This window comes from Phlebotomus papatasi, chromosome 3, assembly GCF_024763615.1.
Source record: "Phlebotomus papatasi isolate M1 chromosome 3, Ppap_2.1, whole genome shotgun sequence".
NCBI lineage: Eukaryota > Metazoa > Arthropoda > Insecta > Diptera > Psychodidae > Phlebotomus > Phlebotomus papatasi.
The window spans coordinates 69401360-69676888 of record NC_077224.1 but is presented as its reverse complement, the minus strand read 5'-3'; the positions used below and the strand labels follow the sequence as shown (position 1 = coordinate 69676888).

Sequence of the window (275529 nt, the reverse complement as noted above, 5' to 3'; positions counted from 1 at the left end):
TATATCAATATATTCCTACTTGGTGCAAAATGGAAGAATTTACAGCAATAGTAACAATGTCTATCAGCGAAAAAAACACAATGCTCTTTGAGGATACTCTTTTTTTAAAGTCTTATAAAATCGGCATAGTTTAGTTTTTGAAATTCGAGATATTAAATTAAATTTTATCAATATGTCCACTTTATTCATCAAAAGTAACATTGATTTTTATTCATTTCGTCTTTCTTTCAGAATAATAACAAGAAAAAAGAGCACAAATTTCAACAGTTGGAAGTTATTTTTGGTGAAGAACTCCAAATAATATTAAAGGCAGTATTATTAATATTACTTCTGGGGTGGAATGATAACTTCTCGATACTATCGAATCGATAGTATCGATAAATCTTTATCTGATAGATTCACTGAATAACAGATTTTTAAATATTATTAAACCACTCACTTTGACGTTTCGTAATCTTGTTAAGTTTTTTTGTTTACATTTTGGTGTTTGTCGTCACAATGAGTCGCAAGTACAATAAACAGCGTTTTATTAATTTTTTGGAGCAGGAGGCAAACTGCGATCTTTTGGATGTGAATGTTTAAGAAGAAAGGCAGGTAAGAAATTGACTTCCTACGAAATTACAATTTTTACCCTATGAATTTTTTTTTTGATGACCGGCTCAAACCAAAACACTGCACAAATTCTGAGGTTATGTCATTTCTCATTCAATTTTAGCTTTTTCTGAAAGCTCCGAAAGCTTTCGCAAAGACATGAAGTTAGCTGCTAGTACTTAACAAAATAAAATTTTTACGAGATTACAAGATTACGCACCCCAGAGTCCATTATCTCGTTATGTTCTCGTAATGTATTTTATGAATGAAAAATTGTAACAAGATTACAAATTACGGAGATTACGAGATAACAACGCCATAGTGAGTACGGCTTGTACCATTCTTAAAAGAACGTAACTGTTGATAAATATTTACGTTAGTTACAAAAAGTGCAGCCATATCATTTCAATTTTTCAGACTCCATAGTCATAGTCAATTGGTGACAATGCATATAATGGTTTTAAACTAAGAAATTTTATCCCAGAAGTCTGAGCCCAGAACAATAGGGGAAAGTGGGGAAAGTGCTCTCCCTTCGAACGTTCATGCCTTCGAATAATGTGAATTTTCTTTTAGTTTTCTCAAGAGACTTACACATTTCTATTAAATATTAGTTGGCTTATCATCAATTGTTGATAATTCCGTGATAATTTAGTGTAAATCTCTTACGAAAAACAAAAGAAATTCACATTATTCGAAGGCATGAACGTTCGAAGGAAGAGCACTTTCCCCTACTGTTTCCTTAGGTATTGTATGAGTTTTCCTTGACACTTTACTTGAAAACTTAACGAAACTCTTACAAAAGACGATTTAAAATTCAGGATCTTGCCTTAGAACGCCTCGAGATTGTCCCCAAACAGCTTCCTTAGGTGGTTTTGAGTATAGGGTAAGTGTGCCAAATTTCAGCATAGTTGCATGCAAGCGTCAAAGTCTCAAGTTTGAAATGTAATATTTTAAATACAAATTGATTTTTTTATTATTTCTTCTGCAAGAGTGTTGCTGGGAGCCATGTAAAGAGTATACCGTCTTTATTTACTCTAAAATCATTCTCAATACATTTTAAAATGAATAAAAATATAGACATAGCTTTGGTGTCCTATTTCGGCCAGCTTCATTCTCATAGTTCCTTGCCCTTCAGGAATTCTTCCAATATCCCTTTCACGTCATCTCGTTTGTCGAAGCTACATTTTTTGTTATTCTTTTGCATTGTATAATCTCTAGAGTACAGTGCCCGCTTTCTAATCCGGATCGCCGTAATCCGGACGAGTTCTCGACGGGTAAATTTAAAATACCTTTGAGGTTATGTATACATGCATGTTCAGTAGTGAAAATGAATTATCCTGAGATATTTTTGTTTAATAAATGAAGTATAGAATAGACTTCTCTAATTATGTCTTTTTAATCTTCTTTAAAAGTTTTATTCTAATTCTACAAAAAAAAATCTTGAATTATATTTTCGAGACGTTGAACAAATTCAAAAAATCCATCCGGATTACGAAGCGGACATCTGTCATATTGTCTCCCAATCATCGGAATTACAAAGCGGGCACTGTATGTAAAAACTAAAAAATCATGGAAATTCGAGGAACAAAAAAGGTGGCCGGAATTGCAAGCTGGCCGAAATTTGGCATACTTACCCTAAATAGTGATATTTTAATAAAAAGTAAATATTTGTAGTCAAGAAACACGGGATAGACCTTTTCTAAACTTCTCTATTTCCTCCCATTACGACGTTTCGGAGATTGGTTGTCTCCTTCCTCTCCTTTTGTTTATGGACAAAAATAGGATATATAGGATATTTTTTTTTTCTTTCCTCTCTTTAAATTTTCAAAATTATGTATCTAATTGTCCAAGTGATTCTCCAGAAACCTAACTTCAGCATACTTACCTTTCCTATGTTTCCCATGTTTAGCAAGCCAACTTTTGAGTTTATTAGCTGTTTTCTGTTATTGTAGAATGAATTAGAAAAAAATACTAATACAAAATAAAAGCCAATTTAATAACTAAGAGGCAACCGAAAACTCCAAATTGGCAACCTACGTAGTTTTGGAGATATCTCGTGAAATGTGTACGAAAGCAGGGAAAATTTTACACTAAAACCTGTCGCATTTTTCAGAGCTAATGTCACCGCCCTGTACTTACCCATGTAAGTATATAATTTATATAATTTAGAAAATTTGAAGAGAGGAAAGGAAAAAAATATCCTATATATTCTATTTTGTTCTATTTTTTTCTTGTATATGTTCTATTTTTTGTGTTATAAACATTGTAGACCTGAAGAAGGAGACAACCAATCTCTGAAACGTCGTAAGAGGAGGAAATAGAGAAGTTTAGAAAAGGTTTATAACCGTGTTCCTCGACTCCAAATTATCCACAAAAGACCGCGAATACAATTCAAAAATAAACATGTTTTTAGCACTTTACTGTTCTCAAGTGCTTCTGCATTATCGACTTTTCTCTATGTTGATTCCTGTCTACTGTTTTCCCCCCAGTCCACGCCGCGTGCTGGATCTATTAAACAGTCGTGATAGGCACCAATACAGAGAGAAGTCCATTATGTAGAAGTACTCAAGAACTACTCGTTTAGGAAAAAGGAAAGGAAAAATATTTCTTCTGGACATTTTTTAGTACAAAACTGTTTTCATGTGCATCTGCACAATCGACTTTTTTTGGTGGTTGCTGTCGCGACTGTTTGGTGACTTCGAAAAATCATGTGAACTGGGAAAAACACTCGTGACAGGAGCCAAAATAAAAGTCGGTTATGCAGAAGTACATGGGAACAGTTAAGTGCTAAAAATTCTGGAAAAATAAATATTATCAAATGCGTAATGTGAACTTTGAAGTGATGAAAACTGACTCTTGAAATTGCTATTTGAGTGCCTCTAGCGGTGTTTGCATGAACTTTGCATATTCAAAGTTGTAGAGCATGGAGTTTACGATAGAGTTTCTGAAATCTGAATCTCTCAAATTCGAACGACGACGTTTGGATTCAAAATGTCAATTGTAGGGTTATGTTAAAAAAAATCGTATTCTAGATGAATGAAAATCATATTTATGTGCTTCTTCCTGAATGTTTACATTACATTATGATCGTATGAACGGGAATTGGATTTAAAGTACAATTTAATCTCACAAAAATATCGTTATTTTTGAAAAAAAATCGTTCGAATTTGGGAGGTGAGAAATGTCAAAAATACCCCCCCCCCCGAGCGTTCGAATTTAGAGGACTCTACTGTATGTCAAAAGACTTTGACTATCCGACAACTACTTGTTGTTCAAGTCACTAAATAGGCATTACATGGCACCAAAAAGTGACTATTAGCCCCAAAATTCGCTTCCTGGTCATTTTATTTGCATAAATGATTTTATGTTTTTTTTTACAAAATTTGTGTGATTTGAGGTTACGTGTATAGGGTAAATGCCCTAATTCAAAACCATTTCCAGACGCTTTAACTTTGACAGAAGATTCAACATATTAAGTTCATATTTTTTCTTAAGAGAATTACATAAATTTGCTCCTTGACTCTTCTAGAATGCTACTGTTTAGTGAAAATTCTTTAGATATAATTTAAAAACTTCTTAAATACAAGAAAAATACGTGAGTGTAAAAAACTTCTATTGGAAACATATTAATCTAAATGGAGACAAACAGTGTAAGTAAAACCGTGACGAAAGGCTTCCAAAACCTTGTTGAATTGCTCTTGAGTGCAGGATTTGTTTTTATTCCTATAGGGGAATTCTGTAATTTTCGTGGCATTGTCACTCGTGAGTTCGAAACGTGACAATGTCAATCGAGCTTTTTTGTCATAGCATATGAGTTCGAAAATGCAATTCATTGAATTTTTAATGAAATCCCTTTACTTGCTGATTTTGTGAAAATACAGTACGTCTTGGTTGATTTGTTTAACAAAATTCATTGTCAATTGAATTGCCAGAAATCTCAAAGATGTTACTTCTGACAATGTCACGTGAGCTGAAATGGCAATGTCACGGCTATAGAATCGCATTTTCGAAAAAGCTTTCCTAAGATTCGAACGCAATTTGTCATATGGCATTGCCAGAGCGTTATAGAATTCCCCTCCTGATCTTTTCTCCGTTCTCATCTAAAACAATAAGAAAATCTCTCCAAAAATATCATATTTCCGGAGTTTCCTATTGAAGCATTTGCAGACACTTCAGAAAAACCCTTTTTGTTCAAGAAATAGGTAATTATTTCATTTGCAAAATTCACGTACCGTTAACAATAAAAATTACCACTTAATTTAACTAAAATTAGTCACTTTATTGTGTTTTTCATTGGAAAACATGGTTGATCGATGAAAAGTTCAATGGTGAAAACGTACACTTTTAATTTTTCTGAGAAATTAACAAATTAAAATTTGTGAATATGAATGGATTTTCGTTTTATTTGGAGCAAAATTAACTAAATAATGAAACTGTGGTATAAAAAATATATAAATATAATAATTTAGTACTGTATTTAGCATGAAAACAATGACGTTTCCATTTGGAGTAAGAAAAAATTTCCATTTGGAGCAGGTTTTGAATTAGCTTAATTTACCCTATTCATTATAACTTTGTTTTATTTGCAAAATATTGCCGGGAAATAATTTTTGGGGTCAATAGTTATTTTTATAGCCTTAGGTAGTAACCCGAACAGAAAATACACACAGAGATTCATGTGATCAAAGACGTAGAAATTGTAAGGTCATAGGTGAAAAATGGTTGTTCATGTTTTTCATTCTTTAAAAATTGCATGAAAATATAATTTGGAGGTTAGAAAATATTTTCAAACACTGAGAAAAAAAAACACGGTGCGATTAACTTTTTTTCCCATAACTTTAACACTTTTAAGGTGTAAAAGATATATCAACATTTTTTCATGTCAATTTTACACCTTTTTAAGGGTAAAATTAACATGAAAAAGGGTAACTTTAACTCTCAATACACCTAAAAATGGTAATATTTACACAGATTTAGGATCAATACTGCAGGATAAATTTAACATTTCCGGAGTGTTATTTTAACTTTTTCGGATTTCTCTTAGTGAATCTACAGAAAAACTCTTCAAACTGCTTTATTTGTCTCTCAAACAGTTTAGTTTGTGGCAATACTCGCTTTCAATGGATTCCAATGGGTTTTACCATTCAAAATGTTGTTAATTTTATTGTAGGTTATGTTGACATAGATGTAAACATAACCTCATATTTTTGTGCCAAGTTAGAGTCCGTTTTCGTATATTTCTAAAGGAATCTGGGTCATTCCATAACTTAATTTAGAATCACAATTGTTTTGTTAATCTAAATTACATTGCGTTAAATCACAGTTTCCTTTAGAAATATGCGAAAAAATCAAATATCATTGTAAGAGCCATAGCTCAAAATATCTCCACCTTCCCATGTCTCAATTTTTTCTAGGTTAGGAGCGATATAACCTGAAAATTTTTGAACTAACCTGTTTGGTAAAAAAATGAGTCTTGTATAAAATATGCAGTATTTTGCTGTTTGTCTCTTTTTTCTTGTCATCATTTTTGTTTTTCTAAGAAGTATTTAGAGCATTTTCACTTAGGTGTGAAAAGAAACACCTTGCGTCACAATTCACATTTTTTTTCTGTTGAATAATTTCTCCGTTTTTACTTTGTGCTTCTCGTTTCCCATTCTAAAAGAAAATTACTTGAAATTGTAAAAATTTCTTCATTTTCTGGAAATTGCACGTTCATTTTAGAATTCACTCTTACGACAAACAAAATAAAAATTTGTAAAATTGATTTTTTTTTGCAATTATATAATAAAACAGATCTGAAAGAGGGCAAAAATAGCACCAGATTAAAATCATTTGTGTGATTTTTTTTGTCATTCAAAACGTACAAGTATAAAAAAAACAATTTTTCTTTTACTGAAAAAATCCAATTTTCTTTAGAATCACACACAATTTTCATTTTTTTTCCCAACATTTTCTGTCTGAAATTTTATTGGTTGTATTTTGAAGATCAGTTTGATCTACGCAGAAACTCAATGTTGATAAATATGCCTGATTTAAGCACTAAAGATTTTTGCTTTTGAAGCAAACAGAGAATAAACAAATCTCTCTTTAAACTTTTAATTTTACTTAATTTAGTCATTTTATCAATGCTGCTTTCTTTTTTTGTTCCTTACAACATTTTCACCATATTTCCTAATAATTATTCTCAAAAACGCCTACCAATAGAAATCTTCCTTCCTGCTGAGCTACAATTAAACGCAGTTATTCGCTTATCAGTCAGAATGAATCGAAAAAAAAAGAAATAATTTAGAGATACTCTCCCCATTTACAGTAAATCGCGAGGATAATTACACGAGATAAAAAAAGTAAATAATGTATATTTGTAAATGAAAAAGAAAAAAAATATAGTAGCAATTACACAATTATATGTACTGTTTTCTCATAAATACTTGTCACGTTTCATTACTTTTTCCCCTTTCTTCTCTAAAAACTAGAATAATTTACAAATTTCATTAGTCATTTTCACGAGATTGTAATTGTTTCTGTTTTCTTTCTTTCTTTTTTTTTTGGATGAGGCTCAAAAAAAACCCTCCAAATTGTGCTATGCAAATTCAAACCTGTGGCCCAAATTTACTGGTAATCTTGTGTGATGCACTAACTATGGCCATTTCATGCTTAGCATCCAACTCACAGTCATAGAGTCCACTGAGGGAGTCCAGGCTCAAGAGTCGCGAACTGGCTCGACTTGAAATTGATGTATCATCAACATCTGGTGCATTGTACAGGGAATTCACGTCCGATAGAGCTCCCTCAGCATCCGTGAGACCAGCCTCATTGAGCAGAGAAACATTCTCCAGTCCTGGCTCATCCGTAATATATCCAGCACTTTCTGCTCCACCTATCAAGAATTAAAAAAAAAACTATTTGTCTACTGGGGCACTCAATGGGTCAAGTGGTAGAGCACTCGCTCTGTGATGCAAGTGTCTCGGGTTCGAATCTTCCTTTAGGTCACCAGAATTTATTTTATTTACTTATTTTGATGTAACCGGGTTTTTGTTATTTTGTACATTTTTCAGTTTACAAATTTTTATTCAGATTACATTCAGATGCTTCAGTCATTTGCACCAGGCGGGACTCGAACTCACAACCGCCAATATCCCAAGAGCCCAAGAGCTAAACGATCTTATCAATTACACCAAGGACCCCCTTTACCAGAAATTTTTCTAGCGTTAAAGGTGATCGAATTGCATCCAGTAAACTTCAATACACTTAAATCCACGGGGCATGTGACTGATATCCCCATCAAATATCAAACAAAAAGAGATGGCAAAGCGTCCCAGCTTTGCGGAATGCTCAAACTCATGAGATAGACTACTCCTCCGTAAATTATTTTTTCGCATGGTGCTTACTGATCTTCTAGAGATCAAATTAATTCATAAATTATAAAAGCATTTAAAAATCGAAAATTGGCAAAGAAATGATCATTCTCACCGTGGTGTCACATATAAGATTAATATTAATAGAAAAGCCGGAATGAGAGCTATATAGTTTTCGAAATTCAAATGGAATATCACGTGTGTTAGAAAGAGTACACTCTAGTGAATTAATACGATGAGTAAGATATTACTGTTCGTATTAATACCCGTCAAATAATATCTGCAGATATCTTTAAGATTTCTGTAGAGAAAATCTACACCTCTACAGAATGGTGTTATGCAAAACAGAGTGCAATGGATGATGATATAGTAAATTTGTGGGCTCTAGCCGTGATTGGAGTGGGAGTATACGCCTTCTGTGTAAGTTGCGGAATTCTTCAATCACCATCTTCTCCATTTCAATAGTCCACGCTACTTTTTCCATTTTTGTTTGACAGATTACTTGGAGAAAAAAACCTACACGTGCCAACTGTGATTCGGTCAGTTTTCGAGCGATTGTATTGTTGCCAACTTTGTACGCAGAGGGGAAATGCGAGAGAGAGGCAAGATAAAACAATTGCTATCTTTTTTTGCCATTCTCGCACAAAGTATACGGACAAACAAAAAATGTAAAAACGAGAAAGATAAGTCTACGGATATTTAAACGATTCATTACTGATTTCAAGACCTTTCCAAAAAAGCTAAATGTAACCAAAACGGTTGAAAAATAGATCTTTCAGAAGATTCATTAAACTTTGATTTTCAAAAATTAAAGATAACGATTTTTTAGGTCATTGATTATGTACAGTAGACTCTCACTAATTCAGTTCTTTCTAAGATCGAATTACTTTTTAATCCAGGCAGAAGTTATATTTGAAAAAAAAAGTTTATCAATATTAAAATGAATGAAAATTTACGGAAATTTTAATTCCTGAGTAATTCCTTATTAACTCAAAAGGTTGTTAGTAGGTTAAATAGTACAGCGTTCGTTATATGATTCAAATACCCCAAGGTGGAATCTTCTTTAAATCATGATACATTTACTGAAAGTAATTATCTTATTTTATCTTAGGTCAAGTAAAAAGTTCTGAGGCATTTTCACTAGATGTCTTATGTGAGCAATGTTTCACAATAAATATCACATTTGATCATACAAAACGGTGTTTTTAAGGTGACAACTTGACTTTGTGTTTGATGTGAAGCTAGTTGTGTGTTACAGCTACAAGGAGTTCCGGTTTAACTTAAAACGGATTGAAAGAATTTGATATGAATTGCCTACTTATTCCAAATGAAGGTGCAATAAGAGAAAATTCGATATATTTTTCAATATTACTATAAGGGAAGAGCACCCCGGATCGGAATGTTAAGAGACATGCTCCATATTTACTTGAAAATATAATCCCCAAAATACTATTTGGTATTTTTGTTTATGCTAAATGGTCTATTAGTTATCCATTTAAATATATCTGTGCATTTGAATTTTTTATTTTTACAATAAATTAATAAAAAATAGGTGTAATTGCAACCTTCCACTCTGTACCTCGGATCGTCACGAATTTAATCAAATGTCTTACGGAAAATTGGTTTTATAAATTAAATCTGTGCTAATGTAGTGCATTCTTGTGAGAGTTAAATGGTAAAAAATAGATAATAATTTTTTAAAAATCATTTTATTTGAAGCAACAATACGGTATTAATCTGACGATCCGAGGAGCGCTGCCGATCGCTGGTACTCTTCCCTTATGTAAAAGTAAAAAGGCGATGCAGGGGTTCTCAAAAACGAGAATGGTCAAAATTATATAGGCGCTGGAATTGTTCAAGAAGAGGGTTTCAAAAAGTCATTAACCTGTTAATTAAAAAATTGACCAAATCTGGTGGAAATTATGTTTTTGAACTTGAATAATTCAAGATGGCGATTTTTGCGGTAATAAGTGTCTAAGGACGAAATGTTCAGCTGGACTACCTCCAAATATTTCCAAAAATGAACGAAATCGTCAGGGTCAATTTTTTGCAAAGTTAGAAAAAGCTAATTTTTGGCCTATTTATGGGGGATAGGGAACGCATGAAAGGGGAGGGGGAGGGAAATAAAGAGGTTGGGTTCGAGATAATGTCATTTGAGGAGGGGTCATCGAAAACCGGAAGTTGATATCTCTTACCGTTTAAATTTTATATGGGTCAAAAGACTGAAAAAGTGCAAAAAACAGTATTTTCAAAATAAATCTATTACCGTTACATTTCCGATCCATCGCCGATTATGACCGACGCAGTCGGGTTCAGAATTAAAAGACCTTTCAAAAAAGTTCAAATTTAACTAAATCCGTTTAAAATTAGGCCCTCCAGAGTGGTTGAAATTTGATCTTGAATAATTCAAAATGGCGATTTTTCCGGTGAGAGGTGTCGAAGGACGAAATGTTCAGCTGGATTGCCTCCAAAACATATTCAAAAATGAAGGAAATCGTCAGGGCCATTTTTTTGCAAAGTCAAAAATACATGTTTTTGGAGGGGATAGAAGGGGTGGGGGGTAATTTGGGTAAGTTAGTTAGATAGAGAATGTTGACTTGTGGGGGGGTCATCGAAGACCGGAAGTCAATATATCTCTTACTGTTCGGCAGCCAGGATGGAGGGAAGTTGAAAAAAAAACACGATTGTTAAAACTGCTCTCTCTTGGAGTTCGAGCAGTTAAAAACGTATTTAAATACACCGCCTCTGTCCATAAAGCTTTAGAGAAGGTGTTTCTGGGCGATCTACGATCAACAGATTTTTCCAACAAAATTGCGAATAATTGATTTACCTACTTCAGATAATCCTGACTAATGTTAATCTCATCTTCAAAATAAAGCATAAAAGGGCTCAGAACTTTTTTACTTGACCTAATATAAAATTTTCATTGAAACCCTAAAGTTTTGACATGAAAAGCAAAGACTTTATTATTTGGACTTACCAGTAGCTTCTTCCCGACACTCCTCGTCACTCCACTCAGATTGACTCTCCATCTCGCAGTGATTGGAGTCTATTGATTGATGATTTGTTGCACCATAATTTTCATCATCGTGGTAAACCATCTCTCCATCATCATCTAAATTTTCTTCTGATCCATTGATTTTTTCCTTCTCCACACCAGACACCGCAGCTTTGCTCTGACGATGGTTATCGTGGAGAATCTCACAGGATTCGGTGTCAGAAGTTTGCCTGAAAAAAAATGCAATTTCATGAGCAAAACAATCATTTCACAACTCTCGGGAATTCACTTAAAGAGTTCTTCTTGCCGAAAAAAAATAAATGGCACTTACATTTGGCTTGATTCAGATGGATTTTTATTCCTGGTAATCTCCTTGATGGCCTCCAGTCCGACCGGATGTTTGCTGAAGAGTAAACTGTGATTGGACTTGGGTTCAATTCCCTCGAGTTCATACTTGGATTTGTCGAGTTGTTGCTGGTGAGTTTGACGGTTGTTTGAGTAATTTATGGGAGTCACGTTTCGCCCATTGTTTAAATTGTTGGCCTTTGCCGTGGATTCCTGCAGGAGACGCTGAATTTCACGTTCGAAAGGACTCTTGTTCTTACTCCACGTGTCCACATGATACTCAAATGAATTGCACGATTCACCTTTGTTGTGAGCCGTAGATGCAGCCTGACTCTCCGTAGTAGAACTCACCTATAAATTAATATTAATTAAAAAGGGTTGGCAAAGCGTCCCAGGTATTGCGAAATGCTCAAACTCGAGATTTAGATGCTATACATCAAAAGTATTTTCGCATCATTTACCGGTTTTCAAAAGATTTGAACCGATTCATCACTCAAAAGATCCCCAGAATTGTTTTAAAAGTAATAGAATTGATTTTCGGATAAAAATTAGTTATCGGCTATGAATCGGTCATTACCGATCCAAAACCGATTGGAACCGGTTCAGTTTTGTCGGAAATTCCAAGACCTTTTCAACGACCCCGAAACATGACCCCATTTGCTTAATAAATGCGCTCTCTAGTGTCATTTTAACTTTTGACCCTGAAAAATCGTTATTAAGAATGATTCAACGGTATTTTCGTCTAAAGACGAAATGTACACCTGGGTAATCTCTAAAACATATCCAAAAATGAAAAAAAATCGCACGACGCGTTTTCGAGATATCCCAAAAAAAACATGGTTTTTGAGGGGAGGGAGGGGTGGGGGAAATGAGGAGCATGTTACCGATCCTTGGGTCGACTTATAGGGGGGGGCCCCGAAGGTCCTAAGTCGCTATCTCCAACCGTTTGTCCTCTAGAGCTGGCGACAGCCGGACGGACAGATGGACAAACAGCGTGACGCCAAAAACTCGAAACTTCAGATTTCCAAAATTCTACCAAAATACGACCCCTTCGACCAAAATACGACGAAACTCAAAATCGAGGAATTATATATAGTGCTCTCTCCGTGGAGTTTGAGCAGTAAAAAATTGAAGAGGTTTTTATATCCAAAGTATTGATGGAGGAAACAAGCCTAATCTTCAGTTTATTGATACAAAATAGGAAAATATATTTTAATTTTTATAATTTTTTATTTAGAAAATCAATTTCCAGTAAAAAACAAACGAAATAACTAGTTTTTATTTCAATATAGTTCTTAAGAAATTGTTATAAAAAAATTTACTGATATAGTTTTCTAAAAAATACGGTAAAGAGACGAGTAAGGCTCAGGAGTATGTTTAATACTGCTATTTAATCCTTCTCTATAGACAGTGTAACCTCGCAATATTTATATATGTGAAATATATCAGGAAATTCGTGATTATAAATTCTACCAAGTTGATAAATAATTTCAGAGAAAATATTCCAAGTCCATTTTGAGAGAACGACATCTTGAAGAAAGTGCAGAAAATTCATAAAATTTTCTGTAGAAATTCTGCAGAATTTTCATACAACGATCGGATCCACCTTTAGAACAAAATTCTGCAAAATTTTCGGCAGTTACGTTTTCAAATCTGACGAATTTCTGCAGAATTTTCCGGGTGGCTGGCCGCTATCTTGATTTTACGTTTCTATCCCGTCATTTTGAATAACTGTTAAAAGCTTATCCGATTAAGATGAAATTATTGTACAGTGGGTGTCAATAGTTTGTTGCCTAATGCATGTTTGAGAAAATAAGTGAAAAAAAATATAGAAAAAATACTTTTTCAAATTTTTCTTTTTGCAGATAAGTTCCCTGTAATCCGTAGATTATTATTTATATTTTTAAAGAAAAATAATTAATTTTATTTCATATCAAAAATAATTGTTTTCCAAAAGTTGATCATTTTTGAAAAATCAAAAGTTTGTTGCCTCATTTAAAAAACTAATTTAAAATGGTCAAAACATGCAACCAACTTAATGTAAACCGGTTACATTTTGAGTTTATGTCATTTGAGAGGCAAATGGTGGATTTGTACATTTTTAAAATTGTCAATGGTAAATATATGTATATAAAAGTGATGATAAATAATAAGAAATAATTTGTTTTTTTGATAATTTATAATTTAGGTTAAAAATGGCAAATTACAAAAAGTTGAAAGTGGGAAATCGTCCAGAGATACTGCCGGAATGAATGTGCGTCGTTAATTGTCAAATTTTATAGAAAATTACGAAAGGTTATACATAAAATGGTCAAATATTATAGTGATGAGGTTCGATTCGAGTACATCTGAAAAACGCTACTGGTAGACCTAGGTTATCGACTCAGATGGTTGATAACCGCATTGTAAGTATCTCTGATAGTAACCCTATGATGTCTGCTCCAAAAATTCAGAGTCAGTTGGTTACCGAAGGCATACAGGCTTCAAAACCAACTGCAAATTAACGAAAGTGGTAAGAATCATTACTTGGTTTGCAGGTTTCCATTAGTAAACAAAATCAATCTGGGTAAAAGGTTATATATTTACTTGGAACATGCTAAAAAAGTAAAAATACAACCTCTTAACCAGATTGGCCTTGTTTACCAATGGAATCTTGCGAGCCAAGCAACTATTTTTACATTTTCTTTCAATTTGCGTTTGATTTTCGAAGCATTTGAATCCAGTGTTCTTTCGGTCACCAGTTAACTCTGAATTTTTGGGGCAAACATCATAGGATCTCTATCAGAGATACTTACAATGTGGTTATCAACTCTCTGAGTCGAATCATTAGATCTATCTGTAGCGTTTTCCGAATGTACTCGTACCTCTTTACCATAAATTTTGTATATTTTATGTATACACTGACACGATTTTTCATAAAATTTTACGACTGATGACGTAGATTCATTCTAATAGTATCTCTGGATAATTTCCCACCTTTCAACTTTTTGTAATTTGCCATTTTAACCTAAATTATGAATTATCAAAAACAGATTATTTCTTGTTATTTATCATCACTTTTATATACATATATTTACCATTGACATCTTTAAAAATGTACAAATCCACCATTTGCCTCTCAAATGACATAAAATCAAAATGTAACCGGTTTATATTAAGTTGGTTGTATGTTTTGACCATTTTAAATTAGTTTTTTAAATGAGGCAACAAACTTTTGATTTTTCAAAAATGAACAACTTTTGGAAAAAATTTTTTTTTGATATGAAATAAAATTAATTATTTTTTCTTGAAAAATATAAATAATATCTACAGATTACAGGGAACTTATCTACAAAAAGAGAAATTTGAAAAAGTATTTTTTTCTATCATTTTTTTCACTTGTTTTCTCAAACATGCATTAGGCAACAAACTTATTGACACCCACTGTAGTTGTAGAAGATGTCAAGATCTTTTCAGAATATATACATACTCTAACCTAGGACATGCTTAGACCTATATTGCTTCATAGCCTATAATTTTGAAAAATAACATTTTCCCGATTTCTGTTATTTAATTTAATTCTTGAAAATTCGGGGTTCTTAATGAAAAGTCTTAATCGATGACGGTAATCAAACAATTGAAAAATCTTCGCCGTTTCTTAATTTTATAATCAATCACAAAAAAATCTAATTTTTGACTTCGTAATTCAGGAAACCCCCTTAAGGGGCATGTTGTTTCATAAAATTATCATTTTGATATTTTTCATGATTAAAGTTACAAAACGCTCTAAATGCCATATTTCTCAACCAATTCAGTCGAGATTGGTTTAGTTTGAAAGGTCTTGAAATTCTCATTAATTGTAAATCTGTTGAAAGGGATTAATATGAATCGAAATTTGAAATTGTAATAAAAGAAATAAATTTAAAAAAAAATTGAAATTGTGAAATATATTGACAGTACCTCAAAGTCCTTGAGTTGGCTCAAATCGATGGGACTGAGTTTAGGACTGCTCGTGGGATCAGCTTGAATATCACAGGGATAGAGCCACTGCAGTGGATTCATCGCCTTGGCAAATTGTTGATGTGTCAGATGCGGTGAGTTCTCCTCTTCTCCCTCATTTTCCGTCGTCTTGGAGTAACTCTCATCTGACGAGGACACACTCGGTGAATGCGGTCTCGAACTGAGATCATCTGTCGATGACATCTCACGATTATCCTCTGTCTCTGGCGGTGACTTGGGCAGAGGTTTCATGTAGCCCATTGAAGCCACATGTGGTTGCGGTGGAGGTAACTGCTGCTGCTGCTGAATGTGATGATGATGATTCATGAGATTAGCCGGACTGGCATAACGTGGTGGTTCATATTTTGGTGTACTGTGCACTTGATGCTGCCGAGGAACAACCTTAGCCACAGGAGCCTGCTGCAGCAGAAGATCACTTTCTCTCGACGATGAGTAATTCATATTATTGAGATGATTTTTCACATTCAAATGATCCTTCCTCATACCATTCTGATACTGACCAATTTGATGATAGCCATGGTGATGATGATTATTGAAATTTTCTTTCCCAATCTGATTATTGTATCCACCATCGCGAATTGTAAAATTCTCCCTGGCACAATTGCTATATTCGTAATTGTTGATGTTTGGATTTTCGGTGATGTTGAAATTGTGATGATATGGCTGTTCGCGTGGTTTTTCATAATTGTGCAAATTGAAATTTTGCTTGTACTTGTAGCTATCCTCTCGCATATTCTCCGAATGTTGCAGGAGATTTGGACTCTCAACAAAATTATATGCCTCCTTCTTCACATAATTCTCATTTATCACATTCGGATGGTAGTTTTTCTCTACCACATTTAAATCCGATCGTTTTTGGTAATAATCATGGTGGTTACCTGCATTTGAGTGATTTGCCTGATTCGGCCCATTATTGACCTGCTGCTGCTGATGCATATTGGATCGGGTACCGGGCATTGTGCTCCTGTACTCACGATCTCCATTGAGCATATTAGTGTGAGATTGTTCGCACAGGAAGTACGTGATCATGTCACCCTTCCCTTTAACCTTAATCTGTCCGCGGCACTTGAACTCAAAATGTGATCCCTGTAGACTATCGACAACTTCCTGTGTTACCTATTAATTAAATGTTAGGAAATAATTTTGTAATCATAAGCTTCGTTTTTAAACAGAGCATTTTTGAGAACAAAAGTTGATAATTTTTTGCGTCAAGTAGGCGCGGCATATATTTTAATCCTTAAAATTTAGTTTTTCTTCCATTTGAGAGGAATAGACTAAAACCTTTATATTTACTATAGTACTTTCTAAGCACCACTCTATGTATGAATAATTTTTCAAAATTATTTCAGCCTGAAAAATTTAACTTTCTATATAATTGTAAGAATCAGGGTTGGGCGATTTTTTTACATTTTACATCATTTTTTACATAGTAAAAAAAGCATCTAACATGTGCTACATTTTTAACATGTAAAGTTGAAAATGTAAAAATGTAAAATTGATTGATACCCATCAAATATCAAGTTCAATTTTTTTTACTCAATCAAAGATTTCGCTGTAACCAGTAAAATATAAAGCTTGTCATCTAAAATGCATGATGTAATTTACTGGTAATACCAATTCAATTTCTACTACCCGGTTGAACCAATATAATAGCACGTAACCATCTAAACAATTAATAATTTTTGAACTTCTATATCTACACTGAGAGAAATCCGAAAAAGTTAAAATAACATTCCGGAAATGTTAATTTTACCCTGCAGTATTGATCCGAAATCAGTGTAAATATTACCCCTTTTAGGTGTATTGGGGGTTAGTTACCATTTTTCATGTTAATTTTATCCTTAAAAAGGTGTAAAATTAACATTAAAAAAAGTAGATATATTTTTACACCTAAAAAATGTTAAAGTTATGAAGAAAAAAAGTTAATCGCACCCTCATTTTTTTCTCAGTGTACGTACCCAGGGAGTTTTGCAATTGTTCCGTCGTTTCTGCTAATCATAAATATTGTAAAAATCATTGAAATTAAGATTTATTTCGTGATCTCCTCATAACGATAATTTTTTTTGGTGATTTTGTTATATACCTTGTCCAAGACATCACGTTCCAGAAAACAATGTTCATGAAAAGAATCAGTGTCTCCTTGCTAACACTGATTCAGTGGTAATGAATGTTTCTGTGATAATATTCTAAAAACCATCGTGCTTATTATTAAAATGAGACTAACGTATTAAACAAAAATTCACACAGAAATTATGATATTATATCGATTTTTAATGAAATCTGCACAGAATCCGAATAAAAACGATCTAAATTGCTTAACATTTCATTCGAAAGCTGTGAGGATTTTATATTCAATTTTAACCATTTTATGCTGAAACTGTTCGCTCTTCAGTAAAAACGATCATAATTTTGCATAAAACCTGCACAGCTTAAGTTAAAAAAAAGTTGTCACAGAACCGGCGTTGATTCGGCATAAACTGGTTAATATTATGTTCAAATCCTGCACATCTTAAGTTTAAAATGATTTTACTTGTATGTAAGGTAAAGCTATGGGTGTATTAAGGTAAAGTACCCTCATTCGACCGGGTTCCTCGACTCGACCGGTTGGTCAATTTTTGAATATTTCATAGTCAATTTTATTTTTTTTCGTTAATTTCTATGAATTTGTCACTAGTTTGTATTATTCATGGAATAATTGACCTATTAATGTAAGGTCGTACGCTAAATTATTATAGCAAATATAAATAAAAAGAATAAATAAATCTACCGGTCGAAACGAGGAACCGGTCGAACGAGGGTACTTTACCTTACATACTAGTAAAATCATTTTAAACTTAAGATGTGCAGGATTTGAACATAATATTAACCAGTTTATGCCGAATCAACACCGGTTCTGTGACAACTTTTTTTTTTTAACTTAAGCTGTGCAGTTTTTATGCAAAATTATGATCGTTTTTACTGAAGATTGATTTAAAAAAATATTTTTTGACTTTGTTCTTTGCGTAGTGTGTTTAACCCTTTGTATTAAGAATATAAAATCCTTAATTTTTCCTGCACTTCTGGAGTTTTTATTGACTTCTTAAATATACAAAAACAGCAAAATAATTCTTCATCATTTCTTCTATTTGAAACACTTTCTTTTAGCTCTAATTTCTGGTTAAATTATGATAAAAAATATAGAAAATATAGCACTGTATCATATTTGCATTGCAATTATTGCAAATAGACCAAATTGCCAGTTCTTTTACGTATCATTACAGGGGCATGATATTTCCTATGTTTCCCATATGTTTCTAGCGAGCCGAAAAAACTTTTGAGTTTATTAGCTGTTTTCTATTATTGTAGAATGAATTAGCAAAAAATATTAATACAAAATAAAAGCTAATTTAATAACGAAGAGGCAACCGAAAACCCTAAATTGGCAACCTACGTAGTTTAGGAGATATCTCGTGAAATGTGTACGAAAACAGGGAAAAAATTATACTAAAACCGGTCGCATTTTTCAAAGCAAATGTCACCCCCCTGTATCATTATATCAAAGTCTCTTAAAAATAATCTATAATTACTATGAAACATTATTAAAAAGTTTTTTTTTAGATTTTAAAAATTGATTGATTAAGTCATGTCATTTGCCTATTTACAAATAGTGGAAAAAAATCTTATTTTTATGTTTTATTGTTTTACATGATTAAACGGTTAAAAAATTCAACATGTTGAGGATTTAATATAGAAAACATTCTGAAATATCTATCTGTGAAAGATGGACGAAGTTATTTTTTAATTAGAAAAAAGTAAAGTTATTTTATCACAGACAGTATGTTTTATGTGTACAAAATCGTTCAATTACTTCACATCTATGGGTTTTCAAAACGAAATTTAGTTCATGGATTTTCCAAAAATGTTTCCTTGATATTTCTCATATAAGTAATATCAATATTGGTATTGCTCACAGGAAATGTTCAAAAGATTCAAAAATGCGTATTTTTTTACATTTAACATATTTTTACATTTTTACATATTTTTACATGTAAGAAAATGTAAAAAATATTTTTTACCATATAAAGGCACAACCCTGGTAAGAATAAAAAATTAAAAAAAAAAACATTTTTGTAAAACTGTGATCAAAGACATAGTGAGATAGGGGCAGGGAGAAGTCCTAGACCATATTCATTAATTTGAGAAAAACAACCATAAAACTAAAAAAAAAAACAATGATCAAAAAATTGAGATGAAAAATTTGGGCTCGAACTGATAAGATCGAATTTTACCTCGAATCACAGAAGCTGAGATTGTTAAGAATCTATCTAATTAGCCTGAAACATTCTGTTCTTTAATATGAAAACATCGATTAACATCGAAAATTAGATTAAACGTCGTAATTACGATTTTTCGTCGATTGGATCGATCGTTGTCGTATCTGCACTTTTCTCGTAACTGTTACTGCAAATGACCATACAAAGATTTATTTATTTATTTATTTACAATGACAGTACGTGCTATTGGGATTAAATCCCTTGAAAACACAGAGATGGTTTAAGCAAGTAAAGAGACAGTTAGCGTCCACCGTGGGCTTAGCGTTGGTGACCAACCTCCAGAGAAAAACGGTGGAAAAGCTCCTTCGCAGGTTGTATAAGCCGTCTGAGCCAACCAAGTTCAAAAAGTACAAGTTAAATAGAGAATTAAAAGCAAAAAGAAACAAATACGCAATGTATCTTACATTTAATGCTAACATAACGGTAGGAGAATCGGATTTTTAGTCCATATGATATTCATTACATATGAGTGTCAAAACGTGATCACAGAAAGTTTGAGACCGATCTGACGAGGTCGGATTTCACCTCGGATCACAAAAGCTGAACTTGTAAAGAATCTCAGCTAAAAGTAATGCAGTTACGACAACGGTCAATGCCACGAACGATATGTTAAAATAGGGGTCAGCTTTAGGATCTACTAACCTGTTTTTTTTTCTATGATAAAAAAAAACATAGCAAAATCTAAAAATCTTATAAGAAATTCTATTTGTAATTGAAAATATAATTAATATTGCACTATAAAAGAGTTGACGTTGTAAATAATCTGAGTTAAATTTATATAAATTTAATCTATTAGATATTTCTTATGAGAAAAAAATAACATAGAAAAAACATCGAAAATATTGAAAATTTACTGTAGAATAGAGATTTCTTATTTTCAATAGCTAAATAATTTAAATTTAAATTCTATTCCTTTAGTGTTTTACCCAGTTTTACCTCTTATGAAAAAAAAACATAGAAAACATTGAAAATTTTAGTTTTAGAATACAAAGAAAATTCTGTAAAATTAGTGACTAACATAATTTTAACTTACCTGTGTAAACCCTGGAATTCCGGTTGAGTCCATGCGACTCGCCACATTGACTGTATTGCCCCAAATATCGTATTGTGGCTTCCTGGCACCAATCACGCCCGCAACAACTGGCCCCACATTCACTCCCACTCGCAACATAAAATTATTGTAGGAGTTTTCATTGATATTCTGGAGTGTTACACGCATTGCCTTGACAAACTCCAGTAGAGCCGTCATGTGACGCCTGGTGGAATTGGGATCTGTCGTGACCATCTTGTAGTCAGGAATTAGTCCAACAGCTGCCATATACGTACTGCCCACTGTCTTAATTTTGTCAATGGCATGAAAACGCTCCTGGCACAGTAATTCATCAAAATCCGCAATGATCTCATTGAGCAACCGTAGACACTCTACTCCCTGATTAGATCCATCCAATTCTGTGTAGAATTCATGGAAATTGGGCACACTGCAGAAGATCACACCGACTTTGGCATAACTCTGATGATACAATTCCTGTCCCATGGTTGACATATTATTCCTGAATTGATTATCGAGAAAATGCGAAGCCACATGGGCTGGAAGTAAATTGTAGAGGATTCTCTTATTTGATTGCTGCAAAACAGCCATCTCCTTCTTCTCCTGCGATGCCTGCAGCTGCCAGATAAAGTCCAAACGTGCTGTCCATTCCACTTGACGTCCATGCGCCAGAATTGTCACCATGAAAATGATAATTCTGGCCAGAGAAATTGTATGCAGGGGAATGATCGCATGGAAGCGTTCATCGTAGCAGGTGAAAATGTGCGGATGAGATACTTCAATGAACAATGCATAGACAATTGTCATGAGAATCACCACGGTACTCTTTATCAGGATTGGCAATCGCAAAAAGACCGACACCGAGAGGAAGGCAAATGCCGCAGACAGCGATATGTACTGCGGCAGTGCACATTTCCTGTGACTATGAACAATTTTGTCCAACTCCATCGATCCACTTTCTGCCATGAATTCATGAAGAGGTGGTCGCGGAGTTGTTACATTCGACGCACAAGTCGTTTCAGCAACGCAGGTGAACTGAAAAGGAAAATGATAGATTGCCAATTTTTGCGTAATTAACAAGCATCATCATTATTATGGTTTACATTTAGACAGAGTTACTGATTCATTAAAACCGTCTCTAAATTCTGTTTTACAGCTGGGATCCTGATGAAGCAATTTTATTATAAATATTTATTATGGATGTATGAAAACCTTTTCAAATTTGAGACGCATTTTAATGACAAATTATTTTAACCAAAAAAAGGCGTAAAAACAAATAAATATTGACTGTAATACCATAGGTGAGCCGAAACACTCTAGAAAGAATAAAAAACTACTTGATTTTAATTGACCCCATCAACTTACACTTCAACAACTTAGTTCTCCCTCCGAACCGTGTTTCTGAAAAATTTGTTTCATACTAAAAATTGTTTGGAAACTACTAAAACTAAATGGGATTGATAGAATTCGAAAAAGCAGTTAGAAGTCAAAACTAATCGTACTTTGTTTAAATAATCGAATTCCGAATTTACGTAATTCTGGCTATTTAAGATGAACATGCACGTTCATACAAATAATTTTCAAATTAGGATTTTCTAATCTTTGAGGGATAATAATGGGTTTTAAATCACATCGAATTACTTTTGCATAGATAAATCGCCAGGATATTCATCATAAGTCCGCATATCCTAAAAAAGATACGAATAATTCAACACAAAAGTTGGACAGTTTTGGCTTCACCAAGACTTTAAAAGGGTTTGTTTTCGTTACCCCTATTTTTTAAGTCAATGACTTATCCTTAAAGGATTTAAGGACTACTACACTATTTTTAGATACTTTTACTACTAGGAATGTCCTGTCATTTCAATTAGAGACGAATAGTCTAACTAATATACGGATTTTAGTTTTGGTTAAATTGAGTCATTTTACGAAGTATACAAAAGAAGCCTCATTTTAACGGCAAATATTCATGAATCTAGGATGTTAAACGATCCTAAACTTTTACCATCCTATTTTCTATATCCTTAACCATATCTAATATCAATTTGCTACCATTCTAACAAGTAGTTTCTATGATATTAGAGATTGAAAATCGTCAAATTCTCATTGAAATTAGGTCATTATGCTTAGTGCTAAACATCCGTTCATTCACTTCTTGATCAGCATTTTTTCGTCAGCAAATGTGCAAAAATGTGCAATTTTGCAATGACGCATTATGGGTTCACGGAGTTCACCTTAGTAATTAAGTGGGGCAAAAATGATTTTGTATAAATAGGGTTAATTTTTGTTAAATAAATCAGATTGCGATAGAGATTCCTGAGTTTCACTTCCAGCAGCACGAGAGTGCTTGTTCCAGAGAAATCGCATCTCCCTTTTGGCCCAAGACCAGCGGCATCCTATTGCCTAACTAAGGATTACCAGCGGCCAATTGGCTCCCTATTGCCAGGAAACAGCGGTTTCTCTTCAAGAAGCCTTAAGACCTAGGGCAAGATTTGAGAATATTTCTGGAGGAATTTTTCCCTAGAGGCATTCATTTGCCGGACTGCAAATGAATGACAATTTTTAGAAATAAGACAACTATAATTCAAAACTTTGTGGAATACCAGCGAAATTTTTTTTAAGTAAAACCCTCTTAGCATTAAAAAGTACAACGACTTATAAGTAAATATTTTTTATTAAAGTGAAAATAAACATTCATTGGTTTTGTCAGAAAAATTTCTTAACTTTTTCAGCTATTTGTGTCCCTATCGTCCGTAGAGATACGAAAAATACTGAACTTAGGCTATGTTGTGTATTAAATTCGCTCAGCTTAAACATAAAACGGTTGAATTGTGCATAAAACTCAATGCTTAAGCATAAAAGATTAATTAATCATTTTGCTGAAGCATGAAACGGCTTGTTGAACAGTCTCTGCTTGAGCTGTGCGTATTTTAGCAAAATCTTTACCATTTTATGCTTAAGCTGTGCGAGTATTAATCACTATCTTAATCATTTTATACTAAGGTTGTGTAGGTTTTGCACACAATTTAGATTTTTTTTAGGCAGAAGCTATACAGTTTTAGTGCACCATTTTAACCGTTTCATATTAAAGGAGAAGAAGATTTATAAGACTTTACACGATTTGTGCTGAGGTAGTGCAGGATTTATGCACAATTTCGACTGTACCACGTTTTCTGGTTGTTTATGGAAAATTTTTCAAATCAATCTACAAATTTCTAAAATAAGGTATTCTATTAATAAAATCATCCCAGAGAGTTTCTAGAATTGATCATACGGAATTACTAAAATTAGTCCTAATGCTACTCCCACAACTTTTAAATTTAGTGAAATTCAATCGATTAAAATTTTACCTCTTACACTTTCACACTGGTATTGTCTACATATAATTGTCTTTTTTGTCAAGTGCTATTGATTTATTTCTTTTTGAAAGAGTAAGAATTAATATTTCGATTAAAAACAGAGCTCCATTTATCTTGCGGAGAGATAAAACCAAGTTGGGGAAACCTCGGATGAACCTTTGGGACATTTTCTTTGTGTTTTTTCTTTGAAATATTATTCCAAGGGACCAGTAAACTGTTTTAGAATTTTTATTGCCCGTAGAATACTTATAAGTATTTACTTCAATAAAAGGATTCGATGGAAAAGGGGAATGTTGAATATGTAATTTTGTCCCTAACATCCTCGATCTTGGGCACAGAGGGACAAGAATGAGGATATTCGGAGTGCGGTTTTTTTCTGGCATAAAATTTGGAATTTCTTGAAAAAGGGAATTTTGCAAAAGCATATCGTTGTCGCTCTTACTTTGACAGTCAAATGATCTACGCTTCACCCTTGGCTCCACCTAAGATTTCATAGAAAGTTAAGTGACCAAACATCCCCACCTGTATTTTTGTTATTTAAAATGTTAAAAAATAGAGCATAATCTTTGTAACTTTTTTTTGAAAGATTTTCCAAAAATACTTTGTAAGCTAATGAGATAAGAAAATTTTGTTCATTTATAATTAGTATAAACACACAATAAGGAAATTGCAACATCAGAAACCTTGATCAATTTTTAAAGAATTGTTTATAGAATCCAAGCAATAAAACTGAAGATATTCATAATTCTTATCCAGATAGATCTAAATGCTGCCTATGATTGCGTAGTGCATTATTTCCATTTATTTTAATAATTAAAAAAAATCTACCGTGTCTTAAACTACCCTGTTCCTAACATCTCCGGTCTCCCATATTTATTTATAAAAACTGTCGACACAAATTTCTATCTTCAGATTTTCTAAAATCAAATCCAGTTTTCTAAAAGTAATGAACTTTTCTTCTAAATTCAATCCTATTTATTATAGATAGATATTGGGTTTTAGTAGCAGGATTTTTTAAAAATAAGTGAAATATGATAGATATCTTCTTATCCGCTATAGAATTGATTTCATCATCATCATTTTCACCCATTTATCGCTATCGGGGCGCGAGTTGGACTGATTTTAAAAATAATTTATTAAATTAATAATAATAATAATTATTATTATTATTCATCTTAATATGAAAAAAAAAAAAACGTAAAAGATAAATGCTGCGCGCATAAAATATACTATAAATATTGATCCGAAATCGGTGTAAATATTATGCTTTTTAGGTGTATTAGGGGTTAAAGTTACCCTTTTTCATGTTAATTTTACCCTTAAAAATGTGTAAAATTAACATTAAAAATGTTGATATATTTTTACACCTAAAAAGTGTTAAAGTTATGAGGAAAAAATGTTAATCGCACCCCCGTTTTTTTCTCAGTGTGGAGTACAGTATATCCTGATAAGAAAAATGAATAGAAATTAAATCCTGAAATAATCTTGTAGGAACTGTTTTGAAAAAGAAAACTTCTAAAATGGTAAATTTAAACCAGTATATCGGTATCGTAAATAATTAATCTTTTTACAAATTGTAGTCTCTACGATGAAGGGGGGAAGGGAGAACCAAAAAGGAAAGGTGCTAAAATATTTAAGTGAGTCTTAAGTGTTCTTACCACATTGACTTGACCCACGGAGTAGAGTAGTATGATGGTGAAGACGGTGATTGCCAATCGAAGAACGAAACTCTGAGACAAATCCCAATAAATCCACTTGAGACGAACAGCCAGCAGGAGCATAAGAATAGCACTAATCCATATGAAAGCAGTGAGAAATAGGAGCAGAAGGATGAGCGTTCGTGGTAGAGCTGACACCTGTACCGGGGAACAAATATTAAACAGATGTATTATATTCGTCCTTTCATCACGAAATTTCGTCTCCAAAGCCAAATCTTTATGTTGTTGGATGATGAAAACATCCATTTTTCTGCTTTTGATACTTACTTGAAGTGCTGCACTGAGAATCAATAGCAAAATACTACAACCCATGGCTGTTGTGAACCCCAAATCCAGATCCTGCCGATACTGGCGTTCTTTGTCCTTGTCACGAAATTGCAAGGTGATTCGTTTCACATGAATGGACTTGTCTCGATCCACACTGCGTGCCTCAATGGCCTGTGATAAATATTTGTTTACACGATTTGTTGGCTGGTGATAAACACTTGAGTGGCGCTTTTTAAAGGGCCGTTTAAACTTCTCGGTAACTTTATTCTGTAACGGGATTCCACGGGAAAAGAAAAGAAAGAAAAAAATACACAAAAAATTAGACAAAACACAGACACACACAACTGAAAGAAAAAATGGTAGAAGAAGCCAAAAAAAAAACAAAATAAAAGAAAATGATACGACAAAAAAATAGAAAAACTGTGATATGAAAAAAGTGCACATGCCCAAAAGAAAGATAATTGTAAAAGAAAATGAAAGATAAAACAAAGGCAATTGAAGACATTTTCACTTAAACAAACATAATTCAACATTCTCAAAATAAGATTTATTTTTTTCATTTTGTTTTGTTCAATGGACTTTTTGGGGACCTCTCTCTATAGAGATATTCATAGAGGAAATATCCACTCATTCACTTTCCTACTCCTTCATCTTTAACCCCCTTCTTGTTGGCATTTACTGTGTAAGCAACTCCAGATGAGTGATAGAGAGCAAAATAAAGAAGGTAAAATGGCCCATTTATACACTCCATGTGAAGTCCTTTTCTTGTTCTTCCATTTAATTTACAGTAACTACCCAGGCTTTTATTAAGCATTCTTGTGTAATTGAAGTAAGGGTTGCAAATGTTGAAGGAAAACAGTAATTAGAATTTATTATATTATATGTTTAAAGTCTTGCAAATTTCTCATTACGCTTTAAGATAATTAGAATTGCATTTGTCTTATAATATTAAGCACCTTTCTACCTCATGAAAAATTATGTTTTTGATTCTTTGTTAGCACAGTAACAGAACACATCGTTATATCGACATAGACATTAAATATAAAAATTTTCCAATTCCGTATAAAAATTGTGATATATTTTAGAAGAAACCAGTGAAACAAATTTTGTGAATTATTAAAAACAAAACCACAAAAAATAAAAAAAAAGTGATGGCAAAGCGTGCCAGGTTTACGAAGTTCGCGAACTCAATACTTAGATGCTATACCGCAAGAGTGCTTTCGCATCATTTACCGTTTACCGGTTCTCAACCGGTTTGAACCGATTCATAAATCTCTGAACAGATCCCCCAAAATAGTTTTAAAAGTAATAGGATTGATTTTCAGATAAAATTTTTTTATCAGTTATGAACCGGTTCATTACGGATTCAAAACCGATTGGAACCGGTTCAGTGCTATAGGAAATTCCAAGACCTTTCCAACGACCCCAAACATGACCCCATTTGCTTGATAAATGCGCTCTATAGTGTCTTTTTAACATTTAACCTTGAAAAATCGTTATTAGGAATGATTCAACGGTATTTTCGTATATGGACGAAATGTTCGCCTGGATAATATCTAAAACATATCCAAAAATGAAAAAAAAATCGCACGACGCATTTTCGAGCAATCTAAAAAAAAATATATAGTTTTGGAGGGGAAGGGGAGGGGTGGGGGGAAAATGAGGAGCGTGTTAACGATTCTTAGGCCAACTTATGGGGGGTCCCCCAAAGATCCCAAGTCTCTGTCTCTAACCGTTTGGCCTCTAGAGCTGATGGCAGCCGGATGGACAGACGGACAAACAGCCTGACGACATTTCTCAAAAATCGTCTGAAACGTGAAGATTTGGGGGGGGGGAGCATGAAAAAATCGAGGGATAATACATACTGCTCTCTCCGTAGAGTTCGAGCAGTAAAAAGGGGTGTCAAAGCGTGCCAGGCTTTGCTAAGTTCTCGAACTCATGACTTATCTTAGTTAGATGTTATCCAAAGTACTTTCGAATCATTGATTTTCGGACAAAAATTACTTGTCTGCTCATAAGTGGTTCATTTCCAATTCACAACTGATTTGAACCGATTTAAACATCACTGAAAACAGTGCCGGGAACATACGTCAGGAGTAATATAATTGAAATTCCGGATAAAAATTGGTTATTAGTTATAAATCGGTTCAGAACCATTTGGAACCAGTTTAGTTTTATCGGAAATTTAAAGACCTTTCCAACGACCCCAAACATGATACCATTCGGATGAGAAATACGGTCTCTGGAGCCTTTTTTAAATTTTAACCTTGAAAAACTGTTAATAGGAATAATTCAATGAGATTTTCGGTTAAGCACGAAATTTCCACTTGGGTAATCTCTAAAACAGGCTTAAGCTAAAATAAAAGCCGAAGTGAATTTGGTAGTGCCCGTTCAGATTCTTCGAAGTGCCGCGGAAATTCATGTAGAGAAAATGAGAGGTTTTTCAATGTTAAAATTGCCTAATTCCTTAGAGTTAAGTCATTTTCACAAGAAAATCCTTTTCATAATTCAGTTGAATACAGCTATTTGGGTTAATTGTATCAAAATTTTAACAAAATACATTGGTACGCTTCACAAAACTTCTTTCCAGATTTGAAAAAAAAAAACAAAATTATTTTATATTAAAATATAAATTATTTTCGTCAATTTCACTGGTAAAAATAAAAGGGTCAAATTGATCCAACTGGTAAAACTGAAAGGATCACCGAAGATCCTTTGAAAGTGTCCCTGTTTTGACACTTATTTACCTTCGGAATAAGCGAAGAAAAACAGTGATAATGTCATCTTTGATGTTCGCTCAGATGAGAGAGATATGATATCAGTATAATATGTTCGTGATAAAACATAATCTAACATGATAAAGGAGAATGGTCAAATCCGGTCCCGGAATCGCCGCGAACGGGACCTATGTCATTGGATAGACATTAGTATAGGTAACAACTTTTGTTCTGGGATCAATGTTTTAAACCATGGAGGAACAGTTCTAGAGTATACAAACTATTTTTTAGAATGATGAAGAATAATCAAAAGTATATGGGCGCTGGTTCATCTTCATACAAATATTAGAGTAGACGCATTTTGAAGATATTGATATAAGGTTGAGAAAAATGCCGGGACCCAGGACGATAAACGCTGGGAGTCCTTGGTTCCTTCCGAAAAATCGTTGTTTTGACTACGAATTATACAAGAACTGCTAAAGTGATCTTTATAAAATTCGGTATAGGGTCAGTGTATGTTTTAAACTTTTTATTTATGTATACCACCCCCTCCCTCCACCCTCCGTTCTGGTACCCCTCATACAAAATGGGGGCACTTTACCTTATAACTCCTTTCTAAGATGATGTAGAAAGCTGATATTCAACAAGGGAACTAAACTTATGAAAGACTTTTCAACCATGCATGTTAACCCGCTCCACCACTACCCCTTTTAGTAATCCTATACAAAATGAGAGCATTTTGACCTCCTTTCTGAGAAGAAGTAGTTAGTTTGTAAAAGAATAAAAAAATGAGTAACTAATAACGTTAACAATAATTTTCTAGATTTTATATGCATTTATAGACATCTAGTCGAATTACAGCTTTTTGCCTCCTCTTAGAAAGGAGTTTTATAAGGTAAAATAGCCTTATTTTGTATGGGGGCTACCAGAAGGGGTGATGGACGAAGAGTTTGGTCAGTATGGTTAAAAAGTCTTCTTTAAGCCTTGTTCCCATGCTGTATTTCAGCTTTCTATCTTTTCTCAGAAAGGAGTTATAAGGTGAAATGCTCTCATTTTGTATGAGGGCTAGCAGAAAGGAGGACAGAGGAGGGAGATATTATACATGGTTTAAAAGTCTTCCCTAAGCTTTGTTCCCTTGTCGAATTTCAGCTTTCTACCTCCTCTTAAAAAGGAGTTATAACGTAAAGCGCCCCCATTTTGTATGGGGGCTATCAGAATGGAGGGTGGGGGGAGGGGGTGATATGCATGGATAAAAACTTTAAGTTATAGAGTGACCATATACCGAATTTCATCAAGATCACTTTAGCCGTTCTTGCGTAATTCGTTGTCAAAACAGCGATTTATCGAAAGGATAAAGGCATTTTTACAAGGACTCCCAGCGTTTATCGTCCTGGGTCCCGGCAATTTTTCAATCTTATATCAGTACCTACAAAATACGCCTACTCTCGTTCGTGGCGATTCCGGGACCAGCGCCCATATAGTTTTGACCATTCTCCTTTGCATACAAAATTTCAAGAGACACTAGTGATTCTTTCAAAGGTTCAAATATGATCCATCCTTTTGAAAAGGATGGAGTATAATCTAATTTGATCCTTTCTTTTTTATCAGTAGTGTTGTGAATCCAATAAATTATGGTCAACGCACAATAACTTTTATTTTGGGCATTATAAAAAATAACCTCCTACGAACAATAACACGAAAGTAGCATTGCAAGCGTTGCAAATATTAATGTCCAAGGTACAATAACATTTGTTTGTAAACATGTTTTCAAAATCTTACATGAGAATGAGCAAGATGACTAGATCTAGATCTCACTCACTCTCAAATGTCTCTCAATATCAAAAACATGTTTACTAAACAAAACATGCTTTTTAAACATGTTTTTGGCATTTCAATGAGAGTAAATGAAACAGAAATCTAGTTATCTCGTTTTCTCTAATAGGAAATTTTGAAAACAGGTTTACAAAGGTTATTGTGCGTTGGTCATAATGCCCAACGCACTGTGAGAGTGAGTGAGCTCTAGATCTAGTCATCTCGCTCACTCTCACAGGAAATTTTGAAAACATATTTACAAACAAAAGTTATTGTGCGCTGGGCATAATGCCCAGTGCACAATAACTTTTGTTTTGTAAACATGTTTTTGACATTTCAGTGAGAGTGAGTGAGATCTAAATCTGGTTATCTCGCTCACTCTCACAGTCAATTTTGAAAACATATTTACAAACAAAAGTTATTGTGCGCTGGGCATAATGCCCAACGCACTATAACTTTTGTTTTGTGAACATGTTTTCGAAATTGCCTATGAGAGTGAGCGAGATGACTAGATTTAGATCTCACTCCCTCTCACAGGAAGCACTGAAAGCCTGTTTGCAAACAAAAGTTATTGTGCGCTGGGCATAATGCTATACGCATAATAACTTTTGTTTTGTAAACATGTTTTTGGCATTTGAATGAGAATAAATGAAATCCAGATCTAGTCACCTCACTCACGTTCACACGAATTTTCGAAAACATGTTTACAAACAAAAGCTATTATGTGTTGCACATTGTGATCGGCGCACAATAACTTTTGTTTATAAACATGTTTTCAAAATTTCCTATGAGAGAAGAGTGAGTGAGGTGACTATAGATCTAGATTTTACTATTGAAATGTCAAAAACATGTTTGCAGAATGAAAGTTATTATGCGTCGGGCATAACAACAGGTTAATTAACCCTTTAAGGATGATTGGGTCACCGGTGACCCAAAAATGAAATTTTTCCTACCGTCATCTAAAGTTGTGTATTGCTCAAAGTGATATTTTCTGACCCTCGATTTTTGACCTTCAAGCGTCCTTAAAGAGTTAAAGAATAAACACAGCAACAACGGAAACACTTTAATTTCCTTGAGGAAACCCCTTCAAGTGTTATAAATGAATATTTTTGGTAATTAATGAATGACAGAATTTCTCAGATATTTTGAGGGAACAAAAAACCAGGAAATATTACGTTTTTTTTCTATTTAGTATATTTGTTTTGTTAGATTCCTACCATACTTTCTGGGTTAACTAAATTCTTTTTTTTTCTCATTTTTTTGCCTTGTCATAGTACAAAAATATATAAAATGTATATAAACACGAAAAGCGTTTACAAATTGAACATTTTCCCCTTATCAGAATTCCTATTACATATATATTTATCATAACATATAGTCTAAATTCCGAACGAGAAGGCAAAACAATAACATTTGAGTGAATGATACTGCAAAAGTGACAGTGAATGAGTGTGTAACAGGTGCTGTCTGATTTGTGGTGCTTTTCCGCAGGAATCTCACTATTCAATTGAGGTGAAAATCAGGTGCAAAAGTGTGTTGAAAAAAAAATGGGTGAAAAGAGCAGTTAAAAAAAACTATGAGGCAATTTTTGTGCATCCATAGTCCACACGAAAAAAAGAAACTAAATAATTTTATAGGATAAAAGCGGTCCTTTCCTTTTCTGCATAGAGTGGCATGTAAAGTGGAAACAAAAATAGAAAAAAAGGCAAAAACAAAAACAATTCTCACTTTTTTCAACAAATCATTCAGCTGGTCAGATCCTTCTGAATCCAAGGGCGCATGAAGCGCTCTCTGCAACTGTAACACCTGAGTATTTTGAGTTTATGAAAATAAAAATTATCAAAAACAGTGTTGTTTTTTTCTTCTTTCTTTTGCATAAGAAAATTTGTAAAAAAAAAAACCAGCAGTTCGAACAACTGCACTTTTATAGTAAAATAACAAAAATAAATTATAAAGAAAAAGCATTCTGAAGAATGTGATTAAGATAGAAAAATGAATAAGACACCAAAAAGCAAAATCACTTTCACCTTACCACAGAAAAGCACATTAATTTGAATTATGCAATCCTCTTTTTTTTTCTTTCACTCAATAATCCCATTTTGAAAAATTTATTTTTTTCTATCAACAAAGCCTCTTACCGTATCCTAGAAAAATCAATAATAAAAAAATACCATTACCAAACTAAAAGTTATATGAAAAAAAAAGAAAATTATCAAAAAAGTGTATTGATATTATGCTTCATTATTTGGTCAGTATTATGCCCAACGCACAATAACTTTTGTTTATTAAACACGTTTTTGATATTTCAATGAGAGTGAGTGAGATCTTGATCTAGTCATCTCGCTCATTCTCATAGGAAATTTTGAAAACATGTTTACAAACAAAAGTTATTGTGCGCTGGTCATTATGTATGAAAATAAAATGTTTCTATGATTTATTTTATAAATATTTTTTTTTTGTGAAGATATGAATAATGTATTGGTGCAGTGTATTCTTGTAAACTAAAAGATATCCCAAAGAAATAAAAATTACCTTTCGTGATCCCTTGTCATTGAAATTTCCCGTGGAATTGGCACTGGATGACAGATAGTTGCCCGTGGCCATGTGTGAGAATGGAACAGGAACTGAATACTTGATGGTATGGAGCAATTGGACGACAACATTTGATACATTGCGGAAGGACAACTTTCGTCGATTTGCCGCACCAAGAGCCGACCGGACGCCCAGTGTATTGAGCATCAGTGGCTTTCTACGGTGAGGCGGTGGCACAATGAAGTACGTATCGACGGCATTGTCACGCAAATACGAGTCTCGTGTACCTCCATGACCCGTTTCCACTTCATATTCACCACCGAGCGCATCCAGTGTCTCTCTATTTTTGCACAACGTGTTATGGACACACAGTTGTATGGAAAAGACAAATTAATTAAGTGATTATTATTTTTAGAATTACTCTTTATCTACACTCACGGTCGTTATTATAGAATCACCTGCAAAATTACCCGAAGGAATAATAAACAATCTCAATGGAATTCAATCTTGAATTACACTACTATGAATACATTCCATAGTAGAGATTGCATTCGGGCTACAATGAAATGGATTGACGGTTTTCCTAATTGACGGAGACACGAAGAGTTTCCCAAGATAAACCTATGCAACAAATACTATTTTTTTGTTACTCAGGTCCTATGATCGATAAAAATGTTTAGAATTTTGATTCCAATTTATTTTTGCGCCCACAATTCGACGGTTCCATTCCATACTATTCTACCTCAGAATGACAACTTTTCAGGAGAGCAATTTGAAGTTGGCGATTTCCTATGCCGCCCCTGTAATTTTTTTTCGAAAAAATTGAATATCTCGTTACCCGAACGTCGGATGACCACCAGATTTTCACCAGATGTAGATCTCGGTTCCAGGAACAACATATCTCTCGGAGTAATATAATTCTAAGTCGACTTAGAATAGTATGAAATGAAGCCGTCGAATTAAGCTAAAACCTTTTAACCGTTCTTGTCTATTTAGACATTCCGTTTCAACCCATATGCCAGGGTAGAAATGGTAGAAATAAATCACCTTTGAAAATTAAGAAAAAAAACAAGAATATATAAAAATCTGTTTTGGTTCTTAAAATATCTTAATAAAATACTAAAGCCAGTGATAAGCCTAGATCAGCTTGTAGAGATGCGATTCCTTCATTGCAAATTTGGATTCTGGCAAACTCGAACGATTTTTATACATAAATAATGCAAATTTCGTTTAATAATTCTTTAACTCTATGTAACATATCATCGTTATCAACAAGGAAAATTGGATGAGAAATGCATGAAAGTGTCTGAAAAACTTTAAAGTTGATTTTCTCGGAAACTATGTCGAACAGTGGCCTCAAACTTTACATCCATTTAGAGCCTATTTCAGGCTTGCGATATGCAAAATTTCACTTGAAAATGAAAAAAAAATTGTACTAGAAATGCATAAAAGTGTCTGTAAATCTTTAAAAGTCGATTATCTCGAAAACTACGAGAGATAGACGCCTCAAACATTATATCCATTTAGAGATGACACGCCCCGCGAAAATCTGCGAAACAATTCGCGCCCCGCGAAAATCCACGAAAAAAATTCGCGCCCGCGAAAATTAACGAAAAATTTCGCGTCCCGCGAAAATCCGCGAAAAAAATCGCGGCGCACGAAAATCCGCGAAAAAAATCGCGGCGCACGAATATCCGCGAAAAAATTTGCGACCCGCGAATAATACACGCCCCGTGAAAATCCGCGAAAAAAACTCGTCACGCAAAAATCCGCCAAAAAATTTGTGTCCCTCGAAAATCCTCGAAAATTTTCGGACCCCGCGAAAATCCGTGAAAAAATACACGCCTCGCGAAGATCCGCGAAAAAATATGCAAAAGTACAACATTAACATAATTATATTTCCTAAATTTTTTCATTTAAAAATTTTAAAAATTTAGTCATTGAAACCTGATTTTTGGAGATTTTTTTGAAAACAAAAAAAAAACATACTTTTCAGTGGAGAAGTTTTCTCGAAATTGGTCCATCCATTATCCAAAAATCAAATATTTCTAAATTCTACAAGACGAACCGTAGTGTAGAACACGTTAAAACTGGTATTTTTTGGGTATGAAATTTTTTTAAAAATTCAAATTTCATTTTTGAAAAATAATAGAATAATAATAATAAATAAAAAATTAAGTCCAACAGGATAAATTTTTAAATGAAAATTTCAGGAAATATAGTTTGAATGTTGTACTTTTATATGCCTAAGAGCTTTAATTAATTATATATTTTATTATGTTAAAAAGAAATTACAACAGAATATGCTGTTTCTTTTGTCAGTTTTGACCCATGTAACCTCTTAAGGCCCTTAACTCTTTCCGGACTACAACATATCCAGCGAACGAAATTCAGTAAAACTCACTTTATTGTAAGTCTTAGTGGTCAAATATGATACTTTTGTAGAGAAAGAATTTTTTCCGCCTCTGGGAAATTGGAAAACTCATGGGTACTGTACTCTCGTCCCCAAAAGAATGAAAAGGAGACAAACTTCAATTTTCCAAAAGCAAATAATATCAATTTTGTGAATTATTTTTGCGTGTCAAATGACTCCTTTACAACGTTGATTACTAAAACAAGAAGAATTATTGACCAGTATCTTCTGAGATGTCAAGGAAGTGGTCAAGAAGACACCAAATTCCTGCTTGCCAACAGATTCCTCAAAAAATTTCACACAATAACACTTTAAAACACATTTCTTTTAACACGATGTTATTGCAGACACATTAAGCTTTCTCAAGAGCCAAAAAAACACTTCCTGGACAATCAGAATTCATTAAAATCTGGAAAAAGAGGAAAAACTTCCCTGAAAGCAATCTTCCGCTCTGCCAAATATCAAAATTATCGGCCATATTGGCAAAAATGTCGCTGCAGCTTGGAATTTTCTTACAAGGTTTGTGTCAAAAAGCAAATGTCGGGCATTGGCGGGATAACCTTACATTTGACCTCTAGATTTTTGGGGACGAGAGTACCCATAAAGTTTGAACAAGTTTTTTTTGAAAATTTAAGAAAAAAAATGTTTTTCGGTTTTATGGAATCTGTAATTGTTAGTTATCATATTTATTGGCCCCGAGAGGTTTTTTCTTATTCAAGTGAAGTGGGATTCAAATCGATTAACCAAAACAGATCAATCAAAATTTTGACTAATGCCCTACCTGTAACTACTGATGCCCTACCTTAAATTCAACTCTAGCTACGACCCTGGTTTAAACTAGGAACGCTTTTAGGAGAAATCGGCGCCACTCCTGTAAGGCACATAAGGAGGTTTGTGAAGGCTATTTATGACAAAAAATGGCGGAGGTTCGCTCTATTTCATCTTGGATGATATTGATTGCTGAAATTTATAACTTCTAAGATTTTTTTTTCCGAAAGTTTCTCGCATCAAATTCTCAAATCTACAAAAAACTAATTGCTCCCTGCAAATTTAAATGAACGGTATTTTTTGACGCTCTCTGTAAAAAATGAGCAATAAAAATTGTTACACATTATTTATTAACTACCGATTTTGAAAAATTTTAATTTAATAAAATTTGACTAAACACAAACGAAATAAACACTGTTTCACAGTTTTGGTGATGCGCGCTACTACTTCAATTTATTGATAAATATGCTTGCAATAAACTTCTTGTAAACATTCTCCCAATAAACTTATTTTAAGACACTTTTTTGCAGTTGGTAATTCGGGTAATTGATGCAAATGGAAATGGAAGTATGACTAATTGTGCGTCTGTACATGAAAAATTTAAATAGGTAAATAGGATACATTACCGTGTAACATGGACCCGTCCGGGCTCCCCACCCGACTCCATATGATTGGCCAGTGTGACATCATTAGACCACACGTCAAATTGCCACTTCCGTAGGCCCAGAACACCACACAGCACCCGGCCAGAATGTATTCCGACACGCATGTTGAGGATGACATCTGTTGCCTCCACCACAGACGCAATAGCATCAATCATGTCCAATCCCATCTCCACGGCGCATCTTGCATGATCTGTCCTAGGTTCCGGAATTCCCGATACACAGTAATAGCAATCACCCAGAATCTTTATTCGCAGACAATGATTGTCATTGGCTAATTGATCAAAACGCCCAAACAATTCATTGAGCAGTCGAACTAATTCCTGTGCACTACACTGAGATGCCAAAACAGTAAATCCCACAATATCAGCAAAAAGTATACTGACATTTTCATGCTTCTGAATGTAGATTTTATGAAATTGTCCCTCAACCGGAGACAAAATATCATTCTTCATCTCCATAGCGACATGCTGTGGCAATACAGAGAGCAACAAACGCTCCAACTTCTCATTTTCATCCTCCATCTCGAGACGAGCTGCGATGCAATTGCGAGTATCGAGAAATGCTCTCCTCTGAGCTCTTTCCATCATAATATTAACCACCAGACCCGTCACATTTACACCAATGAACATTACAATATTGGCAGCTAAATGATTGTATTCCATATATTGAAATGTTCCAGTGTAGATTTTATAACCCGTTAAGCCAACATGGATTGTGGGAAGAATAATGCCAAATATCACTGCCTCCCAAATCTGTAGGGGCATCATAGCGTACGCCAAAAAGGTGACAAATACTATTTGCCATACACCTTCCGCCATTACCTGCCAATGTAGTGTCACGTACTTAATATTCATTTAAATATCCCACCATAATATCTAATGATATACGTGTACAACAGAGATGAAAATTCTTTCCCATTTCTGCCCCTGTGGACACATTCAAAGCTAGGATAATTCGAAATCTTCCCAACTAAAGTTTTCGGAAAATTTCTCTTAATGGTTCCTTTCTGAGATAAAATGCTCCTTCTGTCATTTATAATCCTTTTGGTGTGTCTCAGCTTAATTAAAAACTATAAAAAACACTTAAGTTGTATTGAAAGAAGTACGTGTAGAGTACGACTCCAATTGTGTATAAAAGTTAAGGCGTTTATTGTGCTGCAGTTTTCTGACAATTGTATAATAATTTATCTATTTTTACAAAAATTTTTACTCCCCCTCCTTGTAGTTGGGAATCTTTTAAATGCAAACGTAAATGCAATTGACGTGATCCTATCTTCTAGAGAAGCCATACACGATTCTTTTTATTACCCAAACACGATAAATTAAAAAAAAAACTTTCATAAAGGATTTTATGGGCTGAAATGTATACAAAAATGAATAAAGCTTAAATAGGGATGTTTGGGGACCATGTTCCCTGGATACAAATTAAAGACTTAGTGGCCTGTTATTTATTAATATCAAATCAATCAAGTATTTTGTTCGTGGCGCTCGCGTTTCCAATACAGGATCTTTATTTGATAAAAGAGCTCTCTCATTAATATAGACTTTGATTAAATGAGCCTTATTAGTCTATAATGCAAAACCTAAATAGCTAAAACGAAGAATTAACCATTAAAAATATAAGAAATAGTAAGCCAAGACACATATTAAATTTTTTATGTAGTCCTATTCAAACATGATTTTTCTTCTATATTTCTCATATATCTCAGTACTTTTAGTTTGATTTGTACTCAAGAAAAATCAAATAGATTTAAAAAGAAATTAAATGACTTTTAGAATCAATGAATGAATGTTAAATTTTGGGTCTTAGCTGAAATGCGAAATTTGATTTCGTTATTCTATCAAATTAAAAAAAAACCAAAATTCTTAAAGTGAAATCCCGCCCATATAGTTATTCTTCAAAGCTTAAGTGGTTTCCAGACTAGAGGTTTAGCCCAGTTCCTCAAGGTTTCAAAATCCTAAAGAGCAAACAGTAATTTGCCATTAATAATTCAATCCTAAGTTAATTTTTTCCAGAAAATCTTGACTGATAAGAAAATATAACAGTTAAGCCATATTGCTAAGCCTTAGGTCTCCAACCCGTATTACAAGTAAGTAGAAATCTTTTATAGGATTTTAAGGATTTTTTAAACTTCGTTGTACTTTAAATCAATTATTTATCGGTAATTCAATTGGATAGGTTCGGACAATCTCACCAAAACGGAGTTTACTGACTGTTCCTTAGATTTACGTACATCTTCTGAAAATTACACTTTCCACTATAATTTTCAGAATTACATAAGTTCATCCAATGTTATGTTATTATTTGTAGTATATATGCAATATATTGAATATTTTGCATATGCAATCATTTCCTCAGAATTCATTATTACGCTGTTTTAGATACTGAGAATTCAGCTTTAAATCAGATAATTCTGATATAAAGAAAATTGAAACATTCCCCTTAATTCTGAGATCAGGCGCCTCTCGACATTTCATTTTTCCATACGTTTTTGCATAAAGGCATTAAAGATTAATGGCAAGTTTCTTTTTTTCCTAAAGAGAATTGACTTATCTGTCTGATTATATTTCGAAATCGTGTACTAAAAGCTATCTAAAAATACATATTTCATAATGTTCGCCGAAGAAATACAAGAACTACCAGCAAATTGTTTAAGTCGCGGTTCAATAACTGCAAAATTTTTACAAGGAAAAGTCAAAAATAGCGTCACTTTTTATTAGGCTTGATATTCTGAAATTTGTTAAGTTTCAGCTTAAAGGCTTAAAAATGAAAAAAAAAGAAAATAAAAATGAAAAACCCATTTAAAAGAATTCGAGAATCATCTTTGAATGTAAATTTTTAAATATTCATTTTACAACCCGAAGTTTTATCAGAGAAGTAGGGTAAATTAAGCTAATTCAAAACCTGCTTCAAATGGAAATTTTTCGCTACTCCAATTGGAAACGTCACTGTTTTCATGATAAATACAGTACTAAATTACTATATTTATATATTTTCTATACCTCAGTTTCATTATTTAATTAATTTTTCCTCCAAATAATGCGAAAATCCACTCATATTTAGAAATTTTAATTTGTTAATTTCTTAGAAAAATTAAAAGTGTACCTTTTCACTATTGAATTTTTCACCGATCGACCATGTTTTCCAATGAAAAACACAATTCGTTTTGTTTAACATTTATGTCATATATCTGGCTAATTTTTGGTTAAATTTATTTATTTATTTATTTATTTACTCTCATTCCCAATACATCCCAAACCATAATACATAGTCGTTTCCATAGCATAGCAATTACACTATAAACATATTTATTCTAAATTTGAATTTTAAATGCAGGATAGTGGGTCTGCTATTAAGTGCTAATTTTTTTATTTTTAACGGTACGTGAAGTTTTCAAATGAAATAATTACCTATTTCGTGAACAAAAAGGGTTTTTCTGAAGTGTCTGCAAATGCTTCAATAGGAAACCCCGGAAATATGATTTTTTTTTTTGGAGAGATTTTCTTATTGTTTTAGAAGGCAAAGAAGAAAAGACCAGGAATAAGAACAAAATCTGCACTCAAGAGCAACTCAACAAGGTTTTGGAAGCCTTTCGTCGTGGTTTCACTTACACTCTTTGTCTCCAATTAGAAACTTTCCCTTGTCTCCATTTGGATTAATTTGTTTCCAATAGAAGCATTTCACACTCGCGTATTTTTCTTGAATTTAAGAAGTTTTTAAATTATATCTAAAGAATTTTCACTAAACAGTAACATTCCAGAAGAGCGAATGAGCAAATTTATGTAATTCTCTTCTCTTGTAATGGTTTTGAATTAGGACATTTACCCTTAGGGGAGATCCTTGATTCTAAGATTATTTTTTTAGGCGATTGCTACCATATTCTGTTCGATTTATAGGTCATAAAGTAGATTTCCAATTAAATAATCACAACGGCCATAATCCCGTAAGGTAAAACGAACTTATCTTAAACTGTTTGAGTTCTATTCTTTTCCTTCTTAAAAATTTAAGCAACAAATTTGAGTATTCTTGTTCAGTCTGCATGATTTAACAATAATTTACAGATATACAATGAAATATTACGAAAATAAAATATAGAATTCTAATTTTAGCGCAGTTTCTTAGTGGTCAGCCGGTGAATGATTCTCATCTACGGAACTCAGAGAAAATCGCTTTGCAATAAGAAATTTTAAAAATTATATATTGATTATTATGTGAATAAATTTTAGCTACTCATATTTATGATAACACATAACAAAAAACACCCTCTAGCCTATAGTGTTAATTAAAAAAGAAATAACGCAAAAACTTGTATTTTCAATAAAAAAACAAGTGGAATTTAAAACAAAAATTGATTAATTTACCAGCAAGTATGAAAAATACATGATTGGGAAAAAATTCTATTTAATTGAACGCAGTTTAAATATAATTTGCATGTACTATTTTTTTTCTCACAAATCAAATTGAAAAATTGCTAAAACCAAACAAGAAAACAATGCAAAATACAAATTACTGTTTTTTTTTGCATATTCTCTATATGTATATATTTTTAAATAAAGTATCGCTTATACAATGAGGACAATTATTACGCATATTGTTATTGAAACAAGAATCTAATTGAAATCTATTAAACAATTATTCCTTCTCTTAGCGCTGTTCTGTATTAAAACAGAAAAAGGGCGCCTTTCATCACACTCGTGAAAACATTAAATGAATCATATTATAGAAACAGTGAAATTCATTCATCCAATGAATGAAAATAACTTCACAAGTATTCTTATTATATTGTCGTTTGTTTAACGATTAAATTTTGCACAGTTTTTAACCTAAAAATTTATTTCCATTAATAAATCAATATTTACCGAGGGGTCTTGTCAATCAAATCAAAGATTTCGTATGTACTAAGTAAATATTACTTGTTTATTTGTGTTTCTCAATCACTCTACAATAGAATTATCATCTCTGTTGTACACCAATTCAATTAATTAACTAATATATTGCAGTGTTTAAAGCACAATAAGTGCTATCCCATCCCTTTTTGCGACGTACAATCAATAAAGTTTGACGGAAATTTGTGTTACTACAACTTTATCATTGCTTACCTCCTTCGTATCAACTGGAAAAATGTTTCCCACTGTTGGCATAGAGATAAAACAGAATGCCGCCGTGAAGAATAGAAGGGAATAGCAGAGATATGGAAGATGTGAGTCGCGAATAATGCGAAATTGCAGTAATGCCAGAACTATGGAGAACACCAAGCATAGTAGTGAATTGAAAACATTCTGTAAAATACAAAACATAGAAAAAACATACATTGATTTCAATGGAATTGCAATAAAATCAAATTTTTAATTTAACATTTTTATAACTATGAATTGATATGTCTTAAAAGTCTATCTATATTGGAAAGAAATAAAAGATAACATTCTGCATTCTGAATTAAATTTTTAAACTTTAAATCTTTATTTCGATCTTGGAGAGCTGATTCTTAAATCACATTTTCTTGAGTCTCTAAGCGATTTGATACGTAAAAAAATAATAAACACTCTACTGTAATGCTCCAGTTCTAATGCCACTCTACTGTTACAACTAAGCTCCGCCCACATATTTTGACCAAGCCCCCTTTAGTAAAATTTTTAAACAACAGAAGCTGTATATTTGTAATTTTATTAGATATTTAGAGGAGTAAGAACATTTATACAGGTATTCTTAAAACAAGATTATTGATAAGGAGCTACAATTTCGGAATAGTAGATTCTTTATCATAACTCTATAACTATGATCCTGCTTTTCTTATGAAATATGGGTGTTTCCTTACGTCTTCTCAAATACATTTAAGTGCATTTGAGATTGAGAGGACGATTATGGAGCCTGCGGTTTAAGATAACAATAAGTATATCGCAAAGAAAGAAAAGTGTATAAGAACAACCAAAACTGAAATATTTATATTTTCTTTACTATTTTCTTCGAGAAAATAAGATCGATTCAGCATCAAATACAGTCTAAGTTTATAATTCGATTAAATCACAGGTTAAACAAATTCAATGAAAAATAGGCCACACCCTTCTACAAAATTGATAAGACGTTAAAGGAATAATGCAACAATATACTCTCTTGCCTAATATATTTGGGGATACCAGATGAGCAATAGGGCTTTGAAATGAGACAATCCATAGACAATGTAGGCGTGTTTTCCAAAGGGGGCGTGGCATCGCTACATTTCCCCCATGCACTTATAAAAATATTTGGGAACAAAACAAAGTTTTCTTGAAATTATTTTCATGATCATTATGGGTCATTTCCATTGAGAAATTTTTCAAGAAATTTGTTAGAAAATTTTCAATTCCATATGAAAAAAAGGGTGCTTTTATGACAAAAAGTTCAATTTGGTTGAACTTTTTCGCATAAAAGCTTAAAAATTAAAATTGTGAACAGTTTTCCAGATCCTCTCGGTAGCAGCGCCATCCATTGAGCTTTCTTCTGGTATTTGCCATGCCAAATGTCAGCTGAGCGAAATTCCATTAAGAAAACTTGTTTTCATTTAACAGTGAAGGTGTTTTTACCTGAAATTCAAGTAATTGTGGGTTCTTTGCAAGCGAAAAAAATGCGCGCAGTGAGAAAATGTCCCTGTATTGGGGATACGGTATGCCAGAACTATGATTTACGGTAAAGGCGGGCAAAGTGTTAGAAGTGCATCGGAAAACAGTAACGTTGCTGTTTTAAAGTGGTAATGGTTTCAATTACCCCTCATTATCTCTTTCCCTGCTTCAATTTGCGTCACCAAACGATTAAAAATATTCTTTAGCAGTGATTTCATTACGGTTTCGGTTTTTTTTTTCATTTTTACCCAGAAGCTAAATCGGAACAAACAAATGTCAACGAGATGTTCGTATTCAAATCTGGGTTTTTTTTGTCGAGCTTTCATGTGAATTGGGAATTACAAAAATCTGAGAATTTTCTCAATGGAAATGGCCCTTAGGTTCAGAAAAGAGCATGATGAATTTTCCTTTAATAAAAAGCTCTACTGCAAGTTTAGTTTTTGATTTTCTTTTTCAAAATCGGGCTAGTCGGGTTTAACCAAATAGGATTGTTTTTTTTACTATTTCTATTTTGAGTAAATTGGTAAATTGACCAGCAGTAAATTTTTAGGAATGCAATATCACTCAAAACGTGTTTTTGCTGGTCACTAGCGCCTCTAACAAAAGAAAACTCTTGCTAGATGGCGCTGTCAGTTGTTCTTAATTTTTAATTCTCATTTTACTGCTCGAACTCAAAGAGAGAACAATTTAATCCACTTTTTCAACTTGTGATTGTGACACGGCTAGAGGCCAAACAGTGAAAGATATCGACTTCCGGTCTTCGACGACCCCCCCCCCCCTTAAGTCAACATTATCTAGGACAGTCTTTTTTCCTTACCACCCCCCCCCCCATTTCGTCTTTGGACACCTATGTTCGAAAACCATTTCGATATCGAATTTACGAACACCAAAGTTTAACCACTTTGGAGAGCCTTTATTTTTTCAACCGATATGCTTAAATTTGGATTTTTTTGAAAGACATTGAAATTTCCAACGCGTATGTATCAGACTTGATCATCAGTAGTAAATCTGTAATATACACATAAATGATTTACCTTTCTCGAATTTACTTTTTCATTTGTTCGTATGCTTGCTACTCATGATAAAATATTTTAAAACCTACTTTTCTTAAGAAGTTTCTTATTTCGGAATGTTTTTTTTTAATTTATTAATCAATTTAATCGTAAACCAGTATGTACATAAAAAGTATGTGAAAAATTAATACACGGATAGCTCTTTCTCGTGAGTTCGAGCACTCCGCAAAGCTGGAACACTTTGCCATCTCACTTTTTTTTTAGAACTTTTCGACCAAGTATTCTTAATCTGAATAGACAATGTGAAAAGATGTTTCCTAAAATAGGTTTAATATAATTTGTATTTCAATACTTTAATATTTTCTGATGTAAATAAGTATTTTCACGTGTGATTTACTAATACGTTCTAATTAGTTTAAAAATAAGAATAAATCTACGAAATAAATTAGCGAAGAAAAATTTACGAATTAGGGCAGAATCACATTGACAGTAAAATGCTCACCGTAATTCATGCATTTTCATCGCAATTCTTACGCAAATTTTCCATTACAGTATTACCTTATCTCATATTCGGCACTAGGTGATAATAATATAATAAAATTGGAGAAATAAAACGATAATGCGATAAACGGTGAGCAAAAAAACTGTACGATTAATTTCTCTTACAGATATATTCGCTCACCGTTGGTCGAATTTTCGTTTTATTTCTTCAATTTTCTTATATTAGTTTCACCTAGGGTAAATGTCCTAATTCAAAACGATTTCCAGACGCTTTAACTTTGACACAAGATTCACCATATTAGGTTAATAATTTTCTGAAGAAAATTACATAAATTTGTTCCTTAACTCTTCTAGAATGTTACAGTATAGCGACAATTCTTTAATATAATATGAAAACTTCTGAAATACATGAAAAATACGCTAGTGTAAAATGCTTCTATTGGAAACAAATTAATCCAAATGGAGACAAGGGAAAGTTTCTAATTGGAGACAAACACTGTAAGTGAAACCGCGACGAAAGGCTTCCAAAACCTTGTTGAGTTGCTCCTGAGTGCAGATTTTGTTCTTATTCCTGGTCTTTTCCCCTTTCCTATATAAAACAATAAGAAAATCTCTCCAAAAAAAATCATATTTCCAGGGTTTCCTATTGAAGCATTTGCAGACACTTCAGAAAAACCCTTTTTGTTCACGAAATAGGTAATTATTTCATTTGAAAACTTCACATACCGTCAAAAATTAGTCAAAAATATGACACAAATGTTAAACAAAACGAATAAACAACAGTCACTTTATTGTGTTTTTTATTAGAAAACATGGTCGATCAATGAAAAATTCGATGGTGAAAAGGTACACTTTTAATTTTTCTGAGAAATTAACAAATTAAAATTTGTGAATATGAATGGATTTTCGCTTTATTTGGAGCAAAATTAACTAGGGTAAGTTGGAATAAGTTGGACAATGGCAAAAGTTGGAAAATGTCGCTGGGACAAGTTGGACAGGCAATTTTTTCTTGATAAATACAGTACTGAATTTTAATTAGTATATTTTTCTATGTTATAGTTTAATTATTTGGTTCCTTGTGCTGCAAATAAAGTGAAAATCCATTCATATGAATAAGATTTAACGTATAAAATTCTCACCTCAATTGACAGTGTAACTTTTCACCGTCGAAAAAATACATCGATCGGACATTTTTTCCTAATAAAAACGCAAGAAGAGTGACTTTGGTTTTTCGGTTCTGTTGACATTTCTCAATATTTCTGGCAAATTTTAGTGGAATAAAGTGTTTAATCTCGATAGTTAACGGTACGTAATGGTTTTATTTGATATAATTACTAACTGTATGAAGAAAAAGTGCTTATTTGAAGCGTGAGCAAAAGTGACAAGTTGGACATCCGGAAATACGATTGTATTGCAGGGGTTTTCTTTTTATTTCAGATGGGTAAAAAGGCAAATAAATTGAAAAAGTACAAATCCTATACTCAAGACCAAGTGAACAAAGCACTGGAAGCTTTTCGTCAAGGAAAGTCACTAAGTCAGGTGTCAGTATTATTTGGGGTGCCAAGAACAACACTTTTTAATAAGCTGGCCGGGAAATGTCTGGAAGAATGCTCTGGGGGAAGGCCTCCTACGCTGCCAAAAGATATAGAAGATGAGCTCGTTGAATGGATTTTAGGATGCAGTGACAAGTGGCATCCTATAACAAAAGATCAAGTCCTCAACACTGTGCAAATTATTTGTAAGAAGTTCAAGATTGTCAACAAGTTCACCGATGGAAGGCCAGGATACTCTTGGTTCAAGAGCTTTTTGAACAGATACCCAGAATTGAGACTTCGTACACCAGAAGCATACACAACCCAAAGAGCTGGTATTACCACTGAGGACATCACTGAGTGGTTTGAGAAAACTCATGAATATTTAAAATCCAAAGATCTTCTGGAACTTCCTCCTGATCGCGTCTTTAATCTAGACGAAACGGGTGTAATGCTTTCGCCCAAAGGTGGACAGGTATCTATTATTATTCTATGGAGTTTTTAAATTCATTTTTGAAGTTTTTTGTGACAATTCGTATGATTAAATTTCTCACAATGTTTCCATAAGGTTCTGGCAAAAAAGGGGTCAAAAATAGTCGGAAAAGTGATACCTTCGGGCGAGAAAGATACTGTGACTGTCCTATTTACCATCTCGGCTGCTGGGAATTTGGCTCTCCAATGGTTGTCCACAAAGGTCAAAAGATTTCTGAACTTACTGCGAGCTGCAATGCCAAAGGCTGGGTAATGGGAGTTTCAGAAAGTGGCTGGATGACCAGTGAGTTGTTTTACGAATATATCGCCAATTCGTTTTACAACTGGCTTCTTGAACAGAAAGTACAATTCCCAGTCATTTTGTACCTGGATGGACATGCATCTCACGTAACTCTAGAGTTGAGTAAGTTTTGTAAAAGCAAGGGAATCGAAGTAATTCTTCTTTACCCCAACGCTACACATGTGATGCAGCCCTTGGACACATCATTTTTCTTCCCACTAAAACAGAAATACAAAGAGGCGTTAACTCGTTGGAGAATGGAAAATGATGGAGACAAATTAAAACCCAGGAATCTCGCAAAGGTGTTATCAGATGCACTGTCACTCTTAGATACAAAAAATATTGCAAAAAGTGGGTTTAAGGGATGCGGTCTCTTTCCATTTGATCGCAATGGTATTGACAATTCAAAATTCCTGAACGGGTCGAAACATGACCACAGAGATAAAAAAACCAAGGAGACCATTTCCAATCCAAAAGAAAATTCTATTTCTGACGCTGAATACGAGACAGCTCTTCGTGTTCTTCAAGCTCATGTACCACCAATAATTTTGCAGGAATTCTCAGATCATGAGGAAAAATTGTAATGGGAAGGAGCCATCGAAGATCGAAATTTATTTAATTTTTGGAGAAATGTGAAATTGCGATGTAAAGGTATTGGTGTCAGTGAAGAGAATGAGCATCATATTTCACCTTCATCATTTGAAAGTATAAATGATATACCAATGATCATTCTGAATGAGGAAGAGACTGCAGAAAGTAATGAAAATTTACAGCTTGACGTGTTGATAGAAGAGCAATACGGCGGACAATCTCAACTCACTGAGAATACCGATTTGGGGCATACAGTAACGATTGATCTTCCATCAGAAATACTGAGCACTTCAAACAGTCACTATTTCGACAACTATATGCCATCAATATTGCCGCGTGAGGATCCTAAGGATGCTATTAAAACCTCCAGAAAGTTATCCTCTGAACAAAGTGAGAGTCAAATTATTATTCCACCATTACCAGAATTTCATGAGACACCTGCAGTGGAGGAAAAGCCAGTATTGAAATACTTGAAGACTCGTGTATTTTGGCCAAAAGATAATATTAATCAGAAAAGCCAGAAGAAAAAGAACAGATCGTTTCCAATTGCTCTTACGAGTGAAGAAATGCAGACGATTAAGGAAGAGAAACAAAAAAAAATCCTGAAGGAAATGGCTGAGAAGGAGGAGAAAAAGAGAGAGCGAGATTTGAAAAGAAAACTAAAAGAAGAGGCTATGCAAGAAAAGAAAAGAATTAGACTTCAGAAACAGGAAGAAAGGCTCAAAATAAAAGAAGAAAAGGAGCAAAGCAAGAAAATTAAAATATCCAAGAAAAAGATTTAATAAATAATATATATCTAAGCCTTAATGTTTTTTACTTTTTAATTATACACTTTACCCTAGTGGTACAATTGATTCAGTGTGTATGGCATTCAATAAGAAATCTTGAAACTTGCACAACCTTCCCCTACGCATTGTCCAAATTGCCACGTCCAACTTGTCCCACCCTGTCCAAATTATATTGTTTTGCACTCACGTATTTTTCTTGTATTTAAGAACTTTTCAAACTGTTTTTCAAGAATTTCCATGAAACGGTAATATTCTAGAAGAATCAAGGAGCAAATTTATGTATGTCATCAGGGAAAAATGTATTTATAATGTCTTTAATCTTGTATCAAAGTTCGAGCCTCTGGAAATTGTTCCAACTTATGCAACTTACCCTAAATAATGAAACTGTGGTATAGAAAATATATAAATATAATAATTTAGTACTTAATTTATCGTAAAAACAATGATGTTTCCATTTGGAGTAGCGAAATATTTCCATTTGGAGCAGGTTTTGAATTAGCTTAATTTACCCTAATGCCACTGAGTATGAGATAAGGTAATACTGTAATGGAAAATTTGTGTAAGAATTGCAATGAAAATGCGTAAATTAACGAAATACGGTGAGACTACGGCGAGCATTTTATTGTTAATGTGATTCTGCCCTTAGTAATTCAGAATTACTTCAATTTGCTTAAGGATAAGAAATTTTAATTTGATATTTCCAATAATAGATATAATGTACTTACATGAACAGTCGGTGTTTGGGTATACCCTAGGCTAAGAGCTGCCATAACGCCACATAGCATAACTACAAGAGCCACCACTCCCATTACAGAGAAACGCTGCAATTTGAGGGTGTATCTCTGATAAAGACATTCCAGTTCATCATTTTCAAAGCGCAGCTTATTCCACGGTCTTCCGCGGGCTGCCTTTACAGCGTGATCCATTTTCAGATCTTCCTCAGAGAGTCAGTGTTAGCAATTCTGTTTGGGAAAAAAAACAAGAACATAAAAAAATAATTTTATTTAGGTAAATCGGCTTTAAAGATTTATTATTTTCATTTCATCCAGCACTCTAGTTTCTATCTCTCTCACTCTCTGTACCATGAAAAATTCTTATGTATACATCATTCATTTCAATCACCCTGCTGAAAATATTTCACCTCCCAAATAAAACACTCTTCGGTAAGGCGTAAAAATAATTCAAAAATTTTCTGAATCACCAACACTACCATCATCAATAGACAGAGGTAGACAAACCACAGATTTAGCTAATCGACGTCCTCGCCAAGTCACTATCCTAAAAGAAGATCGGTAAAGAACCACATTGAAGCCACATACAGAGAGTGTGAATATAAATCGTTTTTCAATCAACAACACCACAATCTCTCAACAGCTGAGTTCAAAACGCAAATCAACTTGGGGGAATCACAAAAGTAAACTGAGAAAATTGACGATCATTGAAGCATATTATGCATATATGTAGGTAGTAGTGTACATGTCCACATGAACATTTTACAAATAGAATACGTGAAGTTTCAATTAAAAGCGAACTTGAACCTCACTCATCAATCAGGAGGAAATTATTGAAATATATTCTTTTTTTAGCAAAATTATGCTGACTTCAGCCGCACTAAAAAAAATAACAACTTTCAAATGAATTTAATATATTATTACAAAAATTTTAAAAATACAAAAATTGAATATTTGTATGTATGTGCAGATAAACAAGTAAGATATTTAAGTTATTTTTAGGAGATAAGAGTGTAAACCTTGCATAATTTTGCACAATTTTCTTTTCCAAACGTGTAAAAAAGAGTTACATACTAATAAATAAAGTTTTTGGTTATATAAAATCTTCAGAACCTAGCAATAAATGAATAATTCACCGAGAAAAAAGTAAAATCAACTCTAAAATATATTAGGAAGAGCTAATAATTTCAGACAGTTTCTAAATTTGGACATTTTGAGGGTAAAATTGGACAGTAAAAATAAATTGATTAAAATTATGGATTTTTCTTCCAAGTATTTGATGAATACCGAATTCTATCTAAATAGTTGGTCTTTTTGGAAAATTTTAACCTAAATTCGTTAAATTTTGAAAATGATTTGAGTAAAAATTGCTTTGTTGAAACTTCAATGTGAGCAATTGCGTACGAGAATTATGACAGAACTTCGTGTTTAGAGGAAACTGGGGTACCACCAAACACTTTTGAAAGATGCGCTTTTGACTAAATTTCCTAAAAAATCTGTGAATTTTAGAAAAATATTGCTTACCCCATGCTATAGGCTACATATTAATGTATACAAGGATTTTGTAAAAGACTTCAATTTTCCGTAAAAAGGAAAATTGTTTCACCACGCATTTTTCGCTTTTTTTTTCAATCACCCGGGGTACGACCAAACACTTTCTAGGGGCACCAGTAAACACCTCTTTTTCTCACCCATTAAAGGTATTTTGGGCATTCACCACAGCTCTTAATTATAAAGAATATATTAAAAATCTGAATAATTCTCAAAAAACACTGCAACATTTAGAATAAATAGCTAAAAAAGCAGAAAACTAAAGCAATGCACAAAAGAACATATTTTTTCATTGACTTTCCGTTATTTTGACAACAATCGACTTCTTTTTGGTAAGCAGCGCCACTAAATCGTGGCGAACATTTTACTTAAAGTTCGAATTTTGCGCGCTCTCTAGATGTGTTTTTATAAAATCGAAAAATCATCCACCAATTCTTGACTGAAAACCCATTTAAGACAAAATTAAGTTCGTTAAACTCGGTGGCAGCCAAAATCCCGAAAAGGCAGAAATCCCGAAAGCCAAAATCCCGAATTTTCAAAATCCGGAAAGGGATGAAATTATATGGGGGAAAATGTTTAGAATAATTTTCCAAGACACAGAAGATTTCCCTTTGCCTCCAGAAAGCGCGGGTGCAATCGTGGGTTATGACACTTTTTACAAGTTATGACACTTTTAAGAATTCGGGATTTTGGCTTTCGGGATTTTGGCCCATTCGAGATTTTGGCTTTCGGGATTTTGGCGTTCGGGATTTTGGCTTTCGGGATTTTGACCGGGACCCCGTTAAACTACAGTGCCTGCTCTCTATTCCGGATCGGCGTAATTATATATGCACGAGCATTCAGCAATGAAAATGAATTATCCTGTGATGTTTTTGTTTAATAAATGAAGTATAATAGCATAGAATTCTCTGATTGTGTCTTTTTAAACTTCTTTAAAACTTTAATTCTAATTCTAGAAAAAAATCTTGTATTATATTTTCGAGACGTTAAACAAATAAAAAAAATCCATCCGGATTACGAAGCGGACATCTGTCATATTGTTTCCCAATCATCCGGATTACGAAGCGGGCACTGTATATATTTCGAAAATCGATCAAAGAGGGAGACGCAGAGTAAAAAAGAGAAGAGGAAAAATTTTGCCATTCAAGCTACGCTGGAGACATCTACAATTGTGAGAAAGTTGCCTGTTTGGTGGTGCCCCAAACTCTGTTTTGTGATTGATTTTATATTATTTGAAGAAAATGTGAACATTAATTTCTTTAGTAAATACATAAATATTATCCAGAAACATGTAGGAAAGTACTGGTGTAGTGAAATTTTATATAAATTTATTTCAGTTTTATTTTCCACGTAGATATATAAATGACTCAAATTATCAAAATCTCACAATTTTGCGAAAAAAGATTCTCATTTCTAAACTACTTGAACTATGTGGATCATTCTTTCGCTGGACAAGCATCCTTATAGTATCTATGATTTCATGTAAGTCTCATTCTCTGAAATCTTATACCTATTTAAAAAATCGCAGTGTTTGGTGGTACCCCTGTTTGGTGGTGCCCCAGTTTCCCCTACTTCAGTCTTGTTTAGCTGTAGTGAAGCACTATAACAATTTTCCTCGCTTTTTTTGAGTGATATTATTAAATATTCATTGAATATTGTGTTGATTCCCGTTAATAATTTTAAACATATTAAGACTAATTTTTGTAAAAACAAAGGCGATAAACAGCTTTCCAAGTTTCTAAACAACCCTTCTGAAAAAACGTGTAACAAAGGCTATTAATTACTTTTGAAAATATCACTCTTCAAACTTGGAACATTGATGCTTATAAGCACCCTGTCCAAAATTATAAGTGTTTCACCTAAATAAAAAAATTATACAGAAAAAGAGTTAATTTTACATCAAATCGAGTAAGTTTTACACGATTTTCTTTCTGAGTGTATCGTCCAAAAATTAAACCCCCAATAGGTTTATTATATAAAATGACATTGAAAATATATTAGCAAATGTAGTTTCATATTAAACGAACCTTAAATCTTTCACTAATGTAATTATTTTATTACCACATAAACACAAAAATAACTTTCCAATTACATATGCAATAAATTTTATTTTAATTACTAAAAACTTAAATAAATTAAAATGAATTATACTGATTCTGTTATTATTTAATTCAAGCTCAAATGAACAGGTTTAATATCATTCTTGGTGTCTTTTTTGTATATTTGTGTAAGCAGAGCAATACTTTGAAAAGAAAAACTAAAATTATTTGATAGGTTTTGGAATTTCCATGTAGTTTATGTGGCAAGTTCAAAAGCATTTCATAATATTGTAAAGTAGAAAACCGGCAATGCTATTTTTAGAAAATTTAATTATTTTATTTTTGTGCTATTTTAGGTATTTTTTGATGATTCATGTACTCTTCACATGGTTAAACTGGAAAAAAACGTACACCAGGGCAAAAAAAATTGTAAAGAATTAGAGGTTCTCTTTCTAAGTTCTTTTTGACACAATTTAAAAACTCCATCATGCACTGACTCATATAATAATTCCATGCTTTTTTCAATATGTATAAATACATATCTAAAAAAATGAATTTAAACATACTATTTGTATAGCAAGACATTCGAGTGACAACATTCAAAGTCTCCATACAAAATATACTATATTTTATTACCCATCAAGCATCTCGAAATGGGTACTTTTAAAATTCAATTCATCTTCTTTTGGGTGTTGAGTGTCACTCTTAATTCTTTTTGTCTTTCTTATTATATATATTTTTGTCTCCATCAATGTATAAATATGGGTTGTGTAAAAGTGGTATGTAATGCCTGATAATTTATTTTTGGCACTTATTATCCACAATTAGTAAAGCATAAAATATATCAGGCATGAGTTTTACTTTACTTTGCTTCTAACCTTGGCTCAAGAATAACCATCACAGCCCTGGATTATTGAAAATCACTTAGTTTAAATAGAGAGCATTTTCATGACCGATTTACATGCCACTTAATAGTCTTTTATTTAATTTTTATATGCACAGATTAGTAATGTCATTCATTATTTATTTTACTTGTTTACAAAAATTTATTGCAATAAATTAAAAAATAAATAAATATGATAATTTTGATAGAGACAAATTATTATTAAATTTATAAATTTAATCTAAAGAATTTCCATGAAAACCTCAAAGTTTATAGGACAAACTAGCCAAATAGGATATTCTATGTACTTCTACTCGTATTTGCTCAGCATACATTGTGTATTTGTATAACAACTTTGCAGATATTCCATATACCATTAAGCACTTACACATGTAAAATACAGTTAGAAACCATCAGATGATCAATGAATGTATCGGAATTTAAAATCAATTAACTTCATTGATTACAAGCTACAATGCTTGTAATTTTCTTGCGTATCATCATTGATGATAATTGAGATTTTCAATTAAATCACTGGCACTTGTTTTGGTTTATTTTCAAGCTTACGCCCTATCAGATAAAGACAATAACGAGAGGATTATTTGTATGCGGAAAAGTTTCGAAATATTAGTCATAGATAATAAAGACACAATTTCCAAAATTTTCCAAATTAAATATTGCTAAAATTTTAAAATAGACCAAAAAAAATCGACAGTTTTTTTTTTTCTAACACGTTAGTACGTGAGAATAAATACTTCTTCGTTGAAATCATTTGTCTCTGACAAAGCACCTTTCTTTTTTACTTCACTCCAATGCATTACAAAATGTCTAATTATAATTCTAAACATGTGTCTCTATACATTAAGTGTTTTATTTTCTTAAAATTCAAAAATACTGAAATAGCAAAAATATATATTAGATCTGAAATAGTGGTTCGAGTGGAATTTGGAAACAAAACAATTTGTAATATATTGCTAGGTGTTTTTGAAGTCTTAAATATACAATCTTAGGTAAAGAAAATGTAACAAAAATAAATTAACTTGCAGTGATTAAATAAATTTGTATTTTTCTGTAAAAAATTGGTAGGCGGAAGTAGGGCACCTTTAAAATGGGGTAACTTTGAAATAGGGCTTTTTCTTATATTTTTAAAAGGAACAAGACTTTACCATGATATAATTTGGGTCGACAAACCAGTGAAGCTAAACTACATTAAGACAAGCCTCAATTTCTTTTAAAAATACGAGAAAAGAGCTTAATTTCAAAGGTACCCCAATTCAAAGATACCCCATTTCCCCCTATTTGAGTATTCAAAAACAAAATGATTATAGAATATGTATTATTTTGAAATTCTCAAAAAATGTAGATAATAATACAAAATCATTTTATTCATGCCACTAAATAATGCCACTATTCTTTAATTTTTTCTAAATCTTTATTGATTTTGAAATGTTTTTTTATGATTTTATTAATCAATTTGATCTCTAGTAAGATCAGTAAGCATAAGCACTAAAAGATCATGCGAAAAATTAATTTATGGAGAGCTCTATCTCATGAGTCCGAGCATTCCGCAAAGCTGGTTTATTTTTATTTATTTATTTAAGAATTCGGGATTTTGAACGGGATCCCTTGAATTGACTTATAAAAAAATATTTATAAACAATAATAAATTGAAATAAATAAAGATAGAAAGTAAAATAAAACTTCTTTTATGTAGGGGAGACTGGGGCAAAAAGTCACAAATCGAAAAATTCAAAATTCAATATCCTCCAAGGTAAAAAAGATAGCGGCTCAAATTTTTTTCTAGGGGAAACTGGGGCATCACCAAACAGTAATTTTTATTTCTAAACTACTTGGACTATCTCGACCATTGCTTCAGTGGACAAGCATCAATATGCCTATAAATTCCTATCGGTCTTATCCTCTGATATCCAATATCCGATTAAAAAATCGCAGTGTTTGATGGTGTCCCAGTTTCCCCTATAGATAGCCTCCATAGACCTTCTTCAATATCGTAAGTTTCTTAGAATTCGAACAAGGAATTTAGAAAATAAAAAATATCGAAATTTTTAGCCCTATTTTTGAAATATTTTCTTTGCAGAAGATAACGATTATTACCTACTTTTTTTCTTAAATTGATACACTAGTGAATATTTTCTAAATAATTTGGGTTCTTTGAATACGAATCCGCTATCTATTTTAGAATTTCACAAATATTCTTTTCTTCAGAAATCCTTTTATTAAAAATGGCCACTTGGGGTAAATAGTAACAAAAGGTATAGAGCAAAAAGTCACAAAAAAAAAGCGAAGCAATTTCTGATGTCTCACGGCGAAAAGAAACGTCATTATCATGTCTCGCCGCTTGTTGTTGGTCAAACAATTTGCAGTCTTTTGTGTGTGTGTTTTTTTTCTAAAATAGTTTGAAAAGCGCTTTTCTCGTTTTCTCACTTTTCTCGCAGAGAAAACGGTGTTTTACAAAGGTGTACATGAATAAATTTTCTAGGAAAATATATCCTCTAGGTATTTTTTTCAAATTTACGGGAGCCCGTAATGAAGCGAATCAAAATATGATAATACCCCATGTCTGGTACTATTTGCCTCAGCATTTTTGAGAATGGTCACAAAATTACCTTTTAGAAAACAGCTCGATAAATACATTTCCTTACAAAATAGAGGAAAGTTACTTTCACAAAGTTGTAGAGCGGTAAATTTCCTATAAAACTGCGCTAATTAGAAATTTTTGAAGCGCTCGAGTAGCTTGTAAAAAAATAAAATATCCGTTTTGTGACTTTTTACCCCAGTCTCCCCAACTGTTTAATCGTGAACAATTATAGTGGTAATTTGAAGCTAAATTTGTGAGATTAAATATGATCAACAACACCGATTTTCCCGAGAAAAAGAGGGTGGAACAGAGATACACAACTTTCCCCTACAACTTTGTGCCACATACAAGAGATTTTCCCACTTGTCCAATGATACCTGGATTTTATTCCATCATATCATGTGGCAGTGTTCCACTGATGTGTAGTTATGCTGGATAAAAATCTCATTCAAATATCTCAACTAATATGGAAAATATTCGAGAAAAACTTAAAAAAGCGCCACAAAGTTCTATGTCTGTATGGTTATAAACGTTATAAAATAAAACAAATTTAAATAAGGAGCAGAATAGCCAAATTTAGGAGCAGGAATACGAGATTCACGGAGAAAGAAATTGTATATGAAGAAATTCTTCAAGCAAAGTGTAATGTCTAGGCATCTTATATCATTATTCAAATGATCAAATTTCATCAATTAGGAAATTTGTCATGAAAATAATATTAAGGCAGTAGAAATAAGATCCACTCATGAAATAAAGCATGAAATTATTGTCATTAGTTAGTATCTCGAGACATCTACTCATTATATAGCACAATTATTAAGTGTTAGGTTTAATTCTTCAAATTCAAATATCATGGAAGTGTTTTTGATATTAAATTATTCAATTGTTTCTTTTGTTTTCTTATTCCGTCTCTTGCCTGTGTCTCATAAAATCTTTGCTGATACCGCACTTGGTTAATAATAATGGCGCTACAATATTTTAAATAATTTTTTTTAGTAATTTTATGACACAACAAAAAACAATTTTTAACTCTTACAAGTCTTGTCTTTCATTTATCTCTTATTCACTAAATTCTAAGATAAAGAAAGCTCAAGGATTTCGGGTAAATATTTAGTGCAAAAAGTAAAAATCAAGGATTTCTTATTTTGAATTAAAGGCTAATGACGCTGCTATATTATAATGTCTACTCAAAATTTTTATACTTAAATATAGTAACAAATTTGTACTCTCGACATGGTAAAAAAATAAAGAAATTTTTTTGAAACTTAATATTTTTGGTTTTCAATTCTTAAGGCGTCTACACATTGCCACAAATTTTTGTCAAAAATTGCTTTTTTGAAGGAAATCGTCTGACGTGCTAGGCGGAAATGTCAAAATTCTGTAAAAAATGTAATTTTTGAAGAAAATTGCTCCCAATTTTTTGAATTTTAGCATAAAACACAAAAAATATATAACACACTTTAAATTAAAAATATTAATCGCAGAATAGGGGAAATTGGGGCAGTAGTTAACATGGGGTAGTTGTTAACAATGCGATTTCTTAAATTTATTTTATTACACTTCAGAGGATGCGAACTATGAGTTCATAGATACTATATGGTTCCTTATCCACTGAAGAAATTGTCGAAATAAGTCCAAGTAGCGTAGGCGTGAAAATTATTGTTTTAAACTATCCTATGTTTACTTTTGCCCTAGATTCGCTTATGCGTCAGCTCTAAATGTCTGATTAAAGATTGACTTAAAGTTTTAAATATGTATTTTTTTTATAGAGATACAATAAATTCGAAAGCGAATAAATATTTAGGTTATGGACTTCAGATCTTAGGCCCTCGACAGACCTGAGGATTAGCCGAGAGACGGCATAGCGTAATTATATTAGAAATAATCGTTAAAGTGCGTTTCCATTATTTTCCGCTAAGCCGTCTCTCGGCTTAAGTCGTAAGTGTGTCTAGGGCATAAGGCTTAGCCATATAGCTTAACATCTCTAATTTCTCATTAGTCATTTTTTTTTTGGAAAAATCGACTGGAATCGAATTGGATTATTAAGGGACAATGATTTCTTAGACTCTGAAGACTAATAAAGTTCTATCCTAATTAGGATTTTTAGATCTTTGGAAACTGGACTAAACCTTTAATATGAAGACCGCTTTATTGAAAAAGTTCCATAAATTGCCTTCAAAAACGAATTGTATCATCACACTTTCACAAGTGCGATGTATATTTAATAAAAAATTTGAAGAGAATCAAATTGTCAGAGACAAAGATATAGGGTAAGTGTGCCAAATTTCGCCATAGTTGCATGCAAGAGCCAAAGTCTGAAGTTTGAAATGTAATATTTTTAATACAAATTGATTTTTTTTATTCTTTCTTCTGAAAGAGTGTTGCTTGGAACCTTGTAAAGAATTTACCGTCTTTATTTACTCTAAAATCATTCTTAGTACATTTTAAAATGAATAAAAATATTGACATAGCTTTGGTGTCCTATTTCGGCCATCTTCATTCTCATAGTTCCTTGCCCTTCGGGAATTCTTCCAATATCTTTTTCACGTCATCTCGTTCGTCGAAGCTACATTTTTTGTTATTCTTTTGCATTGTATAATCTCTAGAGTACGTAAAATCTAAAAGTTCATGGAAATTCGAGAAACAAAAAAGGTGGCCGAAATTGCAAGCTGGCCGGAATTTGGCACACTTACCCTAAATATCTATATTTTTTTATTTACGTCGTGTGGACATAATTGACTAACAAAAATTTGTTATTGAATGTGTTGTCTCATGATATTGTAATTATCTTCCAACTAACAATCATCACATATAGTTTTTTCTTGAAATATTAATAAACTAATTCATAACAGATAATGTTTAGTATTACTTTGAAGCACAATTAAGCATGTAGTATTTTGTTGCTTTCTTGGGGGTTTTACATGAAAGAGTCATTCATTGTAGATTCTCTTTCTATATCTGGACTTTCAGTGGAGAAGAGCAACGTTTCTGATGTATTCTAGATTTTCTTTCTATATCTGGACTTTCAGTGGAGAAGAGCAACGTTTCTGATGTATTCTAGATTTATCTTTCATAAAGCTATTTAATTATTAATCAATCTTGAACCTACATCATGAGTATTTTATGTACTCAGAGTGTGATTGATTGATAGGGTGGATTCTTGTATTATTTACAAGAGTGGAATTTATAATAAATATTGCTTAATGTTTTTTTTCCATGGAATCTAGGTCAGTGTAATTGATGAAAGAAATACCTCACATGAACATCGCAAGTTTTATACCATATTAACATCTCCAAAAAAACAAAATTACTTGTAGTTTGAATCAACAAATTATCCGCTGTATAAGGACAGATATAACACTTGCTGATTCTTGCAACTATTTAATAAGTTTACACGTCTTTTGTTTCTCTTGTTGCACTAAATCGAATAACATTACTGAATGTAATGACAAAGGGAAATTTATAGAATGCCGAATTAGAGGATTCAGGCAATTCGCAAGTTTTCTTTTATTTTCCTCTTTATTAAAACAATTATCGGAGTACCTTATTGATTTTACAAGCAAACTTATTCAGACCTTTCAAATAAGTTTAATTTTGTTTTATTAATAACTATAATTGAATGAAAATGCATTTTAGAGGTCTGTGGCTTTTGACCAAGAAAAACTGTTAGAAGTAATATAAACTGATAAAATAGGGGAATCTGGGGCATTATCGGACACGGGGTAGCATCGAACATGAATTCATATTATTTCTAGTAAATATCTAGTATAAGTATATACAAAATTTCGATTTGTGGGGTTGCTAAAATCGAAGATTTTTAATCTTATATCTCTTGTTTATGGCTATAAGAGTGGTTGTAATTGGCGATTTCAATGAAGAGTAAGATATTTTACATCAGTAAGAGTAAGATACTTTGAGTTTGAGTAACAAGAAATTAAAAAAAAAAAATGTATAATACAGTAAAAGTTTAAATAAAAGTGAAATATTTCAAGGAAACAGCATAAAATCGCGTATCGAATACAAGAATGGAGGTAATGAATGCGGATTGCTCGAGACAAGTGTTGAATACATATAATCCTGCATTATATACTTGGTTAAACGTAAATCTAAACGTGACACGACTACATAAGTTAGGGATTGGTTGTTTTACCCACTGAAATTATTTCACTGTGTTACAATTTCCATTTATTTTCCCCCCTTTTCTTTCTCAGCCTCTAACAATAATTTTTAATTCACCGATTAGTTTAGTACAAGCCACTACATGACCACTCAAAATAATCATCCTATTTTTATCAACAGTTTAAAGCCTATTCGCATGAGGATTATTTTAAAGGAGAAGCTATATATGTATGTATCATACATAAATATGTGACAATCAATTTTGCGCTCTAATAATAATGATTTTGCTCACATGATAAAGCTTTGATAAAATCTCAAGCCACGAAGAAACGAGAAATAAGAATGTTATAAATTTATTCATGATAGCCTGCATGATTCTCTTTAAATCCACCCTTAGTTTTTTCGTCTTTATGTATATATATTTTAAACAAGTAATAACTACCCTCTTTCATCTTGTTCCACTTCAATGCGCAAAAAATCCAGTATTTTACCCAGAAGACAAGCTTCATAAAATAGCATTCTTATATTATGCACTTTCCTCATCATATCGCGAAAAAGAGGCCAAAATTATTGCCAAGAAAAACTTTGTCCAGAGCCAAGTATAATTATGCATCTTGACTACCTTGTTAGAATATTACTCTGAAACTTTAGAAAAAAAAACGAAGTATAAAAAATTATTAAATACTTTTTTCAAAACGAGAGTAATTTTGCTTAAATTAAAAATAATAGCCGTACTCACTATGGCGTTGTTATCTCGTAATCTCCGTAATTTGTTATCTTGTTATAATTTTTCATTTATAAAATACATTACGAGAACATAACGAGATAACGAGATAACGATATTACAAGATAACAGCGCCATAGTGAGTACGGCTAATGTTCTTGTGAATTTCAAGTACCTCGGGGTGTTATACACGAGTGATAGTAAGGTGGACGCAAAACTCTCGTCGTAGATTGGTCAAGCTTTTGCAGCAACGAGGAAGTTTGGCAGAAGCGTGGTGAGGAAGGTCGAGTTTAGTCATTCTGCTAAATTATTGGTTTTCAAAGCCATAGGGTAGGGTAAGTGTGCCAAATTCCGGCCAGCTTGCAATTTCGGCCACCTTTTTTGTTCCTCGAATTTCCATGAATTTTTAGTTTTTACGTACTCTCTATATAGATTATACAATGCAAAAGAATAACAAAAAATGTAGCTTTGACAAACGAGATGACGTAAAAAAGACATTGAAAGAATTCCCTAAAGGTGTCTACACATTGAGCACAATTTTCGTCAAAAATTGCTTTTTTGAAGGAAATTGGCTGCAGTGCTGTAGGCAGTAACGTCAAAATTCTGTCAAAAATGCAATTTTTGACAAAAATTGCTCCCAATGTGTAGAGGCCTTAAGAGCAAAGAACTATGAGAATGAAGGTGGCCGAAATAGGGCACCAAAGCTATGTCTACATTTTTATTCATTTTAAAATGTATTAAGAATGATTTTAGAGTAAATAAAGACGATAAACGGTTTACAAGGTTCCAAGCAACACTCCTTAAGAAGAAGGAATATAAAAACAATTTTTATTAAAAATATTACATTTCAAACTTGAGACTTTGGCGCTTGTATGCAACTATGCCGAAATTTGGCACACTTACCCTAAGTTTGCCAAATTTTGTCATAGTTGCATATAAGCACCGAAGTCCTAAGTTTGAAATGCAATATTTTTAATTCTTATTGATATTTTTTGTTACTTTCTTTTCGGGAGGGTTATGTGGAACCTTGAAAACTAGTTTATCATCTTTGTTTTCTTTAAATCACTTCCTAAAATATTGAAAAATTAATAAAAATATGGACATTGCTTTGGGTAGTATTCCGGCCACTTTGTGTGAAATACCGGCCACCTTTTTTCTGATCATTATTTGTAACGCAACGGATAGAAAATTTCAAAACGTCAAACGGAACGAGTTTAATATTTAGTTTAGTACGTTTATATGACCCATAAGCCCTGAGATTTTCCGCGTAATTTGTCCTGAAGAGAAGCATCTCAAATTTACGCGCAGATTCCCCTAGCTATTTGCCCTTTCTGAACTCTTCCAAGGCCTTTTCCACATCATCTTTTTCATAGAAGCGATGGTTTTTTTTTTCTCTGAATATTGTAGAACTCAGAAATTGAAGAAAAAAACATAAAAAGAATAAGAAATTCAAGAAAGCAAAAGATGTTGCCGGAATAGGCAACACTACCTCACCGGAGAGACGCTCACAAAGTATATAATTTTTTACGCGAAATATAGGATCCAGATGAGAAATTTTACCCGAAATTAAAGATTGATTCACAATTAACATAAACAGAAACAATTTTTAAAGAAATCTAATCAATTTTCATGAAAAACACCGAAGGAAAACCTTCTGCACGTCACCACAAATCACAAGACTGTTAGAAACACAATCGATCTGTCACATTTTTTGTAAGACTCTTCCACACTGAGTTATTTATTACAACGCAATTAAAATTCAAATTATACCTGAAATTTAACGGTCTTTGAGTTAATTCATCCTAAAATAAATAAATATTTAAAAGCAATATGAATTCATTGACTATTCGAAGATTAAATACATAATTTTAATTAATTAATTTCCATGGCCGAAATTACACTCAAAGTGGCCGAAATTTCGCACACTTCCCCTATGTTCATTTCTATTCTATCCTATGGTTATGAGATTTGGGTAATGACTGAAAGAATAAGATCGCGAGTATAAGCTGCCGAGATGAGGTGTCTTCGAGTTAGGAACATAGGTGTTAGTGAGAAGCTAAGAGTTGAGGAGTTGCTTTTTCAAATTGAGAGATCACAACTTGGATGGTATTATCGATCATGTTCAGCACATGTTAAGTCAGATTTCATTAAGAAATGTGGGAAAATTATCAAGTTTTCGAAGCCAGAGTATGTGCGAAGCCTTAAAGCCTTCCCGTACTTAAAATCTTAATTTAATATTTCCACATTTTTGTCAGTGCTCCATATAACTCCTTGTCTGAAGAATTTTTCTTTTATAACCGAAGATGATACTTTGAAAACTATTGATTTCACATCAATTAATTTTATTGTCATATTAACTTTCCCTTATTCTCCACTTCAGAGTTTCATATTTCATCTTGATTGAAGTAAGAAGAAGGCACTGTAAAGATCAATTGATTGAATCTAACCATTCTATACCCCAGACAACAAGTTCGATGTTGGTGATAAATCAGTCGAATAGATTTTCCTCTAATTGATTTTGTTATTTTCTCATAAAGAAATTTAATACTTGTATGTAAGGTCGTTTACATGCATTATATGAGTAATGGGGTTCTCATATTGAGCTTTATTTTATCAAGAACAGTTGTGGATATATGATATTTTTTTTGGACAAATATCTTTACATATTCCCATTCGAAAAATAGTTCTAAGTATTTGATTAGAAATTTTAAAATATCTTGTATTCTTTAATACTATTCGCATAAAAATACATATTTAATTTCACTTATAATAATGCGTACAACGAAGAGAGAATGAAAGAAATTGAAATTGATTTCTCAATTCTCATTTGGCATTCATTTTCGTTTATAATAATTATGACTTTTACACCACTTTTGTTGACCTCAAAATTATTATACTCATACAAATTGCTCAGTGTCAAAAAGAAATGTATAGAAATATTGTATTGAATAAAAACTACAATGATATTTTAAGTCAATTGTGAATACATATATGAAAAATGTATTATTATAATGGTGTTGAGGCACGAGACAGAAAATTTGTTCAAATTATTAGCATTAAGCATGAGATTTTTTTTATTTTTTTTCTTATTTGTTTCTCCAACAAACACCCACGAAAACAAAATTATAATGCTTATATGTATAATTTTACTTTTCTTTCTATCACTACAAAAATCTTCAAAGTTTTTTTCTCCCTCTCACATTTAATTATATTTTACGGCAAAAACATTTGTTCTTAAACAGAGAAAAAAGTAGGAAATGTGAGGAAAATAATAAAAAGAATGTATTCATGTCGATTACATATAGACAATGTACACTGAGAATCTAAATTAGACACAAATCTTTATTAACAAAGTGTTAAATGTTTACATACATTTTCTTCTACAACTCAGAAGAAGCTACCAAAGAGTAAAAAAAAGCGACGGAAATAGTAAGAAAAGAATAGAAAAACTGTGAGAGAAGTCACACAAATTGTGCTGTCTAATGTCTAATTCTAATGTGTCAGTAAAAATATAATTTCATTATTAACTGTGAAATTTGATGTAGTTTGTCTTTTTGTTAGATAAACTATAAAATTACATGAACTTTAATTTTTATACCGATTATAAATTTAATGCAGAAATGTTGTCACGAACTGAAAGTAATTTGATTTTACCGGATTGTTTCAAAAGTGTGATTATAATAAATGTGGGTGGAGTAATTTATATTACTGTGATATTACTAAAAAGAAAAATTGATGGACCGCTAGAAGAGGTTTATTATAGTCATCATGACCATGTAATTGATACTTCCCGGTTTATAGATCAAATGCTCAATAAAAAGTCTGATTTAGACAAATACATTTTTCAAATAAAATACTTGGTTTTTCCTAAATTATGAGTTGCACTTTATTATATCGTTTGCTTTATCAGCAATTGCAGTAACTTCAAAATTCTTTTGAAAAGTATTTCTGTAATCGTTATTTAAAAAGACTTATTTTACTGATCGAACTCAGAGAGAGCAGTTATATAATCGACTTTTTTGCAACTTGTCACCGTCCTAGAGCTTAAACGGTAAGAGATATCAACCTTCAGTTTTCGGTGACCCCCACTAAAAAAAAACGATATCTCTAGAAATTTTTTCTTTTTCTCCCCATCCCTTCCAACCCCTCCAAAACCATATCTTTTTGGTTTTTCTCGAAAACGACTCCTATAATTTCTTTTACTTTTGGATATGTGTTAGAGGTGATTTTAATTTAATTAACTTTAATATTAACTTTAATTTTTAAAGTTTATCTGGCCTTGAAATCAGTATAATGAATCGGTTGAATATCCGTCAGTAACTTATCTTTCTCGTGTTTACATTTTTTGTTTGTCGGTATGCTTGCAATGACCAGCGCACTGTAACTTTTGTTTGTAAACATGTTATGAAAATTTCCCATGAGAATGAGCGAGGTGACTAGATCTAGATCTCATTCACTCTTATTGAAATGTCAAAAACATCTTTACTAAACAAAATTTATTGCGCGTTCGGCGTAACTCATGCCAGAATAATCTAAAATGATCATTTATTTACCAATTTTTGATTATGAAATGCTTTTATGATTTATTAATCAATTTTATCTCTAGTAGATCAGTAAGCACCATAAAATCATGCGAAAAAATATTTCACGGAGAGCTCTATCTCCGTGTTTTCGGGCATTCCGCAAAGCTAGGACGATTTGCCATCTATTTTTTTGGCTAATAGTTTATATGTTTATAATATATTTTTTTCGTATTTGAAAATAGAAAAAAGGGAAGGCCTTCAGGCTTCCACACACTCTGATTTCGAACACTTTACATTTCTTTTTAAAAATTTTTTTAATGCTGACTTATCTATATGACAATTTATTTTATTAGCTCTATAGTCTTAAGTCACACATTTCCTAAAAAATAGGTCAGAGGCATTATTAAAGGAATATGCGAAAAATATAAAATCAGAGTATGTGTGAAGCTTGAAAGCCTTCCTGTAATATTCCAGATATTCTAGGTTCTCTTCTCAATAAAAAGTGATTGAAGATAAAAATAGGCTGCGCTAAGATGTAGTCAATTAGCACTGTTGCTAATACAAGTGACGATATGTTTTTAAAATTAAAATAGTATAATTATGATTAGCATTTACATGCGTATACAGGTAAAATGGAAAACTTTTTATTTTACCTTAGCCAAAACTTAACATGATTTCACTGCTTTTAAAGCTCTAAATTGAGTACTGATCAAACTAGATTTTCATTGCTCATATGCACGATGTTTTGAAATTATGTGATTGAATGTTTACTATTTATTGCTACTCATGCTGATACATCGATATTTGATATTTTGATAATTTGATACTTATTGATATCTCAAAAAATAGGATCGCCTCTCTTACATTGTATAATAAAAGCAAAGAAAAAAGTGAAAGAAAAGAAAATAAATTACATCATGATAAGGCTCAATTCCATTTAAAAATAGGAGAAAAAATCCAATTTTAAAGGTGTGTCAATTGTAAAGTGTCCCATCTCTAGTCAACAAAATCTTTAAACTCCTATTCTAAAACCACAAGAGATCTTGAGTGTGCATCAAATTTTTGTTATATTCTGAAAAAAATTATTGCAATTTTGGTATTATTGTATGGATTGAATTTTTTTCAGCATTTTAAAATGTTTTGTTAAAGATGTAAAATTATGTTGAATACAACTCAAAGATAAAACAATATTTTGGAAGCTGGAGAAAACTTAAGGTTTTAAGTAGAACCTTTTAAATCAGGAAAGTTTCATGAAATAAAAATTCACATCCCCTTTTTTTCGAACGATTCCCACTCTTCTTCTTATTTTAAGTGTCACGTCAAATTCAATTTATTTCAATTTAATTTGGATGCAAGAGATTGATAGACATATGCCAAACGTTTGAAAAAGGACAGGATATAAATTTTAAGGGGAGGTGGGGATATTTTGAGCTGTGGGGCAACATTGATATACATTTTTCAACATATTTCTAAAAGAAACTGGGCTTAATATAATTTATTAGACAAAAAAATGGTGGATCTATATTAGATTACAAGGCCCAGTTTCCTTTATAATTATGCCACAAAATCGTATATCAATGTAGCCCCACAGCTCAAAGTAGCCCATCTCTCATTATAAATTTACAAATGTCAGTTAAAGTAATTTTCAAGGTGTTTTTGTATTCCGATTTTGGATCTCATTCTCTAATTTTGTGAAATAGATTATTATAGTCAAAAATTTAATGGGGCGTCTGAATCTTGCTTTACGTCAAGAAGTTTGTACTAAAGATTTTCTTAAGTGTTTTTTTTTTCGTTAAAAGTGACGTTTTTAGTATTTATACTTAGAAATATACTTCATAAGTAACATTTTCCATACACTCCACACAACTCAAAAAATTTTAATTTGATGGTAGCTAAACACGAAAATTATTTTCTTTTAATAATAAATTTTAAAAGAAATATTCTTGAATTTATATACAGCGTGATGCTTTCAAAATTACTGAGTATAATTTAAATATTGAAGACTTCTATCTCAAAACACCCAAATCCTCAATATTCCATTTTAATGCCAAACGCACAATAACTTTTATTTTGTAAACATATTTTCGAAACTGCCAATGAGAGTGAGTGAGATGACTAGATCTAGAATCTAGATCTCATTCTCTTTCACAGGAAAGAAAATGAAATGTTTTTTAATACAAGAATTCATTTTAAAATTAAGAATTTTCCTTAATAAAAATCGTTTCATGTATTTTTGAGTAAATAAAAATATTATAATAGTTGATATGTTCTAGAATTTATTACTTTTAATGCCCGCTCCCCTTATTCGAATCAGAGTGAAAATAAATTAATCTGCTAAATTAATTAATTTTGTTAAATAAATGAATTATAAAAACAAAGACTTCTCTAATAATGGCTTATTAATTACTATTTCTTCAAAATTTTAATTCTATCTATACAAAATTTAAAAAATCTCAAATTCAAATATTTATTTTCTAGATTTGAATAAACTGAAAAATACATCCGAATAACGAAGCGGATATATTGTATTTTGCTTCCCAATTATTCTTGTAAGAAAGTGGATAATTTAATTCCTTTGAGGTTATGTTATGCAGCGAGTTTCGTTCTATAAATTTACCTAATACAGTAGACTCTCGCTAATTCGGCTCTTTTAAGATCGGGCTACTTTTTAATTCGGGCAGCAGTTACATTTGAAAAAAGTCTGTTGACATTTTTCTAGTTTGATTATGATTATCAAGTGAATCAAATATGCTAAAATTTTGCATGGTTTGAATTAGTTTCCATGTAATTTTGCATTATTAAGGGATTTTCATGCAATTTACGTTATATATAACTGTGTAAACTCAATATGTGTATGCAGATGAATAAAAAATCGTTGCATTTCATAAAGTTTGTCGCCAGAATTTTAGGAGTTGAGAATTTTAATAAATTGAATTGAATTGAATTGTCGCCAGAATTTCTCTAATTCGGTTGACATTTCGGTCCCAAATGCCCGAATTTGAGAGAGTCTACTGTAATTTGTTTTATTGTTATTGAGATTCTTTTTCTCGAATAAAATGAGTTTAAAACAATTAAATTTACTTTACCTAATAATATTTCAAATTTGAACAATTTCTCTCTGAAACTTGTGGAATATATTTGCTACACTTCTTCTTCTATTTTAAGTTTAGGCTGTCGGACTCACTCGGGTCCATACAATCAGCTTTTCGTTATCCGGCTGATTGGGGAACAAAATGCTATTAAGATTTTTTTTAATCTGGCCGACAGTTTTTATATTTTGAGCTGTGTGAATTTATTGTCTGTCGGTGAAACTTTAATCAATGATAATAAAACTTTAAAACACGCAGAGGAAAGTACATGCTTAGTAAAAACAAATTGAATACATCAACCGTCAGTTTTTAGCAGTTGTCAGGCGGATATCGATTTGCTCGCTCGATAACGTAAAAAGCTGAGTGTAAGTTCGAATATCTTTTTATAAGTTATGTTTATCATAACCCTACTTTGGAAAATAACATTCTATACACTGAGAAAAAAAGAGGGTGCGATTAACATTTTTTCCTCAGAAAATTAACACTTTTTAGGTGTAAAAATATATCAACATTTTTTAATATTAATTTTACTCCTTATTAAGGATAAAATTAACATGAAAAAGGGTACCTTTAACCCCTAATACACCTAAAAAGGGTAATATTTACACCATTTTCGGATCAATACTGCAGGGTAAAATTAACATTTCCAGAATGTTATTTTAACTTTTTCGGATTTCTCTCAGTGTAGGTAAATATGACAAAAAGCTTTAATTTAAGGTAGCTATTTAAGGTAAAATTTGTGAGAAAATATTTGAATCAGTTTAATAAATAGGGAAAGAGCTACAGTACGACTGTAAAATTCCAAGTGTACCTAATGTCAAACTTTCAAGCAAACTTTCACAAGAATATTGCAGATATGTAATAATCAAATACGTTGACTCCATTGGGGTCGTACTGTATTTGATTTGTGCAATATTTCTTCTCTTCCAAACTGTATAAATTCTAACTTCTAAACCTAAACTGCCCCGCTTACCTCTGTAACAAAAAAATTTGAGGTTAGGCCCAACATAACCACAATAATTTTCACAATAACCTCTTTGCCAAACAAGAATATTTGGCACAATTGTGCAATAATTTTGAGAATATTTATTTACACAAAAACAATTTCATTATTGGGTGGGGATTAAAAGCACGAATTTGGTTTAATTGAAGTCTACGGCACAATCTGTTCAAATTACTTTTTGCTCCAATCCCGGCTTGAGTAATGACTTAGTAATTTCAGAGATTGTATGAAGGAGCATCCAGGAAACATCAATTAAATTGCGTTTTACAATCATTTTCAAAGTGATAAGATAGCAATTGTGGGCACAGTGTATTTTGGATTTTTCCAAGGCGTGGAAAAAGACTGTAAAAATCTTCCTCTCCTCACACTTCTATCATACTAAAATTCAATCTTTTTCAACATAGAATCTTGAGTGGAAACTTACGGAAAATTTATTCCTGAAAGTAGTCCATAGTGGCCCTTCCTTGGGGGATTCTTGTGCACCCAAAACACTGAAGTTTATCGGCAAAATCGTCACCCTTTTGCCAAATTTTCCACCTCACATAGCACACAGAGGGCAAATTTACTTGGAAATGGGGGAAAATGGAGGAGAGAGATGAGGAAAATACACAAATTCAGATACTTCGATCGCGGTCTCGCCCACAAAATTGTATAATGGCAACAAGACAAAAAAAAAGCACTGTGGTTCTGCACAAAATGTAAAAACGAGTTTTCTACGGAGTTCACCAAGATCATCCAATGCTGCACTTGTCCAGCAATTTCACTTGATGCCTCTCACCATTGTGGGGCAATTAAAAGTCCCTCTTGGATGAAAACAACACACACAAAAAATCACCCTATAAGAAAAATCCGGCGCGATCCAATGGAAATTCCATTGGTAACAGAATGGAATGTTCCATGCGTCCACTTGGTGAAATCCACCCTTTATCCCCCTGGATTCCCCTGTAGAAGTACATTGTAATTTTGCATTGGCGCGTCACGCAATTTCCATGGGAATCTACCAGCCTCGGTGGTGGTGTTATCCAGTGGAAATCCATGGGCATTCCCGTTGAAATTCTAAAGCTGCCACATGGTAATTTCCACTGGTACTCTATGGGAAATCCATGAGTACTCTCGGAAAATTGGCCGGTATTTTCCCATGGGACACCAAGGGAATTCCTGTGGTAAGTTCCATACCTGGGAGGGGTAATTTCCACTGGTACTCCACTGGCACTCCATGGGTGATATCGGAAAACCGGCCGGTATTTTCCCATGGGATACCAATGGCAACCCAGTGGTAACTGCTTTACCTGGGCGGGGTAATTTCCACTGGTACTCCACTGGCACTCCATGGGTGATCTCGGAAAACCGGCCGGTGTTTTCCCATGGGATACCAATGGCAACCCAGTGGTAACTGCTTTACCTGGGCGGGGTAATTTCCACTGGTACTCCACTGGCACTCCATGGGTGATCTCGGTAAACCAGCCGGTATTTTCGCATGGGATACCAATGGAATCCACATGGTAAGAGCTGTACCATGGCATTCCACTGGCAGACCATTGCGTTAGCAATTCATGGATGTTAAGAAATGTTTCCTCTTGATGACTTGGTGCTAGAAGAGAGCGATGGCGATGCAACAGAAGATCCTCTTTTAGCACTATACTCTTCAAATGCGGCGAAAGTATTGTCATATCGATGATACTAAGAATCTCTTGGAGTTGACATGTCAATTATATGCGACCTTCTTTTTTTTATGCCTAATGAAATATCTCCATTCTATTAAAGAATATACTTTTCTGTAAGCGTTCAGGCAATTTTTGTACTTCAGATTATCATTCAAGCTTGAGACTAAAGTAATAACACTGGTCATATATAGCAGAGAACATTTTATTTCATGTATTAACTTCACTTTTTTAATAAAATTAAAAAAAAATAATACATTTAATTTAAAAAAAATCTAATTAAACTTCAAATTAATTTAATGTTCAGATACATATATAAAAAATATTGACGTGATTGAAAAATTATTTACATTATAATGAATTACAAAAGAAGCAGGAATCGTTGATCACCTAGAAAGAAAAGTTGAAAAAAAGTAACCGTTACTAGCCACTCATCCAAATTTTCATGAGCATGACTTGATTTTTAGAGATAGGTATGCCTAGCTAATTTACGTAAATAAATGTGCACGCTGAAATTCCCGATTGGCTAATAATAAATAATGCTGGCGCGACATTCCATGAAGGAACTGGGCCTTCCCGCAAGGAGATTTCTAGACATGCTATATTATTTTTTCTTGTACGGGATGAGGTTGCCAGTTCCATGCCCCGTGGAGTCAAGTGCAGTGAAGCTCACTGGATGCAATCCGAACACCTTTAACGCCAGAAAAATTCCTGGTGACCTAAAGGGGATTCGAAACCGGGACACTTGCATCATAGAGCGAGTGCTCTACCACTTGACCCATTGAGTGCCAAATATTCCATTGAATAATGGCTCTGAAAAATTACCCACAGCATATAAAAAATACAAATATTTACGGAACTATAATTTTATTGGGATTTCTCTGAAATTTTGGTTCTTTTTTAGACCAATGGCTTCTCGCCGCATTTTTTTTTAATATTCCCTTCATTAAGGAGTTGACGACAAAGCCATTTCCACGATAATGGATCGTTTTCTTCCACTTCCTCGCAAAATCCGCCGAATTTTCGGCTATCTGGCCTGCTTCCTGAGATTTGTCTTCAAAATTACCCAGTATTTCTCAATCTTCCGGACTGCAGGACAGGTTAAACATCTTTTCCAGAGCCTTAGAATTGGAATCCTTTGAAAAGATGATCGTTGTGTTTCCGGGACCTTGTTTTAATACGTTGATGATGTTTGCCGGTTCGATGGGGAGCAGCCTAAGTTTTATAGGTTATGAAACCATTCCTCTTTTTGTTTTTAAGACCAAGCTCCATAAAAAAATAATAATGCTGGGACCCACCTCTTTCCATCTGCAAAGCTTCTCAAAACACATTCATATGTTGTCTAATGATGAATATGAAAATAAATATGGCCTATACAACGAGTGATTCGGGATTATCTGCCGTCTTGCCCGATGAGGTCGGTCTTGAAGTCGGTGGCAGCCGCAGATGTTTTAAGAGCAAATAAATCTATCTATCTATCTATAAAAAAGGTATATATTAAAGAGTAAAAGAGTATTTAGTAGAGTAAAATAGGATAAAGGATACTTACTAAAAAAAAATCAAAATGTTCACTTAATTTCACTTCGAAAGTACAAATCGACAGGTCCGGAGGCGTCGATAAGCTAGTGGCGAGAATTATCGACACTAGCGACAAAAATGCAAGTTATTATCTCGATTGTCCATAAATGGACATTCGACAATAGCGATGGATCGCAATGAGACAGTTATCATTTCACCTGATTAATAAATTATCTTGAAATGACATCGACGAAAAAAAAACGAAATCCGAATCCTTCTGAATCTGACTGCATATCATACGAATCGAAAATTCATCGTGCACACGCTACTTTAATTTACTACAATAGTGCTATTGTATGTTTTTTTTATAATTTGGTAGACTACAAATTATTAAAGACACTCACCTTACACAGCTTACGATTTAGACGATAGATAGATGTATGAGTAGATTCAGACGATTTCAAATCTCGCTGAGTATATGGCCCAGGTACTGCTGAAGTGTTCTTTGGTAATGGAATTGCTGGCGTTGCCTTCTTACGCTTTCTGCATGGCCTATTGCTGTCTTTGATTTGACCGACTATTTTGGCACAGGACTTCATCGCCTTATCGTGTATAATATGGTCTATAAAATATGAAAAGCTTATTTATTTTAATTTGTTTATACAAATAATACAAATCCATTTCTATACAAGAAGCCCACATTGCTCAGGGCTTCTCTCCTATTTCTTCCAGAAAATCGTAGATATTGTATAGGATTTCCTTGATCATTTTATTGAATGTACCCAAAATACTAACGCTGATCAGATTATTCTTCATACTTTCACAAGGAAATCCCCTAAATTCTTAGGATTGTGTTGTAAATTTTCAGAAATACCCAAGATAAAAGTGTTTGTTGTAAGATTTACCAGAGAAGGGAAGCAGTATGAGCCTCCTTATCAACATGGGTGTCTATAATATATTTAACAAAATATACAAGAAAATCCCAAAAATCTCACGTTTTCTGCGGAAGCGCAGTAAAAATCTTCTGAACAATAAAATAAAATTAAAAAAAAATGAGAATATTTTACAAAATATATAAGAAAAATCTAAGAAAATCTTTGCATTTTTGGAGGAAGTAGGAAAAATCTCTTGTTCATTATAGCTTTCTTGGGTATTTCCAACAAAATATACAAGAAAAAATTTTGCATGACTTTCCGGAAAGCGAATAAACAGCAATAAAATGGATTTTATGTGCTGTTGAATTGCGAATACATAAGAAAAAATCGGCGCGATCCAATGGAAATTCGACTGGTAACAGAGTGGAATTATCCACGCGTCCACTTGGTGAATTCCACCCTTAATCCCCTTGGATTCCACTGGTGAAGTATATTGTAATTTTGTATTGACGCGTCACGCACGCAGTTTCCATGGGTATCTACCAGCCTCGGTGGCGGTATTACCCACTGGATATTCAAATATCTCAACTAATTTGGAAAATATTCAAGAAAAACTTGTGACTCAAAGTTGATTTGACGGTATTTTCTTTTCTAAATGGCGTCTTACCTTGTCAACACAAAGAATGAGACGGAGAAGATGATTTTTTTGTGTTTCGCGCACTAAATTTCTTTATTTCGTATTGAAAACCGTGTCACTTTATTTAACTAGTTCTATTGTTCATCCCGCACACTTTTGTCACTGGTTTTTCAAAGTTTTAATTGTATTTTTTCACAAATAACTGCACAAGAACCAATTCACCACGACTTCCAGAAAAATCCGTGAGCAATGCGCGTGCGCTAAAATGGCGTTATTTACTCATCGAACGCATCATCGACTCGTCGATTACATTTGAAATACAGAGACCGTTGTGATAAATTCTTTCGATTAATATAAAAATAGACATATCGCAGAGTGAAATCTTTTTTTTTTATTAAATAAAATAGAACACTGGAACTTTCCATGGTGCTCCACACAAATTCTTCTGGAATTTTCCACCTGGAAGTAGGAATTCACAACTTTGAAGTTTCTATGGGAAAACCTTCGGAGTGCCCATGGTGATTTCCGTCCATCACCAGGGAAAATTTCACTGTTGTTTCACTCATATAACCGTGGTGAGAAACCACAGGATTACCAGTGGATATTACCATGTGTATGAGTGTATATAACCGTGGGAGAACCAAGGGTCTTCCACTGGATGTTTACACTGGAATATTCCACTGGTACTCCACATGAATTCCTTTGGGATTTTCCATCTGAAAGATGGAATTTTCCACCTGGAACTTTCTACGGGAAAACCCTTGGACTACCCATGGTGATATCCACTCATCACCCTGGAAATTTCCACTGTCATTCCACTCATATAACCATGGTGGAAAACCAGAGGATTACCAGTGGAAATTTCCGGGGGTATCACTGAAAAATCCCTTGGGAAACCCCATGGACTACCACTGTATATTGCTGCTGGAAATTTCCACTGGTATTCCGCACGGATTCCATGGGAGTCTGCCCGTGGTATATCTCAAAGGGAAAACCACTGGATTAACCCTGGTGTTTTCCACCCATATAAAGGGAAATTTCCGTCCTTATTCCATGCGGAACACCAGGGGTAAGAATCCAGGTAGAAAGCTAAGGGATCTCCAGTGGTTATTTCCATGGGCACTCATGGAAATATCCGGTCTGTCATCCGTGGCTGGATCCATTTCTTATAGGGCACTTCTTGTTGTCGTTTTTTTCGGAAATGGACCGAAAAGGGCGAGAGTGAGAGGAAAATAGAATCTCTCCAAAATCCGTGAACTTTACATTTTCACACACAATTTTCAAACCCTTATCTACTGACACTGAACACCAGAATTCCACCAAAAGTTTATGAATAATTTGTACAATGTCCGGGTGAGGAGTTTTTGCATGAGAGGCCACTTTTTCACTGAAGAAAAAACAGAAACAGGAGCGAAAAGACGCCCTTTCTTCCTCGGGGGTTCGACTGGAACTGACAGTTCATGTATTGCTTGTCCCCAACCGCAAGAGGCGCTTTTGCTCCACGAAAATTGCCCCCCATAGCGACTACAGCGCCGTCATTTGACTGAAGACAAAAGTTCACCACGTGCTTTGTTTACATTTTTTATGCAAATTTTCGAGGGAATTTTTTCTCCTGCGCGAACTAACCTTAAAATCGTTTGTCAATGCGTTCATCTGAACGTACAGTTAGTAGAAAAATAATAGATACAGTCGATTATCAAGGCCTTTTTGTACGTGCTGCTATTTCTCTCCAAACTTAATTCTAATTCGGGCAGCAGTTAAATTTGAAAGAAGTTGTTGCCATTTCTCAAGTTTGATTATCAAATGAATCAAATATGCCCAAATTTGGCATGGCTTATCTTAGTTTTGATGAGATTTTGCATTATTAACACTTAAAAACCCAAAATTGCATTTTACTCCAATTTTAAGTTTGGAGCTTCATAGTAGGAATTCTATTCAATATTATGCTAAAATAATAACACGAATGTATAGAGATGTAGAGAATTTAATTAGCTTTCGTTTAGTAGAAAAAATACTTGATAACTTTTCTAATACTTAAAAAATTGAGAAAAAAAACCAAAAAATGGGCGTAGAATATCCGCGTAAAATGCCACCTTTCTTATGGAGCTGACATAAATGGACATTTGAATGGTTTATATTACATAACCTAAAAAATATTAACATTTTTCCAGTTTGTGTTGGGTCATGATTAAAAAATATCGCAACAAATAATTGAATATGTTAAAAGATTGATAAAAAAAACTAAATAATGTAAGACCTAGAATTGCTGTTAAGTGATACTGTAGAGCAAGGGATGAGCTGATAAGAAAACGCGCCAAATTGTGAAAAACGCGGGACAACTTATTGGCAACCCTAATGGTCAATTTTGTATAATTTCCCTCCACTACCCGGCTGAACCTTAAGAGCGACTGTCAACAAGGGATTTTTACATATCAGTGGAAACACATGATCGGATTATTTCCCTCTCAATTTTGCCATGTGAATTAAATATCTTAGGAGAAATGTTATTTTCGCATTAATTAGAAAAAAAAAAAACATGAAAAAACGAATTCTAGGGATAATTTAAGGGAAAATGTCTTATTTTTTGCAAAATAAAAAAATGGTAATTATATATGCAAAAGCATTGCCGCTCTGAATATGGACAGCGAATTGAGCATGTATTACAGCCTGCTGATGCGGTTTTACATTATTAGTGTGCGAGTTTTTCAATTCTTTGTAACTTGCATATGGAACGCTCCCATATTTTCTTAGTTTTTCTCTAATTTCTTAAGTGTTTTGTCTAGAAATAACATTCAAATTAGTTAAAACAAGTGTTTTTCATTATATAGTGATGAAAAAATGGTAAAAACAGTCCGAGTTAAAATATCAAAAAGAATGAAACATAACCTAACTTTGAAGTGTCAAATAAACTCCAATATTTTATCAGACGGGGCTTCGAAATTGTTAAAAATTGGTTCTGTGATTCATTTACAAGTAGTTTTCAGTGATTTTTGCTGCAAATTAATTAAATTTTTCGTACACAAAAAATTGACACTATTATAGTGTGTAATATTTCACCCCACTATTATAGTGTTAAATTTGGAAAATGTGTTTTATTTAAAATTGTTAATTTAAATTAAAGTTGTTGAATTTTCATTTCATTTCGCAGATTTTATTTTTTTGCATTTTCAAACCTTTGTAATGTTTTTTTTCTGTACTCGGGATCCCTCTCTTAATGCGAGATGATTATATCTGATGCTCGAATCTTCACAATATACTTATTATGTATATAAATATTTGATGTTCTATATGACTTTTGCCCACTGAAAAGCGCATCTAACTGAAGTATATGTCATAAATGGAAATTCAACAATTTTTAGACAACTTTTGCTTAAAAATTCAACAACTTTGGTTGAAACACACGAGACTTCACACTATAATAATGTGAAAAACTATCATTATACTAAATATAATAATGATAATTTTTAGAATCTTTCAACAGTTTTAAATCACAAAACATTGTTGAAATTTTTTTATGACTATAATAGTGAGAATTTTTACATAGATCGCAATTAAATAATTAATTTATCCGATTTAACCCTATTATAGTGTTAAAATTTTACATATTTTCGAACATTACAACGTTGTTGAAAAATTTTTTAACTATAATAGTGGTAATTTTTAATTACGTGACAATAAATTACCAAAATATTGTGCATTTTTAAAACATTTTTAAATTAAACAACTAAAATGGTCAATTCTGCACAATTACAGTAGTAGTATTTTACACATTTTTTACTGTGTAGTTTTATATCGCAATTAAAATACACCAAATATTCCCTGATAGCCAACTTCCGGACGGATTTTTCTGCAAGAATGAGGCCTTAGTTGTTTAGTGGATCGTCAATAAATGATAAAAGTAGGGGAAGGTTGTGTAGCTTCGTACGGAAAGTGGAGTTCAAATTTCAGGATTTTTTATTGAATGCCAAACAACCTGAATCAATTATACCACGATATGTCAAAAAAATTTCTTACTTATTAGATTGATAACTCCACCTTACAAAATTCCTGGAAATCTTTGGATTTTTCTCTATAAAAAAATGAAAATTTAGTGGCATTTTTTACGAATCTTCCGTGGTTCGCTCAGCTTCGTGCAACATTTTGCCCACCTATGCAGACCTCATTATCATCGGAAACATTACACAGGACACAAAAATTTGCGAATCACTGCCTAGATGGAACTTTCTTCTACTTGTTTCCACCATTTGTAGGAGGTATCATGTGTTAAAAAATCAATTTTATGCTTGTTTTTCTAAGATATGTTTTGTGTGACATTCAGAAAACCATTTTTGCATTATATTCTGACAGTCAGTTAAGTGCTTGGTTGGGTATGGTATGATTCTCACCTAATTACACCTACTGTAATCCTAGGATTTTTTCTAACACCTCCAATCGGTTTGACATAACATGTTTTGAACATCACTCATTCTGAAAATACCAGTGACCAATTTAAAGTAAAATGTGGAAAATTCCTCTTGAAAACAAAGCAAATATTCAGCTTTTAATTAAAAAATTGTTTGAAAAATAGTCGTATTGTTTGTATATTTTAAAAGTGCATATTTACAAGTTAATTTCTAAAGTAAACTTCCAAGTAAACTTTTCAAGGAAATTGTAAAAGACAGAAAATATTTAATTTTTTTTTGGAAAAATTGCACTTAATGAGCCCGATCACAAGTAGATTTTGATTCTCCAATAGTGTCTTGCATGAAAGGTAAATGGAACTCTATTTGCACAAAAAGTCGTTGAAGTTCGAAGAATTCAAATTCAATTTCTAATTTTCATACTAAATTTTCGAACAAGATGGGGAAAAATTATCAAATATCACACTAAAAAGCTGGCAAAAGAGTTACTCAGTGATTATGGAGTGATTAAATACTGGGGGGAGAACAGTAAACGTCGTTGTTCAGTTTTTTTCCTCACAACAATGTGAAGACCGTCACATTTTGACACTTGAGCACTTCGAAATTCGAACAGGATGTAACTTCCGCCACCTTGCGAAAGTATTAAGAAGTAAGAAAGTCTCTTTTTTGGATCTTCAAATAGATTTTCGAATTTTTCAAGATCTACTTCTGTACGGAAAGAATACAAATGATGGAAACCACGAAAAGAATTTTAAGAAAATCACACGAAATTATGCTCAAGTACAATATTTTTCTAATTATGAACATATCCGGATGATGAACGCATAATGCTTCCTCTTTGGGCATATTCCGGGCGGCAATGTTCGCTTGCCTGTATATGTGTTAGTGTAACTTTGGCATCAGTAGGCTGTCATACACGCTCAATTTCCTATCCATATTCAAAGCGGCAATATGGCACAAGGAAGCAATGGATTAGATTTAAAGGTTTCAGATTTTAGTTTAAATAAAAACACTTTTTTTCGTTTAAAATAATGACAATATATGAGTAAATATAGAAATTTGGGGTTTATTTCTGAATTTAAAAAGTAAAATTTTATTTTATTTTCAAAAAAATATCGAATGCTACGAGTACTACTACTAATAAGTGATTAAAAAGAACTGTCAAAGTATTGGTCAGCCGGGTTAATTTCAAGGAAATTTTGGGAAATTTAGAAATATAAATAAAAGTTAATTCTTTTAATCGGAGTGGCTGGTATCCACAAATAGCCGATTTAAAATGAATAAAAAATTACAATTTCATTCATATAGGACCCATTTTGCGAATCACTTTCAATTTTGCATGCCACTCAAGTTTGTGCTTCTTGGAATTCCACTGCTTTCAATCAAATATTAGTACATTTATCATATTTATATCTATAAAATTGAGCTCTCTTCAACGTTTTTTCTTGAAAACAATCCATTTTATATGGATAATTGTCCACTTTTACATAGAAAATCGAGTTTTTCCTATATCCAATATTCGTTGATTTTCTTCGACTTTGAAAATTTCCCCACGGAGGTAACACAAAAATCATGGCGGATTCTCTAAGCACATCCTTGCTGTAGAGAAAAATAATGTGAAAATTCGCTTTACGCCTTGTTTTTCTTTTTCGCATTTCTGTTGGAATTTCACATAAAATTTTCTTTAAAAAAAAGCGCAAACTATACATAAGAATTTGAAAATTTTACAGGAAAATATATTGATATGAGTCCTAAAATTCTTGCCAAAATGCTAGGAAAAAGGAAAAGCAATAGATATTGGCTTTTTGCTACAAAAATTTGAAAAAGTCACCTTGGCATTTTTTTCAATTTTCCGAAAATTATATAAAAATGACAAGATAATAAGAAAATATTTAATGGAAAATTAATTTATGAGTCCTAGAACTGTTGTAGAATTCTTACGGATCGAAAAACTATTGAAAAAATGCTTTTTTGTTGCAGCGCTGGCATTTTATGCCAGTTTGGTATTTTACGTGATTTTTTGGCGCGGGTTTTTTAGTGTTAAGGGATTTTCATGCAATTTACGATATAATATGAGTGTGTAAACTCAATATATGTGCACGCAGATGAATAAAAAATCGTTGCGTTTCAAAAAGTATGTTGCTCGAATTTCTCTCTAATTCGAGCGACATTTCGGCCCCAAATACCCGAATTTGAGAGAGTCTACTGTAAGTCTAAATTCTATATAATTGGAATTTACTGTACGAAGATTCAAATAAGTATCCAGTTTTGGATTCACTCCAATTCATTCTTTTAAATAATAATAAACTAATACAGTAGAGTCTCGCTATAGTCCATTGGTTCCAGATCTGACACTTAGGTCGCACTATAGTCCATATCATTTTTTTAAATTATCAACGATTTTTAGTATTGAAATTATTTGACGGCTTCCACTTTCTTTGCGATTATGGTACTTGTCCTTGCTCTCTTCATTGTGGATCACAATTATCACAACTACTCAATAAAGTTTGCCAAAAATATTTAAATAATTATGATAAAACATTGCATGTCGCGTACTAAAAAAACATAACCTAACTTAAAATCAGTGTTTTGAAATCAACGGTCGATAAATTGTGGACTATAGAGTGATGGCTTATAGCGGGACTCTACTGTAATAATAAATAATAAGCTACAAACAGTTTTAGGTTATAGTAGACTTAACTAATTTTTGTACTAAAATGAAGACCTCAATCCTGAAGCATCAGGTTAGAAAATAGAAACCCTCCAATTCACTTTATAATTTATTTTGAAAATTGGCAGCCTGAATATTTTACCAATATATAAAGATGATTTCGTCAGTTAAGCAAATATGTATATCAGCAGCAATAGCAAATATTATATATAAATATAAATAAGTATCGTAAGTGCCCTTAATTAAAAAAAATTATCAGAATTTGTCGTAACTTCCATTTTTGGTGAAAATATGTACCACAAATTTATATACAAAATTTTACCTAATCAACATTTGCCTTAATTTTTTTTACTCATTTGCGTGGTTTGTAATTTGCAGCGACATATTGTTATATTTCTCAATGAAACGTTTACATACTTTTACAAATATCCAAAGACAATGCGGAAATCAAAATTTATTCATTAAAACTTGTGAAATAAAGCTTAGAGATAAGGATAACCGTTTAATTTGCCTACTTTAGTCAAATAAAAGGGCTTAATATCACTAGAATAATTCAAATTTATATAATGCATATTAGAAAATTGTCGTAAGTTCCGAAATCTTCATAGATTGGAAGTTACGGCCTTTATAAAGGATGCAAGTTACGATAACATCTTATTGTGTTTCTTCTGTTACTTCCGACCTATATTTCAATATGTCAGCTTTTAAATAATTTTTATTAAGTTTTTTTCCCAGTTGACTTACAGTTTCTTAGTGTTTTTTTTTATTATTTTGATTCAAAAGTATCGCATCCGGGGCTTATTTTTAACCACTGACTCAATCGTCCTTAAAGATTTAATTGAAACGAATTAACAAAAAAATAAAACTAGGCTCTTGACTCTAACTAAAATGAAATTGAATATAAAATGAGAAAAAATGAAAAAATAACAATCATAACTAATTAACTAACATGCTAGACACCTAAGAATAAAAATTGTACACATCTAGGACTAATTAGAAAATCATCAGAGCCTTATGATTGTGAGCAAAAACAGTCTATATAGATATAACCCTTAATTCTGAGACAAAAAATCAAGATCAAAATTTCAAGCTGTCGAATATTTTCAAAATCAGGATTTCGTATTCTGAGGCGAAGTAATTATGGAACTTAAAATGTGTTTGCTAAGAACCAAGATTTCAAGATTTTCCACACTTAACGAAACGTCACTTCTGACAAATATCTTGATTTCTCTGTTGAATTTGTTGAAATTTCGTCATATAGGAATTACTAGTAAAATAAATTATATGACGTATTAAAGAACAAATGAGACTCCATAAATAGGACTACAGGAAGTTCAAACCAAACATGTGACCTGTGTTAATTTCGATTAATTTACAGGGTCAAATACAGTATTTTTCAAAGTAATTCTCTTTTTGTACCATCTCTTACAGAAATATTCCTCATCAATAGTCATTTCCATATGAAACTCTTCAAATTGCTACTATCTTGAAAATTCCAAGAGCCTCCGAGAGGTTCTTGGAATTATTTAAAGAAAACAAGAAATTTGACATCTTGAAATATTGGTTCTAGAATTGCAAATCTTGATATCCACACGGGTTGAGTCTTGGACGTCTTGGATTTCAGGATTCTAAGACATTTAAAATCTTGATTTTGATTTTTTTATTTTAGAATTACCAATATATTCCAATTTTCTTGATCTTGATCTTGGTCTCAGAATTGAGGCCATAGTATATGAACTTACCTATTGAAATGGCCGGTTTTGCTCTGAGAATATTATATGAAATCTTTATCCAAAAACACAATTAAGACTTTAAGCTAAATTTAAAAATTTACCACTTAAATATTTATCTCAGAGGGGATTGATCTGATAAAATCAAAACTTAAAATTATGCATATAAAAAAATATCTAGAAAATTTGTAGGCTTTGTATAGTTTTCCGAGTCATTTTGTTTAGAAATAGTCTTCGCTTGCTTCAGGTAAAACCACCTATAATTCAGAACTTGATCCAAATAGGAAATCTTCTCGACCCCCCTAACTCCATGGGAATACGGTTTTTTTTTAATAATAAACATCAAAATAAATTCTTTATTTATTATCCATTATCTAGTACAGTAGGCTCTCTCAAATTCGGGCATATGGGACCGAAATGTCAGCCGAATTAGACAGAAATTCGGGTGACAAACTTTTTGAAATGTAACGATTTTTATTCATGTGCATATAGATATTGAGTTTACACACTCATATATAACGTAAATTGCATGAAAATCCCTTAATAATGCAAAATCACATCAAAACAAAGACAAACAATGCCAAATTTTAGCATATTTGATTCATTTGATAATCATAATCAAACTTGAAAAATGACAACAGACTTTTTTCAAATGTAACCGCTGCCCGAATTAAAAAGTAGCCCGATCTTAAAAGAGCCGATAATTAGCGAGAGCGAGAGTATACTGCATGTCACACTTTTTTTGTATGTCACACATGTCACACTTTTTACCTGACTCTATGTTATAAAACAAAATTTGATTCATATTAATAAGTTTTAATTAAAAATATTTTCATTTGGATTAGGTTCTGGTACTTAACTAGGTTATTCTTTATTCTAATCTGCTGTGAAAAATATTATTTTACTAAAAAGAATTGTAAAATAGACCCGGAAATAAGAAAATCTTGTTATGTATTAGATTTTAAAAGTTTTTTAATATTAATATTTTTTTAACAAATATTTTTGTTTCGTATATTTGTAATCTAGTAGTATCGATTTTTTTCGAGAAAATAAAACCTAATGAGATTTCTAAAAAAAAAAACCAATTTATTTTTTAGAAAACATTGATAAGTAAAAATTCTTGATTAAATTTGTTATGAAAGTGTATTTATTATTTTTCACAGAACTGTACGGGGTTTGTTTTTAACTGGTCTCTGCTTCAATTCTTTGGTATTCTCGGTATCCTGTTCTTTTAAAAGCAATGATTCGTGGCAAAGTAGGATCATTATCAAGGTTCCGTTGTTTTGGGAGCAGAACTTTGACCAGCATTGCAGATCAGAGTGTTGCCTTCGAAGAATTCCGCACAAATGAGACTGAACCTTCCCGGCAGAGTCTCCTGCATGAGGGCAAGTTTTACGAAATACATCCCAGTGTTAGAAAGCAGCTGTTCACTCATGGAGGACTGCCCAAGGTGTATGAGAAGCAGATGAAGACCTTCGCAGAAACCACTTTGATGGTCAGAAAACCCGCTTTGGAAATCATGGATTACATCAAGAGAACCAACTTCAGCAAACCCATCATCCGGTACGTTCTCTATGGCAAAGAAGGAGTAGGGAAATCTATGACCATGGCTCACTTACTCCATTTCGGCATGGAGAATGACTTTATCATTGTTCATGTTCCATGGGTGGCCAATTGGATGAAGAGACCACGAGAACTGGTGACATTAAATGATCCGGAAGGATTTTTTGATATGCCATTGGATGCTGCAGCTTGGTTGATTCACTTCAAAACGCAGAATCTTCCCCTCCTGTCCCGTCCCGAGCTCATTGTTAGCAAGGAGTACGCCTGGAGTCAAAGGGAATCTACCCCGAAAGGAGCAAGCTTGTTGGAACTTGTGGAACATGGAATAAATCGAATGAAATTCGCCACGGGGACTATTGAAGCTCTCCTGGCAGAGCTGAAGGTGCTCTCAAGTGCAGGAAAGTGCAAGACAATGGTGGCTATTGATGGATTCAATGCATTCTTGGTTGAAAAGACAACCCTTCAGGGTCTCCATAAAGTTCGAATCCCTCCGCAGAAGATCACCATTGTTAAGCCCTTCATGGACATTGTAAACTGCGACTGGCAGAATGGAGTTTGCATCATCAGCCTGGACAAATTGGCCATTCCTCGTGGCATCACTGACAGCGAATTGCCCCTCAATCTTCTGGGCAGGGCAGGATTTGAACTTCTTGATCCTTTTGTGCCCGTACGAGTAGATGACTACACAGAAAAGGAATACTACAGCTGCATAGAATACTACCTCAATAGACGATGGATCCAGAACAGAAAAGATGGATTCGACGAGGAATTGAAATTTCTTAGTGCTAAAAATCCTTTTAAATTAATGCAACTCTGTTCGTCTCTTTGAATGAAGCATTTTGAGTGTTCAAAAAAATAGAAATAAATAGTTCATATTAAAAGAAAAACTGTTTTTTTTTAAAATAATGGTGAAGCAGAAACAACTGGGAGAAAGTTGTGAAAAAGGAGGTCCCTACAAAATATCTCAAAAGCGAGGGAGTGTAGTTCCTTTATTATTTTTATAAAAAGACCTTTTTTATTTCTTCAATTTTCTTAACACTTTTGTCTTTAAAATAAAATACGTCTTTTTTCAGTTTTAAATAGTGTCACTCAGCATCCTGCGTTGTTTGTATAGTTTTCCTTTTCCTGAAAAAAGTTTATCGATTCAATAATATTGCATTTTAGCTAAGATTTTTTTTCTTCATTAATTTATTAGAAAATTAGACTGAAGACGGAAATTAGTAAATTCCTGCAAGTTTTCGTGATAAACATCATAAAAATATAAAATAGGGGAAAGGCTTATAATTCTGTCCAGTTTCTTATTTTGGACACTTCGAGGATAAAATTGGACACTAAAAATAAATTGATTAAAATGATGGATTTATATTCCAATATTTGATGAATAATGAATTCAATCTAAATATTTGTTCTTTTTGGAAGATTTTAACACTAAATACGTTAAATTTTGAATATGATTTGAGTTGAAATTGCTTTGCTGAAAATTCAGTGTGAGCAATTGCTTACGAGAAATATGACAGAACTTCGTAGCTTACTTCAGTCTTATTTAGTTTTGGTGAAGTACTAACAATGTTTCTTCACTTTTTTTTAGTGATATTATTGAATATTCATAGAATATTGTATTGATTCACGTTAGTGGTGATTTGTACATTTGACCTGAAGTGAGATTTTCCTTGTGAATTATATTTTTCGTGTGAAAAATGGGAATTTTTTTAAGACATTTACCAGTGAGGTGATACTCCTTATTTTGGACAGGTGTTTTTCTCTCGAAATTTCGTGGAGTTTTAGCTTTTGTGATGACTAGCTTGGACAAATGCCTGGAGAAACAAAGGATCATCATCTCTACGAAAGAGATGTAGCGAGAAATGCCTTGAAAGGCTCCCGAAAAGGCCAGAGAATGCACAAATCCGAGCGTAATTGGAGTACCGAAGTCAACTCACTTTAATGAATGATGTTGAAAGTTTTCGGGCTTCTTGTGACATTCTCCGGTTCCCTTACATGAACAGGAAGAGGACTTGGTAAGATTGGTTCATGAAATGAAGAACAATGGGCATCCTGTTGAGGCGAATTAGCTGTTCAAATATACAGCCAAGTTGTCCAAATTAATAACCAAATTGTCCAAAATAAGAGTCAAATGCACCTCTACTTATCAATTAATTTTTAAACGTATTTAAAACTAATTTTAGTAAAAATAGGACGTTAATTAGCCTGTCAAGTTTTTAAACAACTCTTCTAAAAAGAAAGTAACAAAAAAAGTCAATTAGTATTGAAAATATCGCACTTCAAACTTGGATCATCGATGCTTAGAAGCAGACTGGACCAAATTATGAGCCTTTACCCTATAGTTTGTTAATCTTGCATGGCTTTTAAACACCTTTTAGATCAGGAAAATATCATGAAGTCGAAATTCGAAACCCTTTCTTTCTCACATATTTTGCATATGACTATCTCATTCTTTCACATACCAAATTCGATTGAGCTAAATTGAATTTGGAGTGATGTTTAAGAGAAGAAGAAGAGTGCCAGAGAATGAGACAGATATATGTAAAACATGCGAGAAATGGATCCGAATTTCAACTTCATGAAATTTCCCTGATCTAAAAAGGGGGCCGGAGCCATAAAGACATTAATTATTTTTATAAACATGCTTTCAATGTTGCCTATGAGAGGGAGCAAGGTAATTAGAAATAGATTTCATGCAGCAAAGTCAAGGTTATAAAGCCTCTGTCAGCCTTTATGGCTCCGGCACACATTTTAAATCAGGAAAATTTCGTGCAATCCAAAATCACATCCCTTTCTTTCATAAACGTTTTGACAATGTCTATCTCATTCTTTCACACTCCAAATTCGATTGAACTAAATTGAACTTGCTGTGATGTGTAAAAGAAGAAGAAGAGTGTGAAAGAGTGAGATAGACATATCCAATAGGTTTGAGATAATTGATAAAGAAATGCGAATTTCGACTTCATGAAATTTTCCTGATCTAAAAGATGTGCCGGAGCCATTAAGATCATGCTGTTTTCATGAAATCAAAATTCAAATCTCTTCTCCAAACTTATTGCATTTGCCCATCCCACTCTTTCACATTCAAAATTGGATTGAACTAAACTAAACTGAGTTTATTGTGATGTTCAAAAGAAGGAGAGAAAGCGGGATATGTACAAAATTTTTGAAAAGAGATGTGAACTTAGATTTCATGAAATTTTCCTGATCTAAAAGATATGCTAGAGCCTTAAAGAAAACGTTTTTAAAACCCTTCTGTATTATTCACAAAACTATAAAAACAGGAATTTAGTAACTTCCGAATACAAACATTCACGCCAACCATTATCGAAATTTCGAATCAAAATTTCTATCCTTGAATATTTTCTATACTTAGCTGCAACAGAATTATGATTTTTTAAAAATGATTTCTTAAGTCGATATCAATGTTAATTCGACTCAGATCTCATATTTCATAAATTAGGAATTTATTATGCGCTAAAAATCGATAATTCTATTGGTACGACGGTCTTTCCGAAGCACAAAGCATTATCGACTTGCGGTTTTCGTCTAATGCCCTAGACACATTACGACTTAAGTCAAGAGACGTCTTACGGCGGTATTACACTTGCACATTAAAATTTTAATGTGATTCACATTAATTGTCGCTTCTGAGCATCCATATATGTTATTTGTGTCTTTGAGTCACTTAATATTTGGAGTTTTTCTATTTATTGATAAAGAAGTGGACTTGGCTTGCAAAAATAAGTTTAAATTTACCTAAAGCTTAAATATTTTTCACATTAAAAAATTAAAGAGAAAATCGCATTAATGCTATAAATCAATTTATATTAAATTTTGCGGGTCAAGTCTACCTTTTTATCAACAAATAGATCAAATTTTGAATATAAAATGATTCAAACACGCAAATTACACATTTGGACTCTCACCAGCGACAATTAATGTGAATCATATTAAAATTTTAATGTGCAAGTGTGATAACACAGTTATACGGGCTTCAGACTACAGACTTATGGGCGAGACTTAGCGCTTTAGTCATAGTCTGAAAAGACCGAGTTGTGGCTAATCTCAAAAATTTGGAGACTTAGCCAAGTCCTCATTCAAACGAAGGTTTAGTGCTTTGTTAGTGGCTTATCGATGATGACGCACCGTTGCAGTGACACAGTGAAACATAAAATCAGTCATTACAGAGATGAAAAAAGGATTATAGTCAAGTGTGCTAATCCGGGCGCTTCGCTATCTGGATCGTTTATGACTAATCTACTTAAAATAATATTTTTATTAGGTGAGATTCTTAACAATCTCACCTACTATAATCCTAACAAAATCTCATGTCCTCCGATCGGCCCCAAACTTTGCCAGAATGTGTTTTGACACTTCCTGATCACGAATATATGGATGGCTAAAAACAAAAACCGTTCCCGTCCGTCCATCCGTCCGTCCGGTCTTTGGAGCTTAATAGCTCCTAAACCAAAGGAGATATCGACTTGCAGTTTTCGGCAAAGGTTATATATCGCATGAAAATTGCAACTTGGTGCATTGACCGCCCACCCCACACCCCTCCTTCCGCCATTTTGAATACCCCCCTTTTATTGTTTTCTCAATGGCTCCGAGCTCGATCGGGCTCAAATTTTAGTATGTTATAGCTGGGCCTTAGAGCTTTTGAGCAATACCAAACTTAAGGTCCCCCGACCCCCCTGACCCGAGCTATAAGGGCCCAAAAAAAATTTCTTAAATTGGCCATAACTCCGGTTCTAATTGTCAGAATTTAAAAAGTGAGGGCGTTTTGGAAAGCTTTCGTGAAATGACACTTCCCCTTCTAACATCGCAAGTTCATAAAACCATCGCTAGGGGCGCTATTGTTAAACACTGAGAAAAAAAAGAGGGTGCGATTAACTTTTTTCCTCATAACTTTAACACTTTTTAGGTGTAAAAATATATCAACATTTTTTAATGTTAATTTTACACCTTTTGAGGGTAAAATCAACATGAAAAAAGGGTAACTTTAACCCCCAATACACCTAAAAAGGGTAATATTTACACCGATTTCGGATCAATACTGCAAGGTAAAATTGACATTTCCGGAATGTTATTTTAACTTTTTCGGATTTCTCTCAGTGAAAGGTCTTTAAATTTCCTAAGTTGAATAACTCAAAAATTCGTTTGTGCATCGGGCTGAAATTTTAGTATGTTGTAGCCCTTGATTATACCTATCAAACAAAAAAATACTTAAGTCGATCCATAACACCTGACCCGAGCTATAAGGGGTCAAAGTTTGAATATTGACCGGCCTATATCTCCGGTTCCAATTAACATATTGACCTCAATTTTGAGTTTTTGGTTTCGTCTCGATGAGCACTTTAAGATGGAAGTTCAAAAAGTCACCACAGGCGGCGCTGCGATAGCGTCAAAATTCATCAAAATTCAAACTCATTTTTCTCAAAAATTCCTTTGTGCAAGTTAATCAAATTTCAGAATGTTATAGTCTAGTCTAGGACGTTTCCAAAATGTGGCGTAAGTGCGCTGTGGTTTCAATAGAACCGGAGATATGAGGGGTCAAAGTTCACGAAATTCAAAAAAATTATATCCGGTTCTATTTGACCCATTTTGATAAATGAGGGATCAAATAAAAGATCTTACAAAATGCTACAACTTTATAGAACATTTTAACTTTGTTGGACCAACACCAGGGGCGCCACAGTCGAAAAACCAATTTCAATATCACATAACCTCAATTATCTCGACTGTCGCTGAACCGATTTTGATGATTACTTCGACATAATTGTAGAGGACATTTGTGTCTGTCCATACACCATTTTCCGCTCAGACTACGCTATCTACCCGATTTTGCAGTTTAAGTGTGAAAAAATGGACTTTTCCCATAATAACGCTTTGGAACCATTCAGATGCCAATTTGAATACTTCTACTTGACCAAGACACTTAAAATAGGGTTTTAAATGGAAAGTCTCACAAAATACAACAATTATTTGATATAGTTGAAGTTCACCAAATGAACACTTGGGGCGCTGAGTGAAAAAACGAGTTCAAAAACAAACAACCTCGATTATCTCGGCTTCTGAGCAACCAATAACATCCTGTTCTTTTGCAAAGTTATAGAGCACATTCTGATCTACATTTCACCCATATATCATTTTTCTGTCAGTCCATCCAAATCCTTGATATTTTGGTTTAAATATAAAATTTGTATAAATTCACGAATTTGATTCAAAATAACTGAATGGCGTCTCCCAACTTCAGCTCTAAATCGAATTTGCATGCATTCCGAGTTAGATCACATTAAGAATCTCACCTACCATAAGCTGATTTAAGCTTATCACTCGTTTTCTCAACCGATTAAACTTTTTTGAATTTAGTTGAATTACCGAAAATGAATTAAAAAAAAACTGAAGCAGCTAAGTTTGGGTTGACGCAAATGTTCATTTCAGAAGCAACTTACTGTCTCAGTTTTGTCTTACTATAGCGATCCTTGCATTGACGTTTCTGATGGAGGATGTCACCGCGCGATACATATTCTGAAAATGAAAATTTTTATTGCAGTTCAATTTAGAATTAAAATAATCACTGAAAAAAAATAATCCTTACTTTCAATGCATTTTATAATTCGGAGTTCCATGAAGTTGCCCTTGTTTCCCGATCCGTTCAAATTGAATTGCTCCATAAGATCATCACTGAACATGTGCTTCAACCAAGTTCGCGGATTGGAACTAATGATTGATCTCACTTTAGCCTCCTGCCGAAATGAGTGAAATTTATTAATTAGTAAAAGTTGTTTGTAAAAAAAAGAACATTCTCACCAATTCATCATCTTCATCAATCTTCTCTTCAAGTTCTGTCAGTTTTTCCATCGTGTCAATTGGGAAAACATTCAAGAATGTTCCTGTAAAAATATCCTGACCCCCAACATTGTCCATCATAGGCCTAGCTGCCATAGCTTGCATTTTACACTCAATACGATTGAGGCATTTGGACAAAAAGTTCAATTTGAATTGAATCTTTGCCTCAATATTTTTAGCTTCTGCCGCAACATAATCCAGAACTTTGTTCATATGTTCAATTTCTTCATTTTCCGGCTCAATAAGTTCCGTGGATAGTTCTTCTGTCTTCTTCGGTAACTCTGTATGCCCATGCTGCTTCAAGATACTTAGTAACTTTTCAGCACATGAACTCGATATATTCTCTTCTGATATTAACTTTGACAGTTTCAGCGTCAATGACGTATCATCAGCTTCCGTTTCTATATGTGCTGCCGTTGCATCTTCATCTGAATCACTTGCTTCTTCTTGCCCACCATAAAACTTACTCGAAGTAGCGGCATATTTATATGCTGTCTGCCCATGTAGAGGATCTTCCTCAATTATGTACTCTTCAATTACATTTGGAGAAATTTCAGTTGTTTCTTCAATCATATCGGCATCCGTATATACGCTTTCATTTTCATGTTTAATTGTTTCGGGTTTAATAATTCTGGTCGTCTTCAACTCCTTGTCCTCCATATCAGTAGCTGCTTTTGTAAAAATCCCAATATACTCTTGTATAATTCTATCCTCATTGGAAGAAGTTATGAGATGATTACCTGTAAAAATTGTAGGGACAGCTGAGGCTTTCAAAAGCAATTCATTGCTTTTGTCAGTTGTGTAGAAATCTGTTTTTTTGAAGTGCTCATTGCAAATGCGATTGAATGACGATGGAATCCAATTTTTCTGCACACTCTGAACAGCCTGAATCCACTGCTTTCGGCGCTTAACATCATTAGGAAAAGAGAATGATTTTACATTCCTCTTATTCCTCTCTAGTCGCTTCCTACAGTTCGTCACGCAACATATTCCAGACATCTCGACAATCTGGGAAAAACTTTGAGCAAGCTACAAGTGAGGACTGGAAATCCTATGATCCTTAACATAAAATCTAAATTCTAAATAAATGGATCTTTAAACATATTGGCAATATAAATGTGGAAATTACAAATAATTTGTTAATTTGAATAATCTTTAGTCCAAATTAGTTAGAGTTGCATGTTAGCATTCAATTACATCAACACTCAAAAGGTCTAGCTACACAGTAAAAAATCGTGTAAAAAAAAATAACGTGTAATTTCCAATTTACCACTAAAAAAATTTTGATTTTTACCACTATTAAAATGGTAAATTTAGTGTAAAAAATAATTTGTGTAAAAATTTTCAGCGTGTAATTAAAACATGTAATTTTTACCACTATTTAAGTGGAACAGTGTCACTTAAAAAGTGGTAAATATTCAACAACGTGTAAAATTTGGTGCATGTACTCAAAAACGTGTAAAATCGCCATCATAGTTTGACAGCTGCTGGAAGCATCCATCTCGGTGAGTATTTTCTTTAATTTTTTGAGTTTTATAGCCCCTAATTTTGCGAAAAAGACCCAATCCCTCAAGAAAAAAGTGGAATACTCCTGCTAGTGTGAATTTTCAAAGTTTTATGTGAGTGATTGTTGAAAAAATCCAGTATTGAAATTTACGTGGCGTCACTTTCAGTTGCTTTCTACTGTGCATATTTTGCCTCGGATTTCTGGTCCAAAGGGCAGTTTTCTGCCAGTGGTGGCCCCGGTGGCCCCCACAATAACCACCCCTTGTGATCATCAGTCCTTCAGTCCAATCCTTAAGAAATACAGTGTGAAAATCTGCATATATTTCAACGGGTATTGAACATGTTACAACTTGTCACAATTCCACATTCTATTCCCGGAATAGACGATTTCCCTCAGTGTTTCTACCCCGTGGGGCCCTTTTGTGCTCTTAGTGAGTCTCAAATCCATAAGAGATTTTATTATTAGCATTTTAATCTTTTCACAATAGCGTCTATGTCGCTCCTGGAACTACAAATCATAAATTTCTATTTTCCGTATTTGAAAACTGATTGTTTTTTTCTAATTTACAGATCATCATAATCTCATCCTGAATAGAGAAATCATGCCAAATAACCGAGGAAATTTGATGCTGGAACCTAAAAAACGACGAAGGAGAAATTATGAAAAGAAATTTTCAAGAAAAATAAAATTACACGCTAGAAATTACAGGTTGTTTTAATTTTACACGCTCCTTTTTACACATTTTTAAAATTACATTCTGCAAATTACACGCTAAAAACATTACACGCTGGAAATTACACGCAAAAAAATATTACACGCTGAAGATTACACGTTTTAAAAATCACACTTTTCCCAAAATTACCACTATAATAGAGATGTCAAAAATTACTTACTATTATAGTGGTACTTATTTTTTACTGTGTAGGTGAGATCGTTAATATTACAGTAGACTCTTCGATATCCGGCTGACTGGGGGACAAAATGACATTTAGGCTTTTTGAATGATCACCGGTTTTTCTATTTTGTGCAGTGTGAATTTATTTTCTGTCTGACAAAGAAAAAGAGAATTTTCTTCATGGTGTGCTTATGTTTCATTTTTTATCACAATTATGTATTAAAAACTTCGATACAATGTTAATAATACTTTAATTCACTATGAACAAACTTCATGTTTAGTGAAAATAATTTTGAATATCAACCGCCAGTGTTTGGCAGCTGTCACCTGGATATCGTAGTGCTGGATATCGAAGAGTCTACCTACTGTCCCGTCAAATCATTATTCTACCTGCCGATTTTACTCTGAGGTTTTTTGAATTTTAACGGTATATTCCAGTGTATTCAGAGAAAATCTGTAATTTTCTGCTGAATTTCTGCTTGAAAATCTGTAGATTTTCGGCAGAATTTCTGCAGAAAATCTACAGATTTTCGGTAGAATTTCTGCCGAGAAAATCGGCATAGTGTCCATTACTTCACAAAAATATTGTTGATTTATGAAGAAACTGTAGAAGTCATAAAGAAAATGGTATGCTCTGCTTAACAAGCATTACCGAGTACACATTTTAGATAAGTAAAAAGTTGCGAGCAAAAATACTAATTTCTTAAAAATCGCCAATTGAATGATACAAAAATACAAAATTTAGGTTGACATTCTGCTTAAAGTTTTCACTTCACTATTCTCTACTTATAACACGGCGTCGCAGAATTCTTTATTTTATATAAACACTGTGATATCACTAAGAATAACTCTATAGAATTTTGCAAACTTCAGTGAAAAATATTCCATCTTTTCTGACACATCTGTCTGGAAAGTCTGGAATGTAGAAAAAATCTATAGAAAATTGGCAGAATATCTACAGAAATTCGTCAGAAAATCTGCCGAAATATTCTGACGAATTTTGTCCCAAGCCCAAATAAAATTCGTAAGAATATCTACAGAAATTATCTGCAGATATTCTGTAGAGGTGTAGATTTTCTCTACAGAAATCTTAAAGATATCTGCAGATATTATTTGACGGGGTATTTGTTTTTTGACATTCCACCTGTTTTTAAGGTTAAATGTAAATCATAACCTTAAAATTTCAAAATAGAACTTCTTATGTTTAAATAATAACTATAACTATAATTTTTGCAAAGTAAAATAAAGGTTTTCTAGCTGACTTCAGGTAATTCAGGGTCAAAAAAAAAATTGAGCACTTTTATGTAACACCCTGTACATGCGGCTCTAAAACAATTTGTTTATTATGAAAACCCATCATTTCTTAAGAAGAAAACCGCAAACTAGGAATTCTCCGATGTGCTCATCCCATGATATCTTGGAATTTTCGTCATCGACTGAAAGCGGAAAAATCCAAAAACCCTTTCCGCGGAAGAGGGTGACAAATTTTGGAAGGCCATTGAAATATTCCCAAGTGTTTTTGCATCAATTACGGGATTTCCAAGAGAATCTTCACAAAAAACAGAATTATAATGCTTTGTAATAGAATGAATATTGGTTTTAGGGATGAAATTAATTAAAGTTAATAAGAAAATTTTAATTATTCGGGTGATGTGAAAAAATTGCGCTAAAAAAGTCGTCGGAGCTGTCAGATCATGGCGTCCCTCTAGGCAAAGCGAACAATAGAAATTCGATTTTTGGGCAAATGAATCATTTTTTTCCACAGAATAGTTAATTATGATAAATCTGCTGGTTTGAAAATGTAATATTTTAATGAGAAAATTTGCTTACCTCTGAGATTAGCAGGTGGTTTTGGAGAAAGAACTTTTCCACTGACAATCTATACTTTATCAACGGGACGAGAAGAGCAAATGTCGTCGATTTCCAGGGAAACGGTACAGAAATGTCAATGGAATGTCATAGACAAATTTCACGGAATTTGAAGAAACATAGAATGTCTTTGCGAAAATGTTGTTTTATTAAAGGTGTGTGTGTTTTAGGGCAATTTTAGGTAGCAGAAATTAATTATGAGGTTTTGTGTTAATAGGTCAGCTGTATAATTAAGATTTGTCTAAAAATTAATCAATATTTGACGATGGATATCAGTTGATTTCCAAAAAAACATAGAGTTTGTTTACGGTATCTGCCGTCGGTTGACTTTTTGGCGCTGGCAGTGCTAAAAGTGTCAGAGGTGTCAGAGCGTAGATAAAAAATTTAGTGTGTGTAGTGCAACTCTGAATTTCACAAAAATTGCACAAAAATCAGAGATATCCGCTGAAAATTGCGTTAAAATAGGGATTAAAGTGTAGTTTAAGGAAAATGCAGACATAATTCTGTTGTGTTCATAGGCATATATGCGAGATTTATCTTTTGCACCGTGGTTGTTTGGAGGTGGTTGTTTATGCATTGTGTTCTGCCTGTGGATTTCCTTTGACGCGGAAAAAAGTGCCCAGTCCACAGTGTAGCATTAAAAATTGTGTCTTTCTAATCATAATAAGTAAGCTGAGCAGTTGATTTTCCATCCGTGAATGTGGTAAAAGTGCTTGGAGGCCCAAAAATGCCATTTAAATTGAAACTGAAGAAGCGATCTCGCCAGTACAACGTCACATCAAAAAATCTATTTGTTATTTCCGTGGAGCACTTGTTAGGTGAGTGTGGGATTTGTATTTGGGGTATATAAATAAATCTCCAATTTCCGGACAAAACAATTTCTGCGTGTTCTGGGAAGTGGAGTGAATAACTAAAGGTGTTACCAATCTAAAAAATAAAAAAAAAACAGGTAGCCCACGATTGCGAATGAAAAAAAAATGAAACTTTTTCAGTGAATTTGTTGAGTGAGATAAAAAGCAAAGGCGACTTTTGTATTCACGTCATAGTCAATTGAGAGAAAAAAGAGCAATAAATTGGCGGCCTGCACATTTTTCGTTCTGCGTGCCTGACTCTCTGTCTCAGTCAATGATTTCATGCTGCAAATATTTTTTTCACTTTTAAATAATATAATACCTATTTATTGAGGCATTGAAGCAATAGTTTACTACGTGAAGAATTCAGCCAATTGCTACGTCATCAATACCTCATCAACAAATAATGAAAGTATATTTCTAATATATTTGCATTCTTCTATTATCAATAGCGAACACTTTAAAATAAAAACAACACACTTTTGTTTTTATTTTGAAAAGTTATTCCGATTTAGCTGAGACTCCTTTGGGTCAGACATGAGATGCTATAAAATCCTTATGCATTTGAAATTCTGGCAATTCCTGCTATTCCAAGGAGTAGTCGTAAAGGAATACATAAATTGGAATCTTCTATAATAAATTGGAAAAGTCTAATGGAATATTTGTCATTAATATCCAATCCTAAACAGCAATTTCCTAAAAAAAAATCTTGCCTGATAAGGAATTAGAGGATTTAAGTCAGATGGTTAAGCCTTAGGTCTGAAGCCCGTATAAGGCTTAGCCATATGGCTTAACCCTTTAACGACGAGACAGTTTTTGTGGACCGAAAATCAGCAATAAAAATGAAACCGATAAAAAGTTAGTAAAAAATCTTACATCTAACCTTAAAAAATCCATCAGAATCTGATTCGGTGTATTTTTTACATTTTTTACCTCTATGAGCGATAGGGACAAAAATAGCCAAAAAATTAGGTATCTTTTCTGACAATACCAGTAAATGATAATGCCCAACGCACAATAACTTTTGTTTTGTAAACATGTTTTTGACATTTCAATGAGAGTGAGTGAGATCTAGATCTAGTCATCTCGCTCTCTCTCATAGAAAGTTTCGAAAACATATTTACAAAACAAAAGTTATTGTGCGCTGAGCATAATATTCACTCTAAAGGAAAATATTATGTTTAAGTATTGTAGTTTCTTTTTCCAAAACGGTTTTGCTTAAAAAAATATTGAAAGTATAAAAAATAATTAAAATTAATTTGCATTATAGGAATATAAAAATTCGTCATTTTTGAGCTTAAAAATTTACTATATAGCAAATAGCTGGAGATTTGCAAAAAAATACCCTAAATTTCTTTAACCTTCTACTTTGCAATTAGGGTGGAGTAAGTACTTTTGGCCACTGCAAGGTTTCATGTGCTTGTAATTTTTATAATCTTTATTTAAATAGAATGAAATTTTGTACAAAGATATCTCAAAGCCGTTTCTTCCTAATAATCCAAGAAAATTCCCAAAATTTAGTGAAAAATGCATTTTAGGCAACTATGCATGTTTCCGTACTTTTGGCCACTTTGTAAGCACTTTTGGCCATTGTGTGTAAGCACTTTTAGCCACTTGTTTCCAATAGAATTTTAATAAAATTAAAGAAGAAATAGCTTTCGAAAACTTTCACAAATACACAGCACAAGTCCTATTCTTATTTAATACCAATTTTATGTGAATATTAGAGTATTTTAAATGACTTTTTGCACATTTTCTATTTGATGTAAAAATCAGTCAAAAGTCACGATTCTCTTTACTGAAATCCGCGAGGTGCGCCACGTGTAAAATGTATGGGAAAATGAATGGCCAAAAGTACTTACACAGCCGAAAAAAGTAAGCTCTTTTAGCCACATCCGATTTACATTTAATTTCATAGAAAATCTTATTAAGGATGATATCACAATAAAATTTAGTTAATTAAGAAATGGACTTTCATTGAATAACATCAAATATTTTCATCAAAAATATCAAATAATGCAAAACAATTTCTCTTAACAATAACAAGTTTCTTAAGAATCTCATGTTCTTTTAGTGATTGTTTACCTTGTCGAGAATTTCTTTCAATAACTTAGAATTAATCAAGCCGATACAAAATCAAATATGGTTTTCTGATTCGTTAGATTAGAGGTCACGAAATAAGACCCATTTTTCTGTTCTAAATAAACTCATAATGTGCTTTTACTTTAGGTGGCTAAAAGTGCTTACATGGCCAAAACGGCTGACTCTACCCTAAGTACGTACTGACATAATGAAAAAATAACTTTAGGTAGTCAGGAAAAAATATTTTCTTGGGACACCGGTGTTTCAATCGTCTTTAACCCTTTAACGACGAGACAGTTTTCGCGGACCGAAAATCAACAATAAAAATGAAACCAATGAACAAAACCAATAAAAGGTCTTATATCTGGCCTTCGAAAAGCCAAAAGAGTCTGGTTCGGTGTATTTTTTGTCTCTATGAACGATAGGGACAAAAATAGCCTAAAAATTTAAGTAATTTTTCTGACAATGCCAATGAGTGATAATTTTCAATCTAATGAAAAATATTATGTTTGAGTATTGTAGTTTCTTTTGCTGAAGGGTTTTGCTTAAAAAAATTGGAAGTATAAAATATATTTAAAATTATTTTTCATAATGAGAATTTAAAAATTCGTCATTTTTGAGCGTAAAAAATTACTATATAGCAAATAGCTGGAGACTTCCAAAAAATATCCTAGATTCCTTCAACCTTCTACTCTGCAATTACGTACACATATAAGGGGAAAAGGTAACTTTAGGTCAGGAAAAAATAATTTTCTTTATGGGACACCGGTGTTCCACTCGTCCTTAAAGGGTTAAAGGGTTAACTGCTCTAATTTCTTATCAATCAGGATTTTTTGAAAATATTTAACTTAGAATTGGATTATTAAAAATAATTAACCTATTAGGCTTTAAAGAAGCAATAATATTGCTTGCTATATAGGATTTGGAGACCTTCGGGAACTGGCCTAAACCTCTAGTCTGAAGACCGCTTTATTGTTGTTACTAAAACACAGAAATATGATCATCAACATAGGAAATATCGATAAAAAATAGCGATTTTTAAAATGGTCTAAGTTTTGATCTAATTTCCGAAGGTCTTAAAATCTTAAATAGCAACTAATTTTATTGTTTTTTTTTAATCTAATGCCCTATACCTACACTGAACCCCAAATAGGCACAGGCTGATCCTCCAGGATATTTAGCTTGTAAAATTTGGTCATACATTGAGGACCCAGGATCATCAATTAAAAGTCCTTTGCATAAGTTTCCTTTATTTAATCCTATACTGCCAAATTTTATAAACTAAATATTCTTGAGGATCAGCCTAAGTCAATTTGGGCCCTTGCAAGTTAAGTCGAGAGACGGCTTAACCCTTTAAGGACGATTGTGTCATCATTTGCCCTTAAAAATCTAATTCTAAGTTTAAATTTCCAAAGAGTGCTTGTTAAACACTTGTTTTTGGACTGATGATTTTTTTTTTACTTCTTCTAAATCCATAGAATTAGTCACTGTGTCTTTCAGAAACATAATATAAAAAATTATCAAAAATATTGAAGAAAATTTATAAAATAATAATAATACTGAAATAAGTCAGCATGCACTAACTGGGTCGCCTTTTCGATAATTCACTTTTAATTAAACCTTTGGATTTAAAATACTTTTTTCACAAGGAAAAAACAATAAATGTTTTCAATCAACCAGCTGTCATTAGCGAAAATATCACTGCTAGAAAATTTTTAGTGAAGAACCCAGCTGGTACAAGATTGAAATGAGTCGATTACAGTCAAGTGTGCTAATCCGGGGACTCACTTATTTAATGGATAAAAATATTATTTTTGCTTTTTCTCAAACTTGGATAGTTGTATTATGTTACTGTAGTGACTATATTACGGAAATAAAAATAAAAATATTATTTTAAATGGACTAGTCATAAATGATCCCGATAGCGAAGCGCCCGGATTAGCACACTTGACTATATGTTTTCGCAACTTCGTATGAAATTCTTCAGTAATAGTTTAGCAAAAGTCTGTTATTCCGTGGATTTGATAAATATTTTGATATTTGAGAAAATATTATTTTGCAAACTTTCAAAATATAACCAATTACAATACTCTGTTTCTTTCAACAAATTTTGGACGTTGATAATTGTAATTTTTGCAAAAAAATTCTATGTAAGGTCCAAAAGACATAATGTTGAAAGGATATTGCTCATTTGATTTTTATCCAGTTCGACAAATTTTTAATCAACTTTTACAAATAAATGAGAAGAAAATGTGTAAAAAAAATATAATATATAGGAAGAAAATGTTTAAGAACACGTCGTAACAAAAACGCTAGAATCTAATATATTTTATTATATTTAAAATTTATAGTTTTGTTTTATTTAATAAAAGTTAAATAAAAACAATGTATATTTTTAACTTTTCGATAGCAAAATTAATATCTGACATAAAGAACATATTTTGAAAGGGGCTAAAATTCTCATTTCTTTTATTTTTTATTTGTATTGTATTTATTATCTCATTATCATCAATATCTACTCTGGAATAACCTAATTTACCTAGCGGCCATCGCCGTCTTAGCGTTGCTTTCCAACTTCTGGGGTAAAATAAATAATGGAAAAGCTCTTCTGAAGTTGCGTGTTTTAAATATTTTCGGGTTTGCACTTTTTAAATTACAAGTTTGTTTATCAGTTCAATGGCAAGATTGAAGGTCTAGATTTAATAGAATAGCTCTTTGTTCATTTTCTTTGCTCTAATCCCTTACCTTACAACTTTTGATGTTTTAGTAGATTCCTGTAGTTTCTAATTTAAGAATTTAAAAACCTCAGTCTCTTATTTTGACATATATTAAATTTTGATATTTTTCATATGAAGATTAAACAAAAGTTGGATATTGTTTAATTTTAATCTCCAAAGTTGCTAAAATTTCATGTTTTAATAGAGATACCTTTCTAAACTGTGTAAGGTATAATTTGAAATAAAAAATCTCAATCAGTTTATAAAAATCCGAATTTTTCCCAAAATTTACCAAATTTGATTGTTTAATCTGTTTCGCCGTTAAAATCGTTCCATAAAAAGGTCATTAACATTTTTAAATAATTCCCAAAGGTTTTTAGGGGTGAAAAGAGAGGGAAAAGGTGGACAACAGAAAATCTGTCCGCATGGTTTACCATTCAATTGTAATATGGAATATAAAATTCTCTCATTCAACGCCTCGGGAATGGTATTCGACTGCTTAAAATGAGACTTTTGTCGCACGACCAGAGAATATTGATGGGAGGTTTAGTGCGAGGAATTCTCAACTAAAGAAATTGTTACATTATTATGTTGAAAAAGTGAATAAGTTCTCTCAATAGTGAGCTAGAATTCCATTTCTTGTCATCAAGATAGTATAAAACAATATAAAATAATATTTGATGTTGGAAAAAAAAATTAGAAAGAGGAGCGTGTGATATGTGTCAACAAATTTCATATTATTGTTCATTAGAAGAAATTTTGCAGTTTATGCCAAAGATATAAATTTTATATCTTATCTTCTTTCTTCGATTATTTATCTTTCTGTTCTGCCACTTGGTCTGAATGTTCAAGCAGGGAGGTTGAGGAGAACCTTTTTTTCATATTATATATATTTTCTGAGTAATCAGCAGAAAAAGAAGTTTACATTATCATTGTCTCTTCTATGTGTTACCTAAAAAAAATGCTCAATTAAGCAATTTAAATCAAGAAGGAGAAATTCATTATAAGTAACTACGGAAATTCAATTTGTGGCTGCACTAATTTTTTTTTTCTGAAAGAGAGAAAATGTTTCGGTTTTTTTTTCAATTTCTTGCCTCCATAATCACGATGTGCAAAAACAGTGATAAGGGTGATAAGATGAGAGAGAGAAAATATCCCGCATTCCTGAGCAATTAAACACACTTCATGCTATTTACCTTCAACTGATAATTCGCCAAGATTGTGTTCGAGACCCAAATCACACATACATTTCTTTTTTTTTTTATTTTTGCTTCTTTTGTTGGAGTTGACAATGATTATGGAGATTTGATTGCAAGATTAGATGAAAAATATTTCATACGTGGAAAAATGTTGAGCAAAAATTTTTTTGCGTAATTTATTGTAATACTGTGATGTATGCTTTTGGATATTTTTGCTTATATAGACACTTACTCACCTTATTTTCTTAAGGTTGTTGCTTAAAAAAAAAAAATGAAGATTTTGAGCAATATTTCTACTGAAAGCTCTACCCGTGAAAATGAAGATTTAAAGTGGCAGAAAAATGCTATATGGGAAGATGTGGCAGATTTGTTTACCAATTTTATGATTATAAGAGATAAAACCTGATTTTATTGTTTGATAATGATTTTATTCTACATTTTTGAGGTTAATAAATTAACAATTAAATAAGTTTGACATGAATATTTGTGTAGAAATAACAAAAAACTAAAGAAACTGAATAAAAAACAGGTATTCAAAAAAGCCTACAGTTATTTTACTTTAGAATTTAATAAGTTCTCAGAAATATTTTAAATGAGTATGACTTTGTAATTTTTCTGAATTTACTAGGTCCTCCACTAGTTTTTTTTAAAGACATTTTTGACATTCATATTTAATTCTCATGCAAGTTAATTTCATGATTTTCATCGAGTAACGCTTTCAGATCGGCGCCATTAATTGTTTTTGGTCTTTTTGTCCTCTATGTCGAAATCGTCACTTTTGAAGAGTTTAAAGTGATTTTCTCAAATAGTTTTCGATCGATATTTTCTCTGTAGGCCTCTTTAACCTAATGACATGCTTTACTTAATTTTATATTCAAGTTAAAACGCCAAAGTAGCACACCCCGCAACTATTCTTGTTTTACCACAAAACTCAAAATCTTAGACATTTTTTTTTTAATTACGATACCTACCGGTACTCTAATTGGTTATTGTTAACAGAATGTCTAAGCCATAAAATACAGTAGAGTCTCGCTATAGGCCATCGCTCTATAGTCCACAATTTATCGACCGTTGATTTCAAAACACTGATTTTAAGTTAGGTTATGTTTTTTAGTATGCGACATGCATAGTTATTTTAATATTTTTGCCAAACTTTATTAAGTAGTTGTGATAATTGTGATCCACAATGAAGAGAGCGAGGACAAGTACCACAATCGCAAAGAAAGTGGAAGCCGTCGAGCAATTTCAATACTAAAAATCGTTGATAATTTTAAAAAATTACATGGACTATAGTGCGATCCAAGTGTCAAATTTGAAACCAAATATGGACTATAGCGAGACTCTACTATATATGCAATTACGGACATGTTTGCCGACTAGATATGTCGCAAGTATCACTTATGTCTGATGTCTAAAAATTTTATTAAGAACCTAGTAAAACTTGATACCTTTAAAATATAAAGAAAATTTTGGATCATTAATTTTTCATAGACGTTAAATCATTTATAAAAAAATCTTCGATATGCAATGTTAAGAGATTTTGTCTCATAAAATATGTCTTCAATATTTTACAGGTTAGGTTTCTCATAACTAGAAGGTTTTCAAATTAACCTTCTAGCCAAATAAGAATAATGAGGCACAAAATTATAAACTTTAGTTATACAAAAGCTTATTTTTTAATATGCAATTGTATTAAATGTCAGCACTTTGTGGCGAGTAACGCAACTAAAATCGCATGACTCAACTTCAACACTAAGTTATTAATTAAGGCCTTTGTTAAAGTCCTTAAATAAGTAACCAGGACTGGAATTTTTCTGGCGTTAAATGTGTTCGAATTGCATCCAGTGAGCCTCACTGCACTTGATTCCACGGGGTATGGGATTGACAACTCCATTTCTGTATAAAAAAAAATGGATGTCTCGAACTCCCCTTGCGGAAAGGCCTAAAATCAACTATGGAACGTTGTGCCATCATTATTAATTATTATTATTAATTAGTTTGTATTGATCATATGATTTGATGTGGATTTTTTTGTACTTTTACGAATATTTGTTTGCAAATGTTCGTAAACACATACAAAATATGTTCGTAAAATTTTGTTATTTGTTCGTATGTTTTTGTACGCCTAGCAAATAATTACGAAGAAATTATCAAATTTTACGAACATTTTTGTGCGTGTTTACGATCATTTGCGAACAAATGTTTGTAAAAGTATAAAAAAATGTTCGTCAGGTGATCATGTTACACACAATGTGAAAAAAGTACATACTTTTACGAACTTGTTTGTGGTTTATACGATTTACAAACATTTCGTAAGTTTTTTGAGTAGTTACCCTAATGCCTATAAAACAAATATTTTAAATTTCTCATACATTTTTTTTATTTCTCAAAGAAAATCTAAAAAAAAGACAAATGGCTTTGCCTACTATGACAAAATGAACATGTTGCTACCAGCACTGTTGCCTGAGCAGTAGATGCTACTTCGCTAGCTGCAACTGTTGCCGGATAGTGAACAAGACGTGTTTCCAATGCATTTTGAACAAAAATCAATCGAACAATCTAAAAAAATTGGAAAACTGTCATTTATGGTTTCTAAATATGGCTTTATTTAAACTTATTCGATTTATTGACCACATTCTTTAATTTAAATGAAAGTGGTCCTATCGCGTTGATCAAACCAAATTTCACTAATGATGCATTCTGTGAAAAATAGAGACCTCTAGCAGCCAAAACAATACTTATTTGACGTAAGGTTATTATTTGAACATTTCAAATAATAACCTCTACGGAGCTGATTCTATTTTTTTAGCCGCCACTGTATATACCTCTAGAAAAAATGTCACTGATTTTAGAGTTTGCTTTTAGAAGGAGAGTTTTCAAAGATACCGACTCAAAATTTCTCATCGTTTGGCCTCTAGATATGATTAAAACTGGACGGCCAAATGAACGGACAAAGTGACGTCATTTTGCGTTAATTTAAATAAAAATTTAATATGCATTTTTTTGGATAGACATAACTTAAAAAATAATTAGCTCTTACGGCGTTATCACACTTGCACATTAAAAATTTAATGTGATTCACATTAATTGTCGCTTCTGAGCATCCATATATGTTATTTGTGTCTTTGAGTCACTTAATATTTGGGGTTTTTCTATTTATTGATTAAGAAGTGGACTTGGCATGCAAAAATAAGTTTAAATTTACCTAAAGCATAAATATTTTTCACATTAAAAAATTAAAGGGAATATCGCATTAATTTTTCGCATTAATGCTATAAATCAATTTATATCAAATTTTGCGGGCCAAGTCTACCTTTTTATCAACAAATAGATCGAATTTTGAATATAAAATGATTCAAACACACAAATTACACATTTGGACTCTCACCAGCAACAATTAATGTGAATCATATTAAAATTTTAATGTGCAAGTGTGATAACACAGTTAAAGTTTGCAAAGTATTTGCTGAATTCAGTATGGGATGATTTTCATTTTTCCCATAAATAAAAGTGGAAACTGGTCACTAACCACTGTTAATCCTCGTGGTTTGAAGAGGAAATAATAAGGATGACACGATGTGCAATAATATTTGTGTTTTTTTTTTTGGATATTTACAAGATTATGTCTTACGCGCGCAATAAGTTTTGTTTAGTAAACATGTTTTTGACATTTCAATGTGAGTGAGCGAGATCTATATCTAGTCATAATATTCTGCGCATAATATTCGTAAGTCTTCTAACTCTTTCGTCTCTTTTGGGACTCTGAGTACCCAAAGCAGCATATGAATATTCAGTGAAAAATAGTGTTTTTTAATTATACAGAAGTGAGAAAAATTCAATTCTTTTGGATGATTACAAACTATAAGGATGTCCAAATATAAGATATTTTTTGTAGGACCTCAATTAATTCCTGAGCTTAAGATATTTTTGATTAAAAAATTGTGAAATTGGCTTGCAGCATATGCTGCGGTCCGGAAAGTGTTAAAGAAACAATGAGTATGAGTACCCCATAGCAAAATTCCGCAAAAATTCCAATGGAAAACTTGCGTCCAAGTGGCTAAATTTGCTGGAATTTGACGCTAAAATTCCACTAAGTTTTCCTATGGAATTTAAAGCCGGAAATTATATGGAAATCATAGTGCTCCATGGAATTTACTAGTACGACATGCTGGAATTCCAGCGTTAAATTCCGCGATATTCCGCGGAAGATTTATATGGAAACTCACACGTGAAACGTCCGCAGGATAAGCTGGAAAAAACATATGGAAATTTCCACTATCTTTCCATAGTGTTTTATATGGATTTTTCCACTAGTTTTCTGAAATGTCAAACAAATAAAATGGTGTTGCGACAACTTTTAGAATTTGTTTCCAAACCTTCCGCAAACATTTCTAGTGATTCATGTGGCAATTATAATATAATTAATTATGCGATGCTGCGTTTCGTGTAGATAATAATGAAGTGATTACATTAAATAGGTCGCCAACCTAAAATAATGCTGTTTTTATGTTAATTAATATATATTTTAGGAAAAAAAATTTTTTTTAATAAAATATTTTTTTATTGCTCAAAGTGCCAATTCGTTATTGCTGGTTTATAAAAACATATTATAATCCTCGTAATCATTGCCGTTTCTATAAAATTCGGAAGTAAAATCATGAGGTGCATGTGACAGCTTCATTTTTTCTCCATTTTATTTTGGTGGAAAAATCCACATAAATTCCACGAGCATTTCCATGGATGTATTCTATAGAAAAAATCCAGCATAAATCCATTAAATTTTCCTTGGAACCTATTATGGAAAATTCCTATGGAATTTTTTAAGGAAAAATAGTGGAAAATTCCAAGGAATTTTTCGCTTGTTATTCCTATTCCGCTTTCTTTTGCAATGGGGTAATATGGATTATACCGAGAACGATTTTAATAAATAATTCTCATAATAGAAAATAATTTTATCAAATTTATTCTTTATATTTAATCTTCGCTTCTCTGTTGAACATAAAGAGGGGTGTGTGTCTAGGATTAAGGGGCAGTGGTGCGTTGTACGAAATAATTGGTATTGTCCGAGGGCAAATTTATGGTTGTAAACTAGAATTAAATAGACTAACCAGAATCAGTGAACGATTTTATTTAGTTACGCTCATGAATTTGAATTTTAATTCGATTCACATTTCCAAAAAAAAAATGGTACACGTTCTCTTTGGTTCAGTTTTCATATCTAACGTCCTTGTTCTGGTATTACAATTTTGAGTACGCGCTTTGTTTCTTGTAGATTCTTCCGCTTGTGTTGATTGCACCCTAGACTCAGAAAGTACGGGAAAGGAATGCCTGGCGAATGTCTGTCAGCGATTATCCATAAATCAGCCAGAATTTTTTGGGCTGAGATATATCATGAAAGAGAATACCACAGAATCTCGGTGGATTGACCTGGAGCGTCCGTTGAATCGTCAACTGGAGAAGTATGCGGCATCACAGAGACTTTCTCTGCGTGTCATGTACTATGTGGAGTGTGGGGTATCTCTGATACGTGATGAAGTGACACGGTATTACTATTTTCTCCAAGTCAAGAGTGATGTGGTTGAGGGACGGATTCACTGTGATCCACAGCAGGCAGTTATACTGGCCATCTATGCACGTCAGGCTGAATCGGATATTCTGCAGAAGGATAAGCATACAATTGACTACCTCAAGACAATGTTGCCATTTCCCAAGAGGTTAATTGAGGAGGGATTGTCGGAGAAATTGACTGAAGAGGTTCTGCAGCAAAATTGTGAACTCAATAATTTGACCCAGTCAGCTGCTGAAGAACTCTATATATTGACATGTCAGCAGTTGGAAGGATATGGTCAGGAGAGATTTCCCGCCAAAGATGATTCGGGGCATGAGGTATTTCTGGTACTGTATGTCTGGGGCATAGCGGTGAGTGGGGCTAATCAGACGAAAGTCTATCGATGGCGAGATATCACAAATGTGGTGAATCTCAAGAGGAATTTCAATATTGAGTGTACAGTACCGGAGAATAGTGTGGGCTTTACAATGCCCGATGGTGAGATGGGTCGGTATTTTTGGCGCCTATGTGTCCTCCAGCATCTCTTCTATGCGTCCAATGAGAAGAATATGGTGGCGGGGGGTAGTCAGAGTGGCGGTGCAGTGAGCAACATGAATTTGTTTCAGTCATCGCGAAGTGAGAGTGTGATGGACAGTCGGGAGAATTTGCTAATTGAGCAGGCGGCCAACAATTGGCGTGCATCGGATCAACAGTTGAGTGGCAATAAGTGGCAATCGGCAGATTTTGTGGTTAACAATGTTCCATTGACAACATCGCAGCAGACAATTGATTCCAGCTGGGCAACTTCGACGCAGATGCCATCGACACAGAATAGCAATTGGGGCTTGGCTCCTTTTGCTGGATCCAATGCTTCCCTCAGCAATCGGGCTCAGAGTTCATCGTGCCTGGATCTCACGAATAACAACACCAACGGACTCAGTGTGACGTCACAGGAGAGGCAGGATGAAAAATTGGCTGCTTACAGACAACTTTTGCCAACATATCGGCAAGCACCGGACTATGAGACTGCTATTCAACAAAAATATCGTCCTAGCTCTAGTGAGGTGAGTACACTAATCTATAAATTCCTCCAGCTGTGATTCTCTATTAAAAACACATTTTCCACATCGAGACTTACTTAAAAAGGGGTTAAAGAGTCCTAGACTTTGCAAAGTGGTCGAGTCGAGTTCGTACACTGAGAGAAATCCGAAAAAGTTAAAATAACTTTCCGGAAATCTTAATTTTACCCTGAACTATTGATCCGAAATCGGTGTAAATATTACCCCTTTTAGGTGTATTGGGGGTTGAAGTTACCCTTCTTTCATGTTAATTTTACCCTTAAAAAGGTGTAAAATTAACATTAAAAAATGCTGATATATTTTTACACCTAAAAAGTGATAAAGTTATGAGGAAAAAAAGTTAATCGCACCCTCTTTTTTTCTCAGTGTACAATCCCATAATTCATCGTTTACCGGATTTCAACCGATTTGAACCGATTTATAAATCACTCAAAATATTACCCAAAATACACCTTAGGAGTAATATAATTGAATTTCGGATAAAAAATAGTTATCGGTTATGAACCGTTTCATAACCGATTGGAATCGGTTTAGGATTTTGAGGAATTTCAAGACCTTTCCAATGAGCACAGAAAAGATAAATTCGGTTGAGAAATACGCTCTGTATAGCCTTTTTAACATTTGACCTTGAAAAACCGTTATTAGGAATATTTCAATGAGATTTTTCCACAAAGATGATATAGCCTGGATAATCTAAAACATATTCAAAAATGAAAAGCCAGTGATAAGCCTAGATCAGCTTATAGAGGTGCGATTCCTTCAAATTTGGATTGTGGCAAACTCGAACATCGTTATTAATAAGGAAAATTGGATGAGAAATGCATAAAAGTATCTGAAAATCTTTAAATTTGATTTTCTCGGAAACTATGAGGAATAGAGGCCTCAAATTTTACATCCATTTAGTGCCTCTTTCAGACTTAATATGTGCAAAATTTCACTTGAAAATGAAAATAATTGGATGAGAAATGCATAAAAGTGTTTGAAAATCTTTAAAGTCGATTATCTCGGAAACTATTGAGAGATAGAGGCCACAAACTTTACATCCGTTTAGAACCTCTGTCAGTGACTCGTGAGAATCCGGGATGATATTCATTACCCACGAAAAATACGCGCCCCGCGAAAATCCAAGAAAAAATTCGGGCCCTGCGAAAATCCGAGAAAATTTCGCGCCCCATAAAAGTCCGCGAAAAAATTCACGCCCCGCGAAAGTCCGCGAAAAAATACGCGCCCCGCGAAAATCCGCGAAAAAAGTCGCGCCCCGCGAAAATCCGCGAAAAAATTCGCGCCCCGCGAAAATCCACGAAAAATTCTCGACTTTCATTTGAACCTGAATTTCGAGGATAAAAAACAATCTGAGAGAAAAGTATTGTAAAATCCGTAACATACAACCAGAGAAAGGACATTTCCACCGTTTAGTCCTGGAGGTTGGAATCAACGCTAAGACGGCGGTGGCCGCATGGGGGGTGGAAAAGATCAAGAATGAGATGATATAAATTCAATTCAAAAATTCAAGTTGTACATAGACAAAAATGTAGCTAATAAAATTCTGTATTAAACCCACAAAACAGATTGTTAGGGACAATCCTAGTTTTCGAGATATTTTTTTATTAAAATTCGATTTTTCCATGTTTTCTGACATATATAAGACTACAGCGCCCCCGGTGTCAGTTGTACGAACTGCATCTGTCAAAAGGATTATCGGGTATGTAAAAGAGAACTGGAGAACAAATGTTTCCATATTAATAAATAAATCGGTTCAGCAGAATCAGAGATATAGGCATCCAAGTATCAAAAAACGGCAAAAACGGTTTTAAGTATTTTCGTATATCATTTGACCCTAGCAATAGAAAAAATAGCATGAGAACCCAGGGACAAACAAAAAGTTTAAAATTGTTGCACAGTGTTATTATTATTAATTTTTAGTAAATTCAGATGCTTGGCCGAAATTACACTCAAAGCTTGGCCGAAATTTAAAGCTGGCCGAAATTTCGCACACTTACACCCTAAATTTTTCATTTTTGCATAATGTTTTCCAGGCGGGTGGTTCTATCCATATACGAAAATTCCGTTAAATCATTCCAAATAACCATTTTTCAAGGTCAAAGGTTAAAAAAAAGGTTAAAAAACGTATTTCTAAACTGAATGGTGTCATATTCCGGCTTGTTTACTGAGAAGAAAAGAGGCTGCGATTAACTTTTTTTCTTCATAACTTTAACACTTTTTAGGTGTAAAAATATATCAACATTTTTTAACCCATTCAGTCAATGTACTAGAAATACTTGAGATAGAATGTTCATATTTTGGAATAAGTTTCTTATAGATTAATAGATGAATTTTCTGAAAAGATTTTTTTTATCTCTTATGGGGGCGCGGGGAGCCGCTGTCAAACACACACCTTAACGGTCACTGAATTTAAATTCTTTACAGTAATTCATTACAAACTCTATTGATTTAGATAGAGTAACTATCCAAGAACATAAATTGATAATCAGAATTCAAATCAAAAAAGAGGATGAATGCTAATTTTAACAAATTCGACGGGATGTCGAATTTTCCGTCCGCTATTTTGAGCAAAAATTTTGCATGACCTTCCGCGAAGCACGAAAACAATAACAAAATGTATTTTCATCTCTGTCGAACTATTTTTCTGAAGTAATTGAAGAACTGAACTTATTAAAAATCCATTCCCGACAGCAATTTGGATAAAAATTGCATAGGAATAAATCATCTAAAATCACTCAATTTGCGTATGATGTATAATACCATGGTAAGGAATGGGCTAATGTTAATTTTACACCTTTTGAGGGTAAAATCAACATGAAAGAAGGGTAACTTTAACACATAATACACCTAAAAAGAATAATATTTACACCGTTTTCGGATCAATACTGCAGGGTAAAATTAACATTTCCGGAATGTTATTTTAACTTTTTCGGATTTCTTTCAGTGTTGGAATTCCTGACAAGTCTAAACTGGGTTCAACTAGGAGTATCGGTTAACCCAAAAACAAATTTGCACAATCTAAACATTTTCCTAATTGAAGCTAATCGAAGTGAATGATGTGAAAGATCTTTTTGGGGTTATTAGAATCTGAATCATGATATTTGAGCATTCCACAAAGCTGGGATTCTTCGACATCCTGTTTCAATGGATATCCCTGCAAAATTGCCTTTTATATTTTCCAGATGCGTCTGAATAATAGCGTTATTCAGGTGCCGTCAGGGTTGCTCTCGGATGGTCATATAAATGCCACTGGACCAATTTACAGTGGCAGTCAGCCGGATGTTCATAGAGCAGCCCTGACGGCCGACATGATTTTTGGTGCTCAGTTGCAGCAGCATTATCCCGATGTCACTCAGACCACAAATCCAATGTACAGTAGTGGGGGGGCTCACATGGTGGATTCCCCGGGGGTCTATGGGATGGACAGTATGACTCAGAGATTTCGAATGATGAAACTCAATAAACCACCTCCGCCATATCCGGCAAATAGATTGAGTTCAACCTCAACTCCGGATCTGGCTGTGGCATCCCACCGAGCCCTTATGGGCTACCGAGGTGCTTATGTGTCTGGGTCGAGTCCTGATCTTGTATCATCTCGGACATTTTTGACCAATCCCTACAATCAGGCCACTTACTTGAAGTCCCATGCTGCTGTCATTAATCCTGGGTACTATCACATGGCAAGTGGCGGTGGTACAGTTAGATTGAGGCATTCACAGAGTTATCTGCCACATGGAACTTATGAGAATTTGAACTATTTGGAGGGTAATGGAGCAGCAGCAGCAGCTAAGCCACCACCGCCAATTCCATCCAATAATATTTACTACTGCCTGCAGCAGCATGAAATGGAACAATTGCTGAAGCAACAAAATGGCTCAAATCAAATATTGCACAATGCCCCATCCATTGGGCATCAGATGAATGGGGGTGGTTCTGTGGAGCCGATCTATGAGAATGTCCCATTGCCGTGGCAGAAGGAAGCAACTCCGGTGCGTGAGAGAGCGTCTAGTGTGACGTCTGGAGTCAAACAAGGTGAATATCCGCCCACAATTGATTCATTAGTCATCAAAGACAAAAGTTTCGTGGATGAATCTCGCAAAATGGATCTGTCACCGCATCTGCCGCTGAGTAAAACAACATCAAATCCCATTTCAAGTGCCTCAGTGTACACAAATAGTGCAGTTAATCAGGTGAAAAATAGTTCGTCAGATCTGTCCAATAGTCACTTCAGGAAGGATTTACCGGGAAGTGGAAGTGGCAAAAGGGTGATAGAAAATACGGATGAATCATCTCCGAAGACTTTTCTCAATAGATCACATTCGACAAATCTCCTGGATTCATCACAGAGTTCCAATTATACGGTGGCTACGACGGATTCGGGAATAAGTGCAGGGAGCAAGGAGAAGCGCAAGAAACGTTGGGGAATACTCAGTCGAAGTAAAAATTCCCTGGATAAGCAGAAGAGTGCGACACTGGGAAGGGAAAAGAGTAAGAGCAAGAATACGCTATCGAAGGATGAAGAGGACAATATAAAGCATCGATGGTCAACGGGATTGCCCCGGCTTCAGCCACTTTCAGCCAATATTAGCAAGGAGAAATTGGTGAGTCACTTGAACTGCTCAAAGTCCTATACTTATGGCTTCGACACACCTTTTAGATCAGGAAAATTTCATGAAGTCGAAATTCGCATCCCTTTCTTTCTCACATGCTTTGAATATGTCTATCTCATTCTATTGTACTCTTCTTCTTCTTTTAAACATCATTACAAATTCAATTTAGCTCAATCGAATTTGCTGTGCGAAAGAATGAGATAGTCATATGGAAAACATGTGAGAAAGAAAGGGATTCGAATTTCGACTTCATGAAATTTTCCTGATCTAAAAGGTGTGACGGAGTCATTACTCAATAATTTCCAGCTATTGCAATTGGGGCAAAAAATCTTGCTTTCGGATCAGGCTGATATTTTAAGCCAGACCTGTGCTCGTTAAAAGTCGTGTAATATCGGAAATTTTGTGTTGATAATTTTAATGGAAATTACAGATAGCCATACTGGTAACACTAATCCCGCTTATTCACGGTGCCATGATAAATATTTTTGCGCCAAAAAGACATAACAGACATAAAAATTCATATAGAAAGAAATTGCCTCCTTGATATCTTTGTCGGAAGACGGATAGCTGTTCACTACACATCCTTTTACTTGAATCTTGCAGAAATACAAAGAAATTAAATGCAAATATCACTTTAAATGGAGAGTTCTTAAATTCAACTTTGAGAGAGAGAGATAGAGACACAAATAATTCACTTCACAAAACGCCTGGGGCGGCGCTGTGGTTGCAAAAAATATCTGAAATGCGACAAAATATTTTCTTCTCTATTTTATCCTTATTAGCAGACCGTGTCTCTTCTTGTAATATGTACTTTTGCATTCCTTATTAACCAAAGTATTAATTGTACAAAAGGGTTTTTCTCAAACCTATCCTGAATTTTGGGACAGCTCAGAAGAATATGAGTCTTCCAGTTCAAAATTTCATCCCAATGTTTTTGTTGTAATATCGACAATTATTCACAATTAACCCAAATAACTATATATTCAACTAAATTATTAAAAGGATTTTCTTGTGAAAATGACTTAACTCTAAGGAATTAAACAATTTTCACATTAAAAAACCTCTAATTTTCTCTACATGAATTTTCGCGGCATTTCGAAGAATGCCAACAGGCACCACCAAATTCATTCCGGGTTTTCTTTTAGCTCAGGCCTGTTTAAGCTAAGTATCCGCGGGAATATTGAAAACCCGTTTTCAGTATTTTAAAGTTTTTTTTTTTTTTTTTGTAGAGAGGAATTTAAGGGGCAAATCATTGAAGAAATGAAGGGGCAGATCATTGAAGAAATCGCTCAAGAAACGTTTCTATCAAATGAAAAATATTTTTAAGGACTGCCGAAACGGGTTTAAAAATACCAACAAAGTTTCTAAAAATTTATAAATATTTGAAAAATCGCACATTCAAAAAACACGGGAACAGAAAAACAGAAAGGCTTCTAAATATAAACTCAGAAACGCATCCAATAAACACGATTTTTTGTGTTTTCATGTTTTTCGCGAAATATGAAAATATATTTGAAAACATGAAAACTTTTCTGGAAATTGAGAAACACGTCCAAGGAACATGGAACTGTTTCTATTAGCAGTGTAAGTTCTATGAACGGAAACGTTTATAGAAACATGGAAACACATTCAACAGACACAGAAACATTTTTTTAGAAAACCAGGAGTGCATTAAAAAAAAAAACACCAAAAACGTTACTAAAAGAACAGAAACCGTTCCAACAATTATTTCTTGTTCCGCAAGATTTTGAAAGTAATGTCTAGAAACATGAAAAATCATTTGAAAAACCATAAAAAAAAATCTAGAAACTCAAAAACTCATCCAAGAACCATGAAATTGTTCCAGAAACGAAGGAACAGTTCCAGCCAAATGTCAAACAGTTCTTAATATACGAAAACAATTTCATTGTAACACTAGGCATTTTTAAAGATATCCTTGGTGAAAGGTGTGAAAACTCTTGAAAAATCTGCACGGACAGCACTTTATATTTATCAATAACAAAAAACAGCTGAATGAGCTTTTGAAGAGTTATTTTTGTGCTCCAGACGGTAGGTAATTTCCACTGAGAAAGCTCAGTGCGATATTTTGTGCGCCAGAAGGTAGGCAATTGTCACTGAGAGAAAGCTCAGTGCGATATTTTGTGCGCCAGAAGGTAGGCAATTGTCACTGAGAGAAAGCTCAGTGAGATATTTTGTGCACCAGAAGGTAGGCAATTGTCACTGAGAAAAAGCTCAGTGCGATATTTTGTGCGCCACAAGGTAGGCAATTGTCACTGAGAGAAAGCTCAGTGAGATATTTTGTGCGCCAGAAGGTAGGCAATTGTCACTGAGAGAAAGCTAAGTGCGATATTTTGTGCGCCAGAAGGTAGGCAATTGTCACTGAGAGAAAGCTCAGTGAGATATTTTTATTTCGAAAGAACAGTTTCGAATTAAAAGTCCCCTCTATAAATGCCGCTTTAAGGACTATTGGATCACCGGTGACCCAAAAACAAAATTTTTCCTACGGGCTTCTAAAGTTTCGTTTTACTCTAAAAAGTCAGAAAAAATTATTTATTTGAAGTCCCGATTTTTGACCCTCTCGTCCTTAAAGGGTTGGGTTAAAGTCCACTTTTGCCTGTGTCAATTAGACCGATCAAAATAGTCGAAAAGGGAACGAATAAATTTGCGTCATATTTTTTTTTTAAGTTTAGGACTATTTTCATTGCTCCTTTCTTTCATTTTCTGACAATTTTATTTGGTTTATTTATAATTTCAAATAAGAGTCGATCTTGTTTGCAGAGCTGAAAAAAGCAGCATTTTCAGTATATTTTTGATGAATCAATCAGCAAAAATATACTGACCGGTCAGCAGTTCTCGAACAAAAAGTGCTAACTAATTATATGGAAAAATAGCAGTGCTTCGTGAAGGTCATTTTAAGGTTAGCATAGTATTCAGCTGAAAATACATATGTTTTCAGCTGAATTAAAACCGTTTAGCATTTGGTGTTTTCTGGGAATATTGATAAAATAATTAAAATAAAAAAAAAACGAAACTAAAAATTTCCTTGTAAGATAAGACACATACCAGAAAGAAGGTAGGTGTCTCCACTAATATGAACGATTTAGTTTCCGGGTGGAACATTTAGGGGCATTTTAAAAATTAGCTCCCAATGATAGGCAAACTTGTGTAATCCCGTCAGATGCACAATTCCGGGACCCCCTGTGTTATATTTTTTACGACAAAGTGGTATGTGTCCCGGCTAACTACTTTATTTGCATTAACGATTTATTCACAATTTTACAATAAGTTAAATTTTATGATAATGAATTATAAACAATGATGACTGTATTTAGGTCAATTGTTAAATCAAATTAGTAATTACAAAAAAAAAACGAGCCTAAAGGCATCCACTGTAAAGAAAAAGAAATTTATGAAGGGAAATAGACAATACGGACAATAGCAGAATTTTTGTCTTATATTCTCATTTAATAAACAAGTGGTTTGCCCTTGTTTTCCCCAAAGCAATTTATTGTCTGTGAAATCTTCCCATACCATTATTGTTTTTTTTTCCTTCTTTTTTTATTATAACAGTGCCAAATTCTTGAAGACAAATTGAATGATGAGGAGTTGTTTATAGAATTTGAGCGAATTCCAAAACGAAAGGATAATGCAAAGTACGAGTGTGCTCTCCATGATGAGAATAAAATGAAGAATTTGGATCCAAATTTTCTTCCACATGACGACAATAGAGTTCGTTTGGTGCCATCGATGAACAATCGAATGGGTTATGTGAATGCATCTCATGTTACAGTGAGTTGAAAAGAGAGATTTTTTTTACTCTTTTTAAATACAAAAAAGAATCACTTGCATTACACAAAAAAAAACTATGCAATATTCATGGGTTTTTTCGTGCAATTTTTACCAATTGAAATGATCTCTTTGAAGGCCACCGTGGGTTCAAAACAGCGCTTCTATATTGTGGCTCAAAGCCCATTCAACACAGTGACAGCAGATATTTTTTGGAAGTGCGTGTGGGAAGCCGATGTCTATCTTTTGGTTCAACTTTCGGCAGAAATTCAATATGTACCTACATGTTCGGACAAATGTCTTGAATATGGACAGGTAATTTGAATAAAATTCCTCAAAATAGTAATTTTTAGCTGAAATTTCCTCAATAAACCTTTTCCCATTCCAATTGTTTGCAGTATCAAGTTTGGCGAGAATTCTCACAAGAAACAGATCGATGTATTACCAGCAAATTAAGAATTTATCATACTCAGAGCAAAAGATATCGCTCAGTGTGGCACATTTACTACTCAGAATGGAATGAACTCAATACACCCAAATCCGTAGGACACTTTTTAGGTAAGTTGTTAAAATTTTTTACAAAAAATTTACGGTATAGTAAGGTGCGGTAATTGGATCGTTTTCTGTAGAACACTTCTTAAACGCTTGTTTTTGGACTTATAAAATTCTTTTTTACTTCTTCTAAATCCATAGAATTATTCACTGTTTCATTCAGAAACAATATTAAAAAAATGTTAAAAATGTTAAAGAAAATTTATAAAATAATGATAATACTGAAATAAGTTAGCGTTCACTAAGTGGATCGCCTCTTCGCTAATTGGGTCAAATGGTCTTTTAATTGGATCACTCAACTTAGAAGCATATTAAGACAAGAAAATAATTTTTTATTACATTAAAAAAAATGATTTGGTGTAATATCAGTTTTATGAACAACAATTGGAGGAAGTTGGCCAATGAAGAGTGTGAACAACACGTGAACTTTTCCTGGCCAATACATTTCCATCTTCTGGTGTCAAGGAAAAGGTACTTTCGTCGAAATTAAGAGCCCGGTCTAGTGTAATAGTCAGCACAGATCGTGGTCTGTGCAATATTCTCGACAATTCTGAAACCATTTCGTGAGATCTTCAGCAGTAACCACAGCCCTTTCCAATAAGAAGGACTTTGGCTTGCACATTCTGAGCTCATATTATGAGGAAATATTATGAGGAATCTGTTGGCAAGCAGGAGCTGGGTGTCTTTTTTAGCACTTCCTGGACATTCCACAAGATACTGGTCAATAATTCACCTTGTTTTATTTATCAACATCGTACAGGAGTCATTTGACACGCACAAATAGTTTACAAAATCGATAATATTGGCTTTGGGAAAATTGAAATTTGTCTCCTTTTCGTTCTATTGGGGACGAGAGTTTCCATGAGTTTTCCATTTTCCCAGAGGAAGAAAAAATTCTTTCTCTGTAAAAGTATCATATTTGACCACTAAGAGTTACAACAAAGTGAGTTTTACTGAAATTCGTTCGCTGGATATGTTGTGGTCCGGAAAGAGTTAAGAACTTTAGATGTAATTCCAAGAGATATCTAAGTGTTTCCACACAAAAAATTAAAAATTGATTCCTTGAATTGAATTAAATTGAATTAAAAATCTGCCAGTTGTACAGTGTCGCCCTTGGTACATCAAATGTTTTGGATGCATATATGTTGTATAACCATCTTGTACACACTTCAAGGCATTCTTTAGATCTTCCTTGTTCTCAGGAAACTTTTCCTTTGTTGCTTTCGGCATCTGAAACAGTGAAACAGTGCTGAACAATGCGATTCCCGGAAAGAAATATTGATTTGAGAAGTGCCCATTTTAGAGCAAATGTAAAGAACAACAAATTCACCAATTTCTTTAGAAAATATTATTATTTCATTAAAATCTATTTACTCACCTTGTAGGGGAATAATTGTTTAATTAAACCTTTGGATTTAAAATACTTTTTTCACAAGAAAAAACAATAAACATTTTCAATCAACCAGCTGTAATTAGCGAAAATATCACTGCTAGAAAATTTTTAGTGAAGAACCCAGCTGGTACAATATTGAAATGAGTCGATTACATTCATTTAATTCATAAAAATAATATTTTTGCTTTTTCTCAAAGTTGAATAGGTATATTATGTTACTGTAGTGACTATATTACAGAAATAAAGGGGTGGCAAAGCGAGCCCTAGGCTTTGCGAAATGCTTGAATTCGTGACTTAGATGCTATACCGCAAAAGTATTTTTGCATCATTTACCGTTTACCGGTACTCAACCGATTTGAACCGATTCATAAATCTCTCAAAACATCCCCCAAAAATAGTTTTAAAAGTAATAGGATTGATTTTCAGATAAATTTTTTTTATCGGTTATGAGCCGGTTCATTACCGCTTCAAAACCGATTGGAACTGGTTTAGTTTTGTCGGAAATTCCAAGACCTTTCCAACGACCCCAAGCATGATCCCATTTGCTGGATAAGTGCGCACTCTAGTTTCTTTTTAACCTTTGACCTTGAAAAACCGTGATTAGGAATGATTCAACGGTATTTTCGTTTATAGACGAAATGTTCGCCTGGATAATCTCTAAGAAATATCCAAAAATGAAAAAAAAATCGCACAACGCGTTTTCGAGCAATCCCCAAAAAACATAGTTTTGGAGGGGAAGGGGAGGGATGAGGAGAAAATGAAGGGCATGTTAACGATCCTTGGATCGACTTATGGAGGGGGGGGGTCCCCCGAAGGTCCCAAGTTTCTATCTTTAACCGTTTGGCCTCTAGAGCTGATGGCAGCCGGATGGACAGACGGACAAACAGCCTGACGACATTTCTCTGAAATCGTGTGAAACAAAAGTGGTCTCCGTGGGTGGATGGTGGAAATTTGGGGGGGGGGGGTGAAAAAATCGAGGGATAATACACGGTGGCTGAAAAAAAGCAACAAACTAAAACGCTATAGGGTAAGTGCTCATAATTTTGGACAGTTTCTAAATTTGGACACTTTGAGGGTAAAATTGGACACTAAAAATAAATTGATTAAAATGATGGATTTTTATTCCAATATTTGATAAAAAATGAATTCTATCTAAATACTTGTTCTTTTTGGAAGATTTTGACACTAAATACGTTAAATTTTGAATATGATTTGAGTTGAAATTGCTTTGTTGAAAATTCAGTGTGAGCAATTGCTTACGAGAAATATGACAGAACTTCGTGGCTTACTTCAGTCTTATTTAGTTTTGGTGAAGTACTAACAAAGTTTGTTCGCTGTTTTTGAGTGATATTATTGAATATTCATTGAATATTGTGTTGATTCACGTTACTAATGATTTGTACATTTGACCTGAAGTGAGATTTGCCTTGTGAATTATATTTTTCGTGTGAAAAATGGGAAATTTTTTAAGACATTCACCAGTGAAGTGATGATTCTTATTTTGGACAGGTGTTTTTCTCACGAAATTTCGTGAAGTTTTAGCTTTTGTGATGACTAGAGAATGCCTTGAAGAGATGTAGAGAATGCCTTGAAAGGCTCCCGGAAAGGTCAGGGAATGAGCGAATCCGCACGTACTTGAAGCACCGAAGTCAACTCACTTTAATGAATGATATGGAAAGTTTCCGGGCTTCTTGTGACATTCTACGTTTCCCTTACATGAACAGGAAGAGGACTTGGTAAGATTGGTTCATCAAATGAAGAACAATGGGCATCCTATTGAGGCGGATTAGCTGTCCAAATTTACAGTCAAGTTGGACAAATTAATAAACAAGTTGTCCAAAATAAGAGCCAAGGTCACCTCTACTTATCAATTCATTTTTAAACGTATTAAAACTAATTTTAATAAAAATAAGACGATAAATAGCTTGCTAAGTTTCTAAACAACCCTTCTGAAAAGAGAGTAACAAGAAATGTCAATTAGTATAGAAAATATCGCACTTCAAACTTGGAACTTCGAAGCTTATAAGCAGACTGTCCAAAATTATAAGCACTTCCCCTATTATCCTCATTTTTTGTTCAACTTTTTTGAAATAAAGAAAAAATGGTAGTATAAATAGGGTCAGAGGAACATCTGTTCGACAGGGAACCCCTATTGACACTTTTGTCAAAATATTGAAAATTATTTAATGTATCTAGTAAAATATAAGTAATATAACGTTTTTTTGTAATACACTAGACTCTCTCAAATTCGTGCATATGGGACCGAAATGTAAGCCGAATTAGACAGAAATTCGGGCGACAAACTTTTTGAAATGCAACGATTTTTTATTCATGTGCATATAGATATTGAGTTTACACACTCATATACAACGTGAATTGCATGAAAATCCCTCAATAATGCAAAATCACATCAAAACTAAGACAAACCATGCCAAATTTGAGCATATTTGATTCATTTGATAATCAATCAAACTTGAAAAATGACAACAAACTTTTTTCAAATGTAACCGCTGCCCGAATTAAAAAGTAGCCCGATCTTAAAAGAGCCGAATTTGCGAGAGTCTACTGTATTACCTTTTACTATAAACAGAGATGTTCAAATTTCGTATCCCAAATGGTACAGAGTAGGGTGTCAATAGGTGCTGACACGAGTTCTTAAAGTGTCAATAGACGTTCCTTTCACCCTACATCAAAATTTTAGAATATTATCGGTTTTGTTCAATACGATCTTATTTTAATTTCATTATGGTCTTAAGTCTGTCGGAAGTGCTATCGCAGTTTGCACGAATGTCAGCCTTCTGAATATCCTGTTATTCATGAGGAAGGGCTTCCTTCAGTTCATCGACACTTTGCTACTTTTTACTCCTAACTTTGTCCAACAAAATGCCTTTTTTGGAGAAGTCAAACGATTTTGCATTCAAGAATTATGGAGGTCATTGTTTTCCCAAAATGAAGTGCGAAAGGTTTTTTTTAGCCAAATCTTGTTTGGAGCGTGATTTCCCCGACGTTGTCGAGTCTTGATCGAACTTCCATTACTTCTTACTAAAATTTTTGTTTGTCCACGATTCCAACACACCTTTCAGGATAATTTCCAGAAACACATTGGCATTCGTTTTGACGGTACAGCCTAAAAACCCTAGTGGAAAGCGATAATTTGTCTTTCAAGGAAGTCCAGACCTTCAAATAGGTGGTCCTTGACTTCCGGTGGTCATTCAAACGTCTAAATTATCGTATGATCTTTCCTTCAGATAGACACAATCATTTTGTTTGCACATCAATTGCTGAATTGAAAATTTTTCTTATTAGAAAAAATGACATTCTGGAACTGACCATGAATGTGCAAGCGAATTTACTCCTTGGTCGATCGAGCATAACTTCTTTACGAGGATCGACGATGTCTCTTCCTTTTCAGGATTTTTAAAGCTTCATATAGAGGTTCTTTAACAATATTTATTTCGTGGTTATTTGCGATCTATGCGTCTCAGAGATCGTTTGTTTGCAGATGTGACGTAGATATTGTTCAATTTGCTTCTTCACTTTAAGGACGATGACTAGCGATGAAGCAATTTTTCTAGACCTCCACCAAAGCATTTTAAAATGCTACTAGTATCCCTGTACCAAGTTATGTTTCGAAAAACGGAAAGTTTAATTACATTCCGGTTTTGAAGAGCCCTAACGATTGCTGCTTTCCGAATTTCCTGTAAAATATAGTGACATTAAATTGTTACGTTTGAGTTACATTACGGTTTAAAAAACTTTTGCAAAATATTATTGAAAATACTTTTTGTAGGCTTTTACCCAATAAAATGAACTACCACTATGCAAAATATGAAACCGCTGTCACCAGTGGTTTGACAACTATGCGCACTGAAAGTTGTTGCATTTTTTTGCAGCCACCTTGTATATACTGCTCTCTCCGTAGAGTTCGGTCAGTAAAATAAAAATATTATTTTAAGTGGATTATATAGTTAGCGTAGTGATAAACCTCATAAACGATCCAGATACCGAAGCGCCCGGATTAGCACACTTGACTATAAGTGAGTTTACAAAAAGCGTTTGAAAAAACAGAATTCTTTTTGATGAATTCGAAGGGATATAAATATACAACAACGAAATCTTCACAATGATAATTTTTTGGAAAACTTAAAATTTTGTTATTTTTATGAAATTTTAGGATATTTTGTGCCTTGCATTATTTTTACAATTTTTGTAAATTTATTGCATGGATTTTTTCAGACTTCCTGGAAGAGCTCAATTCAGTGCGAATGGCGTCTGTGAATGAGATTCCTCCTGGCCACAATACAAATCCACCTGTTTTAATTCACTGCTCCGAAGGTGGAGGTCGGTCTGGAGTAACTTTAGCTGCTGATTTGCTTCTGTTCACCCTCGATCACAATCAGGTGAGTGCCCAACAATTTTTTTTTAATGGGGAAAATGACTTTATTGCTTGGATTTGTGTGCAGGACCTCGATATACCACGAGTAGTGGGTCAAATGAGGCATCAGAGAGACAATATTGTGCCTTCACTTACTCAATACAAGTTCATTTACGCTGTACTCATTCATTATTTGAAACGAACGCGACTCATATGATCTTCCAAAGGAATTTACGAGACTGGGGGCATTCACGAATTTAGCGTGTTCTTGGAGATTTATTTATATTTGTGATATTTGTGGATGACTCCTGGCAGCTGAAAGGTGAGATGAATATTAATCCTCTCAAAATCTGTTGTAAATTGTGTGCCTTAAGAATTATATTGAGAGACTGTTGTTCTCTTGAAAATTTAACAAATGCGTTTTTTATTTATCCTGGAATCAGAAATTTTATTCCATTTTGCTGTTTTCTTGAATTTTTTGAAGATAAAGGAAAATAGGTGGGAAGATAGGGGAACAGGGCAGTTTTGTACATAAAGTGTAGCAGTACTCTCCGGCATTAGGTAAGATTCTTAATTGTTAACTCTTTCGTCTCTTTTGGGACTCTGAGTACCCAAAGCAGCATATGAATGCTCTGTGAAAAATTGTGTTTTTTAATTATTCAGAAGTGATAAAAATCCTTCACATCTTCAAACTTATATCACAACAAGTTAAGAATCATATCACAAGAAATTAAATAATTACTAGAAATTATTAACCCTCTAACGTCTAACGGGTAAGACCGCCTCCAGGCGGTCTTCACTAAAAACACATTTACAGCGACAATAAAGGTTTTATTTATTTAAAAGTGCTACAGTGTCCTCGGTAATAGTCTTACAAACATCTCTTGAAAGTTTTAACTCATTTTGACTCTTCGTTTTGTTGCTATTCCCAGTTTTGTGTGACAGGTCAGAGAAAAAGCAACAAAAAATATTTGTACAAAAAAACTCATTTCCAATTTCCATAAAAATACCGATTTAAAGTTATCTGACTAAAATAAATTTATTTTTTACTGAAAGATATGTTATTCTACTTTGTATATTTTATTTAAAAAATTTGAAAAAAACTAAAAATGTGAATTTTAGAAGCAAAAAGAGTTTCAAAAAATTTTTATATTTTCTCACCTAGCGCCTAAACTAAAAGAGATAATGAAGAATGGATGGTTTTTTAGACTTTATTGGATCATAATTATCCTAGAAAACATTGTTTTAGAACTTTTTTCGCATATTAAAGAAAACACCGTTAGAGGGTTAAAATAAAACAAAACATTATTAGGTTAGTTCGAAAAGTTTTTGGTTATGTTAAGTCTAAGATAAGCTAAAATTTAAGCTTAAGATTTTCAAAATTCGAATTTAGAATTTTCCAGTTTAATCAATTATTCCAATTAAATCGTAATTTAATCTTAATGGCTTTGGCACATTTTTAAGACCAGGAAAATTTCATTAAATCAAAATTCCCATCACTTAACTCTTTCGCCGCGTCACACTTTTATTCAGCAAGTGATTTCATATAAAATTGCGTTTTTCCTAATACTTTATGATCAAATATAATAATTCTGAGAGGAAGAAAAATTCCATTGCTTGAAAACTCGGAAAAACTCCGGGTCATATATGACCCTATTGTCCTCAAGGGAAGTGTACATACCATTTTTAAAATCTATATCACGGGCTTTTTAAGAGTTTTTTTTTGCTTGAAGTTAATAATTTAGCCAAAACCATGGCAAACTGGATTGTCTTGATGGACACTGTACGCCTGGTGTTCAAGGAATCTTCCTGGTAATCCCTTGAACAGTCACTGTCACAATATTTTGAGTGGTATTTGGCAAAAATAAACTTATCCACATATTTTTTCACACAATACAATTGCACAATATGAGACGCTTGCAGAATACTCTAAAATATTCCAAAATATGTTATAATTCATCAGATATAAGATGAAATGTCCAGGAGCAAAGATATTTTCCTCTTGGATTTCACAAAGAAAAACAATGTCCCAACTACATTGTTTTTCATTCATAAAGTTTTCCCTTGCCGACAATAGGGTCATATATGACCCGAAAAATTTTACGCGCTTTTCTGGAAAATTGAGAGTAGTTTATTATATCAAAATATGCAATATACAATCTTTGGATATTCTATTTTGTGTTTCTAAAGAACTTTTTGCTGAAAAAAATAAATTAATATAAAAAATTTTGAAAAAGAAAAGTCATTTCACAAAGTTCGAAATTCGTGATTTTTGATCTCAAGTATTTTCTTTTCCTGAATATCTGGAGTCTTGAGAAAATTAGCCAAGAATCTTACATCCTTGTATTATGATGTCGTGTACAAACCGATAGATTTCAATTAATGTAAATAGTCAAAAAAAAAAGATTTTTTCCCGGGTCATATATGACCCGTCAAATCATTATTCTACCTGCCGATTTTACTCTGAGGTTTTTTGAATTTTAACGGTATATTCCAGTGTATTCAGAGAAAATCTGTAGATTTTCTGCTGAATTTCTGCTAGAAAATCTGTAGATTTTCGGCAGAATTTCTGCAGAAAATCTACAGATTTTCGGTAGAATTTCTGCCGAGAAAATCGGCATAGTGTCCATTACTTCACAAAAATATTGTTGATTTATGTAGAAACTGTAGGAGTTATAAAGAAAATGGTATGTTCTGCTTAACAAGCATTACCGATTAAACATTTTAAATAAGTAAAAAGATGCGAGCAAAAATACTAATTTTTTTAAAAATCGCCCATGGAATGATACAAAAACACGAAATTTAGGTCGACACTCTGTTTAAAGTTTTCACTTCACTTTTCTCTACTTGTAACACGGCGTCGCAGAATTCTTTATTTTATATAAACACCGTGATATCACAAAAAATAACTCTATTGAATTTTGCAAACTTCAGTGAAAAATTTTTCCATCTCTTCTGACACATCTTGTCTGGAAAGTCTGGAATGTAGAAAAAATCTACAGAAAATCGGCAGAATATCTACAGAAATTCGTCAGAGATTCGTCAGAAAATCTGCCGAAATATTCTGACGAATTTTGTCCCAAGCCCAAATAAAATTCGTAAGAATATCTACAGATATTATCTGCAGATATTCTGTAGAGGTGTAGATTTTCTCTACAGAAATCTTAAAGATATCTGCAGATATTATTTGACGGGGACCCTAATGACGTGAAAGAGTTACCCGTTATAGTTATAACTCCTACAGTTTCTACATAAATCAACAATATTTTTGTGAAGTAATGGACACTATGCCGATTTTCTCGGCAGAATTCTACCGAAAATCTGTAGATTTTCTGCAGAAATTCTGCCGAAAATCTACAGATTTTCTAGCAGAAATTCAGCAGAAAATTACAGATTTTCTCTGAATACACTGGAATATACCGTTAAAATTCAAAAAACCTCAGAGTAAAATCGGCAGGTAGAATAATGATTTGACGGGACAGTACCCGTCAAATCATTGCTCTACCTGCCGATTTTACTCTGAGGTTTTTTGAATTTTAACGGTATATTCTAGTACATTCAGAGAAAATCTGCAGATTCTCGGCAGAATTTCTCCCTAGAAAATCTGCATAACCTCCATTACTTCACAAAAATATTGTTGATTTATGAAGAAACTGTAGAAGTTATAAAGAAAATTGTATGCTCTGCTTAACAAGCATTACCGAGTACACATTTTAGATAAGTAAAAAAACTGCGAGCAAAAATACTAATTTCTTAAAAATCACCAATCGAATGATACAAAAACACGAAATTTTGGTCGACACTCTGTTTAAAGTTTTCACTTCACTTTTCTCTACTTGTAACACGGCGTCGCAGAATTCTTTATTTTATATAAACACCGTGATATCACTAAGAATAACTCTATAGAATTTTGCAAACTTCAGTGAAAAATTTTTCCATCTCTTCTGACACATCTTGTCTGGAAAGTCTGGAATGTAGAAAAAATCTACAGAATATCTACAGAAATTCATCAGAGATTCGTCATAAATCTGCCGAAATATTCTGACGAATTTTGTCCCAAGCCCAAATAAAATTCGTAAGAATATCTACAGAATTTATCTGCAGATATTCTGTAGAGGTGTAGATTTTCTCTACAGAAATCTTAAAGATATCTGCAGATATTATTTGACGGGTAGGTAGACTCTTCGATATCCAGCACTACGATATCCGGGTGACAGCTGCCAAACACTGGCGGTTGATATTCAAAATTATTTTCACTAAACATGAAGTTTGTTCATAGTGAATTAAAGTATTATTAACATTGTATCGAAGTTTTTAATACATAATTGTGATAAAAAATGAAACATAAGCACACCATGAAGAAAATTCTCTTTTTCTTTGTCAGACAGAAAATAAATTCACACTGCACAAAATAGAAAAACCGGTGATCATTCAAAAAGCCTAAATGTCATTTTGTCCCCCAGTCAGCCGGATATCGAAGAGTCTACTGTAATATTAACGATCTCACCTACACAGTAAAAAATAAGTACCACTATAATAGTAAGTAATTTTTGACATCTCTATTATAGTGGTAATTTTGGGAAAAGTGTGATTTTTAAAACGTGTAATCTTCAGCGTGTAATATTTTTTTGCGTGTAATTTCCAGCGTGTAATGTTTTTAGCGTGTAATTTGCAGAATGTAATTTTAAAAATGTGTAAAAAGGAGCGTGTAAAATTAAAACAACCTGTAATTTCTAGCGTGTAATTTTATTTTTCTTGAAAATTTCTTTTCATAATTTCTCCTTCGTCGTTTTTTAGGTTCCAGCATCAAATTTCCTCGGTTATTTGGCATGATTTCTCTATTCAGGATGAGATTATGATGATCTGTAAATTAGAAAAAAACAATCAGTTTTCAAATACGGAAAATAGAAATTTATGATTTGTAGTTCCAGGAGCGACATAGACGCTATTGTGAAAAGATTAAAATGCTAATAATAAAATCTCTTATGGATTTGAGACTCACTAAGAGCACAAAAGGGCCCCACGGGGTAGAAAAACTGAGGGAAATCGTCTATTCCGGGAATAGAATGTGGAATTGTGACAAGTTGTAACATGTTCAATACCCGTTGAAATATATGCAGATTTTCACACTGTATTTCTTAAGGATTGGACTGAAGGACTGATGATCACAAGGGGTGGTTATTGTGGGGGCCACCGGGGCCACCACTGGCAGAAAACTGCCCTTTGGACCAGAAATCCGAGGCAAAATATGCACAGTAGAAAGCAACTGAAAGTGACGCCACGTAAATTTCAATACTGGATTTTTTCAACAATCACTCACATAAAACTTTGAAAATTCACACTAGCAGGAGTATTCCACTTTTTTCTTGAGGGATTGGGTCTTTTTCGCAAAATTAGGGGCTATAAAACTCAAAAAATTAAAGAAAATACTCACCGAGATGGATGCTTCCAGCAGCTGTCAAACTATGATGGCGATTTTACACGTTTTTGAGTACATGCACCAAATTTTACACGTGACGTTCAAAAAAAGAAGAAGAGTACGAAAGAATGGGAGATTATATCGCTCCTTAGAAATTACAAAGGGTCAACTCAATCTGAGACATTTTTCAGGAGACAGCATGAAAGATTCAACTTTGTATAAATAATTATCTCAATTAAGTCTGTTAATAAAAACAATTTAATTCTTTTCTATTTGTTTGAGCATTATTATAAACATCGAAACATAAATATTTTTACCTCTCAAAATATGTTTTTTTTATGAGTTAGCTCTTTGACATTCTAAATGATGCGCAAATTTTCATGAAATTAGAATGACAAGGGATCAACTTGCTTGAGTTAGTCCCTTGTTTCACAAAAATTTGAACGATAAATCTATTTTGTGCCCCTTGACTTCAAACAAAACTGCGCAAGCGATCATAAAAATTAAAATTTTGAAAAACTTTTGTAACTACGAAATTTAATGATTCATATCATCTGAAATTTTATTAAATTCTCTGTCTGAGTGCATTAAAACCTCAAAATCGCCAAAAAGTGAGTTGGCCCCTTGTAATTTCCAATGAGCGATATGCAAAGCTTTTAAGAAAGAAAAGGATGTAAATTTTGACTTTATGAAATTTTCCTGATCTAAAGTGTGCCGGAGCCATTACTTACCAAATTTGATTTTTATGGCTTCACTCCTTTTAGATCAGGAAAATTTCATGAAGTCTAAATTCGCGTCCCTTTCTTTATTAAAAGATTTGCTTTAATCTATCTCATTCTTTCAGACTCAAAATTAGACTGAACTATATTTATTTTGGTTTGATGTTCAAAAGAAGAAGAAGAGTGCGAAAGAGTAGGATAGACATAATGCAAAGCTTTTAAGAAAGAAAGGGACGTGAATTTTGATTTCATGAAATTTTCCTAATGTAAAAGGTGTGCCGAAGAAATTCTGACAATTTTTATCAAAAATTTTGGGAAATCAGCTGCAACAACTTATTAAAAGAACTTTGTTTTGTTTATTTTTTTTTTTAATATCGTGTATTTCTTACAACTGTTGGTTGAATTATAAAATAAGTCATGTGATATCTTGCCGTAAGATAACTGACATCAATTGCCTTTTAGTATTTCACTCCTATTTATTTTCTACAACATGCTTCGCCGGGTAAACACTTTCTTCCCTGGGAAGTTTTCTTTTTCTCTCCGTTCCCTCCCATGTTTTATTGCACGGAACCGTTTTGGCTCCATGGGCTGCTACGGGCTACGTTGGTGGAGGGTAGTAGGGTTGCCGTCCAGGTGGACCTTGGTAGTAGGTAGAGGCATGAGCCGGCGGATGTCCCAGTGGCAGGGCAGATGGGGTGTAGTGCTGCGGAACAGCTGACGATGACTGTTGGAACAGGGAAGGGGGGTAAGTGGAAGAGGCGGAAGGGATGGCACCAGGCAGTGGAGGTGCTGTAGATCCATATGGCGGAGGATGGGAGTACATGGGTGGATATGGAGCAGAATAGGGATAGTGCAAATTGTCCGTAGAGATTATTTTGGGAATTGGTGCTCCGCTATCCAGTTTGTCATCTCCCATCTTCACTGGCGTCACTAATGTTGGTTCGGGCTTGGTGGCCGGTGACGCGAGATGGGCACGCTTCATGGGTGGACTTGCCTTGCTAGGTGGCAACTGTGGAGGACTATCTGGTGTTGGGGCATTATTGTTGGCCTGCTGATACAGATCTAGCACTTGATGGCAGATATCTTCTAGGATTTCCATCGTAACGTCCGCTACAAACATATCCCACCTAACAAGCATAATGACTATTTTTAGAACGTCTTATAATGCATCTTAAAAAGCTTATTGAATAGTTTAAATCTTTTGATTACTTTTCAAATTCCAAAAACATCTGTAAGTGATCATTAAGGTTTGCGGAATCTTTGTTTTTCCATTTTGTTTTTTACACTTTTGTTTTTCCCAGTTTGTCTTTGGAATCATTGTCTTCGGTAATTTTTGTTTTTTGGAAACTCTGGAATTTTTGGAAAATCTTTGGAAATCTTGTCTTTCATATATTTTAAACAAGTATATTTTATTAAATAAAATAATGATATTACAATGTTGTTTTTTGAAGTTTTTAGTTTCGTCCTTTCGGGCAAAGGGAAATTTTCTGTGTTTTGGGAAGTTTTTAGTTTCGTCCTTTCAGGTAAAGGGAAATTTTCTGTGTTTTGGGAAGTTTTTAGTTTCATCCTTCGGGCAAAGGGGAATTTTCTGAGTTTTGGGAAGTAATCAGTATCGCTTGTCGGGGCAAAGGGCAAAGGGCAATCCTCTGTGTTTTGGGAAGTTTTTAGTTTCGTCCTTTGGGGCAAAGGGAAATTTTCTGTGTTTTGGGAAATTTTTAGTTTCGTCAATTTGGGCAAAGGGAAATTTTCTGTGTTTTGGGAAATTTTTAGTTTCATCCTTCGGGCAAAGGGGAATTTTCTGAGTTTTGGGAAGTAATCAGTATCGCTTGTCGGGGCAAAGGGCAAAGGGCAATCCTCTGTGTTTTGGGAAGTTTTTAGTTTCGTCCTTTGGGGCAAAGGGAAATTTTCTGTGTTTTGGGAAATTTTTAGTTTCGTCCTTTGGGGCAAAGGGAAATTTTCTGTGTTGTGGGAAATTATCAGTATCACCTGTCGGGGCAAAGGGAAATCCTCTGTGTTTTGGGAAGTTTTTAGTTTCGTTCTTTGGGGCAAAGTGAAAATTTTCTGTGTTTTGGGAAATTTTTATTTTCGTCCTTTGGGGCAAAGGGAAATTTTCTGTGTTGTGGGAAATTATCAGTATCACCTGTCGGGGCAAAGGGAAATCCTCTGTGTTTTGGGAAGTTTTTAGTTTCGTCCTTTGGGGCAAAGGGAAATTTCCTGTGTTTTAAGAAATTTTTAGTTTCGTCCTTTGGGGCAAAGGGAAATTTTCTGTGTTTTGGGAAATTATCAGTATCACCTGTCGGGGCAAAGGGGAATCCTCTGTGTTTTGGGAAGCTTTAGTTTCGTCCTTTAAGGCAAAGGGAAATTTTCTGTGTTTTGGGAAATTGTCAGTATCACCTGTCGGGGCAAAGGGAAATTCTCTGTGTTTTGGGAAGTTTTTAGTTTCGTCTTTTGGGGCAAAGGGAAATTTTCTGTATTTTGGGAAGTTATCAGTATCGCCTGTTAGGACAAAGGGAAATTTTCTGTTTTGGGAGGTTTTTAGTTTCGTCCTTTGGGGCATAGGGATTTTCTCTGTGTTTTGGGAAGTTTTTAGTTTCGTCCTTTCGGACAAATGGTAATTTTCTGAGCAAAGGGAAATTTTTGGAAATTTATAAAATATTCCTGTGTAAAATGTGTTACAGACAAAAATTACGAAAATTGTGCAAAATGTATGAAAGACAAGATTTCCAAAGACAAACTTTCCAATAAACAAAAATTACCTAAGACAAAGATTCCAAAGACAAACTGGGAAAAACAAAATGGAAAAAACGAAGATTCCCGATCCCGATCATTACATGTTAAAAGTCATTAGGAAGAACGTGTTATCTTAAAAACCTCTTAATTTTCTTTCTGAATATAAAAAAAAAATATTGAATAAAAAACTGCAAAACAAAAGGGGTAGCAAAGCGTTCTATGCTTTGAGAAATGCTCGAACTCGTAACTATGCCTCAAAAGTAGGGTAAACTGGGGCAAAAACTAACAAAACGGATATTTTATTTATTTTTTACAAACTACTCGAACGCCCCAGAAATTTCTAATTAGCGCAGTTTTATAGGAAATTTACCGCTCTACAACTTTGTGAAAGTCATTTTCCTCTATTTTCTAAGGAAATATATTTATCGAGCTAATTTCTAAAACGTAATTTTGTGACCATTCTCAAATATGCTGGGGCAAATAGTATCAGGCACGAGGTATTGTCACATTTTGATTCACTTTATTACGGATTTCCGTAAATTAAAAAAAAACCTAGATGATATATTTTCATAGGAAATTTATTCCCTTTTGTAAAACACAGTTTTCTCTATCTTAACGAGAAAAGCTCTTTTCAAGCTATTTTAGAATAAATCACACAAGAGACTGCAAATCGTTTGACCAATGCAAACAACAAGCGGCGAGACATGGCAATGACGTTGCTTTTCGGCGTGAGATCTCAGAAATTGCTTCGGTTTGTTACTTTTTGCCCCATACCTTTTGTTACTTTTTACCCCAAGTGGTTCTTTTTTAATTAAAAGGATTTCTGGAGAAAAGAATCTTTGTAAAATTCTAAAACAGATAGCGGCTTCGTATTCAAAGAATCCAAATCATTTAGGAAATATTCACCAGTAGTGCATCAATTTTGAAAAATAAGTAGATAATAATTGATATCTTCTGTAAGGAAAATGTTGTGTCACCTTCAATGCATCTTATTGCCATTCTCTGATATATCGGTTGCTCACATGAATTTTAGCCTTAAAACGTAAATGGCTTATTTTCTTGATTTTTTTTGCCTTTACGCAAGGGAACAACTATAAATGACGTCTTTGGGTATGTCCGAGATAAATTCGCGTCACAACAGTACTTTTGTATCATTTTCCGTTTATCGGTTTCCAAACGGTTGAACCGATTCATGAATCACTCAAAAGATCACCCAAATTTAGGAATTGTAAAACTGATTTTATGATAAAAATTAGGGTAAATGTCCTAATTCAAAACCATTTCCAAACACTTTAACTTTGACAGAAGACTCAAGACATTAAGTTCATATTTTTTCTGAAAAGAATTACATAAATTTGCTCCACGACTCTTCTAGAATGTTACAGATTAGTAAGAATTCTTTAGATATATTTTGAAAACTTCTTAAATACAAGAAAAAACACAAGTGCAAAATGCTTCTATTGGAAACAAATTAATCTAAAAGGAGACAAGGGAAAGTTTCTAATTGGAGACAAACAGTGTAAGTGAAACCGCAACGAAAGGCTTCCAAAACCTTCTTGAGTTGCTCTTGACTGCAGGATTTGTTCTTATTCCTGGTCTTTTCTCTTTTCCCATCTAAAACAATAAGAAAATCCCTCAAAAAAATCATATTTTCAGGGTTTCCTATTGAAGCATTTGCAGACACTTCAGAAAAACCCTTTTTGTTTACGAAATAGGTAATTATTTCATTTGAAAACTTCACGTACTGTTAACAATGAAGATTATCACTTAATTTAACTAAAATTAACCAGAAATATGACATAAATATTAAACAAAACGAATAAACAACGGTCAATTTATTGTGTTTTTCATTGGAAAACATGGTCAATCGATAAAAAATTCGATGCTGAAAAGGTACACTTTTAATTTTTCTGAGAAATTAACAAATTAAATTTGTGAATATGAATGGATTTTCGCTTTATTTAAAGCAAAATTAACTAAATAATGAAACTGTGTTATAGAAAATATATAAATATAATAATTTAGTACTGTATTTATCATGAAAACAATGATGTTTCCATTTGGAGTAGCGAAAAATTTCCATTTGGAGCAGGTTTTGAATTAGCTTAATTTACCCTAAATATCAGGTTTTTTTATCGGGTTAGAACCAATTGAATCCTATTCAGACTTGACAAAAATCCAAGACCTCGTGAACGAATCCAAAAATGAGGCTATTCGGTTGAGAAATACGTTATCTTGAGCTTTTTTAACCTTTTTCCTTGAAAAATCGTTTTTAGGAATAAATTAACGGTGTTCTCGTATAAGGGAGAAATGTCTGCCTATAAATTCGTCTAAAGGTCTAAAGTGTACGACATATCAAAAATGAAAAAATGCACGTCATTTTATAAAGGGTCCTCGAAGGTCCTCAGTCTCTATCTCTAACCATTTGGCCTCTAGGTCTTATGACAGCCGAATGGACAGATGACTCCGATGACAAAATTTAATGGAAATTTTTGTTTTGTCCTAGTGCTATTCAATTTATTAAACAAAATTATTTAAATAAATTTAAATTAGATATTACGGTGTTATGTTTTTGACATTTCGTCAGTTAAATCAGCATTTGTCGTGACTTCCTTTTGACAACTTTTCAGGAGACGAAATTTTCAGTTCAGCATTATTTTTCTTAAAAATGAGCCCCGAATGCGATATTTTTGAATCAAAATAATAAAAGTGGCACTAATAAACTGTAAGCTAACTCGAGAAAATCTTTATAAAATTATTTTAAAGCTGAGATATTGAGATATATGTTCGATGAAACACAATAAGATTTTATCGTAACTTACATCGTTTATAAAGCCGTAACTTCCAATGTATGGAGATCTTGGAAGGTACGACAATTTTCTAAAATGCATTATATCAATTTGAATGACTCTAGTGATAATAAGCGTCTTTATTTGACTAAATTAGTCAATTAAACTATTATCCCTGTCCCTAAAAGCTATTATTTCATAAATTTTATTGAATAAATTTTGTGCGTCGTGTCGCTTGTTTTGTTTTGAATTAATGACAGATGGGCAGGGATTTTTTCTTACTTTTTTCTCACAAATATCGAATTAAAATGATTTAATGTTGCATTATTCGCACTGTCTTTGAATATTTGGAAGAGTTTGTGAACGTTTTAATGAGAAATATTAAATTTTTGCTGCAAATTACAAGCTACGCAAACGAGCTAAAAAAGTTACGACAAATGCTGATTTAACTGACGAATTTAAATGAGAGTGAGTGAGATCTAGATCTAGTCATCTCGCTCATTCTCATGGAAAATTTTGAAAACATGTTTACAAACAAAAGTTATTGTGCGCTGGTCATTATTTATAATAAAATTGGCTACGCCTTTACGTATTTCATCTAAAAACGATTTTTTCCTAGAATCCCTCTGTTGATAAATTATCCCAATAACAAGTGACAGTACTCACCATCTCAGATGATTTGGCTGCTTTCCTGTCCAATCTGTTACGGTGAATTTGCTGAGTTTGCTAGCCAGGTGAATCAGAGCCACTGCAATGATTTCGGGCTCCCACTGAAGGCAAACCGTGGTGCTGAGGGAGTCATTGACAAAATTCCACGCCATCTGGACCATCTTCTGCAATTTGGTACTGTCCCCCTTGAAGCACTTGGCATACTTGACGAGAAATCCATACGGATGATCAACCTGCAGGTCAAATTTGATTGTCTGCAGGAGGATTCTCTCCAGGGTCATGACTTCCTCCTTGGGATCGTCTCCAAATGACAAAAACTTCTGTTCCGACAGAAGTCCCTTGGCTGTCTTGATGATGTCTTTGACTTTCTTAGGAGTCTCCTCCACTTTCCCAGCCAGCAGAAGACAGCAACATGCTGTGACGTAGCGCGGAAAGGTGCGAAAGGAGTGAAACATGTAGAACCGGTGAAAATATACAATCCCCGTGGCCATGGTATTGTGCCCCAGACCCATGGCAGTACCACATTCCATAATAAAGCGCGCCCCCTCTTTCCGGTAGCGTCTTTCTGTGTCAAAATCGATACCCTCCTTCACTGAGGGTGTATTTCTCAGATCCTTCTTCTCATAGTACCAGCAAGGCATTTTCATTGTCTTGCCGAATTTCTGAACAGTTTAACCACCAAACTATCAGTATACTTTCACTCTTAGGATTATCTACTACACCTCATGGAATATTTCAGCACATTTCTCCCTGCACATTTCGCACAATTTGTTGTTTATCTTTTACCACCACTGACAGCTTTTAGTACATGTTGTTACCGTGGCGCTGTGGATATAAAGAAGCACTATGTAGTTGAGGATTCTTATCGTTTGGAGCGCTGGCATCGTTCAGTTGAACTGCAATCGCGTGTTTGAAAATGTTGCTGCGATTTTCTTTCTGATAATATTTCTTCATATTTCTCAAAAATTATTATCTGTAAAGTGTGCAAAAGTATTTTAAAACCTAGCTAAAGTGTAGCTTGTAAAGTTTTGAATATAACTATTTGCAAATATAATATTCTAATAGAATAATTCGTTGTAAAGGGAATTTGATAGCATAAGTGGTTTGGAATTAAAAATGGCTTCCTTTATGGTTGCAAATTGTGCATGTCGTCAGTTAAATCAGCATTTATCGTAACTTCATTTTTGCGATTTTGAGATATATACATTTTTGGAATCAGCGTAATTTTGTTTATTAAACGCACTTGTGAAAAAAAAACTTTTATAAGCCCAATAAAAATTATTTTAAACAAAAATTATCGTAAGTGCCCTTAATTAAGAAAAATTTATCAGAATTTGTCGTAACTTCCATTTTTGGGGAAGTTACGACAAATTTCCATACAAAATTTTCAATAATCAGCATTTGCCGTAACTTCTTTTGCTTTTTCGCGTGCCTTGTAATTTGCAGCAAAATTGCAATATTTCTCAATAAAACGTTTATAAACTCTTCCAAATATCGAAAGACAGTGCGAATAGTGTAACATGAATTCTTTTTAATTCAATATTTGCGAGAAAAAAGTGAGAAAAAATCCCTACCCATCTGTCATTAATTCAAAACAAAACAAGCGACGTGGCGCACAAAATTTATTCAATAAAACTTATGAAATAAAAACTTTTAGGGACAGGGATAACAGTATTATTGACTAATTCAGTCAAAAAAAGGCGCTTATTATCACTAGAGTAATTAAAATTGATATAATGTGTTTTTGAAAATTGTCGTAACTTCCAAGATCTCCATATATTAGAAGTTACGGCTTTATAAACGATGCAAGTTACGATAAAATATTACTGTGTTTTTTCTAACATATATCTCAATATCTCAGCTTTTATATCATTTTATAAAGATTTTTTCGAGTTAACTTACAGTTTATTAGTGCCACTTTTATTATTTTGACTCAAAAGTATCGCATTCGGGGCTCATTTTTAAGGAAAATAATGCTGAACTGAAAATTTCGTCTCCTGAAAAGTTGTCAAAAGGAAGTTACGACAAATGCTGATTTAACTGACGATGTGTGCATCAAATAAAAAAGTGTAGGGAACCGAGGGAACCCATAAAGGGGAAAATTTCCAGTGGCTTTGATATCAAATTCCGCGTATTCCATTGAATTTAACGTTAAATTTCTGGAAAAACTTATCCCAGCAAAAAATGCGGAATAAGGAATCACTAGGAAAAATTCCTCGGAATTTTCCAGTATTTTTCCTTGGTAAATTCCACGAAAATTCTCCATAGTATATTTTCAAGGAAATTCCCATTGATTTATTGTGTGGTAGATTTTTAGTGGTATATTTCCCAGGAAATTTATGTGGATTTATAATACGAATTTTCCACAAAAGAAAATGGAACACAAATGAAGCTTTTACATGCATCTCAAATTTTAATTTCATTTTCGCCAGGAAATAAGCAGGAATTTTCCTACAAAAAAGGAGATGTGTTGCTGTATAATCCGTGAAAAATTCATAGGAAACTTCTGGAAACTTGTATGTTTACAGGATCATTGGCGCATATTTCTCCTTATCGGAATGGTTTCTGGCCTTCTTCCGAGAAAGACCATCGAGAGGGGAGGCACACGTTTTGAGGCTCCGCGGCCAAGAAGCGAAGCTTTCAAAAGGTCGATATACTGGCTGGCTCCAACAATTGTAAATAACCTCAGTGAAAAAAATTAATTTTTTGACTCCAAGTAGTGTGAAATCATTTTTGTTGAATGACTTTTATGATCAAGATGGAGACTCTAAAAGTGTCTAAATATGCTACATGACTGATTATTGAAATAATTGTTTATACATATCTCTAATTGTTAATATTTCTCTTTGAGCCGAACAGTCACCATAATGGCTAGGCTCTCGTATCTTCCGGTTGGCATCTGCTCCTTTTACCCCAGTGGACTTAAGGGGTCACTTATAACAATCGGAATCAAAATATATTGATTTATTGATAACCGAGCAATTTCTGCGGCTAATGGTCTCTACGGTCTCTACACACCAGAGAAATTTATGTCCGTATTAAAGCAAATTTCCTAGGCTTGTGTAGGAAAAACTCTACAATACGTAGAGGTCATAATGGACTTAACACATTAAAACACAAGACAAAAAAATGTAGATACTAGTATAAAATGCAAAGTGCAGATATTCTCATCAAAAAACTAATAATAATAATAATAATTTATTGCCAATCTCCATTTTTTGCGTCTGCTGCCGACTTCAAAACCGACTTCACCGGGTAAGACGGCAGAAAACCCCGGATCACTAGTCGTATAAGCCGCTGATAATATTACAATAAGTGATATAACAAAATAACTATATCAGTGTAAAACAAATTAAAGTTTACATAGCATTAACAAATTGTAAAAAAATACAGCAAACAATGACAGTCATCGTGGCGAAAAAATGGAAAGGAAATCAGCAGCTGGACTCCGTGAAGGAGTTCGTGTCGCTGCCGACGAGTCAAAAACGAACTATAGAATAGGGAAATATATATATAATATAAAAGACGACTTAACTAAAATGCAAGAGGAATTGTGATAAACACATTAATAGGGAAACAACTTCTGAATTAATTTAGCTGAGATTCTTTGTTTCATTTCGTAAGCGTTCTACAACAGTTCTATAGGACTTATAAATTCATTTATATTTAGATACTTCATATTAAGATTTTTAACTGAATAACTATTTTTTTTACATAATTTCATGTTTATTAGAACAGAAAGATATTGCAAAATTCACAAAGCTGATCACTCCAGTAGTTACTCAATTGCCCGATAACACCTTTTTCTTAATATTTTCCTCATTTTCGGTCACTTCGAGCTGGTTTTTCTCTTGAATTTTCAGATGTAAGTCATTGGAGTGAACATTTGAAAAGTGTTTCTTCAAAACACGAGGATTGCTGAATTTTTCAGGACATGCACTGCAGGTATATGGTTTTTCACCAGTGTGCAATCGCATATGAGCCTTATAATTGCATTTTTCCCTGAACAACTTTTCACATACTAGACACTTAAAAGGCTTCTCACCCGTATGCAGTAGCATGTGCTTCTTGAGGTGAGTTCTCTGGCGGAACGCAGACTCACATGTATTGCATTTGAATGGCTTTTCTCCAGTGTGCTGCCGAATATGAGATTTCCGGGTGTTGTGTTCACGGAAACACCGATCGCAGTATGGGCATTTGTAGGGTTTTTCTCCTGTGTGACCTCGCATATGGGATAAATGTTCTGATAAATGTTTGGAAATTTTTCCACATATAGCGCATACGTGTGTTTTCATTTGATTTCTCTTCGCATATTTATATTTCCTTAAGAGCCGTTTCTGCATGTCCTCCGTGCGTTCTTCGGGTGGAATATGTCTCCATTTGTGCATTTCAAGTGAACGTTGACTTTTAAAAGTCTTGTGACACACATCACAGTCTTTTTTGGTATCCTCATGTATCCACATGTGAGCATTGCGTTCGGTGGACTGAGAAAATGATTTTTCACATACATTGCAGACGTAATCGCGGCGTTTCTCATGTACTGTCCGAATGTGACGATTGAGATTGGCACGATCGGAAAATTCAACCTGGCAGAATTGGCAAATGCAGGGTATACCCTGATGCTTTCTATTGTGTTGATCCAATTGATAGCCATTCTTCAGGTTTTTCTTGCAAACTCGGCAGTAGTATTTCCTTTTTCTTTTACCGTTGTCGTGTACTATTGGCAGTTCTTCAGTGTCCTTTCGAGCCGAGCTATCTTCTTCAATATTGATACTTTGAACATTATTTGTGGTTTCTTTATGATGTGGAATATCCATGGGTTCAGACTCATTCATTGGTATTTGTGTTTCTTTCAAACTAGATTCATTTTCTACTGTGTCAACTTCTGTAAGATCGTCCGCCCAATAGTCCTCGCCATCACTATTTTCGTTTTGTTGATCTTTGTTAGTCAACACGTTTGAAACATTTTCAACTAAACTGGTATTTTCATAAGGATTTTTATCTTCAGTCTTCAGGTGTTCCTCCTTTCGTGGTATCATATCTATAAGCTTTCTGTAGGTAATTTCACATTGTGTTCGGAATGAGGTCAAATCTTCTAATTTATCTCCACAATGTGGACAAATAAATTTTAGTAATTGATCTCTTTCATCATCCTGAAATTTACGTAACATTTCTAAAAAATAATTTTAAAAAATGCCAAGAATTTACTTACACTTGGGCACATTAACTTAGATAATTTCTCACGAAAATGAATATTCGGTTCTGATGAAATATCAATCAATTCATCCGTAGATTCGCAAATTCTGCACAAGTGAAAATCATTTACAGTGGAGATTACTTTCACATCGATATCAATTGGGTTTTCCTCTGACTCTAGCTTCACCTATAAATTAGAAAAAGTACATTTATAATATTTTAACTTCGTCCTTAATAATTAGTTTCAGGTTTACCTCAAAGTCCGTAAGGTTGAGATAAATTTCATGAAATAGTTGGCTATTATCCTTCGATGTGTTACTTGGTAGTGTTTCTGTTAAGGGAGGATGAGGACTTCCCGGAAATATCGATGGAACAGCATTGTCATTTAATTTGGGTTTAGATAGTGGAACAGTAGTCAGTTTTCCATCCAATCGATGGTATCTTTCAAAATCATGTGGCGTGAAATGATACAGGCATATTCTATTGTTGGCTGTTGGCTTAAAATCTGGCCGACCTATAGCCCTAAGCCATTTCTCTCTCAATCCAGGAGAGATAGGAAAAGCAAATGTTCGTCGTTTCGGATCAACAGATCCACTTTTGCAATTTGGTACTGAGCACTTTTTCATTTTATTCTGTTGTTGATTTTAATTATTGAAAAATCACCATTTAACAATTTTAATTATGCATTTTAATTTTTCACAATCCCATGATTTTATTTTGTTTATGTTTTGACATTTGCGATAGCGATTTATGTGTGTGTTTATGTGAGTAAGTGAGCCTAAGGCATTTTAGCGGCGGCAATAAACCGGCTCGGTTGTCAGATGAATCGTTATTTCAAAATCTCAAATTAACGATCTTATGGGCATGGGCTGGACGGACGTCTTACCGTTACGACAGACTAAAATCCAGATTCAGAGACGACTAAGCTCGTGCAACAGTAGACTCTCTCTCAATTGGGCATTTGGGGCAAAATGTCATCCGGTTTATCGACTGATTTGGGCGTCAAAGCCTTTGTAAATTCCACAAAAAGCGTTCAATTATAAAGAATCACGATAAAATAGGAAGAACTACAGCAAATTTGAGCAAATTAGCTTCATAATTAACCGTGAAAATTGTCAACAAAATTTTTCGCCCGATTGAAAAAGAGCCGATTGAGCGAGAGTCTACTGTAAGTTAATTTCTGACACTACAAACATAGCTTAGCATTTACTGGGACTCACAAAACAAAATTTTTGAGGGTTAGGGGAAGTGTCCCTATAGCCGATCGGGCGCAAAGTTTCAGAGTAACAGAAAAATCCATGGAATTTATCTTCTATTTTTCCGCGTGAGTTTCCGTGGAAAAAAACGCTAATATTCCGCTTGGAATTCTGCGGAGTTATCGGTTTGTTTTCGTGTGGATTTCCTTGAAGAAAAATCCACGGTATTTTCTTGCAACATATCTGAGACCATTCCCTGGAAATTGATTCAAAATTTCCTTTAAATATTCCGAGTACAATTTCCTTTCCATTTCCGGCTAAGAATCCATGGAATTGTACGCAAATTTTCCTTTTAATTTCTTTGAGGCCTCGAAAAAGTGAATAGAGGCCTCGAAAAAGTCACCTTTTTCAGTTCCACGCGTGCAGTGAAAGTGAAAAGTAGTGCTCCCGCAAGGAATTTACTGATTTTTGGTAAGTGCGATATCATTTTGAACCCCTTTACCTTGTGAAATGTCTCGGCAAAGAGAAGCCAAAAACTTTCTTGATAAAGATGCAGCCCGCAAAAGGAGGACAAGACAAGTCCGCAAAGATTTATTGCGCGACTATCCGGAAACATTAAATGCGCTCGAGAAAAGACTTTGTGCTGGACCACTTTCAGGGATGGGTTTTTCGCGTCTAGAAAATTCATCTGAATTGTATGTGGGTTATCGGGAGAATTTAGATACAGTCGGTGCAGTAGGATTTTGTCACTCACACGTCCCAAACCAAATATCAGCACAATCGTCCCAGTTTCAGCTGCCTGTGGTGCCTGTGATACCCAAGAATTTGGACTTTGAAAATCCGTTTGAGAATTGTCAATTTGCCTCTGTTTCCGAGATGGATTTACCGTGTCCAGGGAATTCCCCTTCAACATCCCAGTGGCGTGGGCAAAAATCAGGTGCAGTCCAAACGTCCGTCTCTTATACAATAACTTCTGAAGCTCCCCAAATGTATACAGCACCCCAGAATGTCAGTATTGAAAATCCATTGGAAAGTTGCGGTGTTCTTTTTCCGGAAGATAATTTTTCTCCCCTAATGGATTATTCCGAAGCACACCCAGGATCAGATGTCCAAGATGAATACATCAGCGGAATTTCTCCCATTGCAACCAATTGCGAACATTTCGATTTTCAAAACGAAAATGCCGGGAAAAAGGATATTGATATTAGAAAACGCTTCCAAACAATAGTCGTAGAAGAAAAATTATCAAGATCTGCTACGGAGAAAATTCTTGAACTCTTCCGGGATTTGGGTTATACAGAAATGCCAAAAACAAGAGCCACACTCATCCAGACACCACGCAATAAAATCAGTACCAGAGAAGTTTCAAATGGGGAATATTTTCATTTCGGAATTCAAAATTTTTTTTCAAAGTTACCCGGAAATTCACATATTAAAATGCTTGACGTTATTGTTATTAATGTAAACACTGATGGCCTTCCCCTTTTCGAGACCACAAAATTATGGTCAATTCTTGGACATATTTCTGGAGAAACCAGAATGTCTCCATTTCTTATAGGCGCGTTTGTTGGTCATGAAAATCCAAAAGATCCAGATTCGTTTCTCGCGGAATTTATTGACGAAGTAAATAAACTTATTGAGCACGGAGTTTACGTTACATCCGAAATGGTGCTCAAAGAATTTAAAATCGGTTTTTTTTGTTGTGATTCACCAGCTCGAGCTTTCATTACCGGTGTAAAAAATGTGAATGCGTTAAAAGGTTGTTTTCGTTGTGATCAAGTTGGTTATACAATTGCTCATACGACTGTTTTTCAAACTTTCATTGCTAATAAGCGCAGTAATTCTTCGTTTCGTGATCGTGTTGATCCAGGACATCACAATTTTCCAACAGAAATTTCTGGAATCGAAAAAATCCCGACACTTGACATGGTGAATCAAATCGTTGTTGATCCCATGCATACGATAGATCTGGGCGTAAGTAAAAGAATTATAGAATTTATTTGCTCTGGTAAACGCATTAATTTTCGTTTGCGTCCACACGGTCTTGCGAACCTGAATATGTTTTATATCGGTTTGGCACCTTTTGTTCCTACGGATTTTAATCGTAAACCACGATCTTTTGATGATTTGTGCCATTGGAAAGCCACAGAATTTAGATTATTCGGTTTTTACACAGGATTGCTTGTTGCCCATGATTTCTTTCCGGATGAATACTATAAGCATTTTCTTTTGTACTTCTGTGCCATCCGACTAATGAGTACTTCAGATATTACACCCGAAGATATCTCTCTAGCTAGGGATTTTCTTAATAGTTTTGTTCAAGAATATGCAGATTTTTATGAACGTCGAAGTGTCACCTACAACGTTTATGCCCTACTACATCTCCCCGAAATCGTTGAGGTCTACGGGTCGCTTGACACCTTCTCAGCATATCGCTTTGAAAATTTTTTGCAACATATCAAGAGAAAAATCACGAAGAAGCATCAAATCCTACCTCAATTATATAACAGAATGGAAGAAGAGTTTGCGATCATGCCTTTAAAATATGTGGGAATCCTTCATACTCTGATCAGTTCCGTTTGACGACTCCTTATTTTGGTGCAAACTTTGCTTACCGCACATGCATTTTTTCTACATATGAAATCACAGCAAATGAAAGAGATGGTTGTTGTGAAATTGATAATAATTTCGCAATTTCTATAGTAGGCTTTTGCGATTATGATGGTGTCAAAGGAGTAATTGGGCGCAGATATCAGGATCACAATCCGTTCTTTCTTTCACCTGTTAATTCGACTACCGTTGGCATTTATAAAGTAACCACTTTGGCTGATGATGCAGATTTTTATGCAATTTCACGTATAACAGGAAAATTCATGCGCCTTCCTCATCAAAACACAATTGTTCTTATTAAATTATTACATGAAAACATGACGGAATAATTCTATAACATAGTGGGTAGCACTTAAAGTCTTTTTCGAGCATTTGATTTTTAAAAGTAACTTGTAAGTTGGTGATGGTGGTTTCCCTTGTACTTCCAATAATTTAGATTATAATAGTAAATTTTAAGTTGATGGTTCTTTATATTATTTTCTAGCAATAAGTAAAAAGTTCATTTTTTATTGTGGTGATGGTGGTTTTCCTTAATATTTTTTTGCAATAGTTTGTATTGCGAGAAAATTTTAAGTTGATGATTCTTTATATCGCACTTCCACTATTTTAGTGTTTTTTTTTAGGATTCTTTTTCAAACCCTAGTTTACAAAATGGCGTTTTTAAAATTTCCTCATATATATTGATGAAATTTTGAAATTTTTGCAAAGAATCACTAATATAACGGAAGTGTTATTATTTTGTAGCAATCATTAAAAATCTAATTTTTAAGCTGGTGATAATAGATTATTTTAAATCTTTTTCTTGCGATAATTTAAAATGTAAGTAAGTAAGTAAATGTAAATGTTGCTGGTCTGGTCTGGTTTTACGCTATATATTCTCCTTAAGGTTAAGATAAAGAAAGATTAAAGTTTTATTATAATTAAACATAATTTCAGAACTATGGATTTCCATTTCTCAATATTACTTTTCAGTATTTAAAGATTAAAAAGGTATTTGCGAACAGGTTTAAAGTTAATATTAAGGGATTTTACATTTTCTTTGAAGCCTTGATATTGCAAAATTTGATAGGCTTTTTTTAAGATTGAACGAAATATTATATTTTAAATTAAAATATTTTTTAAGAATACGAATCCGTTTTGCAATACTGCGTTTAACGCTTTAAGGACGTTGGGGTAAAAATTGGTGGGGGGGTCAAAACAAAACCACTTTCTAACTTTTAAGAGCGAAACATATCTTTAGAAGACCGTAGGAAAAATTTCATTTTTGGTTCACCGGTGACCCAATCGTCCTTAAAGGGTTAAATATTTATCTCAGGTTTGAAAATACTATACCTATCATTAAGATCTTAATTTGTACTTTTACGTGAGTTATTAAATTGAGCAAATAGCTTCGCTTTTTCTAGAGTTTGTTTTTCATACCCCCACACAACAAAAATGGCCGTTGAGATGGTGGACCTCGAAATGGCTTCCTCATCAAGTAAGTAGTGTAGTACATAAAAATTGATAAAATTTCTTTACGACAATAATTTATTTAATTTATATAATTTATTTAATAATTTATTTAGCACTACGTCCTGCGAGACCAAGTTTCCCAATATTTGATATGGCGGGCCTTCTAGAGGTCAACAAGTCATGGCAGCACGATTTGACGTCAAGGAATAGACTGATAAAAAAATTTGTATTAGAAAAAGATACAAGGATTGACGGAAGTGTCTCATGTTTATTTATCATAGAATTTTGCCTAAAATTTATTTTTATATGTGAATTATTTTTATTGTCTATCTTGTTAAATGAAACGACATTCATAATGCTAAATGAAACCTCTTTCAATAATTTAGAAAAATATAAATTACTATAGGGTAAAGTCGTCTGCCTTTGAATGCAGCAGCCTTTAAATATTTCAATTTTTCTCTTATTTCCCAAAACTAAAGTTCCAGTCTGTAAACTATACTTAATACTATTACATATTTTTTATTAACTTTGATTAATAAACTCAAATTTTTATTCTGGGAAATAAGAGAAAAACTGAAATATTCAAAGCTGCTGCATTCAAAGGCGGACGGATTAATCATTTAAGTTTATGATGCAAAAAAAATTAATTTTTAAAATGAAGTAGAAATAATAATACTGAAATTGACCTCAGATTTATTAGGTGAGATTTTTAACAATTCCTAGAGCTTAATATCTCCTAAACTAAGAGAGATATTGACTTGCGGTTTATGGCAAATATATAAAGGCCCAAAAGAATTTCTTAAAATGGCTATAACTTCGGTTCTAATTATCAGAATTTAAAAAATGAAGATATTTTAAGAAGGATAAAAAAATTCAATTTTCTGAGTTAAATATCTCAAAAACTTTTTTGTGCATCCGACTCAATTTTTAGGGTTGTAGCCGCACATTATACCTTTCAAACAAAAAATACTTAAGTCGATCGATAACCCCTGACCCGAGCTATAAAGGGTCAATGTTCGAAAGTTAGTCGGCCTATATCTCCGGTTTTAATTAAAATTTTGGGTTTTTGTCGCTACAGGTAGCGCTGCAATGGTATCAAAATTTAAATTAATTTTTCTCAAAAACGCCATTGGTCATTTTGATAAAATTTGAAAGTGGTGTAGCCTAGGCTATGAAGTTTACAAAAACTGGCGTGGGCTCGCTGTAGTTACAACAGAACGAGAGATATGAGGGATCTAATTTCAGGAAATTCAATCCGCCATAACTCCAGTTATATTTGACCGAATTTTATGAGTGAGAGCTTAAATGAAAGATCTCACAAAATGCTACAACTCTCTAAAACATTTGAACTTCGTAGGACCAACGCAAGTGGAAGAAGGGCGGCACTTCAGCTCTAAATCGAATTTGCATGCATTTCGATTTTGCTCACGTTAAGAATCTCACCTACAATAAACTGATCTAGGGTTATCACCAGCTTTATGTTCAATCGCTTTTACAGGAATTTGAATTGAAATTCCTGATAACGTCTAAAAAATGGCTTACAAGGATCTTCAATGATGATTTCCTAAATCACACCTTTTGTCTTCAGCCCAATAATGAGAAACTAAATTTAAAAGAGCAGCCTGTCATTCAGTGGTGTCTGGGTAAGTGTATTTAAAAAGATATTTTTATTATGTATTAAAGGAAAAATCTATATAAAAAATTAGGAAAACGAGACTTCTTGCTCCTCTAAGTAAAAATATGATTAAAAAGGTCAGTCAAAATAAAATATAAATACGTTATTGTTAATTAATATGCACCAAATAATTGTAATTTTTCATTGTAAGTTAATTTATTTAAAGCTTTTGTGTGATTTTGCTTACTTTTTGTGGGTGTTTTGTTATTGTATAAATGCTTATTGCCTAGAATTAATATTTTTGATCAATCAAATATGCATGTATTTTAAATATTACTGGAATGTTTAAAATATGAATGTTTCCAATCTAAAACACCCTTTGGTTAAAATTGTATGCCTTTCGCACTGGCTGTTGCTTTTTCATATGCAAAGTGTAAAAAAAAAAAAAATCCAGATCAATCATCTGCTTTTTGCTCTGTTCTTACACATTATCTGTCCTAATTTTTAATAAAACGCAAACCATTTTCATAAATTCGTTTGATTAACAATCTCTATTCTATATATACAAGCTACTCAGTCAATTCCACAGTGTAATTAATTTTAACAAATTTCAGGTTCTATCGGCGATCAAGGGGCATCATCATTGTCCCATCAATTCAAATGTGTAAAAGACAACAAACGAAAGGAAAGGAAGAGACTAGAGAAGCTAATCCAGCAACCCATGTCGTAATAGGTGGTTTGATACTTCATTGTGGAAACGGGATCCAGAAGAACCGTTAATACCTCTTGGGAATTGAATACATAGAAGAGAGTCCCTTCAAAGGTTAACTTCAGTTGCATAAAAAAAAATAGATACGAATGTATTCTTTTCTTCAATGAATTGACTTTTTTTGCATTTTCATTCATTCATTTTCAATTGCTTATCCCTATTGGGGTCGCGGGACTATATGAGAATTTACGGGAATTTATTTTATATATATATATGAATTATTAAAATAAAATGAAAAACAAGTAATTATTGTATTGGGAAAATATATTTTAAAAAATTCACAGGAAAAGTCTAGGAATTTCTCAATAACAATCCATGGAAGCCTTTCAGACCGTTGCATGGAAAATTCTGCGGAGATTTTTCTTGGAAATAAACAGGATTTTTCCGAATATTTAAAGGGCTGATTATCAATTTTAGCGCTAATAATCCCTGGGAAAAGGCGCGGAAATTTTCTCCGGAAAAGTCCATGGAAACTCGCGGACATTTCTTATTAGACGGTCCTATAGAGAGTTCCGCAAACGTCCATGGAACTCTAGAAGGAAAATTAGCGCCAAATTCCTCCTCGGAAGCCCACGCGGATTTTCAGCGGTAAAATCCAGGGAACTCCAGGCGGATTTTTAGCGTTAAAATCAGCGGACATGGCAGAAAAGACTGCTGGAAAGCCAGTGGAATTTCCGCGGCCGTCGGCTATAGGGGTGCCAAATTTTAGCCAGCTTCTAATTTCGGCCACTTTGAGTGTAATTTCGGCCATGGAAATAAATTAATTAAAATTATGTATCTTATCTTCGAATAGTCAATGAATTCAATTTGCTTTTAAATAATTATTCATTTTAGGATGTATTAACACAGACCATTAAATTTTAGGTATAATTTGAATTTAAATTAGATAGATAGATAGATATTTATTCATCAGCAATGCTTATAAGGAACAACACAAGTACATTGTAATTATTAGCTGCGTTGTAAAAACCCGTCTGACACAGGGTAAGGGGGACTCAGCGTTGAGCTATTAATTAACACACAGCTTTAGGCACTATTTTAGCCCTCATCGGCAAGATCCGAGTGGTAGGCACAAATTAAGGACTGAATCTTGCCACGTACATCAATGGCGGTGGAATGAAACTGTCCTGATTTCACTTTCGAATTTTATACAAATAATAGAAGCTACAAAGATGGGGATATGTTTTATTTAACCACAGGATGAACGATTTAACACTTTAGAACAGAGATGAGCAAGAACCGTTAAAAACCGAATAAACGTCAAAATAAGTTCGTTCTGGTAACATTTTGACCATTGACGTACACGTTTCATTTGACGTTTATTCGGTTTCAATGGTTCTTGCACTCCTCTGCTTTAGAAAAGCAAAAACTATTGTGAAAAAAATTGTCTCCTAAAAAATACCCCCAAAAGGAAAAAAAACATATATTTCAAGGTTGGAAATTTATTTATAATTATCGCGACACTTTTCTCTACACGAAATGCACTCATGCATATTTATTATTATTTTAGAAAAAAACACTAAAATCACTGAGAATCTGCATAAATTTTCAAAACAATGAAATGTTTTGGAAAATATTCCATTCTTGTCACTGATAGCTGAGCAACACGGCCGGCAACATAATTTTCGTAGTTCCACTACTCGCTACCATGAACGCAAAACTGTCCTTCACATACATTTGGTAAGGGGTATTTTGTATGGGAGCTTCTTAAAAGTAAGGTATGAAAGATAGGGGTTAATTGAGGCTACAATCCACGCTTACCTGGTCAGACGGGGAGTGTGGAAAGAGTCTTACAAAAAAATGTGACAGATCGATTGTGTTTCTAGCAGTCTTGTGATTTGTGGTAAAATGCAGAAGGTTTTCCCTCGGTGTTTTTCATGAAAATTTATTAGTTTTCATTAAAGATTGTTTCTGTTTATGTTAGTAGTGAATCAATCTTTAAATTTCGGGTAAAATTTCCCAGCTGGATCCTGTATTTCGCGTAAAAAAGTATATACTTTGTGAGCGTCTCTCCGGTGAGGTAGTGTTGCCTATTCCGGCAACATCTTTTGCTTTCCTAAATTTCTTATTCATTTTGTGTTATTTTTTTTCAATTTCTGAGTTCTACAATGTCCAGAGAAAAAAACTATCGCTTCTATGAAAAAAATTATGTGGAAAAGGCCTTGGAAGAGTTCAGGAAGGGCAAATTGCTACGGGAATCTGCGCGTAAATTTGAGATGCTACTCTTCAGGTCTTCAGGACAAATTACACGGAAGATCTCAGGGCTTGTGGATCATATAAACGTATTAAACGCATTAAACTCGTTCCGTTTGACGTTTTGGAATTTTCTATCCGTTGCGTCACAAAAGGTGGCCGGAATTTCACACAAAGTGGCCGGAATAGTACCCAAAGCAATGTCAATATTTTTATTAATTTTTCAATATTTTAGGAAGTAATTTAAAGAAAACAAAGATGATAAACTAGTTTTCAAGGTTCCATACAACCTCCCCGAAAAGGAAGTAACAAAAAATATCAATATGAATTAAAAATATTGCATTTCAAACTTAGGACTTCGGTGCTTATATGCAACTATGCCGAAATTTGGCACACTTACCCTATGGGACACCCTGTATAATTATAGAAAAAAAATGATTACTAATGTATATTATATTATTTAATTATTTTATTCTATAATAATTACTAATTTTCGAAAGTTACTGTTGCCTGATTTAAATTTTATAGTACATGTTTTTATAGGGTTAGTGTATTATGGTTGGAATCGTTGGAATTATGGAATTGGGAATGTGTCAGACTCAGACGGCGAGCGAGTTCAATAGTCACGCTCAAATACAAGTTTTGGTGGATTTATCGAAAGAATTACTTTAAAAACAACCTATCTGTAGATTCTAGTGAGTTCTAAGAAGTTCCAAAATGTTGATTAAAGTGAAAGTAAGTTTTTTTTTCTTAAAAAGAACTCACATAAAGTTAAAGTGGGTTGTAGAGGTTTGTTTTTCATTATGCCTTTTTTGCAGACTCTCACAGGGAAAGAGATCGAAATCGACATAGAACCCACGGATAAGGTAGACAGGATTAAGGAGCGTGTTGAGGAGAAAGAAGGAATCCCTCCACAACAACAGAGATTAATTTTCTCAGGCAAACAAATGTAAGTTTGCGATTTTTAATTTATCGTAAATTTTCCCTTTTTGCCACCTGTTTAAGGTGAACAGATACGCTTTTGAATGTTTTTCTGTGTCTTTTGAGCAGGAACGATGACAAAACAGCGGCAGATTACAAGGTTCAGGGTGGTTCTGTGCTGCATTTGGTGTTGGCCCTGCGTGGGGGTGTATCTCATTTCTAATAAATTTTATTAAGTTCAAGCGAAACAAGGCTTTCTTTTCCATTCCGGGAGTCAATTTAAACGCATTAATTGATTTTTTTTCCCTAAAATTATCCGAATTGAAATTTTGCGTTCGGAAATTTTTGCATGGAAGGATGACATCGCAAAGTAATTATTATTCTACATGTAATTCGCGTAATTTAATTGTAATTATATACATACATCAATAATGACGTTATAATGCCCGGGAAACAAAACTTGACAGTCTTGTGAAATTATGGAAGAAAATCGATTCAAAATTGCCGTAAGCTAAATTTTTGGAAAATGTGACTAATAAATCCAGAGTAATGTATGAATGAATAATTGAGCAGTAATTATTCTCTTCGAAAATACTTCTGTAAAGCGAAGATTTCTATAGATTTTTTTAATTCAATAATTTCGTCTTTAAATTGTTTTGTCCGAAATTCTGTATTGATCCGGAATTCTAAATTCTACTCTAGGTCTTAAAAGAATCTTCTTGAGAAAATAAAGTTATTTAATTTAGCTTGCTTTCATGTAAATTAAGACAATAAATTAAAATCACAATGGTTCTGGTACATACTTTTAGATTAGAAAAATTTGGAAAAATTTCTTGATATCAAAACTCACATTCATTTTTTCTCAATGGATTTTTATATGTCCCTAAATCATTTTTTCACGCTCAAAATTGAATTGAGATTAATTTAATTTTTTGCTATGTTCAAAAAAAGTAGAGTGCGAAAGATTGGGATGGGCATTTATAAAATATTTGAGAATGAAAAGGATCTGAATTTTGATTTCTTGAAATTTTCCTGATCTAAAAGGTGTTCCAGAACCAAGAACGTGGAGTTGTTATTGAATATTGTGATTCTTTAAATAAAAATTTTATCCAATTTGTTATTAGATAAATTTAAAATGGTCAGTAGAAATTGAATTTCAGTCAGTAAAAAAGTCATCATAAATTCATTAAGGTCAAACTGAAATTTACAAATGGTTCATTATGCCTCCAGCACACCTTTTTGGTCGGTAAAATTTCATGAAATCAAAATTCGCACCCCTTTCTCGAAAGATTTGCACAAGTCTCCCACTCTTTTGTAGTCAAAATTGGACTGAACGAAATTTAATTTGGTGTGATGTTTAAAAGATGAAAAAGAGTATGAAAGAGTTGCAAAAGTTTAAAAAAAAAATATGAATTTTGACTATGAAATTTTCCTGATCCAAAATGTGTGCCAGTGCCATATCTTAATTTTTGGCCGAGGGTATATTCAATATTTTTGTACATTTAGAATTTATAATTTTCGTTTTATTTGTAACTTGAACTTACTAAAATATTGATTCATATACTGCAGTTCGCATTTACCGATTCATCACTAGTTTTAATGAGCTCATTCATGAAGCACAGAAAGTTATTCCATTAATTTGATATGCTATATTTTCATTTTAGCATAATTTTGCTGATAATAGGGTCAAGGAACAATAGGGTTCGCAATAAAAAAAAGAAAAAAAAACCATTTCAGGGACAAAAAAAATTAATCTTTATTTATGCTTTCGATATAGAGCTTCAAAATTTTAAGCCGAAACTCTTTGAAAGTTTCTGAGGTCATTGGATCCATAATTGATTTCAAGAATAAAAGAAAACTGTCAACTTGTCCAGGTGGTTCTGAAGAATTTCCAAATGGGGAAAGGGCTGTTAAATTTTCTTTTAGGGACTGTCCCTTCGAATCAGTTAAGTTATTGTGAAATGTATCCGTACGATTCTGAGTTTCTACTTTACGACTTCTTCCTGGTCGAGTACGGAAAGTTTCACCTTGAAAACTATTGCTGTTTGTAGGACGAATCTCCGAAGCGGAATTCATCGCCTGCTCAGGAACATCATTAAGGTTTTGTGGGGTGTTGGTAGGTAGGTAAGTGCTGTTCATTCCATCTCCTTCACAGAGAGGATCCTCATAGTTGTCTGAAGGTTCAATTTTTATTGAAACTTGTTCTGAATTCCCAGTGTTGCGGAAGGCATCGGGAGGAGCATCTTCCAAAGAGTTAATCCATAAAACTCCAGGTTTTTCTTCATCGACTAAAGAAAGCAAGGGCTTATGATCTTCACTGTCGCTTATGTAGTCAGGAGGTGGTGGGACAAGAACATTGGTTCCGATTGCGTCAAGTCTTCTGAAAAACAGTTTGTTTAATTTGTTGAAGATTAATTCGTGACCAAAAATTTTACCTTCGTCCACGCATATTTTCTTCCAGAAAGGTCAGTTTTTCATAAAAAGCTGCATGTTTGGACTTGTACTTTATACCACGCCCATTTCCATTAGGAATCCTTTGATTCTTCTGGTAATAGAAGGATTTCTTTAATCCGCTCCACTCTTTTTGAGCTTCATCAACTGCAAAAGAATATTATTATTCAGACAACGAAAACACATTTAGGTGTAGGTTTCGCAAGATTTTTTTTTGGATCAGGTTTCCGTCAAAATTGTTGTTAAAACTACAAAATCGAGCAGACAACTAAACAAAAAAATGATAATATAACTTATTACTTTATTTATAAATTAAAAGCATGGCCATAAAATATTCTCTATACGAAAGTCGCCTGTTGTAAAATTGATCTCAACATTTCATTGCAAATATATATCACTAAATTTATTTTATTAAGTTATTTATTTTATCAAAATATGGATTTCATATGTTGAAGGAACATAGCGGGAAGTGGAGCACCTTTGAATGCGGGACAGCTTTGAAATTGGTATTTTTCCTATTTTAAATAAAATTGAGCCTTATTAATTTAGCTCCACAAACAGATTGAGAAGCTGAATTACAGTAGACTCTCACTCAATCGGCTCTTTCTCAATCGGGCGACAAATTTTGTTGACAATTTTCACGTTTAATTATGAAGCTAATTCGATCAAATTCGCTGTAGTTCTTCCTAATTTATCATGATTCTTTATAATTGAGCGCTTTTTGTGGAATTTACAAAGGCTTTGACGCTCAATTCAATCGCTAAACCGGATGACATTTTGCCCCATATTCCCGATTGAGAGAGAGTCTACTGTACATTATGATATAGCTCAATTCAATTTAAAAATAGGAGAAAAACACACCAATTTCAAAGCTGTCCCACTTTCAAAGGTGCCACACTTCCCGCTAATATTAATTTGAATAATAAAATTTCATATCAGCGCTCAGATTAGATTTTAAAAAAGTTGCTTGAGCTAGATTAGGCGGACTAGGCAGATCAAACATCACTTTAAATTTAATAAATGGGAAGCAAAAAAAACATTAGGGGGGGAGGTGGTGCTAGTTTGAGCTGTAGGGCTACATTGATATACTAAATGCGGGTGACTGCACTCTTGTTTTTCGCAACTTTTCTTTAATTCCAGCATTTAAGGAAGGCTCAGATACCATAAGGGCACTAAGGATGATATAAAGATTATTAAGTGCCAGAAATAAAGAAAAGCTTACTAAAAGCAGAGGTGCAAAGTCACCCGCATCTACTGTACGATAGTACCATATATTCATGAAAAACTGAACCTTACCATAATTTAATTTTGATCCACAACTGTTTGGTCAATCTAATCTAAATTACATTAAGTTAAAGCTTAGTTTCTTCTAGAAATATGCGAAAAATCGTATATCAATGTAGCATCACAGCTCAAAGTAGCCCCACCTCTTTCTATGTGGAAATAAATCGTCGGAATACTTAAACAGGATTAGAGATATGCACAGAGTTTTAATAGGATTTTTTGCTTTTACCGCTGGGACGCCCCTCCCAAGCATTGGATTTATACTACAAAGTTTAATTTTGTTAGTAAGATTAATAGTGTTTAATAAGACTTCTCAATTGAGCTTTAGATTTAGATATTCAATTTGGTCCTTGAACTTTGTGAATTTTCACCTCTTGATATTTCAAATCTTCTTTGCCAAAAATAGCAAATCGATATCTGTCGATTTGGAATAATTAAGCTTAAAAGATTGATGAAGCTCTGAATAATTTTTTGTAATAAGGGAGTTGCGCGAAATATATTAGTAAGGTTTGAGCCCGATTGATGGATATGAAATTTAATTAGTGCATAATCTAAATGAGTTAAATTAAATGACAACATAGAGAAAGTTCGATTTATCTCACCTGTTGTATCTAAATGTGCGGCGACTATTTCCCATTTCAGCCCATCCAAGTCAGATCTTCGATGGTTTGTTGCTTTTCGCCAAAGACTTTCTTCATTCCTCACTAATTCAATTAACTTTTCACGTTTCTCATTTGGCCACTTGGACTCCATCCTGATGTTTTGGCTTTTTGTTTTGCTGTCAAACGCGAATTTAGCGTTTGTGTTGCCATATGGACATCTTGGTGATTTTATCGAAATGGTTAACCTAATTTTTGTTAAACAATTTCGATTCTGAATTTCGATTTTGATTAAATCAGAGTGAGATGAACATATGCGGTATCCAAAAGATAGAAAGAGAGCTATATATTTCGACGGTGTAAAAATATTAATTATTTACGCGTAATGTATTAAACTATCCTGGAAGGCAATGGAAAATACTATAAAAATTGTTTTGTTTGGTTATGTTTATCAGTGCACAAAATATGCCTCACAATTTTTTGCAAATTTTGAGTGAATATTCTGCAATTTCCCTCAATAAAGGTGAGAAAATCCATCTGCTATGCCTCAAGAATTTTTCTAATTAAAAAATATTGTATTTCAGATGCATCGAATGCAGAAAAACTGGTGAAAATAAAATTGCGTTTCTTTGAAAAGATTTTCACTAGAAATTTCCCGGAAAATTGCCTCGATGAAAGAAAATTATCTTTATATCTCTGTGAAACGTTGAATGGCATTTCTGAGGATGAGCAGATGATGCTATCAAAGAGTGAGAATGATTGGATTTACCTGGGATTGATGGATTTGATCAATGGGCTGTCAGGAAGCTTTCCGGAAACCATGCGAAATATTCTCAATAAGGTAGGAATAACAATAAAAATTAATACTACTGCGAATGTGTCTCTTGAGTTTATTGAGGAATGTGCATGGACAATTGAGAGAGTTCTGAGAATGAAGAATTTCTCAGTAGATCGTCCATTGGATGATGTCTATTTGCATCAGCTTTGTTCTCTGGTTTTCCTCAAAGCCACTCGAGAATCTTGTGCAATTCTCAGTGAAAAAAATTTACTCTGTAATCCGGAAGCAGTTTTAAAGCAAGAGAAATTCATGAAATTCTTAATTATCTTAACTGGGCTACCTGGAGAATTTGCCCAGGTTTGCCATAGAGAACTTATGAGGCAACTTCAGCTTCCGGGAGGTTTTCGCTCCCTGGCGACCAATATCGTCCTGTCAGATGGCGATAACAGTCCTCAGTGGAAGAAATGTGAGACTCTATCGAAGATTGTCTCCATTCCTGGTCATGGAGCTCCTTTTTACCGATTTATTGTCCAGGAAATTGCCAATGTAGCTAGAGATTCGATAGAGAAGGGAGAAGATCCTCTCGTTGAGGCTTCTATAGCTTGTCTCAATGCTCTCCATGGAGCCAAAATCAATGGGGTGAAGGCCAGAGTGGAAGATGTTTACGTGGGAGCTGTGAAAAAGTTGTCAAATCCAGAGGAAAGCCTCACGGGGCTTGTTGTCTTGGATCACAAATCCCTAGACTGTCTCCTAAAGCTCAATAGCAGAGCTTTCAGAAGTTCAGTGTCTGGAGCCAAAAGTAAAATTCTCGTTGGGATTCTTCCGTTGCTCTTTGAATTGCATGCCAAATTTCCGGACAATTCTCAGCCTCAGGAAATCCTGCAGGACTTGATTGTCTATTGTTTGGCCAATAGGACTGACGAGGAACTCGATAAATTGATAGAGATTTTTCTTTTTGGAGATTCCCATCCCAATCTCTTGAAGCTTCATCCAAGGATTGTGGTCAGGGAAGTCTCCAAAGATGAATTTGCTGTTCAGTTGGGTCCTGACGGAGATCCTCAGGAGTCTGATTCAGCAGGGAATCTCATGAAAATACTCAAAAAGTCCAATCACAATCTTCTAACTTACAAAGTTTTTAAGCACCTTTTGAGATTGTTCGAAGAATGCCTCAAGGATAGAGATCAAAAGCCAAAATTGGACCTTCTGGAGGCTGAAGATATTGAACAAGTGCTCAGTGAAACTTTCAAGAGAAGGACTCTACTCATTCTCAGTCTGTCGGAATTGATAAGTTACCAACCAATTCATTTCCTCTTAAAAGAGAATCCCCAAGATATTGTTCCTTTTGTCCTCGGGGCTTTTCGCCGAGAAGCAGACAAGGATATCACAAATGATGTAGATACAGAAACAGTTATTATCCTCATGTCAATTTTCCGGGAGTTTGTGACTTCCCAGCGAGCTGAGAGCTTCCACAATGAGCTCCGGGAATTGCTGAAAAAAATAAATCTAAGAACTCCCAAGGAAATATCTCAGTATATTGATATTTTCCTGGAGGAAATTGCAGGCGAATCGAAGAGTTTCTCAGTCAAGTCCAAGTTCCAGGAAGCTCGTCTTCTCTGCGACGAAAAAATGCCCCATATCCGGGTTTATGGGATGACAGAAATGATTAAATTGATTGAGCAGAAAGATGTTGAAACTCTCGCAAATCTTCATTCGACATTTCATATTGTCCTGCAATATCTCACGGATGAGGATTCCTACACTTTCCTTACCTGCATTCGCCTTTTGGTTCTCCTGACCATGCATCTGGATGAAGCGGCTCTTGACACACTTGTGCTTGAGTACGAGAACCAGGACAAAGACATAGACTTCAGGTTGAAACTGGGAGAAGCCATTGTGAAGATCATGGAAGGATTGGGTCCCATGGCTTTCAAATTCAAAGGAATCCTCATAAATTGTTTTCTCCGAGGCACTCGCAATGTTCATGAGGAGTTCAGGACATCTGCCCTGTATAATCTCGGCAGCATCTGTCGATTACTGACCTTTCAAATTCATCATTTCTTCAATGAGATGATCACGACAATTCACGGAATTCTCCAAACCGATACTTATCTTCCATGCAGACGTGCTGCAACTCTCATCCTGACCCAAATCCTCGAAGGCGTTGACAATCTCATGGATTTTCAAGAATTCCTGCTGCCGACCTATCGGCTCCTGAAGAATGTGAGGGAGACTGAAACGGATGAACGATGTCGTGTTCATGCGGAGAATGGCCTAAAAGTGCTGAATGCGAAAGTTAGGGAGAGTCTGATTCCAAAGGAGGAGCGAATGCAGAAAGAGATCAAGATCTTTGGCATAAAAGATGAGGAAAAGACCAAGAAGGCATCCATACTAGAGCTTTAGGGTAATTGCGATGCCCTCGTGAGATATTCAGAAATTGCAGTCTTTTTTCTACAGTTCTGAGGAAAAGAATATGGACACTGAAAAGAAGTTGTTAGATCGTTTTGTAATTTTTGAAAATATTGTTTTAAACTTTTAATGAATTAAAAAAAAATTAAAAACAAATCTGGATTTTTGGATTGAGACATTGTTATGGTGTTTATGTTGGCTTAATGTTTTCTACTTTTGACGAACGCACACTGTCGAATTTTTGTCCTTAAATTGTCTTAGGCGTCTTAGGACTTCAGAGGTTTAACCTTATTTGTATGTGTCTAATTTCTAAACAAATGAAAATAAACTGAATTATCAATTATCTGAATAAGCAAAAACATCATTACTTTTGAGCTATAGGGGAGACCGGGGAGGCTTGAGACACTTTTTCATGTTTTGACTTTGAGACACTATTCCAAAAAATCACGATAGCGTATCATAATTTTATGCGGACTATAGGATACTTACGGGTATTGACTTTATAAAAAGTATGCGATAGAACTTGGAAAACAAATTAGTTTTCTTGGAGAAGATAAAACATTTAACTTGACGCTTTGTCCCAAACCTCCCCGATATGGGGCAGTATGGGACGCATTTTTTCTTGCATAATTTGCATTATTGGAGCACGTTAATTAATTTTAAATACTAGAATAAAAATATTTCTGATAGAAATAAAAATGTTTCATCTTTTATTTCATACTTAGAAATTAATATCAATTTTATTTGTACAGTAGTGTCATTTATTGTCAATCAGTTATATAAAGTATTTTTTTCTTATTTTCCATCTACCTTTCTTTACTTTTTATAAAATTCTAAATATTGCAATCATGATCATCAAATTCCTCACGCGAGTAGATTTTCTTGCAACTTTTAGTTTTGAACTCATTGATGGCTCCTGTTTGATTTTATGACAACTGCATGTTACCTATTTTATGTATTTTATCCTCATTTCTCAGATAAAGCTCTCGTATTGCCTTTTCTGGAGAACTTGTGAGAATTGTAGAGGATATTGCTCGAGAAATTTTCGAGGAAATAGTTTTTAACGGGATTTAGCAAAGGGCGAATATCCTCTGGAGAGTAAATTATTGATTCCCAAGACATTTATGGTTTAATTGTCTCTGTAGTTGGAGACATCTGCTCCACTGGTAAAGTTTGCCCAAGAGGGAGATTTCCGGTAGAAACTGGGCATTACTCTCCATTTTGACAATAAAAAATTGCACGCCACCTCCAATCTTGTCGAAAATCAACGTCCCATTCATCCCCTTTCAGGTGTCCCAAACATTCCGCGGGCAGTTTTTGTATTTAAAACCTTTAAGTAAAAAACAAGAGCGTATAATCTCTGAAACTTTTATAAAAATATGTTCCCAGATTACACTGCTAGCTAGTGAGATAAAAAAGTTTTGATTATATATAGCTGATATAAAATACAAAGAGGAAAACTGAGACGTCAAAATATACAGTTTTTATCAATTTTTAAAAAAGTGTTCATAAAATTGAGGCAATAGAACTGAAGATATCCATTCTTTTAGTCAAGATCTTATTGTTGCCTACGATTGTGTATTGGTTAAATCCCATTTATTTTAATAATAAATGAAAAAATTGTCTTGTCCCACACTACCCCTGTCCCAGACCTCCCCGGTCTCTCCTAAGTTCTTTTAAGATTTTTTTTATAATTATATAATTTTTAAATCATATTCTACTAAACTTGTAATTTTAAAAGACCGTAAACGTACAGATCCATAGCTTCATCAAAGGGTTTTAGCTTATCTACCACATTGTTTTTTTTAAGAGTCTCTAACAGTTTTAGGTCATAAGGTTGAATTTTTAAAATTTTTAAATGAAAATTTTGGTAAATATTGTTCAATTGCTTTACTTTTATCTGATTAAGAATTCGTATATAAAAAAATGTTAAAAAACTTGAGAAAATGTGTTTGATTTTTAGTCTTTGAAACTTAGAGGTTATTAAGGGGGTTTCCCTAATTTCAAGGTCAGAAAATTCAGAAAACGCCTATATTTTTTTATTGCTTAATTAAACAGATTGATAAAATATCTAAGAATACACCATACAAAAATTTGAAGCAAATTTGTAGTATTTTCGAAGATACATAAAAAGCAAAACATCATCGAGCAGATTTGCAAGAAATCGGGCAAATATTCAAAAATTTCAAGCACGTTTTCTCTAATTCCCTTTGCTACAATTTTGTCGAAATGGTGGGAAAGCTGGAAAGCTAGCTAACTAATTTAATTCGGAATTTAATTCTCTTTTATTTGAACTAAAAGAAGTGTTGTAAACCTATTTTTCTATATTTTATAGCATGTTATAAGGTCAAAATTTTGTTACAAAAATGTTTTTTTTTACAAAACATTCCAAAAAAGTTACGATTTTACGATTTTTTGGGGTTTTCTTAATTTATTATGTAATAATGAAATACATTTTGACATATTGATGATTTTTTAGTTACTTTTTCTCATAATAGAATTTGAGCTGTAGTTTTTCCGCCAATTAGGGAGTGCTGTGACGAGTTGCTTAAGTAAACTAAATACTAATCCGCTATTTTGTACTCCCTCTGTCCCGAAATAAGTCGTTCATTCTTTCATATAAATTGTACTAGCAAACGTATGACTTTTTTCGGGACAGAGGAAGTAATATTTTCTTTCGAAAATATCTGTTTAATTTAAGCACTTTATATATGTGCAAAGATATATCAAAAACTGCAAGATTGGTAGTTACTTTGTCTTTCAAAAACAGTTGATAAAAATACGGGGTTTTTTTTAGCCTTTTAATTAGAAGAATTCCCTTAAGAAATTACGCACACGTATTTCTTTAATAGTTGTAGAAAAATAGTTATAGTTGTGTAGAAAAATATCTTTTTGATGAGAAAATATAGGAAATTTAACGTTGACTCTCGTGATTCTCACAACAGGTGCTTTTATTGGTAATGCAGTGGACATTTATGCTATATTGACTTTTCAGAATTGGACATTTTTATAACCTGAAAATTTATTTTCGACAACCTTTATTGAATTCAAATAGAATTATTAGAAAAAGTCTTTTCTTTATTGAATAGTCGTACAAAAAAAATTATATAATATTACTTAAACAAGTTTTTAAAATTTCATTACCATCACTAAATCCAAAGTAATACATTTTACTTCGGAAATTCTTATTTTTGCACTTTCGAAAAGTGTCCCATACTTTCGATGGGCACTGTAGTACGTGGAATATTATTGGGTGTTCTATGCCTTGTTATCTTCAATCAAACAGAAGTTGAGCGCAAAATAATGCTTTCTATTTGATAAGACAAGAGAGCATATTGGGCTGTTGGTGCTTTAGGATAGAGAGAGAGTCTATATTTACATGGTTTGTCGATATTCATGGCATAAACCTATCATCGGTGAAAGTTAATTGCTTCTTGATGAGCTCCTTCTGTCTCAATTCACGCTTCAGGAGATAAATGAGTGATCCCATTGTGATCACTGACAATGAGATTGCAATCACAAGTCCCGTGTACCCTCGACCAGATGGGATCTCACTCCCAGAGGCGAGATCGCGATCACTCACATGATCATCGATCAGTCGAGAGAATTTGGCCTCACTGAAGTAGTCCGAATCACCAATCATATTCTCAGATTCTGCTTCTCCGGCAAAATCTGAGCGATCAGGATCATTTTCTTTTGTGATTAACTCATTTCGGTGCACCATCCTAAAGTTTCTTTCACGGCCACTTCGTGCGTGCTCTTTGTGCCAATCTGGGGACATCACTGTTGCTCCTCCACGTCCAGGAACAGCAAAACTTGCCCTTACTGTGAGTGTTTCCGGTTGATATGTACAGACTACCACAAAACGTCGAGTACTGTGAGTGAAGATACCCATATTCTCCTGCACAGTGATCAAGGTTTTAACTGTGTATTCCTCTTTATTTACTCGGCTACCGCACTTTTCGTGATCTATGCGCATTATATAGCTAGACCGGGGATCATTGGCGTCTCCTTTAATGCCACAATTGCTGCCCTCGGCGATGATGCGACCACCAAAGAAGGGGCCTGTTTCCACTTCGATTTCTGAAGCATTCGGAAGGCATTTTGTGGCATGTGCAGCAACTGAAAATAAAGCAATAGAATTTGAATCTTAAAAAATTATTGAGTTTATTTATATATAATAAAGGAGGACAATATCTCAGAGAAGAATTTCAACTTCTTTTTCAACAAGCAAGTGAGATTAGTAGACATGCATTATAATTTTTTCTTATTACAAGAATGCAGTCCTCCGTTCTAAGCTTTTTGAAGGTCCCTTGATAAATTTCGAACTTTAAAGAATACAGTCAGAAAAACTAGTTGCCTAGGTGTCCTAGATTAGCTTATCGTAAATGAGAGTCTTTTCGTGAGCAAACGCGGATTGCAGGCAAATTCAATTTGATGCTGAAGTTGGGAGATGTTTTTTAGGAATTACACTGAGAAAAAAATGGGGATGCGATTAACTTTTTTTCCTCGTAACTTTAACACTTTTTAGGTGTAAAAATATATAATTTTTTAATGTTAATTTTCCACCTTTTTAAGGGTAAAATTAACATGAAAAAGGGTAACTTTAACCCCTAATACAGCTAAAAAGCATAATATTTACACCGATTTCGGATCAATAATGCAGGGTAAAATAAACATTTCCGGAATGTTATTATAACTTTTTCGGATTTCTCTCAGTGTATGAATAAAATTTCTGAGATATATCCAGATTTTGTGTTTAAACCTAAATATCTCGGATTTGGATGAACTATATCGGTAAAATATAGGTCAGAATATTCTCTATAATTTTGCTGAAGAACTTGATCTTATTGCTTCCTCTGGAGTCAAACTAATTAATTTTTTTTTCGTTTTTTAACTCGTTTTTTTAATTAGAGCGCACCTTATGTCTATGTGATGAACTAAAACAATATCAAAGGAAGATTGAATTTTGTGAAAGCTTTTTTTTTAATTTTCAATAATAAATGGTCGAGTAAAAGGGATCATACACTGAGAAAAAAAGAGGCTGCGATTAACTTTTTTTCGTCGTAACTTTAACACTTTTTGGGTGTAAAAATATATCAACATTTTTTTAATGTTAATTTTACACCTTTTAAGGGTAAAATCAACATGAAAGAAGGGTAACTTTAACCCATAATACACCTAAAAATGGTAATATTTACACCTTTTTCGGATCAATAGTGCAGGGTAAAATTAACATTTTCGGAATGTTATTTTGACTTTTTCGGATTTCTCTCACTCAGTGTATCAGTACCTGTTGTGTACTTCCACCAGCAATATTAATGAAAAACTAATTTTTTTTTTAACAATGAAGCGGCTAAATCGGACAGATTTTTAGCAAACAAATGTATGGACGAAATATATCGCTCCTTGGAAATTACAAGGGGTCAACTCATTTTTTTGCGATTTTGAGATTCTAATGCACTTAGAAAGACAATTTAATAAATTTTCAGATGATATAAGTCATTAAATTTCGTTATTAGAAATTTTTTTCAAAATTTTAATCTTTTTAATTACTCGCATAATTTTGTTTGAAGTAAAGGGGCACAAAATATATTCATCGTTCAAATTTTTGTGAAACAGGGGACTAACTCAAACAAGTTGATCCCTTGTCATTCTAATTTCAGCAAAATTTGCACATCATTTAGAACGACAAGGATCTAACTTATTAAAAAGCATATTTTGAGAGGTAAAAATATAAAAGTTTCGATGTTTACATTAGTGCTCATACAAATAGAAAAGAAATAAATTGTTTTTGTTCAGTCATTTAATTGAGATACTTATTTACACAAAGTTGAATCTTTCATGCTGTCTTCTGAAAAATGGCCGAAAATTAGTTGGCTCCTTGTAATTTCCAAGAAGCGATATAGATATATGTTCTCTACAATTATGCCGAAGTAATCATCAAATTCGGTTATACGGGTGTCGAGATAATTGAGATTGGTTTTTTTTAACTGTGGCGCCCCTATCGCTGGTTCTGCGAAGTTCAAAATGATTTAGAAAGTTGTAGTGTTTTGTGAGAGCTTTCATTTACGCCATCACTCATCAAATTCGGTTAAATAGAACTGGAGATATAGCATAATTTCGTGAACTTTGACCCCTCATATCTCCGGTTCTCTTGCAATCACAGCAAGCTCCAGCCACTTTTTGAAAACTTCATAGCCTATATCAGGGGGATGACATTAACTCTGAAAAATGCGACCAGTTTTAGTGTAAATTTTTACCTGTTTTCGTACACATTTCACGAGATATCTCCAAAACTACGTAGGATGACAATTTGGGGTTTTCGGTTGCCCATTCCATATTAAGTTAGCTTTTATTTTGTATTTGTATTTTTTTGCTAATTCACTCCATAATAACAGAAAACAGCTAATAAACTCCAAAGTATTTTTGGCACGCTAGAAACATATGGAAAACACAGGATACGCCATGGCCCTGGCCTATATTACAATTACAACACTCTAAATTTTTATTATATTATATTTTGATGATGGAATTTTTGAGAAAAATACCGGAGCTAGAGTCATTTTAAGAAAAAAATTAACCCTTTTATTTCGGGTAAAGGGGGTCGGTGTCCTCAAGTGGGGGATGGGAGGTCAATGCACCAACTTTCAATTTTTACCCGATTTATAACCTTTTCCGAAAACCGCAAGTCGATAACGCTCTTAGCCCTCTTAGTTCTTGAGTTATTACGCTCGAAAGTCCGGACTCCGGACGGCCGGGAAAGTTTTTAGCCAACCATACATATATACGTGATCAGGAAGTGGCGAAACACATTTTGGCAAAGTATGAGCCTGGTTGAGGGGTCATGTGATTTTGTAAGGATTTATATATGTGGGATTGTAAAGAACCTCAACTTTGGTGATTTTAAAAGGGTATTTGAGTTTAGGATACTTGCTTCATGCAGTGAATGTTTTATTGCTATTTAACTTTGATAAAGTGTCATTTAAGCCTTTAAGGAAGAGAAGGTCAAAATTTCGGAGGTTACAAAAAAAATGTTCTGACGTTTTAGAGTAAAAATAATTGTAGGTGTCCGTAGGAAATTTCTTTTGATCACCATTCCGGTGACCCACTTTAAAAGGCTAATACATTTACGCTATTTTGGCTAATAGGCTAATTCAAAGAGTTTTAGGTTAAGTTATGCCTAATCTCAAAAATTCAAAACTGAATTTTTAATTCGACTAATAGAGAAATTACTTGATCAGCACTAACTACAAAAAGTTCTCAAAGCTCTTTAAATTTGAAATTTATTTTATTACATTACGAACATTCAGATGTAATATAATCTAATCTAATAATATCTATCTATTATAAAAAATCTGACTATTCGAAATAATTTCAAGGTGTTTCTTGAACTATCAAATTAAGACGTTGTAAATTTTTGAATTTTATAAAAAATTTGCATAAAGTTTTTTTGTTTTGGTGATGAATTTTTTTCAAGACATTACATAATAATTCTAAAATAACGTGTTTTCGAAATATAATAATGAGGCTTACTAAGACAAGGTTAATCGAAGCTTACAGCTTTCCGGTTTTATCAGAAAAAAAATTTACATTTTGAATATATTTTTTTGTTCGGAAGCAAACCACTTTATTAATAGAATAGATATTTTGCTTTGAAAGAAGAAGCAGAAAATTGGTGGCTTGCGCGTTCGAAAGCTGAAATTACATGAATAACAATTACTTGAAGTCGAAAAGAAAGCAATATATGCAACTGCGCATTTTTTTTAGACAAACGGTATGAGATATTGACTCTGAATTTCGATGACCCCCACATAAATGAACGTTTTCTACGGATGTTCTTTGAAATCAAATTTCTTGATTGATTTCCAAGATGTCCCCAAAAATTTCACTTTTAAGAGCTTATCGGAAAATCCGTTATTTTGATTTTTTTGAGTTCAGAGTTAAACCGGTAGGGAAAGGCATTCAGATTTTACACACACTCTGGCTTCGAACACTTAATACTCTCCCTCCTTTAACCCATTCAGTCAATGTACCAGAAATACTTGAGATAGAATGTTCATATTTTGGGATTAGTTTCCTACAGATTAATAGATGAATTTTTTGAAAAGAAAAGAAAATTATCCATTATGGTGACGAGGGGAGCCGTCCTCAAACAAGCGACCTAACGGTCACCGAATTTAAATTCTGTGCATTAATTCATTTCAAACTATATTGCTTTAGATAGAGTGACTATCCAAGAACACCAATTGGGAACTAGAATTCAAATCAGGAGAGAGGAAAGAGGCCAATTTTAACAAATTCGACGAGTTGTCGTATTTTCCGTCCGCCATTTTGAGCAAAAAAATTGCATGACCTTCTACGAAGCAAGAAAATAATAACAAAATGTATTTTCATCTCTGTCGGACTATTTTTCTCAAGTAATTGAATAACTAACGTTACTAAAAATCCATTCCCGACAGCAATTTGGATAAAAATTGCCCAGAAATAAATCATCTAAAATCACTCAATTTGCGTATGATGTATAATACCATGGTAAGGAATGGGTTAATGAATCCGACTTACAGTATACTCTCTCAAATTCGGGCATATGGAACCGAAATGTCAGCCGAATTATACAGAAATTCGGGCGACAAACTTTTTGAAATGCAACGATTTTTTTATTTATGTGCATATAGATATTGAGTTTACACACTCATATATAACGTGAATTGCATGAAAATCCCTCAATAATGCAAAATTACATCAAAACTAAGACAAACCATGCCAAATTTGAGCATATTTGATTCATTTGATATATAATCATAATCAAACTTGAAAAATGACAACAAACTTTTTTCAAATGTAACCGCTTCCCGAATTAAGAAGTATCCCGATCTTAAAAGTGCCGAATTTGCGAGAGTCTACTGTATTTATGGGAATATAATTTTAATAGGTAGTTTTAAGTCGCACATTTTCTGTAAAAATATGTCAGATTCATTGAAAGAATTTGGAAAATTAGAAATATTCGAAGCCAGAATATGTGCGAAGCCTGAAAGCCTTCACCCAGATTTTTTTTTTTAATTCATTTTGCGGTCGTTTTCAGATAATTACAATATGAAATGCTAAGAAGTGTTACTTACACCCTTTGGTGGGAATTATGATTGTTTGTCCACGGATTGAAGCTTGATCTTCTAGGGAATTTTCCTCGCTAAAGTCTGCCCTGGCTGATGGTCCTCTGGATTCTGGAGCTTTTTGCTCCTTCACATGAAAGGTGTATTTCGTGGCCATTCTCAAATTGTCAATAACCATTGAATACTGCCTCTTTTGTCGAGAACCGTCAATCTCATTGTCTTGAAAGATCTTAGATTTGCATCTGTGGGCGCCCCATGCTTGCATCTCGCAGTAGAAGACGGTGAAAGCTGGTGTCTGAGCAGAGATTGTTGGCTCCTGATGTGCCACCTCTTCGATCTCCCATGTGAGATTTACGGAGCGATAGTTAGGTTCTCCAGATAGGGATTTAATGTCTGTAAAGGAAAAATATAAATTTCCTTGTGTGAGATGAAGCCAAAAAATATGACGATGTCGGGTTTGCAAGAATAGAGAAAAAAAAAAGTTGTATGTTAATTGCACTTTCGTGTCTGGCTTGGGCGCAAAACAATAGTGACTTAGAAGTTATTTCCACCCAAGAACAGCTCATAGACGACAACACGGATGAATTATTCATTTGCCATCATTCCCGTTACTCAGGCACTTTATGCCATTCAATGCTTTCTCTTCAGCACCCAACAGTTTCCTGATCATTTCCCAGTTTGTACCTAGAAAAGGGCTCTTCTGTAAACCAATCCGTCAAATAATACCACGAGGTGTGGATTCTCAGATGCACTAAACGATCTTCAGTGGGAACCCGTCAATTGAATACCCTATCTCTACACCAAATAATACAATATGACTAATTTGTCAGAAAGTTTATGATTAATCTTCCCACACAAGAAGAATTTTTATTAATTGCCTTCAAGAACTACTGTAAAAAAAAGCAAACAAATTGTTGTCATTCCAACATGCCACCAAAGAGTCTGAGGAATTACTTTTGGTATTTTATTTAGATTTCTTTTACAACCTTTTAGAAACTTTTATTATACATGAAATTATTCTGGTAATTAATTAGATATGAAGGAATACCTGTTTAAATTATAATTTCTATCACATCATTGATGGATGAGCTGCAAGGGGCTATAAATGGACTTTCAAAGCAAACGCTCTTGGCAATTGCTATAAACCGATATAAATTGTATTTATTAAACGTGAAAATGCTTATGCAAATCAGTGGTGACATAAGTGAGATGTGTAGGAGGTTTATTGCAAGCATGATAAGAACTCTAGAAATATAAAATAATTTTGTTATGTATAGATAAATGATAATAGTAATTATTACATACATTTTTATTAAACTAATTTACTTTCTTCAGTATCAACTAAATTAGGGGAAATTGGGGCACCACCGAACACGGGGTAGAACCGAATACTGTGATTTTTTAATTAGATGTTAGAATTCAAAGATACTACTGGAATGCGTCTCCACACTGAAATGGTCATGTCACTGTAGTCCAAGTAGTTTAGAAATAAAAGACAGTGTTCTGTATTACCCCATGTTCGGAACAACTTTCAATTTTTTTTTTTAAATTCCTTATTTTGCTGAACTTATTTTAGTTTTTCATTGATAAAACAAATATTAAAAAATGTGACTGTTACAATGGAGCTACAAGTCGAAAGATTCGAGATAAAGGCAAGGGGTCTTCAGTAACCCAGTATAATATGATCTTTGCATCAATTTCTCATGAAATTTTGAGTTGTGATTCTTTCATAAATCACTGATTTGGGTAACTGCCTCTGACCGCTCTCAATTCAGTCAGTACGACCAGTCCTAGTAGATTTTTTCCATGTTTCAAAGATATATCTCAACATTCTTCTACTAATATTTTTTAATTTAACATGTTAACTTTCATTATGCAATATTTTGTACAGGATATTTTTGAAATTTCGGTTTCAAACTGGTTTTTATGCTATTTCAAGTGTGTTAGCCAATGATGTAGCTTGTAGCGGTATAGCGGAATTCGGAATGAAAACCACTATCCATAAACGAATTGGTGGTTGAATTATGGTGCTAGTGGAGAATTTTAATATAAAAAAAGTAGCTAAATTCAAGAGGTTGGTTCAGTCAGAGTGTAAACGTAGCTCAGATCACTGAATAGTGTATCCTTCTTCAATAAACAGTTTAGTAAGGTACAAAACAAATGTAATTAGCCCAGTTGTTGATCTAACTGACTAAATTTTAATCTTAATTCATGTTTTTTTTTTTCAAAAACCATTAGCTCATGTACCATTCCTGTTGTCAGATTTTGAAGAAATCGGTTTAGGAGCGTTTTTTTCTAATCTTTTCTTTGTTATTTTAAAAGATCCTATATCGGTATGCGAAAAAATCGTATATCAATGTAGCACCAAAGCTCAAAGTAGCCCCACCTCTCCCTATATCCTGGTGATTATCAAGATTCAGGGCTATTTTTCTCCAAACACTGCAACGTCTGAATGATTTCTAATAACGTTTTTCAAGGTTGAAGACTAGACAAAGACTAGACGGATTGAAGCAGATTAACCAGCAAATGAATTTTTTATATGTATATAATTTGTAAAAGAAAATTTGAGAAACCATTTCCAAATCTAAATCTTAAATAGTTAATGGTTTGCTCAATATTATTTCTAAGGCAAATTTATAACATCCGAACTGTATGATTCTATCCCTGGTTAATTCTGCTCTGGCTTCCTCTTTCAATCGATTGGCGCAAATGTAGATTTGTAGCACGAATGCTACAGGCCTCACACCAGAACATGCTGGAGCACCTTTAATCGCTGGCCTTCCGAAATTGAGTCCCATTGCCCATTCCAAGATGGCCACGAATCTGGCGTCCTCCTTGCTTCGCCGGTAAAGACCAACTGAGGAACCGATTCGATTTTGCGTACGGTATAACTCGTCGAGCACTCATAACCCCATTTAGCGGAACTATAGTGATATCATAATTTGAGCTTAGTCGCCGTTATAGCACCCCTTAAAGTCACCACTCCAGCTGAACAGTAATTGGTAACGTTGGCTTAGAAGAGTCTTCGTAACACGGCTAGTGATGTGTAAGGTCCTAATCCATATCTGTTATTTATTTATTTTTATCAGATGATAGGAAATTTTTTTATTGATTGATGATTTTGTATTTTTGAATAAATAGATGAATGTATTTCGGATCTCCGAAAATTTGATTTTGGTGAAAATATGCCTCAAGGTCTAAGACCTTGGTAAGGGGGGTAGGTAAGGGGGCAAACAAAAAAAGAGAAGAGTCTTCATCAGGATGGGTTTTCTCCCTCCAACTCCTCTAGGCTCAAGAGTCCTACTACAATCTGTTGGAAATGTCTTGGAATCCCCAATAAAATCTGTACCAGTTCTAATAGGTTATCAATTGCTAACGAATCGGTTTTGAACGAAAAATATGTTTTCATGTGAAACTCGGACAATATTTGGCATCTCTAAAATTGATTTATAAATCTATTCCTTTTTTCCGGTTATCGGTAATAAAGCGGGGGGAGTTCGTGGCTGTGCCACTCAATGGCTCAAGTGGTTGATGCAAGTGTCTCGAGTACGAATTCCCACTTAAGTCACCAAAAATTTTTCTGACTATAAACCTTACGAAAAAACAAAAAAAGGGAATTGCGAAATACTTGAACTAGTGAGTATGATAGTTTTTTTATGACTCAGATTGATAAAGAACTTTATTTAATCTGCAGAACTACTTATGGGTTATTACTACCTTAGTCACGACTTCGAGCATTCCGCGTAGTTGGGGATTAGCTGCTACACCTTTTTATTTAGAAATAGTAACACTTAGGGTAAGTGTGTCAAATTTCGGCATAGTTGCATACAAGCGTCAAAGTCTCAAGTTTGAAATGTAATATTATAAATACAAAATGATTTTTTTATTCTTTCTTTTGTAAGAGTGTTGTTTGGGACCTTGTAAAGTGTTTACCGTCTTTATTTACTCTAAAATCATTCTTAATACATTTTAAAATGAATAAAAATATAGACATAGCTTTGGTGCCTTATTTCGGTCACCTTCATTCTCATAGTTCCTTGCCCTTCGGGAATTCTTCCAATATCTTTTTCACGTCATCTCATTTGTCGAACCTACATTTTTTGTTATTCTTTTGCATTGTATAATCTCTAGAGTACGTAAAATCTAAAAGTTCATGAAAATACGAGGGACAAAAAAGGTGGCCGAAATTGCAAGCTGGCCGGAATTTGGCACACTTACCCTAATTTAATATAATTTGTACAAAACTATTTTTGCGAGATGTTTATTAATTCACTCTGGTAGTTTAAAAAATTAACAAATTTAAAAATTGCCACATTTTTGCCTTAGTTATGGAAGAGAATAATCTAACGACATAGAAATGTAAAATTTAAAACTGCACTTTTTGTTATTTTTTAAAATTTGTGGTTATCCGCTAATGAAGATTTTTCTTGTTATCACAAGAAGGGGTAGTAATATAAGGAAAAAGCTTGTGGTAATTTTGGTTGACGAATTGTTCATCGTAAGAGCATCAACGAAATTGCATCTTGATGTAGTGCAGACGTAACAGCTCAAAGCCAAGCGCGTATCCCTTTCATGTATTAATTTTTCGCAGTAGTTATAGTTGAGAGCACATCCTCTTTCAGCAATTCCCGTGGTGTTTTTCCCTAAAATAATTATTGAGTAATTAAGAAGAATTCGTGATTATTGAGGGGTTCTTGAATATTGGATTTACCTGAGTTACGGATGAGGGTTATGTAGCAAGCATATTCGTGGGATTTGCACTGTGTCACTTTGAATTTGGTCACATTGGATTGAATGCAGGCATCGCCAATTTCACTGCTACTACACTGATAGCACTCTAGGGCAGTAGCTGTAATATTTCACACATAAATGTCGAAGAAAATGAATTTATGGTAATTTTTTGTACTCACCTGCACCAACTAGAAGTACTACAAAGAACAACTTGATCACTGACATCATTCAAGAGTAACTGGGGAACACAGTTGAAAGTCGAATGGGATTGCCTCAGAGATTTTGAACGAGGCACCTTGTATGGAATTCAATTCGCCTACACTTGAGATACGTTTGTTTACCTTGCACTTTGTTGAAAAACCAATTCAGAAAATTGATACAATATATGTGACTTCCATGGGCTGAATCACAAAAAAAACAAAAACGAAAAACGACGAAGAGGCAAGTTATTTTAGGCATCTGTCGACTTCCGAGGTAAAATTAAATCGCAAAAATACAGGGTATTCCGCACAGATCTTCTCTAGTCATCTTAATTGAAACAGAATGTTCTTGAGAGATTGAGCTTTATAAGAATTTTCCGTTATTCCAATTTCAAACTAACAAAGTGAATTTTCTCCATGAATTGCACAATACCCTTCTTCAATTTATGATGCATAGAAATGAAGAAAAAAGAACTACCATTGTTCTCAAATGAGGTGTCATTTGGGTTTCTGGGAGTCGCGCGTTTCGGGAAGTGGTCAATAAGAATTTCTCTCCACTTTTCCTTCCATATACCATTCTTCTTGGAGGTTGGTTCATTGTGTCAGGCGAGAAAAAGAAATGAGACACGTACAAGTACCTCTTTAGTTACTCTTGATTGATGGGTTTAAGAGTTAGAACCACCTGAAATTATGTCATGATTCTTGTGAATTGAATTATGTCTCTGATAGTGATCACTCAATTCTCAGCAATTATTCTTGTTCAATTTTAGAATGGGTCTCCTCAATTATAATTTACAGTTCTGCCTACACTTTGACGTGAGAATTGATGTGCGAGAATCTTCTTTTTTTTTTATTTCTCAAAACTTTTCGTATGAGAACATTTGCAAAATTTGGAATTCAAATCAAGCAAGAAGAATTCCTGGAGAGGAGATTCTGCTAAAGAGGAGGATGCTAACTTCTAGAATATTCATGATTCTTCTCTAGATCTATTCAATTAGTTAATCTTCTATTAACTTTATGGGAAAAGCATAGTAATTAGTGTCACTCATGTTAGCACAGATTTACGCCAATTTAACATTTATATCGAAGAAATCATTAACAGAAAACCTATCTCTTCCTTTCGTTTCAATTGTTCATCTAAATAATAAAACTATTTTATTATGATAAAGCATACCTGAAGATGCTGAAGAGGTTTCAGCTATAATGTAGCACTAGTTTAGAATAAGTGGTAAAGTTTATGAAATAAGTTGAGATTCTCAATAAATAAAGGGTCAAATTTCTCCTAATTGGTCATATCCCATTTTCTAGTCGTACTTTCACGGAATAAGATACAATGGGGTAATTTGGAATTGAATCTAAATTGGAATTTTGAGATGTGCTCATACGTTAAAATGGGCTAAATACAAATATTATGAAATAATGCTTCTGACTCTAGGGATTGTACAACACGTGGTCTTCATTTTCTCTTTGTCCATCTGAAAATAGTAACGATGAAACCTCAAAATTGTAATTTAGATCTGTTTCAAAATTGTTCCATTGGTATTAAGATCGCTTATTTTTCAAAAATTAGAAGAACTTAATTGAAATATAATATTAATACTACTTTTTGGAAAAATTATTTTTCATAAGAGAGAATATTTGAAATATTAAAAAATATATGTATTAATAGGCCATACAATTTTAATGTGTTAATTTTGCTTAAAATCTCTAAATTTTTGTGTCACCTAAAATTCTTCTAAAAATTACTAATGTAAATATTTTATTTTTTAGTTTTCATTTGTGCTTGAATTCAACCGACTAATTTAATAGTAACAAATTATTTTAAGCATTTATTTTTTTCTCGAGAAGTGCTGCTCACAGTTCACTAGAATGCCGTGTTTTATTGGTTTATCGCAAAAATCGTACAGAATTACAGTAGACTCTCTCTCAATCGGGAATATGGGGCGAAATGTCATCCGGTAGCGATAGAATTGAGCGTCAAAGCCTTTGTAAATTCCACAAAAAGCGCTCAATTATAAAGAATCTCGATAAAATAGGAATAACTACAGCGAATTTGAGCAAATTAGCTTCATAATTAAGCGTGAAAATTGTCAACAAAATTTGACGCCCGATTGATAAAGAGCCGATTGAGTGAGAGTCTACTGTACCGGTGTCGATCTGTCAAAATTTGGCTAAATCGTTCTGATTTGAATATCGTCGAAAATTGTGCTAATTTCTTAATCTCTACACAGATTGTACCGCCGATTATTTATCTGCCGGTCGTCTTGATATTTGCAAATATCGTGTTGATATGTAGTGACAGATCTGTCGATCTGTCAATATCTGCAAAGATCGTGATTATATTTATCAATTTTTGTAAGAAAGTGACAAGGTCAATCCACTGATATTTGCGATCTCTACGAAGTATGTGTAAATTTTCTGACCTCTGCAAAGATTGTGCCGATGGTGCAGATCTATTGAAAAGATCATAGTGATCTGTTGCAAAATCGTTCTGATCAACAGTTCGACAGATCGGAACGATTTTATAGAGATTATGTGAACAGATTAACACGATCTTTGCAATATATCGGCACAGTCTTTGTCAAGATCCGAAAATTTGCACATACATACTTCGTGGCCGTGTTGATGTCAAGTAATGTCCGGCCCCTTAAATAAAAACTTAAAGAGAAGAAAGAAGAAGCATATATTTCGTAAAGATTTCAGATATCAGTGGATCGACTTTTCTCATTATTTTTTACGAAAATCGATAAATCATCATGATCTTTGCAGAGATTGACGAGATTGACAGATCGACATAAGTGTCACTCCATATCAGCATGATACTTGCAAAATGACAATCGGCATAGGGGAAACTGGGGTACCACCAAACACGGGGTAGCACCAAACACTGCGATTTTTTAATCAGATATTCGACTTCTAAGGACAAGACCTATAGGAATTTATAGGCACTACAGGGATGCTTGTCTACTAAAGAAATGGTTGAGATAGTCCAAGTAGTTAAGAAATAAAAATTAGCGTTTGGTGCTACCCCGTGTTTGGTGGTACCCCAGTTTCCCCTATAGATAAAACGGCACGATCTTTGTAGAGATCGAGAGATTGGTACAATCTTTGACAATCTTGTGATCAGAATGATTTTGCGGCATCAACAGATCAACAGATCTGTCCATCTCTGCAAAAATCTTCTGATTTTTTGCATTGTTGATCTCTACTAAGATCGTGCTGATCTGTAGATCTTTAACACCAAATAAGTGCCGACTTATCAATATGCCGCTCATGGTTAGCTACGAGATGTAGAAAGAGATTTTCTGGCTTCGCACACACTATGGCTCCGAAAAATTCATATTTTTCCTATATTCATTTAATGAATCTGACTTTATTGTTTCAGGAAATGTGTGATTCAGGACTAGCTATTAAAATATATTATCATTTGATCCGATTTATTAAATGAATATGGGAAAAATATGAAGTGTTTGAAGTCAGAATATGTGCGAAGCTTGAAAGACTTTTCTACTGAGGTATTTTTACATTTTCTGGCCTTGACTTTTAATAATTTTAGCTTTAATTTAATGATATCTTCCACGAAAAGGTATTGTAAGACAAATTAGTCTTTTTACCAATAAACATTGAGAAGTAGATGTTTGAGAAACCTTTTGAGAAAAATTCTGAGAAATTTAAGAAACAGCAACTGTAGGGGAAAGCGCGCTACCTTCGGACGATTCATGCTTTGCACAAATCATTTTTTTCAATATGTTATAAATTAATTTGGCTCACAATAATATTATATTTAAATTGCTAGTTCAATGCCTCAAATTTTCAGAAAACAGCTATGGGTGAAACCCATAAGGAACATAGAGAAAAAATTGAATTGTCCGAAGCTTGAGTCGTCCGAAGGTAGCGCGCTTTCCCCTATTTTAATATTTTTTGCGTGATTTAAGTCATAGGGCCTTATCATACTTGCACATTAAAATTTTAATGTGATTCACATTAATTGTCGGTCGTGAGCGTTCAAATATGTTATTTGTGTCTTTGAGTCACTTAATATTTGGGGTTTTTCTATTTATTGATAAAGAAGTGGACTTGGCTTGCAAAAATAAGTTTAAATTTACCTAAAGCATAAATATTTTTCATATTAAAAAATTAAAGAGAAAATCGCATTAATTTTTCGCATTAATGCTATAAATCAATTTATATCAAATTTTGCGGGCCAAGTCTACCTTTTTATCAACAAATAGATCAAATTTTGAATTTAAAATTATTCAAGTACACAAATTACACATTTGGACTCTCACCAGCGACAATTAATGTGAATCATATTAAAATTTTAATGTGCAAGTGTGATAACACAGATAGAATAGTAAAAGTTCATTTCAATTTTGGTCTGTCAAATTGCCTAACAATTAAAAAATCTTTTTAAGTATATTCGCACTCATTTATTAATGTCAATTGTGAATTTCAGCACTAGAAGACTTTCTAAAGAATGGCCAGAAAGTGGTTACAAAGGTGGCCAAAAAGTGGGATCATTGTCAATAAAATGATTTTTTTTTAATATTTTGACAAGAATTTTACAGATTTATCGAACGAAATTTGTTTGATCCTGTGTATTAATAATTGTAAGAAAGAAAAACTAAAAATAGAATGGTTAAAATAATATACTTTACTCTTTTGGTGAAACGGTTATGAAAAACATTTAGTCTTACATCCTAAGGAGAAGGACGGTATCTTTGAATTCGGGTACCTTTGAAATTCAGCTTTTTTTTCTCCAATTTTTAAAAGGAATTGAGGCTTATCACAATTTGGTTTAGCTTCACAATTGGTTTGTCGAGCTAAATTATCATAGTAAAGTCTAGTTCCTTTTAAAAATAGAAGAAAAACGTCTGATATCAAAGGTATCCCACTTTTCCCTAATAATTTGTTTAAGAATTAAATTTTTATTTTAGTATTGCCGGTATTTTAGTTTTTAGTATGTCAATCTCAAAGTAAAATTTATACGATAAATATTACACATTCAAAGAAATTTAGAATTAATTCTACATTGAATTCTATGGTTGATTTTAGAATCTCTTGAACCTTAATAGATCTTGTAAAGCCACTTCTCGGTAATTGCATCTCTTGGAGGTAAAAAGGAGCAAAATATTGAGGTGAAATGAGCAAATGATCTTCACCTACAAACGCACAATTCGATGCAAAGAAGAAAGAAGAAATGACGATATGATAAAAAACAGTTAATGAATGTTTACGCGAATGGTTCTTTCACCCAGATTGAGCCCCGTGTTTCACTTTGTCCATCGCCAATTCAATGAATTAGTACTTGGCAGTACTTATGCTGTCAGTTTCTTGTGGAAAATGATAGAAAGTGAGAGTTCTGCTGGAGAGTCCTAACGTGAGAAATGATTTATTGCATGGAAAGAAGTTGACAAGATAATTGCTATGCTCTACCCCTTAATTTCTTTTCAATATCATCTCACGGACATCAGCCAGAACAGAATCATATTACGTAGAGTGGTTCAATTGATGAGCGGGATGTACTTATGAATAAACCATAGGTATTTAATGTTGGATATTCAATTGACCCATTTTAGTTGAATTCCAGAAGTTTATACTCAGCAATGAATTTAGCATCATTCTTTCTTCTTTCATCGTTGGCAATTTCGTCCAGCAACCTCTTGCCACTGGGGGACAAGTTAATTGAAATCCACCAATTCAATTACAACATGTCAAAGACGACACTCGTGATCGTTAACAGCTCAACGGAATCTGGGGAAATTGATAAATTCTTAACTAGCAATGTCCTTTTTGCTGTCACTATTGTTGATCGGAGGTATAAAGTGATGAAGAAATTAAAATCTTTGAGGTGGTTACCGGAGTGTTCAAGCGATGCCGTTGCTTTTTGTGATGATCTCTCGGAGTGTCTTACGTTCATTGAGAATCTCTTTCAAGAATTTACCATTCATCCTCGATCATTGTTTACAATTATTCTTGAGAATCGGTTTGTGGGGAGTCGCATTGAATTACTAAAATTTCTGAGAAATTTTTTTGAAGAATGTTGGACTTTAAATATGGTTCAAGTTGTTGTTGTTCTTGAGAATCCAGAACATACTGGAGAAACACTGGCTTATTCTTATCATCCTTACAAAGATGAATTCCTACAAGACCTAACTAATGAGTAAGAATAATTCTAAAAATTTATATCTTCTACGGGAGGGTGGGGTAGGTTTCAAGCAAGCATTACTTCCGAGAATTCACATATTGACGGCTCAGAATAAGATTCGAACAACTAGAATTTTTTAAAAATTCATTTTTTCGCTTTTTGGATACTACTAGACACCGTTTATCTTCTCTGTGGACATTATAGCTGAAAATTTGTAATTCTTAGAATTACAAACTTCTTAAGGGGAGACTGGGGCAAAAAGTAACAAAACGGATATTTTATTTTTTACAAGCTACCCTAGTTCCCCAGAAATTTCGAATTATAGTGCAGTTTTATAGGAAATTTATTGCTCTACAACTTTATGAAAGTCATTTTCCTCTATTTTGTAAGGAAATATATACATTTATCGAGCTGTTTTCTAAAAGGTAATTTTGTGATTATTCTCAAAACTGCTGGGGCAAATAGTACCAGGTATGGGATATTATCACATTTTGATTTGCTTTACTACGAGCTATCGTAAATTTAAATAAATAGCTAGGTGACATATTTTCATAGGAAATTTATTCCTCCACACCTTTTTAAAACACAGTTTTCTCTATCTGAACGAGAAAACCGCTTTTCAAGCTATTTTAGAAAAAAACACGCTCAAGAGACTGCTAATCGTTTGACCAATGAAAACAAAAAGCAGCAAGATGCGGAAATTATGTTTCTTCTCGCCGTGAGACGTCAGAAATTACTTTGGTCTTTGTTACTTTTTGCTCCATACCTTTTGTTACTTTTTACCCCAAGTGGTCATTTTTAATAAAAAGATTTGTGGAGAAAAGAATCTTTGTAAAATTCTAAAATAGATAGTGGTTTCGTATTCAAAGAATCCAAATCATTTAGGAAATACCAGTGCATCAATTTTGGAAAATAAATAGGTAAAAATTGATATCTGTTGCAAGGAAAATATTTCCAAAATAGGGCTAAAAATTTCAATATTTTTTATTTTCTGAATTATACTTTTTCGAATTTTAAGAAACTTACGACTTTGAAGAAGGTCTATGGAGGTCATCTATGGAAAAAATTTCAAGCCGTTATCTCTTTTATCTTGGAAGATATTGAATTTTCAAATTTTCAATTTGTGACTTTTTCCCCAGTCTCCCCTAATCTTAAAAACATTATTCTTAGCATGTGATTCTCCGAATTTGGTGCTGATCCCTGAGTATATCGATACCAATCTTCCTTTTTCGGGCTGATACCTGTGTCTATTTTGGGCTTTAGGGCCTCGACAGACCTGAGGATTAGCCGAGAGACGGCTTAGCGTACTTATATTCGAAATAATGTTTAACCCTTTAAGGACGAGAAGGTCAAAAATCGGGGGTCAGAAAAAATCACTTTCCCTGACTTTTTAGAGCAAAGCATATCTTTAGAAGATCGTAGGACAAAAATCATTTTTGGGTCACCGGTGACCCAATCGTCCTTAAAGGATTAAACTACATTTCCACAATTTTCCACTAAGTTGTCTCTCGGCTGAAGTCGTAAGTGTGTCTAGGGCATTAAATAAAAGTTCAGCTGCTTGAAACTCCCTCACCCTCTCCTATGTATTTTTTAAGTCCTTAAAATGTGTGATATATCTTCCCGATATTTCAGACATCCAAGTCACTTCTTTCCTAAGAACAAGATGAAAAACCTTTTTGGAAAACCTTTCAAAATGTCTCTGTTTAGTTTGGAGCCTAAAGCTATCAATGTTAGTCGATCGGATAAGATAAATGATCAAGAATGGAGAGGGATAGATGGGGCACTTCTTACAGAAATTCCCTATTACCTTAATGCATCGGTCACTCTCATAACACCAAAGGGTAATGAAAAGTTTGGGTAAGTTACATTAATAATTATTTGATTCTTAAAATAACCCTGAATTCAATTCCACTTTAATCCTTTAATGATGTGCGAAAAATTTCCCGATAGAAATATATTTTGTTGATGTCCATTTCTTACTTAACAGAAAGTTATGTAAAGTTTCAGCCCAAAGTTATGCATGGAAAGTTTGACATTGCGTCGATTTTGATAATATTTTCCTTCATTTTCTTTTATGATTTGATTTTTTGGTGATAAATTCTCTTCTTAAATGCCTACAGTATAGGGGAAACTGGAGCAGTAGTAAAAGCGGGGTAGTTGTAAACGCTGATATTTATGGCTACACTTACTTGGACTTATCTTGTTCAGGGAAAAAGGATCCCTACACTAACTATGTAAACTCGTGTAGTCCTTGTCTTCTGAAATTCAATATTTAATTACAAACATCGCAGTGATTACAACTACCATGTGTTTACTATTGCCCCAATTTTCCCTATGATACATGAATTATATTTGTTTAATCTTCAATGTGAATAATTTAAATTCAGTGTCTGTTAAGATATATGTTTGATAGCGGTTTAGATTAAAAAAAATATGAACATTCGAAAGATAAAATTCTCCAGCATATATTTTTAGTAAAGTGTTCTAAGCGGTTAACACTACTACCACATTGTTCATTAAAATTTTATATGTAATCCTAATCACATTAATTGTCGCTAGTGCATTCAGATATATTATTTTATGTTTTCAATTATGTGAATTCTTACGAGTTTTAATAAGTTTTAATGCACTTAAATAACATAAATATAATTTCTCATTAATTTATATCTAATTACTGACAACGAACTAATGAGAAACGATATCTATGTTGGGGAAGTGTATGTAAACTAATTTTTGTGAGCCATCAAACATAAATGAAGCTAAAGTAACATATTTTAACGCATATTAGCAACTGTGAATTGTCATAAAATTTTATGGTACAATGCGGTAGCAGGGTAATTTTTAAAATTTTCTTAATGTTAGCTTCAACAGCTTCATATTCACTAGCAATATACTGAGATAATAGTGAGTGTCATCTGCAACACTAAATAAGTGTTGTGTGTTTTTTGTCACAACAAATGAATCCTCTATACCGGAATCGTTGGCACATAAATAATAACTTCTTGATGCAGGAATCATTGGTTGGTGGTACTATAGAGGTTTATGCCCTCATTGAGAGAAATCCGAAAAAGTTAAAATAACATTCCGGAAATGTTAATTTTATCCTGCAGTATTGATCCGAAATCGGTATAAATATTATACTTTTTTGGTGTATTAGAGGTTAAAGTTATCCTTTTTCATGTTAATTTTACCTTTAGAAAGCTGTAAAATTAACATAAAAAAATGTTGATATATTTTTACACCTAAAAGATGTTAAAGTTATGAGGAGAAAAAGTTAATCGCACCCCCTTTTTTTCTCAGTGAGAAACACTTACGACTTAAGTCGAGAGAAAGTTTAACGTAATTTTAATAAAAATAATGATCACATTACATTTCCATCAGTTTCTGTCTAATTCGTCTTTCGGCTTAAGCTAAGAAACAGCTTAGTTGGTGGGAAACTGATGGGTATCTAGTCAAATAAATATTTTGATTATAATAATTTACGTCAAGGCGTCTCTCGGATTAAGTCGTAAATGTGTCTAGGGCATAATTTTTACATTTACTACCACTTTTAGTTGGAAAGCTTTAAGTTTTTATTATAGGGGGAAGTGGGGCACTTATGAATTGGAGCAGCTTTGAAATTGGGCTTTTTGTCCTACTTTTTAATTGAATAGTTCATTCCTTCGAATAATGTGAATTTGCTATTTTTTGAAGAGACTTATACATAATTATCACGTTATTATCAATATAGGGGAGACCGGGGAGGTTTAGCACACTTTTTCATGTTTTGATTTTGAGGCAGTATTCCAAAAAATCACCATAATGTTATAATTTCATGTGGCCTATAGGATACTTACGGGTATTGACTATATAAAAAGTATGCGATAGAACTTGGAAAACAACTGAATTTTCTTGGAGAAGATAAAACATTTAACTTGACACTTTGTCCCAAACCTCCTCGATTTGGGGCAGTGTGGGACAGATAAGGAGATGTTTGGGACGCATTTTTCTCGCATAATTTGCATTACTGGAGCATATTAATTAATTTTAAATGCTATATTAAAAATATTTCTACCAGTAATAGATTTATTTAATCTTTTATTTCATACTTGGAAATCCATATCAATCTTATTTGTGCAGTAGAGTCATTTTTTGTCAATCAGTTATTTAATGTATTTTCTTCTTATTTACTATCCTAGCTTTCTTTGCTTTTTTTGAACTCATCGGCAGATTCCTGTTTGATTTTACGACAACAGCGTGGTAGTTGTTTTTACTTATTTCTCTGAATAAGCTCTCACCTTGCCTTTTTTTGGAGAACTTGTGAGAATTGTAGAGGATATTGCTCGAGAAAGTTTCCAGAAAATAATTTTTACGGGATTGGGCAGAGGCGAATATCCTCAGGAGAAGAAATTATTAGACATTGATGGTTTAATTGTCTCTGTAGTTGGAGACAACTGCTCAACTGGTAAAGTTTGCACAAGAGGGAGATTTCCAGCAGAAATTGGCATTTTGACAGTAATAATTTGCGCGCCACTTACAATCTTGTCAAAAATCAACGTCCCATTCATCCTCATTCAGGTGTCCCAAACATCCCCGCGTGTAGTTTTGGTAGTTAAAAACTTTAATTAAAAAAACAAGAGTGTATGATCACGGAAACTTTTACAAAAATATGTTCCCAGATTTCACTGCTAGCTAGTGAGATAAAAAAGTTTTGATTATACAGTGCCCGCTCTCTAATCCGGATCGCCGTAATTCGGACGAGTTATTGGCGGTTACATTTAAAATAATTTTGAGATCATGTATGCATGTGTGTTCAGCAATGAAAATGAATTATCCTGTGATGTTTTTGTTTAATAAATAAAGTATAATAGCATAGAATTCTCTAATTATGTCTTTTTAATCTTTTTTTTAAAACTCTTATTCTATTCTACAAAAAAAAACTTATATTATTTTTGCGAGACGTTGAACAAATTCAAAAAATCCATCCGGATTACGAAGCGGACATCTGTCATATTGTCTCCCAATCATCCGGATTACAAAGCGGGAACTATAGCTATATACAAAGAAGAAAACTGAGACGTCAAAATATACAATTTTTATCAATTTTTAAAAAAAATGTTCATAGAATTGAGGCAATAGAACTGAGGATATCCATTGTTTTTGTCAAGATACATCTTATTGTTGCCTACGATTGTGTAGTGGTTAAATCCCATTTATTTTAAAAATAAATGAAAAAATTGTTTTGTCCCACACTACCCCTGTCCCAACCACCCCGGTCTCCCCTAATTGAAAATAAGCTAACTAATATTTAGTAGAAATCTGTAAGTCTCTTATGAAAAATAAAAGAAAATTCACATTATTCGAAGGCACACTGAGAAAAAAAGGGGGTGCGATTAACTTTTTTTCCTCGTAACTTTAACACTTTTTAGGTGTAAAAATATATCAACATTTTTTAATGTTAATTTTACACCTTTTTAAGAGTATAATTAACATGAAAAAGGGTAACTTTAACCCCTAATACATCTAAAAAGCATAATATTTACACCGATTTCGGATCAATAATGCAGGATGAAATTAACATTTCCGGAATGTTATTTTAACTTTTTCGGATTTCTCTCAGTGCATGAACGTTCGAAGGGAGAGCACTTCCCCTATATGGGGTATGTGTCTCGGACTAGAGAAATTTGATGTTTTGTACGAGATAATCGGTATTTTCGGGTCCCGGTCAAAATCCCGAAAGCCAAAATCCCGAATTCTTAAAAGTGTCAAAGCTACTCCCACGGTTGCACCCTCGCTTGCTGGAGACAAAGGAAAATCTTCAGTGTCTTGAGAAATTATTCAAAACATTTTCCTTTTCAATTTCATCCCTTTCAGGATTTTGAACATTCGGGATTTTGGCTTTCGAGATTTTGGCTACCACCGGTATTTTCATGGTTAAGTTTCTTTTTAATACCAGTCAATCGACGCAAAGAATAAACATATTACCAGTTTTATCTATTAGTTCAGTTTTTTGAGCTCTGATTTGGCTGGTGTTAAGAATATCTTCTACCATGAGTAAATTGGTGTTAAACTTATTAGTTTAAAGTGCTTAACACATAATCATATGTTTGATGCCTTTTTAATAGTTTCCTTTATAATTCGAACAATAAACATAACAAGCAGAAAACTGCTAATTAGGTCACACTTTAGTTTCAAATTAAAGAAGAGGACTGCTCTATTACCAGTTTGAAACAGTATAAGAAATAAAGCAGGTGACTTGAAGCCATTTTCTGGGATTTTAGTACACCTCAATGATCCATATTAAAAGTCTTTTTAATGTCTCTATGTTTATCTTAATTGCTGATTGAATGTATGTCTTCTTTCAGTTTTGAGGAATTTTTCAATCAGACTTGTGGTATAATTAGAGGAGGTGCAGCTGCTGATGTTGCCTCCCGGAGGGTTGATATCGCCCTCAACACCCGAAGTCTCACTCTGTCTTTCTATGTGGAGAGTCTCTATCCATTCCTGCAAGATTCCGTGGTAGTGATTGTACCTAAAGCCCAAACGATTCCCATGTCTCTAAACTTTTTGCGCACCTTTGACCATTACTCGAAGATCCTCATCTTCATCTCGTACTGCCTCAGTCTTAGCACTAATGCTGTACTTCGAATGATGTGGAAGAGGGACAGAAAGGGGGGATTCCATGCATTTAGCTCGTCATTTGTAGAGACTACATCGGTCTTCTTCTGGACATCGACACGTTCTCAGGTTAATCGCCAAGCACATCGTATATCTTTTATCGCATGGTCAATTTTTAGCTTCCTGATATTAAATGCCTTCGCAAGTCGCCTTACAAGCGTCTTTATTGCACCTTTTTACGAGGAGGACATTAACACTGTACACCAGCTCACGGCCAGTAAGTTCCGCGTTGGAATATTGGCAAATCGTGTGAGTTTGATGGAATTGCTTACAAATCAATCAATTCTGGGAGAGGAATATGTAAAAATGGCCAAGAAATACTTTAAAATTAAATCCCAGAATGACATGATCCAGATGATCAATGCCAATATTCCACAAGCTTTCATCACGATGGATTCTCGTGCTCAGCACTATGTGGAATACAAGAGATTCGCTCGAAATGGAGAGCCTATGTATCACGTCATGAAATCTCCACTAAGTACGTTCTATTTTCCAAAAAAAAAGTCATGCATTTTATCTATAAATGGAATTTTGTGATCTTCCCATAGTTCCCGATTATGGAGTTCACATCGTGAGCAGAGGATCACCCTTTTGGTCCATTCTCAACTACTATTTCAGACTAGTCAATGAGGCTGGTATCAATCAAATGTGGCATAAAGGACACTACATTGTCCCCGAAATGCCTGAGCATCATGATGATCACAGAAGATTCACCATGGATAACGTTCAGGCGATTTTTCTGTTTTGGGGCTTTGGACTTTCTTTTGCCACGCTAATATTTTTCACAGAACTCCTCTGCTCTTGCATCAAAAAATGCTAAAGCACTGAATTCTCCCATATCTCGACTATTTGAATTAAACTCAAGTCACGAAGAATTACTCTGAAGAGAATTCAACAAAAAAAAATGTTCGTGTACTAATTTGAGAAGATTACGAAAGATGATCGAGAAGATTACCATTCATTTTCAATCTAGAAATACTTTCATAAATGCTACAATTCCAAGAGATGCGATCTTGGGCAGAAATTTCTTGCGTGCATTGAAACAGAGATAATTTAATTATTAAGCTAAAGAAATTAGATTGCATTTCCAACTGATTTTTATAGATAATTTATGGTATTATGGATGAGGATTGCACAGAAGAAATGAGTCGGATTATTGAGAAAGTTCTACAATTGTCTCTGCAGATTATGATGTATACTTATTGTTGTGGGAATTTTTGTGAAATAATGGAAAGTTTCTCATGTTTAAATGTTTTTATGTCTATCAAAATCTGTATTGTCAGCAAATAAGCTATATCTTGTAAAATTATTGAGGAAATACACAGATTTCTTTCATTTTGGGATATATTTAATTTGGCGGTTATACACATAGGTTTATCCGGTTTATCATGAATATACACAAATGCCCTTGAATAATTTATTCTACCGGATTTTCAAGGTCAAATATAAAAACAGAAAGAGAAAGATTATTCTTTTATCAGTTGATTTTTTTAATTGTTAGAAATATTTTGTTGCTTTTGTCATTTGGTATTCGCTGATAACAATATAGGGAAACAAGGGAAATTGTTTATAATTTGGGACAGCTTGTAATTTTGAACATTTTCTAAACACGAAAAGAAAAGTCAAATAATGTTATAAATTGTGAAGGTTTTCTCTATTTGAGAGAGTGCTCAGTTTTCGTTTGATAAATATCGAAGTTTAGAAATGAAAAAAAGTTGTATATTAACAAATGAGCTTGGGTAAGTGTGCCAAATTTCGGCATAGTTGCATGCAAGCACCAAAGTCTCAAATTTGAAATGTAATATTTTTAATACAAATTGATTTTTATATACCGTTTTCTTAAGGAGTGTTGCTTGGTAACTTGTTAACAATTTAACGTCTTTATTTTCTCTAAAATCATTCTTAGTAGATTTTAAAATGAATAAAAAAATAAACATGGCTTTGGTCCCCTATTTCGGCCACCTTTTTTCTCATAGTTCCTTGCTCTTCAGAATTTCTTCCTATGTCTGTTTCACGTCATCTCGTTTGTCGAAATTAGATTTTCAGTTTTTCTTTTGCATTGCATAATATCTAGAGTATATAAAAACTAAAACTTCATGGAAATTCGAGGAATAACAAAAGTGGCAGGAATTGCAAGCTGGCCGGAATTTGGCACACTTACCCTATTACTGTTCTCTATGATATCCACAAAATGGATTCATACGGAAGTTATAATTTTTTAGATATCTTTGAATAAACTTATTAAAATTTGCAAAATGTTTATGTATTTTAACGTTTTAGTTCTACAGAATTGTTAGCTATTTGTACGTCTTCAACTTCCCCTCTGTATCGAAATTAATAGGTTCAATATGTATAAATCAATCTCATAAGTATCAATTACAGCAAAAATGTTTTTGCCTAGTATAAGTCTTGTAAAAACATTGTGAATTAACCACTTCTCAAAGGGATGGATTTTTTTCCTGGAACGCTTATGCATTTTACCATTAATTTTTATCTTTGCGTATAGAATAAGGGCCTTGACGTAATTATATTAGAAATAATGGTTAAAGTGCATTTCCATAATTTTCCACTGTCTCTCGGCTTAAGTCGTAAGTGTGTCTAGGGCATAAATGTTTACGTTTAATGCGAAGTTTATGCGCGACACTGACCCAATCTTTTCTTTTTCAAAATTAAAAAATTTATTACTTTAAAATTTATGCACAAAATTTGTGGACCGAATTTAATAGCTTTTAGTTCTGTTTGCTGTATTTTAATAATCGTAAATTCAAGATCAAAATCGCTATAAAACTGCCCTGAGATAGCCTATTCGTTTACAATCTTTCACAAAGAATTTTTATAATTTTATACGATTTAGAGATTAAACGAGGGGAAATTTATTGCTTTATCTAATTCACAAATTATATCTTAAAAGTCTTTGACCATAATACCTTATTGGAAAATTAAAGTTAAGAATGCAATAAAAAAGAGGCACACTCCATAGGACAGCGAATGTATCTTAATTTAATTTACGCAATATTAAACTCAATTCTATCACTCCAGGGTGCTCAAAGAACACGATTAAAGGAGTGATTGACGATTCTCTGTGCACTTGTAGAGCTCTACCAATTCCATTAAGATATTCTAATGCCGGAATTGATGGCTAATTGAATGTATCTTATTCTCAATTTCTATTTGAAGCTCATTACAGGCAAAGAAATAGCTTACCATATAGCTATTAAGGTTGAATAGAAGACACTTATAGATTCGTTCCAGTTACTCAATTAAGTGTATTTTGAGCGATAATTGCAAAAAGAAATGAGTAAAGGTGATTTTTACTTCAGCGTGCAAAACTTAGCTCTCTACAGTTAGATTGGATAGAAGAAAAATCAATTGCTTCATAAGACTTGGAGAATTTTTCAGTAAATAATTTTTCACTTTATATATTGTTGTTTTTTTATCATTAGTCCGTGCCTCATTTGGGTGATGGGTGCTTTGCCTTAAGACCCATAGCTGCTGGTGTTTTCTGTTAGGTCTGGGTGATTAACCCATTTTCCCAATCTACCATCGGAAACCCCATGCGTTCCCATTTCCAAGCTATAGGCCCCTGAAGGTAAGACAGAGATGCCCTCGAAGCAACCAAGAGAGAAAAGGCATATTTTTGATGCAATTTCTTCTTGTGTGCAGAAAAGCCATAGACGAGAAATTAATGTGTAAAGTTCTAAAAAGCAGAGGTCATGTGCTCTCCAGGAAAGAAATGGGAAGTGCACAATAAATTTTTGTTTGAAGTGAAAAGCGTGCAGGTATTGTGAAAAACCCATCAATCAATCAAGCTGCATAAGACACGACACAGAGTCATCTAGCAATTTATCACACACAAGATTCTGCGGAGGGTTCTCCATTACTCATTACGCTGCATGAGATTGCAGAAAAAAGATTTCAATCTTCCGGTAAATTCCCAATGTCCACTTTGGATAGGAAGCACCATAAATTCACCGTGACTTGGTGCACAGACTCCAGCGCCTGCCAGAGGTAAGATGATAAGATTGGAGACAAAAGGCGCCCATAGACTCTTATGATTTGTCTCAATGGACAGGTCATGATTGAGACACCCACCGCGGGATGCAATCTTTCAGCATTCATCTCATTCTTTTCATCGTGGAGTGAGGAAAAAAATTTACAGTGTGAGATGGAAACTCTTGAATATTTGACCGACTAACTGTGCATTTCCTTACAACAAACCAAAAGGGGTATGTCGATTAGGAAAAGGACTGTCTGCGAACTATATCGACCTCTCACAGAATATAAGTCTAATAAATCGATTTTTTACAAAAATCGTTTTATTCGCTTTTTGGATACTTCTCTATACCCTCTACCTTCCCTCACTGAGAAAAAAAAGAGGGTGCGATTAATATTTTTTCCTCATAACTTTAACACTTTTTAGGTGTAAAAATATATCAACATTTTTTTATGTTAATTTTACACATTTTTAAGAGTAAAATTAACATGATAAAGGCTAACTTTAACCCCTAATACACCTAAAAAGGGTAATATTTACACCGATTTTGGATCAATAATGCAAGGTAAAATTAACATTCAAGGAATGTTATTTTAACTTTTTCGGATTTTTCTCAGTGCTGTGAATACTGTACTTGAAAGATAATTACAGTGGGGCCTCGATAGAATCAACTAATTATTTCCAGGCCTGTTGACTCCATTGGATTCGATGACTCTATCGGAGTCCGAAAAAAATCCATTAAAATGTGAAATTTGATAATTGATAAATTTAACACGATAGTAGAATATTTTATTTAATTAACCCATAAGTTCTGCACCATCTGGTCCAAAAAAGTCGTATGCTTGGGCAAAAGTTGGAGATTAAGAAATGATTTTACAAAATGTTTTTATTATTAGTAAATATCTTAAGTGAAAATTACTATCCATGTGATAATATTGAGGTCCATCCACGATGTAAAGATAAGGAAATGGTGTCTTAAACACCTCTTTTTTCACTTTTTGAGAAGAGCTCCGGTAGATATTTAATTATTGAAAATTCTGATGCAATAAACATTATTAATTAGAATTTATTTTAAACTTTTATTCTATAAAAGAAGAGATTGATTGTTGTTCTTTTCGTTATGACATAACTATGGTTCTGAACTTCACAAAAAGATCAATAAAACCAATTTTTCTCATTTTCTTCTTGTTCTGAAAATTGGGCGCTAAATAGTTAAAGATATATACTTGGAGTCTTTAGATAAGCTCCTTATAAGTCAACCTTGGGATTATTATTATGACCCTCATTTCCTCCCTACCCCTTCTTTTCACCGCCAAAATCGTTCTTTTTTTTTGTGATTACAAGAAAACACGTCATACGGGATCATAGGGCTTAATCAAAAAATCTTAAGGCAAGAGAACTTTCATTCGTTCAAAACAAATGTGTGTTTTCATGTGTTAAAAACGTTACATTGATACACCAAAACACTGATTTTAATTTCGAAAAAGTCATACAATATTATCAGTTTAATAATAATGGAGAAGTTGACTCTATTGGAATCAATTTGGGTGCAAATTGACTCTATCGGAGTCCGTAGAGTAAAAAAATAGCTGTTGACTCTATTGGAGATTGCTTCTATCGGGGGTTGACTTTATCGAGGTCCCACTGTATTTTCAAAGTTATAGAGATTATAAATCTCAAAAATCCTTTACTCTGCATGTAACATCTCACTTTCAAATCGCTCTCCTATAAAATTTGCCTACTGCTAGTTATTCGTTTCTTATTCTGAGTGGTCGATGTGTATTGACAATTAACTATAGCTAAAACATTTTTGGTACGTATTTTGGTAAAAACGGTAAGTAAAAAATGTACTTTGTAAGTAAAAAGTCAAAAATCCATGGGGTACAATAGGATAATAAGTTGTGAACGGAATCTAATCTTGAACTTTGAGATTTTGTCACTTTATCAGATAGACAAAGAGAAAAAGATGACTACGAACTAGTAAAAGACTTACGTTAGGGGAAAATGGATCACGTTTGAATTGGGGCACCTTTGAAATTGGGCTTTTTAAAGAAATTGAGTTTTATCATATTGTAATTTATCATCGCAATTGATTAGTCGATTTAAATTATATCGTACTAAATTCCAATTTTATTTAAAAATGGGGCAAAAGAGCCCAAAAAGGTGCCCCAATTCAAAACTGCGCCACTTTCCACTATAGACTACTTTTTCGTTGTCTTTTTGTTTTGCCCATCTGAAATGAAAAATAAATACAATACAAATAGTGAGGAATTCTCAAAGTTCATAAAATATAACAGATACTGATTTATCGATACTATTGATTCGATAGTATCGAAAACTTATCAGGCTGTGTGGATGTTGACAGAACGTCCGGCCTAAAAAATTAAAAAGAAGAAGAAGAAGAAGAAGAAGAAGAAAACTTATCATTTCATCCCAGTTTTTCCAGAAGAGTGAAATGAGGCACCTGTGAATTGGGGTGAAATAGAGCTGTTTTCTTCTATTTTTAAATAAAACTGGACCTTACCATTATAAAATTTAGCTCCACGCACCAGTTGTGAACTTAAATTTTTTTGCAATAACGCTCATTTCCATTACAATATCAAGTTTTTCCATAGTTTTATCCAGGGGCATGGCGTTTCCTATGTTTCCCATATGTTTCTAGCGTGCCGAAAAAACTTTTGAATTTATTAGCTGTTTTCTGTCATTGCAGAATGAATTATCAAATAATAATAATACAAAATAAAAGCAAATTTAATATAGAATAGGCAAGCAGAAACCCCAAATTTGGCAACCTACGTAGTTTTGGAGATATCTCGTGAAATGTGTACGAAAACAGGAAAATTTACACTAAAACTGGTCTCATTTTTCAGAGCTAATGTCACTCCCCCTGGTTTTATTCGTTATATCGGTCATTAGATACATATCAAAACAGAGACACTTTAGCCACAAGCTTATACTTTAAGTAAAAGAGATCTAAAATTTATCGTGTTCGTTCTACATTTTCTTTTATTAAGTCAAAAGAGCCAAAAAAATATCCAAAAAACATAAATTGATCAAAAAGAGAATAATCTTGATATTTAGCAAAAAAATCTAATACTGGACTTCATTATTACTGTTTCCTTTAGTTTAATATGACATGTCATTTGAAAATGGTGAATAAGGTTTAGTCAATAACGAATAACTTTTATTTAATTATTATTATTGCCTCTCATGGTTTTCTTTTTTTTTAGAATATATTCCTAAGTGATTTTTTTTCATTTTATCACAGATACGAACTTTTTAACTAACTTATTATGAATCCATAATGCGTAATTAGACGTTAGAATTAGTTGTTACTCAAAATAATACTGCTTTAGTAATTTTACTCACTCAGAATTGTTTAAAACATACGGTTTTATTCCAATTGACAAAGAAAAGAATTGTGCATGATCTGATAAATATATTTAGAATTAGTTACAAAAAGTCGTACGTTTGGGAAATAATTTTCTGAATAAGAGATTATTTCTAGGAATTCTTTTAATCAGCAAAAATCTTAAATTTCTATCTTTAGCATAAAATCTTTCATATTTAATTATTTTATAAAAAAAATAACTTTTCTCGAAAAAAAAATTTATTTTCCAAAAGTAGGGGAAAGTGCTCTCCCTTCGAACGTTCATGCCTTCGAGTAATGTGAATTTTCTTTTAGTTTTCCCAAGAGACTTACACATTTCTATTAAATATTTGTTGGCTTATCATCAATTGTTGATAATTCCGTGATAATTTAGTGTAAATCTCTTACGAAAAACAAAAGAAATTCACATTATTCGAAGGCATGAACGTTCGAAGGGAGAGCACTTTCCCCTACGACATTTTTTAGGACAGAAGGAGTATAATATTATCATTTGAAAATATTTCACAGGAAAGTTCGGAACATGTAGATCATTCTTTTACTCTGATGACTAGCCCCTTTCACTATTTGCTGAACACGCTCAACAGCTGGACAGTGTCGGAGGAAATTATGGCATTGTGTTCATCCGTGGTCATATTTCGTCATCAAATCATCGTGTTCTACAGAGTCATCTCTGGCGAACCCATTGAGGTGAACCGGCCGTTATGATACTCCAAGAATTCTTTTTCGCCATGGACCTTGCTATTTCACACAGAGATACACAATATGATTCCTGCGGGAAGAATTTCGAATGAAGCGCGATTCTTTTCTTACATCATCCGCCTATATTCCCGGAGTTCTCTTGTTCTACATGCTCATCTCTTTCTCTTCAGATAATCACACACCAACCGTTTAGTACGGAGTCCCGCTGTGAGACAAAATGCTATGATTTTGCCCTCTGTGTCAGGTGATGTTTCAATTTATCGTTAGGCAAATTGGATGCAAATGTCTTTGGCGGATATGATTGAGGATGATTTGATTATTCTTTTTTCGTGAATTTACCACAATGTTGAACATGTAAAAATGTACCTATCAGCTGTTTACAGCTTAATAATGGTACGTTTCAGTGTAGAAATTCTCGAATCATGCTTAAAGGTGTCTACACATTATAAGAAATTTCTATCAAAAATGAGCTTCAAGAAGTGTTCTTCAAGAAAATTGCCTACACATTGGTGAGAATTTTTGACAAAAAGATGGATTCTTGAAGAAAATTTGTCTAATGTGTAGACAAATTTCTTCAAAAATCATATCCAATTGAAGGAAATTTCCATCAAGAATTTTTGAAAGAAATTATCGGCTACACATTGGAATAAAATTCATCAAAGTCATTCTTGACAGAATTCTTGAAGGAAACCATCACGATTCAAGATTGTTTTTCACGAAAATTTGTTATTTTCTGCTGGAAAAAGTGAGAAAAGCGTTTGGTGAAGTTCCTTGGGATAGTATTTAGTGAATTTGTGAAGAAAATCTTCTAAATATGCAAGGGAATAGTGTTTTTCTGGAGATGTCGTTCCTGGTGGAATCCAACCCAGCCTTTGAAGGAACATTTCCTGTAATTTTCCTCCAGAAATTGCCGGAAGTTAATCCATCTGTGTATTCTTGAGGTGTTCCACAGTACAGTGGCCTCGTACTCCATGGATTGCAAGATGGATGGAAAGGAGAAAATTTACGGGCACTTTGGAATCTCTGCCTTGGTTACCAATCAAAACAAGAGCTAACCAGAGCCACCGAGGAGATCTCAATGCAAACGAGAGCTGTCCGGAGCTACCAGAAGCCATCACTTGAACCCCCAGAAGAACATCAGAATGATCTTTTATATCATTCACTTTCTCAACCACTAGGAACTCTGTGGGATTGCTTCCTTTCGAGAACATCAGAACTGGATAGCCAATTCCTCATGTCAATGGAACATGGAACCCAGTAAATAAATCAGTAGTGGAATTATTTTGGAACATCCATGGAATTTTCACAGGAATATTCTTCTATTATATTAATTTAAAAAAAACTACATTTTTTACATAATAGAGATCCTTTATGTATTTTTTTTTATTTATTAAGGGGTCCATCTGGAAGATGTTTGCCCCGCCTTTATGTAATTTCTAATGATTATTTATTAAAAATTCCTACTTTTAATAACATAATGAAATGTAAAGGACTAGATTCAAAACTAGATTTTTTGGGAGTCTTAAAGTGTAATTTTTGGAAAATACTCTTAAGATCTCATAAAAAAATCCTCCTGATATTGATAAAATCCTTTCCACAAGCGTTAAAAACTTGAATGAAACTTTTTACTGATCAAAAAAGACAATAAATTTCAAAGGCTGTCTCATATTTGAATTTTAATGCGAAATTAAAATTGAAATAAATTTTATTTAATTTTTGGGAAACTGCTCTTAACATTATTATACTAGATTTTTTTAGTTCATTTATTTTAAACCGCTTGTATTATATTATAACATCCCCACATCAGATATATTTTCTACTACTAAAAATAAGCAAACCTAAATATTTAAAAATCCACGTAATCTTCTAAATTAAAAGTCCTTTACATTGCATTATGTTATTAAAAGTAGGAATTTTTAATAAATAATCATTAGAAATTACATAAAGGCGAGGCAATCATCTTCCAGATGGACCCCTTAATAAATAAAAAAAAATACATAAAGGATCTCTCTTATGTAAAAAATGTAGTTTTTTTTAAATTAATATAATAGAAGAATATTCCTGTGAAAATTCCATGGATGTTCCAAAATAATTCCACTACTGATTTATTTACTGGGTTCCATGTTCCATTGACATGAGGAATTGGCTATCCAGTTCTGATGTTCTCGAAAGGAAGCAATCCCACAGAGTTCCTAGTGGTTGAGAAAGTGAATGATATAAAAGATCATTCTGATGTTCTTCTGGGGGTTCAAGTGATGGCTTCTGGTAGCTCCGGACAGCTCTCGTTTGCATTGAGATCTCCTCGGTGGCTCTGGTTAGCTCTTGTTTTGATTGGTAACCAAGGCAGAGATTCCAAAGTGCCCGTAAATTTTCTCCTTTCCATCCATCTTGCAATCCATGGAGTACGAGGCCACTGTACTGTGGAACACCTCAAGAATACACAGATGGATTAACTTCCGGCAATTTCTGGAGGAAAATCACAGGAAATGTTCCTTCAAGGCTGGGTTGGATTCCACCAGGAACGACATCTCCAGAAAAACACTATTCCCTTGAATATTTAGAAGATTTTCTTCACAAATTCACTAAATACTATCTCAAGGAACTTCACTAAACGCTTTTCTCACTTTTTCCAGTAGTGAAATAACAAATTTTCGTGAAAAACTGTCAGAAGAGGTAGAGACTTGGAAATGATGGCAATCTGTCAAAAAAATTTTTGATGGAAAATAAAAAACCCAATGTGGAGGCATTTTTCTTCAAAAATTCCTTCAAAAATATGAATTTTTCTTTAAAAAATTCTTGAAATAATTCTTGATGAAATCAGCTCCAATGTGTAGACACCTTAAGACAGGTGGAAGCGGTTTTTAGCAAAACGAAAGACTTCAATGCGTGCTAAAAGAGAGTTGACGAACCCGAAAATATTCGGGCAATCAAAAAAAAAACATTCTTTTGGGCGGCAAGATAAAGCCAGTAGCTGTTTATTTAAGTGGAAGTCATGAGTCTCTTCATGGGTTATTTCTGGACTGGGTTAGTCACCTTGTCTAGATACTGCCAGTTAATCCTTTTATGAGGAATGATAAACGGGTGAAAATTGCGAGCAAAATCTAGAGTTCGAGGGGAGGTACACTCGTAAAGTCTTCTGACTCGATGAAATGAATGATCCCTTTGTGTTTCCACGCGAAATAGCTCAACAATAGACTAGGTGGTTTGTTAACTCTTGGTACTCATCCCAATGTGACCAATATGGTTCATAGAGGGGTCTTTCCCATTGCGTGTGCAAATTCCATATATTGCACGCTTAAAAGGCCATAATTGCTATCATTGACCGTGGCATGAGCATTGATGATGACTACAAGACACCCCAGAGTAGCACCGTACAACAATTTGTTATCAGATTAATGGGTGAAAGTCGAGGAGCTAACTTTAACTCCCAAGAGAGAACAATAGCTGCAATTCTTGTCTATCGCGGTGGTGGCAGAACTTCACTCAATACCGTTAAGAAACATGCAAAAAAACATGCATTTTCCACACTGTATCGATCCATTATAGCTCACTTCTTGGTGGTTCTTTTTCATCTCGCATTTCGCTTGCACCCAGAGAAATTTCTGAAGAAAGTGAGTGCTTAGGCACACCCCTCCGTTTTCTCACTTCAATTTTTTATCTGTAAAATTATTTATAGCAACATCCGGATGTTGATCATGTTAATTGCTTCATGACAGCGTGTTTTGTATTTCTGGCAAGGCAACAACCAAACGTACACCTGACATTGGCTGAGTTCTGTTAAAGATTCTGTTAATCATATTTGATCTGAAAAAAAAGTGGCACATTTTCTAGCAATCTTATCAATTGTGATCTCGAAATTGAAGATCATTTACTAAATACTGTTTAGACATATAACAGCTTCTGACTGTGGATTGAAAATTCTATTTTGCTTTCTTTTTCTTCAAGTAAGAGTTAAGTTAAATTGGTGATCGTCAAACTGTGAAGCAATTAATTTTCACTCAAGAAAAAAAAACTATTCATTATTCATTTTCTTTCAATGATTTCTAATTTTTTTAAAGTATGTACGTCGTCAATCAGCAAAGAATAGCAATAGTTTCTCATTTAAGAAAATGAAATTTTGGAATTTCTAAAACTCTTGTATTTTTAACCCATAGGCGTTCAAAGTAAATCTCCATAATGAGGGATATTTTATAATGGTAATTGGGAATAAACAACTTTCGGTTATTTGAAAGCTTAGTCAATAAAAAAATTATAAGAATTAGTGCAACTTTATAATAGACATTAAAATATTCCGTTTAGGCTAATGCTGAAGTAAAAGTTGATTAAAATATACTTTAATCTTCACTTAGAATAGGATGTCAAAAATATTTCAATATTCTGTGTTAAAAATTTGTTATTTCGGTTTCATGAGTATTATATCTGCCTAAAAACTTATTTTCGTGGCCGTAGGACCTAGTGATTCCAACAACGGTTAACCGGTTTCGAAAAACCGGTTAACCGCGCTATTCTGGAGACGGTTTCAAAACCGGTTTTTAGGGATAAGATCGGTTTAAAACCGTCTCTACAAACATTTTAAAATTTCTCTTAAGCTTAAGTTTATTTCTTAAAAATCGAGATACACTTCAAAATATGTCTTTGAATTAGAAGGGAACCTGAATTGCAATATGATTCTAAAAGTGTAATCTGTAGTATTGTAGTATGTTAATAATATTTTTAAGGATAGCAGTACTGGATTTTCTGTACGTTTATTCCACTCTGGCAAAGAATTATTTGCTTAAAGGTCATCGGAAGTTATTTCAGGACTTCCTGACTTGAATTATTTTATCTTTTAAAACTTACTTTTACAAGACTAGAAAATGAATTTTATACTGAGAAAAAATTTGTAAACAATTTAGTACAATCTTCTAAAATATTGTTTTATATGGAAAAGTAACAAGATGTTTACCTATCCCTGACTTCATAGAGATTTATATTAAACTTTGCTATCTTTTAACTGCATATCTTATTAGACCCAAATAAATCAAGACTGTTACACAAGATTCTTGTAAAATTTTTATCAAAATCTGGCATTAGTTTCTCAATCAATGGAGTAAAAAACAACAAATGTTTCCTTTTATTTTAATTCTTTTTTTCTAAATGCTTATGCAATTTTTTCGATGAAATTATTTTTCAATTTTGTGTAAATTATAAATATGTTTTTCATGATATATAATACCAAAAATTATTAATTAGTACATTTTCTGTAGAAAATAATCTAAAAAAATTACTTTATACCATTCCCGATCGAAAAATCTGGAATTTTATGTTGAAAAAAGAATAATTTTGACAATACTTTTACAAGATTTTACAAAAAACTTTATAGTGAATATAGGTAGCAAGAAAACTTGGTACTATCCTTCCAATATTATTTTTTTATATTTTTGCAAATATTATTTTTCTTCCACGATTCAAATTTTCTAAACTTAAGTTTAACAAGATTTAACTACTCATAGGATTTTAAAAATAAAGAGGAAAACTCATTGTCGGTAACCCTATAATTTTTTTCCATTTTCCGAGATCTAGAGTAAAATTTTTAAGTATTTCCTCATTAAAGATTGTCAAAAATGACCACGTTTATAACCAATTTATTTTAAGAAAAATAAATTGTATGAAAAAATAGTTATTTTTTACGGAAATCTACATTGCATTAGCTTTCCCACGGCACAATATTATTGGAAAAACTCCCAGTAATTTTCCTGCACTCTTAAGTTCCCTGAACTATTTTAAATATAAAGCAATAAAATAAAATAAGTTTTAAACTGAGAAAAAGAATATATTTATGTGTTAAATATTACATCAAAGTTCATGTTCTGAAAAATTGTTCAAAATCCCATAATCTAATCCAAAATTTGAAACCGGTTTTAAACCGGTTAATCGGTTTCAGACCCTTCCAAAACCGGTTAACCGTCTATCCTAAAAACTCGGTTATTTGGAATCACTAGTAGGACAGATTATACGTAGTACAAACGTTTCAGGCGAGAAAACGTTAAGAGATATCGACAAATGATTTTCGACAAAAGTTAAATATAGGGTGGACAACATTATTTGGTGATATCAGATTCATCACGATTACGATTTTATGATTTGCGTAAAACAAAGTAGGGGAAAGTGCTCTCCCTTCGAACGTTCATGCCTTCGAATAAAGTGAATTTCTTTTGTTTTTCGTAAGAGATTTACACTAAATTATCACGGAATTATCAACAATTGATGATAAGCCAACTAATATTTAATAGGAATGTATAAGTCTCTTAGGAAAACTAAAAGAAAATTCACATTATTCGAACACTGAGAGAAATCCGAAAAAGTTAAAATAACATTCCGGAAATGTTAATTTTACCCTGCAGTATTGATCCGAAATCGGTGTAAATAATACCCTTTTTAGGTGTATTAGGTGTTAAAGGTATCCTTTTTTCATGTTAATTTTACCCATTTTATCCTTAAAAAGGTGTAAAATTAACATTAAAAAATGTTGATATATTTTTACACCTAAAAAGTGTTAATGTTATGAGGAAAAAATGTTAATCGCACCCTCTTTTTTTTCTCAGTGAAGGCATGAACGTTCGAACACTGAGAAAAAAAAGAGGGTGCGATTAACATTTTTTCCTCATAACATTAACACTTTTTAGGTGTAAAAATATATCAACATTTTTTAATGTTAATTTTACACCTTTTTAAGGGTAAAATGGGTAAAATTAACATGAAAAAAGGATAACTTTAACCCCTAATACACCTAAAAAGGGTATTATTTACACCGATTTCGGATCAATACTGCAGGGTAAAATTAACATTTCCGGAATGTTAATTTAACTTTTTCGGATTTCTCTCAGTGAAGGGAGAGTACTTTCCCCTAGTATTGAAAGCTGAGTTTTATTTACATCATAAATTCTTCAATATAAATAAAATAGGATATAGGGAAGTGTGCCAAATTTCGGCATAGTTGCATGCAAGCGTCAAAGTCTCAAGTTTGAAATGTAATATCTTTAATAGAAATTGATTTTTTTGTTCCTTCTACTTAAGGAGTGTTGTTTAGAACCTTGTAGACAATTTATCCTCTTTGTTTTCTTTAAAATCATTCTTAATACAATTTAAAATTAATAAAAATGTACACATAGCATTGGTGGCTTATTCCGGCCATCTTCATTCTCATAGTTCATTGACCTTCCGGAATTCTTCCAATGTCTTTCTCAGATCATTTTGTCGTCGAAGAGACATTTTTTGTTATTTTTTGCATTATATAATCTCTTCTAGAGTATCCAAAAATTAACATATCATGAAAATTTGAGTAACAAAAAATGTGGCCGAAATTGCGAGCTGGCCGGAATTTGGTACACTTACCCTATGGTTAATTAGTTATCCTTAATAATATTAACTCAATAAATGGTTTTTCAAGCGGTTTATAAAGCGATTTAGTAATTTCTCTTGTACAAATATTTACTTGTCAGCATTTTAAATTAACTTCTGAACAATTTTAAGAAGATGAATAATCTTCTCCATCTGCAAAGTACCTCTAAAAGAAAATTCTGTAATAACTTTGTATTTATCAAGTACATTTGTTCACATAAAATTAACTATGTCACTTTGAGCAGAGAATTACCCATATTTCACGCAATGCACTTTTAGAACATGTCTCTTCAGCATTAAATCCGCGAAAAGAGCTTATTTAATTCAAAGTAGAATATGCTATAGCTATGTAAGAGGAATTCCACAGCTAGCAGCACATGGCATTACAAATATCCACAATCATGCTGCATAAAAGATTAATGTAAGATGTTTTGTTGCCGGAATAGAACCGTGAAATTTGAAATTTCTAAATTGAAAATTTTCCAAGTATTTTTGTCTGAGTGTAGAGTGGTGGATAGGAGTGTGTTTACTTTTGGCGTCATTGCAACGCATAAGAACCGCAGCTTCTTGTGATGATAAGAGCAACTGGCAAAAAGTATATTTGCATTGGGAAGATGCAAAAAAGAACATATTATCCATCAATGGAAATGTGTGTAAATTTGCCTTTTTATTTGCATGTCGGTTGCAGGAGTTTAAGCAGGTCAATAAAATGGCTAATGGTCAAAGAAGTTGGATAATGTATTAAGTATTTAATGACGATGGTCATTCTTACAACCAAGAGGAGGTCCATATACAATCAGAGTCCACGCAGGAAGGAAGGAGTATTTTTGTCGATGACAGCTTCAGGCCTCAGGCCAAATTTGCATCTTTCCAGTGGAGTTAACGGCTCAAACCAAGAGTCATTTGACTGGTTAATCCACTCGCCTATCAAAGTATAACGTCTCCAATCTAAATTAGATCAGAGACACAAATGTTTCGTCCACAAGAGACATGTCCAATAAATTGTATCGTCCGAGGTCTTCGAGATTGCAATAGGTTGGTGAAGAATGATCCCTGGGACAGGTTTGGAGCATTTCATGGGAAATTCAACCTCGATATTATGATTAAATTGCTACACTGATGCGTCTGCCTCAATTATCTTTGTTCTATAGCTACCCACTTTCCATATTTACTTGGTGGCGGTTTTATGACCTATTCTTTCAATGAAGACATGAACACATCATCTTAGAGATCATACTCTTTTAGCTAACAATTCAATTATAGTGATGTTCCAAAAAGATGAAGCCAGAATAGAAAGAGCGGATTGTGGCAACTCAAAGAGAACCGCAAGGAAGTTCTTAGATATACCAAATCCCATCAGACAGAATTAGTCGCGGTTATTCTTTTGCAAAGAACCCATTTAAATACACTTCGGTACATCACATGTCATCTATTTGGTTTTCATTGGTATTTGGAGGAGACACAGCTCTTGTACTTTGACAAAATAAGCATTGGGCATGATTTATAGGGGAAAGTACTCTCCCTTCGAACGTTCATGCCTTCGAATAATATGAATTTTCTTTTATTTTTCTTAAGAGACTTGAACGTTTTTATTAAATATTAGTTAGCTTATCATTGTTGATAATTACATGATAATTTTGTGTAATTCTCCTAGGAAAAATAAAAGAAATTCCCATTATTCGAAGGCATGAACGTTCGAAGGGAGAACACTTTCCCATACATACCCTTTGGCAAAAATAAAATCAATAGAAACTAAAAGAAATATTCTTAACTTTGTGCGAATATCATAATTTTAAATGGACTGATGAAAAATATATATTTTTTTAATTCTTTCTAAAAAATTTCCGCATTGCAAGAAACTAACATGCAAGAAAATAGCATTTTAATATATCTTCAACTCCATTTAATTCCAATTTGGTATCTAAATTTTTTCATTGGAAAACATCCAATAAAATTACAATTAGGGTAAACTGGGGCACCACCGAATACTGTGATTTTTTAATTAGTTTTTAGATGCCAGAGAACGAGACATCTATGAATGTTTCTCTTACATAATTTAGGTTTAATTAAATACAAAATTTTTGTTACTAATAACTATAAAAGTTTAAAAAACGTGCTAAACTTACTTTTGCTAAAACTTTGCTTTTGATAAAACAATTGCTAACTTTTTTTTTAAGATTAATACTTTCTGAACTGCGAGAATGCCAACAAAGGATAGCAAGTGTTTTATCTTGCCTCTCTCTTGCGTTTCGCTCGAAAACTGACCGAATCACAGTTGGTACGCATGGATAATTGCTCGAATTGCCTGTAATACGATTCAGAAAGCAATTAATACGAACAGTAATATCTTACTCATCGTATTACTCCATTAGAATGTACTCTTTCTAACACATGTGATATTCCATTTGAAATTTTGCATACTTTGTACATCTCTCTCCGGCTTTTCTTAATATTAATATTAATCTTATATGTGACACCAGGGTCAGAAAACAATTAATACGAACAACAATATCTTACTCATCGTATTACTCCACTAGAGTGTACTCTTTCTAACACACGTGATTTTCCATTTGAAATTTAAAATACTATATACCTCTCTTTCTGACATTTCTTAATATTAATATTAATTTTATATGTGACACCACAGTGAAGCCAAGTTTTTTGACGTCACGTTGTTTATTCGTCCACCCGGATGGCCGTTACCACGTGTAGAGACCAAACTGTTAGAAATAAAGACTTGAGTTGGAACTTTCGAGAGACCCCCCCAGAAGTTAATCTTGCGACCATTAACAGGCCCTTCATTTATGATTATGTGCCGGAAAAGTAATTGATAAATTTGATTGTCTCTTAGTATCCAAGTCTTGAATAGTTATTATTATATTAAATATACGATTGTTACTGCTAAAAACGACATATTGTCAAGGAATAATCAATGAATTTCCATGATTTTTTTCGAAATTTAAACTGTCCTCACACGGAGGAAGACATTGCTAGATTCAGTGAATTTTCTGCAATTTGTTTTGTCGAGATGCAAAAAGTGAAAAAGAGTGGAAAGTAATTAAAGGGGAAGTATACTAAATTTCGGAACAGTTGCATGCAATCTAGAAAGTTTTAAGTTTGAAATGTAATATTTTTTATACAATTTGAATTTTTTGTTATTTCTTTTTTAGGAGTATTGCTTGGAACCTTTCAGTTATAATTATCGTTTTTAACCGCTTGAACTCCACGAGAGAGAGGTTTCCACATATTTTTTTAAATTTTTCTTAATACATTTTAAAATATATAAAAATATAGACATAGCTTTGAGTAATATTTTGGCCACCTTGATTCTCATAGTTCTTTGCTCTTCCGCAATTTCTACAAGATCTTTTTCAAATCATCTCGTTCGTAGAAGCGATTTTTTTGTTTTTTTTTTTGCATTGAATAATCTCTAGAGTAGAGTATGCAAAAACTAAAAGTTCATGGAAATTTCAGGAACAGAATAAATGGCCGACATTGCAAGCTGGACGAAATTTGATACAGTTCCTCTATGAACGTTTTTACTAATATCTGTCTATCCGTAGCGCTTATTAAAATCAATAAATTTAAACATAATTCAAGAGAATTTAATCTTAAATATAATAATAAAATCATATCTGTAATTGCTAAGAAATATGCATACCACTGCTTCAAGTTCCAAATCATTGAGTCTTTATAGACTTTTAGTTAAGTAAATCCACAGTTATTTTCTTCTTTTTTATTATTATTATTTGCGTTATTTGCTTTATAATTCGTAGTTCATGCAATTTTTGAAGTAAAAATATAAAAAAAAGTAAGTGTCTGAACGTAGAATATATCATAATTACATGAATTCTAAAACACATTTTGAAATAAAATACTGGGGTGGAATGATAACTTCTCGATACTATCGAATCGATAGTATCCATAAATCTATATCTGTTAGATTAAGTGAATGTCGCCCTATTACGAATTGTAGAGCCATTTATTGCGACATACTTAAAAAAATGAGACTGTTGATAAACATCTATATTAATTACATGAAGTGCAGTTACCGTTTAAAGTTTTCAAAATCGACAGTCGATAGTATCGAAAATTAGTTATCGTCACCCCTGTTTTTATAAGAAATTTACGTTTTTAATATACATTAAAAAATATGGAAAAATGAAAAAAATAAAAGAATAAGAGAATACAATAGCAAAGAATTCTATTAGATAATTTCTTCTATTACCAGCAAAAGCGCTGCTTTTATGATATTTTTGCATAGTTGGACGGATGTTTGTTCGGAAAATAAACAACTTTGTTACTATATTGCAATTAACAACTAGCAGCTAGTTGTTAACACTGTGTTGGAGGGGTTATGGGATAGGTTAGCGTTTGCAATGTCCGACAGAAAAATCAAATATTCTTGAATATTTAAGTTGCAACAGAATATTAAACTAAACTTTAAGCAATTTTCACATTTTTATTTTACATTAAAAAATGTCTATAAAAACAACTATTTCCCGTAACAGGTTCATTATTTATGGCTAGTGGAGCATCTTCTTCTAGAATTTGCATTTAGTGTCATGATTTTTGAGTGAGAAAAAGAATCATCTATTGCGAAATATATAGCAAAAGAGATTCTTGTCAATTACATTGAAAACACATTATATATTTTCCACACTATTGTTGCTCAAAAGTGTTTTTGAACAGTGCCCTTTCTGTAATATCCATGTTAACTTTACATGAATTTGTATGAATAATTCTGGAAGGAATTAAAGGAAGGCTCATGCCCTAGAAACACTTACGATTTAAGCTGAAAGACAGTTTAACGTAATTATATTCAAAATATGGATTTGACTAAATTCTCATGAGTTTCCCACTATTTAACCGTTTCTTGGCTTAAGTTGTAAGTGCGTCTAAGGTATTAGACCTATTAGACTAATTTTAGCTATTTTTTATTAAATCTATATATCTTAGAATTTCGCACTTTCGCGATTTGAGTTGCACATTTAGCATGTGAAGCCTTCAAACTTTAAATTATAGTTTTTCAATAATTAATATTTCAAGTGACGTATGATGTTGGAGCAAGCCTGAAATACTCACATTTAACTCTTTCGCGTCTTTAGGGTAATGTCATGACTCGGGGAAAAAAAGTTTTTTTTGGGTATTTACATTAATTGAAATCTATCGGTTGGTGCACGACATCATAATACAAGGATGTAAGATTCTTGGCTCATTTTCTCAAGACTCCACACTGAGAAAAATAAGAGGGTGCGATTAACTTTTTTTCCTCATAAGTTTAACACTTTTTAGGTGTAAAAATATATCAACATTTTTAATTGTTAATTTTACATTTTTTAAGGGTAAAATTAACATGAAAAAAGGTAACTTTAACCCCCAATACACCTAAAAAGGGTAATATTTACACCGATTTCGGATCAATACTGCATGGTAAAATTAACATTTCCGGAATGTAATTTTAACTTTTTCGTATTTCTCTCAGTGCAGTTAGATTTCAATTAATGTAAATAGCCAAAAAGAAACTTTTTTCCCCGGGTCATATATGACCCTAAAGACGCGAAAGAGTTAACACAATTCTCGCTTGTAAAATATTTATTTTCCTGTTTTTATTTCTAAAGTATTACACATTATTTCAGAAACATATTATTGACATAACCAGGGGGGTGACATTAGCTCTGAAAAAATGCGACCGGTTTTAGTGTAATTTTTTACCTGTTTTTGTACACATTTCACGAGATATCTCCAAAACTACGTAGGTTACCAATTTAGGGTTTTCGGTTGCCTCTTCGTTATTAAATTGACTTTTATTTTGTATTAGTATTTTTTGTTAATTCATTCTACAATGACAGAAAACAACTAATAAACTCAAAAGTTTTTTCGGCTCGCTGAAAACATATGGGAAACATAGGAAATGTAATGCTCCTGGACATAACAGAAATATCATTTTCTGATCATATTTTCTGACTTGCCCCGCATTGCTTTCGCAATAAAAAAATGAAAATATTCTTATATATTCTAAAACTTTATAATATACAACCAAAAAGAATTTGTAAATTTTTAAGATAAATATGAAATATTTTGGAAAAGATGATCTTCTAGCGCAGTATGTCATTTTTACAATTTTTCAGATTTTTCAAAAATGTGACACATAGCAGAAATTGTTTTAAGAACACTTTTCAATAATTATAATAAACTTGTGTTTAATTACCATCTTACTATCTTTGTCATAGTTGTGTGAAGCGTATACTATGCAAAAATACTACTCTTTTACTCAAGGTGTGAATAAGGGGCTCTCGGCAAAATTGTGCCGATCTGGAGGTAAAAATCAACAGATTGGCACTATTTTGCAAAGATATCCACAGATTGGCATATTGAACATGCCATTTTCATTCACAAAAATCTGCAGACTCGACCGATTTTAGCGAAGAATCTTCGGATTTAATTGACAGTTCACTCTTATGAAGTACAGCGTTAGTTAAGCTCAAGTAACATTATAAATTTCCTACAAATGATTCAAGTGGTAAATTTTAATGCAGGGCTGAGCAAGAACCATTTGAAACCGAATAAACTTCAAAATAAGTTTGTTCAGATAGCGCTTTGACCATTAACGTACAATTTTTATTCGATGTTTATTCAGTTTCAAACGGTCCTTGCTCACTTCTGTTTTATGTACTGTACTGGAAACATTAATATTGTAAACGTACTTGCGACAGATCGGCACGAGATCGATAGATCGGCACTCGAGTGAACCATGAGCGGCACAGTTATCTATCCCTTGCTTTTACTACACTCAGATCTTCGTTATCCGGCACTTCGATGTCCGGCTGACAGCTGCCAAACACTGACAGTTGATGTAGTCAAAAAATGTTTTACGAAACATGCAGAGTTCATCCAGAGCGAATTAAAGCGTCATTTTCATTTTAGCAAAGTTTTTAATGCATTATTAGGATGAAATATGAAATGTAAGCACACCCCGTAGAAAATTCTCTTCTTCCTTGACAGACAATAAATCACACAGCACAAAATATTTAAAAAAAAAAACCGTTGACCAGATTAGAAGGGTCTGCGGAATCTTTGTTTTCTTTCCCATTTTGTTTGAAAAAAACAAAGATTCCCGATACCGATTAAACAAATTACTTATGTAATAATTGAAAATTCGAAAAATCCTCAAAATACCACTAAAACTGCGGAAGTGCGATTTAATCTTCCTTGATATATTAAACATGAAACGTTTTAACTATTATACGGACTTCAGACCTAAGGCTTAGCCATATGGCTTAACTGCTATAATATCTTATCATTCACATTAAAAAAAAAACTTTGGATTGGATTATTAAAGATAAATAACCTATTAGACTTTCAGAAAGCAATGAAATTGCTCGCTATTTAGGATTTTCAGACCTTCAGGAACTGAGCTAAACCTTTAGTCTGAAAATCGCTTTTCTAGCAGAAATTTGTTGATATGGCTTTAACCTTTTTGTGGATTACCATATTTTTAGGAAAGATATTTTAATATCATTATTTCAATCATTATTTTATTCTTTTATTTTTTAATTAAAATATTTTTTCCGAAGTATTCCTTAATGATTTCTCCCATTTGTAACATGAGAATCACAGTTTGCGTTAACTAAAAATCATTTGTCACTGATTGTAAAATGTTAAATAGAAATGTTGGTAATTACCGTAAAAATGATTTGGGGTGCCACAAACTGTATTTAGTGTGAAGAATTTCCCAATTAACAGGACAATAACAGAACCAAAGAGATTTTTCACCATTTTTTCCATAATACACTTGCACTTCACTTTTTTTTTATGAATCTCTCAGGTTCTTAAAAGTTTTTTATTTGTGGAAAAAAGAGATAAGAGGTAAGCTTAGAAAAGCTTTCAATGTATATAAGAATCTTCAATCGTCTATTCTGAACACTGCAAGCGAAGTAAAAGACAACTTCACTGAGACACTGTCTTCGGCAGACTAACTCCCAATGACTGATGAACTTCTTGGTCTCGACGTGCTCTCACCGTTTTCTTCCCGCCACCAAGAGTTCCAAGTCGGAGAGTTTGATGAGATTCACCGCGAATCTACTTTTGCTCAGTGTTTTGGAGAGGAGATGCAAGAAGCGCCATGGAGAGTGTTTTGCTATTTGAACAATAAACAAGAGCACCATGTGGAGCGAAGAAATAATTGCAATGTGCGAATATTGGATACCTCCTTGGGGCCAATTTCCACACAACACTTCAATTGTCCAGGAAAGTAAAATTGCCGAGGAAACAATCCCAAGAGATGGATGGACGAAGGAACTAATGTTGCCTATAAGTTGAACTATGATGAGACAGGCAAATTGTGGATTATTAGGCTTCAATCACTCCAATCATTGATATCACGAAGGATTTAGGAGGCTTCGCAGATGGTAAAGTGATTGACCCAATAGTCTATAAATCTTCATGGAATATTGCGCACAGTTTCAGCATTAACTGAAGAAGAAATGTGTTGCTCTCAAAATGACTACAAACTTCTGAGTAATGTAACAGGTTTGTAAATTGCCCATTTATCTTATAAACAGAAATTTGAATATTACAGCAGAGGTCAAAACAGTCCATTGGAATTTATTGACTTCTTTGGATAAATGGTTTTCCTAATAGTTTTTTTTTCACCAACATTGATTGGCAAAAAATATTCAAAGAACCTCATAAATTATCAGAATTTCTCTGTTATTCAATTAAAAAAAAATTATAGGACAGAAATAGTGTCAGTATGTCTAATCGGGAATTTTTGTAACAAAGAACTTTATTTAAGTTTTTTTATGTAATGACTAGGGGAAGGCTTTCAAGCTTCGCACAGACTCTGGATGATTTTTTTTTATCTTGATATTTTTAGCATATTCCTCTAATGAATCTGACGAATCTGACCTATCTATGCAAGGGGTAACTCATATTGAGAAACCCTCGTCAATTGTTCGAAAAAGCCGATTTTTGCATCGCGAAACCTGAGAAACAAGAAACCCTTGTCAGTAAAAATGGGAATGAGTTAGGGGAAACTGGGGCACCACCAAGCACGAGGTAGCACCAAACACTGATTTTTGTTCCTAAACTTCTTGAACTATCTTGACCATTTCTTCAGTGGACTAGCATCCCAATATTGCCTATTATTTTCAATAAGTCTTGTCGTTTGAAGTCGAATATCTGATTAAAAAATCGCAGTATTTGGTGGCGTCCCAGTTTCCCCTACCTGGAGTTACTCCTTGTATCTATGGAATATTTTAATAGCTAGTTTTAAGTCATACATTTCCTAAAAACATTAGATCGGATTTATTAAAGAAATATGGAAAAAATACGCAATGTTCGAAGTCAGAGTGTGTGCGAAGCCTCAAAGCCTTTCACTATAGGGAAAATATTTAGGTATGATTTTGATTATGATATTATTTGTGAAAAATAATCTAAAATTTGAGACTATTCTCCTCAAAACTGAAAATAAAAATTAATAATGTAGAATATAGGGTGCAGGCATTACTTATGGTCACATTAAGAACATATTTCCTTACAGCTGTTGATTTTTTTGACCAATTAAAGCAAAATCTTAAAAGTTATTTCTTTCATGTAGATTATTTCGATATATTCAAAGGAATTTACTAGAAATATTCCTCAAACCCCGGAAAATATATGATTTTCCAAGGGGGATACAACTCGCGAGTCTAACATCTACCAACGTGAATATCGCGAATATTGGCATTTTTCATGAATATTGTGAATATTGCTAATAATTCCTGAATATTGTGAATATTTAAGGAAATATTAGAATATTTTCTTCTTCTCATATAAAATTGTGAATATTTTGTGAATATTGATTCTACGACATGAAATTTTGATCAGTTGTTTGCCCATAAAATAAAATAAAGATATAAAATTTACTCATTAAAAATTGTGAGATCGTTAGTGAATTTCTTAACGATATGACGCATATTTGATCATCACGCGCATCAGTGAAATAATTCCCACAAAATAATAAAAATTCTACCGAAATATAAGGGAAAATCAGTTTAAAAGTTTCACTTAATGATAGCACATCAAATATTCCCAATTTTGTGGTTCTTCGAGATTAATTAGTGGGAAAAAATTAAAGATATCTACGAAGTGGCCACAAGTATAGACTGGCCATAAGTAATGCCGCCACCCTACTGTCTTTGCAATTATTCTTATTTTATCATCTCGAAAAAAATTAAATTGCTTCATTTTCACAGATAATCTTCTGCGCACAATAACTTTTATTTGTTAACATGTTTTCTTAATTACCTATGAGAGTGAGTGCGATGACTAGATCTAGATTTAATTTTACTCTCAATAAAATGTCAAAAATATTTTTACAAAACAAAATTGTCAAGACCTTTAAAGAAGATTATTACGTTTTCAAATAGCAATGACATCAGAATTTACCGTATAATTATTTTTAAACTGTTATTTAGGTTATGAAATAAATAAGCTTTAGAACAAAAACAACAATTTTTGTGCGTTTGTCATAAAATATCCACTAAGGGAAATAAAATGTCAAGAATTCATTGAGATTGACAACTTATTTTCTCCGCGTGAGGGCACTATTTTCTCCCGCTGGTAGCGCTATAAACTTTTGTCAATTAAAGCTTTTACTCGCAAAATTCACGAAAATTTTACTTCTCGTTTGAGAAGTAGATCTCGAAGATTAAAAAGGAAACTGGAGACTTGTAGGGGAATTCGGTAACACTCTGGCAATGACATATGGTAAAATTGAATTCGAAAATAAAGAGAGCTTTTTCGAAAATGTGATTCTGAAGCCGTGGCATTGCCATTTGAGCTCACGTGACGTTATCAAAAGACACATATTTGAGATTTCTGACAATTCAAATGACAATGAATTTCATTAAACCAATCAACCAAGACGGACTGTATTTGCATCATTTCTTTAATGCTAAAAATCCGATTAATGTTAATTCATCCCGCAGGTTACCCACAGCCATAGGAATTTCTAAAAAAATTATACTTATCTAGAAATTTGTTGAAACTCTTAGAAAATATTCTTAACATGTTATAGGGGAAAGTACTCTCCCTTCGAACGTTCATGCCTTCGAATAATATGAATTTCCTTTTAGTTTTCCTAAGAGATTTACACATTTCTATTAAATATTATCATCAATTGTTGATAATTCCGTGAGAATTTAGTGTAAATCTCTTACGAAAAACAAAAGAAATTCAAATTATTCGAAGGCATGAACGTTCGAAGGGAGAGCACTTTCCCCTACTACAATACAAAAAATAAAAACATCGTCTTAAAATTGAGAAACCACATAACATCTTAAATAACCAAATAAATATTTTTCATGTTCTTCAATGTTTTTTTTTATGCAAAATTAATGAATTGGAATTATTATTAATTTGTAGAGACAAAGACAACAAATTAACATTAAAATATGAAGTTTTGGTCAGTAAAAACCCTAATTCTTTGCAAAAATGGGTCTAATTCATATAATTAACAAGAAAGATCGTTACACAGGTATACCAGCTGCATGATGATAATTTAACTGCTTCTAATTTATTCATTTTTGACCAATTTTATCTCTTTACTGCTCATTTGTGCAGTTCTATTAACTCTTTCGCGTCTTTAGGGTAATGTCATGACTCGGGGAAAAAAAGTTTTTTTTGGGTATTTACATTAATTGAAATCTATCTGTTCGTGCACGACATCATAATAGAAGTATGTAAGATTCTTGGCTCATTTTCTCAAGACTCCAGTTAGATTTCAATTAATGTAAATAGCCAATAAGAAACTTTTTTTCCCGGGTCATATATGACCCTAAAGACGCGAAATAGTTAATATCATTAAATATTTCAGTAAAGTATACCATAATGCGTTCCCTAATTGGTTGAATTTTTAAGTGTTTTTGATAGTTTCAAAGTCTAGACAATCATGGAATGCAAAAAGAAGTAAAATATTTTATGGCACTGATTATGTATTCACACGCGAATAATGTTTAACCTTTTAAGGATGAGACGCTTTTCACTGACCGAAAAACAAGTCTTGAAAAATCCAAAAGAGACGGATTCGGTTTTTTCTTGTACTTATAGACGATTGGACCCCTTTATAGCACATAGCATTTTAGAGGTTTTCTTGAAAATACCAATAAAAGCTAATCTCCTTTCTTGTGAAACATGGATTATTATACATTTATATTTAATAAATATTTTTATGTATAAAATTTTGATATTGACAAAAAAAGTTATCAGACTGAATAGGAAACAGTCTAAAAAAACTATTTTATTTTATTTTTTCAATTTTACTCAATTATTATTATTATTGCTTTCTCTTATGGTTAAATGATTATTCTAGAAAATGCCAGTATATAATTATATATTCCACATTTTAAATTAAAGTCTCATTTCGATTTTGAAGATCTTGTAACTTTGTGATTAATGTAACTATTTAACTTGTAACTATTTAATTTAAATTTATTTCGATTTTAAGCTTTTCCAGTTTTATCGCCATGAGTAGCCCCCATGAAAGGATTCCGGCAAGCGCATGCTTCTGAAGTTTCTCTTTAAAACACCTCTTTGGCTGGCAATTTGTGCAACTTTTTTTTTCTTTAGTAGGTACTGCACAATCTTCTGCTATTTTGCTCTTTTTTTCCCATAAGAAGTTCTTGTTTAATTTTCCCTGTATGCCTAGTTGATTTTTACTTTTAACGGCGCAATGAAGTTTTCCCTCATAGTAGAGTTCCGCATAATTAGACACCAAACACGAAATGTTGATTTAAGGGAATTCGTGATGACATTACCAATGTGTTGCGGCAACATCATCCATGGATAATTCTTCGCATTTTTCTCTTCATTTCTGCACATTTCAAATCAAACGGTTTCCTCTTTATTTTCTTTTTTTTTCTTTCTTTCAATTTAATTCTCTTCACATGGTTGTTTGGATAGATACAAAACATGGGATTCTATTCGTTTAAAAATAAACCTATCGCACTTCGATATTAAAAATTACAACATGAGCAGCGTGTTTATTAGTGGGTCGTCATAAAAAGAGAGAATTTGATATAAATCGTTGATAAAGTATTTGTGTTTTATGATTTAGGTAGGTGTTTTGCACAAAGATTGTGTTTAATTTAATAATACCAGTAATTAGCTGCCGAATATGAACCAAGAAACAATATTCTTGAGAACTTACAAAGTTATTTGTATGACTCTGTGTATCATAAAAATATAATGCTCACCGCACAATAATTTTTGTTTTTAAATATGTTTTGAAAATTTCCCATGAGAGTGAGCGAGATGGCTAGATCTCGATCTCACCCACTCTCATTGAAATGTCAAAAACATGTTTACTAAACAAAAGTTATTGTGTGTCCGGCATAATTGTTTTTATTTATTGAATATATTTTATTTAATTTTATTGCATATGAGAAATGTCTGGCGGCCAAAATAATAGAATCACTTTGCAAAGCTTATATTTTTTATCTTTTGTATTTTTATCCCAATTTGATGATATAATTCTGAAGTAGGAATCTTCAAATTATTAGAATAGTGGAGTATGGGTTGTTTTGGCCGCTAGAGGTCTCTATTTTGCACAAAATACGTCAATACTGAAATTCAGTTCGGCCAAAAAAATTGGAAAACTATCATTTATGGTTTCTAAATACAGTCGAGTTCCTCAAATTTGAACGACGGTTGAGTTCAAAACGTAAATTTTAAGGTTATGTGAAGAAAGTTTTGCGTGGAGTTTGAATTAGAACTATTTTTCTCTGGTGTTTCTTCAATATTATCGTATTATATTAAGTTCCTCAACAAATTCCATTTCTTTAACAATAAATTACATTGATATATTATCTAAAATTATCTTTCTTAAATTTGGGAAAATGCATTTCACATGAATTCAGTTCCTTTTTTGAAAATATTGTTCAAATTTGAGGAGTGAGAATTGTCATCTATACCCGCGGGGGTTACATTTAGCTCTGAAAATGCGACCGGTTTTAGTGTAAATTTTTCCCTGTTTTCGTACACATTTTATAAGTTATCTCCAAAACCACGTAGGTTGCCAATTTAGGGTTTTCGGTTGCCTCTTCGTTATTAAATTGGCTTTTATTTTGTATTTACATTTTTTGTTAATTCATTCTACACTGCCAGAAAACAGCTTATAAACCCAAAAGTTTTTTTCGGAACGCTAGAAACATATCGGAAACATAGGAAATGTCATGCCCCTGTCTATACCCCCCAAATGTTCAAATTTGAGGAACTCTACTGCATGGCTTTATTTAAACTTATTCGATTTATAGACCACATTCTTTAATTTCAATGAAAGTTGATCTATTCTGTGAAAAAGAGAGACCTCTAGCAGCCAAAACCATACTTATTTGACGTAAGGTGATTATTTGAACATTTCTATATCAAAATTATTTCAACGAATTGGAATAAACAAAAATGCTAAAGGTAAAATAGTGGTCTTTGCGGAGCTGATTCTATTATTTTGGCCGCCACTGTATACCATAAATTGCATGAAAGTCCCTTAATAATGCAAAATCACATCAAAACTAAGACAAACCATACTAAATTTAAGCATATTTGATTCATTTGATAATCATAATCAAACTAGAAAAATGTCAACAAACTTTTTTCAAATCTAACTGCTGCCCGAATTAAAAAGTAGCCCGATCTTAAAAGAGCCGAATTAGCGAGACTCCACTGTAAATCATTTTTACGAAGTCCGGTTACAAAAACAATGATAAATCTTTTACTAACCGCTCCGACCGACAACGGATTGACCGTGTGGCCTGCCATATAAAAACCAAAAAATATTATAAAATTATTTTGCAAAAAATTAATAATATCACATAGTGATGTTGTATTTTGTAATAATACCTGCAAAGTTATGCATATTGTCGCACTTTTGCTGGAGTGTTCAGGAGATAGCAGAATAATTAACAATAATAATAATCAAAAGACTCAAAATATGTGTAGAATACATGCAAATTGGACTTAAAGCTGAAGTTGGGAAATATAATGCTGTAATTTCGAGTTAAATTCGTGAAGTAAATGCAAATTTTGTATTTAAAAATCAATAATATATAGGATTTGGATGGATTGTCAGAAAGGAGTGAAATACATACCAGAATATTCTTAATAATTTCTCAAAGAATTTGATATTATAGGGTAGGAGTCGAGAAAATCAAGGTTATGTGTTTTTGAAATCGGTTTTTTGACCAAAGCGCTCCTAGTGTTTGTGTAACGAACTTAAATAAAGTCACAAAATTGTTCAATTTTGTTAGATCTATCTTTTAAATTTAAACCTTATTATTAATTTTTTTTACGCTAAGACAAAAATCGGACAGTTTTGAGCAAAAAATTATGTATGGACAAAATAGATGTTATAATGTTCTTCACAATCTTTAATAAATATGTCTAAGTTAGATATGATACGATTATTGATATTCAAACAAAACTTACTTATCGGCTCATTAACGATTCATTACCGGTTCATAAAATAATGAAACTGGTTCAGATTTATCAGAAATTCCAAGACCTTTCCAACGAGCCCAAAAAAATACCAATCGGTTACGAAATACGCTGTGTAGAACATTTTTAATCTTTTCACCTCTACCAAAACCCGGTCGAATTGACCGGCTTCAATTTTACACATGTCTAAACGGTACAATGTCGCTATCAAGCTTTATAAATTTCTTAAAATATGCATGTAATCCATGTAATATATCTTTCAGTGTTTAAATTTTAATTTTTTGCTCTTTTCCGAGACAAATTTGTTGAGTATCCTACCCTACCGCGGTTTGTCATTTGACCGAAAAACGAGCAAAAACATTCGGTAGGTTTAGTGTTAAAAGCCGTTATTAGTTATTAAAAATTATTCAATTGTAGTATACAGTAGACTCTTCGATATCCGGCTGACTGGGGGACAAAATGACATTTAGGTTTTTTGAATGATCAACGGTTTTTCTATTTTGTGCAGTGTGAATTTATTTTCTGTCTGACAAAGAAAAAGAGAATTTTCTTCATGGTGTGCTTATGTTTCATTTTTTATCACAATTATGTATTAAAAACTTCGATACAATGTTAATAATACTTTAATTCACTCTGGACAAACTTCATGTTTAGTGAAAATAATTTTGAATATATCAACCGCCAGTGTTTGGCAGCTGTCACCCGGATATCGAAGTGCTGGATATCGAAGAGTCTACTGTATGTTTAAATGTTCTCCAAAAGTGTAAAATGTTCTCAATGGTTTCAATATAATCAGAGATATGGAGGGTTAATTTTCACGAAAATCTATAGATTATATCACCGGTACTATTTGACCAAATTTTATGACTAATCTATATCATTTAAACTTCATAGGACCAACGCTAGTGGCGCCTCATTTGCAAAAATTGCTTTCCAAATCACATAACCTCAATTATCCGGACATCCGTTTAACCGATCTTGATGAATGTTAAAGCTATTTTGTGTAAATTCTTGAGCGATTCGATCGATGGTGACTGGATGGTAACTGGACGCAAAAAGGTTTACCATCTAACTCACGTGTTCGAGCATTTCGTAAACTATAGGGCGCTTTGGCACCCCCTTTCGATCTCTTATATGTCTAATCAGGGGGTCAAGGTGGTTTAATTTCCTTTAATCACTCAACTTTTCAATTGATTGTCGGTTTAACTCTTTCGTCTCTTTTGGGACTCTGAGTTCCCAAAGCAGCATATGAATGTTCTTTGAAAAACAATGAATTTTAATTATTCAGAACTGATAAAAATCCAATTCTTGTGAATGATTACAAACTATAAGAATGTCCAAATATAAGATATTTTTTGTAGGACTGCAATTAATTCCTGAGCTTAGATATTTTTAATTAAAAAATGGTGATATTGGCTTATGCTGCGGTCCGGAAAGAGTTAATAATTTTTATGTTATGACTAAAATTTTATGTCAATGTGTTTGTACCAAAAACTTCTTGTTTTTTGGAACAATAGAACAGCTTTAATTATTATTTCGCTTTTTGACAGTGCAGTGTTAAATTCACATTTAACAATTTGCTGAAATATTGCTCTTAATGGAGTTAAACATGCGATTTTTATGTGAATTTCCCACATTAATCAGCGCTATCGTCCATAAGATTTGTCATATGGTTGAATACAATGGTTTTTTTTTTTAGATATTTGGCAAGTTCATCAAATTCACAGAGAAATATTTTATAGACGAAAAAAGTTGAATTGAAATGAATTTATTAATATCTTGCTTCAAATGTATATGGATTATAATTTCATTTAGTTTAATACAAAAGTTTTATTTTTGCTCATCATGATAATGCATTTTCTTTGAGCTTGTACACTCTCGAAAAATTATTTCAGGGGTATCAGTTAGTAAATTGATAAACCTTTCACAATGTTCTGTTCTTCTGTAAATTCTCATGCAAATTCTGTCGATTTAGAACTGTGATTTTCACAAATACATTCAGAAACGGTCAATTCTTCATCTCGTGTCTTTTAATTGATTTTTGTACTGGATTTGCATTTTAAATGACTATTTGAATAATATTTGAATCACGAGCTAAACTAGAAACGGATGAAAATTTGAATGCGATTCAATTCTCTTTTGATATGAGGGTTGGAAAAATGCGTCGAATCTTGGGCGAAAGGGGTGGTTTTGTTGCTTTCCCAGCGTCGCGCAGGCGTCCTGAAATCACAACAAAGAAGGGTGGCGACGTCGCTCTTTTAAGTGTTTGTCGACCAGGAAATTAATCCCTCAATTGTCATAAAAATCTTTTATATTCCCTAAAATTTTGTCCGAGGAAAGTGTTACCCTTTGGTGCCCAATTCGGAGGAGGGTAGTTTTTGATAGTTTTTGGGGTGGTGGAGTGTGAGATGCACTGGTAAAGAATGTTGCAGCCAAGTGACAAACGACGACCCCCAATTCCGGCAAAACCTACAAATATTCCACCACCACCGGCTGCCCGGAGACTTCCTCCGACAGCCCAAGTGGATGGAAGTTCCGGAGATGTACTAGCTAATCAGACATCGTCCAGGAAGCCACAGAATGCTGGACAGACAACTTCAGGGGCTCCCTCGGGACCTATGCACCTGCATCAGCATCGTCTGATCCACCAGCTGTCGGAGGAAGTGAAACAACACTGCCGAATCATCCAGGACAAGCATCTTGTAGAGCGAAGAAGACCACAGCAAATAGTAAGTTGTAATTAGATTTTGATGTTGCTAATTCAATTAAACATTTGCGGTAGATTTCTTCAGAAGAAAAGACATGAGTCAAACGTAATTTCTGTGTTCAGGAAGGTAATTAAATTATTTTAATTAAAAATTAATTATTAGAGATTTATTTAAGGCTCACTGATTTCTTCAATTTTATTTTAAAAATACTTGTACATTTTCATTTTGATAAATCCATTCCTTAAAGTTATTTAACTAGTGTTCGTCATGATATTTAACTCCCCGTTATTTATATTCGATTCAAAAAACTTGTGGTTTACAAAATACAACTTAATTTATACTAATTATGAAATATATTAATAATATAATATTATATTTTATGCTGCGTTAAAAAATTAAAAAAAAACACTTAAAACGCTGAAACAATTTTTTGTGGCAATTTTAAGAATTCGGGCTCTGATATATTCATTGAAAATTTAGTATCTTTAGCTTTTCTCGTGAAATCAAAATTTTCATCCTACTCTTTTGAACTCAAATTCAAATTGAGTTTGACAATAATGCAATATATTTAAAAAAGAAGAGGATAGAAAATTAGATTTCATGAAACTTTCTATTCTACGAGTGGCATATAAAAATCCTCAAAATATAAATAAGATTGTAAAACATCTTAGCTGAAATAGTTATCGATTAAATAGAGCATATACTATGAAATAATTTAAATAAAAGATATGCGAAAAGGAAGGATTTTGAAACAGTTCACACTTTAAATCTTATTTTAAATTAGAGAAAAATAATACTATGTAAGGCTTATTTAATTAAAAAAAAAGAAAACTTCTCTAAAATGAGTAGGGTAAAGTGATACAAGTTGGAGATAGTGTTACAAGTTGGATAATTCGCCGGTACAAGTTGAACATAGTTTTTTTTCTTGATAAATACAGTATAAAATTTGTTTTTAAGCACAAGGAACCAAATTAAAAAACTAAAGCATTAAAAATACAAATAAAAATGAAGTACTAAATTATTTAAGAAAAAAAGCCCTGTCCAAATTGTACCACTTTACCCTACTTCTTTATTTTTCCTTTGGCAAAACTTTCATGGAAATGTTACTGCTTTTATGTATTGTATGTTTCCTACTCTTACGAACGTGTTGGTAATTTCTCGGACTTAAAAAATAAATTTAGCTAAATCAGTTAAAAATTTTGACTTTGAAAACCCCGAAATTTTAAATTTTCCTTTCATATGGACGAAATGTTCACCTGCGCTACCTTTAAAGCAAATTTGGAAACTTCCGAAATCGAAATCATGAGAACCGTTTTCGAAATAAAGCGATAAACATGGTTTTTGTTGAGTAATAATTATTTATTTATTTCAATGTACCGGGGCTTTTATGGCCATTTTGTACATTATTCAGCTTACAAATTTATTATTCAGATTACAATGTTTCGTGAAAAAATGTCCATTCAGAACGCTTCAATCATTTGCACCGGGCGCGACTCGAACTCACAACTGTGACAGTCGAGTCAGGGGTCACACCGCCCAAGAGCCAAACGCTCTTACCAATTGCACCACGGACCCCCTGTTGAGTAATAAATTGGTGGGAGAAAAGGGATAATACACGTCTCTAGATCATTTTGGCTTATGGGAGGGGGCCACCAAAGACCAGAGTTTTAATATCTCTTTTCATTTGACTTCTAGCTTGTAACAAAATTTGACACAATAAAAAGCAATGTTCGGGAAAAAATGCAATTACGGGTATTTAACCGAATCATTTAATAAAACCGCTGCAGCGGACTTGGAAATTTCAAAACCTCTCCATAAAATCCAAATTTAAATCTTTTGAAAAAGGGACAGATAATCCTAACCGGCTTATGTAGGTGAGATTCTTAACATAAGCTAACTCGGAATGCATGCAAATTCGATTTAGAGCTGAAGTTGGGGAACGCCATTCAGTTATCTTGAATCAAATTCGTGAAATTTTACAAATTTTGTATTTAATTTAAACTAAAATATCAAGGATTTGGATGGACTGACAGAAAAGAGATATATGGGTGAAATGTAGACCAGAATGTTCTCTATAATTTTGCCGAAGAACTTGATCTCATTGATTATAATCAGGAGCCGAGATAATCGACGTTGTTTGTTTGTGAACTCGTTTTTTCGACCAGAGCGCCCCAAGTGTTCATTTGATGAACTTCAACTATATCAAAGAATTGTTGTATTTTGTGAGACTTTCCATTTAAAACACTATTTTAAGTGTCTTGGTGGAGTAGAAGCAGTCAAATTGGCATCTGAGTGATTTCAAAGCGTTATTATGGGAAAAGTCAATTTTTTCACACTTAAACGGCAAAATTGGGTAGATCCTATTATCTAGTCGAAAAATGATGTATGGAAGAAATATAGACATAAATGTCCTCTACAGCTATGTCGAAGTAATCATCAAAATCGGTTCAGCGACAGTCGAGATAATTGAGGTTATGTGATATTGAAATTGGTTTTTCGAATGTGGCGCCCCTGGTGTTGGTCCTACGAAGTTCAAATGTTTTAGAAAGTTGTAGCATTTGATGAGATCTTTTGTTTAAGCCTTCACTCATCAAAATCGGTCAAATAGAACCGGAGATATGATTTTTTGAATTTCGTGAAATCTGACCCCTCATATCTCCGGTTCTGTTATAACCATAGCGCACTTACGCCACATTTTACAAACGCCCTAGACTAGACTACAAGACTCTAAAATTTGATTAACTTGTACAAAGGATTTTTTGAGAAAAATGAATTTGAGTTTTGATGATTTTTGACGCTATCGCAGCGCCACCTGTGGTGACTTTTTGAACTTCCATCTGAAAGTGCTCATCGAGACGAAATCAAAAACCCAAAATTTAGCTCAAAATGTTAATTAGAACCGGAGATAGAAGCTGGTCAATATTCGAACTTTGACCCTTTATGGCTCGGGTCAGGGGTTATGGATCGACTTAAGTATTTTTTTGTTTGATAGGTGTATAATCAGTGGCTACAACATATTAAAATTTCAGCCTGATGCACAATGGAATTTTTGAGTTATTTAATTTAGAAAATTGAAAAATATTCCTTTTAAAAATAGCGCCCCTAGCGGTGGTTTCATGAACTTGTGATGTTAGAAGGAGAAGTGGCATTTCATGAGAGCTTTCCAAAAAGCCCTCATTTTTTAAATTCTGACAATTAGAACAGGAGTTATGGCCATTTTAAGAATTTTTTTTTTGGACCCTTATAGCTCGGGTCAGGGGGGTCGGGGGACCTTAAGTTTAGTATTGATGGAAAGCTCTAAGGCCCAGCTATAACATACTAAAATTTGAGCCCGCTCGATGCCACAGGGGCGGAGCTATTGAGAAAACAAAAAATGGGGGGTCTTCAAAATGGCGGAAGGAGGGGTGGGGGGAGGGGGGTAAATGCACCAAGTTGCAATTTTCACCCGATATATAACCTTTGCCGAAAACCGCAAGTCGATATCTTTTTTAGTTTAGGAGCTATTAAGCTCCAAAGAGCGGCCGGCCGGCCGGGAACTTAACTTAGCCCCCCATATATTCGTGATCAGGAAGTGGCGAAACACATTTTGGCCAAATTTGAGGTTGATCGGATGACATGAAATTTTGTTAGGATTATAGTAGGTGAGATTGTTAAGAATCTCACCTAATTTGAGAAGTTAAAAAAAGCATTCGAGAAAGTAATTTCACTTTGGCGCTCTTTTCGCCCTTCCGCCTGAAGGTATACAAATGGAATTTATGCTGTGAACGCTGTGTGTTTAAATGCCCTGTGGGAAACCCCTCAAATGCATTTGTTATTCACCACTTTTCACCGCTTCACAGTCTCTTCGTATTCACCACTCTCAGTGTCGTGTTTTTACTTGCTCAGTTGTGTTTGGTGCTCCCCAAAAAAGTATCATTTTCTCCTGGTTCCCGGACAATTTGCGCCATGATTCCCTATCAAGTGTCTTCCAGTGTTGTCCCTGATGTGAGATCAAGTGAATATTCCCCTGTGAATACTGTGCGTTAGTTGGTAGAAAAAGGTGTTTTAGTGGATGGGATTTTGTTTGTGGGCAGTTTTTTCTGTGTAGCCTTCCAAAGAGTGTTTTGGGGCCTTTTTAGGCGGAAAGTGAAGTGGGACGGAAGCAGTTTGTGACACAATTTCTCAGTGAATTCCGAGGTCACTTGAGTGCGTGCCTTCTGCGCATCTCGCGGAAGTCTGCGCACGGGAAGAGAGAGAGTGGGTATTGGAGGGTGGCTGGAGGTGAGGATGAGCTACTCTCGGGTGCATTGCGATGACTCACGGCGTCCCTTGAGTGTCTGAGTGCAAACGATGGACGAGCAGGACATTCTCAAGACGGTGGAATCGGTGCTGGGTAAGAATTGTGTCATCGTGGACTGTGAGACGACGTCCACGGTGCGCGAAGAGGAAGTTCTCACGATAAATGGGATTCCCGTGAGATTGGATGGAAGTGAGCAGGATGCCATAAAATCAGCCCTGAGCACGGGTCAAGTGCCCCCATGTGATTTGCTCAATCAGATTCTCTACCAGGCTGGAATTCTACGACAGCCAGTTCGCCTGGAAACCTCCCTCAGCATCAAATCCTCAATTGTTCATACGGAAGAAGTCAGTGTAGCCAAGGACGGACGTGTCCTAGATGAGAGGATGTGCGAAAAGCGTGAGAATAACTGCTACACGAGCAATTGTACAGAAGTATGGGAGCCTGTGGGATCACGTCAGAGAATCCCAAAAGTCACGCAAAAACTGGGAGAAACCCCGTCAAGTAGCGGCTGCAGCATCCCAGCTGCATCTTCGGGGAAACTCACTGCAGACAGGAGCACAACATCCGCCGGAACACTCAGCAATTCAGATTCTGGACATCATGGAAACACCTCCAGGACAACCATCAGGACTCCCTCATCCTCCTGCTACGATGACTTCTCCTCAACCACCGACGAAGCGCCGTTGTACATCAGGACTCCGCCTCAGGTTGGCATTTTATTGATTTTCATTTGAGTTCAGGGCACTTGTTAATTCAGATAGAAACCTTGAGGAATGTTAAGCAGGGGTAATCATCCGGACAAATAACTAGCGACACATTGGCCCGATTTGAAACAGTGCCAATAATTCTGCATTTAAATAGAGGTTGTTTATAAATTCACTGTGAATTCCTTCGCATTATAAAGTGTTTATTGTTGTGGCTTAAGAATCTGCAAGAGAGCTTTAACTTTTGCTGAATTGTGAGATTCGGGCAGGAATCTCTGGCTATATGGTGCAGGTGCTATTCTCAGAATTTTCCAATTAATTTTATACAAATTTGATCGGAGAGACTATCTTGAGCTTATTGTTTTCTTTCAATGATATTTTTTTAACCCTTGATTGATTTTAGAAAAAAAATAGAATTTGTTACTTTGCGAGCAAAATTCCTCAAGAAATTCAATTCATTAATCTCCGGTTACTGCACTGAGAATAATCCGAAAAAGTTAAAATAACATTCCTTCAATGTTAATTTTACCCTGCAGTATTGATCCAAAATCGGTGTAAATATTACTCTTTTTAGGTGTATTAGGGGTTAAAGTTACCCTTTTTCATGTTAATTTTACACTTAATAAGGTGTAAAATTAACATTAAAAAATGTTGATATATTTTTACACCTAAAAAGTGTTAAATTTCTGAGGAAAAAAATGTTAATCGCACCCTCTTTTTTTCTCAGTGTGTGGATGATTAATGATTATTTTTAGTATAAAAAAGAGAATATATATTTCACAAAACTTTCTTAAACATGTGACATTTATATGTCTGACGTAAGTGGCGTTGCATTCGCATATTTTTCAGAGCATCTTAAAATAGGTTTTTATCAATAAAACTCCACGGAGAGAGCAATAGAGGTTTTTGTATTATTTTACTAAAGAATATTATTTATGGAAAGTCGTAGAACAATTGGGAAAGATCTTAAAATCTTCATATTATCAGTTTAAACTTTCAAATTCCACGGTGTTAAAACACATGATACAGCATAAATATGTTCGGCTCATTTACACGGGGATATTTTGATTCGAAATCTCCCTTTCGAAATATAAATCTCCTAGCTTATCAAACTCACAAAATTTTAAGAAAAATGGAATAAAAACATATTTCGGTGAATTACCTTCGAGTAATTTTAGCCTAATTATTTTTACTAAAATATATACAGGGTCATGCACAAATAATTTAAATAAACGAATAAATAAATGAATAACAAGTGCCAAGTGCATTGAAGGCGCAAACCACATTAATTACAGACACATTTCGAAGATTTCGAAATATCCCTATTTAAATCTAATCATTAGGCCCATTTTAATGATTATATATTTTGATCAGAAAGCGCCCTTTCGAAATTTAAATACCCCAGCTTAGCTGAGTTCTACACCAGGAGGGGAATTCTGTAACGCTCTGGCAATGCCATATGACAAATTGGGTTCAAATCTTAAGAGAGCTTTTTCGAAAATGCGATTCTGTAGCCGTGACATTGCCATTTCAGCTCAAGTGGCATTGTCAAAAGTCACTTATTTGAGATTTCTGGCAATTCAAATGACAATGAATTTTGTTAAACAAATCAACCAAATACGTACTGCGTTTTCATAAAATCGTCAAGTAAAAGGATTTCATTAAAAAGTCAATGAATTGCAGTTTCGGACTCATATGATATGACAAAAAAAGCTCGAATGGCATTGTGAGGTTTCGAACTCACGCGTGACAATGCCACGAAAATTACAGAATTCCCCTACAGGTCAATTTTAAATGACTTTGGTGCATAATACTTCCGGCACACCATTCCTTTCTTTCTCACACGTTTTGAATATGTCTGTTTCATTCTCTTGCACTCTTCTTCTTCTCTTAAACATCACTCCAAATTCAATTTTGCTCAATCGAATTTGGTATGCGAAAGAATGAGATAGTCATATTCAAAACATGAGAGAAAGAAAGGGTTTCGAATTTCGATTTCATGAAATTTTCCTGATCTAAAAGGTGTATCGGAGCCATAAAAAACGCCTTCAAATCTTTTAACAAAATATACTTGATAGTTGATATTATATTATTTAGAAAAAAAACACATTTTTGGGAATTATCTTTAAAGAATTTTTGTATCGCCTAGAAGAATTCATTTTTATTAGATACGCTCTCACTATTTTTAGTAAAACATACAGGGTCATTTAAAAATAATTTAAATAAATAAATAATAAGTGCCAAGTGCGATTGTATTACAGACACAAACCACGTCAATTACAGGTGCATTTCGAAATGTCCTTATTTAAATCTGCACATCTTACCATCCAAAAGTAGATCTTGAAAAATTCGAAAATCTATTTGAAGATCCAAAAAAGAGACTTTCTTACTTCTTAATACTTTTGCAAGGTGGCTGAAGTTACATCCTGTTCGAATTTCGAAAAAAACAGAACAACGACGTTTATTGTTCTTGCCCTATTTTAGCCAGCTTTTTAGTGTGATATTAGATAAATTTTTCTAACCTTGTTCGAAAATTTAGTATGAAAATTCGAAATTGAATTTGAATTCTTCGAAAATCAACGACTTTTTGTGCAAATAGAGTTCCATTTACCTTTTATCCAAGACACTTTTGGAGAATCAAAATCTACTTGTGTTTGGGCTCATTAGGTCAATTTTGATTAGAAAATTCCCTTCCAAAAGAAAACTTCCTCATTGAAATGTACCGTTATAATTTTTTACATAGCTTTGGGTACATGAAATTTTATTTGAAAAGATTTATGTACGATTTCCATTTAGGCGAATGTATCTTGCCTTTGAATGTGCCAGCCTTTCAATATTTCAATTTTTTCTCAATTTTTCAATTTCAGTATTTCAAATTTATAATGCTATTAGACAAAAAATGTGTAAAAGTTAAAAAAAAGACCAAACGTCTTCTCCTAAAATAGTGATAAAAAAATCGTCCAATGAGATGAATAATAATCTTTTAAATAAATTTCACAAGGCACATTTATGGAATATATTACTTTTATTTTGCCTAAGTTTTTGATAAAACCATCCTTCCCATAATTTTAAAATGCTTTGAAAGAAAATATAAAATTTATATAAGTTTCTATTATAGCCGAGACACACATGAGATAATTATTGAAGACACAATTAAGAAACATTTTCGAAGAGCCGCTGGTGCATAATGCATTCCATTTCGAAATTCGTTCGTTTGAATGGATTTTAGTGTTAGTGATTCATTTTTCAATTTTCGCTGATTTTAGGAATTTGCAAATTCAGAAATTTAAATTATCTTCTAAATCACTTTATTGTCATACAATTTATAAATATTTTTATATCTTATTGCTTATTTCAAAATGAAGATTCCCAGAAAATTGCCAATCTTTTATTGGATTTATACTGTTGATTCTTCGTGATAACAATTATTTGGTCTTAATTTTTACCATAGTTTCTCTTACCTTATCTTGGTTAAATTCAGTGCAGTAATGTCTTGAAATGTTTTGTAAACCTGAGAAATGTCTTGTCTATCTTTTTGCACTGGACGTTGGTAATCAAAGTTAAGACGGCGGTGGACGCAGAAGATTTTTCAATAAAAATTGTACTATTATGCAACGCATTTCCAGAGCTTTAATAGCAATAAAAATCAACCAGGGGACTCTCAACATTTGATTTTTCCATACGTTTTTGCATAGAGGCACTGAGGACTATTGGCAAGTTTTTTCCTAAAGAGAATTGACTTATAAGTCTGATATACTTCGAAATCGTGAACTAAATCTATCTAAAAATACATATTTCATAATGCTCGCCGAAATAATACAAGAACTACGAGCAAATTTGTTTAAGTCGCGGTGCAATAGTTGCAAAATTTTTACAAGGAAAAGTGAAAAATATCTTCATTTTTTTATTAGGCTTTATGGGCTCCTGAATCAACTAAAAAAAATCCTATAGGGTAAAATGAGGGGATTTGGAACCCCATTTACAATTTGGGACATTTGAGATTTTCTCACTGTTTTAGAGATTCAAAACGAAGAAATCTGTTCCTTTTCTTCTTAAACGTTTTTTCTTCTATTTTGCAGTCTTTGTTTTCTTTTTGTTCATCTGAAACAGTGAGAAAATCTCAAGTGTCTCAAATTGTAAATGGTTCCAAATTACCTAATTTTACCCTACATTAAAGTCTGAACACATGTTGCTTTTCTTTTTAAATAAATTTATTAAAGCAAGACAAAAGAATTTATCAAGTCAATTGCTTATTAACTCTTTGTTATCCGAGTTATTGGGAAAGGAAATTAAGGATAAAAAACCGTTTGTGAAGGGAGATTTTTTTGAATTTTCTTTAGTTTTTGACAGCTGTCATCCGAATGTCAAAGAGATGATTTTATAACATTTTGTCAATAACTTTAGTTGTCAAAGATATTGTAAGGTTTAACTTTGAGAATTAGAAATGTCTCCACCGTCTCCACTTTTAAGACCCAGAAGGATTCCAGAAGAAGGTCTATACTAAATATTTATTCTTTAAATGTTTGAGGTAGTTTTAAGTAGGGTAAAATTAGGTAATTTGGAACCATTTATAATTTGGGACATTTGAGATTTTGTCACTGTTTCAGATGAGCAAAGAGAAAACAAAGACCGCGAAATAGAAGAAAAAGACGATTAAAGAAGAAAAGAAACAGCTTGGCTTCCTTTTGAATCTCTAAAACGATGAAAAAATTTCAAATGTCCCAAATTATAAATGATTCCAAATTACCCCATTTTACCCTAGTTATCATATTTTTTTTTTATTTTTTCTTTATTTCTTACTCGAATTTCTTAACACTTCTGACTTTCAATAGGGTTCATGAAGGCAATATATGATAAAATTTGAAGCCTTGGTCGCTTTTGTCTTGGAAGATATCGACTTTCAAAATTTATTGATTTTACAAATTTTCTCCTAATTTTATCTACTTATAAACTTTTAGTATTTTAGTCCCACGGAGCGTTTGATACTTGCAATCATTCAAAGTAATATAATTATAGCATATACGATCCATTATTTAGGTTTATGTCATTTTCCCCATGGGGTGGGCCATAATAAGTCGGCGGTAGTCGTGGTCGAATTTTTGTATAGATCAATAACAATTGTCCTAAGAGTGTTAACTACTTGGAATGATTTATAATGTGATTGCTTGGTATAATTTTTATAATTTCAATTAAAAAGCGTTTTGAGAAATCGAATAACGCAAAATAAATTGAATAAAATATTGTTTGAGCTCAGATTCTTTTCAATATTAGATTTTTGTGGTCATTTTGCTTTTTCTATGGAAAAGTATTGTGCGCGGCGTAGGGTAAGTGTGCCAAATTTCGGCATAGTTGCATGCAAGCGTCAAAGTCTCAAGTTTGAAATGTAATATTTTAAATACAAATTGATTTTTTTAATTGTTTCTTTTGAAAGAGTGTTGCATGGAACCTTGTAAAGAGTTTACCGTCTTGATTTACTCTAAAATCATTCTTAATACATTTTACAATGAATAAAAATATAGACATAGCTTTGGTGTCCTATTTCGGCCATCTTCATTCTCATAGTTCCTTGCCCTTCGGGAATTCTTCTAATAATCTTTTTCACGTCATCTCGTTTGTCGTAGCTACATTTTTTGTTATTCTTTTGCATTGTATAATCTTTAGAGTACGTAAAATCTAAAAGTTCATGGAAATTCGAGGAACAAAAAATGTGGCCGAAATTGCAAGCTGGTCGGAATTAGGCACATTTACCCAATAATATTTTATAATAAAAGTGATTGAGGAAAAGATTTTATCTATTTTTATTTTATTCTAACTAATATTATTCTTTTATAACTCACAATTGCATTGATAAGGAATAAAGAAATATTTAGCGTGCAATTATTTTGCAATAATTCTTGCAAGTAATTACAAAGAATTTCTGTAACAGAAATATTCTCAATATGTTCGCCTATTAGTTTGTAAATATTTAAACAGATTTAAGTTAATTAATAACGCAAGACCACTGCGAGAGTTTATGGTGCAATTTTGTGTGGTTTAGAAGTGTTTGCTGAAGAATTGCAATATCCCTGTAAAACAACCATGACAAACCCTCTGAAAAACCACAATATGACAATCCCCTTGAATTTTTATTTTGTTCGCGGTTTATTTATTCGCGTGATTCCGCAATTTGTTTGGACTTTTTGGATGTTTGTAGAAGAAATTAGTATGTTTATGATGGATTTGTGTCTTGTGCAGGTATCAGTGGACCAACACCCGGACAATCAGGAGGATCTGGGACCCAATAGTGTTCTCGTGTATCGCGATGGAATCCTCGTGGCGGCTCCGCTGGAGGCATTGATTCAGCACATGGTGCCCACGTGCGATTACTATCCCGAGCAGAAATTCCTCTTTGCCTTCCTCCTCAGCGGTCGCCTGTTTCTCAGGCCGGTGGATCTGCTGGCTAAATTGTGCCATCTGGGTGACATGGAGCAGAAGAAGCTCCAGCTAGAGGGGAGGGGCAGGGATGAGGGGAGGCTGGTGTGTGTTGTGAGGAATTTTGTGCAGTTGATTGCAGAATGGGTGGAAACGTTCCCGTACGATTTTCGGGATGAGCAGATGATGGTGATGGTTAAGCAGGTTAGTGAGATAAATGATTTACATATCTAATTTTTTTTCTAATCCCTTTTAGATAGAAATTAGTTAATTTTTTTTTGATTTTTTCAACTTACTGTATAGTTCCATTATCTGATTTACTTCAAATTTTGTACTTTTATTGAGTTTATGTGGCTTCGCATTATGCTTTCGAAACTTTCATGAAATTTTGAAATATATTCTTATGGCTCCGGTCCACCTTTCAGGTCAGGAAAATTTCATAAAGTCGAAATTCGAATCCTTTTCTTTCTCACAAACTTTGTATACGTCTCTCTCACTCTTTCGCACTCTTCTTCTTTTTTTAAAAATCACACCAAATTTAATTTAGCTCAATTCAATTTGAAATGCAAAAGAATGAGATAGACATATATGCAGAACGTGTCAGAAAGAAAAGTTATGTGAATTTTGATTTTATGAAATTTTCCAGATCTAAAAGGTGTGCCGGAGACATTATTATTTAAAATGATTTTTTTTTTATTTTTTGGGTTTGATATAATTTGTTCTATAATTGACTCCTTGACTTGGAGATATAAATATTGAATTTTGAGACTAATTTTTATTTAAAATTTGGGATTTGGCTTTAGTTTGTATTTTTGGTAAGGAAGCTGTCTTTCTGAAAGATTCCAAAAAAAATTGCCTGGGGTCCGATCACTTACACTCGGGCGGCTGTGGACAAAAAGTCAATTTTATGACCGCCGCCTTTGTAAAGGATATATAATATTATGACATGCTTCCAAGAGTGAGCTTAAAGCAATATAATGAAATGAAACTTTTCTTGATCTAAAAAGGTGTGCCGAGAACATAAATTATACCAAATTTGCCTTTTTCTACTGGACATAATGAATAAAATAACTAATCAAACGGTGCCGGCTAAAATCCTGAAAGCCAAAATCCAGAAACGCCAAATACCGAAAGCCGAAATCCTAAAAAAAACCAAAATTTCGATAGTCAAAATTGCGAAAGCCAGAATGTTGAATGATTAAAATTTTGAAAAGGACAAAATAATACAGAACATAATGCGTAAAATAATTTCCACACAATTTGGAGTAGCTATGACATTTTTAAAATTCGAGATTTCTGCTTTACTAGACTTCAACCGATCAGGATTTCGAAACATTCGGAATTTTGGTCCATTCAGAATTTTGGTCCATTCGGAATTTTGGTGTTCGGGATTTTGGTATTCTGGCTTTTGGCTTTTTAGGATCTTGACCCATTCAGGATTTCGACACATTAGGGATTTGGCCATTCGGACTTTTGACCCATTTGCAATTTTGCGTTCGAGATTTTGGATTTTCGGGATTTCGGGACTCATTCAGAATTTTGGTTATTCGAGATTATGATCCATTATGATCCATTCGAGATTATGACCGGAAACCCTTATCACATAAAATTTTATTTTAAAAAAATAGGCAAATAAAAAACATAAATAATAATAAAAGAAAGGTTAAATTTATTAGTTTGAATATTTTACTTAACAAATTTAATTTTTACTTGCCATTTTTCACTAAAATAGTGCATTATCTGCTGCAAGTGTTGCATCATATGATATATTAATTATTTAACCTTTACCCACCCGGAAAATTCTGCAGAAATTCATCAGATTTGAAAATTCTGAAGAATTTCTGCAGAATTTTGTTCTAAAGGTGGATCCGATCGTTATATGAAAATTCTGCAGAATTTCTACAGAAAATTTTATGAATTTTCGGCACTTTCCTCAAGATGTCGTTCTGTCAAAATGGACTTAGAATATTTTCTCTACAATTATTTATCAACTTGACAGAATTTATAATCACAATTTTCATGATATATTTTATATATATAAATACTGCGAGGGCATGCTGTCTATAGAGAAGGATTAAATAATAGCAGTAATAAACATACTCCCGACCGAAAATTCTGCATTTTTTGATAAATTGTACAAGAATTTTCTTGAGAACAAAAAAAAATTACCATGTGATTTTCAGCTGAGGCCTTTAAAATTATTTATTATTTATGAAAAAAATATTCTTTTCATTTCAATAAATATATTTTCGTCAATTTTTCGCTTATTTGAGACAAATTTTGATAGCTTTGGTTGTTTGCCGTTACGATCGCTAGTGCGGTTGGTGATTGTTGGCCGTTAAAAAAGGAAGAAGAAGAAGAAGAATTGCGGAGTTACAGAACGAAGTTTTGCTGGATAACTAAGAATAGGAAATCTTTATTTTTACCGTTAGATGACTTAAAAAAGTTCTACTTGAAATATTAAAATTTTCCTAATTAAAAAATTAATCAGAATTTTGAAAGCTTGAAATTTTGAAAAATTTAATGAAGTTTACGAAACCTTAAATTTAAAAAGCAGAAATGTTGATAGTGGGAAGTGGAATACCTTTCAAATGGGGTACTTTTTAGAATTGACTTTCTTCTTTTCTTAAAAATAAAACTAAGACCGTTTTCAGACTAGAGGTTTAGCCTAGTTTCATAAGGTCTCAAAATCCTAAATAGTATCCAATTTAATTTGCTCTTCTGATTCAAATAGATTAATTCCCCTTAATAGTCTATTTCTAAGTCAAAATTATCTAAAAAAAATATCGACTGATAAGGATCTAGAGAAGTTAAGCCTTATGGCTAAGCCTTAGGTCTGAAGCCAGTATAAGGCTTATCGTAATGTAATTTACTTTTACAATGGGTTGGTAAAGCTAAATAATATCACGGTAAGGTCCAGTTCCGTTTAAAAATACTCAGAAAAAAATATTTTGTAAAATTGTTCGTAAATGTTTGTGAAATCCTATGGAGGACTTACGAAATGCTCGTGAATCATATAACCCACAAACATGTTCGTAAAATTTTGTACTTTTTTCACATACATTGTTCGTAAAATGATCATTTGATGAACATTTTTTGTACTTTTACAAACATTTGTTCGTAAATGTTCATAAACATACAAAAAATGTTCGTAAAATTTTGTCATTTGTTTGTAAATTTTTGTTAGTCTGGCAAAAATTTACGAACAAATGACAAAATTTTACGAACATTTTTTGTGTGTTTAAAGACATTTACGAACGAATGTTTGTAAAAGTACAAAAAATGTTCGTCAAATAATCATTTTACGAACAATGTTTGTGGAAAAAGTACAAAATTTTACGAACTTGTATGTGGGTTATACGATTCACGAGCATTTCGTAAGTCCTCTATAGGATTTCACAAACATTTACGAACAATTTTACAACATTTTTTTTCTGTGTAGGAGAAAAAGCATATTTTTAAATCTGCTCCAATTCAAAGTTGTCCCAATTCTCCTTTATGCAATTTTTTGTTTTTAAAGATTTGATATTGTTTTGAAATTTTTTTTCAGACTTGATATTTATTTATTTTATTTATTTACAATGCGTGCTATTGGGATCAAATCCCTTGAAAACACAGAGATAGCTTGAGCAAGTAAAGAGACAGTTAGCGTCCACCGCCGTCTTAGCGTTGGTGACCAACCTCCAGAGCAATTTTTTAATTTAAAATTTTGTAGAAAGTAGAAGAAAAAGGTATTGATTTAGAAAATAATTCAGGTGACGCAGAAATGCATCGCTTGTGATCCTCGTCTGAGGCGCGATGTGGCTAATTTGCTACAGACGCTCGTGGGGCGCCTCACGAAGTTGGAGCGATATGAGGAGTTCCTGGAGAGGCTGGGACAGCAGGAACTGAGTCAGACCACCGATATACAGCAACAGAGTACAACACCGAGCGAAATGTGCCAATTGGTGCAGGATGTCACGGACATATGCCCCAATCCAACCATTCTAGCCTACCAATTAACTCACATCGAACTCGAGAGGCTGTCCTACATTGGACCAGAGGAATTTGTCCAGGCTTTCAGCAAGGACAATCCACCAAATCTCACTGCCACTGATGGTTCCAGCACTTCCCAGAGTGGCCATCATCATTCGGATCGTGTGCCCGGAACACCCGGCGGAAGTTCAGGCAGCGATGCCAAGAAGACGCGGAATCTCGAATCGTACGTTCAGTGGTTCAACAGACTCAGCTATTTGGTGGCCACTTCCATTGTCAGAGTAAGTTTGATGTTTTTTTTATTCTTTCTCTCTCTCTACTCAGCATTATAGTCAATTTGTTTAGGCAATTGTCACGCACACGCGAAATTAATGACCATCCTTCAAGAGAGAGAGCAATATCCCCTCAATCATCTTCTTTTTTGTAACTTATATCCATGTTTTTCTGTCACACAACATGGCTATTAATTTTTATGGAAAAATCAATGGATTCTCAACTCTTTTCTTTGAGAAAAAAATTTGTAGCTGCAAATTTTTACTGACGATTCTGTTGAATCGATAGTTTCTCTCTAGGAAAAAAATCAGATTTTTTTTGGATTCACTGTGGTTTGGTTTCAGATATTTGCGATGGAAATACAAATTGAAAATTTCACAATATTTACTAGTGTGGAAATGAGATTCAGCAAAATATCATTTGTTTGTTTACACAATAAACACTGGAGGTTTAGGCAAATTTCCCTCTCTTTCACCCAAAGGTTATGTATTATTTCGCAAGGAAAAAACAACAATAATACTTTCTTTCTCAGAAAGAAAGTTTAATAGTAAAAAAAAAGACATGGGATTTATTACGATATGTTTAGTTGATAAAAAAATTAATAGTGCCTTTAAAATTACGATTTTGGTATGGGTATAATATTAAATGAAAATTTTTGATAATTTGAAATAATTTTCCTTTTGCGCCTATAGTTTAGGCAAAACTGTTTTTGCTATTTTTTGGTGTTGAAGTGATTATAGCTCCGATTTTACAGAACCAATTTCATTCTTCTCAGAGAGAAATTTGAAGGTCTTGAAGCGATTAACAATTTTCTGCAACAAGAGCTTTTTATAAACAAAGACAAGGAGCGCTGCAATCAAATGTAGGTCACAACAGAAAACATGGCTACATGAATTTTTGTTTTGAAAATTTTATCCATTGATATTTTGTTTAAAAATGATTCTTACGTGTCTGTATTTTTTGTCAGTGAAAATGACTGTAGTGATTTTATAAATTTGGGATGTTTTACAGATCTGCTACATTTCGCTCCTTGGAAATTACAAGGGGCCAACTCATTTTTTGGCGATTTTGAGGTTTTAATGCACTTAGACAGAGAATTTAATAAAATTTCAGATGATATGAGTCAATAAATTTCGTTATTGGAAAAGTTTTTCAAAATTTTACTCTTTATGATTGCTTGCGCGGTTTTGTTTGAAGTCAAGGGGCACAAAATAGATTTATCGTTCAAATTTTTGTGAAACAAGGGACTAACTCAAGCAAGTTGATCCCTTGTCATTCTAATTTCATGAAAATTTGCGCATCATTTAGAATGACAAAGAGCTAACTCATAAAAAAACATATTTTGAAAGGTAAAAATATGTATGTTTCGATGTTTATAATAATGCTCATACATATAGAAAGGAATAAATTATTTTTATTAACATACTTAATTGAGATAATTATTTATACAAAGTTGAATCTTTCATGCTGTCTCCTGAAAAATGGCTCAGATTAAGTTGGCCCCTTGTAATTTCCAAGGAGCGATTTAAAGATATATTTTTCTTTACAAATAATCAATTAACGAGAAATTAACTTAAAGGGATCAATTTTCGTCAAAAATTGCCTTTTTGACGGAATTTTGATATTTTCTCTTAAGGCCTCTACGTCTACACACTGGGAGCAATTTTAGTCAAAAAATGCATTTTTGACAGAAGTTTGACGTTTTACAGCAGTTCACTGAATTTCCTTCAAAAGGTAAATTTTTGACGAAAATGACTTCAAATGTGAAGAGGTCCTTAAAGGCATCTACACATTGGGTGTAATTTTTATCAAAAATGTCATTTTTGACAAAATTTTGACGTTTCCACCTGCAGCACAGCATTCAATTTCCTTCAAAAAAGCAATTTTTGACGAAAATTGGTCCCAATGTGTAGAGGCCATAAGGCGTCTACACTGTCTAAACATTATATGAGAAATTTCTGTCAAAAAAGATCTTTAAGAAGTGTGCATCAAAAAATTTATTGGTATGAATTTTTCACAAAAAGATGAGTTTTTGAAGAAAATTTGTCTAATGTGTAGGCAATTTCTTTCAAAAAACATATCCAAGGCAATTTCCATCAAAAAATTTTGAAAGACATTTTTGACCGAATCCTTGAAGAAAACCATCACTATTCAAGATTGTTTTTCATGAAAATTTGTTGGAATACACTGATGCATTAACTTTCGGAAATTTCTAGACAAAAATCAGAGGAAATGTTCCTTCAAAGGCTGGATTGAATTCCACCAGGAACGACATCTCCAGAAAAACACTCTTCATTTGCATTTTTTCAAAATTTTCCACAAAAAATCACTAAATACTACCTCAAGGCACTTCCACAAATTTTCTCACTTTTACAGTAGGAAACAACTAATTTTCATGAAAAATAAATACAAGAGTAATAAACTTGGGAATGAAAGCAATTTGTCAAAATTTTTGATGGAAAATATGCACGATTTGGGGGAATTTTTCTTCAAAAATTCCTTCAAAAATAGGAATTTTTCTTTCAAAAATTTTTGAAATAATTCTTGATGAAATCAGGTCCAATGTGTAGAGGCCTCAAAAGAAAATGAGATTGTCTTACCATTTACAGTTGGGAAAGGTAAATGAAGTAGGGGAGACTGGGGCAAAAAGTTACAAAACCAATATTTAATTTTTTTTTACAAGCTCCTCCAGCGCCCCAGAAATTTCTAATTAGCGCAGTTTTATAGGAAATTTACTGCTCTACAATTTAGTGAAAGCGATTTTCCTCTAATTTGTAAGGAAATACATTTATCGCGCTGTTAAAAAAAAATACCTAGATGACATATTTTCATAGGAAATGTATTCCTCTACACCTTTTTAAAACACAGTTTTCTCTATCTGAACGAGAAAAGCGCTTTTCAAGCTATTTTAGAAAAAAAAACACAAAAAACTGCAAATCGTTTGACCAATACAAACAACAACCGGCGAGACATGGTAATGATATTTCTTTTCGCCGTGAGACATCAGAAATTGCTTCCGTTTTTGTTACTTTTTGCTCTATACCTTTTGTTACTCTTTACCCCAAGTGGCCATTTTTAATAAAAGGATTTTTGGGGAAAAGAACCTTTGTGAAATTCTAAAATAGATAGCGGATTCGTATTCAAAGAATCCAAAGTATTCAGAAAATATTCACCAGTGCATCAATTTTGGCAAATAAGTAGGTAATAATTTTTATCTTCTGCAAGGAAAATGTTTCAAAAATAGGGCTAAAAATTTCGATATTTTTTATTTTCTAAATTTCTTGTTTGAATTCTAAGAAACTTACGACATTGAAGAAGGTCTATGGAGGCTATCTATGGAAAAAAATTGAATCTGCTATCTCTTTTATTTTGAAAGATATTTAATTTTGAATTTTTCGATTTGTGACTTTTTGCCCCAGTCTCCCCTACTGATTGAATTATCAGGTTTTTTCCAATTATTTATTTGAAAACGTTAAATTTTTCAATAAGATTTACATCGCAAAGAAAACAGAATTTCGAATGCATTTCGAACATAAAGAATTGAAGAGATTTTATGCGCCGAAAAGTACACAGTAAAAAATCGTGTAAAAAAAAATAACGTGTAATTTCCAAATTACCACTAGAAAAATTGCAAATTTTGATTTTTACCACTATTAAAATGGTAAATTTTGTGTAAAAAATAATGTGTGTAAAAATTTTCAGCGTGTAATTCAAACATGTAATTTTTACCACTATTCAAGTGGAACAATGTCACTTAAAAAGTGGTAAATATTCAACAACGTGTAAAATTTGGTGCATGTACTCAAAAACGTGTAAAATCGCCATTACAGTTTGACAGCTGCTGGAAGCATCCACCTCGGTGAGTATTTTATTTAGTTTTTTGAGTTTTATAGCCTCTAATTTTGCGAAAAAGACCAAATCCCTCAAGAAAAAAGTGGAATACTACTGCTAGTGTGTATTTATTAATATTTTATATGAGTGATTGTGAAAAAATCCAGTGTTGAAATTTACATGGTGTCACATTGAGTTGCATTCTATCTGCGCATATTTTGCCTCGGATTCTGGTTCAAAGGGCAGTCTTCTGCCAGTGGTGGCCCCCACAATAACCACCCCTTGTGATAATCTGTCCTTTAGTCCAATCTTAAAGAAATACAGTGTGAAAATCTGCATATATTTCAACGGGTATGAACTTGTTTCAACTTGTCACAATTTCCACCTTCTATTCCCGGAATAGACGATTTGCCTCAGTGTTTCTACCCCGTGGGGCCCTCCTACGTTCTTAGTGAGTCTCAAATCCATCACTCACTGATTCTACCAAGTTCCAATGAAAGTTTGAAGCGTATTTTTTCTGCTATTAACCTCCAACGACTACGATTGTGCAGTTCCGGAAACGATATCCTTTAGTGCGCTGCTTATAGGGCATTTACTTCTGTGGGTGACTCTCACATTAATACCTTTAATATAATTTAGCTTATTTTATATCTACAGAGGAAACTGGGTCATGGAGGTGGACTACCAGGCGAAATGAAGGTATAGATTCTGACGGAAGAACTGGAAGCTAGAATGCAGCAATTAGGAAGATGGTGATGAAGGAATAGCTGACGAAGGAAGCTAGCAGCCCCTTAAGGTTAGAATTTTTTCTTATCTTCTTTTTTATCTTTTCATAATCGCGTCTATGTCGTTCTCGGAACTGCAAATTTTAAAATTCCGTTTCCCGTCTGTCAAAACTAATTGTTTTTTTTTCTAATTTACAGATTTGTCACCAAAATCGCTTCTTCAAGAAAGAAATCACTCCATATAAACAAGGCAAGATGGAGGTACAAAAAAATTATAATTATAAACATATGAAAAAAATAAAATTAAACGTTAGAAATTACATGTTTTTTCATTTTACACGCTCCTTTTTACACATATATGAAAATTACATTCTGCAAATTACACGAAAAAAACATTACATGTTGAAAATTACACGCAAAAAAAATTACACGCTGAAGATTACACGTTTTAAAAATTACACTTTTCCCAAAATTACCACTATAATAGAGATGTCAAAAATTACCTACTATTATAGTGGTACTTATTTTTTACTGTGTAGGCAAAAAACGAACCGATATAAAGCACAGTAGTGGGGATTTTTTTCGAAAGGAGATTTCGAATGAAAATATAAACATTTAAATGGGTCTTAAAAGGCTTACAGGGTTAACTTTTGTTTTTGTAGACAAGTCAAATACCGCAAAGAAGATCAATTGAAATTAAAACTTTCTGCATACTAAAAACAGACTTCATTTGAAATTTAATTTATTTCTTTGGGTTAAAACTATTTGGAAAGCTCCAATTTCTACAAAGTTGTATTTTCATGGTTTTCGAACATAATTTTAAGCTTTTCCAATTGATTGATCCTAATTAGCTCAATAAATGACTTTTTAGGAAATTGGGTCAATATATAGACTCAAAAAAATAAAATAATTAGTATTTTATGCCAAAAGTTGCCATTTGCCCCGATTGGTTTTTATCGCTAAAACTTAAAGGTTATCGGTCTGAAAATTGCTTAAGAGATTTTTTTTCTCTCGCTCTCAGTTTATCAAAGCAACAGCAATAAATCTTCTTAGACAAGAAATCGTTTACAGTATCTCTCAAAGCCTTTCATTATTTCAAGCAGCAGATTCGCACATTATACCAACCAAGCAAAATCTTTTTCTGCACATCGAAAATCACTGTAATTTTTCTTTCGCTATAAAATTTTATGTTGTGAGACCAACAAATCGTCGATTAAATCGCCTATTTAATCTATTCTTGTAATCTCCTCGAGTGAACATGGGTTTCATGCAACTAGTTGCACATGAGGAAAATTGACTATCAATTTAACGATCATTAAGTTTACAAGAAAAAAAATGTAATTTTCTCTGATATCGATAGGTTTCTTACAATATCATACTTTTTACAATGTTACAAAATATCAATTAGAGTTTTTTTTTGAAGAGGAAAAATTACCGATAGGTTGGGCACCAGATAGAAAGGCAGCAAGTGAATTGTGCAAGAAAATGTAGTATTAAGGCTGTATCAGTTTATGGTAAATGAGATTTTTAACGTGATCTTTCTTGAAATGGATATAAATTCTCCAAATTCGGTTTGAATTTAATATTATATAAGAATGATTTTTTGCAGAATTGATTGTAGATTTTGCGATTTAATAATGATGGGATTTTTTATTGGGACAAGAAAACAACATTTTATTCATTAAATAAGATTGAAGAATATTTAAGTAGAATCTTGACAGTTTGAATTAAGAAAGTCCAAGCGAATAGAAAAATTGCCCGTTTCACAATCATTTCTAAGTCGGAATTTTAAGATTTCCTCAAAGATCCGATTCTACTATGAAGATTCAACTTCAAAAAATTACATGTTTCTTAAAGAAATACAAAGTTCGTTACATACTTCGTTCACAACTGAAGTTTAATAAATTCGAAAATCGATTTCGAAAAGAATTCGATTCGAGAAGAAGAGCTTCAACGCGAACTTGACTGATATTGTGATATTGTTTGAAACAAATATGAAGGTGATCATGGTTAAGTCGGTGGTTATTATTATTAATCGTGTCAAGGCATAAAATCAAGTTTGTCTTGCCCAAAAACGGGCCACGTCAATGGCAAGCGGACTTGCCGACAGTCGGAGGTAATGTTGATTTCCCGATAGCCTGTATTATGCACTCCACTCTAAAAAAAAATATCTTGTCAAACGAACAAATGGATCTTGTTCAAATTTTGCTAAAATAATTTTGTTTACCAGTTTGACAAAACTTTTACTTACATTTTATATGGAAAAACGTCCGTTTGACAAACTTTTAACGAAATCCAGTTGACCGCCGTTTTGACAAAATTTTTCCATGTTCTGTATTGTGGAATATCTTTTTTACAAATTTTTCTTGTTCATTTGATAAAACATTTTTTTAAAAGTACCTAGATGTTAGTAGAGTTCTATTGAAACAGATGGAGAGGTTCAAGTATCTCGGGGTGTTATTCACGGGTTCAAGGCCTTGACCACACAGAAAAAAATATTTTGTAAAATTGTTCGTAAATGTTTGTGAATTTCTATTGGGAACTTACGAAATGCTCGTAAGTCGTATAACCCGTAAACAAATTCCTAAAATTTTGTTTTTTTTTAATAAAAATTTTTCTACAATGATCTCTTGACGAGCATGTTTTGTACTTTAACAAACATTCGTTCGTAAATGTTCGTTAAATTTTGTCATTTGTTCGTAAATATTCGTAAAATGTTCGCCGGACAAACAAAAATTTAGGAGCAAATGACAACATTTTACGAACATTTTATGTGGGTTTTTTTTATAACAAATGTTTTTGGAAAAGTACAAATTCTGCTCGTCAAGTGATCGTATTACGAACAATGTTTTGTAAAAAACTACAAACTTTTACTAACTTGTTTGTTGTTTTACGAACAGAAATATTTATCCAAAAATTTGATAGCTCCCGCCCGTCGAAAAAATACACAGGTAGCAACTTCAAATGGCTCACCTGAAATGTTGTAATTCTGAGATAGCATGGTATGAAATGGAGCTGCCGAAGTAAAGTTGGGCTGTTTTTTTTAAGTGTCTGCTTTTCCAAATTTTACTCTAAACATTTTTAGTTTTATAAAATTTTGTCCTAGTGGCTCTGGTACAACTTTTGGATCAGGATAATTTCATGAAAACAAAATTCGCGTCCCGTTCTTTCTCAAACGGTTTGCATATGTCTATCCCACTCTTTCGGACTCTTCTTCTTCTTTTGAACGTCATAATAAATTCAATAGTGTAGCCTATGACAGCGTAAGAGTGAAATAGACATATGTGAAACGCTTGAGAAAGAAAGGGATGTTAATTTTGGTTTCATGAAATTTTTCTGATCTAAAAAGTATGCCAGAGGCTTAAATAATTTATTTTATTTCATTTGAATTGTATTTTGAGACTTGCTGAAATAGTTTTTGATTTCTTAGGCAGAATTTTTTAATTTTAGATAAAATGATCAAAAACTGAAATTCTTTATCAAAATTTCATCACAGAGAAAAACGGGGTTGCGATTAACTTTTTTTCCTTATAACTTTAACACTTTTTAGGTGTAGAAATATATCAACATTTTTTAATGTTAATTTTACACCTTTTTAAGGGTAAAATTATCATCAAAAAGGGTAACTTTAACCCCTAATACACCTAAAAATCATAATATTTACACCGATTTCGGATCAATACTGCAGGGTAAAATAAACATTTCCGGAATGTTATTTTATCTTTTTTCGGATTTCTCTCCAGTGATAGTTTACCTAGTTTACATAGATTACAAAAGAACTGAAGTGAAAGTGGTGCTTAACCCTTTAAGGACGATTGGGTGATTTTTTGGGAAGGATTTTTGGGTCACCGGTGACCCAAAAATGAAATTTTTCCAACGATCTTCTAAAGCTATGCTTTGCTCTAAAAAGTAGGAAAAAGTGATTTTTTCTGACCCCCGATTTTTGACATTCTCGTCCTTAAAGGGTTAAACCTGCAAACGGGTATCTTTTCTATCACTGATCCATTTCCACTTAAAGTAATTTTGTTATTCTCCCAATTGCTTATCAAAGTAGTTCTGGAAAACACTTTGACAAAATTTAAGCCCGATCGAGGAACATGACATTTTGCAATGTTTACAATAAGAAAATTTATTAATAATCTTTTCTAATAAGAGAGTTGGAGTAAATTGTTTGATCATTTACCTCCTTCGTATTCGACACACTCAAATGCAGCAGAGCTATTGAGTGGATGTTCTTGAAAAAAAAAAATTTATCCATTATGCAATTTTCCATCATAATTACAAGATGTATCTCTCTCTCTTTCAATAGATTTTTCATATTTAATTGATATACAAGAGTTGTTGCAAATGGTGTTTCCTGCTGTGTGAAATTTCTCACTGTGTCTCTTTGGAAGAGGTGTATAGAGGAGAAAAAAAAATAAATCTTAAGATTTTTCTTTGATGAAGATATGAACAATATGATAAATGTTTTGCTGCTTTGTTTCTGACTCTTTTTTTTACATACAGCATGGGAAAAAGAAGCAGCGTGTCCGTTTGGTGGAATATTGGGTTGAGGCGGCACGTGAATGCTTCAATATTGGCAACTTTAACAGTTTAATGGCAATTGTGGCGGGCTTAAATATGTCACCAATTGCAAGACTGAAGAAAACTTGGGCCAAGGTTCAATCGGCCAAATTCTCAATTTTGGAACATCAAATGGATCCCAGTAGCAATTTTAGCAGCTACAGATCCACGCTCAAGGCGGCTGTTTGGCGATCATCGGGCGCCACGGATGAGAGACAGCGAATTGTGATTCCGTTCTTCAGTTTACTAGTCAAAGATCTGTACTTTCTCAATCAAGGATGCTCAAATCGGTGAGTAGTTTTTTTTTGTGTTGCCCTTTTTCTTCTTTGCTACTACTAATAATGACTCTTGACACGACTAAACAATTACGCTTGTGGAAATTCTTCAAGGTCTTCCTGTGTCAATTGAATTATCTCTTGTGAGCTTCCTCTCACTCTTCTCATAACTGAAATATCAGCCTCAAGGTTTTGCAGATAACACAAGTTCCACGCAACACTCTTAAAGATTAACACTTAATTGCTTATTGAAAAATAACTAATGTTTAATAAATAAAACAGCTTTAGGGTAAATGTCCTAATTCAAAACCATTTCCAGACGCTTTAACTTTGACAGAAGATTCAACACATTAAGTACATATTTTTTCTGAAGAGAATTAGGGGAAAGTGCCCATGCTTGATACCATTGGAAGCTTCGTAATGACTAAATTTTTCCTATGTTTCTCAATAAATATGACTTGGCAATATATTTTAAGAACTGGCCACTTTCCCATAGTTTTTAAAATGGTTTCGATGAGTCACATACATATTGTGAAACATATAAAATTTAGTCGTTACGAAGCTTTCAATGGTATCAAGCATGGGCACTTTCCCCTACATAAATTTGCTCCTTGACTCTTCTAGAATGTTACTGTTTTGTGAAAATTCTTTAGATATAATTTGAAAACTTCTTAAATACAAGAAAAATACGCGAGTGTAAAATGCTTCTATTGGAAACAAATTAATCCAAATGGAGACAAGGGAAAGTTTCTAATTGGAGACAAACATTGTAAGTGAAACCGCGACGAAAGGCTTCCAAAACCTTGTTGAGTTGCTCCTGAGTGCAGGATTTGTTCTTATTGCTGGTATTTTCTCCTTTCCCCATCTAAAACAATGAGAAAATCTCTCCAAAGAAAAAAAAAACATATTTCCGGGGTTTCCTATTAATGCATTTGCAGACACTTCAGAAAAACCCTTTATGTTCACGAAATAGGTATTTATTTCATTTGAAAACTTCACTTACCGTTAACAATAAAGATTAGCACTTAATTTAACTAAAATTAGCCAGAAATGTGACATTAAATGTTAAACAAAACGAATAAACAACAGTCAATTTATTGTGCTTTTCATTGGAAAACATGGTCAATCGATGAAAAATTCGATGGTGAAAAGGTACACTATTAAATTTTCTGAGAAATTAACAAATTAAAATTTGTGAATATGAATGCATTTTTGCTTTATTTGGAGTAAAATTAACTAAATAATGAAACTGTGGTATAGAAAATTATATTAATAATAATTTAGTACTGTATTTATCATGGAAAAAATGACGTTTCCATTTGGAGTAACGAAAAAATTCCATTTAGAGCAGGTTTTGAATTAGCTGTAATATGAAAAAATATTGCGAAAAAATAATATGTCAGGAGAATTATAAAAAGACAAATTCATTTTTTTTTTAATAAGCCTGAATTAAGGGGTTACGTGTAGTAACCCCTTAAAGTAAGTTTCTTTTTTTTTTAACCGCGGTCAAAAAAAACAAAGGTCTTCAAAAATTAGGTTTGGAGGCTGAATTTTCAAAATTTTTAATGAAAATTTCAGAAAATTATACTTTTAAATGTTTTAGTTTCATATTCTAAAGACCTTGAATTATTTTTTTAGTATGTTGAAAAAATATTTGATAAAAATATACTGTGTTTTAGTCTCTACCCACGTAACCCCTTAAGGGGTTACGTGGTTCACTATGACTAAAAATCAGCATGTATTTTCTTAAGTATATTTTTTTCAGCACAATAAAAATTATTTAATTTAAGCTTTTAAGCACATTAAAGTACAGCATTTAAACTATATTTTCTTAAATGTTCATTTAAAATATTTTAAAAATTCAGCCATTTGTTATGTGGTTTTCTGAGAACTTTTTGGAAAAAAAACTTTGCACTGATCACTCTTAATCAGGGTAGATTCATCATAAGTCCAAAGATAAAATATTTTTTGTTGGCAGATGAGTTAAACGTTAAACTCATACTTCGACGAAGGATGTTTTATTTCCTTGATCACAGCTTTTATAAGATGAAACGTGGCGTAAAATATTAGAATTTTGTATAAAATTTTTCCAAAAAATTCAAATTTCATTATTTTTTTTTTTAGAAATTCTTCGTACAAATACGAGTTTAACTTATCTTCTAACATAAAATATTTAGTTTTTTTGATTCTTTATGAATCTACCTTGAGTTATCATGACCACCGCAAAGTAAGTTTTATTAAATAATAAGGACTCCGAAAATCATGTTCCAACTGTTGAAAATAAATTTAAAAAAATCTTATGTTGAAAAAAGAGATGGCAAAGTGTCCCAGGTTTGCGGAATACTGGAACTCATGAGATAGAGCTATCTGTGAATTACCTTTTTGTACGTTTTTTGGGTGTATACCGGTTTATTAACGATTAAATACATTTGCAAATCGAAAAAGAATTTTGAACTAGAAAATTGGCTAAGGAGTAACATATTTACGTACAAATAAAACGGGATAATTGAGAATAATAAATCAATGACGATTACTTGACAAATTAGAAAGAATTAAGAAGAAAATTCTAGATCTTTCCAAAAAATCAAAATTTAATAAAATCGATTAAAAAATGAGCCCTCCAAATTGGTTTACCTTTGATCTTCAATGATTCAAAATAGCGAATTTTCCGGTCATAGGTATGTTTGGACTAAATATTCGCCTGGACTACCTCTAAAACATATCTGAAAATCATTGAAAAAGTTTGGGCCAATTTTGAGAACAGCCGAAAAAACATTGTTTTTGAGGGGTTGGAAGGAGTGGGAGTAAAAAGAAATGCAACATCTGGAGATATTGTTTTTTTATTGGGGGTCATCGAAGACCAGAAGTTGATATCTTTTACCGTTTAAGCTCCAGGACGGTCACGAGTTGAAAAAATAGATGATCATATAACTGTGCACTCTTTGAGTTCGAGCAGTAAAATATTTGAGGCACTTCGTGAATTAACCCAATTATAAAAATAAAATAAATTTAAAAATTAACCAATTATACGAGAATTTAAGATAAAACGCTCGAGAGCTACAAAATGGCGTGACCGCCATCTTGATTTGACGATGTTGTCCACTATTTTGAATAACTGTCAAAAATTAAGACTCATTCGATTGGGCTTAAATTTTAGTATGTTACAACTGATCTCAAGGTCTTTTTAGAACATATATGTAATCCTACATAGATCAATTAACTGCTTAGATACAGGGAACTGCAACTTGAAAACTTTGACACCATCAAAACTATGGGGAATTTCCTTTATTAACACCATTGCAAAAAAGACAGAGTTATCATTATCTGGTGAGATGTAAGAAAACAAATAGTAAAGGAAATTATAAAATAAATCCTTAACTATTTTAGTGTTTATTGAGACTTTTCACTTAAGCCCCTGACACTCAAAATTAAATAATAAAAATCGTGGAAATATGACTAATTCAAAATTTTAAACCTTAAGCTTTTGTATATAGACAATCGCTTGATCAAGACTGAAATATAGATATGCTCTGAAGAGGTTTTAACACCTCATAATAAACTAAAATGTCAGTAAAATAGGATGAGTTTTGGTTTCTGACAGTTCTTCAAAATGGCGGATAGAAACGTCAAATGAAGATGATTACGCCATCTTGTAGATCTCGAGCATATTAATCTTGGATGTGAAGACCTTCGTTGTCGTTTATTATTGAAAATTGTTAATTTTATATAAATTTATTTAACCAAAATACAAACCTTTTTTCATGATTTTTTTGTCATAGTGAAATTTTATAAAATAATAATAATATAGTAAGGTGGGGTAACTGGATCGTTTTCCGAAGAGTGCTACTTAAACGCTTGTTTTTGGACTAAAGAAATTCTTTTTTTACTTCTTCTAAATCCATAGAATTATTCATTGTTTCATTCAGAAACATAATATAAAAGAAATTATCAAAAATATTAAAGAAAATTTATAAAATAATGATAATAGTGAAATAAGTCAGCATGCACTAACTGGATCGCCTCTTCGCTAATTCACTTTTAATTAAACCTTTGGATTTAAAATACTTTTTTCCTTCACTTTACTTTACTTTTCGTTTTACTTTATGAACATAAAGTCGCTAATTCGTTATTTAATTTTAATTAAAATCAATCATTTAGTTCTGTCTTTAAAAAAAGGAAATGTCTATCATTAATCTTGACAATTTTATTAACTTGACAATAGCTTCTGACTTGATACTTTTATCCCAAAGTCATTGTATCCGGTATTCATTTACAAAAAAAAAATCAAATCATAATTTGGTTGACAAATATAACAATTTATTTTCATTCTGCGTAAAAAATGTGTTACACAATCGCCAAGAAAATAATTCAGTCAATCCATCCACGCACACGAAATAATAAACAACAATCAACTGAATTGGGGAAGCTCAAAAAGTCTTTAGCATATTCATGGAATAAATTTGAATCGAAGACAAAACTGTTCCCATCCCATAAAAATCAGCAAATAATCCATATCAAAGTGCCTCTCCTGAACCCCCATGTTCCACAAATTGTGAGAATTTCGGTGGTACAGAACAAAGTATTGTTTTAATTGACTATGAAATGTGTTATGCTTCAACAATTTTTCTGAAGTGGAAGCAAAATGTCTCACTAGAGATAAATTCTTGCTGAATTGTAAGCATTGCAAGCATTTTGCTTTTGTAACCCTTCATTGACTTTTGAGTTGTCATAACAGCTTTTCACTGCTCAAAAAACAAAAGGGAAAGGTTTATTTTTTTGCTATTAATTTTGATAGTGATTTTGACTCACAGTCAATAGCAGCATAAAAGCTTTGCTGAGTGATTCTTTTGATTTTTGAGTGCAATTTATATTATTTATTCATTTCCCATTTAATGAGTTTAGGCTGCGACAATCGCCGTCTTACAATGAACGACTTTTTAAGGAAAGCGGAAATAATATTCAGAAGTCGTAAAACCATAATTTTATATATTATATTATTAATATTTTAATTTTTGGTTTAAGTTTTTTCTTTCATTTATATGAATTGATGCATAGGGTAAGTGTGCCAAATTTCGTCATAGTTGCATGAAAGCGCCAAAGTCTCAAGTTTGAAATGTAATATTTTCAATACAAATTGATTTTTTTTTGTTACTTTTTTATAAGGAGTGTTGCTTGGAACCTTGTAGACAGTTTATTATCTTTATTTTCTATAAAATCATTCTTTATACATTTTAAAATGAATAAAAATGTAGATATAACATTGGTGGTCTATTCCGGCTACCTTAATTCTCATAGTTTCTTGCTCTTCCGGGATTCCTTTAATGCCTTTTTCAGATCATATATTTTTTGTTATTTTTTGCATTGTATAATCTCTAGTCTAGAGTATGCAAAAACTAAAAATTCATAGAAATTTGAGGAACAAAAGTGTGGCCGGAATTAAAAGCTTTCCGGAATTTGGTACACTTACCCTATGTAAAAATATATAAAGTTTGAATGCTTGTGCACTTTTTAGTTTTAGCGAGGGTAATAAATAAACAAATAAAGAGTTATAAGTCAAAATTAATTCGGACGCAAAGTAAGAAAAGATTTAATTAAATTGAAGCAAAAAATGCACAAGATAATCAAATCCAATATTCGGTTCATAAATCAGACCATCACGGGTTTATTGCGGGTATTATGGGGCCAATAGACCAGTTCAAGCTTATCAGGGATTTCAAGGCTTCTTCTCGAATTCAAAGTTTCTGCAATCAATTTAAATATAAAGGGTATTGTAGAATTCACACTTTTCACCATAAAAATCGTCAGAATGAATCATTCAAGATCATTGTTGTATAGTTGATGAGAAGTTACCAGAGAACTCCAAAAAAATATAATTGAAATGGAAAATGAAAAAATGCAAAAGGAACTTTCGAAATATGGGAAAAAATAGTTTTGAAGGAAAATATAAGGAACTAGAAACTATCGTTGAGTCATCTTATACGGGCTTCGGACATAAGGCTACGGGTTAACTTTCCTAATTTATTATTAGTCAAGGAAGTTTTTTTTTTGAAAAATTTCGGCTCATACGAGTAGATTATAAAGGACAAATGATCCATTAGATTTTAAAAATCCAATAAAATTGGTTAACTAACCGTTGGGCCTGGGGACAACGCAACACATTAAAATGACAAGACAGCACAAACAGTCTAAAATCGGTCGAAGTATCAGAGGCCTTTATCACAGGAGGCGACTTACAAGTCGCTTATTGTCAGTCTTATAATATAAATAAATAAAGCTGATCATAAGCCTAGATCAGCTTATTGTAGGTAAGGTTCTTAACGTGAGCAAACTCGGATTGCATGTAAATTCGATTTGGAACTCAAGATGAGAGATATTATTATATTTATACAATATTTTGAAATGAAATTTCTGAAAAATTGCAAACATTTCATTTAAATCAAAATATTTAGGACGTAAATGAACTGACAGAAATATAATAGTGGAATATAGGCCAGAATCTCCTCTATAATTTTGCCCCAAAACTTGATCTTATCGATTGCTCGGTAGCCGAGATAATTCAATTTATTTGTTTTGGAACACGTTTTAAGACCACAGCGGGCATTTCGTTCATGTAACGAACTACGACAATATCAAAGAAAGATTGAATTTTGTAAGAATTTCCATTGTGGGAATAAGCCAACGTTAATTGCAATCATTAAAATGGAAATCCGGAAGTTGTCGTGAAGTGACAATCACTCAGGGAAACACATCAACTATCTTCAGAGCTTTCGGCTCGATCTCCAAGCCTTCATCAGTGGTCGAGTCTTGCAATTTTTCTCTGAGACTCGTTCAGGGTTTTGGTCAGGATTACAACAGGGCATGAGAGGGAACGGGGGCACTAGTCTTACACTGTCTTTTACACTATTACAAAAATTGTAAAAGACAGTGTAAGAATAGTGCCCCCGTTCCCTTTCATGCCCTGTTGTAATCCTGACCAAAACCCTGAACGAGTCTCACAGAAAAATATAATATTTCACAAATATTTTTTATTCACCTTTTAAATGGATGTATGTCCTTCGATTTTCACTACGGACTTAATAGTATTTCATAAATTATGCCGAAAAATCAAACAAAACACTTTGATATTTTCCTAGCAACTTCCAAAAGAAATAGAGAAAATTACAACTACTCTGAAAAAAATAGTTTGCACAAATTTGCATTTGGATGTAAGAATTGATTGATTTTGGAGATCAGTTGCAAATTAATTGAAAAATTTGCAATTGGGTGTAAATATTTTCATTTGGGTGTATTTTTGCAAATTATTGCCCTCCTTATGCAATTTTTTGCAAATTTTTGCCTCCAACTGAACGCTATAGCTGCGCCATCTACACTGAGATATCATAAAACAAATTTAGTGTTCTTGTCTGCCGTATAGATAGACACAAAATTGACGTACCCGAAATATTAATGAAGAAGCCAATTGCACTTAACAGTTTTAATTTCACTACGACTATACACATTTTTTACAAAAAATTTTTCACTCTTGCTACTATTATCTAATTTCTCGGAAAATTTTGCCAGTTTTAACCTAATCCAAGACTAATTATGTAAGAATTTTAGCCGTCGGATTATTGTTAAATGAACCATCCGACATGTCAAAAACTTTTTGACATGTCGATGTCATGGTGTTTGACATGTTGATGAATAAATTTATCTATCTATCTATCTATATCTTTTGAACTGGGGATGCAACCTCGCGAACAAATCTTTGAACATTTCACTATTAAGGTCTTTTGGATACAAAATATTTATCACACAACACTCCAGAGACTTGAGCAAGCCCTCTGAACCACAAAATTTAATTTTCTAAATAAATAATTTGAGCAATTTTCCTGCAAAACACTCAAAACACTACTCAAATTTCATTTAATTTCTGTCGGCACTGTCTTTTTCTAAATCTCAACACAACAACACAAATCTCTACCGGAAGAGCTTTTCCTCCCAATTTCCACTATTAATAGTTATTGAGAAACATGCGAAAACTATCATCACTTTGCAAAATAATTCTTCTAGTGAATTAATAATTTGTCTGCCATTTGACAATTCTGAGTGACACAGCGACACTGACACTGGAAGCAGCTGGAAAGTGTTAATCTTTCCACAAATTGACCTCCTTTTGCAAAAAAGTTGGTTGGAAAATGGGTTACTATTTTTTTTGTTATTTAGGGTAAGTGTGCCAAATTCCAGCCGGCTTGCAATTCCGGCCACTATTTGTGTTCCTCGAATTTCGATGAATTTTAGTTTTTGCGTACTCCAGAGATCATACAATGCAAAAACATAACAAAAATGTCGTTTCGACACACGAGATAATGTGAAAAGGCACTGGAAAAATCCTGGGAAGGCAAGGAACTTTAAGAATGAAGGTGGCCGAAATAGGCCACCAAGGCAGTGTCTACATTTTTATTTATTTTAAAATGGAATAAGAATGATTTGAGTGCAAATGAAGATGATAAACTGCGTATAAACTCCCAAGCAACACTCCTTAAAAAGACGGAATAAAAATATTAATGTGTATTAAAAATATTACATTTCAAACCTTAGACTTTGGCGCTTGCACGCAAGTATGCCGAAATTTGGCACAGTTACCCTATATGGAGTGACGACCAACTTTTGACATCCTTTTGCAAACTATTTTTCTTAGAGTACCATGTGAAGGTTATGAATATCACGCATGCAATACATTTTTTAATTTAAAACAATAATAAATTAAAAAAAAAAGATTAATAAAATTAATTAAATTAATAAAGTAATAAAATAATAATAAAGTTTAATAATCTTTTTATCGAAAATTGAAATATATAATTGGTTTATTATCAATTTTTTAAGGAGGTGTCTCACATTCCACACTGCTTTGTCCAACTTTCCAACCTGTCTCGCTTTAGACAAATTACCCTATTAAGCAAAGTTAATAATTTCCATTGCAGCCTTCCGAATGGTCAGATCAACTTTGAGAAATTTTGGCAGCTGGCAAAACAAGTGACCGAATTTATTGCGTGGAAGCAGGTACGATGTCCATTTGAGAGACATGCAAATATCATCAAATTCCTCCAGATGAGTCCTATTCTCACCGAAAACACCTTGTCGATGGTGTCATTTGAGTTGGAACAGCCGGAAAATAATCACGACAAGGAGAGGTACAAGACTCTCAAAAGTGAGCACAATAATCACTAAATTGGGCAGCTGCAGAGGTAAGAAGAAAAAAAAATGCGATCTGAAGGAGGAAAAGCTCTCTCTCAAAATAAAAAAAAATGAAAAACTTATGTCTTTTACACTGCAATTATTTTTTAAAAATAAACAAAAGGGAGAAAACTCAATCTTTTTTGTATTGTAAAAAAGATGGACAAGAGAATGAATATTTAATTTCATTTTTGAAACATTGCAAAACAAAATAAAAAATAAAAAAAAACTATACTTGATACTTACAGTTGGTATATTTTCTAATGTAATTTTTGATATGACGATGAAGAGGAAGAAAACCAATTTAATATATTTAAATTTTTACATTTTAAGATGCATATTATGAAGAAAAAAGAAAAGAATTTGTACAAAATGTTTATGTGACGTAAGAATCGCGCACGATTTTTTTTTTTTTGTTTTTAGTTCCACAAATCTCAATGATTTTGCTTTTTCCTTTTGTAAATGGGTCAGAGAATGATAGGCTAGATGGAAAAACGTAAAATACTTAAATAGAATCTTTGTTTTTTTTTGTTTTCTTCGTTTTGAATGGCACTAAAGTAAATTAAAAAAAAGAATATATTTAAAAAAAAAAGAAAATAGGATACATATCAATTGTATTTTCTCATCATTCCGCAAAGAATATTTCATTCCTTTTTTCTTAACTTCGGACGTTGGAAAAGGAAGAATATTTGATGATTAAAAAAACTGCCTAAAAAAATAGCAAATGAATCTGTCTCGAAAAAAAAGAAATAAATGATACAAAAGTAACAGTATTACAAGAAGGAGTAAATGTATGATTTAGAGGACAAAAGAAACTGGCTTAAATGGAGATGTAGAAAAGTAGTAACTATATGAAATGTAATTAATTGAGCAGAAGGACAAGAGGATGGAAAATAAAGCATTTAAATGATAAATCAGCTTCGGATTTTTCCTTTTTTTTTCTTTATTATTAACTAAAATCACGACAGAAAAAATTGCAGCTCAAGTCTTCTTCAAATTATGCTCCTCCGCAATTACTGGAATCTGCCCCAAGGGCCAAGGATGTCAGGAGTGTCCGTCGTCCAGGATAAACACCCAAATTTTCCCAATTTATCCACGAAAGACGCGCAGTTAGATCTGCAATTGAAAGCAAAATTGAAGAGTTTAAGTCTTTCGAAGTACAATCCGCAAATTGATGGTATATTTCTCAGACTAATTGCTATGGGAGTGTTTATGGTATTAAATATGATTTTTATGGATACATTAAACACTTTATTGAGGCTACTGCGTGGTGCAATTTTGCCGACTCCAAATGGTTTTACTGTCGTTGAATTTATGCCCATAAATTTATCTGTATTTTATTGCAGTCTTGCAATAAAGGAAGTGAGCATTAACTACAAGATTAAACTGAAAAGCTCAACACATTTGCAATTAAATCTCTTGTGTTGATCTAAGAGCGAAATTACTTTTCCCATGATTTGTTAGAATCATGATAAAGGCATAATTATTATCCTTTCGATCAGATTATTAAAATTTTCTTTACTTCCCAACTTGATTAAAAATTAAAGACGATATTTTTCAAAAGAATTTTTAATCTCAAATAGTTATACGAAAAAGATTTTTATGAAATTTTATTTTTATTGGTTTTTTCCGTGTCTTCCCTTTTCATGCAAATATCGCCTGATACAATGCTGAATGGAATACAAGCGACCATGCAGCATATGCATCTTTCATGTTTCATCGTTGTTGTTAGTGATTCAAATTGTTTCGGTTTGTCCTTTCTAGGGTGTATTATTTTTCAAAAGGTTTTCTTTAAAAAAATTGTAAATGGTAAATTTTGAGTTGTTGAGTAATTTAGCTCCACAAACCAATTGAGAAGCTAAATTGCATCATGGTAAGGATCAGTGGCGTAGGAACGAAATTTGCACACGGAGGGGCAATTTTTTTTTACTTTTCAAATTTTTGAAAATATACTCATCCTTAATGGCCTCTACACACTAGAGATATTTATGTCCATATTAAAATTTTTTTCCTACACAATCTTAGGGAATTTGCTCCAATATGAACATAAATTTCTCTAGTGTGTAGAGGCCATAAGGGGGAGTGTAAATTAGAAGATCAAAAGTGGTATATATTTTTTTATTGTTTAAATCGATAGATAAACTATCTTAGAATATACCATAAATATTTCAGAAGCTTATTCGAAGTAACAAATCCGAAAGCAAATGAGCACCGATCGGAATAACATGCGCTTGTGCGCACATCCAAAAATTTGAGGCGTGTTTTCTCCACTTATCATTCTTTAAATTTTGTCGAAATTTCCGGAAAGATTAAGAAAAAACTTATAGACCAAATGAAATGAATAAAGGCTTATTCTCTTCAGCATTAAATTCACTTCTAGTTGAACTAAAAGAATTGATGAAAATTTATTCTTCATTTTTTTTAGAGCATGTGAAAATCAAAATATTGTCCCAAAAACGTATCTTTTTTTCAAAAACCTTGAAAAAAAGTTCCGATTTAACGATTTACTTCGGGTTTTCTTAGTTTAATAATGAAATAGTTACACTAATGGAAATTGTTTTTTTCTCTCAGTTAAAAATTAAGAACTACAGATTTTCCTGAAATAAGGGAGTAGTGCGACAAGACACTCAAGAAAAATTCAAGAATCTTGAGCGTTTCGTTCTCCTCCAAAGAAAAATCCGAAAAACAGCTAAAATCTAAAGTTTTGGCCTTCTAATTGACACTCCCCCCTAATTCACAATGCATTAGGGGGAGTCTAAATTAGGACTTAGAAAATTAACAGTTTTCTTTTTCTGGTTTTACGCGATTTTTCATACGAGATGGACACGATCAAGTCTTTATTTTTTTCGAAAAAAAAAATATTACAAAATGGCTGCCTAAAGTACTGCACTACAGAGCGTTTTGTCGCAGCACTCTCTAATTAATGTGAACTGTGTATGTGATAATTCTTATATGAAGAAAAATAAAAATAATTTTCGATTTTCATAAGTTTATGTCATATTTAAACCAAGAAAAACTAGAAAAAAATCTTGAAATCACGTCCTTCAAAATTTTTGATATTTGCCCAAGTGCATGCAAATTTACTCGACAGTCTTTAGCTTTCTTCTCTGTATTTTAGAAAATACAATCATTTTTATTGGACATAAGTTTTCAAAAATCGTTTTTAATAAAAACAACGAAACCAAGAGGCTTCATAAATGTTTAAGGGTTGATCCTGGTTTCAAATTGCAAAAATGTGTTTTTCTTGATTTTTTATTGTACTAGGGGAAAGTACTCTCCCTTCGAACGTTCATGCCTTCGAATAATGCGAATTTTCTTTTAGTTTTCTTAAGAGACTTACACATTTCTATCAAATATTAGTTAACTTATCATCAATTATTGATAATTCCGTGATAATTTAGTGTAATTCTCTTACGAAAAACAAAATAAATTCACATTATTCGAAGGCATGAACGTTCGTAGGGAGAGTACTTTCCCCTACTCAAAGTTAAAATCTATTGATGAATCTTACATAGAGTTTTGATTTACATTTAAAAAAATATATATCAAACTTTTTTAAAAATAAATAGATGCAGAAATTATGATATTTGATTGTTGCGATGATGAAGAAAAATACTTGAAAGATCGAGTTGGTCCGAAAAAATTAAATTTAAAAATTTAATAAATTAAAAATTTTTACTAGATATGAACTAAAATAATAAATAAAAATTACCATTTGTATAACTTTTTAATTAATTATATAGTTTTAATTAAAAGATTTTGAAAGAAAATCGATCAGCCAAGAAACTGTTTCTTAAGGTATCTACACTGGCAGTAATTTATGTCAAAAATTGTTTTATTTGAAGAAATTGACGGTATTTCCTCCAGGAAGAAATGTACAAAAAATCTGTTAAGAGAACAGCTTTCGACGAAAATTGCTCTTTATGAACTCTATCTAAACATTTCTTTCCTTAAAAAATGCGTTTTTGAAGGAAAGTGCCTGCAGTGCTGTAGATAGAAACGTAAACATTCTGTTAAAAATGCGATTTTTGACGAAAATTGCTCCCAATAATGTGTAGAGGTCTTTACATTTAAAAGAAGTTTTTAACCACAAAGGCAAATTTGAAAGAGTTTTGTTTTAGATATATTTTACAAAGGCGCTCTCGAATTCATAAACTTATAATTTTTATTGATATATTGCTTTGAAACTTGAAAAATAGTATATTTTTAAAGATCAATACATGAATACCAAATAACTAGTACGTTTTTCTTAATTTGTCACAAAAATGTGGAAATCTTTTACCGAATTTTGATTTTGCAAAAGAACAATGGACAATTTTAGCAAATCTTGAAACAGAGATAGGCTTTCTCAGGGGGGCAGAGGCTGCTTAGGGGGGAGGGGAGCACTTCTAGCCAATCCAATCTAAAAGAGGCTGAAAATTCAATAAAAGTGGTCCTACGATTTTAAATACAGAATTTTGAGAAAAATGTCATTACAGTTGTAACCAAGCTCACTAAATAATTCGAATTATCAGAGGATTTAGGTATCTTCCAGAATTTTATTTTAACATGAAACAAATTCGAATTAGACAAAAAAAGTGTAAAAATGATTTAAAAAAATTAAAAGTTAAACCAAATTCTGATATAACTCATAAGCGGTCTTCAGATTAAAGGTTTAACTCAGTTTCTGAAGATCCTAAAATCCCAAATTGTAACCAATTTTATTGCTTTTTTCAAATATAATACTTAACTTGTCTTTAATAATCCAATTCTAAGTTTTTTTTTCAAAAAAATCTTGATTGATAAGAATTTAGAACAGTTAAGCCGTACGGCTAAGTCTTAGGTCTGAAGCCCATAATAGGGATAATCTTATCTAATGGTCTGCCATATGCTATCTTTCTAAGATAAATTTTTATAGAATTTTATACAGAAATCCAAAATCATATGAAAATAATCTAATTCAATTTTTTTCTTTATTTTCTTGCCTTTTTTAATATTTTTTCCTTTATATTCCTATGAGACTAACTAAATCAAGAATTTTTTTTAAGCTGAACATGATAAAATATCAATTTTTGTCATTTCATGCAAGTGAAGATCTTATTTTATGATGGAGAGTTTTGAAAATATATTTAATAATTACACTATGCAACAAATTGACAACTTTTTTTTTTGGCACACGGAACTCACATGGTACGTTTGGTAGAGTCGAGTCTCCTGATCAAGTATCTGTTCTTGGTTTTGTTTCTATACGTCACAATTTTCTTTAATTAATTTTTTTTTGTTTTTGCTGTTTTGTCTCAAATTACCAATTATTCCTCCGATTCTGATGTACAGAACTTAATAAGCGGACATCCGTTGGAAAGGTAAGTAGTTGTGCTTCAACTTGAAAATTATTTGATATTTTTTCAAAAAATCCTTGGGGGCGGGAAAACAAAATCAAACTAAAATTTCTCAAAAATGACTTAAGAAAGCAACTTTTGAAAAATCATATAAACTAAACTAAACTAAATATTAATGCACTCTCTTCAGCACACAATAGACTTCACTTAGGATTACATTTTTGCCATAGAAGACATCCTGCTCCGATACCTCTAAATGCCTTATTTTTTGGAATATTGTCTCAAAGTCAAAACATGAAAAAGTGTCCCAAATCCCCCCGGTCTCTCCTAGTTTTAAAAAATAACACGTTTTTTTGCTTTATTGCCAGTGTCCATACTCTTAGTTTTATTTTCCTTATTTCATTTACGACAAGCTGTATCTTATTCTTAATGTTTTATTGTGTATTTTAATAATAAATGAACAATTTTATATATTGGATACATTTTTTTTTAGATTTCAGCTAGGAAGATTCGATTTTAAAAGACAAAATCAAGAAGTTGATTATCGGAAACTTTGTTTTTCGTTTTCGAATGAGTTTTGATATATTGTAGCTGATCTCGATACCTTACCAATCTTACCAATGTTATGCCGAATTGCCTGATCTTTCGATATGTGATATAAAATCGAATATTATGTGCTTTTTACGTTTATTCGAATCATTGTATGAGAAAACGAAATTTTAAGACATCATCTTCTGGTATCCGGTCCATATATCCTTTTCCAAAAACCTATACATAACTCGATATATCTTATCGTTTTCTCTTGAAAAGTGTTTATAGGATATGGTGAAGGAATTATTGCTTGTTTTTGTGCATATGAAATTCATAATTTTTGAGTCAAGTGGGGAAAATCGAGTTTTACCTCACCCTGAAAATATTCAATTTACGAAAATTTTAATTTTAGCCTTTTAGGAACACGTAGGAAAAATTTTATTTTTAGATCACCGATGACCCAATCGTTCTTAAAGGGTTAAAGGTTCATAAAGAATTGAAGATTTTCAACACTTTATAAAACTTGTGCTATCCAGATCACATTCCACTCACCACTGGTATTCCAATGAGCTCTTTCTGCCTTAATCTCCCCCCTGAGACACTTTTCCACGTAGGTCAGAGGATCATAGTCTGCCTCTAGAACTTCCCTTAGGAGGGCAATGTAGGCAATAGCCAATCGCAAAGTGTCAATCTTGCTGAGGCGCTTCTCGTATGGAAAAGTTGGTACATGAATTCTCAGTTCATCGAAAGCACTGTTGATGCTGCTGCAGAAGCCAAAGAAAGGACAAGAATGCATTTAGAAAATTCCTCAGGGATTTTGGAAGAAAAAAAAAAGAAGGATTGGGATACCCGTTCGGAGCGGACCTCAGCATCCTCTTTCGCTCTCGAATCGATGTTTGCTGTCGCTGAATCTTGTAGGGAGGTGATCCATAGGGTGAACAGCCACTCTGGACACTACTACCACCTCCCTGAAGATCCCCATGGCTCGATGAAGTTGATGGTTCAACCAACTGGCAATCTGAAGGAAAAGCTCCAGAATAAAATCCAAATATTCTTTGGAAATGCGAAAATTCTCCACCTGGATGATGAACTCCGCCACCAAATTGTGAAGGATGGTGCACATTTCCTGGATGTTTGATTCCACTGCCATTTCCTGAATTTGATCCCAGTCTCAGACTACTTGAAATGCCGGAAGCTTGGGCAGCAGATCCGCCAAAGACGCAAGAAGGGAGGTCAGACATGAGATCATCGTCGAAAGCATGAAAGTTCAAGGAGCAACTCAGCGGTGGAGACGACGAAGAATCAGGAATTTGATTCCTGACCAGTTTATCCATATCTAGGGCTCACTTTTAAATATTTTTGCACAATTTTAATAATCACAGCACACAACACTTCTTCGCGGATTTCGATTGAAAATGAAACTGGCGAGAATGACGAGGGCTCATCCATTTTATATCCTTCCATAGAAACGGATGCTGGAAAAGGACATTGGAAACACCCTCGGATAGCTATTGGTTAGATTTAGCAGCAAGGATGAGGAAACCACGCCTTTTCCATAGGAAATTGTAATTGCGAGGGTGAGAAAATCAATGTTCAACACAGGAAATTCCTTCATTTCGTTTTTAAGTTTATTAAAGAATTTAAGACAATTTAATATTCCTCACAAATTCTACATAAAAACTTCTCATAAATTGCTTGAGACAAATTTTGATGCAAATATCTTAAAAGATTTAAAAAATTAGAATATTTATTTCTAAATGAAAATTGTGCGAAAATATTTTTAATCACAAACCTAAAAGGGTATCAATTTTTTTTTAATTTTTATTTAACCCTTAGTGTGAGTTAAGTTATAACGACAATAATTTTTCTCATAGGGTAAATGTCCTAATTCAAAACCATTTCCAGACGCTTTAACTTTGACAGAAGATTCAACACAATAAATTCATATTTTTTCTAAAGTGAATTACATAAATTTGCTCCTTGGCTCTTCTAGAATGTTACTGTTTTGTGAAAATTCTTTAGATATAATTTGAAAACTTCTTAAATATAAGAAAAAAACCCGAGTGTAAAATGCTTCTATTGGAAACAAATTAATCCAAATGGAGACAAGGGAAATTTTCTAATTGGAGACAAACAGTGTAAGTTAAACCACGATGAAAGGCTTCCAAAACCTTGTTTAGTTGCTTTTGAGTGCATGATTTGTTCTTATTCTTGGTGTTTTCTCCTTTCCCATCTAAAATAATAGGAAAATCTCTCCAAAAATATCATATTTCCAGGGGTTCCCATTGAAGCATTTGCAGGCACTTCAGAAAAATCCTTTTTATTCACAAAATAGGTAATTATTTCATTTGAAAACTTCACGTACCGTTAAAAATAAAGATTAGCACTTAGTTTAACTAAAATTAGCCAGAAATATGACATAAATGTTAAACAAAACGAATAAACAACAGTCACTTTATTATGTTTTCCATTCGAAAACATGGTCGATCTATTAAAAAATCAATGGCGAAAAGGTACACTTTTAATTTTTCTGAGAATTTAACAAATTATAATTAGTGAATATAAATGGATTTTCGCTTTATTTGGAGCAAAATTAACTAGATATTGAAACTGAGGTACAGAAAATTTATAAATATAGTAATTTAGTACTGTATTTATCATGAAAACAGTGACGTTTCCATTTGGAATAGCGAAAAATTTCCATTTGAAGCAGGTTTTGAATTAGCTTAATTTACACTATTTTTTTATTCATTTGTGAATTTATTAAGTTATTTATTAAATTTTCGAACACAGGGTGATGCTTTAGAATATTTATTCCGTCAAATTTTTCATCAGAGGATCATCCCAAACTTATAATACACTTAAAAGTTAAGGATCAAGGATTTGAGGTTTCATAAATTTTCATAAATTTTCTTTACTTGACACTTTATCGCCGAATCTTGCGGGATAAATATTCTCGAGCATTAGCCTTGAATTGTAACCTTTTCAAAACACTATAATTTTTTTTAATGAATGAGAAAAAAGTAAAAATCTTCAAAAATTTGAGGATTTATTTGAAATTTTCGAAGTAACCATCTTGGACACGGACTACACTGAAAAAAGAGGGTGCGATTAACTTTTTTTCCTCATAATTTTAACACTTTTTAGGTGTAAAAATATATCAACATTTTTTAATGTTAATTTTACAGCTTATTAAGGGTAAAATTAACATGAAAAAGGGTATCTATAGCACCTAATACACCTAAAAAGGGTAATATTTACACCGATTTCGGATCAATACTGCACGGTAAAATAAACATTTCCAGAATGTTATTTTAACTTTTTCGGATTTCTCTCAGTGTACGATTATCAGTTTGCTGATAAACACATCGCAAGCTGCCCAAACGTGAGTTTTTGGAGTAGGAGCCCAGTGCCACAAGCGACTGTTTTCAGTTCATTGACAGTTTGGTATATTTTAGTCTTGATCCTGATTGTACCCAACAAAATTCCTAATAAGAAAAAGTGCTGCGAATTTACATTCTGAGAACCGTGGAAGCTACTATGTCCTCGAAATTAACAACAAATACGTTTATTTTTTAGTCAATTTGCTTTGACCTGAAATTTCTGAGACGATGTAAGTAAAGCCTTGTTGGAACTTCCAGTATCTTTTCCTGAAATTATTGTGTGCCTCAGAATACCTTTCATGATACTTTCTAAATACACATTGCCATTCATTTTAATGTTACAGTTAAAAAATCCCAGTAGTAAGAGATGATTTGCCGTTACGGAAGCCCTAGCCCATACCATAAAAACGATGATCTTTGACTTTCGGTAATCATTCGTATATCTGAAAAATTAACGCACAACCTTTCTCTTAATGGGACAAATGGTAGAGAACTCCCTCTATGATGTAAGTGTCCCAAGATCGAATCCCCTTTAGGTTACCAGGAATTTTTCTGCCGATAAAGGTGTTCGATTCGAATTGCATCTAGTGAGCGTCCACGGAGCATGAGACGGACAACCCCATCCTTGTGTAAATAAATAATAATAATAATATATAATAATAAAATAGTAATAATAGATGTTGTTTGTGGGAAGGCCTAAGTTCCGCTATGAAACGTTTTGCCACCATTATTATTATATTATTATTACCGGAAAAAAGAGTAAGGACGAAATATTCACCTTAAATACTTCTAAAACATATTCAAAAATAAAAGAAATTCTACGAGCTATTTTCAAAAAAAAAAAATCCAAAAGCTTACGAAAAAAACTTATTGATTGATGGATGCGAATAAAGCCTTATACTCTTCGGAATTAAATGCTTTTCTAATTAAATTGAAACAATTTTTATTAAATATTTTTTCAATCTGATAAAAGTCCATATTTTATTCTAAAAATCCATTTACAGTAGACTCTCTCAAAATCGGGCATTTGGGTCCGAAATGTCCCCCGAATTAGAGAGAAATTCGGGCGTCAAACTATTTGAAATGCAACGATTTTTTGTTCATCTGCATACTCATATTAATTTTAAATACTCATACTTATTGTGACTTGCATTAAAACTTCTTAATAATGTAAAATCACATCATAACCAAGCCAATCCATGGAAAATTTGGGCATATTTGCTTCATTCGATAATCATAGTTAAACTTTAAAAATGTCAACAAACTTCTTCAAATAACTGCCATCCGAATTAAAAAGTAGCCCAATCTTAAAAGAGCCGAATTAGCGAGAGTCTACTGTATTTTTTTGAGTGACTTATATAGAAGAAACGAATTAACGATTTTCTTTGGATTTTCTTAATTTAAGGTTGTAAGTATACCGCACTTACAATCACATCACCTCACAACAATATAAGAATATTAACCTTACGACTATTTGAAAACTCACAACTGTTCCATTACTTAGATGGAACTAATTTAATACTTAATAGGGAAAAGTACTCTCCCTTCGAATACTCATACCTTCGAACAAATGTGAATTTTCTTTTATTTTAACTAAGAGACTTATATACATATATTTCTATTTAGTTGTATTAGTTAGCTTATTATTAATTATTGATAATTATGTGATTATTATGTGCAAGTCTCTTAGGAAAAATAAAAGAAATTCACATTATTCGAAGGTATGAACGTTCGAAGGAAGAGTACTTTCGTCTAAGTCCAAAATTATTTGGGTAATTTTCAAAAAATTGAAGGATTTTAATATCTTCTGTAAAATCTTCGAGTATAAACAAGTTTCAAAACCGCAACTTCCATCCAGATCTAAATAATTTAATCTTAGCAAAACTATATCCCTTTTAGTTTATCGCAAAATTGGGAAATAAATATTTCATTTATCCCACAATAATTGATATTGAATTGATATCAAATGTAAACATCATCAAACAATTCCCAAGTGGCTAGAAAACGTTTCCTTCCTTCCTCCGGGAAATTGCCCTGTAATTCGTCATGGGCGAGGGGTGGAAAATTGTTAGAGATCGTAAATCTCGCCTCAAGAGCCCATTCCCTGTCATCGTGTTGCCAGAAGGATTCGTTCTCTCCTTTGAAGACGCGCGCACACGTGAACCAAACGATGAATTTTGATGGGATTGGCGCTCTTATGCAGCACAAATCCGCCCCCTTCTTTGTACTCTCTGGCCTGTGTCGTGACACGAGACCCCGGCACGTGACCCAAAAACATCTGCTTTGGTTCTACTTCACACGCCGAGATTTTGCGGGAAGGATTTTGTGCCCATTGATTAGCGCTTGATTAATTGGCCGTGTAAATAAAATTAATTTCAAGTGTTGCCTCATGCGGTCTCCCGGAATGAATGGCGCACCCGCCGGAGGACAATTGAAGTGCACGCGACCTCAAAAACTATTATCGACCCATCTTGAAGTATCAGCGACAACCCTCCCTGGATAAATATTTATTATTATGTTGTATTTAGCGTGTCAATCACATTTCCTGTCAATGCACCCAAAATTTAACCCAATTCAAACACCTGCATCCACGTGCCTCCCGCTGAGTCTCATCTCGGCAAATTTTCCAACCCTTAGAACCTGGGCTATCTTTCATTTCTCTTTGGGCAAAGGGAAACATGAAACATGCCACCAGCAGATCATCCCATTCACTTCTTTCCGTCTCTCTGAAATTTGGGGAAAATTTTGCGGGAAAATAAAAGAAGGTGGAGGGAAAGCCTCAGGCGAGGGTGGAACCAAATGCTGTCCTTCTGCTGGTAATTGTTGGGCCATCAAATGCAGACACTGCATCCTTGAGTTTTCCCAATACAGAATTTTCCCCATGAATGAGTATTTTTACCCCAAAATTTATTCTTTAATTTATTTGTGCCCACATTTAAATCATTTAATACACTTAAAACACTTTAAACACATTTTTTTGTTATTTTATTTATGTTTTAAAATATTATTTCGATATAAATAGAATTTGATCAGTATATAAATAATACAGAAAAAAGGAAAAAATTTATTACCCATCTTGGAATTTACAGTTATTTGCACGTTAGAGGCTAGTTGCCAAATATGCTAAACATTGTCTTCCCTGATGAAACAATTTTTGCTAATTGAACAATTCGTCAATAACAATTGTGTCTACTTAAGCGCCCTTATTAGATTTTAATATTCTGAATAAATTAGGACTGGCTCATATAAATTAGGAATCGATAATTGAATAATAATAATAATAATACGTCCCCAAATCCCGAAAGCTAAAATCACGAAAAACTAAAATTCAGAAGAGACAAAACCCAGAATGGTTTGAAATCCCGAATGGACCAGAATTCAGCGTTAGTCGAAATCCCGAAAAGCCAAAATTCCGAAAAGCTAATATCCCGAAAAGACAAATTTCATAAGAGACAAAATCTTGAATCTGTCGAAATCTCACAAAGCCAAAACTCAGAAGAGACCAAATTGAATGGTTTGAAATCCCAAATGGATGGAAATCTCGAATTTATCGAAATCCCGAAAAGCCAAAATCAAGGAAAGCCAAAATTCCGAACACTAATCACGCCAGAGTCCAACCACAAATGAAACAAAATTCTAAAAAGTCAAAAACCAAAATCAGTTTGCAAATTTCCAATAGCCAAAATCGAGAACGGCTTAAAATTCCAATAAACTTAGATCCCGAATGGGCCAAAATCCCGAAAACCAAAATCTCGAATGGTCGAAATCTTGAAAAGGACAGAATTCTCCGAAGAATAATGTGTGGATTAATTATCCAAAGTGGGTCCCGGTCAAAATTCCGAACGCCAAAATTCCGAAAGCCAAAATCCCGAACGCCAAAATCCCGAACGCCAAAATCCCGAAAGCCAAAATCCCGAAAGCCAAAATCGCGAAAGTGAAAATCCCGAATTCTTAAAAGTGTCACAGCTACTCCCACGATTGTACCCGCGTTTTCTGGAGGCAAAGGGAAATCTTCTGTGTCTTAGGAAATTATTCTGAACATTTCCCTCCATATAATTTCATCCATTTCATCCCTTTCAGGATGTAGAAAATTCGGGATTTTGGCTTTCGGGATTTTGGCTGCCACCGACCCAAAGCACAGAAAATTTCTCTTTGCTCCCAGAAAACGCCTTTGTAGTCGTAGGAGTAGCTGACTCTTTTAAGAAATCGGGATTTTGGTGTCCGGAATTTTGGATTTTCAGGATTTAGACACCTATTTGGATTTCTTCCCATTCAGTCGGGATTTTGACCCAATATTTGGGATTTCTGCCCATTCGCGATTTTGGCACTCGGCATTTTGGTTTTCGGTATTTTGTCCGGGACCTCTTTTTGCATATGACCTAAAATAATCGGTTCTTTTTATATTTTGAATTTTTAAAGGTCAAATTTTAACCTTTTCGGATAATATATTTCTCAACCAATTTTACCAAATTTAGACTTCTTGGTAAGATCTTGAAATTTCCACCTTGGCTACATTGGTTCCATAATAATGAATCGGTAATATTCGTAATACTTGTAAACCTTTTTTGAATTATTTCTTTTGTATTAGGCCGCAAGTTTGTTACCGGACTATATACAAAACAATAAGAGATATCGACTTTTAATCTTCGGTTTCCGCCCCATATCTCGAATTTCGACGAGGTCTTGTTCTTTTGCTCTCCTCCCCCTTAAATTCTTTTCAGACTAGTAAATTATTGAAGCATTACTCGTTTTGTTTTCATTCAGCGTTATAATTGGTTTATAATTAAATATTAAAGTGGGAGTGTTAATAGCGTAAAAAGTGTGAAATTTATCTTGCAAAATCGTATGAAGAAAAACAAGGTTAACCTTTTCCAGACAGTAACATTACCAGTAAAGCAATTTCGTGATTTTATTGATCAAAAATATCTTTAGCTTATAAATTAATCAGGATCTTGCAAGAAATATTCTAAAAGGATCGGATTTTTATCAATTGTAAATAAAGTCATTGTTTCTCATACTCCTTTAATGAATCTGACCAAATGGTAGTATATTTTAATAGCTAGTCCTGAATCACACATTTCCTGAAAAAATTAAGTCAGATTTATTAAAGGAATATGGGAAAAAATATGAATTTTTCGAAGGCATGGTGCGTGCGAAGCCAGAAAATCTTCTACATCTCATAGCTAACCATAGCATATTTTAATAGCCAGTATTAAGTCATACATTTCTTAAAAAAAATAGGTCAGATTCATTAAAAGAATCCTGAAAACTTTCCCTTACTCATTATCCTTTGGATACCCAAAGTCCCAAAAATATAAAAGAGTTAAAAGATGAGACTTTAAAAATGTTAAAATCATATTTGCCGGTCAGTATAACGATTATAACAATCTTGAAAATATCCTGAACACCTCTGTGCATAGAATTCCTTTAAAAGTGTTCCCAATTCCGTGCTCTATCCTGCGTTTCGTCCTTTGAATGTGTTCTTGATTGTATCAAAGCTCTGCGCTGCGTGCGCTTTTATCGACTTATTGACGAAAAGTGCCCGAAAAGTAACTCCCCTCCCAATAAAAGCTCCAAAGCAGCTCTCAGCTGATTCCCATGCCCCCTCCTTGATCTAATCCAAACGCCTCTCAAACACACAAAACTCGTGCTGTCATATGGCTTGGAAAAGTCTCAAAAATCCCACAGCATTAGCATTTAATTTCTGGTCAGTGAATATCGACCCTCCGTGTGTGTTGTGTCTCCCTCCTCGGAGTGCCACTGAAAATTGCGCATAATTGCCACATGGAAAGTCCCTGTTTTAATAGTTAATACTCAACAAAACTTTAGCTCGCATAGTGCTCTCCCTCGGTATTTCCAACAAAAAAAAAACCAGTGTGGATTTTTCTTTTCTGCGTGTATTGAGCCACCGTTTACTTGGACATCAATTGCAAGGCAACATTGAGCGAGATGACCTCGAATTTTGTAGGTAAGACCACCTCTTTCACTCCCATACAAACTTGAGGAGCTGTACAATGTGACTACATCATCATATAGCGACTTTCAATCGTCATTGAGCCGATAAAAGCGCGCAATCACGGCTCTCGTTGATACACTTAACTGCAGAGTGGGTGGCTGTGCGTGTGGACCAGGGCGACTTCTTATCAGTTCGGGTCCCCACAACGCTCAATTAATCGGTTTGTGGAATCATCACATAATCGTAACGTGATTTCCTTCAAAAATTTCGCTCTGATATGGGGCTTTCACGTAAAGAATAAATCAATTCGCTGCATTAGCATTATCTTGAGGTCAAATCGAGGCTCAAACATTCTTTCTGAAAGTCCACGCTAATCGATTTAGAGCTATGACCGCAACTTTTTTTTTTTAAACCAATAGATCATTTACAATAGAGAAAGGCATTGTGAGACCATAATCGACACGCAAGCATCTAATCACGGACCGTCGGACGGTGGAAAAATCATTTTATTGATTCGTAATAATTGGTGATTAATATTAAAGTAGTTTGATATCGTTTCAAGAGATCGTAACGCTTTTGAAGTAATTAAATAAATTATCTTGATTGACCAAGTACGTGTTTTGAATGAAAAGTTAAGAATTCAAAAATTACAATTTTTTTGTACTACAAAACTAAAAGAAATAAGGGTCTAGGGTAAAGTGATATAATTTGGAATTAGTGTTACAAGTTGGACAATTCGGCGCTACAAGTTTGACATGGCTTTTTTCTTGCTAAATACAGTACAAAATTTGTTTTTAAGCACAAGGAACCGAATTATAAAACTAAGGAATTAAAAATATACAAATAAAAATGAAGTACTAAATTTATCAAGACAAAAAGTCCTGTCCAAATTGTACCATTGATTGTCCAATTTGTACCACTTTACCCTACTGGGTTTTTGAACTAAGAATAGTCAAAAAAAAAAAAAATTAGAACATTTTGAAATAGAGTCACTGAATTGAGATTGAAGTTAACAGTCAGTCACATTTACGAGGTCCTTAAACTGAGTTATCAATACTAATACTAAATGAAATGGGAAGAATAAAACTATTTTAAAACGGAGTGGTCCAGGTTTTGCGAATTGCTCGAACTCGTGACTTAGATGCTATATACCTCAAAAGTACTTTACCACTGAGAGAAATCTGAAAAAGTTAAAATAACATTCCGGAAATATTAATTTTCCCCTGCGGTATTGATCCAAAATCGGTGTAAATATTACCATTTTTAGATGTATTAGGTGTTAAATACACCCTTTTTCATGTAAATTTTACCCTTAATAAGGTGTAAAATTAACATTAAAGAATGTTGATATATTTTTACACCTAAAAAGTGTTGAAGTTCTGAGGAAAAAATGTTAATCGCACCCTCTTTTTTTCTCAGTGACATTATTCATCCTTTATCGGTTCACAAACGATTTGAACCGATTCATAAATCATTCAAAAAATTGCCCAAAATACCTTAGGAGTAATATAATTGAATTTCGGATAAAAATTAATTATGAACCGGTTCATAATCAATGGGAACCGATTCAGTTTTATCGGAAATTCCAAGACCTTTCCAACAAGCCTAAACATTATACCATTTGTTTGGGAAATACGCTCTCTAGAGCCTTTTAAACCTTTAACTTTAAAAAACGGTAATTAGGAATGATTTAACAGGATTTTTGTGTAAGAACGAAATATCCAAAACATATACAAAGATTAAAAAAAAACAACGGGTTTTCGAGCAATCTCAGAGAAGTAGTGGGGGGATGAGGGTCATGTTAGTGACTCTAGGGTCTTAGTGGGGGGTCCTTCGAAGGTCCCAAGTCTCTATTTCGAGTCGTTTAAGCTTGAGGCGTGGTAGAGACCTGACTGACCTACAGGCGGGCGAAGAGCGTGACGTAATTTCTCCGAAATCGTTTGAAAAGAATTAAAATGAGTTTAGATACGCTAAAACTTCTGAGACACCCTTAACTCTTTCCGGACCACAACATATCCAGCGAACGAATTTCAGTAAAACTCACTTTATTGTAACTTTTAGTGGTCAAATATGATACTTTTGTAGAGAAAGAATCTTCTCCGTCTCTGGGAAATTGGAAAGCTCATGGGTACTCTCGTCCCCAAAAGAACGAAAAGGAGACATACTTCAATTTTCCAAAAGCCAATAATATCAATTTTGTGAATTATTTTTGCGTGTCAAATGACTCCTTTACAATGTTGATCACTAAAACAAGGAGAATTATTGACCAGTATCTTGTGGGATGTCCAGAAAATGGTCAAAAACACACCAAATTCCTGCTTGCCAACAGATTCCTCAAAATATATTTCACACAATACAATTTAAAACACATTTCTCTCAATACGATGTTATTGTAGACACATTAAGCTTTCTCACAAGCCAAAAAACACTTCATCGACAATCAGAATTCATTAAAATCAGGAAAAACAGGAAAAACTTCCCCGAAAGCAATCTCCCGCGATGCCAAATGTCAAAATTATCGGCCATATTGGCAAAAATGTCGCTCCCGCTTGGAATTTTCTTACAAGGTTGGTGTCAAAAAGCAAATGGCGGACAATGGCGGGATAACCTTAGATTTGACCTCTAGATTTTTGGGGACGAGAGTACCCATAAAGTTTGAACAAGTTTTTTGAAAATTTCAGAAAAAAATTGTTATTCGAATTTATGTAATCTGTAATTGTTAGTTACCATACTTATTGGCCCTGAGAGGTTTTCCCTTATTCTGGTCTAGAAATATCAAAAAAGTCACAATATCTGCAAGGAAGCAGAAAATCGAAAATTCACGATTTTTGATCAAAAATATCTTAGCTCAGGAGTTAATTGGGATCCTGAAAAAAATATCCTAGATTTGGACATCCTTATAGTTTGTAATAATCCAGAAGAATCGGTTTTTTATCGATTCTAGATAGTCTAAAAAAATTGTTGTTTCCATGGGTACCCAGAGTCCCAAAGGAGACGAAAGAGTTAACCCAGTTCCTGGCAAATCTCAAAATCTTACTCTGAAAAAAAAAAGTTTTGTCAAATTAACAAGACAAGTTTGTCAAAATGATGTTCTTCCATACAGAATATGGAAAAGTTTTGTCAAAAGGATGTTATTTATCAATTTGACAAAACTTTTTCTCGCATTTTATATGGAAGAGCACCCTTTTGACAAACTTTTAACAAAATCCAGTTGGACGCCGATTTGACAAAATTTTTCCATATTCTGTATGGAAGAACATTTTTTTGACAAACTTGTCTTGTTAATTTGACAAAACTTTTTTTTTCAGAGTAGGATTATGAGATTTGCAGGAACTGGATTGGACCTCTAGCCTAAAAACCGCTTTAAACATGCTGCAGAATGGAGGCTTAGCCCAGTTCCAGAAAATCTCAAAATTCTAAATAAAAAGCAATTTTACCGATTCTAAAATGAATCATTTACCCTTAATACTCAATTCTTAGCCATTATTTCTTCAAAAATCTGTCTTTTTGTTGAAAAGCGGGTTATCTGCTCTGTTTTATTTTATTCGCAAAATATAAGATCAATAAAACTTTTGACAACATTACCAAAGATCAATTGAAACGGTAAAGGACAAATCAATATTATTAAAATTTACATTATTTAAAAATTACAAAATTGATTTTAATGAAATTGGGTAAATGTCCTAATTCAAAATCATTTTCAGACGCTTTAACTTTGACAGAAGATTCAACACTTTAAGTTCAATTTTTTCTGAAGAGAATTACATAAATTTCCTCCTTGACTCTTCTAGAATGTTACTGTTTAGTGAAAATTCTTTAGATATAATTTAAAAACTTCTTAAATACAAGAAAACACACAAGTGCAAAATGCTTCTATTTGAAACAAATTAATTCAAATGGAGACAAGGGAAATTTTCTAATTGGAGACAAACAGTGTAAGTGAAACCGCGATGAAAGGCTTAAAAAACCTTGTTGAGTTGCCCTTAGGTGCAGGATTTGTTCTTATTCCTGGTCTTTTCTCCTTTCCCATCTAACAATAAGAAAATCTCTCTAAAAAAAATCATATTTCCGGGGTTTCCTATTCAAGCATTTGCAGACACTTCAGAAAAACCCTTTTTGTTCACAAAATAGGTAATTATTTCATTTGAAAACTTCACGTACCGTTAACACTAAAAATTAGCACTTAATTTAACTAAAATTAGACAGAAATATGACATAAATGTTAAACAAAACGAATAAACAACAGTCAATTTATTGTGTTTTTCATTGGAAAACATGGTCGATCGTTGAAAAATTCAATGGTGAAAAGGCACACTTTTAATTTTTCTGAGAAATTAACAAATTAAAATTTGTGAATATGAATGGATTTTCGCTTTATTTGGAGCAAAATTAACTAAATAATGAAACTATGGTGTAAAAAATATATAAATATAATAATTTAGTACTGTATTTATCATGAAAACAGTGACGTTTCCATTTGGAGTAGCAGAAAATTTCCATTTGGAGCAGGTTTTGAATTAGCTTAATTTACCCTAATTTGAATGAAAATTGGTGTTGCGAAGGTCTGATAAAAGAATTTTTTCGATCCAGAATCCCCAAGTCTGCCCCTGTGTATCTCATCTCGTGCACTTTCGATCTCAACGCATTGTACAGCCCGGTCTTCGGAGAGTGAGACAGTCTGCTGATCACGCTTTCCCGACCATCAGCTTTGGTCTGGTGGGGCGCGATCGTATTGCGAATCTGCCGATGCGACAGCATGTGAGTCACAAGATCAAGAGCGCGATAATTTCTGCGCGGTGTCGCGTTGATAATCCCCTGGTTGGGCTTCAGGTAGGTGCGAGTGGGACAGATTGAGTGTGGCCGGCTGGCAGCCGAAGCCATTGATCGCAGAGTGGGCTTGTAGACTGGGGAATCTGGGCGGAGAAGGGGTTCGGTCACGGTGGAAAGTCAAGTACTTGTGATGAGTTTTGCAATTCTATTTTTCGCCACCATCGTGCGGGTCGCGTATAATTTGCGTCAATTGACTTGGGAATTGTGGGCGAATGGTTAAAACTGGAAAAATTCCAGACGCTCCGTTTGATCTACAAGTGCCAGTATTTCCGTTGTGTGTGATTTACCCCGGGAAGAGAATCAGCGAAAAGGGTTAAGTTTGATCAGGTAAAAACGTGCTTACACTGAAAGGGAATAAACAAATTCTCGAGTTTTGACCAAAATGTTCTATTTAAACTTAATCTAATTGTGGTGATAAGTTATCTATACAGTGCCTCAATATTAATTACCTTTGGGCTATTACATAGATCTGCTACTCAAGTGAATATTTTTTAAAGAAAAACCGAAGATTGGTGTGGACTGTTAAAGCAATTATGTGAGATTCTTATGCCTCAAGCTCAGCTATTGCATTCGGTACGAGAAATGAAAGTCATTGCAAACCACGGAATAGGGGAGGAGCTCGTACTTGATTCCATAGA

At 33.2% G+C, this 275529-nt stretch overlaps 15 protein-coding genes and 3 long non-coding RNA genes across 24 annotated transcripts in view; 9 read left to right on the top strand and 9 right to left on the bottom strand.

Moving 5' to 3' along the window:
* Positions 1-6115: 6115 nt before the first annotated feature.
* On the bottom strand, positions 6116-70783 carry LOC129808119 (Ca(2+)/calmodulin-responsive adenylate cyclase). Of its 2 annotated transcripts, none has more exons than XM_055857864.1 (12): positions 70379-70783; positions 49419-49655; positions 42000-42179; positions 36862-37721; positions 33055-33394; positions 25994-26260; positions 25667-25864; positions 20635-21684; positions 15229-16404; positions 11276-11640; positions 10927-11174; positions 6116-7468 (listed from the first exon to the last, which is right to left on the bottom strand). In XM_055857864.1, exons 2-12 carry the CDS (start codon positions 49617-49619, stop codon positions 7182-7184), a joined length of 5172 nt encoding a protein of 1723 aa, XP_055713839.1. In that variant the 5' UTR covers positions 49620-49655; positions 70379-70783; the 3' UTR covers positions 6116-7181. The 2 variants fall into 2 exon arrangements, with proteins under 2 accessions (XP_055713839.1, XP_055713840.1); XM_055857865.1 differs by having other exon boundaries at positions 25994-26164.
* On the top strand, positions 46260-47224 carry LOC129808153 (uncharacterized). Its single transcript, XM_055857916.1, has 2 exons — positions 46260-46315; positions 46448-47224. Exon 2 carries the CDS (start codon positions 46448-46450, stop codon positions 47045-47047), a length of 600 nt encoding a protein of 199 aa, XP_055713891.1. The 5' UTR covers positions 46260-46315; the 3' UTR covers positions 47048-47224.
* A 1000-nt stretch (positions 70784-71783) lies between the features above and the next one.
* LOC129808166 (uncharacterized) lies at positions 71784-74874 on the bottom strand. The gene is made up of 3 exons (XR_008752346.1): positions 74676-74874; positions 73538-73755; positions 71784-72005 (listed from the first exon to the last, which is right to left on the bottom strand). It is a non-coding gene; the product is annotated as an uncharacterized LOC129808166 (long non-coding RNA).
* A 9721-nt stretch (positions 74875-84595) lies between these two features.
* LOC129808141 (28S ribosomal protein S29, mitochondrial) lies at positions 84596-85896 on the top strand. The gene has a single exon (XM_055857898.1). The coding sequence runs from the start codon at positions 84687-84689 to the stop codon at positions 85836-85838; it is 1152 nt and encodes a 383-aa protein (XP_055713873.1). The 5' UTR covers positions 84596-84686; the 3' UTR covers positions 85839-85896.
* Positions 85897-85997: 101 nt separating this feature from the next.
* On the bottom strand, positions 85998-96197 carry LOC129808137 (uncharacterized). The gene is made up of 6 exons (XM_055857893.1): positions 96097-96197; positions 92605-92872; positions 91826-92532; positions 91614-91761; positions 91468-91543; positions 85998-86134 (listed from the first exon to the last, which is right to left on the bottom strand). Exons 2-6 carry the CDS (start codon positions 92861-92863, stop codon positions 86095-86097), a joined length of 1230 nt encoding a protein of 409 aa, XP_055713868.1. The 5' UTR covers positions 92864-92872; positions 96097-96197; the 3' UTR covers positions 85998-86094.
* A 276-nt stretch (positions 96198-96473) lies between these two features.
* Positions 96474-124746, top strand: LOC129808120 (tyrosine-protein phosphatase non-receptor type 21). The gene is made up of 8 exons (XM_055857866.1): positions 96474-96953; positions 108257-109596; positions 112797-114215; positions 117795-118013; positions 118149-118325; positions 118409-118568; positions 124192-124355; positions 124419-124746. The coding sequence occupies exons 1-8, from the start codon at positions 96863-96865 to the stop codon at positions 124545-124547; spliced, it is 3699 nt and encodes a 1232-aa protein (XP_055713841.1). The 5' UTR covers positions 96474-96862; the 3' UTR covers positions 124548-124746.
* A 6068-nt stretch (positions 124747-130814) lies between these two features.
* Positions 130815-137510, bottom strand: LOC129808140 (cyclin-K). Its single transcript, XM_055857896.1, has 2 exons — positions 136654-137510; positions 130815-131595 (listed from the first exon to the last, which is right to left on the bottom strand). The coding sequence occupies exons 1-2, from the start codon at positions 137301-137303 to the stop codon at positions 131067-131069; spliced, it is 1179 nt and encodes a 392-aa protein (XP_055713871.1). The 5' UTR covers positions 137304-137510; the 3' UTR covers positions 130815-131066.
* Positions 137511-140244: 2734 nt separating this feature from the next.
* On the bottom strand, positions 140245-142628 carry LOC129808127 (zinc finger protein 271-like). The gene is made up of 3 exons (XM_055857877.1): positions 142107-142628; positions 141869-142039; positions 140245-141809 (listed from the first exon to the last, which is right to left on the bottom strand). Exons 1-3 carry the CDS (start codon positions 142476-142478, stop codon positions 140439-140441), a joined length of 1914 nt encoding a protein of 637 aa, XP_055713852.1. The 5' UTR covers positions 142479-142628; the 3' UTR covers positions 140245-140438.
* A 567-nt stretch (positions 142629-143195) lies between these two features.
* LOC129808168 (uncharacterized) lies at positions 143196-147318 on the top strand. Its single transcript, XR_008752348.1, has 3 exons — positions 143196-143519; positions 147062-147135; positions 147224-147318. It is a non-coding gene; the product is annotated as an uncharacterized LOC129808168 (long non-coding RNA).
* Positions 147319-148633: 1315 nt separating this feature from the next.
* LOC129808167 (uncharacterized) lies at positions 148634-149682 on the top strand. The gene is made up of 3 exons (XR_008752347.1): positions 148634-148753; positions 148817-148862; positions 149340-149682. It is a non-coding gene; the product is annotated as an uncharacterized LOC129808167 (long non-coding RNA).
* Positions 149683-152262: 2580 nt separating this feature from the next.
* Positions 152263-152856, top strand: LOC129808162 (NEDD8). The gene is made up of 3 exons (XM_055857928.1): positions 152263-152422; positions 152506-152636; positions 152738-152856. The coding sequence occupies exons 1-3, from the start codon at positions 152405-152407 to the stop codon at positions 152829-152831; spliced, it is 243 nt and encodes an 80-aa protein (XP_055713903.1). The 5' UTR covers positions 152263-152404; the 3' UTR covers positions 152832-152856.
* A 1483-nt stretch (positions 152857-154339) lies between these two features.
* On the bottom strand, positions 154340-157230 carry LOC129808147 (uncharacterized). Of its 2 annotated transcripts, none has more exons than XM_055857907.1 (3): positions 156946-157230; positions 155044-155206; positions 154340-154988 (listed from the first exon to the last, which is right to left on the bottom strand). In XM_055857907.1, exons 1-3 carry the CDS (start codon positions 157094-157096, stop codon positions 154358-154360), a joined length of 945 nt encoding a protein of 314 aa, XP_055713882.1. In that variant the 5' UTR covers positions 157097-157230; the 3' UTR covers positions 154340-154357. The 2 variants fall into 2 exon arrangements, with proteins under 2 accessions (XP_055713882.1, XP_055713883.1); XM_055857908.1 differs by having other exon boundaries at positions 154340-154985; positions 156946-157190.
* LOC129808121 (transport and Golgi organization protein 6) lies at positions 157222-160282 on the top strand. Its single transcript, XM_055857867.1, has 2 exons — positions 157222-157465; positions 157527-160282. The coding sequence occupies exons 1-2, from the start codon at positions 157387-157389 to the stop codon at positions 160118-160120; spliced, it is 2673 nt and encodes an 890-aa protein (XP_055713842.1). The 5' UTR covers positions 157222-157386; the 3' UTR covers positions 160121-160282.
* Positions 160283-163183: 2901 nt separating this feature from the next.
* Positions 163184-210430, bottom strand: LOC129808139 (uncharacterized). Its single transcript, XM_055857895.1, has 3 exons — positions 210125-210430; positions 169249-169632; positions 163184-164248 (listed from the first exon to the last, which is right to left on the bottom strand). The coding sequence occupies exons 1-3, from the start codon at positions 210225-210227 to the stop codon at positions 163521-163523; spliced, it is 1215 nt and encodes a 404-aa protein (XP_055713870.1). The 5' UTR covers positions 210228-210430; the 3' UTR covers positions 163184-163520.
* On the bottom strand, positions 173487-174396 carry LOC129808154 (uncharacterized). The gene is made up of 3 exons (XM_055857917.1): positions 174150-174396; positions 173951-174088; positions 173487-173882 (listed from the first exon to the last, which is right to left on the bottom strand). Exons 1-3 carry the CDS (start codon positions 174196-174198, stop codon positions 173644-173646), a joined length of 426 nt encoding a protein of 141 aa, XP_055713892.1. The 5' UTR covers positions 174199-174396; the 3' UTR covers positions 173487-173643.
* Positions 210431-220141: 9711 nt separating the features above from the next.
* Positions 220142-255790, top strand: LOC129808125 (ras-GEF domain-containing family member 1B-like). 2 transcript variants are annotated; one of them, XM_055857876.1, is made up of 5 exons: positions 220142-220642; positions 231839-232219; positions 235771-236271; positions 245326-245672; positions 254621-254996. In XM_055857876.1, the coding sequence occupies exons 1-5, from the start codon at positions 220337-220339 to the stop codon at positions 254865-254867; spliced, it is 1782 nt and encodes a 593-aa protein (XP_055713851.1). In that variant the 5' UTR covers positions 220142-220336; the 3' UTR covers positions 254868-254996. The 2 variants fall into 2 exon arrangements, with proteins under 2 accessions (XP_055713851.1, XP_055713850.1); XM_055857875.1 differs by lacking the exon at positions 220142-220642 and adding an exon at positions 224471-225607 and having other exon boundaries at positions 254621-255790.
* An 11-nt stretch (positions 255791-255801) lies between these two features.
* On the bottom strand, positions 255802-262118 carry LOC129808149 (twist-related protein 1). Of its 2 annotated transcripts, none has more exons than XM_055857910.1 (4): positions 261801-262118; positions 261587-261740; positions 261275-261486; positions 255802-255989 (listed from the first exon to the last, which is right to left on the bottom strand). In XM_055857910.1, exons 1-4 carry the CDS (start codon positions 262054-262056, stop codon positions 255871-255873), a joined length of 741 nt encoding a protein of 246 aa, XP_055713885.1. In that variant the 5' UTR covers positions 262057-262118; the 3' UTR covers positions 255802-255870. The 2 variants fall into 2 exon arrangements, with proteins under 2 accessions (XP_055713885.1, XP_055713886.1); XM_055857911.1 differs by having other exon boundaries at positions 255803-255989; positions 261572-261740; positions 261801-262065.
* Positions 262119-269721: 7603 nt separating this feature from the next.
* The window catches only part of LOC129808129 (glucose-6-phosphate 1-dehydrogenase), a 15390-nt gene continuing 9582 nt past the window's right edge, over positions 269722-275529 (top strand). Inside the window, exon 1 of one of the 3 annotated variants that reach the window (XM_055857879.1) lies at positions 269722-270073. In XM_055857879.1, coding sequence (XP_055713854.1) covers positions 270055-270073 — 19 coding nt within the window. In that variant the 5' untranslated portion in view covers positions 269722-270054. Of the gene's footprint in view, positions 270074-274871; positions 274892-274971; positions 275219-275529 lie in introns of those variants that run through there. The other 2 variants (XM_055857881.1, XM_055857882.1) reach the window with 2 other exon arrangements.

Excerpts from the sequence above, each read along its gene's own strand:
- LOC129808147 (XM_055857907.1), bottom strand. The coding sequence starts at position 157,096 with ATGGAGTCCAAGTGGCCAAATGAGAAACGTGAAAAGTTAATTGAATTA. Across the intron at positions 155,207-156,945 it reads CGCACATTTAGATACAACAG|TTGATGAAGCTCAAAAAGAG; the intron begins GTGAGATAAATC and ends ATTCTTTTGCAG. Across the intron at positions 154,989-155,043 it reads GAAAATATGCGTGGACGAAG|AAGACTTGACGCAATCGGAA; the intron begins GTAAAATTTTTG and ends ACTGTTTTTCAG.
- LOC129808154 (XM_055857917.1), bottom strand. The coding sequence starts at position 174,198 with ATGATGTCAGTGATCAAGTTGTTCTTTGTAGTACTTCTAGTTGGTGCA. Across the intron at positions 174,089-174,149 it reads AGTACTTCTAGTTGGTGCAG|CTACTGCCCTAGAGTGCTAT; the intron begins GTGAGTACAAAA and ends GAAATATTACAG. Across the intron at positions 173,883-173,950 it reads AACCCTCATCCGTAACTCAG|GGAAAAACACCACGGGAATT; the intron begins GTAAATCCAATA and ends TAATTATTTTAG.
- LOC129808121 (XM_055857867.1), top strand. The coding sequence starts at position 157,387 with ATGTTTATCAGTGCACAAAATATGCCTCACAATTTTTTGCAAATTTTG. Across the intron at positions 157,466-157,526 it reads TGCAATTTCCCTCAATAAAG|ATGCATCGAATGCAGAAAAA; the intron begins GTGAGAAAATCC and ends ATTGTATTTCAG.
- LOC129808137 (XM_055857893.1), bottom strand. The coding sequence starts at position 92,863 with ATGTCTGGAATATGTTGCGTGACGAACTGTAGGAAGCGACTAGAGAGG. Across the intron at positions 91,762-91,825 it reads TTGATGAAGATGATGAATTG|GAGGCTAAAGTGAGATCAAT; the intron begins GTGAGAATGTTC and ends TCATTTCGGCAG. Across the intron at positions 91,544-91,613 it reads AATTATAAAATGCATTGAAA|AATATGTATCGCGCGGTGAC; the intron begins GTAAGGATTATT and ends TTTCATTTTCAG.
- LOC129808140 (XM_055857896.1), bottom strand. The coding sequence starts at position 137,303 with ATGAAAATGCCTTGCTGGTACTATGAGAAGAAGGATCTGAGAAATACA. Across the intron at positions 131,596-136,653 it reads CAGCCAAATCATCTGAGATG|GTGGGATATGTTTGTAGCGG; the intron begins GTGAGTACTGTC and ends TATGCTTGTTAG.
- LOC129808139 (XM_055857895.1), bottom strand. The coding sequence starts at position 210,227 with ATGGAAAAAATGGTGAAAAATCTCTTTGGTTCTGTTATTGTCCTGTTA. Across the intron at positions 169,633-210,124 it reads CACCCCAAATCATTTTTACG|ACATTAAATCCCTATCTGGA; the intron begins GTAATTACCAAC and ends TTTCCTTTACAG. Across the intron at positions 164,249-169,248 it reads CATAATTCCCACCAAAGGGT|TTGCTGCACATGCCACAAAA; the intron begins GTAAGTAACACT and ends CTTTATTTTCAG.
- LOC129808162 (XM_055857928.1), top strand. Across the intron at positions 152,637-152,737 it reads ATTTTCTCAGGCAAACAAAT|GAACGATGACAAAACAGCGG; the intron begins GTAAGTTTGCGA and ends TCTTTTGAGCAG.
- LOC129808120 (XM_055857866.1), top strand. The coding sequence starts at position 96,863 with ATGCCATTTAAATTGAAACTGAAGAAGCGATCTCGCCAGTACAACGTC. Across the intron at positions 118,569-124,191 it reads ATCCGTAGGACACTTTTTAG|ACTTCCTGGAAGAGCTCAAT; the intron begins GTAAGTTGTTAA and ends GGATTTTTTCAG. Across the intron at positions 124,356-124,418 it reads TCACCCTCGATCACAATCAG|GACCTCGATATACCACGAGT; the intron begins GTGAGTGCCCAA and ends ATTTGTGTGCAG.
- LOC129808149 (XM_055857911.1), bottom strand. The coding sequence starts at position 262,056 with ATGGATAAACTGGTCAGGAATCAAATTCCTGATTCTTCGTCGTCTCCA. Across the intron at positions 261,487-261,571 it reads CTGAGGTCCGCTCCGAACGG|CAGCATCAACAGTGCTTTCG; the intron begins GTATCCCAATCC and ends TGGCTTCTGCAG. Across the intron at positions 255,990-261,274 it reads AGCTCATTGGAATACCAGTG|ATCTAACTGCGCGTCTTTCG; the intron begins GTGAGTGGAATG and ends TTTCAATTGCAG.
- LOC129808119 (XM_055857864.1), bottom strand. The coding sequence starts at position 49,619 with ATGGATCACGCTGTAAAGGCAGCCCGCGGAAGACCGTGGAATAAGCTG. Across the intron at positions 21,685-25,666 it reads CCGTGGGTCAAGTCAATGTG|TTCACCTGCGTTGCTGAAAC; the intron begins GTAAGAACACTT and ends TTTCCTTTTCAG. Across the intron at positions 7,469-10,926 it reads GTGTCGGGAAGAAGCTACTG|GTGGAGCAGAAAGTGCTGGA; the intron begins GTAAGTCCAAAT and ends AATTCTTGATAG.
- LOC129808153 (XM_055857916.1), top strand. The coding sequence starts at position 46,448 with ATGGGTAAAAAGGCAAATAAATTGAAAAAGTACAAATCCTATACTCAA.
- LOC129808127 (XM_055857877.1), bottom strand. The coding sequence starts at position 142,478 with ATGAAAAAGTGCTCAGTACCAAATTGCAAAAGTGGATCTGTTGATCCG. Across the intron at positions 142,040-142,106 it reads TCAACCTTACGGACTTTGAG|GTGAAGCTAGAGTCAGAGGA; the intron begins GTAAACCTGAAA and ends TCTAATTTATAG. Across the intron at positions 141,810-141,868 it reads CTAAGTTAATGTGCCCAAGT|GATGATGAAAGAGATCAATT; the intron begins GTAAGTAAATTC and ends CGTAAATTTCAG.
- LOC129808141 (XM_055857898.1), top strand. The coding sequence starts at position 84,687 with ATGATTCGTGGCAAAGTAGGATCATTATCAAGGTTCCGTTGTTTTGGG.
- LOC129808125 (XM_055857875.1), top strand. The coding sequence starts at position 224,951 with ATGGACGAGCAGGACATTCTCAAGACGGTGGAATCGGTGCTGGGTAAG. Across the intron at positions 232,220-235,770 it reads TGATGGTGATGGTTAAGCAG|GTGACGCAGAAATGCATCGC; the intron begins GTTAGTGAGATA and ends AAAATAATTCAG. Across the intron at positions 245,673-254,620 it reads AATCAAGGATGCTCAAATCG|CCTTCCGAATGGTCAGATCA; the intron begins GTGAGTAGTTTT and ends TTTCCATTGCAG.